This window comes from Trachypithecus francoisi, unplaced genomic scaffold, assembly GCF_009764315.1.
Source record: "Trachypithecus francoisi isolate TF-2019V2 unplaced genomic scaffold, Tfra_2.0 Lachesis_group20, whole genome shotgun sequence".
In the NCBI taxonomy this organism is placed as follows: domain Eukaryota; kingdom Metazoa; phylum Chordata; class Mammalia; order Primates; family Cercopithecidae; genus Trachypithecus; species Trachypithecus francoisi.
Genome location: NW_022681466.1, coordinates 49,566,333 through 49,844,576, shown reverse-complemented (window position 1 = coordinate 49,844,576; position 278,244 = coordinate 49,566,333). Strand labels below are relative to the sequence as shown.

At 43.9% G+C, this 278,244-nt stretch overlaps 5 protein-coding genes, 1 non-coding gene and 1 pseudogene across 9 annotated transcripts; 4 read left to right on the top strand and 3 right to left on the bottom strand.

The window, feature by feature from the left end:
• The first annotated feature begins 45,361 nt into the window (after positions 1-45,361).
• SUZ12 (SUZ12 polycomb repressive complex 2 subunit) lies at positions 45,362-111,017 on the top strand. Of its 2 annotated transcripts, XM_033184276.1 has the most exons (16): positions 45,362-45,875; positions 48,639-48,685; positions 48,775-48,839; positions 56,263-56,331; positions 75,549-75,598; positions 81,096-81,181; positions 83,789-84,020; positions 84,831-84,924; positions 92,081-92,186; positions 97,519-97,696; positions 103,050-103,141; positions 103,974-104,117; positions 104,644-104,801; positions 105,639-105,837; positions 107,518-107,597; positions 108,658-111,017. In XM_033184276.1, the coding sequence occupies exons 1-16, from the start codon at positions 45,602-45,604 to the stop codon at positions 109,001-109,003; spliced, it is 2,220 nt and encodes a 739-aa protein (XP_033040167.1). In that variant the 5' UTR covers positions 45,362-45,601; the 3' UTR covers positions 109,004-111,017. The 2 variants fall into 2 exon arrangements, with proteins under 2 accessions (XP_033040167.1, XP_033040168.1); XM_033184277.1 differs by lacking the exon at positions 56,263-56,331.
• Positions 111,018-121,827: 10,810 nt separating this feature from the next.
• On the bottom strand, positions 121,828-121,980 carry LOC117068100 (annotated as a pseudogene).
• Positions 121,981-127,362: 5,382 nt separating this feature from the next.
• CRLF3 (cytokine receptor like factor 3) lies at positions 127,363-182,933 on the bottom strand. Of its 3 annotated transcripts, none has more exons than XM_033184274.1 (8): positions 182,708-182,933; positions 160,233-160,440; positions 153,820-153,907; positions 152,198-152,375; positions 147,796-148,018; positions 146,069-146,201; positions 131,463-131,575; positions 127,363-129,134 (listed from the first exon to the last, which is right to left on the bottom strand). In XM_033184274.1, exons 1-8 carry the CDS (start codon positions 182,834-182,836, stop codon positions 128,878-128,880), a joined length of 1,329 nt encoding a protein of 442 aa, XP_033040165.1. In that variant the 5' UTR covers positions 182,837-182,933; the 3' UTR covers positions 127,363-128,877. The 3 variants fall into 3 exon arrangements, with proteins under 3 accessions (XP_033040165.1, XP_033040163.1, XP_033040166.1); XM_033184272.1 differs by having other exon boundaries at positions 153,820-153,928; positions 182,708-182,926; XM_033184275.1 differs by lacking the exon at positions 182,708-182,933 and adding an exon at positions 182,549-182,641 and having other exon boundaries at positions 153,820-153,928.
• Positions 182,934-187,790: 4,857 nt separating this feature from the next.
• Positions 187,791-188,455, top strand: LOC117067558 (60S ribosomal protein L12-like). Its single transcript, XM_033184271.1, has one exon. The coding sequence runs from the start codon at positions 187,899-187,901 to the stop codon at positions 188,394-188,396; it is 498 nt and encodes a 165-aa protein (XP_033040162.1). The 5' UTR covers positions 187,791-187,898; the 3' UTR covers positions 188,397-188,455.
• A 225-nt stretch (positions 188,456-188,680) lies between these two features.
• Positions 188,681-255,579, top strand: ATAD5 (ATPase family AAA domain containing 5). Its single transcript, XM_033184270.1, has 23 exons — positions 188,681-189,151; positions 191,177-193,071; positions 194,260-194,368; positions 199,784-199,948; positions 203,671-203,797; positions 204,271-204,352; positions 214,161-214,345; positions 216,039-216,196; positions 217,560-217,722; positions 219,801-219,980; positions 225,823-225,919; positions 228,774-228,853; positions 229,385-229,524; positions 229,621-229,771; positions 235,670-235,846; positions 236,695-236,828; positions 237,592-237,685; positions 239,009-239,073; positions 246,651-246,831; positions 252,586-252,767; positions 253,285-254,120; positions 254,837-254,995; positions 255,108-255,579. The coding sequence occupies exons 1-23, from the start codon at positions 189,086-189,088 to the stop codon at positions 255,184-255,186; spliced, it is 5,505 nt and encodes a 1,834-aa protein (XP_033040161.1). The 5' UTR covers positions 188,681-189,085; the 3' UTR covers positions 255,187-255,579.
• On the top strand, positions 221,196-221,299 carry LOC117068045. Its single transcript, XR_004430921.1, has one exon. It is a non-coding gene; the product is annotated as a U6 spliceosomal RNA (small nuclear RNA).
• Positions 255,580-259,182: 3,603 nt separating the features above from the next.
• TEFM (transcription elongation factor, mitochondrial) lies at positions 259,183-266,462 on the bottom strand. Its single transcript, XM_033184269.1, has 4 exons — positions 265,815-266,462; positions 264,112-264,575; positions 260,593-260,745; positions 259,183-259,815 (listed from the first exon to the last, which is right to left on the bottom strand). Exons 1-4 carry the CDS (start codon positions 265,843-265,845, stop codon positions 259,387-259,389), a joined length of 1,077 nt encoding a protein of 358 aa, XP_033040160.1. The 5' UTR covers positions 265,846-266,462; the 3' UTR covers positions 259,183-259,386.
• Positions 266,463-278,244: the final 11,782 nt, after the last annotated feature.

The following is a 278,244-nucleotide window of genomic DNA, read 5'->3' as shown; positions in this document are numbered from 1 at the left end:
GCCTCCGGGTATCGAGAGGTGGGCTACCAAAGCCTAAAAGGGACACAAGATGCATTTTCTGCAGAATATTGTCTATTTTCATTGTGCTCCCATCCCACGTCCTGACTTCCCAACACCAAGAACAACAAAAAAAAGCAAAGGAGGATATTTTACAATTAAACATTTTTGAAAGCCGGTCGCGGTGGCTCACGCCTGTAATCCCAGCACTTTAGGAGGCTCAGGCGAGCGGATCACCTGAGGTCAGGAGTTCAAGACCATCCTGGCTAACATTTAGTAGTAAGATCCCGTTTCTACTAAAAATTGTTTTAAAAAAAAATTAGCCGGGCTTGCTGGCATGCGCCTGTAATCCCAGCTACTCGGGAGGCTGAGGAAGGAGAATCGGTTGAACCTGGGAGGCCGAGATTGCGCCATTGCACTCCAGCTTGGGAAACAAGAGCGAAACTCCGTCTCTAAATAAATAAATAATAGAATTGTTTATTATTTAAATCAATATCTTGGCTTTGTAAGTAATAGCTTTAAAAATGTATGTCCCTAGGTGAATATCAGACACTATAAATTCTTTCTAGAAAAGCAGATTTTTGTATTGAAAAGTGTGGGAATTACCAAAATAAATCACTAAGGTATAGATACCCTCCTTAAACCATTGCCCAAGCAACTTAGCATTTCTAAGAAAACCACCAGGCAACACAGCTTGGAAGCAATATTGCTGGTATAGTTAGTAAACCTCAAATGATAACTACATGGTTCAGTTCTTTTTTAGTTCTGGATATAAAAAGCCAAAGCAGCAGTTCTTGCTAGACTTGCTTATTTCAACATTTACATTAGCACCTTGATCCTGTGTGTGATTTATGAAAGGAGAACGGGCTCAGCAAAACGATGTTCCACCTCTGTGCCTTTCATTTCTTTCTTTCCTTTCACATTTTACCCCACTCATCTCAGAACTGAGACGAGGGTTGGCTTGTGCTACACCATTTCTTGAATCCTTCAGCTGTAAGACATGAGAGAAGTGGAAGGAAATCATGAATGTAAGACAAAGATACAATTTATTTGTAAAAGAAAAATCTCTGGGGTTGTGTTAACAGTAAGAGTGGAGATGACACTAGATAGTGAACTCTATGTGGGTAGGGAATTTTTTCCTGTTTGACTGGATAGATACTCTATAGCTTACAGCAGTGCCTACCACATAATAAGTACTCAGTTAATAAATGCATGACACGGGCCGGGTGCGGTGGTTCAAGCCTGTAATACCAGCACTTTGAGAGGCCGAGATGGGTGGATCACGAGGTCAGGAGATCGAGACCATCCTGGCTAACACGGTGAAACCCCGTCTCTACTAAAAAAATACAAAAAACTGGCCGGGCGCGGTGGCTCAAGCCTGTAATCCCAGCACTTTGGGAGGCCGAGACGGGCGGATCACGAGGTCAGGAGATCGAGACCATCCTGGCTAATATGGTGAAACCCCGTCTCTACTAAAAATACAAAAAAACTAGCCGGGCGAGGTGGCGGGCGCCTGTAGTCCCAGCTACTTGGGAGGCTGAGGCAGGAGAATGGCGGAAACCCAGGAGGCGGAGCTTGCAGTGAGCTGAGATCTGGCCACTGCACTCCAGTCCGGGCGACAGAGCGAGACTCCGCCTCAAAAAAAAAAAAAAAAAAAAAAAAAAAAAAAAAAAAAAAATACAAAAAACTAGCCAGGCGAGGTGGCGGGCGCCTGTAGTCCAGCTACTCGGGAGGCTGAGCCAGAGAATGGCGTGAACCTGGGAGGCGGAGCTTGCAGTGAGCTGACATCGGCCACTACACTCCAGCCTGGGCAACAGAGTGAGACTCCGTCTCAAAAAATAAAATAAATAAATAAATAAATTCATGACACTAAGAAAAGGCACTTGCTAAATTTCTTTAGGTACAAGGAAGTCAGCAAGCTCTGACAGACTGTAATCATTTCAAAGTAAATTTGATAGAGACCTTGACAAATTAACCATTTTTTTTTTTTTTTTTTAGAGACAGAGTCTTGCTCTGTCGCCAGGCTGGAGTGCAGTGGCATGATCTTGGCTCATCACAACCTCCAACTTCCTGATTCAAGCGATTCTCCTGCCTCAGCCTCCGGAGTAGCTGGGACTACAGGCACGTGCCACCGCACCCAGCTAATTTTTGTGTTTTCCTTAGAGATGGGGTTTCATCATGTTGGCCAGGATGGTCTCAATCTCCTGACCTCGTGATCCACCCGCCTCAGCATCCCAAAGTGCTGGGACTCCAGGTGTAAGCCACCGTGCTCGCCCAATTTTTAAATCAAACTAACTATAAATATGCTCCTCCTTTATTTTGTTTCGTTTTGTTGTTGTTTTTAAGACAGCCTCGCTGGCCAGGCGCAGTGGCTCATGCCTGTCATCACAGCACTCTGGGAGGCCGAGGCCGGCGGATATCCTGAGGTCAGGAATTCAAGGCCAGCCTGGCCAACATGGAGAAACCCCGTCTCTACTAAAAATACAAAAAAATTAGCCGGACCTGGTGGCACATGCCTGTAGTACCAGCTACTAGGGAGTCTGAGGCAGGAGAGTTACTTGAACCCGGGAGGCGGTGGTTGCAGTGAGCCAAGATCCCACCACTGCACTCCAGCCTGGGGACAGACCAACTCCGCCTCAAAAAAAAAAAAGACAGAGCCTCTCTCTGTTGCCTAGTGGGGAGTGCAGTGGTGGTATCTCGGCTCACTGCAACCTCCACCTCCTGGGTTCAAGCAATTCCCCGAGTAGCTGGGATGACAAGCATGAGCCACCATGCCCGGCCAATTATGTTTTTGTTTCGTTTTGAGACAGGGTCTCACTATGTTACCCAGGCAGGAGTACAGTGGTGTGACCACAGCTCACTGTAACCTCAACCTCCTGGGCTCCAGCAATCCTCCCACCCCTGCCTCCTAAGTAGCTGGGGCTACAAGTGTGCCCTACCGCACCTGGCTAATTTTCCTTTTTTTTTTTTTGTAGAGACAGGGGTCTCACTATGTTGCCTAGGATGGTGTTTTGTTTTTGTAAACAAACACTGTATTGTCACCATGGGTCTTGAAATCCTGGCCTCAAGTGATCCTCTTGTTTCCACTTCTCAAAATTCTGGGATTACAGGCATGAGCCACCACACCCAGCAATCCTCCCTTATTTTGAAATTTAGCTTTTTTTGGGGAGGGGGGATGGAGTTTCGCTCTTGTTGCCCAGGCTGGAGTGCAGTGGCATGATCTCGGCTCACTGCAACCTCAGCCTCCCAGATTCTAGTGATTCTCCTGCCTCAGCCTCCCGAATAGCTGGGATTACAAGCATCCGCCACCACGACCAGCTAATTATTGTCTTTTCAGTAGAGATGGAGTTTCACTATGTTGGCCAAGCTGGTCTCAAACTCCTAACCTCAGTTGATCCACCCACCTCGGCTTCCCAAAGTGATGGGATTATAGGCGTGAGCCAACACACCTGGCTGAAATTTAGCTTTTATATATATATTCTTGTTGTTGTTGATGTGCCCGGCCCATCATAATAATTATTGAAGGTAAATATAAAAGCTAGGCCGGGCGGGGTGGCTCACATCTGTAATCCCAGCACTTTGGGAGGTGGAGGCGGGTGGATCACAAGATCAGGAATTTGAGACCAGCCTGGCCAACATGGTGAAACCCCATCTCTACTAAAAATACAAAATTAGCCAGGCGTGGTGGCACGTGCCTGTAGTCCCAGCTACTCAGGCGGCTGAGACAGGAGAATCATTTAAGCCGGAAGGCGGAGGTTGCAGTGAGCCGAGATCGCGCCACTGCACTCCAGCCTGGGCAACAGACCGACACTCCGTCTCGGGTAAAAAAAAAAAAAAAAAAAAAAGTTATTATGATGTTTGGGAGGCCGAGGCAGGCGGATCAGCTGAGGTCAGGAGTTTGCAACCAGCCTGGCCAACATGATGAAACACCCCCCAACTAAAAATACAGAAATTAGCTGGGCATGGTGGTGGGTGCCTGTAATCCCAGCTACTCTGGAGGCTGAGGCAGGAAAATTGCTCGAACCCGGGAGGCGGAAGTTGTAGTGAGCCCAGATCATGCCACTACACTCCAGCCTGGGAGACAGAGCGAGGCTTCATCTCAAAAAACAAACAAACAAAAAAAAATTATTACGATGGGCCTGGTGCACTGGCTCATGCCTGTAATCCCACTACTTTGGGATGCCAAGGCAGGTGGATTGCTTCAGGCCAGGAGTTTGAGACCAGCCTGGCCAAGATGGCAAAACCCCTTCTCTACTAAAAGTACAAAAAACCAGACAGGCCAACATAGCAAAACCCTGTCTCTACTAAAAATACAAAAATTCACTGGGTGTGGTGGCAGGCACCTGTAATCCCAGCTACTCAGGAGGCAAAGGTAGGAGAATCACTTGAACCTGGGAGGCGGAGGTTGCAGTCAGCCGAGATCTTGCCACTGCACTCCAGCCTGGGAGACAGAGCGAGACTCCGTCTCAAAAAGAAAAAAGAAAAAAAAAAAAAATAATATATATATATATATATATAGCCAGGCATAGTGGCACACGCCACCATGGTGGATACTTGGGAGTCTGAGGCACAAGAATCGCTTGAACCCGGGAGGCAGAGACTGCAGTGAGTCGAGATCGTGCCACTGCACTCCAGCCTGGGCAACAGAATGAGAATCTGTCTCAAAAAAAATAATTATGATGGAAATGACAAAGCCTTCTTTTCACTTCTGCATCTCATAATAATAGCTGTCATTGGCCTGGTGCGGTGGCTCACGTCTGTAATCCCAGCACTTTGGGAGGCTGAGGTCGGTGGATCACAATGTCAGGTGTTCGAGACCAGCATGGCCAGCGTGGTGAAACCCCATGACTCTGTCTCAAAAAAGAAAAAAGGCTGTGGCTCAAGCCTGTAATCCCAGCACTTTGGGAGGCCGAGACAGGTGGATCACAAGATCAGAGGATCGAGACCATCCTGGCTAACACGGTGAAACCCCATTTCTACTAAAATAAAATATGAAAAACTAGCCGGGCGAGGTGGTGGGCGCCTGTAGTCCCAGCTACTCGGGAGGCTGAGGCAGGAGAATGGCATGAACCCGGGAGGCGAGGCTTGCAGTGAGCTGAGATCCGGCCACTGTACTCCAGCCTGGGCAACAGAGCGAGACTCCGTCTCAAAAAAAAAGCTGTCATTACGTAGGGCTTATTGTGTGCCCGGCTACTATTGCACTGGTCTAAGTCCTTAATGGGTGTTTTTTTTTTTTTTTTGAGACGGAGTCTCGCTTTGTCGCCCAGGCTGGCGTGCGGTGGCCAGATCTCAGCTCACTGCAAGCTCTTCCTCCCGGGTTCACGCCATTCTCCTGGCTCAGCCTCCCAAGTAGCTGGGACTACAGGCACCTGCCACCTCACCCCGCTAGTTTTTTGTATTTTTTAGTAGAGACGGGGTTTCACCGTGTTAGCCAGGATGGTCTCGATCTCCTGACCTCGTGATCCACCCGTCTCAGCCTCCCAAAGTGCTGGGATTACAGGCTTGAGCCACCGCGCCCGGCCTTTTTTTTTTTTTTGAGACGAAGTTTTGCTCTTTTTGCCCAGGCTGGAGCACAATGGCGCGATCTCAGCTTACTGCAACCTCGGTCTCTCAGGTTCAAGTGATTCTCCTGCCACAGCCTCCCAAGTAGGTGAGACTACAGGCGCCCACCACCACGCCTGGCTAATTTTTGTATATTTAGTACAGACGGGGCTTCACCATGTTGACCAGGCTGGTCTTGAACTTCTGACCTCAGGTGATCCACCCGCCTTGGCCTCCCAAAGTACTGGGATTATAGGCATAAGCCACTGCGCCTGGCCAAAGTCCTTTATGTATTAACTCACCTAATAGCATCGCATAAATATTTTGAAATATCTACTCAAGAAGAAGCCCTCAAAAAGAGATATAGTACCTGAGATTGCACCACTGCACTCCCGCCTAGGCAACAAGGCCAGAATCCTCCTCAAAAAAAAAAAAAAGTACCTACCGGAGAAAGCCCAAGACAGAAGAAGAAACTGCATAAAGCCCACAATGTCTCAAAATCCTGGCCAGGCTCACTGACTCACGCCTGTAATCCCAGCACTTTGGGAGCCCGAGGCCAGTGGATCACCTGAGGTCAGGAGTTTGAGACCAGCCTGACCAACATGGTGAAACCCCGTCCCTATTAAAAATATAAAAATTAACCGTGTATGGTGGCGCGCGCCTGTAATCCCAGCTACTCAGGGGGCTGAGGCAGGAGAATCGCTTGAACCCAGGAGGTGGTTGCAGTGCTGGGATTATAGGCATGAGCCACCGTGCCACTACACTCCAGCCTGGGCGACCGATCGAGACTCCATCTCCAAAAAAAAAAGATCTACACTTTATGGAAGTTACACTTCAATTAAGAAAAAATTACTTACCAGACTCTCTCTCTGAACATGTCGTTCTCTTCAAGAGCTTCAATTGTTATTTCTATGTGTGTGACAGGGTCAGAAATAATGAAACTCAAATGATCAATGTATTTTTTTTTTTTTTTCAGACGGAGTCTCGCTCTGTCGCCCAGGCTGGAGTGCAGTGGCCGGATCTCAGCTCACTGCAAGCTCCGCCTCCCGGGTTTATGCCATTCTCCTGCCTCAGCCTCCCGAGTAGCTGGGACTACAGGCGCCCGCCACCTCGCCCGGCTAGTTTTTTGTATTTTTTAGTAGAGACGGGGTTTCACCGTGTTAGCCAGGATGGTCTCGATCTCCTGACCTTGTGATCCGCCCGTCTCGGCCTCCCAAAGTGCTAGGATTACAGGCTTGAGCCACCGCGCCCGGCCTGATCAATGTATTTTTCCCTTTCCAAAAGAGTTTATGATAATTTTGCATTCTAGCCCATGATATGTTAGTATTTGCTCTAACATAAATTATTTTTTTTCCAGATTGTAAGATTGATCACAGAAAGATGATGTACTCTGATCACCCCATGGTTTGGAGAAACACTTGGTCCACACTGTGGTGCTCACAAGCCAGTCTGGAAAATGAGAGGGGTCTCAGGGTGCCAAGAGAATCTTTTAAGAAGTCTGCCAGGGCTGGGCGTGGTGGCTTAAGCCTGTAATCCCAGCACTTTGGGAGGCCGAGACGGGTGGATCACGAGGTCAGGAGATCGAGACCATCCTGGCGAACACGGTGAAACCCCGTCTCTACTAAAAAATACAAAAAACTAGCCGGGCGAGATGGCAGGCGCCTGTAGTCCCAGCTACTCGGGAGGCTGAGGCAGGAGAATGGCGTAAACCCGGAAGGCGGAGCTTGCAGTGAGCCGAGATCGCGCCACTGCACTCCAGCCTGGGCGACAGAGCCAGACTCCGTCTCAAAAAAAAAAAAAAAAAGAAGTCTGCCAGAGGTTTGCAAATTAAGTTAAAATTTCTGTTCTTGCCTTCAAAGTACTTAAATGTAAACTTCAAAGTAAATTTGAACTGTTCCTTGGAATGTTCACATTTTCACATTTGAAGTTCTCAGACAACTCCGTGGTTTTTGTTGTTTTTTTTTTTTTTTCATTATTATTATTTGATAAAGGGAAGTACCTAGTTCGAGCCATAATAAGAGGCAAGGCACCTGGAATCCCCTCCCCCTGCCTTGTTCTAAGTACCCTGCCTGATTCTCCCATACAGAGAGCCCTCCTCGACTTCAAAGTCAGAGAAGTGATAGATGCAGACTGGTCTTTGATGCCTAAGAACATCAGAGCCCTCAGTTTAATGCGAATGCAAAGCATCTGTACTTTTCAAACCTTTCATGTTATCTCATGTTGACCACAAAAAGCTGAAAAGTTTGAGGTGACACACATTACACACATTAAAATATTTGGAACCAGTAACTTTTCATTTCTTTTTCTATTATTTATAGCGTCTTTTACTTTGCAAACCGCACTGGATAGTAAATTACTTCTGGCACGCAGCCTTGTCAGCTTGCCAAATTTCAACTGGAGCAAGTTTCTATAGCCAGGCTAATAAGCCCAGAAAAATAGGAGGTAAGTATAATGGAAATAATGACATGATCTTTAACTGCAAAGAGCATTGAATGATAACGCAAGATTTTAATAGATTCTACTTTTAAGCTTTTTTTATTCTAATGAAATCTTTACCTTTTTTAAGGCTATTTTAGTTTAAAACACATGTAAATAGAAAGGGTTCCTTTTAATTGGTGAAAAACAGTTTTGTGCTTTTTTCCCTGTAGCTTAAGTTACTGCTTTTCGTAAACTTGAAAAAAAAAAAGATACAAAAAAGGAAAACTAAGAATATGGTAGTTTGGGTATAACAACCTACTATTAAAACAAACTGACATCTTGAAAAAACATGTTCTGAAATGATTGGCCTTCCAGAATGGGGCCTGGCGATTGTTGTGTGTGTGAATACGTCTCATCAAAGCCATAGCTGATTAGCTACATCAACTTAACTTCAGATTGCCCCAGTCCAGATAGAAATCCAGTTCCAGCTTAAATAACTTTTAGGTCTTATTTGAACAAGACTTCCTAAAATTAAAAATGACTATCACATTTGACTTCTATCACTGAAAAAACTTGTTAGGAGGCAGTATTTGTTTCTCTAAACTTAATTCTTACGTCTGTTCCCATTCACAATTTACAAGTGACAAGGAAAATTCTTTTTCCCTTTCTCATTCTGCCTTCCAATTAGACCTAAACTGATTAGCCTCAGCACCACATACTCAGTCCCAAAGTGTTGAAGCAAAGAAGAGGTTTGGAGTTGGGTGTGTGTGTGTGTGTGTGTGTGTAACTATACCAAAATAATGTGACTTTGCTCCAGAAATGCCAGCATTCTTACAGTTACCCAATCATACCATTTTATACCTCTATTAACACACACTATTCCCTTTGCCTGGAATATCTTTTGCCCCCTTATCCACTTAGCAAGCACAGCTCATTTAAAAAAAAAAATTAAAAAGGAAGCATGCCCTTACCGCCTCATCATCCCACCCTCACCACCAATTTGTATATTTAAGTACAGAAATATAAAGGGTTCAGTCTTTGATTCTCTTTTTCCCTTTATTAATTGTGTAAGTGATCTTTTCCAGACCCATGACTTCAAATGTCATCTACATCAGTGCTGTTCAATAGAATTTTGTGTAATAATGAAAGTGTCCCACATCTGCACTATCCAATACAGTAAATACAGTACGCACTAGCTACATGTGGCTATGGAATGTAGCTATGGAGTACTTGAAATGTGGCTAGAGCAACTGATAACTGAATTTTTTTTTTTTTGGCAGAATCTCACTCTGTCGCCCAGGCTGGAGTGCAGTGGTGTGACCTCGGTTCACGGCAACCTCCGCCTCCCGAGTTCAAGTGATTCCCCTGCCTTAGCCTCCTGGGTAGCTAGGATTACAGACACCCAACACCACACCCAGCTAATTTTTGTATTTTTAGTGGAGACGGGGTTTCCATGACCAAGTTGGCCGAGCTGGTCTCAAACTCTTGACCTCAAGTGATCCGTCCACCGCAGCTTCCCAAAGTGCTGGAATTGCAGGCGTGAGCCACTGCACCCAGCCGAGAACTGAAGTTTTAATTTCATTTAATGAATTTAAATTTAAATTGTCACATGTAGTTAGTGGCTGCCATGTTGGACAACACTGACCTATATAACTTCCAGATACATTAGTAGCGCCAATCCATAACTGTTCCCTGAACTCCAGACTCATGCCAGTATATCCAACTGCCTACTCAACATCTGCACTTGGAGAGCTTACAGGCATTCCAAAATTAATATGTCTAAAAACAAGTGCCTGATGCTCTCCCACAAATCTTCTTTCCATAATCTTAACCCCATCTCAGTGAAAGGTAACTCCGTTCTTCCAGTTTCTCAGCCCAAAAGCCTTGGAGTTGTCCCTGACTATATTTAATTAATCAGCGATCCTCTCTGCTATACAAAATATAGCCAAAATATGTCCACTCCTCATCACAGCTACTGCTGTCACCCTAGTTCAAGCCACCATAATCTTTCACCTGGATTATTCCAGTAGTCTTCAACTGGTCTCCCTGCTTTCACTCTGGCCCCTTTAAGTCTATTCTTAACACAGCAGCCAAAATTATTTTGTTAAAATATGTCAGAGGACAGCATTCTCTTGCTTAAAGCCCTGCTGTGGTTGACTCACTCAAAGCAAAAACTAAAACCTTTCATGGCCAGGTGCAGTGGCTCAATCCTGTAATCCCAGCACTTTGGGAGGCCAAGGCAGGCAGATCACCTGAGGTCGGGAGTTCGAGACCAGCCTGATAAACATGGAGAAACCCCGTCTCTACTTTTTTTTTTTTTTTTTTTTTGAGACAGAGTCTCGCTCTGTCGCCCAGGCTGGAGTGCAGTGGCCGGATCTCAGCTCACCGCAAGCTCCGCCTCCCGGGTTTTTTATGCCATTCTCCTGCCTCAGCCTCCCGAGTAGCTGGGACTACAGGCGCCCGCCGCTTCGCCCGGCTATTTTGTATTTTTTAGTAGAGACGGGGTTTCACCATGTTAGCCAGGATGGTCTTGATCTCCTGACCTCGTGATCCGCCCGTCTCGGCCTCCCAAAGTGCTGGGATTACAGGCTTGAGCCACCGCGCCCGGCCCCGTCTCTACTAAAAATACAAAATTAGCCAGGCATGGTGGCACATGCCTATAGTCCCAGCTACTCGGGAGGCTGAGGCAGGAGAGTCGCTTGAACCCAAGACGCAGAGTTTGCAGTGAGTCAAGATTGCACCATTGCACTCCAGCCTGGGAAACAAGAGTGAAATGCTGTCTCAAAAAAAAAAAAAAAAAAAAAAAAAAACCTTTTCATTTGCAGAAAAGTTCCCATATGATCTGGTCCTGGCACCACACTCCTGCCAGATCTTACCTTATTTCCCACTCTGATCCCTTGCTCCCTCCACTCCAGATCCACTATCCTCTTTGGTATCCCTTCAACATGGCAATGCAGGGCCTTTGCCCTGGTTGTTCCCTGCCTGGAATTCTCTTCCCCAGATAAATTTATGGCTCATTCCCTCACCTCCTTCAGATTATTCTCAAATGTCATTCTCTCAGGGAGACCTCTCCTGTTACCAATTGCAGCCCCTCACCTTAATACTTGTTTTTTTTTTTTTTTTTTTTTTTTGAGACGGCGTCTTGCTCTGTCGCCCGAACTGGAGTGCAGTGGCCGGATCTCAGCTCACTGCAAGCTCCGCCTCCCGGGTTCACGCCATTCTCCTGCCTCAGCCTCCGGAGTAGCTGGGACTACAGGCGCCCGCCACCTCGCCCGGCTAGTTTTTTGTATTTTTTTAGTAGAGACGGGGTTTCACTGTGTTAGCCAGGATGGTCTCGATCTCCTCACCTCGTGATCCGCCCGTCTCGGCCTCCCAAAGTGCTGGGATTACAGGCTTGAGCCACCGCGCCCGGCCAATACTTCTTATTCTACATTCCTACTTTTTGTTTCTCCATATCACTGATCACCATCTAACATATTATAATAGTGTTTATTGTCTCTCCTCATATGTACATTAAAGCCTAAGCTCCATGAAACTGAATTTTTTTTTTTTTTTTCAAGATGGAGTCTCGCTCTGTTGCCCAGGATGGAGTGCAGTGGCCGGATCTCAGCTCACTGCAAGCTCCACCTCCCAGGTTCACGCCATTCTCCGGCCTCAGCTTCCCGAGTAGCTGGGACTACAGGCACCCACCACCACGCCCGGCTACTTTTTTGTACTTTTTTTTTTTTTTTTTTGAGACGGAGTCTCGCTCTGTCGCCCAGGCTGGAGTGCAGTGGCCGGATCTCAGCTCACTGCAAGCTCCGCCTCCCGGGTTCACGCCATTCTCCTGCCTCAGCCTCCCGAGTAGCTGGGACTACAGGCGCCCGCCACCTCGCCCGCTAGTTTTTTGTATTTTTAGTAGAGACGGGGTTTCACTGTGTTCGCCAGGATGGTCTCGATCTCCTGACCTTGTGATCCGCCCGTCTCGGCCTCCCAAAGTGCTGGGATTACAGGCTTGAGCCACTGCGCCCGGCCATTTTTTGTATTTTTTTAGTAGAGACGGGGTTTCACCGTGTTCTCCAGGTTGGTCTCGATCTCCTGACCTCGTGATCCGCCCGTCTCGGCCTCCCAAAGTGCTGGAATTACAGGCTTAAGCCACCGCGCCCGGCCACATTTTTGTATTTTTAATAGAGACGGGGTTTCACCGTGTTAGCCAGAATGGTCTCCATCTCCTGACCTCGTGATCCGCCCACCTCGGCCTCTCAAAGTGTTCAGATTACAGGGCGAGAGCCACCGCGCCTGGCCTTTTTTTTTTTTTTTTTTTTTTAGAGGGATTTTTGCTGTTGTCACCCAGGCTGGAGTGCAATGGCATGATCTTGGCTTACAATAGCCCCCCATCTCCTGGGTTCAAGCAATTCTCCTGCCTCAGCCTCCCGAGTAGCTGGGATTACAGGCACCTGCCACCATACCTAGCTAATTTTTGTATTTTTAGTAGAGACGGGTTTCACCATGTTGGCCAGGCTGGTCTCAAACTCCCAAGCTCAGATTATCCACCCGCATCAGCCTCCCAAAGTGCTGGGATTACAGGCTGACCCTCTGAGCCTGGCCAGAACTGAAATTTTTGAATGTATATTTGTATAATTTTACAGTACTATTTAGCTTGTATTATAACTTTTTTTTTTTTTTTTTTTTGAGATGGTGTCTCATTCTGTTGCCCAGGCTGGAGCACAGTGGTTTGATATCAGCTCACTGCATCCTTTGCCTCCCAGGTTCAAGCAATTCTCCTGCCTCAGCTGCCTGAATATCTGGGTTATAGGCATACATCGCCATGCTTGGCTAATTTTTGTATTTTTATAGAGATGGGGTTCCACCCTGTTGGCCAGGCTAGTCTCGAACTCCTGACCTGAGGTGATCTGCCCACCTCAGCCTCCCAAAGTGCTGGGATTACAGGCACGAGCCACTGCCTATTATAACATTTGTGGGTTTTTTGTTCGTTTGTTTGTGATTTTTTTTGAGACGGAATCTTGCTTTATAGCCCAGGCTGGAGTGCAGTGGCGCGATCTTGGCTCACTGCAACCTCTATCTCCTGGGTTCAAGCAATTCTCCTGTCTCAACCTCCCGAGAAGCTAGGATTCCAGGTGCCTGCCACCACACCTAGTTGATTTTTGCATTTTTAGTAGAGACGGGGTTTCACTATGTTGGCCAGACTGGTTATAACATTTCTTGAATCCATATGTCTGTATTTAGTGATACTCTGACTTCCATGGGTTCTTTATTTATCCTTGAATTCCCCGAAACCTAGCATTGGAAAACATTAGGTATGTACTCAATAAACATTCTCTCAAAAGAAACTACTGGACATTTAGCACACCACCTATTATAAGAATCCCAGCATCTAATATGCCCAAAATGCTTCCTGAAGGAACTGATGAACCTACAGCTACTTTTTTTTTTTTTTTTTTTGAGACGGAATCTCGCTCTGTCGCCCAGGCTGGAGTGCAGTGGCCGGATCTCAGCTCACTGCAAGCTCTGCCTCCCGGGTTTACGCCATTCTCCTGCCTCAGCCTCCCAAGTAGCTGGGACTACAGGCACCCGCCTCGTCGCCCAGCTAGTTTTTTGTATTTTTTAGTAGAGACGGGGTTTCACCGTATTAGCCAGGATGGTCTCGATCTCCTGACCTCATGATCCGCCCATCTCAGCCTCCCAAAGTGCTGGGATTACAACAGGCTTGAGCCACCGCGCCCGGCACAGCAACTTTATTCTGACCATTTGATCCTGGGCAATTTGCCACTATTCATTGGATCACAGGTAAGCTCTTGGCTCAAGGGCAACCGATCCACTGGTTGGCCAAAATCCTATAATGTACCCTGGTATGAAAAGATGAGCTGAACTAATCTAACTCTCCCTCTCTGGACTCTGAATTACCATTAGTTGGAGATTGAGGAGCTTGACAAGGCAAAGATGTAAGGAAGCAATAAGTATGAGTATGTAGAAACTATGAAGTATAGAAAAGATACACAGGACAAAGTACAGGAAAAAGGAACACAGTACCTAAGAGAAAATGGAGAGTCAATGAATCACATTAATAAGAACACCCTGGAGTGAGTTTCCACAAACTGCAGTTAAGGTCTCTTTTTTTTTTTTTTTTTTTTTTTTTTTGAGGCGGAGTCTCGCTCTGTCGCCCGGACTGGAGTGCAGTGGCCAGATCTCAGCTCACTGCAAGCTCCGCCTCCCGGGTTTACGCCATTCTCCTGCCTCAGCCTCCCGAGTAGCTGGGACTACAGGCGCCTGCCACCTCGCCCGGCTAGTTTTTGTATTTTTTTAGTAGAGACGGGGTTTCACCAGGATGGTCTCGATCTCCTGACCTCGTGATCCACCCGTCTCGGCCTCCCAAAGTGCTGGGATTACAGGCTTGAGCCACCGCGCCCAGCCAAGGTCTCATTTGAGCTGTTTTGAATCCAATTCTCTTGAAGCTTTGTGCTTCTTGTTATTCTGTGTCAATTTACAATAATGCCAAATTGCTTGAGGTGTCTTAAGGGAGTGTCTCTGTTCTTTACAACTCCCAAAACCTAACAAAAATGCCATTCTTAGTTTTTATAATTGCTGTCACATCTAGAAGAGCCAGGGTATTTCATTTTCATATTTTCTGCCAAATGATACGTTGGCGATATTCTTCAAAGCCTAAGGTGATTGACCCTTGGAGCTTTGAACACTTATTAGGAAGCACAAAGGAGTGTGCTCTTTGCAGCCATTTGGTTCTCCTTTAAAGGTTACCCTCCTGTGGCAAGCTAGAATACACTTACAGTGTGAATGCACCTTGCTTTAAACAAGTTCGAAACTCTGGATTTACAGCAACAGATCATTCAGCCACTTTTAACAATTATTTATTTATATTATCACAAAAGTAATATACTGTTAGAAATTCAAATATCGGCCGGGCACAGTGGCTCATGCTGTAATCCCAGTACTTTGGGAGGCCGAGGTAGGCAGATCACGAGGTCAGGAGATTGAGACCAGCCAGACCAACATGGCGAAACCCCCTCTCTAATAAAAATACAAAAATTAGCCAGGCATGGTTGCGCATATCTGTAATCCCGGCTACTCAGGAGGCTGAGGCAGGAGAATCGCTTAAACCTGGGAAGCGGAGGTTGCAGTGAGCCGATATCGCGCCGCTGCACTACAGCCTGGGCGACAGAGTGAGACTGCGTCTCAAAAAAAAAAAAAAGAAAGAAAGAAAGAAAGAAATTTAAATACCATGTATTTGGAATAGTGAGGATTTAAAAGAAATTCAAATATCATGTTCTTTTGAATAGTGAGAATTTACGAACCACAAGAGAGCCACAAACCCAAAGTTAACCTGCACAGTTTCAGTTAATACCATTGCCTTGGATAAACACAAAATATCTAAGGAAAAGGGCTTTCTGCTTCAAAGACTTGTTCACAGTCTTTCTCTTTTTCCTTCTCCATAAGAAGCTCACCCCATGAGCCCACACAGCTGCACCACCACAAAGGAAGCCAGCTATTTTAAAATGTATTCACTGCTTTGCTTGAGGGGCAGTGGGGCATAACGGTTAAGACCACCAGCTTTATTTTAAGTATACTTTGGCAGTATCTACCACTATTTTTTTTTTTTTTTTTTTTTTTTTTGAGACGGAGTCTGGCTCTGTCGCCCCCGCTGGAGTGCAGTGGCCGGATCTCAGCTCACTGCAAGCTCCGCCTCCCGGGCTTACGCCATTCTCCTGCCTCAGCCTCGGGAGTAGCTGGGACTACAGGCGCCTGCCACGTCGTCCGGCCAGTTTTTTTTTTTGTTTTTTTTTGAGACAGAGTCTCGCTCTGTCGCCCAGGCTGGAGTGCGGTGGCCGGATCTCGGCTCACTGCAAGCTCCGCCTCCCGGGTTCACGCCATTCTCCTGCCTCAGCCTAACGAGTAGCTGGGACCACAGGTGCAGGCCACCTCGCCCGGCTATTTTTTTGTATTTTTTAGTAGAGACGGGGTTTCACCCTGTTAGCCAGGATGGTCTCGATCTCCTGACCTCGTGATCCGCCCGTCTCGGCCTCCCAAAGTGCTGGGATTACAGGCTTGAGCCACCGCGCCCGGCCGTCCGGCTAGTTTTTTGTATTTTTTTTTTAGTAGAGACGGGGTTTCAACGTGTTAGCCAGGATGGTCTCGATCTCCTGACCTCGTGATCCGCCCATCTCAGCCTCCCAAAGTGCTGGGATTACAGGCTTGAGCCACTGTGCCCGGCCTCTACCACTATTTTAAACATACATACTTTAAGGCCCAATAATTCCAACATTTACAAATCTATTCCACAGAAATACTAACAAAAGTGCACAAACATATATAAGAATGATTGGCCGGGCGCGGTGGCTCAAGCCTGTAATCCCAGCACTTTGGGAGGCCGAGAAGGGCGGATCATGAGGTCAGGAGATCGAGACCATCCTGGCGAACATAGTGAAACCCCGTCTCCACTAAAAAATACAAAAAACTAGCCGGGGAAGTGGCGGGCGCCTGTAGTCCCAGCTACTCGGGAGGCTGAGGCAGGAGAATGGCATAAACCCAGGAGGCAGAGCTTGCAGTGAGCTAAGATCTGGCCACTGCACTCCAGCCTGGGCGACAGAGCAAGACTCTGTCTCAAAAAAAAAAAAAAAAAAAAAAAAAAAGAATGATCACTGGAGCTGGGCGCAGTGGCTCAAGCCTGTAATCCCAGCACTTTGGGAGGCCAAGACGGGTGGATCACGAGGTCAGGAGATGGAGGCCGTCCTGGCTAACATGGTGAAACCCCGTCTCTACTAAAAAATACAAAAAACTAGCCGGGCGAGGTGGCGGGCGCCTGTAGTCCCAGCTACTCGGAGGCTGAGGCAGGAGAATGGCGTGAACCCGGGAGGCGGAACTTGCAGTGAGCTGAGATTGTGCCACTGCACTCCAGACTGGCCACAGAGCGAGACTCCGTCTCAAAAAAAAAAAAAAAAAAGGTCACTGAAGCAATGTTGATAAGAGCAAAAAATTTGAAAGATCCCGGCCGGGCGCGGTGGCTCAAGCCTGTAATCCCAGCACTTTGGGAGACCAAGACGGGCGGATCACGAGGTCAGGAGATGGAGGCCCTCCTGGCTAACATGGTGAAACCCCGTCTCTACTAAAAAATACAAAAAACTAGCCGGGCGAGGTGGTGGGCGCCTGTAGTCCCAGCTACTCGGAGGCTGAGGCAGGAGAATGGCGTGAACCCGGGAGGCGGAACTTGCAGTGAGCTGAGATTGTGCCACTGCACTCCAGACTGGGCCACAGAGCGAGACTCCGTCTCAAAAAAAAAAAAAAAAAAAAAGGTCACTGAAGCAATGTTGATAAGAGCAAAAAATTTGAAAGATCCCGGCCGGGCGCGGTGGCTCAAGCCTGTAATCCCAGCACTTTGGGAGACCAAGACGGGCGGATCACGAGGTCAGGAGATCGAGACCATCCTGGCTAACATGGTGAAACCCCGTCTCTACTAAAAAAATAGAAAAAACTAACCGGGCAAGGTGGCGGGCGCCTGTAGTCCCAGCTACTCTGGAGGCTGAGGCAGGAGAATGGCGTGAAGCCGAGAGGCGGAGCTTGCAGTGAGCTGAGATTGTGCCACTGCACTCCAGCCTGGGCGACAGAGCGAGACTCCGTCTCAAAAAAAAAAAAAAAAAATTGAAAGATCCCAAATGGTGTATAAGAAAAGTGGTTAAATAAATTATAGTACATCCATGCAATGGTATACTATGCAACCATTAAAGAAAGTAAGGAGTATGTATATCTAATGGGATGGAAATAGGCTTATCTTACGTTGCTAAATTTTAGAAAGGTAAGTTGCAGGCCTTGCTAAATTTTAGAAAGGTAAGTTGCAGGCCGGGCGCTGTGGCTCAGGCCTGTAATCCCAGCACTTTGGGAGGCTGAGGGGGGCGGATCACGAGGTTAGGAGATCGAGACCATCCTGGCTAACACAGTGAAACCCCATGTCTACTAAAAATACAAAAAATTAGCCAGGCGTAGTAGCAGGCGCCTGTAGTCCAGCTACTCGGGAGGCTGAGGCAGGAGAATAGCTTGAAGCCGGGAGGCGGAGCTTGCAGTGAGCCGAGATTGTGCCACTGCACTCCAGCCTGGGTGACAGAGCGAGACTCCATCTCAAAAAAAAAAAAGGCAAGTTGCAGAACAGTGTATTGAATAATCCATTTTAAATATGTGTATGTGTCATTAAAAAAAAAAAAAAAGCGCCGGGCACAGTGGCTCACGCCTGTAATCCCAGCACTTTGAGAGGCCTGGCGGTGGGGGGGCGGGGGGGTGGATCACCCGGTCAGGAGTTCAAGACTAGCCTAGCCAAGAGGGTGAGACTCCCTCTCTATTAAAAATACAAAAATTGGCCGGGTGCGGTGGCTCAAGCCTGTAATCCTAGCACTTTGGGAGGCCGAGACGGGCGGATCACTAGGTCAGGAGATCGAGACCATCCTCCTGGCTAACACGGTGAAACCCCGTCTCTACTAAAAAAATACAAAAAACTAGCCGGCGAGGTGGCGGGCGCCTGTAGTCCCAGCTACTTGGGAGGCTGAGGCAGGAGAATGGCGTAAACCCGGGAGGCGGAGCTTGCAGTGAGCTGAGATCTGGCCACTGCACTCCCGCCTGGGCGACAGAGCGAGACTCCGTCTCAAAAAAAAAAAAAAAAAAATACAAAAATTAACCGGGTGTGGGGGCAGGCGCCTGTGATACCAGCCACTAGGGAGGCTGAGGCAGGAGAATTGCTTGAACCCTTGGAGAAGGAGGTTGCAGTGAGCCGAGATCTCACCACTGCACTCCAGCCGGAACAAAGAATAAGACTCCATCTCAAAAAAAAAAAGATTGGAGGATTGCCCACCAAATCATTCAGATTGATAAACTCTGGGAAGTGGAAAAGGGACTTTATACTTTGCTATGTTGTTGAGTAATATAACAAAGACATATAATTTTTGTAATATTTATTAATTAATTTTTTTTGAGATGGAGTCTCACTCTGTCACCAGGTTGAAGTACAGTGGCGTGATCTCAGCTTATTGCAACCTCTGCCTCCCAGGTTCAAGATTCTCCTGCCTCAGCCTCCCAAGTAACTGGGACTACAGGCGTGCGCCACCTCACCCAGTTAATTTTTGTATTTTTAGTAGAGATGGAGTTTCACCGTGTTGGCCAGGATGTCTCGGTCTCTTGACCTCGTGATTCACCCGCCTTAGCCTCCCAAAGTTCTGGGATTACAGGCATGAGCCACTGCGCCCGGCCTATTATTGTTATTTTTTGAGACAGCGTTTCACTTTTGTTGCCCAGGCTGGAGTGCAATGGGGCCATCTCAGCTCACAGCAACCTCCACCTCCCAGGTTCAAGTGATTCTCCTGCCTCAGCCTCCTGAGTAGCAAGGATTACAGGCATGCACCACCACGCCCAGCTAATTTTGTATTTTTACTTGTTGGTCAGGCTGGTCTCGAATTCCTGACCTCAGGTGATCTCCCCACCTCGGCCTCCCAAAGTGCTGGGATTACAGGTATGAGCCACCGTGCCTGGCCTGTAATTTCTATTTAAATAAAACATTTTAATGGAAACCAAAAGAAAAAAGTAAAAATAGGCTTCAGAATCAAACTGATTCAAATCCTAGTTCCATCAGCTTTTTAGGGTTCAGTGGGATATTAAGATGAAAATTTCCTTTACCTTAACTTCTGATTGTCACTTCACAGCAAATGACTGAAATAGCTAAGCTTTTCTCTTATACATTGTTTTTAAGCACCAGAGACGACTCCCTCTTAAGGGGCTTGTGATCCATTTTTCATGTAAGGAACCCTTTTTGTAAAGTGAATCATTTCCCTAATTTTTCTATTTGCTAATAAGATAATAAATATAGCATATTCTCTCTCTTTTGCAAATTCCACCCCCTTTTCTCTGCATCTCACTTCAAGAGTCCACAACCTGGGAGCTATCCAGGTACCAATTAACATTTAAAAAGCCCTCAAGTTGTTCACACAAATAGTTCTATTATTGCTTTCCTTTACAGCCTTGGTCTGCTCAAAAACCCACATTCAAATTGGATCACATAAACTCCAGCCCTTAAGCACACAGGTATTGTAGGCAAGAGGCCGCTTTTGGCTACAAACTCCCTTATTCATTTAAAATAATTTCATTCATAAGGTTCATTGAACAGCTGGTTTGTGCCCATCACAGGCCCTGACAAAGCACTTCGTGGAACTTGTCACTAATCCTTACAGCAACTCTGGTTGGGTGTTACTAGTGTCATTTAACAGATAAGCAAACCAAGGTTCCCAAGGTTCCAAAGGATAAAATGGCTTGACCAAGATCTCACAGGCAGTGAATTGGGGAGCCTGCTGGGAAATCTAGGATTTGGAGTAACTAAAGGTCACTACGGTTCTTTTTTAAATAAAATTTTATTTTATTTTATTATTTATTTATTTAGAGACACGGTCTCACTCTGTCGCCCAGGTGGGAGTACAGTGGCGGGATCTCGGCTCGCTGTAACCTACGCCTCCCGGGTTCAAGCCACTCTCCCTCCACAGCCTCCGGAGTAGTTGGGCTTACAGGTTTCCGCCACCATTCCCAGCTAATTTTTGCATTTACAAAATGCACCATGTTGGCCGGGCTGGTCTCGAACTCCTGATCTCAGGTGATCCGCCCACCTCGACCTCCCAAATGCTGGGATTACAGGCATGGGCCACCGCGCCCCACCAGGAAAATTTTAATTAATTAGTTTTAAAACCCAAACAGCACTCTAAGACTTGTAAAGAAAAATGGCATTCCCCTCCCCCATGCATCCCCTCTCTGGAATTGTAACTTTCCTGTGCAATCATGTGGTATTTTTTTCAGGTGTTTCTACTGGTTTCCCGCCATCTTTCTAAATAACCGGTTTAACTGGTGTGTGGCACAGATTTAACTACGATGTAACCAAAACGCCACTCTACAGTTAACTCCTTCTATTCCTTAGATTTCATTCCCGGGGTCACCTCTTTGGCCTAGGTGCACATGCCGCGGGCTGCGCTCTAGGTGGGGCACAGGCTTTCGCCCGCCGCGTGCACGCTGCGCTGCGCAGCCCCAGCCAGCCTGGCCCGGGCTCAGCGACCCCCACCCCCGGGACCCCGCACCGGGGCTGAGCGCTCGCCTCCCGCCGCCCGCGGCTCCACACCCTCGCCCCAGACTCCTTGTCAGAGAGGGAGGGTCGGGGAGCGAGAGCCGGGGTCCGAGGTGACCGTCGTGGTTGGGGCCGAGGTCCGTGTGGTAGGGGACTGGGACAGGAGTGGGAGTCGCAGGGCGAGGACCCAGGTCAGGGCTGGGAGCGTCAGGACTCTCTCCTTGTTTGGCCGAGCGGCCGGGACTCCGGGCGGGCGGCGGATGGAAGCGGGCGCTGCCCTGCCCGGCGGCGTCCGGGGCTTTCTGGAGGTTTCCTGCGGGCGCTCGACAGGGCGGCAGCAGCTGCCGCGGAAAGGACGACCGCCGCCGCTGCAGCCGGGTCCCCGCGCCCCTGTCCGGCCTCTGGGCCGCCGAAGCAGGCCTCCCTCACCGCAGTAACTCCATGCCTGCAGCTCCAGACCAACCCCACAACCTTGTCCTGTCCCCAGGCAAGGAGTTGGCCTCCCTGGCCACAGGGAGGGAATCCGGTCCAGGTCACAGCCGGCCTCTGGCTTTCGTGGGGAGGGCACCAGGGCTTCAGGTTTCCCAGCTCCCGCGTTACCGTTCCAAGGCCCCTCCTGGAGCTCTGATTTGAGGGGAGCACTCCATGCCCCTTCCTCCAAAGAGGGAAGGGGTCACAACACGGAAGCCTTGCTCCAAACACACCCCCCACCCCCACCAACCCTCTCCACTCCTCCCTCCTGACACCCTTTCTCTCTCCATTATCCGTCTGAGAGGGTCCAGGACTTGAGCAGTTTCTGAGGGCGATCTCCTTTATCTTTATGGTGGGGGGTCTGTTTCCCACTAAGTGTGGTATCATCTTCTTTTTGGCCTCTCACCAACTCTGCCCGCCCCGTCCCTACACACACTCATCCCCCAATCTCCCCAAATTGTGGGCTAAACCGATTTTGAATTTATGTTATTATGAGTTTGAAAATACTTTTCCCTGCCAAACGCGGTGGCTCACGCCTGTAATCCCAACACTTTGTGAGGCTGAGGCGGGCGGATCGTCTGAGGTCAGGAGTTTGGGACCAGCCCGACCAACATGGAGAAACCCCGTCTCTACTAAAAACACAAAAATAGCCGGATGTGGTGGCGCTATGCCTGTAATCCCAGCTACTCAGGGAGGCTGAGGCGGGAGAATCGCTTGAACCTGGCAGGCAGAGGTTGCGGTGAGTCGAGATTGCGCCACTTCACTCCAGCCTGGGCAACAAGAGCGAAACTCGATCTCCAAAAAAAAAAAAAAAAAAAGAGAGATAAAGAAAATACTTTTCCCGGTTCGTTTGTGTAATATACTATGATTACGTTTCCTTTTTTTTTTTTTTTTTGAAGCGGAGTCTTGCTCTGTTCCCCAGGCTGGATTGCAGTAGCTGGATCTCCACTCACCACAACCTGCGCCTCCCGGGTTCAAACGATTCTCCTGCCTCAGCCTTCTGAGTAGCTGGGATTACAGGGGTTCAGCAGCACACCCGGCTAATTTTTGTATTTTTAGTACAAATGGGTTTTCGCCATGTTGGCCAGGCTGGTCTCGAACTCCTGACCTCAAGTGATCTGCCCGCCTCGGCCTCCCAAAGTGCTGGGATTACAGGTGTGAGCCATCGTCCCCGGCCATATCTCCTTTCTTATCAGACTTATTTTTTTTTCTTTTCCTTGGAGTTAGTGATTGTCTTAACGGTTTGTTTGTTAAGGCTTTTATGTACCTATCATTAACTCCCCCCCAAATGCTTTGCCAGAACTGCCAGGCTTCATTCACTCGAACTCATCAGATAATACATCTATTTTTTTCTTGGAAATATTCCTCCCATGCGAATCTTAACTGTTGTTCACTAGACAAACTGCACAGCTGTTCTGGGAATTCCCTTCTTCATCATCCTGGGAATTTTCTTTACCTCTTTGTGTGAGTCCCCTTTGTCCTGGGTTCCATGTTTGTTTTTCTCCCTCACTTTGGTAGAATATGTCCTCCGGTAGCTTTCTGACAAAGCGTGTGGTGAAGGGGAAAATTTTTTGAGATGTTGCATGCCTGAAAATATCTTTTTTTTTTTTTAAAGGACAGAGTATTGCTATGTTGCCCAGGCTGGAATGCAGTGGCTATTCACAGGCACCAGCATAGCCACTGCAGCCTCAAATTCCTGGCCTCAAGTCATCCTCCTGTCTCACCCTCCTGGGAGAAATATATCTTTATTTGATCTCGCTTGATTAATGTGATAATTTGTCTGGTTACATAATTCTAAGTTGGAATCCATTTTTCCTTAGAAGTATGACTTGTCTTCTAATTTCTGTATTACTGAGAAGTCTAAGGAACTCTTTACTTACAAAAGAACATAACTGTGTACCTTTTTTGTTTGTTTGTTTGTTTTTTGAGACGAGTCTCACTCAGTCGCCCAGGCTGGAGTGCAGGAGCGCGATCTCAGCTCATTGCAACCTCTGCTGCCCAGGTTCAAGCGATTCTCCTGCCTCAGCATCCCAAGTAGCTGGGATTACACGTGCCTGCCACCGTGCCCAGCTAACACAACTGTATACCTTTTGTATGACCCTATTTTTATTATTAATTCTGGAAGCTTTGAGGATCTTCTATCTTTGATGTTTTGAAAATGCAAGTGACAGGCCAGGCGCGGTGGCTCACGCCTGTAATCCCAGCACTTTGGGAGGCCAAGGCAGGTAGATGACCTGAAGTCAGGACTTTGAGACCAGCCTGGCCAACATGGTGAAGCCCCGTTTCTACTAAAACTACAAAAATTAGCCGGACGCGGTGGCAGGCACCTGTAATCCCAGCTACTCAGGAGGCTGAGGCAGGAGGATCGCTTGCACCTGGGAAGAGGTGGTTGCAGTGAGCCAAGAGCATGCCATTGGACCCCAGTCTGGATGACAAAAGCAAAACTCCATCTCAAAAAAAAAAAAAAAAAAGAAAAAGAAAATGCAAGTGACATGCCATGCTTTCATGTGCATTTTCACTCATTGTGCCAGACAGAGAGCCCTTTCCATTTAGAAACTGTTGCCCTCAGTTCTGGAATTTTTTTTGCTTTATTTCTCTTGCATTACTCATATCTTCTACCTCCAGACACTCGTACCCCACTGTGCTTCACCCCATCCATCTTTGTTCTTTCTTTCTTAAATTCTTGTTACTTTTGTATATTGGAATATCCAAGTAAGTCTAATTCTCTCATCTTTTCTTTCATACTTATCTTTCTTTTTTCCCCCCACTGTCTGCAAATTTCCTCAACTCTACTTTCCAGACTTTTCATTGCCCTTTGATCAATGTTGCCTTCTAAACAATAGTGTGCTAGGCCGGGAGCAGTGGCTCATGCCTGTAATCCCAGCACTCTGGGTGGCTGAAGTGGGTGGATCAACTGAGGTCGGGAGTTCAAGACCAGCCTGACCAACATGGAGAAACTCCACCACTACTAAAGATACGAAAATTAGTCGGGCATGGTGGCCCATGCCTGTAATCCCAGCAACTCGGGAGGCTGAGGCAGGAGAATTGCTTGAACCCAGGAGGCCGAGGTTGTGGTGATTCGAGATTGTGCCATTGCACTCCAGCCTCAGCAACAAAAGTGAGACTCTGTCTCAAAAAAAAACCAAAAAACAATGATGTGCTAGTACATTTCTTTTTTTTTTTTTTTTTTTTTGAGGCAGAGTCTCGCTCTGTCTCCCAGGCTGGAGTGCAGTGGTGTGATCTCGGCTCACTGCAAGCTCTGCGTCCTGGGTTCACGCCATTCTCCTGCCCCAGCCTCCCGAGTAGCTGGGACTACAGGCACCTGCCACCTCGCCCGGCTAATTTTTTGTATTTTTAGTAGAGATGGGGTTTCACCGTGTTAGCCAGGATGGTCTGGATCTCCTGACCTCGTGATCCGCCCACCTTGGCCTCCCAAAGTGCTGGGATTACAAGCGTGAGCCACCTCATCCAGCCGATGTGCTAGTACATTTCTAACAACCAACTCTCAGAAGCAGAGGGAAGAAAGCCTTGATTTGTAGTGTTTGCCCATTTTGATAGTGCAAATATTTCCATCATGGCTGCTTTCAAGCTACTAACATTATATCACTGAAGGTAGAGTCAGGAAGAGATGCACAGTAGCATATCATATTAGCATTCCCACCATATAGATAGAATACACATAAATAATCTCAAGTGCATAGATAACAATAAAATGTAGAAAAATAATTTGGGGCCGGACGGAGTGGCTCACGTTTGTAATCCCAGCACTTTGGGAGGCTGAGGTGGGCGGATCACCTGAGGTCAGGAGTTTGAGATGAGCCTGGCCAACATGGTGAAACCCTGTCTCTACTAAAAATACAAAAATTAGCCAACCACGGTGGCGGGTGCCTGTAATCCCAGCTACTCGGGAGGCTGAGGCAGGAGAATTGCTTGAACCCGGGAGGCGCAGGTTGCAGCGAGCCAAGATCATGCCATTGCCCTCCAGTCTAGGCAACAACAGTGAAGCTCCGTCTCCAATTATAATAATAATAATTTGGAAGTAATGAGTTTTGATTATTTATTTTGGTTTTTAATAGAATTGATTTAATTGTAACTACATAATAATTTAACAGTGACAGTGTTTTAACAACTAGCTTTTAAAATTTTATAAAAATTCAACAGTTGATTCTGTATGTGATAATTTGTCTGGTTACATAATTCTAGGTTGGAATCCATTTTTTCTTAGAACTATGACTTGTCGGCTGGGCGCGGTGGCTCAAGCCTGTAATCCCAGCACTTTGGGAGGCCGAGACGGGCGGATCACGAGGTCAGGAGATCGAGACCATCCTGGCTAATACGGTGAAACCCCGTCTCTACTAAAAAATACAAAAAACTAGCCGGGCGACGAGGCGGGCGCCTGTGGTCCCAGCTACTCGGGAGGCTGAGACAGGAGAATGGAGTGAACCCGGGAGGCGGAGCTTGCAGTGAGCTGAGACCCGGCCACTGCACTCCAGCCTGGGCGGCAGAGCAAGACTCCGTCTCAAAAAAAAAAAAAAAAAAAAAGAACTATGACTTGTCTTCTCATTTCTGCGTTATTGCTGAGAAGTCTAAGGAAATCCTTCCTTACAAAATAACATAACTGTATACCTTTTTTGTTTGTTTGTTTGTTTGTTTTTCGAGACGAGTCTCACTCAATCGCCCAGTCATACCAGGCTGGTATGAGCCAGCTCTTGTAAACTATTGCTTCAAAATAATCATGGTCGGCCAGGTGCAGTGGCTCACGCTTGTAATCCCAGCACTTTGGGAGGCCGAGTCCGGCAGATCATGAGGTCAGGAGATCAAGGCCATCCTGGCTAACATGGTGAAACTCCGTCTCTACTAAAACTGCAAAAAATTAGGCTGGGCGTGGTGGCTCACGCCTGTAATCCTAGCACTTTGGGAGGCTGAGATGGGCGGATCATGAGGTCAGGAGATCGAGACCATCCTGGCTAACACGGTGAAACCCCGTCTCTACTAAAAATGCAAAAAATTAGCCGGGCGGGGCGGCGGGCGCCTGTAGTCCCAGCTACTTGGGAGGCTGAGGCAGGAGAATGGTGTGAACCCGGGAGGCGGAGCTTGCAGTGAGCCGAGATCCCAGCCACAGCACTCCTGCCTGGGCCACTGAGCAAGGCTCCGTCTCAAAAAAAAAAAAAAAAAAATTAGCTGTAGTCCCAGCTACTTGGGAGGCTGAGGCAGGAGAATGGCGTGAACCTGGGAGGTGGAGCTTGCAGTGAGCCGAGATTGCACCACTGCACTCCAGCCTGGGTGACAGAGCGAGACTCCATCTCAAAAAAAGAAAAAAAAAAAAATTCATGGTCTCTAATGTAATAAAAGTAAACTAGGGGTCAGGCATGGTAGCTCATGCCTGTAATCCCAGCACTTTGGGAGGCCGAGGCGGGCAGATCACGAGGTCAAGAGTTCAAGCCCAGCCTGGCCAACATGGTGAAACCCTGTCTCTGCTAAAAATACAAAAATTAACTGGGGATGGTGGTGTGTGCCTGTAATCCCAGCTACTGGGGAGGCTGGGGAAGAAGAATGGCTTGAAGCCAGGAGGTGGAGGTTGCAGTGAGCCAGTATGGTGCCACTGCACTCCAGCCTGGATGACAGAGCAAGACTCCGTCTCAAAACAAAAAAAAAAAAGTAAATCAGATAATCTTCCAAATGCAGTTCTGATCTTGTCACTCCCTTGAGTAAAGCTTTCTATTGCTTCTCTGCTTACTGAAACCCTCAAGGCTCAATTCACATCCCACCTTTCTTATTAGTTCATCAAACAAATATTGATTAGGTATCTGCTATGGGCAAGGTCTTAAGCAAGCTGCTGAGGATACAAGGATGAGTAATATACATTTATTTTCTTTTTTTTTTTTTTTTTTTTTGAGATGGAGTCTCACTCTGTCACCCAGGCTGCAGTGCAGTGGCCTGGTCTTGGCTCACTGCAACTTCTGCCTCCCAGGTTCAAGCAGGTCTCCTGCCTCAGTCTCCTGAGTAGCTGGGATCACAGGCATGTGCCACCACACCCGGCTAATTTTTGTGTTTTTAGTGGAGACGGAGTTACACCATGTTGGCCAGGCTGGTCTTGAACTCCTCACCATGTGATCCGCCCGCCTTGGCCTCCCAAAGTGTTGGGATTATAGTCGTGATCCACCACGCCTGACCATTTCTTTTCTTTAAGGCACTCCATGGGTTAGTAGGAGAAACTTAAGTATGTATTACTCAATGTGATAAGAACATGAAAAATATATGCACAAACTATTATAGGAATGCCTTGCAAATGACTAATTCAGCCTGGGGGAATCTGCCATGGAAAAACCTAGCATGTCTTCCCTTGTCTTTTAGGTCTCCTAGTGGGTTGGGGTTTTTATTTTATTTCATTTTATTTTGAGACGGAGTTTTGCTCTTGTTGCCCGGGCTGGAGTGCAATGGTGCGATATCAGCTCACTGCAATGTCTGCCTCCTTGGTTCAAGCGATTCTCCTGCCTCAACCTCCCAAGTAGCTGGGATTACAGCATGCGCCACCATGCCCAGCTAATTTTGTATTTTTAGTAGAGACGGGGTTTTTCCATGTTGGTCAGGCTGGTCTCAAACTCCCAGCCTCAGGTGATCTGTCTGCCTGGGCCTCCCAAAGTGCTGGGATTATAGGCATGAGCCACCACACCCAGCTGGGGTTTTTATTTTATTAAGCATTATATACTTTTCTCAATATAAGCCATAAAGGTAAGGTATAGTGTTCATTTCAAAGACTGCTAGTCAATTTTTCTTTTTTTTTTTTTTTTTTTTTTTTTGAGACGGAGTCTCGCTCTGTCGCCCGGGCTGGAGTGCAGTGGCCGGATCTCAGCTCACTGCAAGCTCTGCCTCCCGGGTTCACGCCCTTCTCCTGCCTCAGCCTCCCGAGTAGCTGGGACTACAGGCGCCCGCCACCTCGCCCGGCTAGTTTTTTGTATTTTTTAGTAGAGACAGGGCTTCACCGTGTTAGCCAGGATGGTCTTGAACTCCTGACCTCGTGATCCGCCTGTCTCGGCCTCCCAAAGTGCTGGGATTACAGGCTTGAGCCACCGCGCCCGGCCTGTCAATTTTTCTTTTAATCTACAAGATATGTCCTCAGAAAAAACTGCTAGTTTATTCAGTTAAGTGCCAACTTTTTTTTTTAAACAGAATCTTGCCCCATCGCCAGGCTGGAGTGTAGTGGTGGGATCTTGGCTCACTGCAACCTCTGCCTCCTAGGTTCAAATAGATTCTCCTGCCTCAGCCTCCTGAGTAGCTGGGACTACAGGCGTGCACCAACACGCCCAGCTAATTTTTGTATTTTTAGTAGAGACGGGGTTTCACCATGTTGGCCAGGATGGTCTCGAACTCCTGACCTCAAGTGATCCATCTGTCTCGGCCTCCTAAATTTATGGGACTACAGGCGTGAGACACCGTGCCTGGCACTGAAGTGATTTTTCTAAGGCTATGTAGATGGTGGCTGAGCTATGATCAGAGAACCTAGGTATCTGGGCTCCCACTGCAGTGCCTTCTCTAAATTTTTCAAACATTTACCTAGGAGCAAGTTCTAAAGTTCACCAAGCAGTATCTGAAACAACTTTTTGTCAATATGCGAATTCCTCTGTCAATTAGTTGACAAACATTTATTGAATGCCTATTCTACAATGCTCTCTGGAGATGCATATATGAATTAGACACATTTCCAACCTTCATAAGCTAATAGAAGAAACAAGCACATACATTACAGGTAATTCATTCTATCTGGGAAGATTTAGAGGATATTTTCATGTCAGAGATAACATCTGAGTTAAAGCAATGAATAAGTAGAACTTTGATGAGGAAAGTATTCTAGGCTTATTAAGAAAATGTAGAAAATGTTCATGGAATGATGCTGAAATTAGTATGACTGGAGAGCAATATGGCCAGGAATGGAAGGAGTTAAGAAGGTAGGAAGCAGTCATTTTGCAATGCCTTTATCTGATAAATTAGGGATATTTATTTACTTGCAAAAGGCTCCATCTTAGTGTTCTTTGAAGGAGGAGTCAGTCGCTTAGGCTCTTGAAAAGGTCTTTAAGACTCAGATTTCCAGCCGGGCGCGGTGGCTCAAGCCTGTAATCCCAGCACTTTGGGAGGCCGAGACGGGCGGATCACGAGGTCAGGACATCGAGACCATCCTGGCTAACATGGTGAAACCCCGTCTCTACTAAAAAATACAAAAAACTAGCCGGGCGAGGTGGTGGGCGCCTGTAGTCCCAGCTACTCCGGAGCCTGAGGCAGGAGAATGGCGTGAACCGGGGAGGCGGAGCTTGCAGTGAGCTGAGATCTGGCCACTGCACCACTCCAGCCTGGGCGAAAGAGCGAGACTCCGTCTCAAAAAAAAAAAAAAAAAGACTCAGATTTCCAAACTATTTATTACAAGTCATACTTCTCTGAAAAACTCTTGATGTAACAGAGTTACAGAATATAACAAGTTCCCCAATTCTGTTTGGGAGTTTTATGGTGAACTCAATGTCTATTCATGACGTATTCTGTTCTTTCTTCTTCCACTAACACACATTAGTAAAATTTAAAGATTTATAAGAAATGAAAAGTAGCTTCTAATGAGGAAAAGGGAACTGTGCTTTTTTTTTCTCTCTTGGTCTCACTCTGTCACCCAGACTGGAACACAGTAGTACAGTCGTACAGTCATGGCTCACTGTAGCCTCAGACTCCTGGGCTCATATGATTTTCTTATCTTTTTTTTTCCCTGAGATGGAGTGTTACTTTGTTGCTCAAGCTGGAGTGCAGTGGGGCAATCTTAGCTCACTGCAACTTCCGTCTCCCGGTTCAAGCGATTCTACTGTCTCAGTCTCCCAAGTAGTTGGGATTAAAGGTATGTGCCACCACGCCCAGCTAGTTTTTGTATTTTTAGTAGGGACGGGGTTTTACCATGTTGAAGGCTGGTCTTGAACTCCCGACCTCAGGTGATCCGCCCATCTCAGCCTCCCAAAGTACTAGGATTACAGGCATAAGCCGTGGCACCTGGCCCCTCATCTCCTCTTTCAACAACATTTGTTGGGAAGGGCAATGAGCAGTGCCCCCTTTCCTTTATTTATTTTTTGTTTTAATTTTAATTTAATTTAATTTTTTTTTTTTTTTAGACAGGGTCTTGCTCCATCATATAGGCTAGAGTGCAATGGAGTGATAACGGCTCACTGCAGCCTTGACTTCCTGGGCTCCAGAGATTCTCCCACCTCAGCCTCCCAAGTAGCTGAGACTACAGACATAAGCCACTGTACCCAGCCTTCTTTTATTTTTTGTAGAAATGAGTGTCTCACACCTGTAATTCCAGCATTTTGGGAGGCCAAGGCAGGCAGATCACCTGAGGTCAGGAGTTGAGACCAGCCTGACCAACATGGAGAAACCCCTCTCTGTTAAAAATAAAAATTAGCCAGGTGTGGTGGCATGAGCCTGTAATCCCAGCTACTCGGGAGGCTGAGGCAGGAGAAGCACTTGAACCCTGGAGGCAGAGGTTGCAGTGAGCCCAGACTGCACCACTGCACTCTAGCCTGGGCAACAGAGTGAGACTCTGTCTCAAAAAAAAAAAAAAGAAGGAAGGAAAGAGAGAGAGAGAGAGGGAGGGAGGGAGGGAGGGAGGGTCCTGCTGTGTTGTTCAGGCTGGTCTCAAACTCCTGGTTTCAAGTGATCCTCCTGACTTGGCCTCCCATAGGCATGAGCCATGGCACCTGGTTCCAGCTTTCCTTTTCCTCTAGGATTTGGTTGTCATCTCTTACCTTCCTAACATTTCAAGGTTCCTGGGAAAATGAAATTAGTTCTTCCTCACTAAAATGTGGCAACAGGGCCGGGCACAGTGGCTCACGCCTGTAATCCCAGCACTTTGGAGGCCACTTTGGGAGGCCGAGGCAGGAGGATCATTTGAGATCAGGAGTTCAAGACCAGCCTTGCGAACATAGTGAAACCCCATCTCTACTAGAAATACAAAAATTACAGGCATGCCATGGTGGTGCATGCCTGTAATCCAAGTTACTCAGGAGGCTAAGGTAGGAGAATCGCTTGAGCCTGGGAAGTGGAGGTTGCAGTGATCTGAGATCGCGCCACTGTGATCCAGTCTGGGCGACAGAGTGAGACTCTGTCTCAACACTAATACATAAATAAATAAATAAAATAAAATAAGATGTGGCAACAATTGTTAAACACATGAGTAATTATATTAACAGCACAAACTTGGATCCACTGGAGTAAGTACTCTGGAAAAAAGAGACAGATTGAAAAAGAATATGATTACTCTCATTAAAAAACCAAAGACTACATCTAGGCATGGTGGCAGTGCACCACAGGAGCCTGAGTGAGGCAGGAGGATCCCTTGAGCCCAGGGTTTGAGGCCAGCCTAGTCACCATACTAAGAGTCTATCTCAAAAAAAAAAAAAAAAAAAAAAAAAAGGCTACTGGATTACTACAACTCATGTTTAGCTTACTATAGATAGAGATGGATATTTACAGAAATAATTATAGATTTGTGTGTATATATGGGTTAGTATACATACATATCTTTTAGCTCTGTCTACTGGAGAGCCTAGAAGCACTGACACCCCAGAAGCAATGAGTATACCCAGCAACCACATCTTGGTTTCTTTTTTTTTCTTCTCTTTTTTTTTTGTTTTTTTTTTTTTGTTTTTTTGAGATGAGTCATTGCATCAGGCCTTCATTTCTTTTTAATTTTTTTTTTTTTTGAGATGGAGTCTCACTCTATCGCCCAGGCTGGAGTGCAGTGGTGTGATCTCTGCTCACCGCAAGCTCCACCTCCCCAGTTCACGCCATTCTCCTGCCTCACCTTCCCAAGTAGCTGGGACTACAGGCGCCCGCCACCACGCCCTGATAATTTTTTGTACTTTTGGTAGAGATGGGGTTTCATCGTGTTAGCCAGGATGGTCTTGATTTCCTGACCTCATGATCCACCCGCCTCAACCTCCCAAAGTGCTGGGATTACAGACGTGAGCCACCGTGCTTGGCCATTTAATTTTTTTTTTTTTCTCTCTATTTTGAGACACTACTTCACTCTGTTGCCCAGGCTGGAGTGCAGTGGTATGATCTCGGCTCACTGCAACCTCTGCCTCCCGGGTTCAAGTGATTCTCCTGTCTCAGCCTCTGGAATAGGTGGGATTACAGGCATGTGCCACCACACTCAGCTAACTTTGTATTTTGAGTAGAGATGGGGTTTCACCATGTTGGCCAGGTGAGTCTCAAACTCCTGACCTCAAGTGATCTGCTCACCTTGGCCCCCCAAAGTGCTGGGATTAAAGGCATGAGCCACCACTCCCGCCCTCGCATCTAGGTTTCTAATACTGAAGCTGGCAGGGCTTCTGGGTGGGGTGGGCACTTGGAGAACTTTACTGTCTAGCTAGATTGTAAACACACCAATCAGCACTCTGTGTCTAGCCAAAGGTTTTTAAACACACCAATCAGCACTCTGTGTCTAGCTAATTGGGTGGGGACTTGGAGAACTTTTGTGTTTGGCTAAAGGATTGTAAATGCACTAATCAGCACTCTATGAAACGGACCAATCAACACTCTGTAAAATGGACCAATCAGCACTCTGTAAAATGGACCAATCAGCAGGATGTGGGTGGGGCCAAATAAGGGAATAAAAGGCAGGCCACCTGCTCAGGGACAACCTGTTCTGGTCCCCTTTCCTCCTGTGGAAGTGTTGTCCTTTTGCTCTTGCAATAAATCTTGCTGCTGCTCACTCTTTGGGTCCATACTACCTTTATGAGTGCCAGCAGTCACTGAGAAGGTCTGCAGCTTCACTCCTGAAGCCAATGAAGCCACCAACCCACCAGGAGGAACAAACAACTTCGGATGCACTACTTTTAAGAGCTGTAACACTCACCCTGAAGGTCTGTGGCTTCACACCTGAAGTCAGCAAGAGCACGAGTCCACCAGGAGGAAGATATTCCAGACACATCTGAACATCTGAAGGAACAAACTCTGGACACACCATCTTTAAGAACTGTAACACTCACCGCAAGGGTCTGCGGTTTCATTCTTTTTTTTTTTTTTTTTTTTTTGAGGCAGTGTCTCGCTCTGTGGCCCTGACTGGAGTGCAGTGGCCAGATCTCAGCTCACTGCAAGCTCTGCCTCCCGGGTTTACGCCATTCTCCTGCCTCAGCCTCCTGAGTAGCTGGGACTACAGGCGCCCGCCACCTCGCCCGGCTACTTTTTGTATTTTTAGTAGAGACGGGGTTTCACCGTGTTAGCCAGGATGGTCTCGATGTCCTGACCTCGTGATCCGCCCGTCTCGGCCTCCCAAAGTGCTGGGATTACAGGCTTGAGCCACCGCGCCCGGCCTACGGTTTCATTCTTGAAGTCGGCGGGATCAAGAACCCACTGGAGGGAACCAATTCTGGGCACAATACCATTCTCCAATAAAATAACTAGGACTCTTTGGAGAAATGGCTCCTCAAGGATTGGAGTAGGGATTATACAAGATGAGGCTGGTGTATTTGTAGTACTAGAAAGTAGAAAAGTGCTTAAAGCCACAATGATGAAGGCATGTCAGCGTAGCACAGGAGCTAACTAAAAGATCTCCCAGTGGCCACAGTAGTAACCATCTGAATATCAAAATAAAAAAGAGTCTGGGCATGGTGGCTCATGTCTGTAATCCCAGCACTCTGGGAGGCCTAGGCAGCAGCCTGGCCAATGTGGTGAAACCCTGTCTCTATAAAAATACCAAAAAAAAAAAAAAAAAAAAAAAATTAGCTGGGCACGGTGGCTCAGTAATCCCAGCACTTTGGGAGGCTGAGGTGGGCAGATAACCTCAGGTTGGGAGTTCGAGACCAGTCTGACCAACATGGAGAAACCCCGTCTCTACTAAAATACAAAATTAGTGGGACATGGTGGCACACGCCTGTAATCCCAGCTACTCAGGAGGCTGAGGAAGGAGAATCGCTTGCACCTGGGAGGCAGTTTGTAGTGAGCTGAGATTGTGCCATTGCACTCCAGCCTGGGGACCAAGAGCAAAACTGTCTCAAGCAAAAACAAACAAACAAAAAAATTAGCTGGGTGGGTGTAGTGGCAGGTGTCTGTAATTCTAGCTATTCTGGAGATTGAGGCAGGAGAATCACTTGAACCTGAGAGGCAGAGGTTGCAGTGAGCCAAGATAGGGCCACTGCACTCCAGCCTGAGCCACAGAGCTAGACCCCGTCTCAAAAAAAAAAAAAAAAAAAAAAAAATTAAAAAGATAGTATTAGATTATACTCCAAAGTATAAAATAAATATCCATGAATCCTTACTGATATAAAGTATTGAATAAATACAGAAATGGAAGAGAAGATAATATCCACTTCACAAAAGAGTTCCAAATTATTCATACAGATACTTAGCCATCAAGGTGGTAGAGCTTAATTCACTACCACACCTTGAGTGTAGTGCTACACTTGGGGACTTGCTTCCAAAGAGTACGGGAGAGAAAAGTATGGAGAAGGTTGACAAATGTTGCCAGGTGATCAAGATTAATGTCAATAATGACAATCATATGGATACCAAATACCCTGGATATGGTATGATGACAATGGTACTTCACTTTTGTGATCTCCCTCCATAAAACCTATAACTCAACTATAATCATTAGAAAAACATCAAACAAGGCCGGACATGGAGGCTCATGCCTATAATCCCAGCACTTTGTGAGGTCAAAGTGGGTGGGTCACCTGAGGTCAGGAGTTCGAGACCAGCCTGGCCAATATGGTGAAACCCCATCTCTACTAAAAATACAAAAAATTAGCCTGGTGTGGTGGCACGTGCCTGTAATCCCAGCTGCTTGAGAGGCTGAGGCAGGAGAAGCGCTTGAACCTGGGAGGCAGAGGTTGCAGTGAGCCAAGATGGCACCATTGTACTCCAGCCAGGGCAAAAAGAATGAAACTCCGTCTCAAAAAGAAAGGAAAAAGATAACTTTTAAATTACTACATGGTAAGTGTAATGTATAGTTTTTAATTTTGTTTCCCTTCCTAAATGTTGTACATTTTCTTACCAGGAACTCTTCTATATCACTTGACATGTTTTGAGCTAAATTTGTAACTCTTTTTTGCACCCATTAGAAGATAACAGCATCTGTCTTTTGTTTTTGGATAATTCAGGAATAAAAAATGGAACCCAAGCTTTATAAAACTTATAATTCTAGGCTGGGCGCCATGGCGCACGCCTGTAATCCCAGCACTTTGGGAGGCCAATGCAGGTGGATCACACGGTCAGGAGGTCAAGACCATCCTGGCCAACATGGTGAAACCCCGTCTCTACTAAAAATACAAAAATTAGCTGGGCATGGTGGTGCGAGCTTGTAATCCCAGCTACTCCAGAGGCTGAGACAGGAGAATTGCTGGAACCCGGGAGGCAGAGTTTGCAGTAAGCCAAGATTGTGTTGCTGCACTCCAGCCTGGCAACCCAGCGAAACTCCGTCTCAAAAAAAAAAAAAAAAAAATTTATAATTCTATAGAAAAATAACATTGGTATAAATTTAACTTTGGTGTAAAAGAAAAAAGTGAATTTAACTTTGGTATTGCACACTGGAAAGTGATTTCTACAAGTTCTCAGAATTAAAGAACTGAGGTAACTTTAACAAGAACCTACATTAAAGTTTACACTACAGCACTACATAATATATGCCTTTAGGAAATCGGTACTTCTAAACCCTAAGTAAGTTTTTTGGTTTCTTTTTGAGACAGAGTCTGGCTCTGTTGCCCAGGCTAGAGTGCAGTGGAGTGATCTCCACTCACAGCAATCTCTGCCTCCTGGCTTCAAGCGATTCTCCTGCCTCAGCCTCCCGAGTACCTGAGACTACGGGCATGTGCCATCAAGCCTGGCTAATTTTTGTATTTTTAGTAGAGATGGGGTTTCACTATGTTGGTCAGGCTGGTCTCGAACTCCTGACATTGTGATCTGCCCGCCTCAGCCTCCCAAAGTGCTGGGATTACAGGAGTAAGCCACGGTGCCCGGCCCTAAATATGTTCTGTTGTTGTTGTTGTTGTTCTGAGACAGAGTTTAGCTCTTGTTGCCCAGGCTGCAGTGCACTCCAGCCTGGGCAACAGAATGAGACTCTGTCTAAAAAATAAATAAATAAATAAATAATTAAATAAAATTGTATTATGAAAATAAGAACGATATGTGTAATAACAACAAATAGCTAAAAATAAAGGTCTGCATCTCTTCATTTGTTCTACTTAACAGTAGTAAATTAGTGGCTGGACCCGGTGGCTCACACCTATAATCCCAGCACTTTGGGAGGCCGAGGTGGGCCGATCACGAGGTCAGGAGATCGAGACCATCGTGGCTAACACGGTGAAACCCCGTCTCTACTAAAAATACAAAAAAATTAGCCGGGTGTGGTGGTGGGCACCTGTAGTCCCAGCTACTCTGGAGGCTGAGGCAGGAGAATGGTGTGAACCCAGGAGGCAGAGTTTGCAGTGAGCCGAGATCGTGCCACCGCAGTCCAGCCTGGGCAACAGAACCAGACTGTCTCAAAGAAAAAAAAGTAGTAAATTAGCAATTGCAAAATAAAGGTTAATTTATAAACTTTGAATGGAAATCCAGACTATAGTAGTATTATAGAAGTGATGGCTGGATAGGGTGGCACATGCCTGAATCCCAGCACTTTGGGAGGCCGAGGTGGGCGGATCACCTGAGGTCGGGAGTTCAAGACCAGCCTGATCAACATGGTAAAACCCGGTCTGTACTAAAAAATACAAAATTAGCCAGGCCTGGTGGCACATGCTTGTAATCCCAGCTATTCGGGAGGCTGAGGCAGGAGAATCACTCAAACCTGGGAGGCGGAGGTTGCAGTGAGCCAAGATCACACCACTGTACTCCAGCCTGAGTGACATAGTAAGACTCAGTCTCAAAAAGAAAAAAAAAGAAGCGATGATAATACCTGACAGGTTGACCCTAATGATCATGTTGACATGATTTATGAAGTACAATGACATAATAATGCTGTTTTTTTCCCCTAGAAAATGAAGAAAACGTAAGTTCACACACAGTTTAGTGGTATTATCAGCAAAACTAATTTTTTTATTTTCTGGGCAGGGCAGGCATGAGATATTTACAGAATTATCTTTTTCATTTTATTTTTCTTTTTTTGAGATGGAGTTTTGCTCTTGTTGCCCAGGCCGGAGTGCAATGTTGTGATCTTGGCTCACTGCAACCTGCGCCTCCTGGGTTCAAGCGCTTCTCCTGCCTCAGCCTCCCCAGTAGCTGGGATTACAGGCATGCGCCATTACGCCTGGCTAATTTTGTACTTTTAGTAGAGACGGGGTTTCTCCATGTTGGTCAGGCTGGTCTTGAACTCCTGACCTGTGGTGATATGCCTGCCTCGGCCTCCCAAAGTGCTGGGATTACAGGCGTGAGCCACTGCACCCGACCAGAATGATCTTTTTCATCTGCATTTCATTACTGTGAAACAAAGTAATCTTCATTAGTCTTATCATAGGTTTTTATGTTTTATTTTCTTTAATTAATTAATTAATTTTTTGAGACGGAGTCTCGCTCTCTCACCAAGGCTGGAGTGCAGTGACACTGTGGCACGATCTCAGCTCACTGCAACCTCCGCCTCCCAGGTTCAAGCGATTCCTCTGCCTCAGCCTCCAGAGTAGCTGGGATTACAGGCACCTGACACCACGCCCAGCTAATTTTTTGTCTTTTTTTTTTTTTTTTTTTTTTTTTGAGACGGAGTCTCGCTCTGTCACCCAGGCTGGAGCGCAGTGGCCGGATCTCAGCTCACTGCAAGTTCCGCCTCCTGGGTTCACGCCATTCTCCTGCCTCAGCCTCCTGAGTAGCTGGGACTACAGGCGCCCGCCACCTCGCCCGGCTAGTTTTTTGTATTTTAGTAGAGACGGGGTTTCACCGTGTTAGCCAGGATGGTCTCGATCTCCTGACCTCGTGATCCGCCCGTCTCGGCCTCCCAAAGTGCTGGGATTACAGGCTTGAGCCACCACGCCCGGCCAATTTTTTGTATTTTAATAGAGACGGGGTTTCACCGTATTAGCCAGGATGTTCTTGATCTCCTGACCTCGTGATCTGCCCACCTTGACCTCAGCCTCCCAAAGGGCTGGGATTACAGGCGAGAGCCACCGCACCCGGCCAGGTTTTGTTTTGTTTTGTTTTGTTGTTTTTTTTGAGACGGAGTCTCACTCTGTCATCCAGGCTGGAGCGCAGTGGCGCGATCTTGGCTCAGGCTCATTGCAAGCTCCACCTCCTGGATTCACACCATTCTCCTGCCTCAGCCTCCTGAGTAGCTGGGACTACAGGCGTCCACCACCAAGCCCGGCTAATGTTTTTTTGGTGTTTTGTTTTGTTTTTGAGACGGAGTTTCGCTCTGTCGTCCAAGCTGGAGTGCAGTGGCCGGATCTCAGCTCACTGCAAGCTCCGCCTCCCGGGTTCACGCCATTCTCCTGCCTTAGCCTCCAGAGTAGCTGGGACTACAGGCGCCCGCCACCTCGCCCGGCTAGTTTTTTGTACTTTTTAGTAGAGACGGGGTTTCACCGTGTTAGCCAGGATGGTCTCGATCTCCTGACCTTGTGATCCGCCCGCATCGGCCTCCCAAAGTGCTGGGATTACAGGCTTGAGCCACCGCGCCCGGCCAGCCCGGCTAATTTTTTGTATTTTTAGTAGAGACGGGGTTTCCCCATGTTGGCCAGGATGGTCTCCATCTCATGACCTCGTGATCCGCCCGCCTTGGCCTCTCAAAGTGCTGACATTACAGGCGTGAGTCCCTGTGCCCGGCCCAGGTTTGTTTTTAATGCTGTCAAATTTTGAAATGAGTATATCCCAGAATACACTATTGGTGCTATTTTAGCTGGTTATTTCTCCTTATCAGACTTGGGAAGACAGCATAGTATACTGTAGTGGTTTTCAAAAGAATTCTTTTTATCAAGTAGAACCATTATCTTACAAACAAATTATAAAACAGGCACAAGTAGAAAATTTCAGATGAAAGCAAATAGGAATGCAGGGCCCACCATATTGCAGCCTCCTCTTCTTCCTGAGGGTAGCTTCCTGAAACTCTGGAGTTCCAGAAAGACAGCTTGGATAGTTTAGTCATACTGGAAAACGAGGGGTTTTGAGTCCCCTATAGCTGGGTTTAAACTCTAGCTCTCTCCTTTGGGGGATGGTGTAATGGTGGGGGAGTTACTTAATATCTTTGAGATTCAGTGAGAAGTATTTGAGGGGGTTGACTAATACTAATAGTAACTAACATTACTGTTTATGATTGTTGTATGGACACGTTCCTCAATAAATGGCAACTTCACATTTGTTTAAAGTTAAACGTAAAACAACTTGTCCCACAGTCTGAAAAACAACCACAATAGTTTTTTTCCAGGCATAGGCCTCCCAAAATTCAGGTTTAGATATTTCCACTTTGGCACAGGTGGTTTTTTTTCTCCCCCAGGTTATTAGTGTCAAGTTTCTTCTTGTCCCAGGAGTTCTAACTATGGCTTACTAACATCCTTATTATATCTCTTTAACTCTAGACAAACACACATACACAAATCAGTGGTTCATTATGAAAACCCTATAATATACAGTGAATGTTCCATAGTTCTCATGCTTTTCTTTCCTACACAAAAAAAACAAAAATCAGTAAACTTTTGGTTTTAAGAGTTCAACAGGACTGTTGAAACTGTTCTTTCAAACTATCTTTTATTAGGCAGGTCATTACTTTTTTTATCTTAGAGACCTTTTTTTTTTACTTATTATTATTATTATTATTTTTGAGATGGAGTCTTGCTGTATTGCCCAGGCTGGAGTACAGTGGCATGACCTTGGCTCACTGCAACCACTGCCTCCTGGGATCAAAAGATTCTCCTGCCTCAGCCTCCTAAGTAGCTGGGATTACAGGCATGCACCACCATGCCCGGCTGATTTTTGTATTTTTACTAGAGACGGGGTTTCACCATGTTGGCCAGGCTAGTCTCAAACTCAGACCTTAGATGATCCACCTGACTTGGCCTCCCAAAGTGCTGGGATTCCAGGCGTGAGCCAACACACCACACCTGGCCTTTTACTTATTTTTATTTCTTTTTCTTTTTTCCTATTTAGATAATCAATCACCAGTTGACATTCTTTCTTTGAAAAAATCAAATTTGATTCTATTTCTTTAAGAACTTATCAACTAATATAACATGTCAGTTTCCTCAACAAGACAAATTTTTTTCCTTTTTTGAGACGGAGTCCTGCTCTGTCGCCCGGGCTCACTGCAAGCTCCGCCTCCCGGGTTTAGGCCATTCTCCTTCCTCAGCCTTCGGAGTAGCTGGGACTACAGGCGCCCACCACCTCACCCGGCTAGTTTTTTGTATTTTTAGTAGAGACGGGGTTTCACCGTGTTAGCCAGGATGGTCTCGATCTCCTGACCTCCTGATCCGCCCATCTCAGCCTCCCAAAGTGCTGGGATTACAGGCTTGAGCCACCGCGCCCGGCTCAAATTTTTTTTTTTTTTTTTTTTTTTCCTGATACAGCATTTGTTGACTTTTTTTTTTTTTTTTAAGACAGAGTCTCACTCTGTCGTCTAGGCTGGAGTGCAGTGGCATGATCTTGGTTGACTGCAACCTCCGCCTTTCGGGCTCAAGCGATTCTCCTGCCTCAGCCTCCCGAGTAGCCAGGACTACAGGTGCTCGCCACCACACCCAGCAATTCTCATGCCTCAGCCTCCTGAGTAGCTGGGGTTACAGGCACCCGCCACCATGCCCAGCTAGTTTTTGTATTTTTAGTAGAGACAGGGTTTCATCATATTGGACATTCTGGTCTCGAACTCCTGTCTTTGTGATCTGCCCACCTTGGCCTCCCAAAGTGCTGAGATTACAGGTATGAGCCACTGCGCCTGGCCTTGTTGACTTATTTTAATAGTCTCAGCCCTAAATTTTAAGGAAATGAGGATGAGTGGAGGATAGAAGGACACTGTACAAGTAAAAGGGAGGCTTGATACTTTCGTTATTTTAAGTCAAGTGCATTCATACTGATGATGATTCATTCCAGCACATCAGAGGCAATATTTACTGATTTTTTTTTTTTTTTTTGAGACGGAGTTGTGCTCTGTCACCAGGCCACCAGGCTGGAGTGCAGTGGCATGATCTCGGCTCACTGTGACCTCTGCCTCCCAGGTTCAAATGATTTCCTTCTCCCAGCCTCCCCAGTAGCTGGGACTACAGGCGCGTGCCACCATGCCCAGCTAATTTTTTGTATTTTAGTAGAGACGGGGTTTCTTTTTTTTTTTTTTTTTTTTTTTAGTATATGTGCTGCCGAAGCGAGCACGAGACGGGGTTTCACTGTGTTGGCCAGGATGGTCTCGATCTCCTTACGTTGTGATCCGCTTTAGCCTCCCAAAGTGCTGGGATTACGGGCGTGAGCCACTGCACCCGGCCTACTGATCTTTCTTGACTTAGAAATGACATATGAGCCAAGATTGCGCCACTGCACTCTAGCCTGGCAACAGAGCGAGACTACGTCTCAAAACAACAACAACAAAAACAAAACTCTTTATTTTTCTGGCATGATAATAAAGCATGAGGGCTCCAGAGATACTGCCTGGGTTAAAATCCCAGTTTGTGCAAGCTTCTTAACAAGTCTTGCGGTTATTTCCTCATCTATGAAATGGATATATTAATAAGTGTCTACCTCAGAGGACTGGCGTGAGAATTGCATGAGTTAAGCTTGTAAAGACTTAAAATACTGCCTGGCACATAGTAAGCACTCAGTCATTATTATCCAAATTTATATTTGTGCACTTGTGTCCAACCTTATTCATCAAGACTCACTGGATGAATCCCAATTCTATGCCAGGCACAGTGATAGACACCTCAGCTACCAAAGCATCCATCATCCGTGCCCAAAGAGCTTAACAGTAAAGTAGAAAGAAAAAGACTTGCTGCTATAACACAAAGTTTCTTAACTTGAACAGGCTTCAGGAAGTCTGAGAACTTGAATGAGAAAAAAAATACATATTTATTTACACTAACCTCTAGCTAGAATTTAGCATCTCTTTCTTTTTTTTTTTTTTTTTTTTTTTTTTTTTTTTGAGACGGAGTCTTGCTCTGTCGCCGGTCTGGAGTGCAGTGGCGGATCTCAGCTCACTGCAAGCTCCGCCTCCCGGGTTTACGCCATTCTCCTGCCTCAGCCTCCCGAGTAGCTGGGACCACAGGCGCCGCCACCTCGCCCGGCTAGTTTTTCGTATTTTTAGTAGAGACGGGGTTTCACCGTGTTAGCCAGGATGGTCTCGATCTCCTGACCTCGTGATCCGCCCGTCTCGGCCTCCCAAAGTGCTGGGATTACAGGCTTGAGCCACCGCGCCCGGCCAGCATCTCTTTCAACTACTAATAGGTGACAAATCATGGTAGTGTTAGAAGTGCCTGTGGCTTTGTTACCAAGAGAAATGACTGATATTTCTCTCGGGAGGCGAAGGTTGCAGTGAGCCGAGATCGCGCCCTTGCACTCCAGCCTGGGTGACAGAGCGAGACTCCGTCTCCAAAGAAAAAAAAGGAGTACAGAGAATAGTGTAATAAACAAAAGGGGATCCTGAACTTTTTGTCTGAATATGAAATATAGCTTGTCCTTACCAACAGGCATTCCTCATTTCAGGTGAGAAGGTATACCTAATTTCTGATGTGTTCTTGAAATGCCAAATACTATATACATCATTTGTAGAGGTCACTTTCTTTTTTTTTTTTTTGAGACGGAGTCTCGCTCTGTCGCCCAGGCTGGAGTGCAGTGGCCGGATCTCAGCTCACTGCAAGCTCCGCCTCCCGGGTTTACGCCATTCTCCTGCCTCAGCCTCCCAGGTAGCTGGGACTACAGGCGCCGCCACCTCGCCCGGCTAGTTTTTTGTATTTTTTAGTAGAGACGGGGTTTCACCGTGTTAGCCAGGATGGTCTCGATGTCCTGACCTCGTGATCCGCCCGTCTCGGCCTCCCAAAGTGCTGGGATTACAGGCTTGAGCCAAGAGGTCACTTTCTTAAGTAACAAAGGCTTTGATAAAACCTGTACTTTAGATATTTAATCATTACAAAGACAACTAGTTTTGTAAACAACTTGAATAACCATTCCAAAGACTTTTATTTTGTAAACAGTGTTTTGCAGTTAACTATAGAGAACCCAAGTAGACATCTGAAAAATGCTGTTGAGCAAATGTTTATAGATTGGGATTTTTGAAATTTTAAAGTAATATAAAATAATAGGATGTAAATTGGAAGAACATCCTTAGAGATCATCTTTTCCAACCTGAAATTCAAATCTTTAAGAATATTGGCCGGGCGCGGTGGCTCAAGCCTGTAATCCCAGCACTTTGGGAGGCCGAGACGGGCGGATCACGAGGTCAGGAGATCCAGACCATCCTGGCTAACACGGTGAAACCCCGTCTCTACTAAAAATACAAAAATACTAGCCGGGCGAGGTGGCGGGCGCCTGTAGTCCCAGCTACTCAGGAGGCTGAGGCAGGAGAATGGCGTAAACCCGGGAGGCGGAGCTTGCAGTGAGCTGAGATCCGGCCACTGCACTCCAGTCCGGGCGACAGAGCGAGACTCCGCCTCAAAAAAAAAAGAAAAAAAAAAAAAAAAAAAAAGAATATTAGCTCAACTCCAAACCAATCTGTGCCAGAAGACTGAAATGGGCCTATGCGTCTATCATTTAAAGTAAGACCTCACCGGGCGCGGTGACTCACGCCTTTAATACCAGCACTTTGGGAGGCCGAGGCGGGCGGATCACGAGGTCAGGAGATCGAGACCAGCCTGGCCAATATGGTGAAATCCCGCCTCTACTAAAAACACAAAAAATTAGCCGGGCGTGGTGGCGGGCGCCTGTAACCTCAGCTACTCGGGAGGCTGAGGCAGGAGAATCGCTTGAACCCGGGAGGCGCAAGTTGTAGTGCGCCAAAATCGCGCCACTGCACTCCAGCCTGGGCGACAGAGCGAGGCTCCGTCTCAAAAAAAAAAAAAAAAAAAAAAAAGCAAGATCTGCAAAACACCGGATTCCTTCTCAGCTTTCTGACCTGAAAAGGTATAGATCCTCAAGAAGAGAAGAATGTATGTACGTACTTTTCAGCCAGTTTACCGCTCTGACCACTCTTGCGGTGTCTGGGGGGCAAAAAACTAAGGATCTAGACTTTGCTCCCATCACGAGATCTTCCCCCTCAGGATCTCGGCATCTACAGAAAATAGTTTTCCTTGTCTATAGAGCACCACTACAACGATGTTTAAGTCACTCCTTTGGTGGAGCTCAGTCGCCTCCGACAGCAGCAGCCGCAACCCCTAGGCTGTGCAGGGTGGGATTCGGCCATGGATGGCTTGGGGCACATGGTGTCGAGGGGACAGGGGACGCGATCCCCGCCCCAGGAGCCCCTCAACTGAGAAGCCACCCCGACCAGGGTCACACCAACCCCCCAGGCAGGTCCCTTCTTGGGAAGTTAGAGACTCGCTGATATGTAAAAGATCTCAGTTCATTTAACAGGCCCCTCGCTACCAGTTTCTTGGAGGCCTGCTTCTCTTCAGGGGTCCTCTAACCCCCTGGGAGCGGTGACTGACGACGCTCAGAAGGCGAGAAACGGCTCCCTAAACCGCTCGTTGGGTCCCTCTCTCCCCACAATGCACCGGGGCCAGCAAGAAGGCCGCTCCGACCCCTAATTTTCCCGCGAATTCAGTTCAAAGAGGCGGCCGGGCCCGCGATCGGCAGCGCGCACGGGCCAACCAAGCCGCGCCTCCGCGAGAAGCACCTCCGCGTGACTGACGGGGGAATCCGCGGGCCAACGGGCTGGGCGGCCCAGCGGCGCGCGCTCCCGCCGGCCAATCAGAGCGCCGGGCGGGGGAAGTGGGCGGAGCGAGGCCAGGGTAGGGTGAGCGGCCTCCGGAGCGGAGCAGGGCTCTGAGGAGACACTTTTTTTTTCCTCCCTCCTTCCCTCCTCTCCTCCTCCCTTCCCTTCCCCTCTCCTCCCCTCTCTCCTCCTTCCCCCCTCGGTCCGCCGGAGCCTGCTGGGGCGAGCGGTTGGTATTGCAGGCGCTTACTCTCCGGGGCCGCCCGGCGGGTAGCTGGCGGGGGGAGGAGGCAGGAACCGCGATGGCGCCTCAGAAGCACGGCGGTGGGGGAGGGGGCGGCTCGGGGCCCAGCGCGGGGTCCGGGGGAGGCGGCTTCGGGGGTTCGGCGGCGGTGGCGGCGGCGACGGCTTCGGGCGGCAAATCCGGCGGCGGGGGCTGTGGAGGCGGCGGCAGTTACTCGGCCTCCTCCTCCTCCTCCGCGGCGGCAGCGGCGGGGGCCGCGGTGTTACCGGTGAAGAAGCCGAAAATGGAGCATGTCCAGGCTGACCACGAGCTTTTCCTCCAGGCCTTTGAGAGTGAGTGTGTGCGAGGCTTTGAGGGCAGGAAGACCCACTCTGCCAACACCGGGGATGGGACACTCTGCTGGGCCCCCTTCCTCCTCGGGAGTCCACTTGTGTGTGAGTGGAGGGAGGAATTGAGGGGATGTCCCCTTTTCGGGGATTACGTCTCCAGGGGATCCGGAGTCTAGGGCCTTGGGAGAGCTGGAAAAGAGGGTCCGAGTAGGTTTTTGACTCCCCCAAGATTGACGCAAGAGGCTCGGGACGGGCCCCACGTTCAGAGCAGGCGGCTTTTAGTTGAGGAGGTAGCAGTTGAACTGAGCCGCAGTCACATCCTTGTGAGACTAGGTCTTGTTTTCTTTCATGCCTTTCGGACTCTAGAAATACAGGGGTTTCGGTTGTAGCTTTTGAGGGGCAAAATGAAGCCTGTGAAGGGATGAGTGCAGTCGAACCGAAGAAATTGTCCTTAGTCTGAAATGCTTTCGCGCTAACTTGGTGCTGCAGGTTCACATGGCACCTTTGGATGCTTAAAACCCTTCAAATCTATCCTCCCATTTTGTGGATATGTAAACTGAGCCAGAGAGTGGTCAAGCATCTTCTCTGGAGACGACCCCGGAAGTCTGTTTTTTATACTCGGTTTACAGAACATTTTCTTACGTCAATTTCTGTTTCTAAGGTCTGTCTGGAAGGTGAAACAGACTTACTTGGAAAGGAGAGCAAGTTGTCTGGAAACAAACAATAGAATTTATTAAAAACATCGTGACTGCAAATAATCCTGATTGTTCTTTAAGGAATGTTATATCCTGATTGGTTTCCTTTTTTGCTTTTGTGTGTTATAATTTGGGTGATCTTTAATAGCTGAATAATCTTACAGAAACTTGAATAAACTTGGCTCTACTGCCCAGTGTCCTTATTTACAATTTCACTGTGGCATATGTTAAGGGCATGGTATCAGCTGTGCTTGGAAAGATGTATTACGTTGTTTAATACCCTTCCTTCTTTCTCTCTCATTAGTGCTTCATGAAATTCTAATTGGAACTTAATAGTAGGAATTTCAATTTTTATCAAAACGAATATTGAACCTGCTTCAGAGAGATTCACATTATTCACGTATTATATTTCTTAATATACTTTGAAATATCTGGAGAAGTTGGAAATAGGATGGAGAACTGAAGGGGAGTGGTGACAATGATATTTGTTTGAACCCCTTCTAAAGTATCTCATCTCCCTTTAGTTAATTTAAAATAAAACTAACCAATTGAAGATTTAGGTGGAAATTTTAAAAGTTCCTTCTGAATGTTAAGAGAAGACAAATCCTCGAAGAAAGTTTTAACTATTTGAGTTCTGATGAGTCCACCTCAGAGAAGTCAAGTGTCATTAAGAGCTAGATCTGGCCGGGCGCGGTGGCTCAAGCCTGTAATCCCAGCACTTTGGGAGGCCGAGACGGGCGGATCACGAGGTCAGGAGATCGAGACCATCCTGGCTAACATGGTGAAACCCCGTCTCTACTAAAAATACAAAAAACTAGCCGGCGAGGTGGCGGGCGCCTGTAGTCCCAGCTACTCGGGAGGCTGAGGCAGGAGAATGGCGTGAACCCGGGAGGCGGAGTTTGCAGTGAGCCGAGGTTGCGCCACTGCACTCCAGTCTGGCGACAGAGCGAGACTCCGCCTCAAAAAAAAAAAAAAAAAAAAAAAAAAAAAGAGCTAGATCTGGTCATAAAACAACTTGAAATTGTTTACTGGAAAGTTTAAATACTCTAATGTAATTATTCATGTAGTTATTCCTATTTGGTTTATTTTGATACTGCTGTATAACGACCTAATGTGATACTAATAGGTCATTAATGTAACTGATGTGATGGTGTATGTATGTATTTTTCATCGACTTAAGTCCTGTATAACAAATTACATTTTAACTAATTTGAAATTTAGCTCATTTTAAGCGTTAGAAAGACTGTTTTGGGAATCTGTAAATTGTGTAAAAAATATATTGAGGTAATATTTACATTGGACAAAATAGATACAACTTTAAATTATAATTAGGAATATTTATTGAGAATTTTTGCTGCAGTTTGTGTCCAAGATTTATTTCAATATTGACTGACTTTTGAGTGCAGTGGATCCCACCTGTAATCCTAGCTACTCTGGAGCCTGAGGCTGGAGGATCGATTGAGCCCAGAAGTTCGAGACCAGCCTGGGCAACATATCAAGACCCCTTTTCAAAAAAAGAAAAAAAGATACCTTGACTAACTTTCATCGTACCTGTATTAGGAATGTCTGGATCTGTATTAGGATGTCATCATATCTGTATTAGGATGTATTAGGAATCTGTTTTGGCTGACTACAAATTTTTTAAGTGATCATTTAAAAAGTGAAATTTTCATCTTGTTTGGCATCAATCAGTAGTTCTTTTGTTGACTCCAGCTACCTATTGCAGCTGATTTTTGGAAGAAAATCGGTTATAAATAGTTTAAATTAGCTAAGTTAAATGAGTACAACTACTTCTCTTCAGTTATGCCCAGTAACAATAACTATCTTAGAAAGGCTTAAGAAAAATATTGTAGAGAACCTTCAGTATAAAAAGTGTAGATGAACTTTGTGAATGTATGCCATTGATGTGCATACTAACTTTCTTGATGTAAATATTTAGTGCGATATAAATATTTAGTGCATGATTTCCATAGCAGATGATTAATTTATATTGATTATAACATGGTCTGGGTTGGTATTTTTCTGATAAGTAAGTTTAGATCATGTTTGGATTTTGTTTTCTTTTACCTAGAGCCAACACAGATCTATAGATTTCTTCGAACTCGGAATCTCATAGCAGTAAGTAGTCAACAAAATTCATCAATGTGATTTCTCTCTTATAACTGCATCTGTATTCAATTTTAACATTTTTAAAACTCTTTTTGTAGCCAATATTTTTGCACAGAACTCTTACTTACATGTCTCATCGAAACTCCAGAACAAACATCAAAAGGTACATTTTATGAATCTTATTTCAAGCTGATCAAACCATGTTTTATTTTAAAGTATTTCTCAAAATTAAAAAAAAGAACAAAAATAAAGTACTGTAACTAAAGATTTAACTTAAAAACTGAAGTGAGAGAGTGACTGGTTGAATTGGTTGCACAGTGGTTTTCAATAGTTTCATCTTTGTAAGTCTCAGGTTATTACTAGTTTGTTTTTTTTTCTAATAGAAATGAGGCTGGGCACTTCGGGAGGCCACGTCGGGCGGATCACTTGAGGTCAGGAGTTCGAGAGCAGTTTGGCCAACATGGCAAAACCCCATCTCTACTAAAACAAAAATTAGCCTAGCCGGGCGTGGTGGTATGTGCCTGTAATCTCAGTTACTAGGGAGGCTGAGGCAGGAGAATTGCTTGAGCCTGGAGGCGGAGGTTGCAGTGAGCCGAGATTGTGCCATTGTATTTTTGGTTTTTTTTTTTGAGAGAGAAGTCTCACTCTTTTCCCCCAGGCTGGAGTGCAGTGGTGCAATCCCGGCTCACTGCAACCTCCGCCTCCTGGGTTCAAAAGATTCTCCTGCCTCAGCTTCCCAAGTAGCTGGGATTACAGGCGCCTCCCACCACACCCAGCTAATTTTTGTATTTTTAGTAGAGATGGGGTTTCCCCATGTTGGCCAGGCTGGTCTCGAACTCCAGACCTCAGGTGATCTGCCTGCCTCGGCCTCCCAAAGTGCTGGGATTACAGGGATTACAGGCATGAGCTGCCGCTCCTGGCCTTTTTTTTTTTTTTGGAAACGGAGTCTCACTCTGTCTCCGAGGCTAAAGTGCAGTGGCGCAATCTTGGCTCACTGTAACCTCCGCCTCCCAGATTCAAGAGATTCTCATGCCTCAGACTCCCGAGTAGCTGGGACTACAGGCGCACACCACCATGCTCGGCTAATTTTTTGTGTTTCTAGTAGAGATGGGGTTTCTCTGTGTTAGCCAGGATGGTCTCGATCTCCTGACCTCGTGATCCGCCCTCCTTGGCCTCCCAAAGTGCTGGGATTGCAAGAGTGGGCCACCATGCCCAGCCTGGCCTTCTTTTTTTTGTGATGGAGTATCGCTCTTGTCGCCCAGGCTGGAGTGCAGTGGTGCTGTCTTGGCTTACTGCAACCTCCGCTTCCCGGATTCAGGCAATTCTCCTGCCTCAGCCTCCTGAGTAGCTGGAATTATAGGCTACCGCCACCACTCCCAGCTAATTTTTTGTATTTTTAGTAGAGATGGGGTTTTACTATGTTGGCCAAGCTGGTCTCAAACTCCTAACCTCATGAGCTGCCTGCCTCGGCCTCCCAAAGTGCTGAGATGACAGGCGTGTGCCACTGCGCCAGGCCCCCACTGGTTATTTTCAAGTTTGATAGAAGTTGAGAATTTAAATATTTACCAAAGGGCTCAGGGTAACTATATTTGTTACATAAAATTTAAGTTAATTTTTGATTATTATGTGTAATTTGAATTAGCTCCTATAATGGTAGGTTCAGAAAGTCTCATTTTATATCTTTAGTGGTATTCTTTTCTTTTCTTTTTTTTTGGAGACAGTTTCACTCTTGTTGCCCAGACTGGAGTGCAATGGCGCAATCTTGCCTCACTGCAACCTCTGCCTCCTGGGTTCAAGGGATTATCTTGTCTCACCCTCCCAAGTAGCTGAGATTACAGGTGCCCACCACCACGCCTGGCTAATTTTTTGTATTTTTCATTGAGTCGGGGTTTTACCATGTTGGCCAGGCTGGTCTTGAACTCGTGACCTCAGGTAATCCACCCACCTCAGCCTCCCGAAGTGCTGGGAATACAGGCCTGAGCCACAGCGCCCGGCCTTGGTGGTGGTCTTACTGAAGGGGAAACACTTTTGAAATCAATAGGATGAAAGTTTTTTAAAAACAATGAAGTCTTAATCATTAGATTTTAAAGTGGGGTCTGGAGGTGGGGTACAGCTTATTTTTGCTGTGTAACCTGTACTACTTAACCATATGTAATTTTCGATGCAAGTTTTTTGTCCTAGGTGCAAGATTATATTTGAGCGTATCAAGTGAACAAGTTTATGTGTAAAGGCGAGAATTCTATTAAACATTTGGTATTGTTATTATAGTTTTAGTAAAACCATCAAGTTACCTCATTAGAGTTTGAAACTAAGCTCTTTGGTGGACTGCTACTGTTTATTACTACTACATTTCTATAGCAAGACATGGTTGAATTTTGTAAATACATCTACTTGTGTTTTGAAGATTGAAGTGTTAAAATTATTTGTCTTTTGGCAATCTTTCTGAATAGAGAGAGCGCATGAGCAAGTTTGCATTGCAATTAATAAGTGAAAATTGCTAAGCACCTAAGTAACTAAAAAGAAGGTGATGAATTAGGTTACAGAATTAGTTTTGTCCACCCTTTACCTGTCTACTTCATTATTTGATCTCTACCAGCATTCAGCATGCTTTTTCTGTAAAGGACCAGTAAACAACAGTAATTATTTTAGGCTTTGCAGGCAGGATGCAAAATTGAGGATATTATGTAGGTACTTAATATAAAAAGAAAGAAAATATTTACACATTTTTTAAATTTCAGTCCAAAATGTCAATCCGTAAATCTTTTATTGATAAAAATACAACAGTATAAGATAGAATATTTCGTAATACAGGCCTACTAATGAGAAATGTAGAATTTTATTTTTTATTTTTGTGAGCGTAGCGGAGATAACAGCTTAATTGGGGTTCAGAGTTAGTGTTTTCTATAATCAAATCAATTGCTAATGTTTATCTATAAAAACCATTTTTACTTTCTGGGCTGTACAAAAACAGGCAATAGGCCAGATTTGGCCATGGTCCGTAGTTTACCCACCCTTGATTTATTCTATAAAACTAGTAGAATTTGATTAACTTTTTTGTTTCATCAAACCTTTTTTTTTTTTTGGAGACAGAGTCTTGCTCTGTCACCCACGCTGGAGTGCCATGGCACAATTTCGGCTCACTGCAATCTCTGCCTCCCAAGTTCAAGCAATTCTCCTGCCTGAGCCTCCTGAGTAGCTGGGATTACAGGGGTGTGCCACTACGCCCAGCTAATTTTTGTATTTTTAGTAGAGACAGGGTTTCACCATGTTCGTCAGGTTGGTCTCGAACTCCTGACCTCGTGATCCGCCTGCCTTGGCCTCCCAAAATGCTGGGATTACAGTCGTGAGCCACCGCGCCTGGCCATCAAAACATTTTTAATATAGAAGGTCAGTTGAGTTGCTGTCTAAGATGCAACCTGATCTTAATTTAAAAAGGGATTAAATTATTGTAAAATAAGTTTGCATTCATAGATTAAAAAGTACACATTCATTTTATTATTATTATTATTATTATTATTTTTGAGAAAGAGTTTTGCTCTTGTAGCCCAGGCTGGAGTGCAGTGGTGCGCGATCTTGGCTCACTGCAACCTCCGCCTCCCGGGTTTAAGTGATTCTCCTGCTCGGCCTCCTGAGTAGCTGGGATTACAGGCATGCGCCACCATGCCCAGCTAATTTTGTATTTTTAGGAGAGACGGGGTTTCTCCATGTTGGTCAGGCTGGTCTCGAACTCCCGACCTCAGGTGATCTGCCCACCTCAGCCTCCCAAAGTGCTGGGATTACAGGCGTGAACCAGTGCGTCCTGCTAAAAAGTACACATTTAAAATCTAAGTTCCATTTTCCTGTCGTGTTTGTTAATTTGCCCCATTGCAGGATATGTTTCTGTTGTCTGCATGGGTAGAGATAATTTTAAAAGCTTAGTTAAGTAAAAACTGATTTTCTTAATTATTGCCCTTTAGGTTAAAAAAAAAAAGTCTTTGGGGAATTTTTAAGCAGTCTGCCAGCCAAGAAACATTTAAGTCCCACCTAGTTTAGTTCCTACAGAAATGCATAGGAATAGGCTAGGCGTGGTGGTTCAGACCTGTAACTTCAGCATTTTGGGAGACTGAGTTGGGAGGATCACTGTGTAACTTTTAGTACTTAACCATATGTAATTACGAATGCAAGTTTTTCGTCCTAGGTGCAAGATTATATTTATTTGAGTGTATCAGGTAAACAAGTTTACATTTAAAGGTGAGAGTTATAGGCCAGCCCTGGCAACATAGCGAGACCCTATCTCTACAAAAAATTTTAAAAAGTAGTTGGGTGTGGGCCGGGCGCGGTGGCTCAAGCCTGTAATCCCAGCACTTTGGGAGGCTGAGATGGGCGGATCACGAGGTCAGGAGATCGAGACCATCCTGGCTAACCCGGTGAAACCCCATCTCTACTAAAAAAATACAAAAAACTAGCCGGTTGAGGTGGTGGGCGCCTGTAGTCCCAGCTACTCGGGAGGCTGAGGCAGGAGAATGGCATAAACCCGGGAGGCGGAGCTTGCAGTGAGCTGAGATCCGGCCGCTGCACTCCAGCCTGGGTGACAGAGCGAGACTCTGTCTCAAAAAAAAAAAAAAGTAATTGAGTGTGGTGGCTCATGACTGTAGTCCTGAATACTCAGTAGGCTGAGGCAGGAGGATCACTTGAGCCCAGAAGTTCCAGGGTTGCTATGAATGTGTCAGTGCACTCTAGCCTGGGCAGTAGTGGGAGACTGTCTCAAAAAAAAAAAAGTATGGGAATCCTTTAATCATCTTGTTAGATGCCTCATCTTATATATATGACTTATTAGGACTAATTATTAAGGAATTATAGCACAACTCGTATACTGTTGTCTTCAACGTAGTTGGTGACTTTGGAAGGTGGCAGATTTAGCCCAGTGATTGTCGTCTTTTCTCAAAATGTTTTCAGAACTCCTTTTTTACTATTACAGCAACATAATATCCATTGTTGGAATAAGCATATCACTCCCTTTAAAGTCATACTCTCAGTCGTGATATTAATTCTGGTATATTTATTAAAGTCAGCTTATGCTTTACTCTTTCTAGGAGTATTCAACTTCTATAGGCAAACACTGCCCCAACAAAGTAGAAATATAGGTGAGGAAAAGGGCATCATTTATTGAATCTATTTTGCTAGATTTCGTGTAAGCTGTTTCTGAACTCGCCCAAGAAAATTTTCTGAAATTTCAGGCCGGGCGCGGTGGCTCAAGCCTGTAATCCCAGCACTTTGGGAGGCCGAGACGGGCGGATCACGAGGTCAGGAGATCGAGACCATCCTGGCGAACACTGTGAAACCCCGTCTCTACTAAAAAATACAAAAAACTAGCCGGGCGAGGTGGCGGGCGTCTGTAGTCCCAGCTACTCGGGAGGCTGAGGCAGGAGAATGGCGTGAACCCGGGAGGCGGAGCTTGTAGTGAGCTGAGATCCGGCCACTGCACTCCAGCCCCGGCGACAGAGCAAGACTCCGTCTCAAAAAAAAAAAAAGAAAATTTTCTGAAATTTCTTGAATTTTTAAATATTCTCCTTTTTGATGACCTTTTGATAATTATTTCCTTTGTTAAATCTGACCTAGAGTAACATTGCCTTTCTAAAGAACAGAAATACTTAGTGTTGGGGGAGGAGCAGCTTTTGTATAGTTGCTTATGAGGTTGGTTTTGTTTTTTTCCTAAGGAAGGCTGGGTTGCTTTTGTGATTTATCTGTTTCAAATGGTTGTTAACATTCAATTCTATTCATTTCTCCTGTATACAACTTCATAAAGGTAGAAGAGATGAACCTTAGAACTTACAGTCTTTTTCTGCAGACAGAATTTCTTAATCATTACATAAACATTATTCTGAAAAGTTTTCAGTAATTTCATGGCCCTCCTCAATAGTAATTTTCAGTATTTATACTGAATAGCTCTTTGCAACTAGCTTAAAAGAGTCCTTTATTTTTCTTCTTTTTTCTCTCTTATCTGTGGAATTGAAAATATATTGCCATCCTTCAGAAAGCACTTCTTACTGTACTCTATTGGATGAAACTTTACTATTGAAGTTTTCAGTAACTCTAAAGGTAAAGAGAGAAGCTTTTTTTCCCTTAAGATCTTCGCTATGGAGGCTCTTCTCATTCACTTGAAATATAGATTGTATCAGTTCTGCTCTAATATCAATATGTTACTATATTTACATTAACATTTCTCTGCTGTTAATTTTTACAGTAGTTGACTACAGTAAATGCTCTTTTTTGGCCAGGCATGGTGGCTCACGCCTTTAATCCCAGCACATTGGGAGGTGGGGATGGATGGATCACCTGAGGTCAGGAGTTCAAGACCAGCCTGACCAACATGCTGAAACCCTGTCTCTCCTAACAATGCAAAAATTAGCCGGGCGTGGTGGTGCATGCCTGTAATCCCAGCTGAGTCTGAGGCAGGAGAATTGCCTGAACCCGGGAGGTGGAGGTTGTAACGACCTGAGATCACATCGTTGTACTGCAGCCTGGACAACGAGTGAAACTCCATCTCAAAAAAAAGGAAAAAAATAGTTCTTTTTGAGGAATGAGATTATTTGTAATTTTTGGTGTCTGCATTCAAGCATTATAAAGTAATTGATGTGAAATACATTTGACTTTTCAAGTTCTAAATAAGAAGGCACTATATGAATATAAAGAGAAACATTTTTTTCTAATTAAATTATATATGGGTATGGCTTTTTAGACTCTCTCTAGAACATATCATAGACCACCTTAAGAGCTAAGATGAGGCTTGTTTTACAATCCATTCATTCTTTAATTTCTTTGAGAGATTATACTTAAGTTTCTGTTTTTCGGGAAATAACTTTTTTCTCTTAAATTTGTCAGGTTAAAAGCTAATAATTTTATTACGATTCGATGGATGATCGTTCCCTAACTTCAAAAATTTTTCATGATGTCAGTAACCATCTCTTTAATATGACATATCATTGAGCTTTAGGCTTTGCTGATAATCTTTGAGGATACCTTATGAACTTCAAATATATTTTATAGAATATTTCTTTTTTTATGTGATGATGCTAGTCCATATTTGTTGTGTTGCTTAGTATATGTATTAAGTGTTTCAGAATACACATAATTTATATTTGTTTGGCTCAATTCAACAGATACTTGAATACCTACCACGTATAAGGCACTATGCCAGCACTACATAGCTTTCCTTGAAGGAGAACTGTCACTGCCCTTCAGGAGCGTATAATCTAGTAGGATAAATAAAATATTTACATGAGTTTTACATGTAGGAAACTGAATGAAAACTAAGTGTCAAAATAAACATAAACCAAGTACCATGGGTAAGGAGAAATCACTGGTTTGGGAATAATTGGGAAAAAAGTTAAATGAAAACAAGTTAGCGTTTTTAGATGGGGCTTGAAGGCTTGTCTGCTGTATTATACACGGTCTCCATAGTATTCATTGTTATGGCTAATTATCCATAATTTACTAAAAATAATCAAAATCTGATTTCCATCTTGCCTATTAGAGTGACAATAAAGTATAATTTGTTTCTTTTTCCCAGTTGAGAAGTGATTATTTTGTTTATCTGTTTCTTCCAGGAAAACATTTAAAGTTGATGATATGTTATCAAAAGTAGAGAAAATGAAAGGAGAGCAAGAATCTCATAGGTAAGATAACCTATCAGTTTACATTAAGTGATACGCTTTAGGAAAGAGGAAAAATTACAGCGATCATTTTCCTAGTGATCACCTTGATATAAGGAGTTAGAAGGAATCTTAGAGGTCAGTTTGGTCCAAACTCACGCACAACTCAGGAATTAATTTCTGTAGCATTCCTGGCAGAGAATCCTTAAGCTTTGGCTTGAATACCTCCAGTGTAGTTGTATTTATTATTGTTTGTCTTTATTACCAGTTTCTTCTATTTTGAGTGAAACCTCTGACTTCTGCTGTTGGTCTTAACTCTACCACCTCATTTAAAGAGGGCTACTCATATTTATGTATATGTGCTAGGTACTGTGGCAGGGACTTCACAATATCACATATCTTGTAAGTTATTCTCAAATATGAGGGGTTGTCTTTTTTTTCATCTTTTTCTTATTTAAATCTGTCAGGCAACATATTCATAACTTTCATTTCATATTTGAAATATGTTTTTCACATAGTTTCAGAAACTTGAACATTTGGACAGAATCTACTTGTACATTATCAAATATATACCTAGAACTAATCCCTAAATGTTCTGACTAGTCTAATATCTGTCTACTCTAGATAGTATGCTTCTATTTATTTTTTGATATGTAAACTGTTTATTTTTTGATGTTTTTGATAGAAAATTGAATATTCTGAAGAGAAATAGCAGTTTGGGTGGTATTTGTTCATTCATTAACTACCAATGGAGAGAATGCAGAACTAAAATTACTAGATTTTTGAAAAAATAGAGTTGGAAAATTTGTCACAATGTATTTTTCTTTTCCTCCTAAAGTTTTAAATCGTAGCTTACCAATTTAGATAGGATATACACTCAATGATGCATCAATTATGCATCTCGTTGTTTTCCCATTGTTCTATTGACTGGTAAAAGACTTCCTTTTGGCCGGGCGCGGTGGCTAAAGCCTGTAATCCCAGCACTTTGGGAGGCCGAGACAGGCAGATCACAAGGTCAGGAGATCGAGACCATCCTGGCTAACATGGTGAAACCCCGTCTCTACGAAAAAATACAAAAAACTAGCCGGGCGAGGTGGCGGGCGCCTGTAGTCCCAGCTACATGGGAGGCTGAGGCAGGAGAATGGCGTATACCTGGGAGGCGGAGCTTGCAGTGAGCTGAGATCCGGCCATTGCACTCCAGCCTGGGCAACAGAGCGAGACTCCGTCTCAAAAAAAACAAAAAAGACTTCCTTTTTTTCAGTCACTTATATTTTAAGTTTGGCTTTGCAATGAAGTGATTTTTTTACTTGAATTGTAAAACAGTTTTTATTTTATATCCTGCAATCTTGTGGGGTTGAAGTATAATTTATATTTCCATGTCGAGGCAATCCTGACTTGTAGATAAACTGTGATAGTCCATTCTAGAAGCCGAGATGGTGAATTGTTACCTGTTATATCTGTTAATGCCCGGGGAGGACCCTATAAGATAGAACTGAGAATATTCCCAGTGCACACCCATTTTTCTTTACTAACATTTATATTCTTGTCTGGTCACCCACCCTAGACAGAGCTCTTGGGATCCTCAGGGCCTTTTTTACTTAAAATACAGACTGTAGTAAGATCCTGGTCTGACCTCCCTGCTTCTTTTCTCCTGACCACATTAAAAGTTTGCCCTATAGTCATTTCAGGGTTCAAGTGAGAAGGAAGCATGACCCAATAACAAGAACACTTGACCCTTTTCTTCATCTTCCTCATCAAGGTTTACCTTCAGTACTAAACCCTATTACTATCTCATTGTGACATTGGGTTTGAAAAATATTACAGAGCTTCCCTAAGAGTGTGTGAGAGATACATACTGTTCATTTCTCTCCGAACAGTTGTTTCCCCAGTAATTTTGTTCCTTTTGACATGGTGAGTTCAATAGCAACTAAATGATTAACATCAGAGGGTTACATAAATTCCTGCTCGTAGTTTTGGAAGAGAACTTTTTCAGTCTTTAGGGTCTAGCTAGGATCAGTGAATTGGCCATTTCAGCCTCTCAAGATTCTTATGAATGTCTCCCAGAGGCATTAAGATGAATTTAGAAAGTGTGTCATTTTAAGTTTACCGCTAAGACCCTACATTATTAACTTTCTTTAATCTATTTTTTTTTTTTTTTGAGATGGAGTCGTGCAGTGGTGCTATCTCGGCTCACTGCAACTGCCACCTCTTGGGTTCAAGCAATTCTCCTGCCTCAGCCTCCCAAGTACCTAGGCTTACAGGCGCCTGCCACCACACCCAGCCTTTTTTTTTTTTTTTTGAGACTAGCTCTCCCTCTCACTGAGGCTGGAGTGCAGCAGTGCGGTTTTGGCTCTCTACAGCCTCCACCTCCCGGGCTCAAGCGATTCACCTGTCTCAGCCTCCTGAATAGCTGGGAATATAGACGTGCACCACCACACCCAGCTAATTTTGTATTTTTAGTAGAGACAGAGTTTCTCCATGTTGGCCAGGCTGGTCTTGAACTTCTGACCTCAAGTGATCCGCCTGCCTTGGCCTCCCAAAGTGCTGGGATTACAGGTGTGAGCCACCAAGCCTGGCCAATTTTTGTATTTATTTATTTATTTGTTTTGAAATGGAGGTTTGCTCTTGTTGCACAGGCTGGAGTGCAATGGCATGATCTCCACTCACTGCAACCTCTGCCTGCTGGGTTCTCCTGCCTCATCCTCCCAAGTAGCAGGGATTACAGATGCCTGCCACCACACCCAGCTAATTTTTTCTTGAACTCCTCACCTCAGGTGATCCACCCACCTTCCAAAATACTGGAATTATAGGCATGAGCCACTGCGCCCAGCCTCCTTTAGTCTATTTCTTATCTCAAATTAAGGTAATCTTATTTTTCTCCTAAACCTATCACACAGGGTTGTAAGAAGGACCCTAGACACCAGTATATGATGCCAGCAGTATAAATATTTGCTTCTAAAATCTATTGTCAAATTCTTAAAAGATAACACAGACTGGGCATGGTGGCTCACACCTATAATCCCAGCACTTTGGTGGCTGAGGTGGGTGGATCACTTGAGGCCAGGAATTTGAGACCACCCTGGCCAACATGGCATAACCCTTTCTCTAAAAAAAAATACAAAAATCAGCCAGGCGAGGTGGTGTACACCATAATTCCAGCTACTTGGGTGACCGAGGAAGGAGAATCCCTTGAACCTGGGAGGCAGAAGTTGCCGTGAACTCAGATCGTGCTACTGCACTCCAGCCTGGGCAAGAGTGCAACTATGTCTCAAAAAAAGAAAAAAAATGATTAATCTTCGTTGTTCCATAACATTAGTTAATAGAAGTTAATATCTTAAATCATACACAAGAGTATCTCTCCTCCATTTATATTCTTTGTACTATTTCAGTTTGACTCGATCCTGGATCTGTACAGCTGTAGTCTGGGAGTCTTCCACTAGAATTCATGTTCTTTTAGCACTGCCAAAGTTATAGTATGTATGCTTCTGAGCCCAATATATTTCATTCCTCAAAGTTCAAAGGGTATCAAGGTAGATAAGAATACCATAGTAGTATAGCCCAAAAGTTAGTTCAGTCAAATACATTTCTGAGCTGATTATGACGTTTGTAGTAATTTGTAAACTAAACCAAGATAGCATTATCAGTTCAAAAGAAGTTGGTGTTTCAGGGTCTTTTGTATTTTAGACCTACAGTTGTCTTAAGTCACTTGCAGAAACTTGTTAGTGGAAGGAGCTGATAGAAATGGTGGTTACTTTTTTTTTTTTTTGAGACGGAGTCTCACTCTGTCGCACAGGATGGAGTGCAGTGATGCCATCTCAGCTCACTGCAAGCTTCGCCTCCCAGGTTCACGCCATTTTCCTGCCTCAGCCTCCCGAGTAGCTGGGACTACAGGCGCTTGCCACCATGCCCAGCTGATTGTTTGTGTTTTTAGTCAAGATGGGCTATCTCCATGTTAGCCAGGATGGTCTTGATCTCCTAACCTCATGATCCGCCCACCTCGGCCTCCCAAAGTGCTGGGATTACAGGTGTGAGCCACCACGCCCAGCCCTTTTTTTTTTTTTGGAGACAGTCTCACACTGTCGCCCAGGCTGGAGTGTAGTGGTGTGATCTTGGCTCACTGCAACCTCCATCCCCCAGGTTCAAGCAGTTCTCCTGCCGCAGCCTCCCTAGTAGCTGGGATTATATGCATGCCCTACCACGTCCGACTAATTTTTGTATTTTTAGTAGAGACAGGGTTTCGCCATGTTGGTTAGGCTGGTGACCTCAAGTGATCCTCCCATCTTGGCCTCTGAAAGTGTTGGGATTACAGGCGCCAGCCACTGTGCCCATCCTTCTTTTTCTAAGAGACAGGGCCTTGCTCTGTTGCCCAGGCTGGGGTGCAAGTGGCTGCCCACTGCAGCCTCTTAACTCCTGGCCTCAAACCGTCGTCCAGGCTTAGCCTCATGAATAGCTAGAACTACAGGTGCGTGCCACCATGCCTGGCTAATTTTTAAATTTTTGTAGATACGGGATCTTGCTATGTTGCCCATGCTGGTCTCAAACTCGTGGCCTCAAGTGATCCTTTTGGATTGGCTTCCCAAAGTTCTGGTATTACAGGTGTGAGCCACCACGCCTGGCCTTTATTTTCTTTATAGAAGATCTGATAATAATGCCTTATATCCTTTCTAGCTCTTGTTTCTGGTACTCCAGTTTTGAATTTTTCATGGATTTTGACCAAGCACTATGACTGATTAGAATAAATCTCTTCCCTTTGTGTAGTTGTATATGCTAGCAGGATTCTAGGGATTCTTAGGCTGTCAATCCTACCAATTTTGGAATTATCTTTTTTTGTTGCTGTTTTTTTTGAGATGGAATCTAGCTTTGTCGCTCAGGCTGGAGTGCAGTAGCGCAATCTTGGCTTACTGCAACCTCCTTCTCCCAGGTTCCAGCAATTTTCATGCTTCATCCTCCTGAGCAACTAGGTTTATAGGTGCCCACCACCAAGCCCAACTAATGTTTGTATTTTTAGTAGAAACGGGGTTTCGCCATGTTGGTCAGGCTGGTCTTGAACTTCTGACCTCAAGTGATCTGCCTTCCGTGGCCTCCCAAAGTGCTGGGATTACAGGCGTGTGCCACCGTGCCCGTCCCTAATGTTGGAATTCTCTGGTAACAGCTCTTGAGTGCTGAGTGCATCTCCATGGACTAAAATGCATCATGAAAAGATTTTTAAATCTGAATTGCTTCAGAGTGTTTACCAGGGCCAAATGAAGCAAAATGTCGCTTCTTTCTTGCCCTTATTCCTCTTCTGTTCCTGGTCTTCTGTTAGTAGCTGGAGAAAAATCCCCTCAAAAGATACCTGAATTAAAACTTTTATTAGGGTTATTTTCAAGCATGTATTTTTATTTCATTTTTATTTTTTGAGACAAAGTCTTGCTCTGTCACCCAGGCAGGAATGTAGTGGCACAATCTTGGCTCACTGCAACCCCCGCCCCCAGGTTCAAGCAGTTCTCAAGCCTCAACTTCCCGAGTAGCTGGGGTAACAGGCATCTGCCACCACACCCAGCTAGTTTTTTTTTTTGGGAGACAGAGTCTTGCTCTGTCACCCAGGCTGGAGTGCAGTGGCCGGATCTCAGCTCACCGCAAGCTCCGACTCCCAGGTTTATGCCATTCTCCTGCCTCAGCCTCCCAAGTAGCTGGGACTCTAGGCGCCTGCCACCTTGCCTGGCTAGTTTTTTTGTATTTTTTAGTGGAGACGGGTTTCACCGTGTTAGCCAGGATGGTCTCGATCTCCTGACCTTGTGATCTGCCCGTCTCGGCCTCCCAAAGTGCTGGGATTACAGGCTTGAGCCACTGTGCCCGGCTTTTTTTTTTTTTTTTTTTTTTTTTTTTAAAGTAGAGACAGGATTTCACCTGTTGGCCAGGCCCGTCTCAAACTCCTGACCTCAGGTGATCCACCCACCTCGACCTCCCAAATTGCTGGGATTAAAGGTGTGAGCCACCATACCTTGCCTTATTTTTGTTTTTTGAGAGAAGGTCTTTCTTTGTCACCCAGGCTGGAGTGTAGTGGCACAATGATGGGTCACTGATGGATTGAATTCATGGACTAAAGGGATCCTCCTGCCTCAGCCTCCTGAGTAGCTGGGACTACAGGCGTGTACTATCGCACCTCACTAATTTTTTGAATTTTTGTAGAGTCAGGGTCTCACCATCTTGCCCAGGCCACTTTTGAACTCCTGTCCTCAAGTGATCCTCCCACCTTGATATTCTGAAGTGCTGAGATTACAGGAATGAGCCCCCATGCAGCCTTAATTTTTTTTTTTTTTTTTTTTTTGAGACTGAGTCTTGCCCTGTTGCCCAGGCAAGAGTGCAGTGATGCTATCTCGGCTCACTGCAACCTCCACCTCCCGGATTCAAGCGATTCTCCTGCCTCAGCCTCCTGAGTAGCTGGGATTACAGGCACATGCCACCACGCCCAGTTAATTTTTGTATTTTTGGTAGAGACAGGGTTTCACCATGTTGGTCAGACTGGTCTCGAACTCCTGACCTCATGTTCTGCCTGCTTGGCCTCCCAAAGTGCTGGGATTACAAGCGTGAGCCACCACGCCCAGCTGACTTTTTGTTTTTGATGCAACCTAAGCTTTTGAATTAGTAATCTTCCTTTTCTAAACCTTCCCCTTTTTAAGCATTTATTTTTACAATAAGGCCTGGATCTGTATTTTTGTGTGTACATTTCATTTCTGTAGTGTGCAATGTCCTAGGCACTATACTCAGCACTCGGGTATATAATGGTGAACAAAATGGATGAAGGCCTTTATGGAGCTTAGTGTTTAGGGGAGAAAGACATAATCATATAATAAATGGGAAATAAGTGCTGGGAAAGAAAAGCATAAGAAAACTATGAGTGTATAAAACAGGAGAACCAGCTTTCATTTGAGGTGTTAGATTTGGGAATAATGATGATCAGGGAAGGCATCTCTGAAGAAATAAGCTGAGATTTGAAAGAAGTGTACAGAGGTAAAATGGGGTGGGAGGATGAACACAAATAGGTGGTTCTAGTTGAAGGGAATATTACATATACAGCATTTGATGCCAGAGTAGCTGTGTAGAAAGAGCAAGGAGAGTGGTATGAGAAGAGGCTGGAGCAGATGGCCTGAGCCAGATAGTCCATTGTCATCAAGGTAATTTAAGGATGTTGGTCTCAAGAAAGTCGTTCGTTCTTTTTTTTTTCTCTGAGAGATGGAGTCTTGTATTGTCACCCACACAGGAGTGCAGTGATGCATTCATAGCTTACTGCATCCTCAAACTTCCAGGCTCCATTGTCTTACTTTATTTTTTATTTTACTTTTTAGAGATGAGGATTTTCCCTATTACTGATGTGGCAGTACAGTGGTGTGATCATGGCTCAATTACAGCCATGAACTCCTGGGCTCAAGGGACCCTCCTACCTTAGCCTCCTGAGTAACTGGGACTACAGGCACATGCTACCATGCTCCACTTATTTTATTTTATTTTAAAAGGTTTTTTAGGAGACAGGGTCTCACTCTATCACCCAGGATGGATTGCAATTGTGCGATCATGACTCACTTTACCCTTGACCTCCTGTCCTCAAATGGTCCTCCTACCTCAGCCTACCGAATAGCCTAGGACCTCAGGCGCAAGACAACACACCTGGATGATTTTTTAAAATTTTGTAGCCAGACGCAGTGGCTCACACCTGTAATCCCAGCACTTTCAGAGGCCAAGGAGGGCAGATCATGGGGTCAGGAGATGGAGAACAGCCTGACCAACATGGTGAAACCCCATCTCTACTAAAAATACAAAAATTAGCTGGGCAGGGTGTCGCGCAACTGTAATCCCAGCTATTGAGGAGACTGAGGCAGGAGAATCGCTTAAACCCGGGAGTTGGAGGTTGTAGGGAGGCGAGATCGCACTCCATTGCACTCCAGCCTGGGTGACAGAGCGAGACTCCATCTCAAAACTTTTGTAGAGATCCATTGTCTTGTCATGTTGCCCAAGATGGTCTCAAAAACTCCTGGCCTCAAACAGTCCTCTTGCCTCAGCCTCTCAAAGCATTGAGATTACAGGTGTGAACCACTACAGCCAGCCTTTTGTTTTTAAAATTATATATATATTTTTTTTTTTTATTTTTATTTTTTTTGAGACGAGTCTCGCTCTGTTGCCCAGGCTGGAGTGCAGTGGCGCGATCTTGGCCCACTGCAAGCTCTGCCTTCCCGGGTTCACACCATTCTCCTGCCGCAGCCTCCTGAGTAGCTGGGACTACAGGTGCCCACCACCATGCCTGGCTAATTTTTTGTGTTTTTTAGTAGAGATGGGGTTTCACCGTGTTAGCCAGGATGGTCTCAATCTCCTGACCTTGTGATCTGCCCGCCTCGGCCTCCCAAAATGCTGGGATTACAGGCGTGAGCCACTGCACCCGGCCATTATTCTTATTTTTTTGAGAGGGAGTTTCATTCTGTCGCCAGCAGTCTGGACGCACTGCAACCTCCGCCGCCCGGGTTCAAGCGGTTCCCCTGCCTCAGCCTCAGAGTAGCTGGGACTACAGGCATGCGCCACCATGCCTGGCTAATGTTTTGTATTTTAGTAGAGATGGAGTTTCACCATGTTGGCTAGGATGGTCTCAGTCTGACCTCATGATTCCCCTGCCTCAGCCTTCCAAACTGCTGGAATTACAGGCATGAACCACCGCACCCAGTCCATTTTTAAATATATGTATAGTTATTGTTTTTGCATTCTTCTGTTTCTTCCAACATCAGATCAGTGCGTATGATGGTTAGGATTATAATCTGAGTTCCAGGAGCAGGATGCTGCTCTTTAGTCACTTCAGAACCTCGAGATATCACAGAAAACCCTCCCCACCCACCTCAGCTGTTATTACACTTCTCACCTAGTATTGTGGTGTGTAAAAAAGTTATTATTTATTTTATTCTGTCTATATATACACACATATATAGAGAGTATATATTTTCTCTCTATATACATATATTCTATATACTATATATATAGAATATAGTATATAGACTATATATACATATAGAGTATATACATGTGTATATGTGTCTGTGTGTATATATATATATATTTTTTTTGAGACAGTCTCAGTCTATGGCCCAGCAATGTCGCCATCTCAGATCACTGCAACCTCTGCCTCCCATGTTCAAGGGATTCTCATGCCTCAGCCTCCCAGGTAGCTGGGATTATAGATGTGTGCCACCATGCCCAGCTAATGTTTGTATTTTTAGTAGAGACTGGGTTTTACTATGTTAGCCAGTCTGGTCTTGAATTCCTGACCTCAAGTGATCCAGCCACCTCAGCCTCCCAAAGTTCTGGGATTACAGACCTGTGCCAGTGTGCCTGGCCGTATTTTTATTACTATCATTATTATTATTTTTGAGATAGAGTCTTGCTCTATTGCCCAGGCTGGAGTGCAGTGGCACAATTATGGCTCACTGCAGTGTCAACATCCTGGGATGAAGAGATCCTCTCGCTTCAGCCTCTTGATTAGCTGGGACTACCTGGCTATGGCTACGTTGTTTTTTTTTTTTTTTTCTTTGAGATGGAGTCTTGCTTTGTTGCCCAGGCTGGAGTGCAGTGGTGTAATCTCTGCTCACTGCAATCTCCACCTCCTGAGTTCATGTAATTCTCCTGCTTCAGCCTCCTGAGTAGCTGGGATTACAGGCATGTGCCCCTATACCTGCATAATTTTTCTTTTTTCCCCCCTGAGACGGAGTCACGCTCTGTCTCCCGGGCTGGAGTGCAGTGGCCGGATCTCAGCTCACTGCAAGCTCCGCCTCCTGGGTTTACGCCATTCTCCTGCCTCAGCCTCCCGGTAGCTGGGACTACAGGCCGCCCGCCACCTCGCCCAGCTAGCTTTTTGTTGTATTTTTAGTAAGACGGGGTTTCACCCTGTAGCCAGGATGGTCTCGATCTCCTGACTCGTGATCCGCCCGTCTCGGCCTCCAAAGTGCTGGGATTACAGGCTTGAGCCACGCGCCCGGCCCTATTTTTATTTTTTTTTTTTTTTTTTTTGATACAGAGTTTCTCTCTTCTTGCCCAGGCTGGAGTACAGGCAGATCGGCTCCCTATTCCGCCTCCCAGGTCAAGTGATCTCCTGCCTTCCTCCCGAGCATTACAGGCGCCTGCCACCACGCCCATAACTGGCATTTTTAGTAGAGACGGGGTTTCGCCTGGTAGGGCAGGCTGGTCTCGAACTCCTGACCTCAGGTGATCTGCTCGCCTCTGCCTCCCAAAATGCTGGGATTACAGCCATGAGCCACTGCCCCCAGCCAGTTTTTGTTAGTGGAGATGGCATTTCACCATGTTGGCCAGGCTGGTCTCGAACTCTTGACCTCAAGTTATTCACCGGCCTCAGCCTCCCAAAGTGCTGGGATTACAGATGTGAGCCACTGCACCTGGCCCTGGCTCACCTTATGTGTACTCACAGTACTTTTGTAGAGATGAGGTTTCACCATATGGCCCAGCGTGACCTCGAACTACTGAGTTCAAGTGATCTGCCCACTTTGTCCTCTTAAAGTGTTGAGATTACAGGCGTGAGCCACTGCATCGGACCTATTAAATTATTTTAAAGCTATTGATTAAGGCCTACCCTCTCTTTGGTACATTTAGCTGCATTTAAAATCATTTTTTTTTTTTTTTTGAGACAGAGCTCCTCTGTCCCCAGCTGGAGTGCAGTGGCCGGATCTCAGCTCACTGCAAGCTCCACCTCCGGGTTCACGCCATTCTCGTCTCAGCCTCCGTAGCTGGGACTACAGGCCCCGCCTCTCGCCCCGCTAGTTTTTTGTATTTTTTTAGTAGAGACGGGTTTTCACCGTATTAGACCAAGATGGTCTGGATCTCCTGACCTCGTGATCCGCCCTGCTCGCTCCCAAAGTGCGGGATTACAGGCTTAAGCCACCGCGCCCGGCTCATTTTAAAATCTTTAGGTTGGCCAGGTGTGGTGACTCACGCCTATATCCCAGCACTTTGGGAAGTCGAGGCAGGCGGTTCACTTGAGGTCAGGAGTTCGAGACCAGCTTGACCAATGTGGTGAAACCCCATCGCTACTAAAAATACAAAAAATTAGGCCCGGCGCGGTGGCTCAACGCCTGTAATCCCAGCATTTTGGGAGGTCGCGGTGGGCAGATCATGAGGTCAAGAGTTCGAGACTATCCTGGCCAACATGGTGAAACCCCGTCTCTACTAAAAATACAAAAATTAGCTGGGTGTGGTGGCATGTGCCTGTATTCCTAGCTACTTGGGAGGGTGAGGCAGGAGAATTGCTTGAACCTGGGAGGCAGAGGTTGCAGTGAGCCGAGATTACACTACTATACTCCAGCCTGGCTACAGAGTGAAACTCTGTCTCAAAAATAAATAAATAAATAAATAAATGAATAGCCGGACATGGTGGTGCGCACCTGTAATTTCGTCTACTTGGGAGGCTGATGCAGGAGAATTGCTTGAACTCAGCAGGCGGAGGTTGCAGTGAGCAGATACTGCTCCACTGCACTCCAGCCTGGGCTACAAAGTGAGACTCCATCTCAAAATAAATAAATAAATAAAATCTGTAGACTACCTCTTAGGTTGGTTGTGTGTCTTTCCCACAATTAATAAGATCTGATGTTTTCCCTTTCTTTTTTTTTTTAATACACTTTGCCTTGATTGTAAGCTTTGAAGTTGTTTTGAAATTGTCGTCTTTTCAGTCTTGAGTTTTTGTTCTTTTTTCAGAACCTGGGCTATACACATTTCTTTTTGCATACTTACTCTTAAAGGTGCCTCGTCAGTTGCCACTTGAGCATATCTGGTTCTTAAAAATTTGAATATTCAAGAACAAATTTTAAAAATATTCCTTGTATAACTTTTGGTTTTGTAGTAATTCCTTTGTTTTTTTCACAGTACTTCTGCAGAGTGATCCATTTATGATTCATAGATACACATCATCCACCATTCACCTTTATCTTCTCATTACAAAGTGCTTCTAACCCCTATATTTTGAGATCCTGGGTTTCAGAATATTAGACTTGATGTAGACATGAGTTTCTCAGCTTTACGTATCATAGGATAAAATGTATATAACAAAAGTTGAATAGCTAACATCTAGCTATAGAAACCAAGTTGATTATCAGACTTGTCCTGTTTTGAGGTAATACTGCCCTTAAAATGAAGCCTTATACCTGCCGCTAGCAGATTCACATATATAAATTAGAGGCACTAATCTTGATCTCTTGTTATAAAAACTAGTTCCTCTGTGGGATCTGGCTGTTCTTAAAATGGGAGGCTCTTCCTTGAATTAGATTTCAAAGTGTCAGTCTCTTATGAATTAGCTTAGCATCATTTTCTGTAGACTGTATCAGGACTGTAGATGTTTGTGCTTGGAATGCTGAAATTTGCATCTCAAAATTTCAAATTCTCTGATTTCTTGTTATCATGTGTCTTCCTGAGAAGATAGAGGGAACACATCACATGGATGAACTAAGTTTCTTAAATCTTATTCTGGTCATCTAAACTAGATTTTTTGTGGCCTAAAACCAAATAATCCTGACCAACCTTACATGTTTCTTTTCCTCCTGTTCATCTGGTCCAGCCTAACCAATTAAGATGTGGACAAAGTAGCCACAAGAGAGGGGAGAGGGAAGGGAGAGAGAAAACTTTGCCCTTTTCCTTGGAAGAAACCACCTATGGAAGGAATCATTGGTACACTTTATTCTAGGTACATATCAGAGTGTTTACTTATTTATTTGAGACAGAGTCTCACTCTGTTGCCCAAGCTGGTGTGCAGTGACGCAGTCTCGGCTCACTGCAACCTCCAACTCCTGGGTTCAAGCGATTCTCCTGCCTCAACCTCCTGAGTAGCTGGGATTACAGGTGCCCGCCTCCATGCCCGGCTAATTTTTGTGTTTTTAGTAGAGACAGGGTTTCACCATGTTGGTCAGATGGGTCTCGAACTCCTGACCTCGTGATCTGCCTGCCTCAGCCTCCCCAAAGTGCTGAGATTACAGATGTGAGCCACTGCGCCCAGCCAGAGTGTTTACTTTTAGGTGGGGAAGGGGAAATCATGCATAGCAAGTCACATTCCCAATGTTACATTTGTTTGTTTGTTTGTTTGTTTGTTTGTTTGTTTGTTTATGAGACTTGCTCTTGTCCCTCAGGCTAGAGTGCAGTGGCGTGATCTTGGCTCACTGCAACCTCCACCTCCCAGGTTCAAGCTATTCTCCTGCCTCAGCCTCCTGAGTAACTGGGATTACAGGCGGGTGTTACCAGGCCCGGCTAATTTTTTGTATTTTTAGTAGAGACAAGGTTTCACCATGTTGGCCAGGCTGGTCTCCAACTCCTGACCTCAAGTGATCCCCCTACCTCCTTCCCAAAGTGCTAGGATTACAAGTGTGAGTCACTGTGCCCAGCCCCAAAGTTGCCTTTTAAAATTGGTTAATTGAAATTTAGAATTATTTCTCAAAGTCCGGGTGTGGTGGCTCACGCCTGTAATCCTGGTACATTGGGAAGCCAAGGCAGGCAGATTGCCGGAGCTCAGGAGGTTGAGACCAACCTGGGCAATACAACGAAACCTCTCCTCTAAAAAACACAAAAAATTAACTGGGCGTGGCAACGTGTGCCTGAATCCCAGCTATTCACGAGGCTGAGACAGGAGAATGGCTTGGACCCCTGGAGGCAGAAGTTGCAGTAAGCCGAGATCACGCCATTGAACTCCAGCCTGGGTGAAGGAACAAGACTTGGTCTCCAAAAAAAAAACAAAAACAAAAAAAAAGGCCGGGCGCGGTGGCTCAAGCCTGTAATCCCAGCACTTTGGGAGGCCGAGATGGGCGGATCACGAGGTCAGGAGATCAAGACCATCCTGGCGAACACGGTGAAACCCCGTCTTTACTAAAAAAATACAAAAACTAGCCGGGCAAGGTGGCGGGCGCCTGTAGTCTCAGCTACTCAGGAGGCTGAGGCAGGAGAAGGGCGTAAACCCGGGAGGCGGAGCTTGCAGTGAGCCGAGATCGCGCCACTGGCACTCCAGCCTGGGCGACAGCGAGACTCCGTCTCAAAAAAAAAAATTCTTTCTCACAAAGAAATACTAGTATAATAATGGCTGGTTGGCTGGGCACAGTACTAATACCTGTAATCCTAGCACTGGGACGCCGAGGCGGGTCAGTAGTTCCAGACCAGCCTGGCTGACATGGTGAAACCTCTTCTCTACTAAAAATAGGAAAATTAACCCAGCATGGTGGCCGGCGCCTGTAATCCCAGCTACTCAGAAACTGAGGCAGGGCCGGGTGCGGTGGCCCAAGCGTGTAATCCCAGCACTTTGGGAGGCTGAGACGGGCGGATCACGAGGTCAGGAGATCGAGAACATCTTGGCTAACATGGTGAAACCCCGTCTCTGCTAAAAATACAAAAACTAGCCGGGCGAGGTGGCGGGCGCCTGTAGTCCCAGCTACTCGGGAGGCTGAGGCAGGAGAATGGCGTAAACCCGGGAGGCGGAGCTTGCAGTGAGCTGAGATCCGGCCACTGCACTCCAGTCCGGGCGACAGAGCGAGACTCCGCCTCAAAAAAAAAAAAAATGAAACTGAGGCAGGAGAGTTGCTTGAACCCAGGTGGTGGAGGTTGCGGTGAACTGAGATCGCACCATTGCACTCCAGTCTGTGCGACAGTGAGACTCTGTCTCAAACGAAAAACAAAACAAAAAAACCTGGTTATACATGCTATCCTATGTAAGGTATAATGTACCATTTAAAACTGTCTCAAATCATCTGTGGTGAAAAATCATTTTGTTTATTTGTTTTTAATTTTCAGTGTGCTTTTAGTAGTAGTCTCAATTTCTTGAGTTGTTGTAGAATGGTAACATTTTTCCTAGTGACCTCAGTTTGTAGACCACGTTTTGAGTAACACTGATTTAAAATATACTCTGAGGTAAATAAATGTAAGATCTTTCTGGTATTTCATAGTTGAAGCTTACCCTCACACTTCTCAGAAAAATAATGTAAATAATACTAATAGTACTGCAATGTAATGGGCCTTGATTCCAGACCTTTTAATTTGTATTACTCTAGGACATTATCTTATGAAAAAAAATTTGTTGGGTGACTTTCTGTAAGACACTGCTAGATGCTAGGGACACTAATAAAAAGATGTGTATGGAAAAATAGTGACTAAAAAGTGGTAAATAGGAGTGCTTGTAAAGGGATAAAGTGGTCATTTAGCTCTTGATTGGTTGGGTTTAGGGTCTTTGTAGAAGAGGGAGAGAGTATTTTGCTGGTTACTTTATTACTTTCTGCAAGCCTGACTGGGCGGCACAGTGGCTCATGCCTATAATCGTGGCACTTTGGGAGGCTGAGGTGGGATGATCACTTGTGCCCAGGAGTTCATTACCAGCCTGGGCAACATAGTGAGACCCTGTCTCTAAAAGAAAAAAAAATTAATTGAATTAAAACCTAAAAAAAACAAAACAAAAAAAACCTAAACAGGCCAGGCGCGCAGTGACTCACACCTGTAATCTCAGCACTTTGGGAGGCTGAGGTAGGTGGATCTCTTGATCTCAGGAGTTTGAGACCAGCCTGGGCAATATGCATAACCCGAACTCCACAAACATGCAAAAATTAGCCAGGCGTGATGGTGCATGCCTGTAGTCCCAGCTACTCTTGGAGACTGAGGTGGGAGGATTGTTTGAGCCTGCAAGTTGGAGGTTGCAGTGAGCCTAGATTGTGCCACTGCACACCAATCTGGGTGACACAGTGAGACCCTGTCTGAAAGCAAAAAACAAAGTCTGAAGCCTCACACTCTTTGTGAGAGAAAATATCCTCATTTTATAGATAGCAGACCACAGCGAATGAGTGGCACCAGAATTCAAACTTGGATTTTCTGACTCTTATAAATTCTATTCTATCTTTATATGTAAGGCTTTCATAGAACAAGAAATGGGAACCATTTCAGCAGTTAGACCAAAGATTTGGTGTTTGGAGTCTCAGTAGATGTGCAGAAAGGAATAATAGATTAAAAAAAAAAAGATAGATTCTTAAGAAAGTTAATCTGGTCTTAGTATGTAGGTTTAATTGACGCAATGAAGAGTAGGATAGATTTGTTGTGACTAATGGAATATCTTCTAATGTGAGAATTGTAGTTCCTTTTTCACTTATGTTTTGGATTTTAGCTAATTCTGCTGTGCAAGGTAGTATTTATGGAACTTTTTCTAGGATAATGCTTTTTAGTAAAATGGCATGTAGAAATTACCTGATTCATGTAAAAATGTTTATAATATATGAATTGTTTATACAGAATAGGTTTTTAAGACTCCCATTGTATACAATTTTTTTTTTTTTTGAGACAGAGTCTCGCTCTGTTGCCCAGGCTGGAGTGCAGTGGCGCAGTGTCGGCTCATTGCAATCCTCACCTCCTGGGTTCAAACGATTCTCCTGCCTCAGCCTCCCAGGTACCTGGGACTACGCTAATTTTGTATTTTTAGTACAAGTGGGGTTTCACCGTGTTAGCCAGTATGGTCTTGGTCTCCTGACCTCGTGATCCACCCGCCTCATCTCCCAAAGTACTAGGATTACAGGCATGAGTCACCATGCCTGGCTGATACTTAAGTTGTGGTGGTGGTTCTTAGTTTTTTGTTTTTTATTTGTTTTTTTTTTTTTTGAGAAGGTGTCTCACTCTGTCGCCCAGGCTGGAGTGCAGTGGCGCGATCTGGGCTCACTGCTACCTCTGCCCTCCGAGTTCAGGCGATTCTCCTGCCTCAGCCTCCCAAGTAGCTGGGATTATAGGCTCCTGCCACTGCGCCCGCCTAATTTTTTTTTGTATTTTTAGTAGAGACGGGGTTTCACCATCTTGGCCAAGCTGGTCTTGAACTCCTGATCTCATGATCCACCTGCCTTGGCCTCCCAAAGTGCTAGGATTATAGGTGTGAGCCACCGCGCCCGGCCGTTCTCAGTTTTTAACTTCATATTTTTGCTTTCTCCCATCCAAGTACCAGCCAGGCCCAACCCTGCTTAGCTTCCGAGATTCAGCACGTTCAGGGTGGTATGGCCATAGGCGCCAGCCCTGTGTTTTCTAACTCTGCTTGGACCCTTATAGTTCTACTCTTCCATAATAATTTTGTCCTCTACTGATAGCATACTTTTTCTTGTTTGTTTGTTTGTGTTTTTTGTTTTGGGTTTATTTTGAGATGGAGTCTTGCTCTCTTGCCTAGGCTGGAGTGCAGTGATGCAGTCTTGGCTCACTGCAACCTCTGCCTCCTGAACTCAAGTGATTCTCCTGCCTCAGCCTCCCGAGTAGCTGGGGTTACGGGTACATGCCACCATGCCTGCTAATATTTGTATTTTTAGTAGAGATGGGTTTCACTGTGTTAGCCAGGATTGTCTTGATCTTCTGACCTCGTGATCCTCCTGCCTTGGCCTCCCAAAATGCTGGGATTACAATTGTGAGCCACTGCACCCGGTCCCCAGCATACTTTCTGTACTACTGTTCTAGAAATGCCCTTTAAAACCCCAACTCTGTAGAGTTTTTTTGTTTGTTTTTTTGTTTGTTTTGTTTTGTTTTTGAGACGGAGTCTCCCCCTGTCGCCCAAGCTGGAGTGCAATGGCGCAGTCTCGGCTCACTGTAATCTCTGCCTCCTAGGTTCAAGCGATTCTCCTGCCTCAGCCTCCCGAGTAGTTGAAACTACAGCCACGTGCCACCACGCCCAGCTAATTTTTTGTATTTTTAGTAGAGACGGGGTTTCACCATACTGGCCAGGCTGGCCTCGAACTCCTGAGCTGGTAATCTCCTGCCTCAGCCTCCCAGAGTGCCGGGATTACAGACGTGAGCCACTGTGCACAGCCCACCCTGTAGTTTTTTTAGCAGACTGTTTCATGGCCTATTTCACTAAGTAGGTGGAGATAGCCCCCATCTTCCATGGAAATGTCTTACTTGCCTCTTATTTCTCTATCTTAGAAAAAGAGGAGTCCAGCCGGGCTCAGTAGTTCACGCCTGTAATCCCAGCTACTTGGGAGGCTGAGGCAGGAGAATCACTTGAACCCGGGAGGCGGAGGTTGCAGTGAGCTGAGATTGCGCCATTGCACTCCAACCTGAGCGAGAAGAGGGAAACTTCATCTCAAAAAAAAGAAAGAGAAGTCCTGGTCAAATTTACAAGGCTAACCTCTTCATAATATGTCCTTATTTCCAGTCATTACTTGCTCCTTAGTACTCTCTTGCTGCAGTGTCTTTCTGTAGCTGTTCCTATGTGATTACAAAAATGCCTAGATTGTCACCATCATTTAAAAATATATATATATGTATATGCTCTTTACTAGTCTTTAGTGCCCATTAGTAAATGCCTTAAATAAGGGATCAGTACTGCTTTCATTTCCCCAGCATCTGTTCTGTATAACCCTGCCTAATCTGGTGTCTGTACAAGTCACACTATGGAAACTATGCTCAGGAAACTTATGAATGTCTCCTGATCAACAACTATATTCTGTTTTGCAGTTTAAAGGTACTTCAAAAGCTTATTGATGCTTCTGTTTATTTTATCCCATCCTTACAGTTTTTTCTGTTGTTAATATTTGTGAAAATAGAAGGAGCACTAGTTCTAGTTCATGCTTTCTTTTACTTTTCCATAGCTTCTAAAACTAACAGTGAAAATGATATATTGAAACAGTAAATTATACATCTATATCAGATTTGTAATTGTGTATTTCATTGCTATTTAAAGTGTAAAGTAATGGTTCTATATCATTTTTATTGGGAAGGTTGAATTTCCATAGCTTCAGAATATTCAAATTTTTTTGCGTTGTTTAGCTACCCTTTTCAAAATTTCCTTTTGATGAAGTCATTGACTAAAACTTCATTAAAACAAAACAAAAAGAATTCCAAAAACCCTCCAAAATTCCTTTTTTAAAGGTGGGAAAGCATACCTGCTGTCATTTTATAGGTAGAACACTAAAACACAGTAAATTACCTGGCCTCTAACTTGGTAGTCTGATTTTTTCTGCCTTGCTCTTGGTGTTTTTGTCGTTTTATTTTTTTGTGAGTTGTGAGCGGTTTTTTGATGCTTATGTTTTGTTAGGTGTATAGACACACTTTGGATGTCATATTTCAGGGAAAGCATAGAGTCATGGGCCTGAATAACAATTGAGTACAAATATTTATAAATGAGCTGAAGTAACTTTGATTTCAATGTTATATTTTAAAGTCTAGGTTATTTTACTATAGAGCATTAAAATGATAAAATATTTTCCTTTTTTTTTTTTTTTTTTTTTTTTTTTTTTTAGCTTGTCAGCTCATTTGCAGCTTACATTTACTGGTTTCTTCCACAAAAATGGTATGTACTTAAAAGTAAATAAGTGGCATTTTAATAGCAAGACACCTTTGTGAATGTAAAAAAAAGTGGGGCTTCTGAGTGTAAATTTATAAAATTATGTTTAATGGAAAAAAAGATGTTGATTCTGATGTTTTTGAACTTTAAATTATAAAGGCTAATGATGAAATTTTTTTTTCGGGAGCGACAGAGTCTTACTCTGTTGCCCAGGCTGGAGTGCAGTGGTGTGATCTCGGCTCACTGCAACCTCCACCTCCTGGGTTCAAGCGATTCTCCTGCCTCAGCCTCCCGAGTAGCTGGGATTACAGGCACATGCCCCATGCCTGGCTCATTTTTTGTATCTTTAGTAGAGACAGGGTCTCACCATGCTGACCAGGCTGGTCTTGAACTCCTGACCTGGTGATCCACCTGCCTTGGCCTCCCAAGGGGGTGCGGGCCACCACGCCTGGCTAATGATGAAGATTTTAACAAATTGTCTTCAATAGGTAAAGAATCTCCTCAGTAGAACCTTTTATGCACAAAGATTTTGAATTAATGGTATTGCGTCTTGTTTTTAAAAAACAGTAAAACAACTGAAATAACCTCTATTACCAATGGCATATATTAATATTTTAGATATTATTCAAAGGAAATTACATAGTATATTATTCCAGTAAAAGCTCAAAGCATGCTGGAAAGAATTAGAGTTGTTTTTTTGTTTTGTTTTGTTTTTTATTTTTTTGAGACAGAGTCTTGCTCTGTCGCCCAGACTGGAGTGCGGTGGCACCGTCTCGACTCACTGCAAGCTCCGCCTCCCAGGTTCACACCATTCTCCTGCCTCAGCCTCTCAAGTAGCTGGGACTACAGGCACCTGCCACCACTCCCGGCTAATTTTTTGTATTTTTAGTAGAAACGGGATGTCACCGTGTTAGTCAGGATGGTCTCAATTTCCTGACCTCATGATCTGCCTGCCTCGGCCTCCCAAAGTGCTGGGATTACAGGCGTGAGCCACCGCGCCCGGCCTAGAGTTGTTTTAAAAATGGAAATATACGGCCGGGTGCGGTGGCTCAGCCTGTAATCCCAGCATTTTGGGAGGCTGAGGCGGGTGTATCATGAGGTCAGGAGTTCAAGACAAGCCTGGCCAATATGGTGAAACCCCATCTCTACTAAAAATACAAAAATTAGCTGGGTGTGGTGGTGGGCGCCTGTAGTCCCAGCTACTTGGGAGACTTAGGCAATCACTTGAACTTGGGACTCGGAGGTTGTGGTGAGCCGAGATTGCGTCACTGTACTCCAACCTGGGTGACAGAGCCAGACTGGATCTCCAGGAAAAAAAAAAAGAAAAAAAGGGAAAAATACTTATCAGCTTGTCTATCATAAGTCTGTGTATACTGTATATCTTTTTATTATTATGCAATGGAATAAAACCATTATTAGAAACTTGCTAGTTTAGTTGTCTTGGTATTGTTTAGTAAGACACAAAGATTGAAAATGAGGCCTGGCATGGTTAATCATGTCTGTAATCTCAGCATTTTGGGAGGCTGAGGCGGGAAGATGACTTGAGGCCAGGAGTTCAAGACCAGCCTGGGCAACACAGACCCCATCTGTACAAAAATTAACCAGGTATAGTGGTATGTCCTGTAGTTCTAGGTACTTGGAAGTCCAAGGTGGCAGGGTTGCGTAAGCTCAGGAATTCAAGGTTACAGTGAGCTATGATTGCACAACTCTGTTCCAGGCTGGGCAACAGAGTGAGACCCTGTCTCCAAAAAATCCCAAATATTAGGCTGGGCATGGTGGCTCACAGCTATAATGTCAACACCTTGGGAGGCTGAGATAGAAGAATTGCTTGAGGCTTGCCTGGGCAACATAGGGAGAACTTATCTATAAGAAGTAAAAAAAGATTAACTGGGCACAGTGGCACATGCCTATAGTCCTAGCTGTTCTGTAGTCTCAGCTACTCAGGGGGCTGAGGTGGGAGGATTGTTTGAATCTTGGAGGTTGAGGCTGCAGTGGGCCAAGATCACACCACTGTACTCCAGTCTGACTGACAGAGTGAGACCCTGTCTGAAAAAGACAAAAAACAACCTTGCCAATTGTCAAACTGCTCTAATATAACCACTTTTAAATGACTCTTTGGGTTTTGTGGTTTTTTTTTTTTTTTGAAACAGGGTTTTGGCCGGGCGTGGTGGCTCAAGCCTGTAATCCCAGCACTTTGGGAGGCCGAGACGGGCGGATCACGAGGTCAGGAGATCGAGACCATCCTGGCTAACACGATGAAACCCCGTCTCTACTAAAAATACAAAAACTAGCCGGGCGAAGTGACGGGCGCCTGTAGTCCCAGCTACTCGGGAGGCTGAGGCAGGAGAATGGCGTAAACCCGGGAGGCGGAGCTTGCAGTGAGCTGAGATCTGGCCACTGCACTCCAGTCCGGGCGACAGAACGAGACTCCGCCTCAAAAAAAAAAAAAAAAAAAAAAAGAAACAGGGTTTTGCTCCGGTCGCCCAGGCTGGAGTGCAGTGGTGTGATCAACTCCTGGGCTCAAGTGATCCTCCTGCCTCAGCCTCCTGAGCAGCTGGAACTACAAGCGTCCCCACCATGCCTGGCTAATTAAAAAAATTTTTTTTGTTAAGATGGAATCTCACTACATTTCCCAGGCTGGTCTCAAACTCCTGGGCTCAAGTGATTCTCTCACCTCAGTCTCCCAAAGTGCTGGGATTATGAGTGTGAGCCACTGAGACTGGCCTTAGGGTTTTTGTGTAAGAAATTTGAAATCTCATATTTGTATTAGCAGCTAATGTAATTTCTAGTTTTTACCTTAGATCTGGTGGTCTATTTTTTATATAGAAGTAACCCGGGTAGCATTACTGTTTTTGATTTCCTTCAGTTATTTGTAATGGTCTGCTTATAGTCCTTATTTCTAGTCATCGTATTTTGTTTTCTGTGGTGCTTCTGACATGTCTAGACTTTAATTCTTCAGAAGCTTATAATTTTAATTTAATCTTATACATTCATTAGCCCTTTGTTCTCAGGGACCTGTGTAGAACACATAGTTTATCCATCACTGAAATTTTTGGAAAGTAGTCAGATTAAGCTTTTTTCCTATCTACATGACAAAATATATAAAGTTCAAAGATTGCTCAGTTTTACTTTGTTTTTATTTTTCTTGATATTGATGTAAATAAGATAGTGAACTCTGTCAATATCTCTATTTCCAGAAAATAATTCCTCTGTCACTCAGTCTGGAGTGCAGTGGTTTGATCTCAGATCACTGCAGCCTCTGCCTCCAGGTTCAAGTGATTCTCGTGCCTCAGCCTCCCAAGTATCTGGGATTATAGGCGGGTGCCACCACACTAGCTAATTTTTTTTTTTTTTTCTGAGACAGAGTTTCACTTCTTTTGCCCAGACTGGAGTGCAATGGCATGATCTCAGTTCACCACAACCTCCACCTCCCGGGTTCAAGCAATTCCCTTGCCTCAGCCGGGCACGGTGGCTCACGCCTGTAATCCCAGCACTTTGGGAGGCTGAGACGGGCGGATCACGAGGTCAGGAGATCGAGACCATCCTGGCTAACGCGGTGAAACCCCGTCTTTACTAAAAATACAAAAAAAAAATCAGCCGGGTGCGGTGGCGGACGCCTGTAGTCCCAGCTACTCGGGAGGCTGAGGCAGGAGAATGGTGTGAACCCAGTAGGCAGAGCTTGCAGTGAGCCCAGATTGCACCACTGCACTCCAGCCTGGGCGACAGAGCGAGACTCCATCTCAAAAAAAAAAAAATTCTCTTGCCTCAGTCTCCAGAGTAGCTGGTATTACAGGCACGCACCACCATGCCCGGCTAATTTTTTGTATTTTTAGTAGAGATGGGGTTTCTCCATGTTGGTCAGGCTGATCTCTTGAACTCCCCACCTCAGGTGATTTGCACGCTTCGGCCTCCCAAAGTGCTGGAATTACAATAGGCATGAGCCACCGAACCCAACCCCTAATTTTTATATGTTTAATAGAGACAGGATTTCATTTCAACATGTTGGCCAGTCTGGTCTCAAACTCCTGGCCTCAAGTGATTCGCCCACCTCGGCCACCTGGGATTACAGGTGTGAGCCACCACATCCGGCCCTCCTGCAACTATTTTCATTTATGCTTTCTGCCAAGAAGCTTTAACTGTATTTGTCAAAATTACATTTGACTAGCAGTGTATTATCATAAATGTTCAATCTTCAAGCCGGCCCAGTTGCATGTGCCTGTAGTCTCAGCTACTTAGGAGGCTAAAATGGGAGGATCACTTGAGCCCAGAAGTTTGAGACCAGCCTGGGCAACATAACCAGACCCTTGTCTGAAAAACAAACAAACAAAGATATTAAATCTTCAAATGAGAAATATTCAGTAAATATGGCCAGGTGTGGTGGCTCACACCTGTTAATCCCAGCACTTTGCGAGGCCAAGGCGGGTGGATCACTTGAGGTCAGGAGTTTAAGACCAGCCTAGCCAACATGGTGAAACACCATCTCTACTAAAAATTAAAAAAATCAGCTGGATGTGGTGGTGTGCACCTGTAGTCACAGCTGCTCAGGAGGCTGAGGTGGGAGGATCACTTTAACCTGGGAGACAGAGGTTTCAGTGAGCCAGGATCGCCCTACTGCACTCCAGCCTGGGTGACAGAGCGAGTCTGTCTCAAAAAGAAAAAAGGAGTTAGGAAATATATGTGTGTGTGTGTGTATGTGTGTGTGTGTGTGTGTATGTGTGTGTGTGTGTGTTGTGTGTGTGTGTGTGTGTGTGTGTATATATATATATAAACATAGAAATGTATAGATTTTTTTTAGAGACAGGATCTCACTGTTCAACCCAGACTAGAGGGCAATGACAGGGTCATAGCTCACTACAGCCTCGAACTCCTTGGCTCAAGAGATCCTTCCACCTAGCCTCTGAAGTAGCTAGGACTACAGGCACATGCCACCCATCACACCCAGCTAATTTTTTGACATTTTGTAGAGACGAGGTCTCTGTATTGCTCAGGCCAGTCTTGAACTCTTGGCCTCAAGTGATATTCTTGCCTTGGCCTCCCAAAGTGTTGGGATTATAGGCATGAGCCATTATGCCTGACCAGTGAATATTTTTTATACTTAAAACCTGGGCATGGTGGCTCACGCCTGTAATCCCAGGTACTTAGGAGGCTAACGTGCTGACGTGTGAGGGTCACTTGATCCCAGGAGCTTGTGATTGCAGTGAGCTGTGATTGTGCCACTGCGCTGTACCTTGGGTAACAGAGCAAAACCTATATCTAATGGGAAAAAAATTACAGCATATAGGACAATGACTATATTTGTCTTGTGAATGGTTTATTTAGACTATATATAAAGGCTTTTAAAGAGTTCACTGTAAGTTTAGAACTGATTTGAGGAAAACAGAATGAGTGAACTTTTGAGAAGTCTTATGGGAAATCTGTTTTAAATTCCCTGACTTACTAACAAAATGAATACTGTGTTTATAGATTTTTAAAATATATTTTAAAATGCTGATTTTCTATTTAGATAAGCCATCACAAAACTCAGAAAATGAACAAAATTCTGTTACCTTGGAAGTCCTGCTTGTGAAAGTTTGCCACAAAAAAAGAAAGGTAATGTCAGTAAAATGATATTGATAGATTAAATGGAATAATTTGCTTAATTGGACATCTTTTTTCATTTATATTGTATTTTAAAGCTGAGTTTTAAATTTTGAAAACTTAAGAAATATGTTGATGGCCTAATTATAAAACTGATAACCTCTTTTGCCAACTCGCATATCTGTGTAGTTTTTCTGGTCTTTTAATAAGTGTCTGTACAACACTTTCTCTTACAGGAGTCTGGAAATGGAGAAACTGTGTTTTAGCATTTGGCATAAATTCAGTTGCTTTTCTACCATTTCAGTCTCTTAGCGTATTTCTTAGCTATTTGTACCCATTGATATTTTAGATAAGGGTTAAGAGAGAGTTTTTTTCCATAAGATTATCCTTTTTAACACTGCTCTCAGGCAAAGAAATTTTGTTGTCAGTGTTATTAGCCATTCACTTATTAATACATTGCTTCAAATTATTATAAGGTGAAGTTATTTCACCATAGAAACAAGTGTTACGATGTTTCCTGGTCAACAGATCAAAGCCAACAGATCTACCTTTAGTTGCCTCAAGTCCCCGAGTGTTTCAAGAGGTGTGGGAACTGGTCTGGGTCCAGGGTCCCAGTATTGATATTCTTCCAAGACCATAGGCCATAAGGGCCTCAAACATTGGGAGGGAGTAGACTAAGGCACCTCGGAGGCAGCAGTGGAACTTTATTTTTAAAAGTTTATGTAAAGGCTGGTTGCCGTAGCTCATACCTATAATCCCAGCACTTTGGGAGGTAGAAGTGGGCAGATTGCTTGAACCCAGGAGTTCAAGCATCTTGGGCAACATGGCAAAACCTTGTCTCTACCAAAAATACAAAAATGAGCTAGGCCTGATGGCGTGTGCCTGTAGTCCCAGCTACTCGGGAGGATTGCTTGAGCCCGGTAAGTCGAGGCTACAGTGAGCCATGATTGCACCAGTGAGCTCCAGCCTGCGCGACAGAGTGAAACTGTCTCAAGAAAAAAAAAATATATGTAAAGTTAGGAAATATCACTCCTTGCCAGGTGTGGTGGCTCACACCTGTAATCCCAGCATCCAGCAGGCCAAGGCAGGCGGATCACGAGGTCAGGAGATCGAGTAGCTAACACGGTGAAACCCGGTCTCTGCTAAAAATACAAAAAATTAGCTGGGTTTGGTGATGGGCACCTGTAGTCGCAGCTACTTGGGAGGCTGAGGCAGGAGAATGGTGTGAACCCTGGAGGCGGAGCTTGCAGTGAGCCGAGTTTGCACCACTGCACTCCAGCGTTTGTTTTTTTTTTTTTTTTCCTTTGAGACTGTCTCAAAAAAAAAAAAAAGGGAAATATCACTCCTTACTCCTACCTAACCTCCATACACATTACAAGTGATGGTATGAAAATCCAAGATACATTACTTAGAATAAGATACGAATATAAATACAGTCATTCTTATGTTCAAAAAAAAGTATCAGGGGTAAACATTTTCCTGGAAGAATATACACAGCCAACTGCTAGTATTAGTCATCTCCAGAGCGTAAGACTTGGGGGTGGGTGTGATTTCAAAATTTTCACTTTATACTCTTATAAAATGGAAAATTTTTTAGACTATATGTAGTCTATTTTAAAAGAAGTAGCTGCTGTTAGATACTGTCATAAAGGTCTTCTGATCCTTCCAGTTTTTCTAGTATGCATTTTCAGTGTAACTAATCATGCAATAACAGGATATTACTCAGAATATGATCATTGGTAAATAAAACCAGTTTTGTTTTTCTTTCTTTAAGGATGATGATCCTTTCTGTTAAACAACATATTTTAACTATATGGATTTACTGTTTAATAATGTAGCTGTTCACCATGGGATTATTAGTCATTTTTTTATTTCTAATGGTCCTGTTAGTCATTGTCATGTTAAAATAGAATATTTAAGAGATTTGATAAACGTACATGAGTTTAACATTTTGACATGGTTTTTTTTTTTTTTTTTTTGAGACGGAGTCTGGCTCTGTCACCCAGGCTGGAGTGCAGTGGCCGGATCTCCACTCACTGCAAGCTCCGCCTCCCGGGTTCACGCCATTCTCCTGCCTCAGCTTCCCGAGTAGCTGGGACTACAGGCGCCAGCCACCTCGCCCGGCTAGTTTTTTGTATTTTTTAGTAGAGACGGGGTTTCACCGTGTTAGCCAGGATGGTCTCGATCTCCTGACCTCGTGATCCACCCGTCTCGGCCTCCCAAAGTGCTGGGATTACAGGCTTGAGCCACCGCGCCCGGCCGACATGGTTTTTTTGTTGTTGTTAAAAAAGCCTTACCGAGATATGTAGCATGCTTTTAATTCTATATTTCTAATATACAACTGTTTGAGATCACTGGTAGCTAAATTTAGATATACTGTGTCATTATAATTTCATTATGTTGGAGAAAACGTCAGTTGCTTTAATATTTTGGAATATAAGTATTTCAAATTTTTATTTTTGCTTCACAATTTTCAGAACTATGGTTAGAATTTTAACATTCCATTTGGTGATCATGGTCTATCTCCCATTGTTTCCTATAGCTATGATTAGAAGTTTTATTATAATTCTTACTGCTTATGTACAAATAAATATAATTTAATAATCTTTACCTTTGCAGGATGTAAGTTGTCCAATAAGGCAAGTTCCCACAGGTAAAAAGCAGGTGCCTTTGAATCCTGACCTCAATCAAACAAAACCTGGAAATTTCCCGTCCCTTGCAGTTTCCAGTAATGAATTTGAACCTAGTAACAGCCATATGGTGAAGTCTTACTCGTTGCTATTTAGAGTGACTCGTCCAGGAAGAAGAGAGTTTAATGGAATGATTAATGGAGAAACCAATGAAAATATTGGTAATTTTTTTTACTAGATTTTATCACTGGAGGTTAAGATGGTCACTGAAAATGATTGTACCAGTGTTCCTTCATGATAGTCATGGTGCTGAGTCTTAAAGCAAGCAGTGAATTCACTTCCACCTCAATATTTTGTTGTGCAAAATTTCAAACATAAAGGACAATGAGAAGTGTTTTATAGTGAACACCTATCTACTTACCTCTTAGATTCAACAATGAACTTTTTTTTTATACTTGTTGCATATTTATCCCCCTACCCATCCCTCTATTCTTCCAACAATTATGAATTCATCTTTGAGGTATTCATTCAACAAACACATAGGTGCTGGGGATGATCTAATTTAATTGAAGATGATTAAAACATTCAGTCCTATCCTCCAGAGTCTCACAACCTAGTGTAGGGAAATAGACATGAAATAAATCATTGTAGCAAAATGATGAATGGCATAATACAGGTATATGTGAAGTTCAGCAGAGAACTACCTTGGAAGAAATAATCTTTGACTCTTGAAGTATTGTTTGAAGTTTTTGGAGAGTTACCATGAGTGAGCAGGAATTTGCCTAGCAAAGATAATTCTCAACAGAAACATTAGCATTTGCAAAGATGTGGGGTTAATGTTGTGAGTGTTAAAAAGAACATATAGTAAAAATGCAAAATTGGAAAACATAGTCTGTATATTATTGCAACTTTAGTGTAATTTGTACCTCATTTGGGATAAATATAGCATGTTTTATTTAAGGGACCATATCTCATAAATAACACGTTTTTGTTCTAATATTTGATTTATGAGAAATGTTTGTTAAATTTAGATGTCAATGAAGAGCTTCCAGCCAGAAGAAAACGAAATCGTGAGGATGGGGAAAAGACATTTGTTGCACAAATGACAGTATTTGATAAAAACAGGTAATGTTGATGAACCAGTGAGGCTCCCACAATGTTCTGGAAATATTTTCATTCTGACACAGAATATAATTATTTATATTGATTATTTCATTGCTTTTGTTTCTTTTTATTCTTATGGATGAAAAAACAAATTTGCAAACACTGAATTTTTGTTTGTTTCATAGAACACAATAAACACCGTTAAGGAACTGTTTGGATAGATAGCTCAGTTAAGCTTACTTATTTGGCGAATATTTTCTGAGTGTCTGCTCTTTGCGAGACACTGTTCCAGATGTTGAGAAGGCAACAAAATCCCTGTCTTCATCATGGAGCTTAACTTAGTGGAGGAAACAGACCACCACCCAAAAAATCAACTAATGTCACTTAGTGATGAATGTTGGGAAGAAAAATAGAGAATAAATGGTTACTATTTATAGAAATAGCCTCTGGGAGGAGGTAGTATTTGAGAAGAGTCTTAAATGGACTGGGCCCTACATAAATCTTGGGTTTATGTGTTTATTAAAAATTAAGCAAGAGGAGCTGGTCATGGTGGTATGCACCTGTAGGTCCAGCTACATAGGAGGCTAAGATGGGAGGATTGTTTGAGCCGAGGAGTTGAAGGCAGCAATGAGCTATGATCATGCCACTGTACTCCGGCCTGAGTGACAAAGTGAGATCCCATCTTTTTTTTTTTCTTGCCCATTGCAACCCCTCTGCCTCCTGGGTTTGGGCAATTCTCCTGCCTCAGCCTCCCAAGTAGCTGGGACTACAGGTGCGTGCCACCACGCCCAGCTGATTTTTTGTATTTTCAGTAGAGACGGGGTTTCACCGTGTTAGAATGGTGTCAGTCTCCTGACGTCGTGATCCGTCTACCTTGGCCTCCCAAAGTGCTGGGATTACAGGCGTGAGCCACCACGCCTAGGCAAGACCCCATCTTTTTTAAAAAAAGAAAGAAGGCCAGGTGGGGTGGCTCACGCCTGAAATCCCAGCACTTTGGGAGGCCGAGGTGGGTGGATCACAAGGTCAGGAGTTTGAGACCAGCCTGGCCAAGATGGTGAAACCCTGTCTCTACTAAAAATACATAAATTAGCCGGGCACAGTGGTGTGTGTCTGTAATCCCAGCTACTCCAGAGGCTGAAGCAGGAGAATCGCTTGAACCCAGAAGGCAGAGATTACAGTGAGCCAAGATTGCACCACTGCACTTCAGCCTGGGTGACACAGCAAGACTGTCTCAAGAAAAAAGAAAGAAAGAAAATCATGTATAATCATTGTGTACCTCTGTGCATTTGGTACAGGATGGCAAGAAACAGGCTTATAATAATTTATGCAATTTCTGTTTGGAAACGAAATATTTTAGTGAAAATATCACCAGTGAAAGAATGTCTAGGAAGCAAATCCAGCATTTGTTTTTCAGGATTGGAGGAAGAAACCTCTGCCATCATTTCTTGTACCAGGCTGCTTGCTGGTAGTTAACAGTTTATTGTCAGGTATAGGACAAAGAACCAGGAAAAGTAACTAGGCCATTCCTCCTGTTGTTTATTATTTATTTATTTTTGAGACAGATACTCGCTCTGTCACCCAGGCTGGAGTTCAGTGGCGTGATCTTGGCTCACTGCAACCTCTGTCTCCTCGGTTCAAGCAACTCACTTGCCTCAGCCTCCCGAATAGCTGGGATTACAGGCACCCGCCACCACACCTGGCTAATTTTTGTATTTTTAGTAGAGATGGGGTTTCACCATGTTGGCCAGGCTGGTCTCAAGCTCCTGCCCTCAGATCATCCACCTGCCTCAGCATCTCAAAGTGCTGGGATTACAGGCGTGAGCCACCGTGCCTGGCCAGTGTCTTTGTTTTTTTCTTTTTTTGAGATGGAGTCTCGCTCTGTCGCCCAGGCTGGAGTGCAGTGGCGCGATCTCGGCTCACTGCAGGCTCCGCCTCCCAGGTTCACACCATTCTCCCGCCTCAGCCTCCCAAGTAGCTGGGACTACAGGTGCCCGCCACCATGCCCAGCTAATTTTTTCATATTTTTAGTAGAGACGGGGCTTCACTGTGTGTTAGCCAGGATGGTCTCAATCTCCTGACCTCGTGATCTGCCCATCTCAGCCTCCCGAAGTGCTGGGATTATAAGCGTGAGCCTCTGCGCCCAGCCCAGTGTCTTTTTAATGTCAGAAATTTTATTGTGGATCGAAGATTTGAATGGAAAACAATAAAACCATAAATGTACTAGAAAATAGGGATCATGTCTGTGGGGGGAAACAGTTAGAATGAGGCACATTGGACTTCATCAGTGCTGTTAATTGTTCTATTTTAGGCACTATGGGGTATGTTCTGTTTTCTTTTTTATTCACTGTACCTGACACATACATTAACACATTTCTTGTAAGAAAAAGATAATGCTTTTATTTTAAAGAAAAAGTGCCACGCAGAAACTGGGAGAATTTCCACCCAGCAGCTTATTTTGAAAATATTTACCCGGGCGTGGTGGCTCACGCCTGTAATCCCAGCACTTTGGGAGGCTGAGGCAGGCGGATCACGAGGTCAAGAGTTCGAGACCATCCTGGCCAACATGGTGAAGCCCCATCTCTACTAAAAATACAAAAATTAACTGGGCGTGGTGGTGCGCTCCTGTAGTCCCACCTACTCAGAGGCTGAGGCAGGAGAATCACTTGAATCCAGGAGGTGGGGGTTGCAGTGAGTTGAGATCACGCCACTGCACTCCAGCCTGGTTGACAGAGTGAGACTCCATCTCCAAAAAAAAAAAAAAAAAAATTCAAACCTATAGGAAAGTTGAAATAATACTGAAGAATACTACAGTCATTTAATATCCCCATACCGTTCATCTAAATTGTTGTTAACATTTTGCCACATTTGATTTATTTGTGAGTATGTATTTTATTTTTGTGCTGAACAGTTTGCAGGTTTTGCTTTATTTCTCATTTATAAACTCTGTTGCATGTAGCTCCTAAGAACAAAGACATTTTCTGGTATAACCACCATACACTTATGAGGAAAATTAAAATACAAATACAATACTGTCTCCCCAGTTGACCTCAATAAAGTCCTTTATAATTTGTCCTGTCCCCACCCCAATTCTATAGCTAGTTGTCATAGTTCTTCAGTCTCTTTCAATTTGGAATAGTCCCCTACCCTTTCCCACTACCTTTTGTGGCATTTTTCCCCCTGTATAGGGCTGTAGTTTTGCAGAATGTATCTCAATTTGAACTGTGATGATTTCCTCATGATTAGCTTCAGGTTAAACATTTTTGGCAGGGATTCTAATGAGTGATGTGTTCTTTATATATCACAGGCCAAAGGTAATATTAGGTTTGATCACTCGGTTAAGATGCTGTTCACAGTATTTCTCCATTGTAACAGGACTTTTTTCCCCTTTTATATAAATTACCATATAATTCTTTTTTTTTTTTTTGAGACGGAGTCTCGCTCTGTCGCCCGGGCTGGAGTGCAGTGGCCGGTTCTCAGCTCACTGCAAGCTCCGCCTCCCGGGTTCACGCCATTCTCCTGCCTCAGCCTCCGAGTAGCTGGGACTACAGGCGCCCGCCACCTCGCCTGGCTAGTTTTTTGTACTTTTTAGTAGAGACAGGGTTTCACCGTGTTAGCCAGGATGGTCTCGATCTCCTGACCTCGTGATCCGCCCGTCTCGGCCTCCCAAAGTGCTGGGATTACAGGCTTGAGCCACCGTGCCTGGCCTATAAATTACCATATAATTCTTACACTAATACATGAAGCTGAGTAAATATCCATTTTCTTCCCATAGCCTTTCACCTAATAGTTTTAGCATCGATTGCTTATTTTTGCTTGAATAAAATTGTTCCTTTGGCAGTTAGGAAATGGTAATTTTCTAACATTTCTTCCACATTTATTAGTTTGCATTTTTCTGTAAAGAAGAGCGTTCCTTCTCTGCTCCCACTGCTTCACTTGACCAACCCTAAAATTATATATATATATATATATATATAAAAACAGGCAAGCATAGTGGCTGACGCCTGTAACCCTAACACTTTATAAGTCCAACACGGGAAGATTATTTGAGCCCAGGAGTTTGAGACCAGCTTGGGCAACATAGCAAGACCCTGTCCCTAAAATGAAAAAAACAAAAAAATTAAGAAAAGTTATATGTAAATTTAAAAAAAAGAGCATTCCTTTTCCCAGCTTTGATATTTTAAAATCAGTATGGAGTAACAAATTTATTTTTATTCAACTAGTTTTAATCTGTTGATACTGTTATTTTAATGCTCAAATTGTCTCATATTTGGTCAGGAGGAACCCTTCTAAGTAGGCTTCTGTGTCCTGTTTTGTTGCTGCTGGTTTTTCCTGATCTTCTAGAATAGTAAGATATACCAGAATTCCTTCTCCTTTTTTTTTTTTTTTTTTTTTGAGGCGGAGTCTCGCTCTGTCGCCTGGACTGGAGTGCAGTGGCCAGATCTCAGCTCACTGCAAGCTCCGCCTCCCGGGTTTACGCCATTCTCCTGCCTCAGCCTCCCGAGTAGCTGGGATTACAGGCGCCTGCCACCTCGCCTGGCTAGTTTTTGTATTTTTAGTAGAGACGGGGTTTCACCGTGTTAGCCAGGATGGTCTCGATCTCCTGACCTCGTGATCCGCCCGTCTCGGCCTCCCAAAGTGCTGGGATTACAGGCTTGAGCCACCGCGCCCGACCGAGACGGAGTTTCACTCTTGTTGCCCAGGCTGGAGTACAAAGGCACGATCTCAGCTCACCACTACCTCTGCCTCCCAGGTTCAAGCGATTCTCCGGCCTCAGCCTCCTGAGTAGCTGGGATTATAGGCATGCACCGCCATGCCTGGCTAATTTTGTATTTCTAGTAGAGACGAGGTTTCTCCATGTTGGTCAGGCTGGTCTCGAACTCCTTACCTCAGGTGATCCTCCCACCTCAGCCTCCCAAAGTGTCGGGATTAGGGGCATGAGCCACCGCACCCGGCCTACCTTCTCCTTTTCTTACCTCTGCTCTGAAATTGTGATTTCTTCAAGGAGTCATGCATGATTCTTTATAGAAGAATAGTGTTTTTAAGCCAAAATCTGCATGTTAGGTATGTAAAAATTGTTTTTAAAATCTCACAGAGGGCTGGGAACAATGGCTCACACTTGTAATCTTAGTACTTTGGAAGACCAAGGTGGGAGAATCACTTGAGCCCAGGAGTCTGAGGCTTTAGTGATCTGTGATTGTGCCACTGCACTCTAGCCTGGGTGACAGAGTGAGAGTGTCTTAAAAAAAAAAAATCCAGTTAATTCCTTGAAATAATAAAAATTCAAAAGCCATATAGGAAAAGAATGCAAGGTTGAACAAAATAAAAATGAAAAACTTCTTCAGAAAACAAGCCACCATAACCAAAGTCAAAATGGAAATGACAAGACAGGGAGAAATTATTTTCAACTCGTTTTATAGGCAGATATCTCATTCTTGAATGTAAAAAGGTCATACTAATTTTACAAGACCACTGCCCAATAGAGGAATGGGCAAAGGAAACCATAAGTTTACCAAAATAGATATATATGGTTCTTAAACAATTTAAAAAATAAAATATCTGAATTAAAAGTACACTGAGATGCATGTTTTCACTTATCAGATTGACAGAGACCAAAAAACTTTTGATAAAGCACTTGATGAGACTGGAAGAAAGGTCTCCACGTACATTACAGATAGGAGAGTGCATTGGATTGTAACTATCAAATGTACATGCATAAAATGGAATAGTATGTATCTATGTAAAAGCATAAGGAAGCTCCGTTTTGATTTAGAAATATATGAATTTATTGCCTATTTGAATAAATTAGTTTTTTAAATAATTGAATGGCTTTGCTGATATGTACTATTGAAGTTGACTAAATTTAAGTTGTACAGCATAGAGAAAAGACAAAAATTCTTAAGTCTCAATTATTTGGTTTTAAGAGACTTTAGAGACAGACACCTGGATTCATTTGCTAGCTCTGGCTATTTATGGTTTCATTTTAAGGCAAGTTATTTAACCTTTTCTTGCCTCAGTTTTCTCTTCTGGCAATGGAATAATAGTACGTAGTTCATAGCATTGTTGGGAAGATTAAATGAACCATGTAAAATCTTTATAATAGTGCCTGGCACATAGTGAACACTCAATAAATGTCAGCTGTTTTACCTAATAGAATTTCTCTAAGAGTGATGAAGAGAAGCCACATTCTTGATATATACAGTTAATTACTGAGCATGGTTGAAGAATGGTGTTTAGAGTAGTAGTAGTTACTAGTGTTTAAAGTATGGAAAAAATAAATTATACATAGACATGTATGTACACACACCTTAAAACTATATTGTATGAATATATTTGAATTATTTGATTCAATTAGTGTTCCATGAAATATTTATTGAGCACCTATATGTGCCAGGTGCCCCCAGAATTCTATAGTTACCAGATTTGTCGTAGTCATCAGTTTACTGGTCAAGTATAAAAGTAAAGGATTCTAGTTCAAACAATTACAGGAGTTAAAAATAATAGAATTCTTAGTATTTCCCTAAGACAACCATTGTAACACTGTTCTCCTATTTTTAAAAATATAAAGCTTGGGCCGGGCGTGGTGGTTCACGCCTGTAATCCCAGCACTTTGGGAGGCCGAGGTGGGTGGATCACGAGGGCAGGAGTTTAAGACCAGCCTGGCCAAGATGGTGAAACCCTGTCTCTGCTAAAAATACAAAAATTAGCCGGTCATGTTGGCATGCGCCTGTAATCCCAGCTACTCGGGAAGCCGAGGCAGGAGAATTGCTCGAACTGGGCAGCAAAGATTTGCGGTGAGCGGAGATTGCACCACTGCACTCCAGCCTGGGCAACAGACCAAGACTCCATCTCAAATAAATAAATAAAGCCTGTACATATGCTTTATATTTAATGTTGACAACGTACCAGGTTTTGAGACCTCAAGCATATTATACTTTATGTGTTTCGAGTTATATCTGAGTAGCTAGAGTAATGAATCCCTAGTAATACAGTTTTTAGTATACATCATTAAAATTGCTTTCATCAGGACTGGAGTGTAGCTGTATTTTTAAATCTTGTCGGGTATGTAAGCTAGTTTATAAATTTAATAAATGCTTTTAGTATAAATCTAAAGATGTAGAATTTGTGTACTTATAGTAATAACACAGGTTACTTTAAAGTATATGTGTTTGTCTAACAGGCGCTTACAGCTTTTAGATGGGGAATATGAAGTAGCCATGCAGGAAATGGAAGAATGTCCAATAAGCAAGAAAAGAGCAACATGGGAGACTATTCTTGATGGGAAGGTATGGACTACTTAGAAGGTTGAGCACGTTATAGTTATGAACTCCCATTTTTGATTGATATTTTCCTCCCCAAATGCTAATTCATGTTGGAAGTAAAGTCCTTTGTTTTTTATTCTTTAAAAAACACAAGTAAATGATCAAATGATCTAGTCAGAGCATTTAATGGAAGGCATCATCCTTTTTTTTTTTTTTTTTTTTTTTTGAGGCGGAGTCTTGCTCTGTTGCCCAGGCTGGAGTGCAGTGGCATGGTCTCGGCTCACTGCAACCTCTGCCTCCCGGGCTCAAGCGATTTTCCTGTCTCATCCTCCCGAGTAGCTGTGATTACAGGCGCGTGCCACCACGCCTGGCTTAAGTTTTTGTATTTTTAGTAGAGACGGAGTTTGACCATGTTGGCCAGGCTGGTCTCGAACTCCTGACCTTGTGATCCGCCCGCCTCAGCCTCCCAAAGCACTAGGATTACAGGTGTGAACCACTGCGCCCAGCTACACGGAAGGCATCATTTTTTTTTTTTTTTTTTTTTTTTTTTTTTTTTTTTTTTTTTTTTTTTTTTGAGACGGAGTCTCGCTCTGTCGCCTGGACTGGAGTGCAGTGGCCGGATCTCAGCTCACTGCAAGCTCCGCCTCCCGGGTTCACGCCATTCTCCTGCCTCAGCCTCCCAAGTAGCTGGGACTACAGGTGCCCGCCACCTCGCCTGGCTAGTTTTTTTGTATTTTTTAGTAGAGACGAGGTTTCACCGTGTTAGCCAGGATGGGCTCGATCTCCTGACCTTGTGATTCGCCCGTCTCAGCCTCCCAAAGTGCTGGGATTACAGGCTTGAGCCACCGCGCCCGGCTGGCATCATTCTTTAGAGCCAGACTGCCTGATTCAAATCTCTGCTCCTAGCTATGTGGCGTTTGGCAAGTTATTTATCCATGTCTCAGTTTTTTCACCTGTAAAACGAGACATAGAATTGATGGATTAGATGAAATAATAAAATATTTAGTACAGTGCCTGGCATACAATAAGTGCTCAATAAATGTTAATGGCTATTTTAAATTCCATTTGTTGTAATGGCAGGTAATAAGGAATGACTAGTAATACATTTGTTAAGAAGTCTGCAGAATTTAGATTAAGCATACTTAAAATAACTCTTTTAAGAGATAAAGAGGAATCCATATGTTTCTTAAATAGGTAGATTCAAAACTATAATGATGTCCTTTATTTCTAAATATGTTAAGTCAGTGTACCATCCAATGCAAAATCTCATAAGGATTTTTTTTAAGCCATAAAATTAGTTCCAAGTTAATCTAAAAGGAGAAGTGTTTAGTAATACTAAGGGAAATTTTAGAAAAATATTTTGAGAATTTTTACTTACCAGTTTTAGTATGATATACAATATACAGTAGAATATACTGTAAAGTTAAGATAACTTAAGCCCTATGGTATAAGCATAGGAATAGACAAGCATATCATTCAGGCATAGTCCTGAAATAGTTTGTTGTATATTTGAAATGTAGTTTATGATAAAGGCAGTGGTATAGCTCTGTGAGAAAGACAAACTGTTCATTAATTGTGACAACTCTTCTCCAGTCATCTGGAAATAATCTTAGACCTAATACATTCCAGAAGGCTCATAAACATGTAAAAATGAACATTCATAAGCATAGAAAAAAAATAGGTGAATGTTAATATATTGCAGTGAAGAAGACCCTTCTAAGGATGATTTAAAAGTAAGAAAGCATAAAGTAAAAATTGCCTGGTTAAAATTAGTCATTTTTATATTGCAAAAAATCTAAAGTTACAAACAAATTATGGAATGGGGGAAATATTTGTAGCACAAAATGCTAATATTATGAATACGTAATATTGTGAATTATAAAACAAGAAAAAGATACGCAGTGTAATAAGAAATATGTGTCAAGGACTATCACGCAGTTCTTAGAAAATGTATATAGATGGCCAGCAAACTTTTAAAGCAATACTCAACCTTATTAGTGTTCAAAGGCATGCAAATGCAGAGATACTACTTTTGACAGTTTGACATGGTTTGACAGTTTCTAGTGTTTTAGGGATGTGAGGACACAAATGCTCTCAAATAATATTTTGATGTAAGAGTAAGTTGGGGCTGGGCTCAGTGGCTCATGCCTATAATCCGAGCACTTTGGGAGGCCTAGGCAGATGGATCCCCTGAGGTTACGAGTTTGACACCAGCCTGGCCAACATGGTCAAACCCCATCTCTACCAAAAACACAAAAATTAGCCGAGCGTGGTGGCAGATGCTTATAGTCCCAGCAACTTGGGAGGCTTAGGAGGTGTATTACTTGAACCCAGGAGGCAGAGGTTTCAGTGAGCTGAGATTATGCCACTTCACTTTATCCTGGGAGACAGAGCAAGACTCTGTCTCAGAAAAAAAAAAAAAAAAAAAGGTTGATACAGTCTTACTATAGGGCAGAATGGCAATATATATAAAGTTACAATTGTATATATAGTCTTTAACAGTTAAAATTTTATTTTATTTTATTTATTATTTATTTATTTATTTATTTATTTATTTTGAGATGGAGTCTTGCTCTGCCGCCCAGGCTGGAGTGCAGTGGCTGGCTCTCAGCTCACTGCAAGCTCCGCCTCTCGGGTTCACGCCATTCTCCTGTCTCAGCCTCCCGAGTAGCTGGGACTACAGGCGCCCGCCTCGTCGCCCGGCTAGTTTTTTGTATTTTTTAGTAGAGACGGGGTTTCACCGTATTAGCCAGGATGGTCTTGATCTCCTGACCTCGTGATCCACCCGTCTCGGCCTCCCAAAGTGCTGGGATTACAGGCTTGAGCCACTGCGCCCGGCAACAGTTAAAATTTTATATTTTTGTCACAATGTAGTAACTTGTTAACAAAAGATATGGGTAACAGGTTTTCTCAGGATTTTTAAAATAATGAAACAAACACATTCAATCTAAAAAGCCATTAAAAAGGATGATAGTTTGACAAGATTTCCATATTAAATTTTTACATAAGTGTGTGTGTGTGTGTGTGTGTGTGTGTATATACTTTTTTCCCCCCTTCTTTCTAAAATTTATAATAGTGGTTAACTCCAGGTGATGAGATTTCAAATAATTTTATCTATAGTGTTTGAGTTTTCTGCATGGATTTATCTTTATGATCTTTTTCATTTTAAATTTCTTGTTTTAAAGTATGTTTTTATTCATGAGACTATAAGGATTATATATGAAGGGTTTTGTTGGTGGTGGTTTTTTTGTTGTTGTTGGTTTTGGTTTTTTTTTTTTTTTTTTTTTGAGATAGAGTTTCACTCTGTCACCTAGGCTGGAGTACAGTGGCATGATCTCGGCTCACTGCAACCTCTACCTCCTGGGTTCAAGCAGTTCTTCACCCTCAGCCTCCTGAGTAGCTGGGATTACAGGCACGCACCACCATGCCTGGCTGAGTTTTGTATTTTTAGTAGAGATGCGGTTTCACCATATTGGCCAGGCCGGTCTCAAACTCCCGACCTTGTGATCCATCTGCCTTGGCCTCCCAAAGTGCTACAGGTGTGAGCCACCGTGTCTGGCCTTTTTTTTTTTTCTGAGACGGAGTCTTGCTCTTTTGCCAGGCTGGAATGCAGTGGCGTGATTTTGGCTCACTGCAACCTCCGCCTCTCGAGTTCAAGCAATTCTCCTGCCTCAGTCTCCTGAGTAGCTGTGATTACAGGCGCCTGCTACCATGCCCAGCTAATTTTTTGTATTTTAGTAGAGACGGGGTTTCACCATGTTGTCCAGGATGGTCTCGAACTCCTGACCTCGTGATTGCCTGCCTCGGCCTCCCAAAGTGCTGGGATTACAGGCGTGAGCCACTGCACCCAGACCTCTAGTCTAAATAGTTTTAAGAGGATTACTTTGTAATAACAATATAGAAGGAGTTTAGGCCTCTGTGGCAGTAAAATAAATTGATGCTCATTGAAGGTTTTATAAAAGAGAATATCATGAAAGCAGTCTTTGAGAAAATTATTTGATCTCTCCTATATTTGAATAGGAAAGTAAAAATCAGAAGCAAGGAGAACAATTGAGGTACTCTGGTAGTAAGGCAATACTGATCTATACAAAGGTTTTTGTGTGTGTGTAATCCTTGAAGGACGAGGAAGAAATGATTAGACATTTCGAAAAGGACATGGTAATTACCTGAGAAATGAAAGAATAGGAGTCAAATATAATTCCAAAATTTTTAGCTTAGGGTCACTAATAGGATGATAATGACAGGAACAAAAATAACGTGAGAAGGAAAGTGTGTTTTAGAAGAAAAGATAATGGATACACTTCTAAACATGGTTTAGTTCAAGGTGACATTGAGATCAATTGGCACTGTCCAAACAGCAGTTTGGAGAAGTTTAGGGTTCAAGCATAAGGATAAGAATGGAGAACCAATTTGGGATCATCAGCTTAATAGGTAAATTCTTGAGGATGGGTGAGTGATTCGGTCAGATGGCTAAAAGTTAGCTATTTTCAGTAGCTCAGTGTCCTAAAATCAAAGAAGAGAAGCACTGGCAGTCTTTGTCAGTGAAACTGAGAGAAGTCAAAGAAAATTACTAATTGAAAAGCTGTTCAATTTACAAGAAAAAAAGGTAAATTGGTCACCTAAGAGCAAAGGTTACATGCTGGTGGGCTTTGGGTACCACAATTTTGTTTTTAAGACTTCAAGGCCGGGCGCGGTGGCTCACGCCTGTAACCCCAGCACTTTGGGAGGCCGAGGCAGGCGAATCACCTGAGGTCAGGGGTTCAAAACCAGCCTGACCAAGATGGTGAAACCCTGTCTCTACTAAAAACACACACACAAAAAATTAGCCGGGTGTGATGGCGGGCGCCTGTAATCCCAGCTACTTGGGAGGCTGAGACAGGAGAATCCCTTGAACCTGGGAGGCGGAGGTTGCAGTGAGGTGAGACCATGCCAATTGCACACCAGCCTGGGCGACAAGAGTGAAACTCCGTCTCAAAAGAAAAAAAAAAGACATTTTGAACTGGTTAGCAACAACATAAATGAGAAGTTTTCCCTTGAAAACTTTAATTTCTGACTTCTTTGGAAAAATCTGAAAATCTGGCTGTGCTGGACCAGTGTTTTCACATGGCAACAATTCACCCGTTGCTGATCAGTGGTCGCCTCTTTTTAGGTAGCCTGTGCTCTCCAGTTCAAGTTCTACAGTGTCTGCTCCATACGTTTACTTTGTTTGCCTAGCCATCTCAGTCAGCATTTGGATTTTCAAGACAAATCTATTAAGGCAAATCCACATTGACTTACAATGATTTTTTTTTATTTCTGCAATTTATTTGAATTCATTATCTGAGTCTCCAGTCTTTGCATGTTTTTTGTTTTTTAGAGACTGCCTCCATTTGAAACATTTTCTCAGGGACCTACGTTGCAGTTCACTCTTCGTTGGACAGGAGAGACCAATGATAAATCTACAGCTCCTATTGCCAAACCTCTTGCCACTAGAAATTCAGAGAGTCTCCATCAGGAAAACAAACCTGGTTCAGTTAAACCTACTCAAACTATTGGTAAGAAAACATTACAATCAAAATAATGGTTTGCAGGGTTAGGTCTCATGCTTTAGATTAATTCACTTGTGTTTTGCTTTATGTGATTCTTCTTTCTTCTTTTTTTTTTTTTTGAGATGGAGTCTTGCTCTGTTACCCAGGCAGGAGTGCAGTGGCGCGATTTCGGCTCACTGCTACCTCTGCCTTGTGGGTTCAAACGATTCTTCTGCCTCAGCCTCCCGAGTAGCTGTGACTACAGACGCATGCCACCACACCTGGCTGATTTTTTGTAGTTTTAGTAGAGACAGGGTTGGCCAGGCGCAGTGGCTCACACCTGTAATCCCAGCACTTTGGGAGACCAAGGCGGGCGGATCACAAGGTGAGGAGATTGAGACCATCCTGGCTAACACGATGAAACCCTGTCCCTACTAAAAATCCAAAAAAAAATTAGCCAGGCGTGGTGGTGGCCACCCGTAGTCCCAGCACTCAAGAGGCTGAGGCATGAGAATGGCGTGAACCCGGGAGGCGGAGTTCGCAGTGAGCTGAGATTGTGCCACTGCACTCCAGTCTGGGCGACAGAGCAATACTCTGTCTCAAAAAAAATAAAAATAAGTCAATAAATTTAAAAAGTAGAGATGAGGTTTCACCATGTTAGCCAGGATGGTCTCCATCTCCTGACCTCATGATCTGCCCGCCTCAGCCTCTCAAAGTGCTGGGATTACAGGCGAGAGCCACCTCTCCTGGCCTCTATGTGATTAGTCGTTTGGAAATACTGTTTGGCTTATTATGTAGGTTACGAATCATGGTAAATTAGAGTTCTCCTATCTTAACTGTAAAGTTTTGTGTTGAAGTAGTAGTAAAAATTCTTCATCCAGAACCTTTGTGCCAAGTGTGCCTAGAAATTTGAATTGAAAAAAAAAAAAAAAATTTATAGAAACGTGATATGGTACATGGTATAGATGTCATATATAACATCTTTTTTTTTTTTTTTTTTTTTTTTGAGATGGAGTCTCGCTCTATCGCCCAGCTGGAGTGCAGTGGCCGGATCTCAGCTCACTGCAAGCTCCGCCTCCCAGGTTCACGCCATTCTCCTGCCTCAGCCTCCCGAGTAGCTGGGACTATAGGCGTCCGCCACCTCGCCCGGCTAGTTTTTTTTTTGTATTTTAGTAGAGACGGGGTTTCACCGTGTTAGCCAGGATGGTCTCGATCTCCTGACCTCGTGATCCGCCCGTCTCGGCCTCCCAAAGTGCTGGGATTACAGGCTTGAGCCACCGCGCCCGGCCTATATATAACAACATCTTGAAGTGGAGTCTTCATGTTAACTTAGGGCAAGTTTTTCCACTAAACAAATTTACCAGAAACTTAAAACTATTGGCTTTCAGATTAGCTTTTAAGATTTTGGAATCATAACTATAAAGAGCTTTGGAACTAAGTTTTGTTTTGTTTTGTTTTTTTTGAGACGGAGTCTCGTCCTGTGGCCCAGACTGGAGTGCAGTGGCACAATCTCGGCTTACTGCAAGCTCTGCCTCCCTGGTTCGTGCCATTCTCCTGCCTCAACCTCCTGAGTAGCTGGGATTACAGGTGCCTGTCACCACGCCGAGCTACTTTTTTTTTTTTTGTATTTTTAATAGAGACGGGGTTTCACCTTGTTAGCCAGGATGATCTCGATCTCCTGACCTTGTGATCCGCCCACCTTTGCCTCCAAAAGTGCTGGGATTACAGGCATGAGCCACCGAGCCTAGCCCAGTAACTATGTTTTTTATAGCTCACGTATAAGTTTTTCTGTTTGTTTGTTTTTTTTGTTTTGTTTTGATTTTTTTTTTTTTTTTAATTGGAGTCTCGCTTTCTTGCCCAGGCTGGAGTGCAGTGGTGCAATCTTAGCTCACTGCAAGCTCCACCTCCCAGGATCATGCAGACTCCTGCCTCAGCCTCCAGAGTAGCTGGGACTACAGGCGCTGGCCACCATGCCTGGCTAAAATTTTTTTTTTTTTTTTTTTTTGTATTTTTAATAGAGACGGGGTTTCACCATGTTAGCCAGGATAGTCTTGATCTCCTAACCTCATGATCTACCTGCCTTGGCCTCCCAAAAAATTAGGCCGGGCATGAGCCACCATGCCCGGCCTATTTTTTTGTATTTTTAGTAGAAATGGGGTTTCACCGTGTTAGCCAGGATGGTGTCGATCTCCTGACCTCGTGATCCGCTCACCTGGGCCTCCTCCCTAAGTGCTGGGAATTACAGGTGTGAGCCACCCTGCCCAGGCTGCAGTGCAGTGGCATGATCTTGGCTCAGCACAACCTTAGCCTCCCGGTTTCAGGAATTCTGCCTCAGCCTCCCGAGTAGCTGAGATTACAGGCACACACCACCATGCCCAGCTAATTTTTGTATTTTTAGTAGAAACAGGGTTTCATCGTGTTGGCCAGACTGGTCTCAAACTACTGACCTCAGGTGATGCACCCATCTCGGCCTCCCAAAGTGCTGGGATTACAGGCATGAGCCATCGTGCCCAGCCGATTTTTAAGAGGAAAAAACATTTACAAATAGAGTTAACTTACTGCTGAGTTTAAGGCCCAAGTTGCAGTGTTCTATCATTTTTATTTTACTTTTTTTTTTTTTTGAGACAGGGTCTCTCTCTCTCACCCTGGCTGGAGTGCAGTGGTGCCATCTCAGCAACTGCCTCCCAGGCTCAAGAGATCCTCCCACCTTAGCCCTCCACATAGACAGGACTACAGGCTCGTGCCACCACACCCTGTTAATTTTTGTATGTTTTGGTAGAGATAGGATTTTGCTGTCACCCACACTGGTCTCAAACTCCTGACCTCAAGCAATCTGCCTCCCTCAGCGTCCCACAGTACTGGGACTATAGACTTGAGCCGCTGCGCCTGGCCAACTTCTGTCGTTTTTGTATCTGTCCAGTAGGAACATTTTCCTTGACCTGAGAGCGCTTGTGTGTCTTTATCTGCCTGTTTAAAGAAGGCAGAAGGCTTAAGTTGTCCTCTTTGACCGCTCATGTACACTCATTGTGTGCAAGTCACAGTAATGATCAGATTAAAGAGATAAAAGAAATGGGGCCAGGCGCAGTAGTTGACAACTGTAATCCTAGCACTTTGGGAGACCAGGGTGGGTGGATTGCTTGAAGCCCAGGAGTTCAAGACCAGCCTGGGCAACATAGTGACACCCTGTCGCTTATAAAAAATAAAAAATATGGCTGGGGCCGGGCGCGGTGGCTCAAGCCTGTAATCCCAGCACTTTGGGAGGCCGAGACGGGCGGATCACGAGGTCAGGAGATCGAGACCATCCTGGCTAACACGGTGAAACCCCGTCTCTACTAAAAAAATACAAAAAATTAGCCGGGCGAGATGGTGGGCGCCTGTAGTCCCAGCTACTCGGGAGGCTGAGGCAGGAGAATGGTGTAAACCCGGGAGGCGGAGCTTGCAGTGAGCTGAGATCCGGCCACTGCACTCCAGCCTGGGCGACAGAGCGAGACTCCGTCTCAACAACAACAAAAAAAAATATGGCCGTGTGCGGTGGCTCAAGCCTGTAATCCCAGCACTTTGGGAGGCCGAGATGGGCGGATCACGAGGTCAGGAGATCGAGACCATCCTGGCTAACACGGTGAAACCCCGTCTCTACTAAAAAAATACAAAAAACTAGCCGGGCGAGGTGGTGGGCGCCTGTGAGTCCCAGCTACTCCGGAGGCTGAGGCAGGAGAATGGCGTGAACCCGGGAGGCGGAGCTTGCAGTGAGCTGAGATCCAGCCACTGCACTCCAGCCCGGGAGACAGAGCGAGACTCCGTCTCAAAAAAATAAAATAAAATAAAAAATAAAAATAAAAAATAAAAATAAAATAAATGGCCTGTGTCAGGGGAAAGGTTTTCCAAGTAAACTGTAGTGTGGGCACTTCTCAGAATACTCAGAAGCCAGTGAAATAGGTAAAAGGTTGCATCGAAACTAAAAAAAAGTTGTATACAAATTATACCTAATTGTTAATTATGTAAGGAAATATAAATGCCTTTTTGTTTGTTTGTTTTTTTGGAGATGGAGTCTTGCTCCGTCGTCACCTGTGCTGGAGTGCAGTGGCGTGACCTCAGCTCACTGCACCCTCTGCCTCCCGGGTTCAAGCAATTCTCCTGCCTCAGCCTCCCAAGTAGCTGGGACTACAGCCTGCTGCTAGTTTTTATATGTATATATTTTTTTAGTAGAGATCGCGTTTCACCATGTTAGCCAGGCTGGTCTCAAACTTCTGACCTCAGGCAGTACGCCCGCCTCAGCTTCCCAAAGTGCTGGGAGTGTAGACATGAGCCACCATTCCCGGCCTGAGATAACTTTAATATAATAAGTATAACTTTCTGATAAACCATCACTTAGTGCCTGCTCACACCTGGACTCTGAGAATACAAACACCAATTAAAACCACACTCTGGGCTGGACATGCTGACTCATATCTGTAATCCTAGCACTTTTGGAGGCCAAGATGAGCAGATTGCCTGAGCTCAGGAGTTCGAGACCAGCCTGGGTAACATGGTGAAACCGTGTCTCTACTAAAATACAAGCAGTCAGCCGGGTGTGGTGGCGGGCACCTGTAAACCCTGCTACTCAGGAGGCTGAGGCAGGAGACTTGCTTGAACCCAGGAGGTGGAGGTTGCAGTGAGCTGAGATTGTGCCACTGCACGCCAGCCTGGGCAACAAAGTGAATCTCTGTCTCAACAGCAAAAAAAAACACAACCACACTCTGACCTCAAAGTGCTTAAAACAGCATGGTAATGACATATAATTACTTGGAGTTACTTTTATAATTGTTTAGGACATAGGAGGTGGTTTTTTGTTTTTGTTTCTGTTTTTGTTTTTTGAGACAGAGTTTCGCTTTTGTCACCCAGGCTGAAGTGCAGTGGTGTGGTCTCAGCTCACTGCAACCTCCGCCTCCCTGGTTCAAGCAATTCTCCTGCTTCCACCTCCTGAGTAGCTGGGATTGCAGGTGCCCACCACCACGCCCAGCTAATTTTTTGTGTTTTTAGTAGAGACAGGGGTTTCGGCATGTTGGGCAGGCTGGTCTCTAACTCCTGACCTCATGATCCGCCTGCCTTGGCCTCCCAGTGTGCTGGGATTACAGGCATGAGCCACCGCGCCGGGCCGGAGGTGCTTTTTAAGGAAAAAAAATATGTCCTGCCAACAGACCTTAACATCAGATTAGGGATGCTGATTATGGATATTGTTCCCGCAGTCATCAGTTGAGGGAAATAACAGAAACAGATTTAAATACCACATACCACAAGTAGAATTCTGTGAAACCTTTAATATTTAATAGTTTCTGTGAGGTATGTTATTTTGCTTTTCAAAAGCAGTGTTTTTATTGAATATAAAAGTGTATGTTTTCAGCTGTTAAAGAATCATTGACTACAGATCTGCAAACAAGAAAAGAAAAGGATACTCCAAATGAAAACCGACAGAAATTAAGAATATTTTATCAGGTAAACATAGCTGACCCTTCTTAAATTAGTTATGAAATGTATTTGTTTTTTGTCAAACATGAATATTTTTTATTTTTATTTAATTAATTTATTTATTTGAGACAGGGTCTCACTTTGTTGCCCAGGCTGGAGTGCAGTGGTGCAATCTCAGCTCACTGCAACCTCTGCCTCTTGGGTTCAACCAGATTCTCACACCTCAGCCTCCCAAGTAACTGACTACAAGCACACGCCGTCACTCCCAGCTAATTTTTGTAGTTTTTATGGAGACGAGGTTTTACCATGTTGCCCAGGCTTATCTTGAGCTCCAAGCGATACATTCGACAGTGTCTGCCTTGGCCTCCCAAAATGCTGAGATTAACAGGCATGAGCGACCTCGCCTCACTGAGTATATTTAATTGAAGAGAATATCTCTAATTTGATTTTCCTTTTAAATTTTTAAAACTATTTTTAGAAGTGATTTTTTTTTTTTTTTGAGACGGTGTCTCGCTCTGTAGCCCAGGCTGGAGTGCAGTGGCCGGATCTCAGCTCACTGCAAGCTCCGCCTCCCGGGTTTGCGCCATTCTTCTGCCTCAGCCTCCCCAGTAGCTGGGACTAGAGGCGCCCGCCACCTCGCCTGGCTAGTTTTTTGTATTTTTTAGTAGAGATGGGGTTTCACCGTGTTAGCCAGGATGGTCTCGATCTCCTGACCTCGTGATCCGCCCGTCTCGGCCTCTCAAAGTGCTGGGATTACAGGCTTGAGCCACCGCGCCTGGCAGAAGTGATGTTTAAACAAAATATCTTGTTATGCATAAATTGGAGATTTGCTTTTTTTTTTTTTTATTATTGTTTTTAGTTTCTCTATAACAACAATACAAGGCAACAAACTGAAGCAAGAGATGACCTGCATTGCCCTTGGTGCACTCTGAACTGCCGCAAACTTTATAGTTTACTCAAGCATCTTAAACTCTGCCATAGCAGATTTATCTTCAACTATGTTGTGAGTAATTTTTCATGTTTTCTCAATTTGTATTAAGAACATCTCTTGTATCCCACAAATATATACACCTGTGTACCCACAAAAATTTTAAAAATAAAAAAAGGGAAAAAATATACGTTAAGTACAAGACAGCTTGACTTTCAAAAATTACACTTTGTATAAAAATAACAAATTTCTGTATTTGATAGATTGCTGTATATATGGATTACCATGAATGATTCGGAGTTGACATATATTTGGAATTATAATTAATGTTTGTGTAATGTGTCTTAATTGACTCACAAAATCCTCAACCAACTCTTTGAATTAAATAATTTTCTTATTCTTGCTCAGCCAAGAAATAAATGACATAATTAAGATTTTAACACATTTTGTTGACCCCAGGTCTTCTGACTGCCTGTTTACCATGCTGGTGTGCCTGGCCTATTTTAGTTTTCTAAATATTAAGAACCCACAGATTCTTTAATTAAATTGGAGGGATATTTAGGATAGGATAATTAATTTTTTTTTGACATTTTTGTTGCAGTATCATCCAAAAGGTGCTAGGATAGATGTTTCTATCAATGAGTGTTATGATGGCTCCTATGCAGGAAATCCTCAGGATATTCATCGCCAACCTGGATTTGCTTTTAGTCGCAACGGACCAGTTAAGAGAACACCTATCACACACATTCTTGTGTGCAGGTCGGTAAAAAGGGCATATACCAAAAGTTTATGCTCTGATTTTTACTGATGTTGGAGGAAGAAAGGAGCCAGACGAAGCTACTAGTTAGGTGGAAATTATTTTTCAGTATTAGGTGTCTATGGGGTTGTTAACTGCTTTATAACACTTGATAGCTCCTATTTCTACAGAGGTTTTCTCACTTTTTCTTTGAACTTTATCCTTAAGTTTTAATAATGTTAATGTCACTACTGCTCTAGTGGTTAGTGAGGTTAAAGAATTTTGTCAGTAGAAGTTTCTGGAGAATTGCTTGAACCTGGGAGGTTGAGGTTGCAGTGAGCCGAGGTCGCGCCATTGCGCTCCAGCCTGGCAACAAGAGCGAAACTTCATCTCAAATAATAATAATAGTAATAAATAAAATTACAAAGGGGGAATTTTTAATCTTAGTAAAACTGAAAAAACTTTAAGGCAGGTGTATGTAACCAGTGTTAGGACTTTTCTGCTTTGTGAATATACATGAGTTAGAATATACAGTTTTGACATGTAGAATTTTATATGCATATTCCTATCTGAATGGGCCCTAACTAGCACTTCATTTCTTTTTCCTCCTTTTTAACTATAACTTTTCACACCCAGAAAGACAGTTTTAAAACTGTGTTTGAATTAATATGTAATAGGTTTGATTTACATTATGTACCGAAAGAAAATAACTATTGGGGCTGTGCCTCTAATACTGTTGTTTTCTGGTTAGTTTTATAAAATGGTGATGTTGCAGATTATCAGAGATCTCAACTCCTAGTCATGAGGTTAGATGGTATACATGTAGAGGCCAAAAATCAACATTTATTTCTTTTCATTAGGCCAAAACGAACAAAAGCAAGCATGTCTGAATTTCTTGAATCTGAAGATGGAGAAGTAGAACAGCAAAGAACATATAGTAGTGGCCACAATCGTCTGTATTTCCATAGTGATACCTGCTTACCTCTCCGTCCACAAGAAATGGAAGTAGATAGTGAAGATGAAAAGGATCCTGAATGGCTAAGAGAAAAAACCATTACAGTAATTATTGTTACCATCTTTATTGGCAATTGTCTTGAAATATTAATTTGTTTTGAAAATTGCTTAATATGAACCAGACTTTCAGTGTAAAGGAACTCTTTTTAAAAAAAATTAGGCGGGGCGCAGTGGCTCAAGCCTGTAATCCCAGCGCTTTGGGAGGCCAAGACGGGTGGATCACGAGGTCAGGAGATCGAGACCATCCTGGCTAACATGGTGAAACCCCGTCTCTACTAAAAAATACAAAAAACTAGCCGGGCGAGGTGGCGGGCGCCTCTAGTCCCAGCTACTCGGGAGGCTGAGGCAGGAGAATGGTGTAAACCCGGGAGGCGGAGCTTGCAGTGAGCTGAGATCCGGCCACTGCACTCCAGCCCGGGCGACAGAGCGAGACTCCGTCTCAAAGAAAAAAAAAAAAAAATTAAGGAATCCAGAAATGTACAGTTTTTAAAATTGTCACTTTAAAAGTTAACCAAGTTAGGCTGGGGGTGGTCGCTCATGCCTGTAATCCTAGCACTTTGGGAGGCAGTCAGATTGCCTGAGTTCAGGAGTTCAAGACCAGTCGACAACATGGCAAAACCCGGTCTCTACTAAAAATACAAAAAATTAGCTGGGTATGGTGACACGCACTTGTAGTCCCAGCTACTCAGGAGGCTGAGGCAAGAGAGTTGCTTAACCCCAGGAGATGGAGGTTGCAGTGAGCCAGGATTACACCACTGCATTCCAGCCTGGGTGACAGAGCGAGACCCTGTCTCAAAACAAAAAAGTTACCAAGTTAAAGGGAAGAGGGATTTTCTTCAAGTAAATTTGTATTGTGTGTTTTCATTTCTATATTTATAGGTAATCGTAATTTAACCTTTCCCTTTTTATTTATTTGCTTGTTTATTTATTTATTTTCTGAGACAGAGTCTCCTCTGTCACCCAGGCTGGAGTGGAGTGGCATGATCTCGGCTCACTGCAAGCTCCGCCTCCCGGGATCATGCCATTCTCCTGCCTCAGCCTCCTGAGTAGCTGGGACTACAGGCGCCTGCCACCACGCCCGGCTAATTTTTTATATTTTTTTTTAGTAGAGACGGGGTTTCACCGTCTTAGCCAGGATGGTCTTGACCTCCTGACCTTGTGATCCACCCACCTCGGCCTCCCTAAGTGCTGAGATTACAGGCGTGAGCCACCGCACCCGGCTACCTTTCCCTTTTTAAATGATGGCAGGTGTGCTGGCTCACGCCTGTAATCCCAACACTTTGGTAAGGTGAGTTGGGCTGATCACCTGAGGTCAGGAGTTTGAGACCAGCCTCGCCAACATGGCAAACCCCTTCTCTACTAATAGAAAATACAACAGTTAGCTGGGCATGGTAGCATGCGCTTGTGATCGCAGCTGCTCAGGAGGCTGAGACAGGAGAATCACTTGAACCTGGGAGGTCAAGGTTTAAGTGAGCTGAGATTGTGCCACTCACTGTACTTCAGCCTGGGCAACAGAGCAAGACTCTGTCTCTAAATAAATGAATAAAATACAATAAAATTACTACTTAAATAGAAGTCAATTTCAAGAAATGTTGCCACTTTGCTGTATAAGTATGTTGTAATATTTTTAGTTCCAAAACAGTCTGTTTTTGACATACAAATTTTTCTTAAAGTATGTTATGTTTCGTCTGTGTTTTAATAGGTGTTTTTCTTTCTTTTCCCCAGCAAATTGAAGAATTTTCTGATGTTAATGAAGGAGAGAAAGAAGTGATGAAACTCTGGAATCTCCATGTCATGAAGCATGGGTAGGGTATTTCTAAATTAATTTAAATATTTTATTCTTTATGGTCTTTTGCTGTTTTCCATTCTAGAAATCTAAAATTCAATTAATGTATATGTGTCCCAAATCTTATTCTAGTCCAGTGTTTTTTGGTTTGGCAGGTTTTTTTTAGGTACAAAGACGTTCCTTTTGGTATTATTTTTAACAGTGAATTAATATTATATTCATTAGTATTAATAAAATCAGGGCAAAAACTGGGCCTTGTCTTTAGAACTTGTTGCAGAGATGTGAGTCATTGCAACATTATGTGTCAGGGTTGTGATTCCATCACCTTTCTTTTTTTTTTTTTTTTTTTTTTTGAGGCGGAGTCTCGCTCTGTCGCCCGGACTGGAGTGCAGTGGCTGGATCTCAGCTCACTGCAAGCTCCGCCTCCCGGGTTTACGCCATTCTCCTGCCTCAGCCTCCGGAGTAGCTGGGACTACAGGCGCCCGCCACCTCGCCCGCTAGTTTTTGTATTTTTGGTAGAGATGGGGTTTCACCGTGTTAGCCAGGATGGTCTCGATCTCCTGACCTCGTGATCCGCCCGTCTCGGCCTCCCAAAGTGCTGGGATTACAGGCTTGAGCCACCGCGCCCAGCCTTCTCTATAGTTTTACCGCTTCTTTTTTTTTTTTTTTTTTTTTGAGACAGAGTCTTGCTCTGCCGCCCAGGCTGGAGTGCAGTGGCCGGCTCTCAGCTCACTGCAAGCTCCGCCTCCCGGGTTCACGCCATTCTCCTGTCTCAGCCTCCGAGTAGCTGGGACTACAGGCGCCCGCCTCGTCGCCCGGCTAGTTTTTGTATTTTTTAGTAGAGACGGGGTTTCACCGTATTAGCCAGGATGGTCTCGATCTCCTGACCTCGTGATCCACCCGTCTCGGCCTCCCAAAGTGCTGGGATTACAGGCTTGAGCCACCGCGCCCGGCCTTACCTCTTCTTTTATCATCTTTTATTTACTGGAATTGGATATAGTCTTCTTATAATGATTATCACTGTTGCATTTGACAAAAATGCCTTGTATTGCTATTGATATTCTGTTTTTATTAAATAGGTTTATTGCTGACAATCAAATGAATCATGCCTGTATGCTGTTTGTAGAAAATTATGGACAGAAAATAATTAAGAAGAATTTATGTCGAAACTTCATGCTTCATCTAGTCAGCATGCATGACTTTAATCTTATTAGCATAATGTCAATAGATAAAGCTGTTACCAAGCTCCGTGAAATGCAGCAAAAATTAGAAAAGGGGGAATCTGCTTCCCCTGCAAACGAAGAAATAACTGAAGAACAAAATGGGACAGCAAATGGATTTAGTGAAATTAACTCAAAAGAGAAAGCTTTGGAAACAGATAGCGTCTCAGGGGTTTCAAAACAGAGCAAAAAACAAAAACTCTGAAAAGATCTAACCCCATGTTATGGACAAACACTGAAATTACATTTTAGGGAATTCATCCTCTAAGAAGAATTATGTTTTTGTTTGTAATCATAGGTTCCAAACAGGCACTGTTAGATGAAGTAAATGATTTCAACAAGGATATTTCTATCAGGGTTCTACTTCACTTCATTATGCAGCATTACATGTATATCACTTTCATTGATGTCATTAAAACATTCTCTAGTTTAAGCATGAAAAGCAATATTTCAAAGAAAGTATTTTTAAATTCAACAATAGTCATCAAATATGTTGAATTGATAATCTAGAAATTATTTCATATATAAATTAGAATTTTTTTGCATTTATGACTGGCTGTTTTTCTACTTTGTAATTGTGAGACATTTTCTTGGGGAGGGAAAATTGGAATGGTTCCTTTTTTAGAAATTGAAGCGGTCTTCATATATCAACTACAGAAAAGGAAAAAAATAGATATTGAAGGATTTTTGTGAAATTATATTGCATTACTATTTGCAGTCAAACTTAGATCCTTGTTTTTGAAATCATTTATCAATTCAGAATGAAAAATTATAATGTGAGATATTTTACATTACATAAGTTCATTTTACAATTAAAAAATAGCACTTCTTCATCTTATGCCTGTTTGAGAAGATAATAAATTTTCACATTGTTGACAGTGAAATGCCATGTTGGTTTATAAGATTACTGACCATTTGTTTTCATGTGGATAATTTTAGTGCATTGCTCACTCAGTATGTTTTTTTTTAACTTGAACATTTTGCTTGTTTTGGTTTTTCTTTTTTAATTAGATAATCACATGGAAAATTAAGCTGTTCGTATCTTTAAATTAGGATTGCAAACCAAGGGAAGAACACGCTTGAGATTTTAAGATGTCACTTATGAGGGGAGAAGTGTTCTTAAAAAGTCAACCAGAAAACTGTTATGCCTTTTATTTCTTTGCAAGGATGTCTTTGTAATGTGTTTCATGAATAGAATATCCAATACAGATAAGCTGACTTGAATCATTTTGAGCAATTTTGCCCTGTGTTATATGTGTTTCATGCACATATTTGCAGTTGGATTTTCTCCAACAGAAAGTGGATTCACTACTGGCACATTAACAAGCACCAATAGGTTTTATTCCAACTCCGAGCACTGTGGTTGAGTAACATCACCTCAATTTTTTATTATCCTTAAAGATATTGCATTTTCATATTCTTTATTTATAAAGGATCAATGCTGCTGTAAATACAGGTATTTTTAATTTTAAAATTTCATTCCACCACCATCAGATGCAGTTCCCTATTTTGTTTAATGAAGGGATATATAAGCTTTCTAATGGTGTCTTCAGAAATTTATAAAATGTAAATACTGATTTGATTGGTCTTTAAGATGTGTTTAACTGTGAGGCTATTTAACGAATAGTGTGGATGTGATTTGTCATCCAGTATTAAGTTCTTAGTCATTGATTTTTGTGTTTAAAAAAAAAATAGGAAAGAGGGAAACTGCAGCTTTCATTACAGATTCCTTGATTGGTAAGCTCTCCAAATGATGAGTTCTAGTAAACTCTGATTTTGCCTCTGGATAGTAGATCTCGAGCATTTATCTCGGGCTTTAATTTGCTAAAGCTGTGCACATATGTAAAAAAAAAAAAAAAAATAGATTATTTTAGGGGAGATGTAGGTGTAGAATTATTGCTTATGTCATTTCTTAAGCAGTTATGCTCTTAATGCTTAAAAGAAGGCTAGCATTGTTTGCACAAAAAGTTGGTGATTCCCTCCCCCAAATAGTAATAAAATTACTTCTGTTGAGTAAACTTTTTATGTCATCGTAAAAGCTGAAAAAATCCCTTTGTTTCTATTTATAAAAAAAAAGTGCTTTTCTATATGTACCCTTGATAACAGATTTTGAAGAAATCATGTAAGATGATAAAGCATTTGAATGGTACAGTAGATGTAAAAAAAATTCAGTTTAAAAGAACATTTGTTTTTACATTAAATGTTTATTTGAAATCAAATGATTTTGTACATAAAGTTCAGTAATATAAAAGCTGTATTCTGTTTTGGGGTTTTTTGTTATTATGCATTGTTAACATGTACATTAAAATTTTGGTTTAGATAGCATAGTAAGAATTCAGCCTCAGATGAGTCAGAGCTAATAAGAAATTAGGAAAATCTTAATGTGAAATCCTGCTTTCATCAGTTACAACTAGTATGTCATTTATGGTATTACAGAAATATTTAAAAACTTTTAGTTCAGAGTAATGTCAATTATTAGTCACCCACATAGCTATGCATCTTTCGTTGTGGATTTTTTTCTTTTAAGTGAAAAAAAGAATTTATCTTGGTAATTAGAAAGCTCATAGAGGCCAGGTACGGTGGCTCACACCTGTAATCCCAACACTTTGGGAGGCTGAAGCGGGTGCATCACAAGGTCAGGAGGTCAAGACCAGCCTGGCCAACATAGTGAAACCCTGTCTCTACTAAAAATAAAAAAATTAGCTGGGCATGGTGGCATGCACCTGTAATCCCAGCTACTCGGGAGTCTGAGGCAGGAGAATCGTTTGAAACCAGGAGGCAGAGGTTGTGAGCAGAGATCGCACCATTGTACTCCAGCCTGGGCAACAGAGCAAGACTCTGTCTCCAAAAAAGAAAAAATTAGCTGAGTGTGGTGGTGCACACCTGTAGTCTCAGCTACTCCAGAGTCTGAGGTGAGAAGATCACTTCAGCCTGGGAGGTTGAGGCTGCTGTGAGCCATGTTCATGCCATGCACTCTATCCTGGGTGACAGAGTGAGACTCTGTCTCAAAAAAAAAAAAGTATACTGAATATTAGATACTGCTTCAGTAAATAATTTCTAAAATTATTTAAATACTGAATGCGAAAGGAAATTTTTTAAAACGATTTTGGGGCCTGGCATACTGGCTCATGCCTGTAATTCCAGCACTTTGGGAGGCTGAGGTGGGAGGTGTTTTGAGATCAGACTAGGCAACATAGTGAGGAGACTCCATCTTTATTAAAATATAGGAAAATTGGCCGGGCACGGTGGATCACCGAGGTTAGGAGTTCAGTGACCAGCCTGGCCTATATGGTGAAACTCCATCTCTACTAAAAATACAAAATTAGCCGGGCGTTGTGGCGGGCACCTGTAATCCCAGCTACTGGGGAGGCTGAGGCAGGAGAATCGCTTGAACCTGGGAGGCGGAGGTTGCAGTGAGCCAAGATCACACCACTGCACTTCATCCTGGGCAACAAGACTGAAACTCTGTCTCAAAAAAGAAAAAAAAACAAAAAGTAAGAAAAGATGGATTAAGAACAGACGGTTTCATCAAGATGGAAGTTGGCAGATGTCACTGTTCAGAAGAAAAGGAGAAACAGACACTCAACACATTTATGGCCAGAAAATAAACTGGTACAACCTCTAGAGAAAGCAATCTGCTGTTTTCTGTTAAAATCGCAATGCAGATAACCTTTGCCCTAATAACTCAATTTTTAGGAATTTATCCTACGTGTGAACTAGAATATAAATTGACAAATTGTCACCACTGTTAAAAATAGCAGAGTAGACAAATCAATAGGGGACTGGTTAAATTATCATACATCCATATAAGTGTACAGTATACTATTTAGCAATTTTAAAAAGGATCAGAAAGGGCTGGGTGCAGTGGCTTATGCCTGTAATCGCAGCACGTTGGTAGGCCTGTGGATGGATCATTTGGGGCTGGGAGTTCCAGACCAGCTTGACCAACTTATCAAAACCCTGCCTCTACTAGAAATATCAAAAATTAGCTGGGCATGGTGGTGCATACCTGAAATCTTAGCTACTTGGGAGGCTGAGGCAGGAGAATCACTGGAACCTGGGAGGTGCACTGCATTCCAGCCTGGACAACAGGGAGACTCTCAAAAAACAAAAACAGACTCAGTGAAAAGCCTCCCTCCCGTTTGTCCTTTTCTCCAATTCAGTGTCCTCCATAAAAGCAACTGTTACTGTGTATACTTTTAGATATACTCTACAACTCAAATATGGGTATTTTTCAATTTTTAATAATAAAAATGGTAGTATGCCATAAATTATTCTGTACTTCTGTTTTGGTGTTTGTTCCACATTGACATCAGTTCACAGAACCCTTTTCTGATCCTTTTTTTTTTTTTTTTTTTGCTTTTTGAAGAGAGTCGTGCTGCTGGGCAAGGCTGGAATGCAGTGGCAGAACCTTGGCTCACTGCAACCTCCACCTCCCAAGCTCAAGCGATTCTCCTGTCTTAGCCTCCCCAGTGAGATTATAGGCAATCACCACCACGCCTGGCTAATTTTTGTATTTTTAGTAGAAACGGAGTTTCACCATGTTGTACAGGTTGGTCTCGAACTCCTGACCTCAAGTGATCCACCTGCCTCGGCCTCCTAAAGTGCCTGAATTATAGGTGTGAGCCACTGTGCTGGGCTCACTCAGTTTATATTTTCTGCTTGTTAAAGTTATAGTATGTTGGCTGGGCGCGGTGGCTCAAGCCTGTAATCCCAGCACTTTGGGAGGCCGAGACAGGCGAATCACGAGGTCAGGAGATCGAGACCATCCTGGCTAACACGGTGAAGCCCTGTCTCTACTAAAAAATAAAAAAAACTAGCCGGGCGAGGTGGCGGGCGCCTGTAGTCCCAGCTACTCGGGAGGCTGAGGCAGGAGAAGGGCGTGAACCCGGGAGGCAGAGCTTGCAGTGAGCTGAGATCCGGCCACTGCACTCCAGCCTGGGCGACAGAGCGAGACTCTGTCTCAAAAAAAAAAGAAAAAATTAGAGTATGTTGCTCCTAGTATAATTATACCAGATAGCATGTTAAAGCAGACATTGATGTTTTCTCCTGTTGGCAGTAAAAAAAGAAAAAATAATAGCCGTGGTTTAAATTCATCTATTCATCTAAAGATGAAATTGTATGTAGTCTCGCCTTCAACAAACAACTACCAGGATATGCCAGAACTTAAGTTCACAGTGTGCACTCTGATGTGTGTGTGCGTTTTTTTGAAAAAAAAAAAAAAATTATGTATACCAGGCACAGTGGGTCACACCTGTAATCCCAGTACTTTGGGAGGCTGAGGTGAGTGTATCAACCTGAGGTCAGGAGTTCAAGACCAGCCTGGTCAACATAGTGGAACCCCATCTCTACTAAAAATACAAAAATTAGCCAGGCATGGTGGTGGGCACCTGTAATCCCAGCTACTTGGGAGGCTGTGGCAGGGATAATTGCTTGAACCTGGCAGGTGGAGGTTGCAGTGAGCCAAGATTGCGCCACTGCACTCCAGCCTAGGTGACAGACGGAGACTCCGTTTATATACACACACACACACACACACACACACACACACACACACACACATATATACACACAGAGATAGAGTGAGTCTCGCTATGTTGTCCAGGCTGGGCTCAAACTCCTGGGCTCCAGCAGTCCTCCTACCTCGACCTCCCAAAGTACTGGGATTGTAGGCATGAGCCACTGTACCTGGCTTACTCTGGTATTTTTTTTTTTTTTTTTTTTTTTTGAGATGGAGTCTCGCTGTGTTGCCAGACTGGAGTGCAGTGGCGGGATCTTGGCTCACTGCAACCTCCGCCTCCCGGGTTCAAGTGCTTCTTCTGCCTCAGCCTTCCAAGTAGCTGGGACTCTAGGCGCACGCCAGTACGCCCAGCTAATTTTTGTATTTTTAGTAGAGACGGGGTTTCACCATGTTGGCCAGGATGGCCTCAATCTCCTGACCTCGTGGTCTGACCTCCTTGGCCTTCCAAAGTGCTGGCATTACAGGCATGAGCTGCCGCTCCCAGCCCCACTCTGGTATTCTTAGTAGGTGCCCAAGATCCACTGATCTTTTTTTTTTTTTTTTTTTTTTGAGATGCAGTTTTGCTCTTACTGCCCAGGCTGGAGTGCAATGGCATGATCTTGGCTCACCGCAACCTCCACCTCTACCTCCTGGGTTCAAGCGATTCCCCTGCCTCAACCTCCCAAGTAGGTGGGACTACAGGCGCACACCACTACACCCAGCTAATTTTTGTATTTTTAGTGGAGATGGGGTTTCACCATGTTGGCCAGGATGGCCTCAATCTTCTGACCTTGTGATCCACCCGTCTCGGCCTCTCAAAGTGCTGGGATTACAGGCATAAGCCACCGTGCCTGGCCCCAAGATCCAATTTCTAGAGGAACATATATTCCTACTAGTGTAAGGTTGATTTATATAGGGTAAAAATTCACTCAAATTCTTACTCAAAGTAAGATTGTTACTTAAACATCTACTGGGATGAATCATTTTATAAAACTGGTTCTAGAAAACAGGATTTATCTCCTGGATTATTGGGGGTTTTTTTCTTTTTATTGTAAATCCATTTTTTGTTTGTTTGTTTGTTTGAGACGGAGTTTCACTCTTGTTGCCCAGGCTGGGGTGCGATGGTGCAGTCTTGGCTCACTGCAACCTCCAACTCCTGGGTTCAAGCAATTCTCCTGTCTCAGCCCTCCAAGTAGCTAGAATTACAGACGCATGCCACCACGCCCAGCTAATTTTTGTATGTTTATTAGAGGGTTTCATCATATTGGTCAGGTTGGTCTCAAACTCCTGACCTCGGATGATACATCCGCCTCGGCTTCCCAAAGTGGTGTAATTACAGGCTTAAGCCACTGGGCCGGGTCTTGCTGATCCATTTTTATCTGCTATCTTTTCCACATGGCAAAGTTCCAACCAGGGGCCACCTGCGGGTGCCCTAACTCCTGGAATAATATTTATGTCCAAGCTACTACATCATTTTCCTTTTTTTTTATTTTTCTTTTCCTTTTTCTTTTAATTTTATTTTTTTGAGACGGAGTCTCGCTCTGTCGCCCAAGTTGGAGTGCAGTGGCACGGTCTCGGCTCACTGCAAGCTTCGCCTCCCGGTTTCACGCCATTCTCCTGTCTCAGACTCCTGAGTAGCTGGGACTACAGGCACCCACCACCACGCCCGGCTAATTTTTTTTTTTTTTTTTTTTAGTATTTTTAGTAGAGAGGGTTTCACCGTGTTAGCCAGGATGGTCTTGATCTCCTGACCTCGTGATCCTACTACCTTGGCCTCCCAAAGTGTTGGGATTACAGGCGTGAGCCACCGCGCCCAGCTTTTTTTTTTTTTTTTTTTTTTGTGAGAGGGTCTCGCTCTGTCGCCAGGCTGGAGTGGAGAGCAGTGGTGAGATTTCGGCTCAGTGCAACCTGCAACTCCCTTGAACCCGCCTCCTGGGTTCAAGTGATTCTCCTGCCTCAGCCTCGCGAGGTAGCTGTGATTACAGGCACGCACCACCACACCCAAGTGATTTTTTTTTTTTTTTTTTTTTTTTTTTTTTGAGACAGGAGTTTCGTTCTTGTTGCCCAGGGTAGTGTGCAATGGCATGATCTCGGCTCACCGCAACCTCCGCCTCCCGGGTTCAAGCGATTCTCCTGCCTCAGCCTCCCGAGTTGCTGGGATTACAGGGGCTTGCCACCATGCCTGGCTCATTTTGTATTTTTAGTTGAGATGGGGTTTCTCCATGTTGGTCAGGCTGTTCTCGGACTCCCTACCTCAAGTGATCCGCCTGCTTCGGCCTCCCAAAGTGCTGGGATTACAGGCGTGAGCCACCGCACTTGCCCCCACGCCCAGGTAATTTTTGTATTTTTAGTAGAGACACAGTTTCACCATGTTGGCCAGGATGGTCACAATCTCCTGACCTCGTGATCTGCCCGCCTCGACCTCCCAAAGTGCTAGGATTACAGGTGTGAGCCACTGCGCCTGGACTGCCACCCTTTTTTGTAACCCAAATAGCTTCTACCTGTTCTTCTAGTGTGCTATCACTAGTAGCCATTCTGTTCAGCTATTGAATATCTGTGCCAACACTTTTCCCAAGCACTAGGAATGGGAAGTTGTGTAAGACTAAGATCCTGCTTCAAGGATTCTCCCAGTGCTTACAGGTCAAAACAGGAGTCATTTACATCTTCTTTCTTTCCCTAAATAAGCATATATCCCTTTGGTAGACTTGCTACTCCAGAGAAAAGGTGAAGTTATACAGGTATCAGAATAGAAGGTTTTTCTATTTTGACACGTAAATAGAATGTGCCTGAAATTTATGAATTGCCTGAAATACCTAGAATGTAATGGGACTAATAAATCTTAGCTCCTTTCTTTACTAATTCAACTAAGATTTTCTACCAAGTGGGTTGTCTAAATTATACCTATTTCTCTTCTTATTTGGGGAGTAGATTCTTCTGTCAGACCTTGTAGGGGAAGGATCATAGTTGCTATATGGGTAGTTAGGATTACAGAGCCTTATTTATTCTTTAAAGACTTACTTAGCATCTAATATGGCTCATACATTAGGCATGGGGATACAAAGAAATAAGCCAGATACTGTTGTCATCGTCATGAATCTTAAATTCTAGTGAGGGAGATTTTCATTTATGTTTTAGTAAGTTATATTCCATAATGTCTAATACCAGACTTGTGTCCTGGACATAGTGTAGTACAGGGAAGAATTATGGGCTTTGGAATTAGGTATGGATTTGAATCCCAGCTTTGGTTGTGCTTGCGACTTTATATATAACTCAGAAAGTTACTTAACCATGCCAAATTTGTTTCTTCAACTGTAAAATGGTATTACGGGTGCCTTGCTCAGCAAGGTACTTAGAACAATAACTGGCTCTTGGTTTAGCATCACCATTCCTGTCCCTATAACCAAACTGCTTGGTCTACCTCAACCCTCCACTCCCACCTCAGAAGAGAACTCAAATGCTAAATAGTATAAGCTCGCCCCTTCTTCCTTAAGATACTTTAAGTATATGGACATCTGTTAAGACTATATAAACACAGTCTAATTCTACAAAAACACACCTTTCCTAATATTGCCTTATATAAGATTGCTGCATAGAAGTGGTATAGAAAAGGTCAATTTTTAAACTTAATTTTATTTATTTATTTATTTTGAGACAGAGTCTTGCTCTGTCCCCCAAGCTGAAGTGCAGTGGTGCGATCTCGGCTCAGGACAACCTCTACCTCCCCGATTCAAGCGATTCTCCTGCCTCAGCCTCCCAAGTAGCTGGGACTACAGACACCCACCACCATGCCTGGCTAATTTTATGTTGGTTTTTTTTTTTTTGGTAGAGACGGGGTTTCACCATGTTGGTTAGTCTGGTCTTGAATTCCTGACCTTAAGTGATCCACCCACCTTGGTCTCCCAAATGCTGGAATTACAGGCTTGGGCCAGTACACCCGACCAAGTTTTTTAAATTGACATTCAATTTTATGGAATAGAAGCATTTGTTAGATTAGTTTCACTGAATATAATTTTTGTCTTTTAAAAACAAAGTACTGCCGGGCGCGGTGGCTCAAGCCTGTAATCCCAGCACTTTGGGAGGCCGAGGCGGGCGGATCACGAGGTCGGGAGATCGAGACCATCCTGGCTAACATGGTGAAACCCTGTTTCTACTAAAAATACAAGGAAATTAGCCGGGCATGGTGGCGGGCGCCTGTAGTCCCAGCTACTCAGGAGGCTGAGGCAGGAGAATGGCGTTAACCTGGGGGATGGAGCTTGCAGTGAGCCGAGGCCAAGATCGCGCCACTGCACTCCAGCCTGGGGCACAGAGCAAGACTCCGTCTCAAAAAAAAAAAAAAGAAAGTACTAGTCTTAGTTCAAAAGTATCAGACACCCATATATCAAGAAACGTAGGATACTAAGTAGGTCCCACATGTTTGGATTTCACAGACCAGTAATATATATTTTAAAAATTTTTAACTTTTTATTTCATTTAAGAAGATTCACAAACATGCCATCTACTGTCACTTTCGTTTTATAAAGGACAGATAATACAAAAAATAAATTCAGAATAAATGAGTTTTTTCAATAGAATAGATTTATTTTTAAAAAATCAGTTGGGGGCCAGGTGCGGTGGCTCATGAGGCCTGTAATCCCAGCACTTTGGGAGACTGAGGCAGGCGGATCACGAGGTCAGGAGATCGAGATCATCCTGGCTAATATGGTGAAACCCCATCTCTACTAAAAATACAAAAACTAGCCGGGCGAGGTGACGGGCGCCTGTAGTCCCAGCTACTCGGGAGGCTGAGGCAGGAGAATGGGGTGAACCCGGGAGGTGGGGCTTGCAGTGAGCTGAGATCTCGCCACTGCACTCTAGCCTGGGCGACAGAGCGAGACTCCATCTCAAAAAAAAAAAAAAAAAAATCAGTTGGGGATGACAGCTCACATCCCAGCACTTTGGGAGGCCAAGATGGGATGATCACTTGAGCCCAGGTGTTCCAGACCAACCTAGTAAGACCCCATCTCTAATTAATTTATTAATTACTATGCAGACCAACTTTTATTTGCTTTGGAGTAGTTATTCCTAAGTCTGCCTTTGCAATAGAATCATCTAACTTCTTTTTTTCTTTTTCTTTTTTTTTTTTTTTGGAGATGGAGTCTCGCTCTGTCGCAGGGGCTGGAGTGCAGTGGCCGGATCTCAGCTCACTGCAAGCTCCGCCTCCCGGGTTCACGCCATTCTCCTGCCTCAGCCTCCGGAGTAGCTGGGACTACAGGCGCCCGCCACCTCGCCCGGCTAGTTTTTTGTATTTTTTAGTAGAGACGGGGTTTCACCGTGTTAGCCAGGATGGTCTCGATCTCCTGACCTCGTGATCCGCCCGTCTCGGCCTCCCAAAGTGCTGGGATTACAGGCTTGAGCCACCGCGCCTGGCCTTGAAATAGTTTTTATAGATGGAGACAAGATTAGTCTAAAATATACATGAAGAGGAAAAGGAATTGGAATAGCTAAATTTAAAAAACAATATTTATTTATTTATTTATGTGTTGAGACAGTCTCGCTCTGTTGCCCAAGCTGGAGTGCAGTGGCGCGATCTTGCCTCACCACAACCTCTGCCTCCCGGATTCAAGCGATTCTCCTGCCTCAGTCTCCCGAGTGGCTGGGATTACAGGCATGTGCCACCACGCCTGGCTAATTTTTCTATTTTTAGTAGAGATGGGTTTTTACTATGTTGGTCAGGCTGGTCGCAAACTCCTGACCTCATGATCCACCGGCATTGGCCTCCCAAAGTGCTGGGATTACAGGTGTGAGCCACCACGCGTGGCCTATTTTTTATTTTATTTATTTATTTATTTGTTTTGAGACGGAGTCTCGCTATGTTGCCAGGCTGGAGTGCAGTGGCTCAATCTTGGCTCACTGCAACCTCTGCCTCCCAGGTTCAAGCGATTCTCCTGCCTCAGCCTCCAGAGTAGCTGGGATTACCGGCACGTGCCACCACGCCCAGCTAATTTTTGTATTTTTAGTAGAGACAGGGTTTCACCATCTTGGCCATCTTGAACTCCTGACTTTGTCATCTACCCACCTTGGCCTCCCAAAGTGCTGGGATTACAGTTGTGAGCCATGATGCCTGGCCAATTTAATAATATTTTAAAAAATAAAAATAATAGGCCATGTGTGGTAGCTCACACCTATAATCCCAGCACTTTGGGAGGCCGAGGCAGGTGGATCACCTGAGGTTGGGAGTTCAAGAGACCAGCCTGACCAACATGGAGAAACCCCCTCTCTACCAAAAATACAAAAAATTAGCCAGGCATGGTGGTGCATGCCTGTAATACCAGATACATAGGAGGCTGAGGCAGGAGAATCGCTTGAACCTGGGAGGCAGAGGTTGCGGTGAGCAAAGATCGTGCCCCTGCACTCCACTCCAAGCTGGGCAACAGAGCAAGACTCTGTCTCAAAAAACGACGACAACAACAAAACAAAACAAAACAAAAAACTAAACAAAACAAAAAAACTAGCTGGGTGTGGTGGCACGTCCCAGCTACTTGGGAGGCTAAGGCAGGAGAATCGCTTGAACTTGGGAGGGGGAGTTTGCAGTGAGCTGAGATCATGCCACTTCACTCAAGCCTGGGGGACAGAGTGAGACTCTGTCTGAAAAAAAAAAAAAAAAGAATATAATCTGATCACTAAGGATATTCATTGCTAGAGTTGGTCGTTGTTTGTACTTTATCAGAGGACAGAGGTAGGAAATATATATTCTTAAATTTATGTTACTCCGTTTTCTTCTGGCATAAAGGAGTGCTGTCAGAATTATTCTTATTATAATCTAATTTTCATTCCCTTATAAGTCACATGCTCTTTGTCTTGGATGCCTAGACTGTTGTTTTTTTCTCTAAAACCCAATACTTTTACTAAGATATAACCTGATGTTGGTTGCTCCGGGTTGATACTTTTTAGGTATACAGTGTGCTCTTTCAATATATACTTTCAAATCTTTTTATATTTCCAAAAAGCTTTACTGAGTTATAATTTTTGACATTTATTCTATTTTCCTGTTCTTGGTTTTCTTCTTTGAGGACTTTGTTATCTGTATATTTGATTATCTTTACTGTCTTCAATATTCACTACCTTCTCTTGAACCCTTTTTATGTTTCTACATTTATTTATTTTTTGAGATAGGGTCTCACTTTGTCGCCCAGGCTGGAGTGCAGTGGCACAATCATGGCTCACTGCAACCTCTGCCTCATGGGCTCAAGTGATCCTCCAGCCTCAGCTGGGATCACAGATGTGCACCAGCATATCTGGCTAATTTTTAAAATGTTGATAGAGATGAGGTTTCACCATGTTGTCCCGGCCGGTCTGGAACTCCTGGGCTCAAGTGATCCTCCTGCCTTGGCTTCTCAAAGTGCTGGGATTACAGGTGTGAGCCACTGTGCCTGGCCTCTGGGATTTCTAGTCTCTATCTATTCCTCTCCCCAACTTTGGGTTTGATTTTTCTTTCCTTCATCTCGAATCTATTCCGTTCAATTTTTTTTTTTTTTTTTTTAACTTTTAGTGGGAGAGCACATAGCCCTTCACTACCACAAACTGTACATTCACATTTCCACATTTGGGTAAATTGCAGGGGTCCATACATCCAAAGTCTAATGAATAAGCCTTGCCCTTGGAAAACCACCTTCCTGATCACAGTATCTCCCGTCAGGTATTATCCTCAATTTTTTTTTTTTTTTTTCAGAGACATAGTCTCGCTGTGTCACCCAGGCTGGAGTGCTGGAGTACAGTGGTGCAATCTCAGCTCACTACAACCTCTGACTCCCAGGTTCAAGCAGTTCTCCTGCCTCAGCCTCCCAAGTAGCTGGGACTACAGGCACTCACCACCACGCCTGGCTAATTTTTGTATTTTTAGTAGAGGTGGGGTTTCACTATGTTGGTCAGGCTGGTCTTGAACCCCTGACCTTGTGATCCACTCACCTTGGCCTCCCAAAATGCTGGGATTACAGGCTTGAGCCACCATGCCTGGCTGATTATCCTCAATTTTAATTCTTCTCCCTTCAATTTTTCCTCATTACTGGAGCCTATCCTAGAACAGTCTAGCACATCACTTTTGAGAATCCATAAGACCTGGACTACTCCAGGTCCTTCAGATTTTCTTACTGTGCAGCAAAGGGTTAAGTAGCAGGTCTGGGTTGGCCACACCCTTCAGATCCTAAAGAAAGGGTAGGCCTTGGCAATATCCTGCCTGATAAGCTTGTCCTTGTTTACGTGGGGGCCTTGAGCCTTGTGGTATCAGCCTGAGCTCAGGCAGGGCTAAGGACTAAGGTGAGCCACATAGCGGGACAGCCATGCCCCCAGGCTGCTGATAAAAACCAAGACTTAGGTGAAGTTCCCTGATAGATAATATTCTGTTCAAACTGTCACACACTGTTGAAGAGAAGCTAAGTACTGTTCACATGATTCCACTGGGAGAGGATAAATGGAAGCTTGTGCCTGATCTCTCCAGGCCCCTGCCCTGTGTGTCTTGTTTTTTTGTTTTTTTTTTTGTTTTTTGCTTTTTTTTTTGAGATGGAGTCTCGCTCTGTCTCCCGGGCTGGAGTGCAGTGGCCGGATCTCAGCTCACTGCAAGCTCTGCCTCCTGGGTTTACGCCATTCTCCTGCCTCAGCCTCCCTGTCTTTTTCTATTGATTATTTATTATTATTATTTTTTGACACAGAGCCTTGCTCTGTAATGCAGGCTGGAGTACGTGGTGCGATCTCAGCTCACTGCAACCTCTGCCTCCTGGGTTCAAGTGATTCTCCTACCTCAGCCTCCCGAGTAGCTGGGATTACAGGCACTGGCCATCATGCCTGGCTAATTTTTTGTATGCCTCAGCCTCCCAAAGGGCTGGGATTACAGGTGTGAGCCATAGCACCCAGATTTTATTATTTATTTATTTATTTATAAGACGGAATCTCGTTCTGTTGCCCAGGCTGGAGTGCAGTGGCCCGATCTCAGCTCACTGCAAATTCTGCCTCCCAGGTTCATGCCATTCTCCTGCCTCAGCCTCCTGAGTAGCTGGGACTTATAGGCGCCTGCCACCACACCTGGCTAATTTTTTTGTATTTTTAGTAGAGACAGGGTTTCACCATGTTAGCCAGGATGGTCTTGATCTCCTGACCTCGTGATGTGCCCGCCTCGGCCTCCCAAAGTGTTGGGATTACAGACGTGAGCCACCACGCCCAGCCATTTATTTTTAATAGACAGGATTTTGCTCTGTCACCCAGGCTGGAGTATAGTGGCAAATGTAGCTCGCTGTAGCCTCAAACTGCTGAACTCAAGTGATCCTTCCACCTTAGCCTCCTGAGTAGCTGGCTAATGCCTGGCTATGCCTAGCTAATTAAAAAAAATTTTTTTGGTAGAAATGGGGGTCTCATCATGTTGCCCAGGTTGGCCTTGACCTCCTGGCCTCAGGCAATCCTCCACACCTCGGACTCCCAAAGTACCGGGATTACAGGTGTGAGCCAGCAGGCCTGGCCAAACTTGCTAATTTTAATCTGTGTCTTTTTGCTTTACTAAATAGTAACCATGAGCATAACAGCTTTTCTGAGTTCTGTGAGTCCTGGCAAGTCATCAAATCTGAGAGTGATCTTAAGCACCCCTGAACACACTTACCATGGCCCACTTGCACTCATCTGGTATTGGAAGGAAACAAATTTCTTGAGTTTCAGCTGCTACTTTTCTTTTTTTTTTTTTTTTTTTTTTTGAGACGGAGTCTCGCTCTGTCGCCCAGGCTGGAGTGCAGTGGCCGGATCTCAGCTCACTGCAAGCTCCGCCTCCCGGGTTCACGCCATTCTCCTGCCTCAGCCTCCCAAGCAGCTGGGACTACAGGCGCCCACCACCACGCCCGGCTAGTTTTTTGTATTTTTTAGTAGAGACGGGGTTTCACTGTGTTAGCCAGGATGGTCTCGATCTCCTGACCTCGTGATCCGCCGGTCTCGGCCTCCCAAAGTGCTGGGATTACAGGCTTGAGCCACCGCGCCCAGCCATCAGCTGCTACTTTTCAATTGTTCCATGGTGCTTTCCAGGAGTTCCAGTTGATGATATGGGGTTTCCCCTGTTCTCACAGGCTTTGCGCCTTCTTCGTCCTGCACAGACACTGAGATCATGCAGGTCTTGCATCTGTTTGTAGTTCGTCTTCACTAGCTTGTATTTTAGAATTTGAGGGGGTAAGTGGTCACCTAGTCTTATTGTAGATATTATCCAGGGGATTTTGCTTTTGTTATCTACCTAGTTGCTCTATTTCTTTGTGTTTATTAAGAGATGGGGTCTACCAATGTTGCCTAGGCTCACTGCAACCTCAAATTCCCAGGCTCAAGTGATTCTCCCACCTCAGTCTCCTGAGTAGCTTTGGAACTACAGGTGGGCACCACCACACCTGGCTAAATTTTTATTTTATTTTATTTTTTGAGACATTGTCTTGCTGTTGTCCTGGCTGGAGTGCAGTGGCAAGATCTTGGCTGACTGCAGCCTCCACCTCCTGGGTTCAAGGAATTTTCCCACCTCAGCCTCCCATGTAGCTGGGACTACAGGTGTGCACCACCACATCCAGCTAATTTTTGTAATTTTAGTAGAGATGGGGTTTCACCATGTTGGTCAGGCTGATCTCAAACTCCTGACTTCAAGTGATCTGCCAGTCTAGGCCTCCAAAAGTGCTGGGATTACAGGTGTAAGCCACCACACCCAATTTTTTTTTTTTTTTTTTTTTTTTTTTTTTTTGAGACGGAGTCTTGCTCTGTCGCCCAGGCTGGAGTGCAGTGGCCGGATCTCAGCTCACTGCAAGCTCCATCTCCTGGGTTTACGCCGTTCTCCTGCCTCAGCCTCCTGAGTAGCCGGGACTACAGGCACCTGCCACCTCGCCCGGCTAGTTTCTTTTTGTATTTTTTAGTAGAGATGGGGTTTCACCATGTTAGCCAGGATGGTCTCTATCTCCTGACCTTGTGATCCGCCCATCTCCGCCTCCCTAAGTGCTGGGATTACAGGCTTGAGCCACCGTGCCTGGCCACACCCAAATTTTTTAAGTGGATAAAAAATGGCTAGGCATAAGCCACCATGCCCAGCCAAAAAAATCAGTTTTTTTTTTTTTAGACGGAGTCTCGCTCTGTCGTCCAGGCTGGAGTGCAGTGGCCGGATCTCAGCTCACTGCAAGCTCTGCCTCCCGGGTTTATGCCATTCTCCTGACTCAGCCTCCCAAGTAGCTGGGACTACAGGTGCCCGCCACCTCGCCCCGCTAGTTTTTTGTATTTTTTAGTAGAGACGGGGTTTCACCATGTTAGCCAGGATGGTCTCGATCTCCTGACCTCATGATCCGCCCGTCTCGGCCTCCCAAAGTGCTGGGATTACAGGCTTGAGCCACCGCGCCCGGCAAAAAAATCAATTCTTATGATCATATCATCACACAAACTCTTCTCTCCAAGCACACAGTTTTGGAAACTAGGTTCCCTTACTTATTTGAACAGAATGAGTTCTTTTTTTTTTTTTTTTGAGACAAAGTTTCACTCTTGTTGCCCAGGCTGTACTGCAATGGCATGATCTCAGCTCACTGTAACCCCCGCCTCCTGGGTTCAAGTTATTCTCCTGCCTCAGCCTCCCCAGCAGCTGGGATTTTACAGGCATCCACCACCATGCCCAGCTAATTTTTGTATTTTTAGTAGAGACGGGGTTTCACCAGGTTGGCCAGGCTGGTCTCAAACTCCTGACCTCTGGTGATCCACCCACCTCGGCCTCCCAAAGTGCTGGGATTACAGGCGTGAGCCAACACGCCCAGCCAATGAGTTCATTTAAAAAAAAATCTTCACAGTTCAAGAAAATCAATATTTAAATTAGTTTCAAGGCCGGACACAGTGGCTCACGGCTGTAATCCTAGCACTTTGGGAGGCCAAGGCGGTAGGATCACTTGAGGCCAGGTGTTCAAGATCAGCCTGGCCAACATGGCAAAACCCCATCTCCACTAAAAGTATAAAAATTAGCCAGGTGTGGTGGTGCACACGTGTAATGCCAGCTACTTGGGAGGCTGAGGCAGGGAAATCCGTTGAACCCAGGAGGCGGAGGTTGCAGTGAACCAAGATTGCACCACTGTACCCCAGCCTGGGCAACAAAGTGAGATTCTGTCAAAAAAAAAAAAAAAAAAAAAAAAATTAGTTTCAGAGTTCCAAATATTACCACTCCTGTCTCAAATTAGGTTTAAGGCACTCCTGTGAACAGGCAGATTGTATAGGCATAAATTAAGATGTCACTTCCCTAGAGAGGCTAAGAAACAAATACATTCAAGAAATATTTGATGAATGAAAGGAATGAGATGAAGATACCTGGAGAAAACGACTCATCTATCCTCATTCGATCCAACATTCTTTCTGCACACATTGTGTCAGGCAAGATGCTCAGTATCAGACACAGAATATAGGAAAGTACAAGCAACCAGCTGGGTGTGGCCACTCATGTCTATAATTGCAGCACTTTGGGAGGCCAAGGCTGGGGAGGACTGCTTGAGGCCAAGAGTTTGAGACCAGCATGGACAACAAAGCAAGGCCCTCATTCTCTACAAAAAATAATTTAAAAAAGTTTTTTATGGCCGGGCGCAGTGGCTCAAGCCTGTAATCCCAGCACTTTGGGAGGCCGAGACGGGCGGATCACGAGGTCAGGAGATCGAGACCATCCTGGCTAACACGGTGAAACCCCGTCCCTACTAAAAATACAAAAAAAACTAGCCGGGTGAGGTGGCGGCGCCTGTAGTCCCAGCTACTCGGGAGGCTGAGGCAGGAGAATGGCGTGAACCCGGGAGGCGGAGCTTGCAGTGAGCTGAGATCTGGCCACTGCACTCCAGCCTGGGCCACAGAGCGAGACTCCGTCTCAAAAAAAAAAAAAAAAAAAAAAAAAAGAAAGTACATGAAGAAAGTACACGTAACCTTTCACAAGTCACAATGTTTTATTTTACTTGTAAATAAACATATTGTACTTGTAAAATGCCTGTAGTCACAAGAAGCCTGTTTTCCCTTATAAAGAAAAGTTGGTTAAAATTGGATTCACCAAATCTCACAGAGGAAAAAAGTACACACACTGAACTTTTTTAGTTTTTTATTTTGATTCTGATGGCTGGACAAGGTATGTACATTCTAGAACATCTTCTTAATCCCTAAACAAGTGAAATTCTACTTACTTATACATAAAAAGACAAGGAGAAAAGGTCATGATTGTCTAACAGGGAACATGAATCCCCAAATAAATTATCTTACAAAAATATCATACTTGCTTTTCTACTTTTCACTACTGGTAAAAATGAAAAAAATAATTCACATTAAAATAAAATCTGTAGCGGCTGGCATAGCAAGACAATTATTTTTACATATTAAAGTCCTTCAAATAAATATTTTACACACAAATTTAAGTTTTCAAAAAAATAGGTTAAGTATTTATCCTATTTTTTTTGGTCTGTTAAGAGACCACTTATCAAACTGACATTAAACTGGACTGCAGCTCATACTCTGCAAAGAGTAAAATGCACGTCACAGGCAGGTTGGATACACACATGTGCATATTACATACATATGAAATGGCTAACACTGCTGTGCATACTACTTCCGTAAGTAGTTTTACCCTGTAAAAATACTGTAGCCTATACTGAGTCAAATTGCAATGAAAGAACAAAAGGTACTACTTGCCTATTATAGACACTTAGTCAAGCATTTTAAAAAATACAAAAATTGGCCTGGTGCAGTGGCTCAGCCTATAATTCCAGCACTTTGGGAGGCTGAGGCGGGTGGATCACCTAAGGTCAAGAGTTCGAAACCAACCTGGACAACATGGTGAAACCCCGTTTCTACTAAAAATACAAAAATTAGCCGGGCATGGTGGCAGATGCCTGTAATCCCAGCTGCTCAGGAGGCTGAGGCAGGAGGATCGCTTGACCCCGGGAGACAGAGGTTGCAGTGAGCTGAGATCACACTACTGCACTCCAGCCTGGGCGACAAGAGCGAGACTCCGTCTCAAAAAAAAAGAAAACATTATAATGTTTTGGGGACTTAAAGATTATTGAAGATGGGATAAAAGTCCACACTGCTTACAAATACCTGAACATGGAAAGCACAGTCAACACATTCATGTGGACAGCACATGAACGGATGTATTAATACATTACACAGCTGCTTCTATCTGATCTATTCCTCTTGTTTTATTCTAAAGAGTTACATGGACTTGGATCCTTTATGATGATTTAAAAAATAATATTACATTAAGTTTTCCTGGTCTAATAACCACTTTAAGAAGTAGAGTGGAAGGGTATAGAACTTTCTATATTTTCTCATACTTGTAAAGCCAATTTGATTTTTACTGTGATGTGATATTTAACAGTATGCTAAAAATAAAAATGACTGAATTATATGATTTTGTCCACAACATTCAAGTCTCTTTTTGCTAAAATATTACAAAATGAATCCAGTAAACACCTTCCATTTCCAATGGCCTAAGTTAGAGATGAATTCAACTTTTTTTTTTTTTTTTTAAAGCAATTAGAACTATGCTGGGCTGAGGACAGCTAATGTTAAACCCTGAAAACAAAAACCAAGCACCCAAACATCTAAAACACTAACACTTTCCATCCAGGATAGAAAAATGAGCATCCAAAGTAAAGAGAACCACATGACTGATCAAGTAACCAATCAAAAACCACTTCTCTGTTATTTGAACTTATAGTTACTCGAAGCTTGAAGTGTCCACCTTCATTATTATTGGAGGTTCCTAGAGTCACGGCTTCAATGTCAAATGTGACAGTGGACCCAGAAGTAACTGCGGGTAACTGATTCGTCATTTCTTTTCCATTGACAAAAACTGCACCTAAAATGTTAAGGTAGAGTCATTTACATGTGAGCAATAACTAAGAGATCTGAAATAGTTTCTAGATTACTGGTAACATAGCTCATTTCCTAATTCAGAATAAAAAAATCTGGAATGCCAACTAGACATAGATTTTAGAGTTCTGTCCAGGGCTCTACTCTTCCAGCAGACTATGAGTTGCCCGTATCAATGTCATGAAAAGAAACTTGACGGTGTTACAAAATTACCTCCTGTGAAATAGCAAGACTGTTTCTTATGGAATAAACAAGAAAGAATCTTGTTCTACCAAATTCTTGACTCACCAACTTTTTTTTTTTTCTGGAGGCAGAGTTTCACTCTTGTTGCCCAGGCTGGAGTGCAGTGGCATGATCTGGACTCACTGCAACCTCCACCTCCTGGGTTTAAGCAATTCTCCTGCCTGAGCCTCTGGGATTACAGGTATTGGCCACCAGGCCCAGCTAATTTTTGTATTTTTAGTAGAGATGGGGTTTCACCATGTTGGCCAGAATGTTCTCGATCTCTTGACCTCGTGATCCACCCACCTCAGCCTCCCAAAGTGCTAGGATTAAAGGCGTGAGCCACCGTGCCCAGCCAACAACACAAAATATTAACATGTCTTGCCAGTGAATTTTTTTTTTCTTTCTTTTTTTTGAGACGGAGTCTCACACTGTCGCCTAGGTTGGTGTGCAGTGGCACGATCTCGGCTCGCTGAAATCTCTGCCTCCTGGGTTCAAGCGATTCTCCTGCCTCAGCCTCCCAAGTAGCTAAGATTACAGGCTCACACCACCACACCCAGCTAATTTTTTGTATTTTTAGTAGAGACAGGGTTTCACTATGTTGGTCGGGCTGGTCTCAAACTCCTGACCTCGTGATTCGTCAGCCTCAGCCTCCCAAAGTGCTGGGATTAGAGGCATGAGCCACCACGTCCGGCCTCTGGCAGGTGATTTTTAAAGAGCACTAGGGATGTAGACTGAATGATTTATTGTTTATAAAGAGTTTAGAACAATGCCTGGTACGTAGCAGTCATATAAATTATGTCATTAAGACCAAAACTTTCAGCCAGCCACGGTGGCTCACACCTGTAATCCCAACACTTTGGGAGGCTAAGGTGGGAGGACTGTTGGAAATCAGGAGTCAAGACCCACCTGGGCAACAACTTCTCTTTACAAAAGTAAAAATAAAAAAAATTAGCCAGGCACGGTGGCATGCACCTGTAGTCCCGGCTACTCAGGAGGATGAGGAGGGAGGATGGCTTGGGCCCAAGAATTTGAGGCTGCAGCAAGCTATGATCATGCCACTGCTCCAGCCTGGGTGATGGAGTGAGACTTCAAAATAAAAAAAAATAAAGCCGGGCGCGGTGGCTCAAGCCTGTAATCCCAGCACTTTGGGAGGCCAAGGCGGGCGGATCACGAGGTCAGGAGATCGAGACCACGATGAAACACCATCTCTACTAAAAATACAAAAAATTAGCCGGGCGCGGTGGCGGGCGCCTGTAGTCTCAGCTACTAGGGAGGCTGAGGCAGGAGAATGGCGTGAACCCAGGAGGCGGAGCTTGCAGTGAGCCGAGATCGTGCCACTGCACTCCAGACTGGTGGACAGAGTGAGACTCTGTCTCAAAAATAAAATAAAATAAAATAAAAAATACAAAATACAAAACCTAGCCGGGCGAGGTGGCGGGCGCCTGTAGTCCCAGCTACTCGGGAGGCTGAGGCAGGAGAATGGCATGAATCCAGGAGGTGGAGCTTGCAGTGAGCTGAGATCTGGCCACTGCACTGCAGCCTGGGCGACAGAGCGAGACTCTGTCTCAAAAAAAATATAAAATAAAATAAAATAATAAAATAAAATAATAAAATAAAATAAAATAAAATAAAATATAAAATATAAAATAAAATAAAAAAATAAAATAAAATAAAATAAAAAATACAAAATACAAAACCTAGCCGGGCGAGGTGGCGGGCGCCTGTAGTCCCAGCTACTCGGGAGGCTGAGGCAGGAGAATGGCATGAATCCAGGAGGTGGAGCTTGCAGTGAGCTGAGATCTGGCCACTGCACTGCAGCCTGGGCGACAGAGCGAGACTCTGTCTCAAAAAAAATATAAAATAAAATAAAATAATAAAATAAAATAAATTAAATAAAATAAAATAAAATAAAATAAAATATAAAATATAAAATAAAATAAAATAAAAATTAAAAATTAAAAAAATTAAAAAAAGAAAAATACCGAAATTTTCTCATCTCCTACTATAAATGTATGAAACTGGAACAGATTCATATATTACTATAATAATTCATGTATTTCCAAGAGAATGACAGTTATTTATCTCTTACCATTTGTACTAATGCACACAGCTTGATCCCGCTGCAGAGAGTCATATCCATCCTGTTTTTCTGCACACACTCCTATGCTGTCTCTTCTGTCTGGTTGTCCCACAGTTTCAACTCTGTAAATGAAGTAGAAAGGTCATTTCATACTTTTAAAATATAACATGAATGATACCTAACAGCCACTAGCTTAAAAAGAGCAATCTCACCACAATTGTTTTTTTCTAAATAGTAACAGCAACCATGATTGAGTTCTTGCTGTAGTCTAGGCACTGTTTTAATTATTTTATATCTATCTATCATTCTTACAGCAATCTATGAGGTAGACGCTATTTTTTTTTTTTGAGACAGAGTCTTGCTCTGTTACCCAGGCTGACGTACAGTGGCACGATCTTGGCTCACTGCTACCTCTGTCTCCTGGGTTCAACCAATTCTCTGCTTCAGCCTCCTAAGTAACTAGGATTACAGGTACCCACCACCACACCCAGCTAAGTTTAGTATTTTTAATAGAGATGGGATTTCACCATCTTGGCCAAGCTGGTCTTGAACTCCTGACCTCGTGATCCCCCCACCTCGGCCTCCCAAAGTGCTGGGATTACAGGCTTGAGCCACTGCGCCCAGCTGGTAGGTGCTATTTTTAACATACCCATTTTATAGGTGAGGAAAATGAGGCACGAAAAGAAAAAAAGATGAAAAATGGCTAAATAACTTGACCCTGATTACCTGGCTGATGACTGACTGGTGGAACCAGGACTCAAACTCAGGCATTCTGACTCTAGAATCAATCAATCAATAGAATCAATCAATCAATCAACCTACCTACCTACCTACCTACCTATCTATATTTTCGAAACGGAGTTTTGCTCTTGTTGCCCAGGCTGGAGTGCAATGGCGCGATCTTAGCTCACTGCAACCTCTGCCTCCCTGGGTTCAACCAATTCTCCTGCGTCAGCCTCCTGAGTAGCTGGGATTACACGGATGCACCACCAAGCCCGGCTAATTTTGTATTTTTAGTAGAGACGGGGTTTCACCATGTTGGTCAAGCTGGTCTCAAACTCCTGACCTCAGGTGATCCGCCTGCCTCGGCCTCCCAAAGTGCTGGGATTAGAGCCACCGCGCCTGACCTAATTTTGTGTTTTTAGTAGAGACGGGGTTTCACCATGTTGCTCAGGCTGGATTTGGAACTCCTGACCTCAGGTGATTCACTCTCCTTGGCCTCCCAAAGTGTGGGGATTACAGGAGTGAGTCACCTTGCCCGGCCTAGAATCTGTATTCTTAACCATTTGTAGCCATGATGGCACATTTCTATTTTATATTCTAGCTCTAGACACATAATTTGTCATAGTTGACATTATAATTTATGTAACTATTGCTGCCAGCGCCTAAATCTTCCATATGAGAATCTGCAATGATTTGATTACTGTTTGTTAAGTATATAAAGCATTTAAAAAGAACTATTATAATCCTAAAAAAACCCATTATGGTTATGAAGACACTATTCAAGCTTGAAGAACTTTCTTTTTTTTTTTTTTTTTTTTTTGAGACGGAGCCTTGCTCTGTCGCCCAGGCTGGAGTGCGGTGGCCAGATCTCAGCTCACTGCAAGCTCCGCCTCCCAGGTTTACACCATTCTCCTGCCTCAGCCTCCCGTGTAGCTGGGACTACAGGCGCCCGTCACCTCACCCAGCTAGTTTTTTGTACTTTTTTTTTTTAGTAGAGACGGAGTTTCACCGTGTTAGCCAGGATGGTCTCGATCTCCTGACCTCGTGATCCAACCGTCTCGGCCTCCCAAAGTGCTGGGATTACAGACTTGAGCCACCGCGCCCGGCCCAAGCTTGAAGAACTTTCTATGTGGCAAGTTTAAGCTTTTCCTTTTGTGTTTTCATTTCAGATGTCGATAATTCGTGTGCTCTTGAAATAGGAAATGTACAGATCCCTATTGCCGACATACCATTCTCTCCATCCAGAAAGCCAACTTTGCAAGGAGAAAAAAAAAAAAAAAATAGTGTGAAACAGAATGTGGCTTTTCCAAAGACAGATGTGATTATTTATAGTCAATGTGGCCTCAAAATGTCATTGATCGTGAAATGGCAAACATGCAGTATCAAAATAAATATTTGGGTAGGTTTCTGAAGTTATTTCACATCTGAGCAGTCTAAAGAAGTATGGGAGGAGGAGCCAGGCATGGTGGCTCACGCCTGTAATCCCAGCACTTTGGGAAGCTGAGGCACGCGGATCACAAGGTCAGGAGATCGAGACCATCTTGGCCAACATGGTGAAACCCCGTCTCTACTAAAAATACAAAAAATAAGCTGGGTGTGGTGGCGGGCACCTGTAGTCCCAGCTACTTGGGAGGTTGAGGCAGAAGAATGGCGTGAATCCGGGAGGCAGAGACTGCAGTGAGCTGAGATCACGCCACTGCACTCCAGCCTGGGTGACAGAGCGAGACTCCGTCTCAAAAAAAAAAAGTTTTATGGGGAGGAGGAAGATGTCAAGAGGAAGTCTCAGCCCTCGTTCTCCCACAGAAACACCAGTTTAACATATACAAACCCAAATACTTTCATGAGAATTCCAAAATCTAGTTAAAAAGTTGCAGTACCCGGCTGGGCATGGTAGCTCACGTCTGTAATCCCAGCACTTTAGGAGGCTGAGGTGGGCGGATCATTTGAAGTCAGGAGTTCAAAATCAGCCTGGCCAATATGGTGAAACCCCGTCTCTACTGAAAATAAAAAAATCAGTCGAGCGTGGTGGTGGGCGCCTGTATTCCTAGCTACTCAGGAGGCTGAGGCAGGAGATTCGCTTGAACCCAGGAGGCGGAGGTTGCAGTGTGCCAGGATCACGCCACTGTACTCCAGCCTGGGCAACAGAGCGAGACTCTGTCTCAAGAAAAAAAAGAAAAAAAAAAAAGGTTGCAGTACCCCAGACGAGCACAAAGCCAAGCAGAGCAAACTGACACAGGTAAGAATAATTTTGATTTTCCCCATTAACCCCTCCCCCAAGCCAGCACAACTCAGGGCCGGGCCAGAACACCTGAGCTTATGACTTCTCCCTCAGGAGGGAGGGAGAATAGCAGAGCATGGTGACTGGTGTTCCGGCTCTCCAGAGGGCTGGCTGAGACTCGTTTCTGTCTTGCCTCTCTCGGAGCACTGATGGAGCTGGCAAATTTTGGATCCCTGAAGGTTGCTGAGAATAAGGAAAAGAGGTGGGCTACAGCTTGCTGCAGCCAGCATGACTCCATGAGGTCAACCAGATCTGGAGAAGGGGCACAACTTGAAGTTTCAATATCAGGAGAGCGAGACAGTGGAATGTGCATCAGGCTCTCTAGCTTTTCAGAAGACTGCCTGAGGGACTGGTAGCTTTCTCACAAGACTTGAACTGAGAGGGAGCCAGCTACTTTGGATACCTGGTGGCCACTGAAGATGAGAGTGGGGTGGCTTGCTGCTATAGAACCAAAGAACTTGTAGTGCCACAGACAGACACCAGAAGGAGCAAGAAATTACAAACTTCTGAAAAAGAAACCACCTAGCCTCTTGAATATAGAAAATACAGGCAGAGGCCCAGAGAAATCATACCTGCCAAAAAAGTTTCAGAGGCCCCCAGAACATCCAGTTGGGCTGACTGGTGAAGGTGAGTGATCATACAGAGACTTTCCCAGCACAATGCTAGTCCATAAACACTGGGAGAGATAGCTATTCTTTTTAAATTTTTTGAATTTTTATAGAGATGGGGTCTCACTATGCTGCCCAGGTTGGTTTCAAACTCCTGGGCTCAAGCAATCCACCCACTTCAGCCTCCTGAAGTGCTGAGATTGTGGCTCCCAAAGTGCTAGAATTACACGTGTAAGTCACCATGCCCAACCTGATACTATTCTTTCAAATGTGCAGGCCAGGCCAGGTGGCTCATGCCTGTAATCCCAGCCTGTTTTATGAAAATTATTAATAAAGAAGTATAGAAGGGTCTATATTTTTAATATTCTGGACAATTATTTTGAGAAGAAATCTGGACAAAAATGACCTCAAAGAAGTCTAGAATTTTGCTAGGCACAGTGGTGCATGCCTGTAGTTCCAGCTACTCAGGAGGCTGAAGTGGATCACTCGAGGCTAAGGGTTTAAAGTCAGCCTGGACAACACAGCGAGACCACGTCTCTTTAAAAAAAAAGGATTTGATGCGATGTTGCAGAATATAGCTATTATCAGTAAGTGGAGAATTTTATAAACCTCTTACAAGCACCATTCAATTTCCTCTTTCTTTGAGTTTGACTACTTTAGATACTTCATGTAAGTGGAATCATGCCGTATTTGTCCTTCTGTGACTGGCTTATTTCACTTAGCATTATGTCCTCAAAGCTTATCCATGTTGTAGCATATGACAATCAACAAATGAATGGGAAACAATCCAAAAGAAAAACAGGCCAAGTATATAGTCAGGCAATTCACAGACATGCAAACCAGTATGACCAAGAAATTCATGAAAAGATTTATGACCTCACTGAAAACTAGGGAAAATAACAAATACAATGAGATACTATTTCCCACCTACCCAGATAAAATTTCAAGAAGGACCACCCTTACATACTTCAGTAAATGGCAATTCTATCCATCTAGTTACTTAGTCCAAAAACCCTGAGGTCATACTTGACTCTTTTCTTTCTCACATCCTACAAACAATCTGTCAGTAAATCCTGTCAGCTCTTCCTTCCAAATATATCCAGATTCTGACTGGAAGCAGTGGCTCATACCTGTAATTCCAACACTCTGGAAGGCTGAGGTAGGCAGCTCAGGAGTTCAAGATCAGCCTGAACAACATGGTGAAACCCTGTCTCTACTAAAAATATAAAACTTAGCCAAGCATGGTGGCATACCCCTGTAATCCCAGTTTCTAGGGAGGGTGAGGCAGGAGAATCACTTGAACCCAGGACCCAGAGGTTGCAGTGAGCTGAGATCGTGCCATTGCACTCCAGCCTGGGTGACAGAGTGAGACTCTCTCTTTTTTTTTTTTGAGACGGAGTCTTGCTCTGTCGCCCGGGCTGGAGTGCAGTGGCCGGATCTCAGCTCACTGCAAGCTCCGCCTCCCGGGTTCACGCCATTCTCCTGCCTCAGCCTCCGGAGTAGCTGGGACTACAGGCGCCCGCCATCTCGTCTGGCTAGTTTTTTGTATTTTTAGTAGAGACGGGGTTTCACCGTGTTAGCCAGGATGGTCTCGATCTCCTGACCTCGTGATCCGCCCGTCTCGGCCTCCCAAAGTGCTGGGATTACAGGCTTGAGCCGCCGCGCCCGGCCAACTCTCTCAAACAAACAAAAAACATATCCAAATTCCGACCACTTACCATTACTTCCACTGCTCCATTCTGGTCCGAGCCACCATTGGTCTCACCAAGATTATTACATAGCTTCCTAACTAGTCTCCCCACCTGTATCTGTACCTCTTTACAGGCTATTTTTTACACAGCAACTAAAATGACTTGCAAAATGTCAGATAATGTCATTCATTTGCTCAGTATCCTCCAATGGCCTCTCATCTCACTCAGAGTCAAAACAGAGTCCAAACAGTCCAGATGGTTAAGATTTGAATCTCAGCATCACTATTCATGATCTGTGTAACCTCAGACAAGTTGTTTATTTTTATTTATTTATGTTTTATTTGAGACAGAGTCTCACTCTGTCTCTCAGGCTGGAGTGCAGTGGTGCGATCTCAGTTAACTGCGACCTCTGCCTCCTGGGTTCAAGCGATTCTCTTGCCTCAGCCTCCCAAGTAGCTGGGATTACACAGGCGCACGCTACCATGCCTGGCTAATTTTTGTATTTTTAGTAGAGATGAGGTTTCACCATACTGGCCAGGCTGGTCTCAAACTCCAGACCTCATGATCCACCTGCCTTGGCCTCCCAGTGCTGGGATTATAGGTGTGTGCCACCACACCCAGCCTAGTTGCTCAATTTTTTAAATTTTTCTTTTTTTTTTTTTCCCAATACAGATAAGGTCTCACTGTGTAGCCCAGGCTGGTCTCAAACACCCCCAGCTCAAGTGATCCTCCTACTTTGGCCTCCCAAAGTGCTGGGATTACAGGCAGCCTCCACACCTAGTTATTAATTTTTAATTTTTTGTAGAGACAGTGTCTCACTAGTGGGATGCCCATTTCCCCTACCATGCTGGGAAGCCCTCCAGGGCAAGACATGTCTTAACTACCTTCAAGTCCCTGATCTCCAGCCAAGAGTGGGCCCAGAGGAAGCCCCACCCAGAGGGGATGGGCCCGCCCATTATGTGAGGAGCCCGGAGCAAGGTAGTGGCGCAGACACGGAGACCAGGCTGGTCTCAAACTCCTGGGGTCAAGCAATCCTTCCATCTTGGCCTCCCAAACCACTAGGATTACAGCCATGAGCCACGCAGCATGGTCTGGTTGCTTAATCCTTTTATGTCTGTCTCCACATCTAAAAAACATGTCTGACTCATGAGACTGTAATAAGGATTTACAAGCATTAACTTAGTTAAGTACTTGGAACTGACACGTAGTAGGGCTCAAAAAATCAATCTGGCTGATATTATTTTGCATAGTTTAACTTTATGAATGCATGAGAAGTCACATACATAGGATGACCCCTGGAACTATGAAAACTGATTTAGTTTTACTTGGTGAGGCTATTGAGCCTTTTGTCAGGGAAAAATAATGATCTGTCATGGCACCTTAGCTGGGCAAAATGAAAAAAAAAATTTCTGTATGTGGTATCAAATGTCCCCCTTATAAGTGGGCATAGGCGACCTCTAAAAGAGGTATTTCCTTCAGGAATTAAACAAGAAATATACACAGCCTGTCCAAAACAACATCCTACTTTTCTTTCTTTTTTTTTTGAGACGGAGTCTTGCTCCGTCGCTCAGGTTGGAGTGCAGTGGTGTGATCTCAGCTCACTGCAACCTCTGCCTCCCGGGTCCAAGCGATTCTCCTGCCTCAGCCTCCTGAGTAGCTGGTACTACAGGTGCGTGCCACCATGCCCAGTTAATTGTTTCTGTTTTTTAGTAGAGACGGGGTTTCACCGTGTTAGCCAGGATGGTCTCGATCTCCTGACCTCGTGATCCGCCCGCCTCAGCCTCCCAAAGTGCTGGGATTACAGGCGTGAGCCACTGCACCAGGCAACATCCTACTTTTCCAGGTTTCTCTTCAACTATACTCCCTGTCTCTATTAATCCCATCCAGACTCAGTTCTTGGTGTTCTCTCCATTTTTTTTTTTTTTGAGACAGAGTCTCGCTCTGTCGCCAGGCTGGAGTACAGTGGTGCGATCTCGGCTAACTGCAATCTCCGCCTTGTGGGTTCATGCCTTTTTCCTGCCTCAGCCTCCCAAATAGCTGGGATTACAGGTGCACACCACCATACCCAGCTAATTTTTGTATTTTTAGTAGAGGCGGGGTTTCACCATGTTGGCTAGGATGGTCTCGATCTCCTGACCTCGTGATCTGCCTGCCTTGGCCTCCCAAAGTGCTGGGATTACAGGCATGAGCCACTGCGCCCAGCCATGCATTTTCTCTACCTCCATAACTTTGGTTCCTGCTTTTCTGGCCCCAGCAACTGTACTTTCCAGCTCTACTTGAGATAAAGACTTCACCAACTGTTGATCTAGAAGTAAACTTTCCTTCTTCTATATTCCACCGCAGTCTGCATCTTTCTTACATTCACTTACAAACTGCTTATTTGCTATTGAGCCAAAGGTTCTGCTGTTTTTTTTCTCTTAAACTTTGCATTCCCTACAATAGCAGGTACTAGCAGGTACTATAAATACCGCCTGAGTGGAATAAGTGTGTACAAAACAATCAGCTTCATGCAAAGAGAAAAGATTGGAGTTAATCAGGAGAACTGTCCTTACATTTTAGAAAAGTAGTTTTGGGCTGGGTTCAGTGGCTCACGCCTGTAATCCCAGCACTTTGGGAGGCAGAGGTAGGTGGATCATGAGGTCAGGAGATCGAGACCAGCCTGGCCAACATGGTGAAACCCCATCTCTACTAAAATTACAAAAAATTAGCCAGGCGTGGTAGCAGGCGCCTGTAATCCCAAGGAGGCTGAGGCAGGAGAATCGCTTGAACCTGGGAGGCAGAGGTTGCAGTGAGTCCAGATCGTGGCATTGCACTCCAGCCTGGGAAAGCAAGACTTCATCTCCAAAAAAAAAGTAGTTTTGACTGGGTGCAGTGGCTCATACCTGTAATCCTAGCACTTTGGGAGGCCAATGCAGACAGATCACCTGAAGTCAGAGGTTTGAAACCAGCCTGGCCAACATGGTGAAACCCCATCTCTACTAAAAATACAAAAATTAGCCGGGCATGGTGGCAGGCCCCTGTAATCCCAGCTACTCAGGAAGCTGAGGCAGAAGAACCACGTAAACCTGAGAGGTGGAGGCTGCAATGAGCCGAGATCGTGCCATTGCATTCCAGCCTGGGCAACAGAAAGAGACCCTGTCTCAAAAAAAAAAAAAAAAAAAAAAGGATATGATATAAGTAATACTAAATCAGTTTCCAGTCCCAGGTTTTAAAAAAACTGGCGCCGGGCGCGGTGGCTCAAGCCTGTAATCCCAGCACTTTGGGAGGCCGAGCTGGGCGGATCACGAGGTCAGGAGATCCAGGCCATCCTGGCTAACATGGTGAAACCCCGTCTCTACTAAAAAAAAAAATACAAAAAACTAGCTGGGTGTGGTGGCAGGCGTCTGTAGTCCCAGCTACACGGGAGGCTGAGGCAGGAGAATGGCGTAAACCTGGGAGGTGGAGCTTGCAGTGAGCTGAGATCCGGCCACTGCACTCCAGCCCGGGCCACAGAGCAAGACTCCATCTCAAAAAAAAAATAAATAAATAAATAAATAAAAATTAAAAAAAATGAAAAAAACTGGCATCTTTTTTTTTTTTTTTTTTTTTTTGAGACGGAGTCTTGCTCTGCCGCCCAGGCTGGAGTGCAGTGGCCGGGTCTCAGCTCACTGCAAGCTCCGCCTCCTGGGTTTACGCCATTCTCCTGCCTCAGCCTCCCAAGCAGCTGGGACTACAGGCGCCCGCCATGTCGCCGGCTAGTTTTTTTTGTATTTTTTAGTAGAGACGGGGTTTCACCATGTTAGCCAGGATGGTCTCGATCTCCTGACCTCGTGATCCGCCCGTCTCGGCCTCCCAAAGTGCTGGGATTACAGGCTTGAGCCACCGCGCCCGGCCAAAACTGGCATCTTATACTTCCTATCTCTTAACATGCTCATTCTTGGAGTCCAGTCACCATGATGTAAGAAAGCCCAAACAGCCCATGGAGAGGCCCACATGGAGAGGAACAAAGAATCAGAACCAATCTGCCAGCCATGTGAGTGAGCCATCTTTGAAGCAGACTAGAAGACTAGTCATCCCTAGTTGAACTACTCCACCTAATACCACATGAAATAGAAATGAGCTGTCTTCACCAAGTTCTGCCCAAACTGCAGTTTCCTGAGCAAAATAAATGCCTATAGTTCTTCTAAGCCACTAAGTTATGAAGTACTTACACAACAATAGGTAACTGGAACATCAACTTTTTAATGTCCTTTGAAGGAAAAAGTTAATGAAGAATAGCCTTATTATTCCTTTGATTGCCCACCTAATGTTAGCAATGAGAGGTAGGTAACACAGTGGTTAAGAGCACAGACTGGGCCGGGCGCGGTGGCTCAAGCCTGTAATCCCAGCACTTTGGGAGGCCGAGATGGGCGGATCACGAGGTCAGGAGATCGAGACCATCCTGGCTAACACGGTGAAACCCCATCTCTACTAAAAATACAAAAATGAGCCGGGCGAGGTGGCGGGCGCCTGTAGTCCCAGCTACTCAGGAGGCTGAGGCAGAAGAATGGCGTAAACCCGGGAGGCGGAGCTTGCAGTGAGCTGAGATCTGGCCACTGCACTCCAGTCCGGGCGACAGAGCAAGACTCCGCCTCAAAAAAAAAAAAAAAAAAAAAAGAGCACAGACTGGAGTTAGACTGCCAGGATTTGAATCCTGACAAGCCACTTAGTCTCTCTGCTTTTGTTTTTTCTCTGTAAAAGAAAGATAGTAACAGCCTACCTCCTAGACTATTAGGATTAAAGAAGGCTGTTAGCACCTAAAGCACCTTCCCTCTTTCTTTAGAGACAGGGTGTCACTGTCATCCAGGCTGGAGTGCAGTGGCACAATCTTGGCTCACTGCAGCTTCTGCCTCCTGGGCTCAAGTGATCCTTCCACCTCAGCCTGCCAAGTAGCTGGGACTACAGGCACATGCCACTTGTAACAGCAGGCTTTCTCTCTCTCTCTTTTTTTTTTGAGATGAAGTCTTGCTCTGTCGCCCAGGCTGAGGTGCAGTGGCGTGATTTCTGCTCACTGCAACCTCCACCTCTCAGGTTCAGTCAATTCTGCCTCAGTCTCCCGAATAGCTGAGATTACAGGTGCACACCACCAAATCCAGCTAATTTTTGTAGCTTTTTCTCTTTTTTAGAGAAAAGCAGTGGTAAAGAAAAAGTAAAAACATGGTTAAAAAATAAGATCGGCGGGGCGCAGTGCCTCATACCTGTAATTCCAGTACTTTGGGAGGCCGAGGTGGGCAGATTACTTGAGGTCAGGAGTTCGACACCAGTCTGGCCAATGTGGTGAAACCCCATCTCTACTAACAACAACAAAAAAATTAGCTGGGCATGGTGGCACACGCCTGTAATCCCAGCTACTTGGGAGGCTAAGGCAGGAGAATCGCTTGAACCCGAGAGGTGGAAGTCCCAGAGAGCCGAGATTGTGCCACTGCATTCCAGCCTGGGCAACAGAACGAGACTCTGTCTCAAAAAAAGAAAGGGAGGAAGGGAGGAAGGGAGGAAGGGAGGAAGGAAGGAAGGAAAAGGAAGGAAGGAAGGAAGGAAGGAAATAAATCTTAAAAAAAAAAAATCAGAAAATCTTAGAAGGAAAGAACAGGAATGTTTACATAGGAAGTCAGGGAGATCTGGAAGGAGGGGGTTGCTAGCAGACCTGGGCATCTAATGAGAGTGGGTCTAGAGACTGTTATAGTCTAGCCAGTATCACAGGTTTCTCTGGCTTCAGCAGCTCTAAGCCTTCCAGAAACTTCAGCAGGGACCGACTGGGATAAATAACAAAGTAGTGCCTTCAAGAGTATAAGCTCCCTTCTAATTACTAGGCCCTTAAGCACCCTCAGAAAACTAAATACTATTTCTCTTGATTCAAGTAGACCCACTTGCTCCTCCCTTATGCATGGACTCCCCTCGCATTCACATCTCTGGCTTCATTGCTGATGCCTGAAATTCCTTTAAACAAGGGGAGAAAACATTTCATTCCACAGTCAAAAGAAAAAAATGACAAAAATGCAAAAGGCTGGCTACGATCATATTGAGTTTAACTGAATTTCAGTTAATCACCCTGCCAAGTGGGGCCTGGTGATGCATCTTTAGGAGAGGCCAGACAGACTAACAGTTTATTGAGACCTACTATGCCTTTCACATCATGGTCAGCAGAGGTGAATTTAAATCAATTTGTATAAGTTCCAATGTCTTAATAAATATTTACTGAATGACCTAAGAAATAAACCTAACTATGCAATCTATCAGACATTACCATGTGTTCAAGGAGGAAGAATTTAAGAAGCAGGAGAGCATCAGATCAAGGGGTAAAAGGTCATCAGAGGTTAAAAATTAAAGAGCTAAGGACACAGTAATAGAGAAACTGTAGACTTCAACACCAACTATAATCATATTAACTCTCCCATGAAAAAGATGAAAAAGAAGCAATACAGACCAGTCTGGAGTTGAACTGCCTGGATTTAAACCCTAGTTTTGGCATTTACTAGCTGTGTGACACTGGGTAAATAACTTCTCTGTGCCTCAGTTTCCTCATCCCTAAAATAAATACGTCTATCTCACTGGGTTACTATGAAAATCAAATGAGTTAATTCAAGTAAAATACTTAAGACAGTACATGACACACAGTAAATATTGTTTAAATATTAACTGCAATTATTATTATTATTATTATTTTTCGAGACAGAGTCTCGCTCTGTCGCCCAGGCTGGAGTGCAGTGGCGCGATCTCGGCTCACTGCAAGCTCTGCCTCCCAGGTTCACGCCATTCTCCTGCCTCAGCCTCCCAAGTAGCTGGGACTACAGGCGCCCACCACCATGCCCCCCTAATTTATTTTTGTATTTTTAGTAGAGAATGGGTTTCACCGTGTTAACCAGGATGGTCTCGATCTCCTGACCTCATGATCTGCCCGCCTCAGCCTCCCAAAGTGCTGGGATTACAGGCGTGAGCCACTGTGCCCGGCCATTAACTGCAATTATTATCATCATCATCATTATTGCAGTCTGAGATATCTGGCCTGAATTTATCAAAGTAGGAAGCTCTGTCATTGCACAGAAATACCTTGTTCTCAGGAGAGTCACTAACAGAAGTGCTTCTATAAACAAGGGACATAAGCAGAGAAGGGGTACAGAAAACTCATGATTACCTGGGAATAATTAAATATATTTTAGGTATTGGTCTTTTTTTTTTTTTCTCTCTCTGTTGGTATTTTTCTGGTTACTGAGTCATTCTTTCTTCATTAAGGGGTGAGAAGAGGTGTCAAAAAATAGACAAAACATGAACTAGTATATTCTGACAACTGCTGACAATTCAAATTACTTAGCTGGAGAGGAATACAGCAACATTGGCTTAGATAAAATATTCAGATATTCTCCATGCCTTAAATAATAAGGCCCTGAGAACAAGAGGAACTTGGGTCAAGCATTCACAATAAAATCCCATCTCAAGACTTAAAACTTAGAGGAGAGCTTGTTACACTAAGGTGAGTATGGTGAAAATCAGGCAAACTTTACTTCTCTAAGTCAAAACTGGTCTATGGTTTCTACGAAGAGCTATTTAGAAATGTAACTATAAAGAATACATTTCAGATAACATGAAAACAAGAAAAAAGAAACTTTTCCATTACAGAAAGAAATGGGCAGAGAAACAACATTAATCAGTGGTAGGGGAGGCTTGCTTTCAGTTTTACTTTACAGAGTAGCATATACATAATATGTTTACAGCATTGTCTCTTACAAAGACTTGCTGTTAATGACTCACAAAGGACAAAATAAATTCTTGGCCGGTAAATTTTTGGCTTTTTTCTTTGAGAGGGAATCTCGCACTGTCACCCAGGCTGGAGAGCAGTGGCACAATCTCTGCTCACTGCAACCTCCACCTCCCGGCTTCAAGTGACTCTCTTGCCTCAGCCTCCCAAGTAGCTGGGCCTACAGGCGCCTGCCACCACACCCAGTTAATTTTTTGTATTTTTAGTAGAGACGGGGTTTCACTATGTTGGCCAGGATGGTCTCGATCTCCTGACCTTGTGATCTGCCCCCCTCGCCCTCCCAAAGTGCTGGGATTACAGGCATGAGCCACCGTGCCCGGCCCGTGCCTTTTTTTTTTTTTTTTTTTGAGATGGAGTCTCACTGTCACCCAGGCTGGAGTACAGTGGCGCGATCTCAGCTCACTGTAACCTCCGCCTCCTAGGTTCAAGCAATTCTCATGCCTCAGCTGCCTGAGTAGCCGGTATTATAGGTGTCTGCCAACACACGTGGCTAATTTTTTTTTTTTTTTTTGAGACGGAATCTCACCCTGTTGCCAGGCTGAAGTACAGTGGCTCACTGCAACTTTTGCCTCCCCAGTTCAAGTGAGTCTCCTGCCTCACCCTCCCTAGTTGCTGGGATTACAGGCGTGTGCTACCACACACAGCTAATTTTTGTATTTTTAGTAGAGATGGGGTTTCACCATGTTGGCCAGGATGGTCTTGAGCTCCTAAGCTTGTGATCCACCTGCCTCACCCTCCCAAAGTGCTGGGATTACAGGTGTGAGCCACTGCGCCTGGCCTAATATTTGTATTTTTAGTAAAGACGGGGTTTCACCATGTTGGTCAGGCTGGCCTCGAACTCCTGACCACAAGTGATCCGTCCGCCTTGGCTTCCCAAAGTGTTGGGATTACAAGCGTGAGTTACTGCGTCTGGCCTCTTAATTTTTAAGATTGACTTTTTAATTTTGTGTGTGTGTGTGTGTGTGTTTGAGACAGAGTTTCATTCTTGTTGCCCAGGCTGGAGTGCAATGGTATGATCTCAGCTCACTGCAACCTCAGCCTCCTGGGTTCAAGCGATTCACCTGCCTCAGCCTCCCGAGTAGCTGGGATTACAGGCATACGTGCCACCATGCCCGGCTAATTTTGTATTTTTCGTAGAGACGGGGTTTCTCCATGTTGATCAGGCTGGTCTCGAACTCTCAACCTCAGGTAATCCACCCGCCTCGGCCTCCCAAAATGCTAGGATTACAGGTGTGAGCCACTGTGCCCAGCCTAAGATTGACTTTTGAGAGATATTCTACTTACCTCTAGTTACCAAGAGGAAAAGAGATATAAACATATTAAATATCAAGCATTTTATATACATTTCCCAGTTACTCTACATAATAACCCTATGAATACAGATGAGAAAACTACAGCTGCAGGAAATAAAGAAGCCTTCCCACAGTAACACTGCCTATAAATGATGGAATAAATTCAGGATGTTTTGAATTCAAAGCTCATGTATGCTCTGTGCACTTCACTCTGCTTCCTGAGGCAGGTAAGATGTTTTAATATCTACTTGCCTGAATGTTAATGTCTGTCCACAGAAATAAGTCGGAGCTCTGGAGTAGAGAACACCCGATGATTCAGAATCGTTCCGGAGTGCTATATTTCTTCGACTGCTCAGACTGTACCCCTCAAAACCAGCTGTCCACTCTTTTTAAAAGCAAAGATATTGAAAACTGTTAGAATCTCTTGAGGGATATCTTCAATACAGACATGTTAAATAAAACGTGGAAATGGGAGACTACTCTTAGGGGCATGGTCAAGTTCAATAAAATAAAAGATTCCATTAACAGGGTATCATGATCAGTCCCACAAATTACAAAAAAGATTTTAGTATATTCCTGCATAATTTTGATACAATAAATCAAGTGTTATCTAATAAAATCATAGTTCAAGCATAATTGCTTGAACTTATTCCAACCTAATAAAAATCTAATTAATAAATGAGTCTACATCTTCTAAAAAAGAATGCAGGAGAGAGAGATCGATTTCAAATCATAAGACTTTTTTTTTTTTTTTTTTTTTTTTGAGACGGAGTCTTGCTCTGTCGACCAGGCTGGAGTGCAGTGGCCGGATCTCAGCTCACTGCAAGCTCCGCCTCCCGGGTTCACGCCATTCTCCTGTCTCAGCCTCCCGAGTAGCTGGGACTACAGGAGCCCGCCACCTCGCCCGGCTAGTTTTTTTTTGTATTTTTCAGTAGAGACGGGGTTTCACCGTGTTAGCCAGGATGGTCTCGATCTCCTGACCTCGTGATCCGCCCGTCTCGGCCTCCCAAAGTGCTGGGATTACAGGCTTGAGCCACCGCGCCCGACCCATAAGACTATTTTTTGAGTCTCGCTCTGTCGCCCAGGCTGGAGTGCAGTGGCGCGATCTCAGCTTACTGCAAGCTCCATCTCCTGAGTTCATTCTCCTACTTCAGCCTCTAGAGTAGCTGGGATTACAGGCGGCCGCCACCACGCCTGTCTAACTTTTTATATTTTTAGTAGAGACGGGGTTTCACCGTGTTAACCAGGATGGTCTCGATCTCCTGATCTTGTGATCCGCCTGCCTTGGCCTCCCAAAGTGCTGGGATTACAGGCATGAGCCACCACGCCTGGCCCTCAAATCAGACTTTTAAGAAAATATCTCTCTCCAGGTATTTCTTGAGGGTTTGGAAAATCAGCTGGGCACAGTGGCTCACGCCTATAATCCCAGGACTTTGGGAGGTCACGGCAAGAGGACTGCTTGAGCCCAGGAATTTGAGACCAGCCTGGGCAACATAGCAAGACCTGGTCTCTACAAAAAAAAAAAAAAATTAGCCAGGTGTGGTGGTGCATGCAGGTGATCCTGGCTACTTGGGAGGCTGAGGCAGAAGGATCCAGAGGTCAGGCTGCATGATTGCACCACCACACGCCAGCCTGGGCGACAGAGGTGAGACCTTGTCTCAAAAAACACTAACTAAATAAAAGTAAAATATAAAAAAAAGACGAATAAAAAGGAGTATCAGTGTCCTACACAATATTTTCAATCTTTGGTTTTCAGTGAGGCTAAAAATCTAGTCCAGCATTTTTTTTTTGGTCTCTGAAGAACTGATGAAAACAAAAATCACATGAGGTAATCTGAGTAAAATACAAGCTGCATGTTGTTCTTATCAATTCAGGATCTATGCTTAGAATAGCTGGTTGTCAGTGTGCTGCCCTTAGCACAGAATACAGGTATTCTAATATACAGTTAGGCTTCAGGAGAGAAAAGGTTAGCAGCATACCATGAGGCACCAATGTGGAATGACCTATTTGGGGGACACTCCAAGGACTCCACTCCTGTCGGCCATCTCCTCGGGCACAGACTCTGAACTGATAATCAACGTTGGGGTCTATGTGCAATACTATGAATTCAGTTTCAGAACCTACATATACATCCTCAAAATGATTTGAAGTACATTTACGAAACTGGAGCCTGTAATCTTGGGCTGTAAAGTCGTCATCCACCTAAGGAGAAAAGCTTTATGTTAGGTGAGAAACAGAAGATGACTTCTCTCAGCCATCACTGCTTAAAAACTTTGAATGGAGCCATTTTGGACCAAGCAGCCAGGCCCACATGCTGAATATGGGGTATTCTTGGGAAGGCCACAGAAAATATGCCATCATATCATTATCTCTCTTCTTTTTTTGGGGGGGCAGGGTCTCACTTTGTTACCCAGGCTGGAGTGCAGTGGCATGATCTCGGCTTATTGCAGCCTCCACACCCTGGGTTCAAGCCATCCTCCTCCTTCAAACCTCCTAAGTAGCTGGCTGGGGCTTCCGGCGCACACCACCATGTCCAGCTAATTTTTTGTATTTTTTGTAGAGATGGGTTTTCACCATATCTCAGATCTTTAATTCCTGAGCTTAAGCAATCTTCCCATCTCAGCCTCTCAAAGTGCTAGGATTACAGGCGTGAATCACTGTGCCTGAGCACCCTTCTTTTCTTTATTGAACCATGTGTTCTACATTTCCCAGTCTGATATAAAAAAGTCTGCCTCCTTTGAAGAAATGGCATGTTTTTTAATCAATGCCAAAGATAAAACATTCAAGATTCAATGATAAGTTTCCCACAACCATACATCATTCATAATAACCAAGATATAATTAACATACAGTATACAGAATCCCCATTAATTTTTAGGGGTCCTGCATATATTCTGTATGTTAATTAGCCACCAATAGAAAAATGGGTAAAAGACATAAATAAGTATTCTACAGAAGAAATATAAATAGCCAAAAATATATATTATAAATATTCAACCTAATTTGTAATATGGCAAATATAATCTAAAACCAAAACAAGGCCAGACATGGTGGCTCATGCCTATAATCCTAAGACTTTGGGAGGCCAAAGCGGATGGAGGACTTGAGCCCAGGAATTTGAGGCCAGCCTGGGCAACATGGCAAAACTCCATCTCTACAAAAAATCACAAAACTTAGCTGGGTATGGAAGCACATGCCTGAAGTCCCAGTTACTTGAGGACTGAGGCAGGAGGATCACTTGAGCCCAGGAGGTTGAGACTGGAGTGAGACATGATTGTACCACTGTACTCCAGCCTGGGTGACAGAGTAAGACCCTGTCTCAAAAACAAACAAATAGCCGGGCGCGGTGGCTCAAGCCTGTAATCCCAGCACTTTGGGAGGCCGAGACGGGCGGATCACGAGGTCAGGAGATCGAGACCATCCTGGCTAATATGGTGAAACCCCGTCTCTACTACAAAATACAAAAAACTAGCCGGGTGACGAGGTGGGCGCCTGTAGTCCCAGCTACTCGGGAGGCTGAGACAGGAGAATGGCGTGAACCCGGGAGGCAGAGCTTGCAGTGAGCTGAGAGCCGGCCACTGCACTCCAGCCCGGGCGGCAGAGCAAGACTCCGTCTCAAAAAAAAAAAAAAACAAAAAAACAAACAAATAAATAAATAAAACCACAACAAGGTACATTTAGGCAAAAATATAAAGTCTCACAATGCCAATTATTGGTCAAGATATGGAATAACAGAAACTCATATACTGCTTGCAAGGCTAAATTGATACAATCATCTTGTGGAAAGTTTGTTATTACCTATTAGTGTATGGATCCAATACTCTAAGATGACCTCATAATTTTACAGCTAGGTAAATATTAATATTTTGCAAACTTCACATATGTTCATAAGGAAACACAAGTAAAAATACTTATAGCAAAAAACTGGAAATAACTAGGTCCACTGATAGGAAAATTAATAAAAATGGAAAAAGAGTCCTGTTATGAAATAACAGCATGTTTACAAAAAAAAAAAAAAAAAATTCCTTTTAAGAAAATCTTGGCTAGGCACGGTGGCTCACACTTGTAATCCCAGCACTTTGGGAGGCCAAGGCAGGTGGATCACCTGAGGTCAGGAGTTTGAGACCAGTCTGACCAACATGGAGGAACCCCATCTCTACTAAAAATACAAACTTAATCAGGTGTGGTGGCGCATGCCTTAATCCCAGCTACTCGGGAGGCTGAGGCAGGAAGATCGCTTGAACCTGGGAGGTGGAGGTTGTGATGAGCCAAGAGCGTGCCATTGCACTCCAGCCTGAGCAACAAGAACAAAACTTCGTCTCAAAAGAAAAAAAAAAAAAAAAAAAAAATGTCAGCCAGGCACAGTGGCTCATGCCTATAATCCCAGCACTTTGGGAGGCCAAGGTGGGTGGATCACTTGAGATTTAAGGAGTTCGAGGCCAACATGGCAAAACCGTGTCTCGATTAAAAATACAAAAAATTAGGCCGGGCGTGGTGGCTCAAGCCTGTAATCCCAGCACTTTGGGAGGCCAAGGCGGGCGGATCACGAGGTCAGGAGATCGAGACCATCCTGGCTAACACGGTGAAACCCCATCTCTACTAAAAAACACAAAAAACTAGCCAGGCGAGGTGGTGGGCACCTGTAGTCCCAGTTACTGGGGAGGCTGAGGCAGGAGAATGGCATAAACCCGGGAGGCAGAGCTTGCAGTGAGCTGCGATCTGGCCACAGCATCCAGCCTGGGCGACAGAGTGAGACTCTGTCTCAAAAAAAAAAAAAAAAAAAAAAAAATACAAAAATTAGCTGGGTGTAGTGCCGGTAGTCCCAGCTACTGAACTTGGGTGGGTGGGGAGGGGGAATGGTGCGGAGGTTGCAGTGAGCCAAGGTTGCATCGCTGCACTCCAGCATGGGCAACAGAGCAAGGCTTCATTTCAATAAAAAAGGCCAGGCATGGTGGCTCACACCTACAATCCCAGCACTTTGGGTGGCCGAGGCAAGTGGGTCATCTGAGGTCAGGAGTTCAAGACCAGCCTGGCCAACATGGTGAAACCTCGTCTCTACAAAAAATACAAAAATTAGCCAGGTGTGGTGGCAGGTGCCTATAATCCCAGCTATTCAGGAGGCTGAAGCAGGAGAATGGCTTGAACCTGGGGGAAGTGGCAGGCAGGGGAGGGCATGGAGGTTGCAATAAGCCGAGATCACGCCACTTCATTCCAGCCTGGGCAAAAGAGCGAAACTCTGTCTCAAAAAAATAAATAAATAAAAATAAAACTGGAAGAACTACCTCTGTGTTCCCTGTGACTTCATTTTACTGTAAAGTAAAAGAGATTTGGCCGGGCGCGGTGGCTCAAGCCTGTAATCCCAGCACTTTGGGAGGCCAAGGCGGGCGGATCACGAGGTCAGGAGATCGAGACCATCCTGGCTAACACGGTGAACCCCCATCTCTACTAAAAAACACAAAAAACTAGCCAGGCGAGGTGGCGGGCACCTGTAGTCCCAGTTACTGGGGAGGCTGAGGCAGGAGAATGGCGTAAACCCGGGAGACGGAGCTTGCAGTGAGCTGAGATCCGGCCACTGCACTCCAGCCTGGGCGACAGAGCGAGACTCCGTCTCAAAAAAAAAAAAAAAAAAAAGAGATTTTTGTTTGGGAAGAAAAGAATGTATTTAAAAGTAGCCAATGGGCCGGGTGCAGTGGCTCAAGCCTGTAATCCCAGCACTTTGGGAGGCCGAGACAGGCGGATCACGAGGTCAGGAGATCGAGACCATCCTGGCTAACACGGTGAAACCCCGTCTCTACTAAAAATACAAAAAATTAGCCGGGCGAGGTGGCGGGCACCTGTAGTCCCAGTTACTGGGGAGGCTGAGGCAGGAGAATGGCGTGAACCCGGGAGGCGGAGCTTGCAGTGAGCTGAGATCTGGCCATAGCACTCCAGCCTGGGCGGCAGAGCGAGACTCCGTCTCAAAAAAAAAAAAAACAAAAAGTAGCCAATGAAAAAATCTGACAGGGCCGGGTGCAGTGGCTCAAGCCTGTAATCCCAGCACTTTGGGAGGCCGAGACGGGCGGATCATGAGGTCAGGAGATCGAGACCATCCTGGCTAACACGGTGAAACCCTGTCTCTACTAAAAAACACAAAAAACCAGCCGGGCGAGGTGGCGGGTGCCTGCAGTCCCAGCTACTCGGTAGGCTGAGGCAGGAGAGTGGCATAAACCCGGGAGGCGGAGCTTGTAGTGAGATGAGATCCGGCCACTGCACTCCAGCCTGGGCCACAGAGCGAGACGCCGTCTCAAAAAAAAAAAAAAAAAAAAAAAAAAAAAAACTGAAAGGCCCTCAAATCTCAAACCCATAATGTGGAAGTTATTTCTAGAATTCTGAATTACATACCTTACACCATCGTACAATGATGCCTCCAGGTTTCTCTATTAGTTCTTCTATCTGTACTGGTGGGCGAGATGCTACTGTTCCGTGCTTAAAAATGTGGTCTTTCACTATGTTAAGAATTGAGTCATCCAACTGAGCAGATAAACAAGGCACATCAACCAGTAAAGGTACTTCTGGTAAGCTGAGGAAACAAAGCTCATGTGTTATGAGACCTCTAACTGAGAGTTAAAAAATACAAGAAATAAAAAAAATTGATTGTAGTGGTGGTTACATAATTCTGTGAATATAATAAAAACCACTGAATTGCATATGTCAAATGGGTGAATTGCATGGTCTATGAATTTATATCTTAATAAAACTGTTTTAAAAAGTAAAAAAAAACAGAAATATTTTAGAGCAGTCACAAGCTTGAAAGATCCTGAAGCCCCCAGTAAGTAATTCTCATGGCAGTAGGGGATTTGCAAGATGTTACACAAAGATTCTCTTTTCAAATAAATATAAGCAAGACAGAAAACTGGTAGGATCATAACTGTCCACTTTATGTCAAATGATCTGGTTTACTGGAATATGAGTCCGTTTCAACAATACATTGAGAATTTCTAAAATTTAACAACTCTTTTACACATTGGATTGAAAAAATCTGTAGTAATACTATACCAAGGATTATAATCACAACTATTTCATTAGTAACAGTGGTAATGGGTAGTGAAACGCTTTTTTTTTTTTCCCCTCAGAGTCTCACTCTGTGCCCACTCTAGGCTGGAGTGCTGTGGTGCGAACTAAGCTCACTGCAACCTCCACCTCCCTGATTCAAGTGATTCTCCTGCCTCCGCCTCCTGAGTAGCTGGGACTACAGGCGCATGCCACCACACCCAGATAATTTTTTATTTTATTTTATATTTATTTTGAGACGGAGTCTTGCTCTGTTGCCCAGGATGGAGTGTAGTGGTGCAATCTTGGCTCACTGCAACATCTGCCTCCAGGGTTCAAGCAATTCTCCTGTCTCAGCCTCCCCAAGTAGCTGGATTACAGGCATGTGCCACCATGCCCGCCTAATTTTTATATTTTTAGTAGAGACGGGGTTTCAACATGTTGGCCAGGCTGGTCTCAAACTCCTGACCTCAAGCGATCTGCCTGCCTTGGTCTCCCAACGTGCTGGGATTACAGGTGTAAACCACCATGCCCAGCCCGAAAACCTTGAGATATATATTCTCTATCTCCCTTAATCAGAATCTTGAACAGAGGGAGGAAAAAAGCAGACATAGTTTTTTTTTTTTTTTTTTTTTTTTTTTGTGGCGGAGTCTCACTCTGTCGCCCGGACTGGAGTGCAGTGGCCAGATCTCAGCTCACTGCAAGCTCCGCCTCCCGGGTTTACGCCATTCTCCTGCCTCAGCCTCCCGAGTAGCTGGGACTACAGGCGCCCGCCACCTCGCCCGGCTCATTTTTTGTATTTTTAGTAGAGACGGGGTTTCACCATGTTAGCCAGGATGGTCTCGATCTCCTGACCTCGTGATCCGCCCGTCTCGGCCTCCCAAAGTGCTGGGATTACAGGCTTGAGCCACCGCGCCCGGCCCAGACATAGTTTAAATGCTTAAAAGTAAGTCCAAATGGCACCACTCTCTTACCTGTCCAACTGAATGTGCGAGGCCTTTTTGGTAAAGCTCCACAGTTTCTCATTCTCTTCTCCCACACCACCACGCATGGCAATCTCACCTACAATCAAGAATAAGAGACCTGGAACAGTGAAAATGGTCACATATAAAATAATCAACATAACTCATGTCTGGGTGGGTCTCTAGTGTTCTTGAAAATAGTTCTTAAATGATGCCACAGTCAAATTCCCAAAAAGTTAAAGTAGAAACTATTTTAGAAGTGACTCTAAGGTCAAATCCAGGAGGAAAAGGGATACACAGTGGCAACATTTTGCCAGAGATGAAAAATCTATCTGCTCTATACAAGGAAATCAACCAATTTTAGGCAAACCAGAAAGCCCAGGGACTTCTTCCCATCTCTCCTGCAGAATCATTATGAACTTCAATAGGAGCCAGTACAAAATATTGCCCTGAGAGGAGCAATAGGGGATACGGTTGTGTTTTTTTGTTTTTTTAGTTGTTTGTTTTTGAGACTGGGTGTTGTTCTGTCGCTCAGGTAGGAGTGCAGTGGTAGGATCATAACTCACTGCAGCCTCGAACTTCTGGGCTCAAGCAATCCTACCATCTCAGCCTCCCAAGTAGCTGTGACCACAGGTGCACGCCACCATGCCCAGCTATTTTGTTTTTTTTTGGTAGAGATGAGGTCCCACTATGTTGCCTAGGCTGGGCATAGGGCTTGAAAAGCCAAATGATGCATCTATGTTTTCCTAAAAGAGTATCATATATCAGATTACAAATTATTCAACAGAATAATAAAAAGAAAATGTCAGGCCAGGTGCGGCGGCTCACGCCTGTAATCCCAGCACTTTGGGAGGTCAAAGTGAATAGATCACAAGGTCAGAAGATCAAGACCATCCTGGCCAACATGGTGAAACCACGTCTCTACTAAAAATACAAAAATCAGTTGGGTGTGATGGTGGGCACCTGTACTCCCAGCTACTCAGGAGGCTGAGGCAGGAGAATCGCTTGAATCCGGGATGTGGAGGTTGCAGTGAGCCAAAATCACGCCACTGCATTCCAGCCTGGGCAACAGAGCGAGACTCTGTCTCAAAAAAAAAAAAAAAAAAAGTTACATAGAGGCATATGATATGAAAATGACCAACTTCTATGTCCTTCCACAGCCCGGAAGAACACTGTCATAACTCTTTTCCATCTGAATGTGCCCTGTAGTTACTCAAGTTTTTTGAGACCATATGTCCTTCTCCTTCACCAAAACAAAAACAGAGACATGGCTGGGTACTGTGGTTCATGCCTGTAATCTCAGCACTTTGGCAGGCTGAGGCTGGCTGGTCACCTTGGGTTGGGAGTTCAAGACTAGCTTGGCCAGCATGGTGAAACCCTGTCTCTACTAAAAATACAAAAAGTAGCTGGGCATAGTGGCACGCTCCTGTAGTCCCAGCTACTAAGGAGGCTGAAGCACTAGGATTGCTTGAACCTGGGAGGTGGAGGTTGCAGTGAGCCAAGATCGCGTCACTGCACTCCAGCCTGGGCAACAGTGTGAGACTCTGTCTCAAAAATAAACAAACAAATAAATAAATAAATAAATTTCTCAAAATTCCATAAATAACTTTCTATCCCTCAGGAGAATAGTAAAGAGTTTGACATTAAAAATATTCCTGAAGTTTCCTTCTGCTGCTGGGATGTACAATAATTTTTTTAAATTAAAAAACATAGGCCAGGCATGGTGGCTCACACTTGTAATCCCAACACTTGGGAGGCCGAGGTGGGCGAATCACGAGGTCAGGAGTGCTACACCAGCCAGGGCAACATGGTGAAACTCTGTCTCTATTACAAATACAAAAAATTAGCTGGGTGTGGTAGTGGGTGCCTATAAACCCAGCTACTTGGAAGGCTGAGGCAGGAGAATTGCTTGAACCCACGAGGCGGAGGCTGCAGCAAGCCAAGATCATGCCACTGCACTCCAGCCCAGGCAACAGTGCAAGACTCCATCTCAAAAATAAATAATTAAATTAAATTTTGGACACACAAAAATATTCAAGTATCAAATGCTGTAACAATCACACTGCCCCAAAGGATTTTTTCTTTTTGAGACAGACCCTGACTCTGTCACCTAGGCTGCAGTGTGATGTGTAATCATAGTTCACTGCAGCCTCAAACTCCTGGGCTCAGGGGATCCTCCCGCCTCAGCCTCCCAAGTAGCTAGGACTACACGAATGTGCCACTATGCCCAGCTAGGATTTATCTTTTTTTTTTTTTTTTTGAGATGGAGTCTCACTCTTGTAGCCCAGGTTGGAGTGCAACGGTGCAATTACGGCTCACTGCAACCTCTTGCCTCAGCCTCCCGGGTAGCTGGGATTACAGGCGCCCACCACCATGCCCAGCTAATTTTTGTATTTTTAGTAGAGACAGGGTTTCACCATGTTGCCCTGGCTGGTCTCGAACTCCTAATCTTAGATGATCTGCCCACCTCAGCCTCCCAAAGTGTTGTGATTACAGGCATGAGCCACCGTGCCCGGCCAGGATTTATCTTCTAAAATAAAAACAAATGATCAGTCCTCAGGGGATGAGTGTACACTCCTGGCCCATGCTGCACTGCTTCTGGGTTTGTTTCCAAATGCAAAGCCACCAAGGAAAGACATTCCATGGTACTGCTAGAATTTTCTCAAAAGCACTGTTATGGTCAGTGGCAAATAAACACTTCTCATTAAAGATAAGACAAAAATGTAACTAGCAATGTCAAGATAACACTCGTACTATATTCTAAGTGGGACCAAAAGAAGATGAACTTCCAGGTAGAGTAACAGCCTTGTGAATCATTCACACTTTTTTCCCACACCACTCCCAGCACTCATTCTGCAGAAGGGATGGAATTCAGTCTCCTTCCCTAGCTCCTTTTTCCTCAAATGACTTTTAAATGTTGGTGCCCCTTAGTGTTCTAATCTCTTTCATCTGCTCTTCTCACATTACACGGTGTCCCTTGATGATTGTACTTATTCCAATGGATTCATATTTGATATATATACCATTAACTGCCATACTGACATCTCCTGGTATGATCTCTCTCCTAAGAATCATACCCATATTTCCATCTTAAGCACCTCAAACTCACCATGCTCAAGCCAGATGCCTGACTACGTACTAAGCACCCACCTCCTCCCTCACTTACTGTGTCAAAAACAGCACCACCATTTATTCAGAATCCAAAAGTAGGCTGATTTTTGCCATCACAAATCCTTCCCTTTCCCCTCCATCACATATGTAGGCAATCATCTACAGACAACAGTCACTGCTCAGTAAAATCATCAATAATTCCATTTCTGGGGAAAAAAAAAAATCTTTTTTTTTGTTTTTATTTTTAAGAGACAGGGTCTTGTTCTGTTGCCCAGGCTGGACTGCAGTGGTGCAATCATAGCTTAAGCTCTCCTCCCACCTCAGCCTCCTGAATAGTTGGGACAATAGTTGGTATATGCCACTATGCCTGGCTAATTTTTTTTTTCTTTTTGAGACACAGTCTTGCTCTGTCGCCCAGGCTGGAGTGCCATGGTGCAATCTCAGCTCACTGCAATCTCTGCCTCCTGGGTTCACGCCATTCTCCTGCTTCAGCCTCCCAAGTAGCTGGGACTACAGGCGCCTGCCACCACGCCCGGCTAATTTTTTGTATTTTTAGTAGAGACAGGGTTTCACCGTGTTAGCCAGGATGGTCTCGATCTCCTGACCTCGTGATCTGCCCACCTCGGCTTTCCAAAGTGCTGGGATTACAGGCGTGAGCCACTGTGCTCAGCCCGCCTGGCTAATTTTTTTTAAAACAGTGGCCCACGCCTGTTATCTCAGCACTTTGGGAGTGTAGTGCTGCAATCTTGGCTCACTGCAACCTCCGTCTCCCAGGTTCAAGCGATTCTCCTGCCTCAGCCTCCCGAGTAACTGGAATTACAGGTACTTGCCACCATGCCTGGCCAATTTTTGTATTTTTAGTAAAGATGGGGTATTACCATGTTGTCCAGGCTAGTCTCTCACTCCTGACCTCATGTGATCCTCCCGTCTTGACATCCCAAAGTGCTGGGGTTATAGGTGTTAGCCTGGCCTCGGCCTCTAATAACTTTTTAATCAGTCTCTTTTCCCTCTAGTCTTACAATCTCTAACACAATCTCCAAAACATAGGCAGGATCATTTTTTTTTTAATGCACATCTGATCACGTCACTCTGCTGCTTAAAATGCTTCAACAGAGGTGGGTGGATCACGAGGTCAGGAGATCAAGACCAGCCTGGCTAACACGGTGAAATCCCGTCTCTACTAAAAATAAAAAAAATTAGCCGGGCGTGGTGGCGGGCGCCTGTAGTCCCAGCTACTCAGGAGGCTGAGGCAAGAGAATGGCGTGAACCCAGGAGGCAGAGATTGCAGTGAGCTGAGATCGCACCACTGCACTCCAGCCTTTATGATGATGTTGCTTCTGCTTGGAATCATGCTGTTACCTCCTCTTTTTCTTATGTCTGCTTGACAGCCTCTGTGGAACTCCTCCTGCAGAAAGCTATCCTATACTATTCCAGACAAAGTTAAGAACTTCCTCCTCTGTGCTCCAATAAGGTCTTAGATCTCTCTTAGCATGTATCTCTCTCTCTCACTGGGCTCTGAATCCCAAAGGAAAGAACTCTCACCTATTTTATTCTTTTCTTTTTTTTTGAGAGGGAGTCTCACTCTGTCACCCAGCAGGCTGGAGTGCAGTGGCACGATCTCAGCTAACTGCAACCTCCACCTCCTGGGTTCAAGCAATTCTCCTGCCTCAGCCTCCTGAGTAGCTGGGACTATAGGCACATGCTGCCATGGCCAGCTAATTATTGTATTTTCACTAGAGACGGGGTTTCACCATGTTGGCCAGGATGGTCTTGATCTCCTGACCTCATGATCCACCCACCTCGACCTCCCAAAGTGCTGGGATTACAGGCGTGAGTCACCGCACCTGGCTTTTATTCTTACTCTCATTTTATATTTTTGGGGACAGGGTCTCACTCTGTCACCCAGGCTGGCATGCAGTGGTGCAATCACGGCTCACTGCAGCGTTAATCTCCTGGCCTCAAGCGATCCTCCCACCTCAGCCTCCTAAGTAGTTGGGACTCCAGGTGCATACCACCATGCCCAGCTAATTTTTTTTTTTTTTTTTTTGTAGAGACAGGCTGTTGCCCAGGCTGGTCTTAAACTCCTGACCTCAAGTGATCCACTTGCTTCAGCCTCCCGAAGTGCTGGGATTACAGGCGTGAGCCACTGCATCTGGCCCCCTTGTTTATGTTATGTGCCTGACAAAGATCTCTGTTGAAGGAAGGTGAGTAGAATGAAGAAAGGAAGGCAGCAGGGCATGACTCAATTGGCTGAAGATAGGAGTAATCACCAATCACTCTTTTTAACTTTTTAAGCAGAACAGTGGAGACTATAATTGTGGTGGCTCTCACCTGTAATCTCAGCACTTTGGGAGGCCAAGATGGGAAGACTGCTTGAGACCGGGAATTCGAGACCAGACTGGGCAACATGGTGAAACCCTGTCTCTACCAAAAATACAAAAATTAGCCAGGCATGGTGGCACGCACCTGTAATCCCAGCTATTTGGGAGGCTGAGGTGGCAGGATCACCTGAGCCAGGGAGGTCAAGACTGCAGTGAGCCCTGATAGCGCCACTGCACTACAGCCTGGGCAACAGAGCAAGACCCCCGTGTCAAAAAAAAAAAAAGTATAATTTGATTGTTTGTAACACAGAGGATAAATGCTTGAGAGGATGGATACCCCATTTTCCACAATGTGATTATTACACACTGTGTGCCTGTATCAAAACATCTCAATGTGCCCCATATCATTTATTCTTTCTTGTTTTATAACTAATTACAACTAACACTTCAACTGCACTTGCCATGGGATGCCTAACTGTGTATCTGTCATCCTATATTACAAACCGTCTCTAGGTAAGAACATTCTAAGAACCCCACAGCTGGCAAGAAGCCTGCTGCTATCCTGAGGAATCTGCAAAATGTCAATCTGAACGAACCACATTTAGCATGTGACACCATTTGGCTCTGTGTCCCCACCCAAATCTTATCTTGAATTGTAGTGCTCCCATAATTCCAATGTGTTGCGGGAGGGACCCGATGGGAGATAATTGAATCATGGGGGCAGTTCTCCCATACTATTCTCAGTAGTGAATAACTTTCATGAGATCTAATGGTACTTTAAGAGGAAACCCCTTTCGCTTGGCTCTCATTCTCTTCTCTTGTCTGCCACTATGTGAGACATGACTTTCACCTTCTGCCATGATCCCCAGCCACATGGAACTGTAAGTTCATTAAACCTCTTTCTTTTGTAAATTGCCCAGTCTCGGGTATGTCTTTATCAGCAGTGTGAAAATGTACTAATGCACTAATGTAACAGGATCCCTGGTCTCCCACCTTCTCGAACTAAGTCTTCTGCAGTGTTGACTCCGTGTTCTATGAGCTTCTGGCAGTCATCTAGTGGTTTAATGGTCTCCTGTTCAATGGCGTCCACCTCTTGCAAAAGGGTCACCAATCGCTCATCCAGGAGCTTTCCAAGGGTTCCCTTTAAATCATTAAAATGCTGTTTGAGAACATCTCTTGTCTGTGATGCACTTTCTTTGATCTAAAAAGAAATAACAAAATACTCAAAATCAGAATCTTTAAAAAAGGCTAATCCATAGGTACAATTCACAATAATCTAAAAGCACCGTATAACCATCATCTTCAATTTAGTAAAAAAAAGACTAATTGAAATTATATACATTTAAGGTGTGATATTTTGATACACATACACATAGTGAACTGTTATTGTAGTCAAGCTTAACACGTCCATCTTTTCACATGGTGACCTTTCTGTGTGGTGAGAACACTTATGATCTCTCCTAACACATTCCAAGTATACACGACAGTATTTTTTTTGTTTGTTTTTAGATGGCGTCTTGCTCTGTCACCCAGGCTGGGGTGCAGCGGTGCGATCTCTGCTCACTGCAAGCTCCACCTCCCGAGTTCACGCCATTCTCCTGCCTCAGCCTCCCGAGTAGCTGGGACTATAGGCGCCCACCACCACACCTGGCTAATTTTTTGTATTTTTAGTAGAGACGGGGTTTCACCGCATTAGTCAGGCTGGTCTTGATCTCCTGACCTCGTGATCCACCCGCCTCGGCCTCCCAAAGTGCTGGGATTACAGGCGTGAGCCACTGCGCCCAGCCACACTACAATATTATTAACTATCGTCACTATCCTGTACTTGAGATCTCTAGAATTTATGCATATTAAATAACTGAAACTTTGTAGCCTTTGACCAACATCTCCCCATCCCCAACTCCATCCCTAGCAAGCACCATTCTACTTTCTGCTTCTATGATTTCCACCTTTTTAGATTCTACATATAAATGAGATCATGTAATATGTTTATTTCTGTATCTGGCTTATTTGACTTAGGATCATGTCCTTCAGGTTCATCCATGCTGTCACAAATGACAGAATTTCCTTCTCTTTTAAGGTTGAATAGTATTCCATTGTATATATACATCTTCCATTCACTGATAAACCAAATGTGATTGATTTGCACAAACAGGCAGAAGTACACAGAATTGCCCTTCAAGTCAGATGGAATAAGCCAAATCTTGGTTTCATCATTGACAAATTATGTCAATTTGGTTAAGTTAATTAAGTGTTCTATGCCTCAATTTCCTTATTTGTCAAATGAGCATAATAATAGTTATTTCGGTTGGTTGCAGTGCCTCACGCCTGTGATCCCAGCACTTTGTGAGGCCAAGGAGGGCAGATCATTTGAGGACAGGAGTTCGAGACCAGCCTGGCCAATGTGGTGAAACCCCGTATCTACTAAAAATACAAAAATTAGCTGGTCGTGGAAGTGCAGGCCTGTAATCCCAGCTACTTGGGAGGCTGAGGAAGGAGAATTGCATGAACCTGGGAGACAGGTTGCAGTGAGCCAAGATTGCGTCACTGCACTCCAGCTGGGCAGCACAGTAAGACTCCATTTCAAAAAAAAGAAATAAACAATAGTTACTTCATGGAGTTGCTGTGAGGATAAATTAAAATAAACTAGGTACTACAGCGGGTAAAATAAACAGCACATTGTCATACTTGATAAAAAAAAGTTATAAATTATTATTATCTGTAAAAGGTGTTCTTGAAAATTGTATGTTTCAATACTAAAAATTGTTTAATTATGAGGGGATTAAAATTCATTTTACTGAAAAGCAGCAAAGAAACGGTAGATTAAAAAGCCATGGTCAGCCGGGCACGGTGGCTCATGCCTGTAATCCCAGCACTTTGGGAGGCCGAGGCAGGTGGATCACGAGGTCAGGAGTTTAAGACCAGCCTAACATGGTGAAACCCCGTCTCTACTAAAAATACAAAAAAATTAGCTGAGCGTGGTGGTGCGTGCCTGTGCCTGTAATCCCAGCTACTTCGGACACTGAGGCAGGAGAATCGGTTGAACCCGGGAGGTGAAGGTTGCAGTGAGCTGCGATCGCACCATTGCACTCCAGCCTGGGCAACAGAGTGAGACTCTGTCTCAAAAAAAAAAAAAAAAAAAAAAAAAGCAAGCTATGGTCAGGTGCAGTGGCTCACACCTATGATCTTTGTACTTTGAGAGGCTAAGCCAGGAGGATCACTTGAGCCCAGGAGTTTGAGACCAGCTTGGATAACATGGAGAAACCCTGTCTTTACAAATGATACAAAAATTAGCTGGGCATGGTGGCACATGTCTGTAGTCCCAGATACTTAGGAGGCTGAGGTGGGAGGATCACCTGAACCCAGGGCATCGAGGCTGCAGTAAGCTGTGACTGCACCACTGCACTCTAGCTTGGGTGACAGAGTGAGACCCTGTCCCTAAATAAAAATGAAAAGCCACAATACAAACAAACAAACAAACAAACAAACAAAAACCTCATGGATAAAATGCTCTCATTATGCTAAAAGAAAACCAAGAATTATTTAAAAACCAAAGAGGCTTGTAGGAGGCAGAGCTGGGACAATGACTTAATCCTTTTTGAATGACAGTGCTCTTTGTGAATCTAAATGAGAGGTTTATAAAGCCTCTTCCTTTCAAATTTATTAAAAGAGAAGAAAAAATAAAGCCTCTTCCCCCCAAAATAAATAATCTATACCCTAAAAAATTATTCAATTTCAGAAGTTTACAAATTCCCTCAGAGCCAAACCATGGCTTGCCTGAAGTAGTAATTATGAAACTTCATTTGCAGAAGAATCATGTAGGCTACTTGTTATAATTCAGACTGCAGAGTTCCATCCCAGACCTACTGAACCAGAAAATGACAGGAGGGCCTAAAGGAGTGTATGGATGGAGTTCTCACTTTTTCCAAGCACACCTGTAATTCTGCAGCCCACAATTTGAGAAACACTGCCCTAAATCTACAGATCTTAGATTAAGAACCCATATTCTAGGGGATATGACAGGAAAATCTTCACGTCAAATATATTATGAAGACAAACAGGTTGTATATACAGACACTAGATTTTTCTTCATTTCGGAGACAGGGTCTCACTCTGTTGCACAGGCCGGATGCAGTGGCATGATCCTTGCTCACTGCAGCCTTGAACTCCTGGGCTCAGGTGATCCTCCTGCCTCAGTTCTCTGAGCAGCTGATCTTATAGGCGCAGGCCACCACACTTGGCTAATTTTACTTTTTGTAGAGACGAGAGCTTGTTATGTTGCCCAAGCTGGTCTTGAACTCCTGGCTTCAAGCAATCCTACCACCTTGGCCTCCCAAAATGCTGAGATTACAGGAGTGATCCACTGCACCTGGATTTTTATTTTAAAGATCTCAGATAACAGGCCAGGCATGGTGGCTCAAGCCTGTAATCCCAGCACTTTGGGAGGCCAAGGTGGGAGGATCACCACTGCAACCTGACCTGGGCCACAGAGCAAGGCTCTTTTCTCAAAAACAATTCAGGTAACATACAATTCGTTTTCTCTCACTTAATGAGACAATTCTAACTATAAGTCACTCCAATAAGTTAAAGAAAAAACATACTTTGCTTTCCAGATATTATCTTAGTTTCATACGACATATTGTTTACTACCATAACCCTTTTACCTTTCTCTTACCAATAAAGTATAAGAAAAATCCACCAAGGGCCGGGCGCGGTGGCTCAAGCCTGTAATCCCAGCACTTTGGGAGGCCGAGATGGGCGGATCACGAGGTCAGGAGATCGAGACCATCCTGGCTAACATGGTGAAACCCCGTCTCTACTAAAAAATACAAAAAACTAGCTGGGCGACGTGGTGGGCGCCTGTAGTCCCAGCTACTCGGGAGGCTGAGACGGGAGAATGGCGTAGACCCAGGAGGCGGAGCTTGCAGTGAGCTGAGATCCGGCCACTGCACTCCAGCCCAGGTGGCAGAGCGAGACTCCGTCTCAAAAAAAAAAAAAAAAAAAAAAAAAGAAAAATCCACCAAGAAAGAACATATCAAATTATGAATAAAGAACAATATTTCAACAGTTGATAGAGAAATTTAAAACTTTCTATTTATTCTCTAAATTCTCTCTAAATTTAAAAAGCAGAATACAATATTGTTTCCCAGCAACGTTCACGACCATGTAAAAACAAAAAATGCCCATGCCCCAGGACTAAAACAGAAAAACAGCAGTATCATTTACCGGGTGGGCAGATCATAGAAACAATTTTCTTTCCTTTTTTTTTTTTTTTTGAGATGGACTTTCACTCTTGTGGCCCAGGCTGGAGTGCAGTGGCGCAATCTTGGCTCACTGCAACCTCTGCCTTCTGGGTTCAAGACATTCTTCTGCCTCCGTCTCCTGAGTAGCTGAGATTACAGGCACGCGCCACCGCACCTGGCTAATTTTTGTATTTTTAGTAGAGACGGTTTCGCTATGTTGGCCAAGCTGGTCTCGAACTCCTGACCTCTGGTGATCCGCCCACCTCAGCCTCCCAAAGTGCTGGGATAAGGCGTGAGTCACCTCATCCAGCTCTTTTCTCTCCATTTGACATTAACACAATTATAATAATATCTGTGCAGTTAGTAAAATAATTCTTTAAATCACAAAGAAAAATTCTAAATTAATTGTTAACTAATTTCTGTAGTTACCAAAGCATTTCTGTGAAATTAATCCAAGTAAAAATTTAAAAAAAAAAGAAAGAAAGGCCATAAACCCAAATTGCACTTGATTCGGCTCACCATCCAACTATGAGATACTTGCGAACTAGGCCCTCATCTACATAGCATCTGGCAAACAAATGCTGTTGAGTGAAAACGCAGTTAATCATGTGTGTTTCAAAGAACTTTCTAAAAGAACCAAAGAGAGAATATCTTATGATTTTAACACATCCCCTGGGATACTGTTAGAAATTCAGAATCTCAGGCCCCATCCAGAACTGCTAAATCAGAACGTGAATTTTTTTCTTCCTCCTCCTCCCCTAGAAACTGTATCTTTTTTTTTTTCTTGAGATGGAGTTTTGCTCTTGTTGCCCAGGCTGGAGTGTAATGGAGCAATCTCGGCTCACTGCAACCTCCACCTCCCGTGTTCAAATGATTCTCCTGTCTCAGCCTCCTGAGTAGCTAGGATTATAGGCGCATGCCACCACGCCTGGCTAATTTTTGTATTTTTAGTAGAGATGGGGTTTCATCATATTGGTTGGGCTGATCTCGAACTCCTGACCTCAGGCGATCCACCCGCCTCAGCCTCCCAAAGTGCTGGAATTACAGGTGTGAGCCACCGCGCCCAGCCAAACCTGTATTTTTAACAGGACCCTCAGGTACCTTGTATACACATTACAGATACCAGAATAAATAAAGACCTTGTGTCAGAGCGCTGTAATACATTTCAAATGGCCAAGAGGAAATTCTGCAGTTAAGTATGATGCCGCCAAGGTCCTGTCTTGCTCTTTAGCGGATACAGCATACACAGGAAGTGCATTGGTTAGGTAAAGTCAATTTCCCCTTTAGAAAGAATTCAAAAGCTCCTTCAGTTATTGCAGAGCCTATGTTTTGTTTTTGTTTCAGAGTCTCAGAAAAAAGGAAGTATGTGAACACAAAACAGAGAGAGGGCTAAAAAAGTGAGGCTCAATTTCCAAATTCACCTCCTGTACTCTCATTGTAAATTTGGTCCTTTTGCTTACAGAATCCCAACCACTGCTATTTCAAACTTGATACTACCATGGGATCATTTTCTTTTCCTTGAAATAGTTCATGATTTAAAGCCTAGTCACCTTTAATCCAATCATGTAACTAATCAAGTTCATTTGCTTGACTTTATGAAACTAATTTAAAAATGCAGCTCCACTGCTGAGTGAATTTCTTCATATTTGATATGGTACCAATGATTGCATGTGTTCACTGTTAACTCAATAAATCTTTACAATACAGTTTCAGAAAGTGAGGACCAAAGAAGACAACTTACCCAAGGCTTCGCAGTGCCAGAAACAGTCTAATTCCAAAGACTATGCTCTTTCATTACACCAAGCCGTTTTGTACTTACAAGACACTTTTTTTTTTTTTTTTTTTGGAGACAGGCTCTCACTTGGTCATTCAGGCTGGAGAGCAGTGGTACAATCACAATTCACTGCAGCCCCGAAATCCTGGACTCAGGTGATTCTCCCACCTTAGCCTCCCAGGAAGCTGGGACCACAGGCATGTGTCACTGCACCCAGCTAAATTTTGTATTTTTTGTAGAAACGGGTTTTCGTCATGTGGCCCAGGCTGGTCTCAAACTTCTGGACTCAAGCAATCCTCCTGCCTCAGCCTCTCAAAGTGCTGAGATTACTAGCGTAAGCCACCGCACTCGGCCATAGAACACTATTGTATTTTATTTTTATTTTTTATTTATATTTTATTTTTTGAGACGGAGTCTCGCTCTGTCGCCTGGGCTGGGGTGCAGTGGCCGGATCTCAGCTCACTGCAAGCTCCGCCTCCCGGGTTTACGCCATTCTCCTGCTTCAGCCTCCCAAGTAGCTGGGACTACAGGCGCCCACCACCTCGCCCAGCTAGTTTTTGTATTTTTAGTAGAGACGGGGTTTCACCGTGTTAGCCAGGATGGTCTCGATCTCCTGACCTCGTGATCCGCCCGTCTCAGCCTCCCAAAGTGCTGGAATTACAGGCTTGAGCCACTGCGCCCGGCCTTAGAACACTATTTTAAAAGAGCTCCTAGATAAATCTGTAAATTATGTATTGGCTAAAGAAACTTCTTGGTACAACATGTAGTATTTCCTGTCCCTGTGTAAAGAATCGTGTGGTGGACAACCAATCAGCTTCAAATGCTACCTAGCCATTCAAGGCAAAAACAACTGTGGTGATTTGTAACAAAATAGATTTGAGAATACAAATGAGAGAGAAGTCAAGATTTCAAAAAGGAAACTGTAATATACATTATGTTGATTAATAATATTTTGAAATAATCTGCCACTAAAACCTTTAATGTAACAGACCATTAAAACGTACAAAGTTGGCCGGGCGCGGTGGCTCAAGCCTGTAATCCCAGCACTTTGGGAGGCCGAGACGGGCGGATCACGAGGTCAGGAGATCGAGACCATCCTGGCTAACACGGTGAAACCCCGTCTCTACTAAAAAATACAAAAAAATTAGCCGGGCGAGGTGGTGGGCGCCTGTAGTCCCAGCTACTCCGGAGGCTGAGGCAGGAGAATAGCGTGAACCCGGGAGGCAGAGCTTGCAGTGAGCTGAGATCTGGCCACTGCACTCCAGCCTGGGCGACAGAGCAAGACTCCGTCTCAAAAAAAAAAAAAAAAACTTACAAAGTTTTGGCCTGGGCACGGTGGCTCATGCCTGGAATCCCCAGCACTTTGGGAGGCTGAGGCAGGTGGATCATGAGCTCAGGAATTCAAGACCAATCTGGCCAACATGGTAAAACCCCGTCTCTACAAAAAACGCAAAAATTACCCAAGTGTGGTGGTGCACGCCTGTAGTCCCAGCTACTTGGTGGGCTGAGGCAGGAGAATCACTTGAACCTCGGAGGCGGAAGTTGCAGTGAGCTAAGATAGTGCCATCACACTCCAACCTGGGCAACAGAGCAAGACTCCACCTCAAAAAAATAAATAAATAAAACAAATAAATAAGTAAATAATAAAAAATAAAACTTACCAAGTTTCCACTACAGCCGAATATAACCCCAAAGCAACTGTTCTAAAGTTTTAACATGATTAAGAGCTCACAAAATGCCAAAAATTCATCAAGTTTGTATTTTAATACTAAGCCACCCAAAAGCTTAAGGAGTATTTCCTTCACAACCCTCCAAAACAATAGTAACTGATATATTTTCCTCCAGAGTTTAGTTACTAAAAAGACATATACAGAGGCCAGGTGCAGTGGCTCATGCCTATAATCCCAGCACTTTTAGAGGACAGATCACTTGTGTCTAGGAGTTCAAGACCAGCCTGGGCAACATGGCAAAACTCTGTCTCTAGTAAAAAATACAAAAAATCAGCTGGGTGCGGTGGCATGGCTTGTAGTCCCAGCTGCTTCGGAGGCTAAGGTGACAGGATCACTTGAGCCTGGGAGGTTGAGGCTGCAGTGGGTGGTTTTTGCACCACTGCCCTCCAGCCTGGGTGACAAAGTGAGAACCTGCCTCAAAAATAACCAACCAAGGCCGGGCAAGGTGGCTCAAGCCTGTAATCCCAGCACTTTGGGAGGCCGAGACGGGTGGATCACGAGGTCAGGAGATCGAGACCATCCTGGCTAACACGGTGAAACCCTGTCTCTACTAAAAAAATAGAAAAAACTAGCCGGGCGACGTGGCGGGCGCCTGTAGTCCTAGCTACTCCGGAGGCTGAGGCAGGAGAATGGCGCGAACCTGGGAGGCGGAGCTTGCGGTGAGCTGAGATCTGGCCACTGCACTCCAGCCTGGGTGATAGCAAGACTCCGTCTCAAAAAAGAAAAAAAAAAAAAAAAATAACCAACCAAACAAACAAAAAAGAAAACCACATATACAAAACACAAAACTATTTGCTAACAAGAACATACTGATTAAAAACTGGCCAGGAGCAGTGGCTTACGCCTGGAATCCTAGCATCTTGGGAGGCTGAGGCAGGTGGATTGCCTGAGCTCAGGAGTTTGAGACCAGCCTAGGCAACATGGTGAAACCCTGTCTCTACTAAAAATACAAAAATTAGCTGGGTTTGGTGTTGCCTGCTTATAATCCCAGCTACTGGGAGGCTGAGGCAGGAGAAACATTTGAGCTCAGGAGGTGAAGGTTGCAGTGAGCCGCGATCACGCCGCTGTACTCCAGCCTGGGTGAGAGAGTAACAATCTGTCTCAAAACAAACAAACAAACAAACAAAACCCCCACAAAAAAAGAGAAAAACATACTGATCAAAAATAAAAGACAGCCGGGTGCAGTGGCTCATGCCTGTAATCCCAGCACTTTGGGAGGCTGAGGCAGTTGAACCACAAAGTCAGGAATTCAAGACCAGCCTGGCCAACATGGTGAAACTCCATCTCTACTAAAAATGCAAAAAAATTAGCTGGGCATCGTGGCGGGCACCTGTAATCCCAGCTACTCAGGAGGCTGAGGCAGGAGAACTGCTTGAACCTGCGAGGCAGAGGTTGCAGTGAGCCGAGGCCGTGCCACTGCACTCCAGCCCAGGCAACAGTGCGAGACTCCATCTAAAATACAAATTTAAAAAAATGCCAGGTGCGGTGGCTCATGCCTGCAATCCCAGCACTTTGGGAGGCCGAGGCAGGCAGATCATGAGGTTAGGAGATCGAGACCATCCTGGCTAACACGGTGAAACCCTGTCTCTACTAAAAATATAAAAAATTAAGTCGGGTGTGGTAGCGGGCGCTTATAGTCCCAGCTACTTGGAAGGCTGAGGCAGGAGAATGGCGTGAACCCGGGAGGCGGAGACTGTAGTGAGCTGAGATCGGCGCCACTGCACCCTAACCTGGGCGACAGAGCGAGACTCCATCTCAATAAATAAATAAATAAATAATAAAATAAAAAGATAAAAATAGTCAACTGAAATTGAAGACGCTAATCAACATATTTTTTCTCATTTTGTGTGAAATGTATATTAGCTATTTGTCTTTGTACTGATACCAAGACATCAGTCATTAGTAGTAATGGAAACAGTAACAATACAGCAGCAGCTATCATCTACTGAGTACCTGTATGCCAGGTAAAACTGTACTTATGGTCTAATTTAAACTCTACCATAACCCTGTGAAGGGAACATGTGTAGATGGTGTAGATGAGTAACATAGGAGTCAGAGAGATGAAACTGGCCATATCACAAAGTTATGAAGTAGCAGAGATTGTGAATTCTGTCTGACTCAAGAATGGACTTGTAAGCACTGCTATGTTTCTCCTCGTTTCTCTTACACTTAGGCTTTTTTAGAAAAAAAATGCTTATTTGAGAACTTTCAAAAAGAAAACGTATATTATATGATTTGGTAATCTGTTACAGTAGCAGCCTCCAATGTACCAGGAATTCACACTTCCAACTACTCGTGGCCTTGTGTGGTCCTCTCCCCTAGAATCTGGGCTGGGCCTGTGACTAGTAATGCAATCACACGTGCACAGCCATAGAGTGAAACTAATCCTGTGCCAGTTCCAGGCCTCATCCTTCAGAAGACCTGTCAACATCTGCTTTTTGGAGGCCACCATGAAAGAAGTATGCCTACTTTTCTGGAGAGGACAAGGGGAAAGAGACAGGAAGGTGAAAAGGCAGGAAGGGAGGAAGACAGAGAGAGAGATTGGCACCAAAGCACAGGTATGCCAGTGTTCCAACTGAGACTAGCTAATACTAAGTCTCCAATATAAGTGAATGTTCTATGTCAGACATTCCAGCCTCAACTTCGCGCATAAGAGTGTTGCCAAGCAAAACCAGGAGAACTACCTATCTGAGCCCCAGTCAACTTCCAGAATTGTAAGCAAATAAAATGGTTGCTTTTTAAGTTATTAAGCTTTGGCGCAGTTTTATTATGTAGCAGTAAACAAACCATATGAAAAAATACATGTTTAATTCTTGATTATCTAATAGAGTGCACATCATCAAGACCAAGATAATCGAAAAAAGAATGTCTGCCAAATTACACCCACAACATTCATAAAGGCATTCATTCAACATTTATTGAGGCCTAGTATGTGCCAGAAAGTAGGGTTATAAAGATGAATAAAGCATGGTCTTCACCTCAAAAACTCTCATTCTGGTAACAAGGATGGCAAGCAAAAGTAACTATAATGAAATGAATTATTTTCTTACATAACTGGGGCAGCCACAAACTGCCATCAGAGCATTAAAAGAGCATTATGATGGGAAAGAGAGTAGGAGACATTTAAAGAATAAGTTGTCAGTTGGAGGAGCAGGGGATGTCACCTTGAATAACAATAATATTTAGTATTATCATGGCTAACATTAATTAAGAATCTCCTATGTCCTAGGCACTGTGCTAAGCATTTTAAATAAGTTTCTCATTTTAATTTCCACAATGGCCAGGTAAAGTAGGTACTATCCTTATCCTCATTTTACACAGAAGGAAACTGAAGATCAGGCAAGTTTAGTTTCGCAAGCTTTCATGGCTAGTAGGAACAACTAAAATAACGGCAAATATTAGTGACTCACTGATAGCCCTCAATAATAAAAAAAGGCTGGGCCGGGTGTGGTGGCTCATGCTTGTAAGCCCTGCACCTTGGGAGGCTAAGGTGGGCAGATCACTTGAGGCCAGGAGTTCAAAACCAGCCTGGCCAACACAGTGAAATCTCGTCTCTATTAAAAATACAAAAATTAGCTGGCCTTGGTGGCGCACGCCTGTAATCCCAGATACTCGGGAGGATGAGACAGAAGAATTGCTTGAATCCGGGAGGCAGAGGCTGCAGTGAGCCGAGATTGAGATACTGTGCTCCAGCCTGGGTGACAGAGCAAAACTCCATCTCAAAAAAACAATAATAATAGTAATAACAATAAAAGGTTGTTCTATATTTGTTTGGCTTTTTAGATGACAAATTAGTCATATTATTTACCAGATTTATAGTAATAAGAATAGCTACTGGCCAGGAGCAGTGGCTCACGCCTGTAATCCCAGCACTTTGTGAGGCAGAGGCGGGCGGATCACCTGAGGTCAGGAGTTGGGAGACCAGCCTGGCCAGTATGGTGAAACCCCGTCTCTACTAAAAATGCAAAAATATTAGCCAAGCGTGGTGGCAAGAGCCTGTAATCCCAGCTACTCAGGGGGTTGAGGCAGGAGAACTGCTTGAACCCACGAGGCAGAGGTTACATTGAGCTGAGATCATGGCACTGCACTCCAGCCTGGGTGACACAGCGAGACTCCGCCTCAAAAAAAAACCCAGTTCTCTACTAAAACAAAATCGCCAGGCATGGTGGCTCACGCCTGTAATCCCAGTACTTCGGGAGGCTGAGGCTGGTGGATTACCTGAGGTCGGGTGTTTGAGACCAACCTGACCAACATGGTGAAACCCCATCTCTACTAAAAATACGAAATTAGCCAGGCGTGGTGGTGCATACTTGTAATCCCAGCTACTCAGAAGGCTGAGGAAGGAGACTCACTTGAACCTGGGAGGCGGAGGTTGCCGTGAGTCAATATTGTGCCACTGCACTCCAGCCTGGGCAACAAGTGCGAAACTCCGTCTCAAAAAAAAAAAAAAAATCTACACACAAAAATATACCTCTATAACAAAACATTCACACACTTTTTTTTCTTTCTTTTCTTTTTTTTTTGGAGATGAAGTCTTGCTCTGTTGCCCAAGCTGGAATGCAGTGGTGCAATCTCGGCTCAATGCAACCTCTGCCTCCCGGGTTCAAGCAATTCTCCTGCCTCAGCCTCCCAAGTAACTGGGATTACAGGCACCTGCCACCACACCCAGCGAATTTTTGAGGGTTTTTTTCTTTTGTGTTTTGTTTTTTTGAGACAGAGTCTCGCTCTGTCGCCCAGGCTAGAGTGTAGTGGCGCAATCTCCACTCACTGCAACCTCCACCTCCCGGATTCAAGCAATTCTCCTGCCTCAGCCTCCCGAGTAGCTGGGATTACAAGCACCCACCACCACGCCTGGCTAGTCTTTGAATTTTTAGTAGAGATGGGGTTTCACCATGTTAGCTAGGCCAGTCTCGAACTCCTGATCTCAGGTGATCCACCCACCTTGGCCTCCCAAAGTGGTGGGATTACAGGTGTGAGCCACTGGTGCCCGGCCAACTTTTTGTATTTTTAGTAGAGACGAGGTGTTACCATGTTGGCCGGGCTGGTCTCAAACTCCTGACCTCAGGTAATCCACCCACCTTGCCATCCCAGAGTGCTGGTATTACAGGCGTAAACCACCACACCCGACCAGAAAATGGCTAGTTTCTTTTTTTTTTTTGAGATGGAGTCCCACTCTGTTCCCCAGGCTGGAGTGCAGGGGCACAATCTCGGCTCACTGCAACCTCTGACCCCCAGGTTCAAGCCATTCTCTCGCCTCAGCCTCCCAAGCAGCTGGCATTACAGGTACACCACCTAACTTTTTTGTATTTTTAGTAAAGACGGGGTTTCACCATGTTAGCCAGGCTGGTCTGGAACTCCTGACCTCAGACGATCCGCCCACCTCAGCCTCCCAAAGTGCTGGGACTACAGGTGTGAGCCACTGAGCCTGGCCGGAATGGCTTGTTTTAATTCTCCTTGACCTCCTTCTATATTTCTGGGGAGTCTTAAACTCAACCAGCAGCTTTCAGAGTGCCATATTTAAAGATGATTTCTGTACATCGGTATTGTTTAGGAAATAAAAAGTTAAAAAAAGAAAGACAATTTGTAGGCCAGGCATGGTAGCTCACGCCTGTAATCCCAACACTCTGGGAGGCCAAGACAGGCAGATCACGAGCTCAGGAGTTTGAGACTGGCCTGGCCCATATGAGGAAACCCCGTCTCTACTAAAAACAGAAAAAGTAGTCGGGCATGGTGGTGTGCACCAGTAGTCCCAGCTACTCGGGAGGTGGAGGCGGGAGAATCACTTGAACCTGGAAGGCAGAGGTTGCAATGAGCTGAGATCGTGCCACCGCACTCCAGCCTAGGTGACAGACCAAGACTCCATCTCAAAAAAAAAAAAAAAAAAAAACTTGTGAAAAGATTTATTGGTCGAAAAGACTGACTCAAAAACCAATGTAAATATGTGGTCTTTTGCACACAAATACAGTCAAGCATCACAAAATGATGTTTTGGACAACAACAATCACATACATAATGGTAGTCCCATAAGATTATATTATTATATTTTTATATTTTTACTGTATCTTTCTTTCTTTCTTTCTCTCTCTCTCTTTCTTTCTTTCTTGAGACAGGGTCTAGTTCTGTTGTCGAGGCTGGAATATAGTGGTGTGATCATGGCTTACTGCACCCTCAGCCTCCTGGGCTCAAGGAATCCTCTCATCTTTGACTCCTGAGTAGCTGGGACCACAGGCATGCACCACCATACCTGGATAATTTTCAATTTCTTTGTGGAGATGGGGTCTCCCTATATTGCCCAGACTGGTCTCAAACTTCTGGGCTCAAGAGATCCTCCCGCCTTGGCCTCCCAAAGTGCTGGGATTACAAGTGTGACCCACCATGCCTACTGTACCTTTTCTATGTTTAGATACACACTTACAATATGTTACAACTATCTACAGTATTCAGTATAGTAACATGCTGTACAGACTTGTACCCTAGGAGCAATAGACTATACCATACAGCCTAGGTGTGTAGCAGATGATACCATCTAGGTTTGTACAATGACAAAATCGCCCAACGACACATTTCTCAGAATATATCCCTGTTGTTTTGACTGTATATGTGTGGCTTTTATTTTTATTTTTATTTTTTTTTTGAGACGGAGTCTGGCTCTGTCGCCCAGGCTGGAGTGCGGTGGCCGGATCTCAGCTCACTGCAAGCTCCGCCTCCCAGGTTCACGCCATTCTCCTGCCTCAGCCTCCCGAGTAGCTGGGACTACAGGCGCCCGCCTCGTCGCCCGGCTAGTTTTTTGTATTCTTTAGTAGAGACGGGGTTTCACCGTGTTAGCCAGGATGGTCTCGATCTCCTGACCTCGTGATCCGCCCGTCTCGGCCTCCCAAAGTGCTGGGATTACAGGCTTGAGCCACCGCGCCGGGCCGTGGCTTTTATTTTTACCCCCCTTATGTGCAATTAGTTTTGCTTCCAGTACTTTGGAGTTCCAGAATCAATATATTGCAACCTACCACCAACAAATGTTCCCTTAAGTATTTATAATAGACTCCAACTCTGCATTAAAAATGAGGCTGTGGGATGGGCGCAGTGGCTCATGCTTGTAATCCTAGCACTTTTTGAGGCTGAGGTAGGTGAACAGCCTGAGCTCAGGAGTTCAAGACCAGCCTGGGCAACATGATGAAACCTCCTTCTACTATAAATACAAAAAATGAGCTGGGTGTGGTGGCATGTGCCTGTAATCCCAGCTACTTGAGAGGCTAAGGCAGGAGAATTGCTTGAACCCGGGAGTTGCAGTGAACCAAGGTGGTGCCACTGTACTCCAGTATGAATGACAAAGTGAGACTGTCTTCAAAAAAAAAAAAGGCTTTACATGGGAAAATATTCTTGTAAATGTTTATGATGTTACCAAAATTCTTATAATGTTAACAAAATGCTTATAATGTTAATAAAAATTTAAAAATCCATCCTGGCTAACATGGTGAAACCTCGTCTCTACTAAAAAATACAAAAACTAGCCGGGCGAGGTGGCGGGCGCCTGTAGTCCCAGCTACTTGGGAGGCTGAGGCAGGAGAATGGCGTAAACCCGGGAGGCGGAGCTTGCAGTGAGCTGAGATCCGGCCACTGCACTCCAGCCCGGGCGACAGAGCGAGACTCCGCCTCAAAAAATAAATAAATAAATAAAAATAAAAAAATTAAAAAAAATTAAAAATAAAAAGTGATATAAAGTTGCATATACAGTAGTCTCTCAACTTTGCAGAATAATAGATACAGAAAGATACATCAAATGTTAACTGCAGGCCGGGCAGTGTGGCTCAAGCCTGTAACCCCAGCACTTTGGAAGGCGGAGGAAGGTGGATCATGAGGTCAAGAGATTGAGACCATCCTGGCCAACATGGTGAAACCCCATCTCTACTGAAAATACAAAAATTAGCTGGGCGTGGTGGCACGCACCTGTAGTCCCAGCTACTCAGGAGGCTGAGGCAGAAGAATGGCTTGAACCCAGGAGGCAGAGGTTGCAATGAGCCGAGATGGTGCCACTGCATTCTAGCCTGGCAACAAACTGAGATTCCATCTCAAAAATAAATAAATAGATAAATAAATAAAAGTTAACTGCAGTTGTCTGTAAGTAGTAGAATTATAGGTTATTTTAAAAATATTTCATCTGGGCTGGGTGTGGTGGCTTACGCCTGTAATCCCAGCACTTTGGAAGGCCAAGATGGGCGGATCACCTGAGGTCAGGAGTTCGAGACCAGCCTTCACCATGGTGAAACCCTGTCTCTACTAAAAATACAAAAACTAGCTGGGCGTGGTGGCAAGCACCTGTAATCCCAGCTACTCAGGAGGCTGAGGCAAGATAATTGCTTGAACCTGGGAGGCGGAGGTTGCAGTGAGCCAAGATTGCGTCATTGCACTCCAGACTGGGCAATAAGAGTGAAACTTCATTAAAAAATATTTATTTATTTATTTATTTATTTATTTCACCTGTTCTTGGTTTTCCCTGTATCTGGATTTAATCTTTTCTTAGAATACTATAATAGGAACATTTTAAGTACTACTACTGTAACAAATTATACTCAGATTTTTGCAGTATTTTGAAAATGGGTAACAGAAGAGGAAGTGGGAGATAAAAGGAGCAATAACGGCTTTCTTTTCTTTGCATTTTCTTTTTTTTGAGACAGAGTTTCGCTCTTATTGCCCAGGCTGGAGTGCAATGGCACGATCTCAGCTCACTGCAACCTCTGTCTCCTGACTTCAAACAATTCTCTTGCCTCAGACTCCCGAGTAGCTGGGATTACAGGCGCCCACCACCACGCCCGGCTAATTTTTGTATTTTTAGTAAAGACAGGTTTTCATCATATTGGTCAGGCTTGTCTCAAACTCCTGACCTCAGGTGGTCCGCCTGCCTCAGTCTCCCAAAGTGCTGGGATTACAGGCATGAGCCACCACGCCTGGCCAACAGCTTTCTTTTCTTTGTTAAGCTACTAAGACTTTCTGTCTTGGTTTTTTGAAATAACTTTTTTTTGAGTTTTTGTGTGTTTTTTTTGGGGGGACAGTCTTCTGTTGCTGAGGCTGGAGTGCAGTGGCGCCATCTTGGCTCACTGCAACCTCCACCTCCCAGGTATAAGCAATTCTCCTGCCTCAGCCTGCAGACTAGCTAGGATTATAGGTGTGTGCCACCACACTTGGCTAATTTTTTTATATTTTTAGTAGACACAGGGTTTTGCTATGTTGAAGGCTGGTCTCGAACTCCTGACCTCATGTGATCCATCCACCTCGGCCTCCCAAAGTGCTGGGATTACAAGGGTGAGCCACTGCGCCCTGCCACCAACTAGTATCTTAATTAGGTGCAAGGATCTTACCATTTGCTCTTGAAGGAGCAGAGACTTGCTTTTGTTAGGGTCCTGAGAAATACTGAATCGGAATACCAAAAGGTATATGAAAGCCAACATAGTGATGTTATAGAGTGAATTAGAACACACAGAATAAAATACTGGCATTTCTCACTATAGACACCTCCAGTACCTCAACTAATTCCCCTTTGATAATGTACAAAGATGAACTTTTTGGACTTACAAAGTTTAAAGACCAGGCCCTGACTTTGGCAATGTCATCAAAGTGGTGCCACTCTGTGAGGCCTGAGTGGCCAGCTGACATCACTACATGACATTTTGATCAGTTATCTCAACTTATATTTCTGTTTTTGAAATGGAGTCTCGCTCTGTCGCCCAGGCTGGAGTGCAGTGGTGTCATCTTGGTTCACTGCAACCTCCGCCTCCCCGGTTCAAGCAATTCTCCTGCCTCAGCCTCCAGAGTAGCTAGGACTACAGGCACCCGGCACCACACTCGGCTAATTTATATTTTTTTAGTAGAGATGGAGTTTCACCATATTAGCCAGGTTGGATCTCTACTTATAACAAACAGAAAGGCCAATGCTGTAGAAATAGGACAAGTGATGAAAGATATAATAGAAGCGAAATCTAAAAATGAATACACAAATAGAACTTACATTTTTCTTGTTTTGTTTTTAGGGGTAATAACCTAAGTATCAGCCACGAAAGTAAAGAGGAATGCATAAATCCAGGAGGGCAGTGATCTATTTCCTTGAACACAGAATCTAGGACCTAGAAGTTTCTCAGCCCTACAGTAGGCACCCAATAAATATTTACTTGAGTGAATGAACAAATGAATATTTAAGGACAGTGGGAGTTAATTTCTTTGGTATTTACATCTTAGTACCAAGGATTCCAGGGAGCTATAGAGAACTATTCTTAATGATTTCAACATCAGCTAGGCCAAGTTGGCTGTAAACATTATCTGATTTCCTGAAGACAATGAACAGCTTTCTAGCCTTTAACTTATTCAAACATTAAGAGTTACAGACAATCCTTGCATTCCTATGCAGAACTTCCTTTTCTCTGAAAAGAGGGTAGAGCCTAAACTTAACCACAAGAGGAGAAACTGCTACATGTTGGCAGTTTTGACAGAATAACTTAAAAACATTTTTATTCTTCTTCCTTCTAAATGTTCAAACAACATGATTTCTTAACACGAGACAAATTTCATGCTAGATTTTAAAGGATAAGAAACTAAAGCAAAGATAAAAGGTAGGCTAGATGCAGCGGCTTACACCTGTAATACCAGTACTTTGGGAGGCTGAGGTAAGAGGATTGCTTGGGCTCAGGAGTTAGAAATTGTCCTGGCAGCTGGGAATGGTGGCTTACCCAGGTGCGGTGGTAATCCCAGCATTTTGGGAGGCTGAGGTGGGCAGGATCACCCGAGGTCAGGAGTTCGAGGCCAGCCTGGCCAACATGGTGAAACCCCGTCTCTAGTAAAAATACAAAAAGTAGATGGGCATGGTGGCAGGCACCTGTAACCCTAGCTATTCAGGAGGCTGAGGCAGGAGAATCTCTTGAACCCAGGAGGCGGAGGTTGCAGTGAGCCTAAGGTTGCAGTGAGCCAAGATTGTGCCACCTCACTCCAGCCTGGGCAAAAGAGCGAGACTCTGTCTCAAAAAAAAAAAAAAAGAAAAGAAAAGAAGAAAAGAAAAGAAAAGAAAAAGAAAAGAAGAAAAGAAAAGAAAAGAAAAGAAAAGAAAAAGAAACCAGTCTGGGAAACACAGGAAGATACCATCTCTACTAAAAAAATTAAATAAAATTAGGCAGGCATGGTGGTGTGTACTTATAGCCCCTGCTGCTTGGGGATCTGAGACAGGAGGATGGCTTGAGCCCAGGAAGTCAAGGCTGCAGTGAGTTTTGATCATGCCACTGCACTCCAGCTTGGGTGACAGAGCAAGACTCTGGCTCAAAAAAAAAAAAAAAAAAAAAGAGGCTGGGTGTGGTGGCTCAAGCCTGTAATCCCAACACTTGGGGAGGCCAAAGTGGGTGTTCAGGAGCCTGGGCAACATGCTGAAACCCCATCTCTACTAAAAATACAAAAAATTAGCTGGGTGTGATGGCACTTGCCTGTAGTCCCAGCTACTTGGGACACTGAGATGGGAGGATCACTTGAGCCTGGGAGGCAGAGCTTGCAGTGAGCCAAGATTGTGCCACTGCACTCCAGCCCGGGTGACAGCGAGGTCCTGTCTCAAAAAAAAAAAAAAGATAAAAAGTATGCCAAGAGTTTCTGAAAAGGTTAAACAAAAGGTTACCTTTGATCCACCAATTCCTAGCTATATTCTAAAAGAACTGAAAACATGTCCACACAAATTCTTTACAGAAGCATTATTCATAATAGTCAAAAGTGGAATTAATCCAATAATCCAAATGTCCATTAACTGATGAATGGATAAATAAAATGTGGTATATCCACATAACAATTATTCAGCCATAAAAAGGTTTGAAGTACTGTTACGTGCTACCACATCAATCAACCTTGAAACATTATTCTAAGTCAAAGAAGTCAGTCACAAGGGGCTATATACCGTATGAATTCATTTATATGAAATGACCAGAATAGGCAAATCCATGGAGACAGAAAGTAGTTTTGTGGTTGCCAGGGGATATGGGAGTGACAGCTAAGGAGTTCTTTTGGGGGTGATGAATATATACTTGAATTAGATAGTGGTGATGGTTGGACAACTCTATGAATATACTAAAAACCTTTGAATTGTAAACGTTAAGGCATGACTTTTATGGCATGTGAATTATATCTCAATAAAAAAGTCACATGCCAGGCAGCACAGTGGCTCACACCTGTAATTCCATCTCTGGAAGGCAGAGGTGGGAGGATCTTTTGAGCCCTGGAGTTGGAGACCAGCCTGGGAAATGCAACAAAACCCTGTCCGCACCCCCACCAAAAAAAAAGAAAAACAAAAACAAAAATCATATGCCAAAAAGATATAAAATCAGCAAGTAAAAAATAAAGACAACAGGTGGCATCCCTTCCTCTCTGCTCTTCTCATGCTTCTCCCATGCAAAATCCTTGACTAAAGTGCCATGTATTTTACATAGTTACTCTGAAAATGACTGGAACCCTAAAAATATCCTAACCACCAAACAAAAGCAGCTGCTTATTTTGATAATATTTTTGTACCATAGACCTTCCTTAAAATGCAAGTTCACAGAGGACTTATACCACAAACCCAAACACGCACAATCCCCTAGAGTTAGCTTTGAGAGATGCTGTTGTAACTGCCACTGGCACAAAACACATTCCCAAAAGAGACTCACACTCACAAAAGAGAACTACATTATTACTCAGTCTAGTCAGAAGGCAATGTCATCAGGAACCTAATTGTAATGGATGTCCATTTAATGTTTTCTGTCTCAAGCCCAAGACAATGGGCCTCAAAAACAAAACAAAACAAAGCTCATAATAAACTAAACTACAGAGGAGCATGTCCTGTATTTAAATTGTTGGATATAAAATTGAAAAAAGTATAGGTTTGAAAATTGAATACTAAACCATCTAAGGTGTAATCATATGATTTTTTTTAATGCATCCAATATCACGAGAAATTAATTATTCCCAGGTGCTAAACTCACTCATTTAGTGTCAACTCTACTGATTCTGAATTGTTAATACACAAACAATAATCATGCTCATATATAATACACCTTAACTGACTGAAATGTTATATGGTATTTTAATATCTTTCTTTTTATACAATGTCTTAGATCTAGAGTCCCTATTTCAAAATAGCAGAAGGAATAATGCAGACATTTTCACAGAGAAATAAAGATGAGTGCATTGGAAGGCCTTGAAAAGTATTCACCAAATCAGCATAATCATATCTAGATTCTGCTTCCGGTTTCACTACTAAAATACAAAAGATGTCTGGCCTACACTGTATTTTTAAATACATAAAACCCGGCCGGGCGCAGTGGCTCACGCCTGTAATCCCAGCACTTTGGGAGGCTGAGGCAGGTGGATCACGAGGTCAGGAGTTCAAGATCATCCTGGTCAACTTGCTGAAACCTTGTCTCTACTAAAAATACAAAAATTAGCCGGGTGTGGTGGCGCACAGACCTGTAATCTCAGCTACTCGGGAGGCTGAGGCAGGAGAATCGCTTGAACCCGGGAGGCGGAGGTTGCAGTGAGCCGAGATAGTGCCACTGCACTCCACCCTGAGCGACAGAGAGAGACTCCGTCTCAAAAGAAAAGATATATATACATATTTATATACGTTTGCATATGTTTTATATATATATAACCTAAAACATGTTGAGTCCTTAATGATGAGAATATCCAAAGACACTGTTTGCACAGCACTTTTCTACCATTTTCAGGTTCTATACAGCATGGAAGTGCTAAGACGACCATCTAGATTAATATGAAGTATGACCCAGAGAAATTCAGATGGAATCCCATTCACTCAAAAAGCACTTATTAAGCAGCTGCATTAATAGTAGCCTGAAGATTATCCGTCCTATCTCCAATTGGCAGCGGGTTATATCTTTTTCTATACACGTTCGAGGGTATAGAGAAACCATATGACTTTCCTGTATCTTTGATAACTCTTTCCCTGTGAAACAGATAACTGCACCACTTGAAAGTATCTTTAGCTTTTCATTTCAGCACTCCTCTCAAAATCTATTTTTCCATTTCCCTATATCTTTGTATTCCCTCTCTCAAGGAAAATGAAATAATTTTCCTTCTGCTATTCCCACATAGCTTCACCTTCATCTTAAATTTTAAACCTTCTAGAACGGGATTACTCTAAATGATTTTTTAAAAAGCATTCAAAATCGTATATTATTCAGGCATTAACTGCATTTATTTAGTGCCAACGCTACTGCTTCTCAATCCCTACCCCCTCCCTCACTCTCGCCCCTTAGTCCTCCCCTTCCAATATCCATTTTGTCTCCACTTTCAGTCTCCCAGGTCACTGTCCCACCTTTTCCTCAGGCTCTCTAAAATCAATGTCTACCTACCGCAGGTTTTCCCGAATAGTCTCCTCCTCCCCCGACTCATCACTACCCGCGTGACCCCCTCGGAATCTGCTCTGGTCCCTTACTCTCCCAAACTTCGGACCCCACCGCTACTCCCATCGCTGCCCCACAGTTTAGTGAACGCTCCTCACACCCTCCCTCCGCCCCCAAAACTTCCCCTTACGACCTCCCCAACTCCCACCTTCCCCGTTCTGACTCCACTAGGTCTCCTTTGAAATGAATGCCTCTTCCCTACTTCAGAGTTTTCGGACACTCCCATCCCTCAGAGCCCTCCCTGCCCTCGCCCGGCACCCGCGCCGCCCCCGGGCCCAGAGCGCCCCTGTGGGTGTGGCCCTCTGACCTGCCTCCGCGCCTCCCGCAGCCCCTCAAGCCGGTGACCCAGCTCCCGCCGGTAGCTCTGCGCTGCCTCCACGTTCTCGCGGGCCTCCTGCAGCAGCAGCTCAGGCTCCAGCTCCATCGCCCCCCTCATCTGGCCGCGCGGCCGGCGAGACCTAGCGCGGCTTCCCGACCTGCGCCGGGCGCGAGCTGCCTGGCCCGGCCTCGCGCAGGCGGAAGCACCGCACCGCCCCGCCCCGCCCCACGACGACCTTGATTGACGGGCGCGCTGCGGCGCCTCGCACGGGTGGCGTCTGGGTCCCAGCGCCGCTCGCCCCGCGGTTCACCCCTCTTCCGTGCTGCTACACAGCGCGGCTGGCTAGGCCTCCTTGGTAAACGTACTGAGGCAGGGCAAGATTGATAACCAGCACCTCGCCAAGTGCTTCTCACAGCTCATCACATTGTTGCCTGACCTTCAGCCCTACCTGTATCTCCATTGCTCAGACGAGGAAATTGGGAGATAAAGGTGGGAATCGGCCTGGCGCGGTGGTTCATGCCTGCAGTCCCAGCACTTTGGGAGGCCGAGGCGGGCGGATCCCTTGAGCCCTGGAGTTCGAGACTAGCCTGGGCAACACGGCGAAACCCTGTCTCACCAAAAATACTACTACTATTACTACTACTACTATACTGCTACTACTAGCAACACGTAGTGGAGCGCGCCTGTGGTCCCAGCTAGCTACTCGGGAGGCTGAGTTGGGAGGATTGCTTGAGCCCAGGGGTCGAGGCTGCAGTGAACTGTAATGGAGCCACTGCACTCCAGCCTGGGCGACAGAGCGAGACCCTGTCTCTAAATAAAAAATCCTTTTTTTTTTTTTAAATTAAAAAAAATTTTTAAGTAGCGAATCGACTTTTCCAAGACGCAGGATTTGAGCCCAGATCTGGTGCCAGAGCACGCCTTAGGGCAGGTTACTAAGACCCAGGTGTCAGCAGGGCGCGGTGGGTCACGCCTGTAATCCCAGCACTTTGGGAGGCCGAGACGGCTGGATCATTGAGGTCAGAAGTTCAAGACCAGCCATGGCCAACCTGGTGAAACCTCATCTCTACTAAAAATACAAAAATTAGCCGGGTGTGGTGGTGGGCGCCTGTAATCCCAGCTACTGGAGGGCTGAGGCAGGAGAATTGCTTAAACCGGGAAGCAGAGGTTGCAGTGAGCCAATATTGTGCCACTGCACTCCAACCTGGGCAAAAAAGCGAGACTTGGTCTCATAAACAACAGCAGGCTGGGCACGGTGGCTCACGCCTGTAATCCCAGCACTTTGGGAGGCCGAGGCGGGCGGAACACGAGGTCAGGAGATCGAGACCATCCTGGCCAGCGTGGTGAAACCCCGTCTCTACTAAAAATACAAAAAATTAGCCGGATGCGGTGGCGGGCGCCTGTAGTCCCAGCTACTCGGGAGGCTGAGGCAGGAGAATGGCGTAAGCCCGGGAGGCGGAGCTTGCAGTGAGCTGAGATCCGGCCGCTGCACTCCAGCCTGGGCGACAGAGCGAGACTCCGTCTCAAGAAAGAAAACAACGAAAAAACAACAAAACCGGGTGTCACCACCCAGAAGCTTGTGGACTAATGAGGGATCCAAGAGAGAGTCCCAAGAGATGACCAGCAGGACAGCAATTCTGGCACAAGTCCAAGAAGGGTGTTGGCAAGTGTTGTCTGTAAGGACCGTGGTGAATAAGCTGGGCTTGGGCTTGCCAGACCAGAAGGTATCTGTCACAATAGGTGTGACTATATGTAATAAAACCTTGTGGGCAGGGCGTGGTGGCTCACACCTGTAATCTCAAGAAGCTGAGGTAGGAGGATTGCTTGAGCCCAGGAGTTCCAGACCAGCCTGGGCAACATGGCAAAACCCTGTCTCTACAGAAAATACAAAAATTAGCCGAGCATGATGGCGAACCTGTGGTCCTAGCAAATTGGGAGGTTGAGGTGGGAGGATCTCTTGAGCCAGGGATGTGGAGGCTGCAGTGAGCAGTGATCGCGCCACTGCACTCCAGCCTGGGTGACAGAGTGAGACCCTGTCTCAAAAAAATAATAATAGGCCGGGCGCGGTGGCTCAAGCCTGTAATCCCAGCACTTTGGGAGGCCGAGACAGGCGGATCACGAGGTCAGGAGATCGAGACCACCCTGGCTAACACGGTGAAACCCCGTCTCTACTAAAAATACAAAAAACTAGCCGGGCGAAGTGGCGGCGCCTGTAGTCCCAGCTACTCGGGAGGCTGAGGCAGGAGAATGGCCTGAACCCGGGAGGCGGAGCTTGCAGTGAGCTGAGATCTGGCCACTGCACTCCAGCCTGGGTGACAGAGCGAGACTCCGTCTCAAAAAAAAAAAATAAATAATAATAATAATAATACAACCCAGGCAACATGGCAAAACCTCTTCTCTACAAATACAAAAAATTAGTGAGGCATGGTGGCACGCTCCTGTAGTCCCAGCTACTTGGGAGGCTGAAGTGGTAGGACTGCTTGAGCCCAGAAGTTTGAGGCTGCAGTGAGCAGAGATCATGCCACTGCACTCCAGGTTGGTGACAGTGTGAGACCCTGTCTCAAACACAAAAACAAAACAACAAAAATAATAATAATAAGGAAATGAATAAATAAAATGTGTTGCATAGATAGAATGCTCAGGAAAGAAAGGGAATGAATCAGATCTATATGTATCATGAATGGCTTTTGAAAAAAAGTGAGGTGGGGTGTGCTGGCTCACGCCTGTAATCCCAGCACTCTGGGAGGCTGAGAGGTGGATATCGAGATCAGGAGTTCAAGACCAGCCTGACCAACATGGTGACCCGTCTCTACTAAAAATACAAAAAAATTAGCCAGGCATGGTGGTGCGAGCCTGTAATCCCAGCTATTCAGGAGGCTGAGGCAGGAGAATCACTTGAACCAGAGAGGTGGAGGTTGCAGTGAGCCAAGATTGAGCCATTGCACTCCAGCCTGGGCGACAGAGCCAGACTCCGTCTCAAAAAAAAAAAAAAACAAAAAAAAACAAAAAAAAACATGTTGAATGAAAAAAGCAAATTGGCTGGGCACAGTGGCTCACCCCTGTAATCTCAGCACTTTGGGAGGCCGAGGAGGGTGGATCACCTGAGGCCAGGAGTTCCAGATCAGCCTGGCCAAGATGGCAAAACACTGTCTCTACTAAAAATACAATTAGCTGGGCCTGGTGGTACACATCTGTATGCCCAGCTACTTGGGAGGCTGAGGCAGGAGAATCGCTTGAACCAGGGAGGTGGAGGTTGCAGTGAGCTGAGATTGTGGCACCGCACTCCAGCCTGGGTGACAGAGCCAGACTCCATTTCGAAAAAAAAAAAAAAAACCAGCAAATTGCTGGTGGAGCGTGGTGCCCGGCTCAGTGGCTCACGCCTGTTATCCCAGCACTTTGGGAACTCGAGTTGAGCAGATCACCTGGGGTCAGGAGTTCGAGACCAGCCTGGCCAACATGGCGAAACCCCCTCTCTACTACAATACAAAAATTAGCCCCGCGTGGTGGTACGCGCCTGCAGTCCCAGCTACTCGGGAGGCTGAGGCAGGAGAATCGCTTGAACCTGGAGGCGGAGATTGCAGTGATCCGAGGTCGTGCCACTGCACTTCAGCCTGGGCTACAGAGGGAGACTCCGTCTCAAACAAACAACAACAAAAACGATACACTCAAACAAATGTAACAGGCTATATTTAATATAATTGCAACTTTAACGTAAAAAAAAAAAAGAAAAAGAGCTATTTTACCAAGGACCCGACAACATAGGGCGCGTTCGCATCAAAACCGTGAAGTAAAGAAGGCGGCCCGGGTCATTATAGAAAAGTAAGGCCGGGCGCGGTGGCTCAAGCCTGTAATCCTAGCACTTTGGGAGGCCGAGACGGGCGGATCACGAGGTCAGGAGATCGAGACCATCCTGGCTAACACGGTGAAACCCCGTCTCTACTAAAAAATACAAAAATCTAGCCGGGCGACGTGGCGGGCGCCTGTAGTCCCAGCTACTCCGGAGGCTGAGCCAGGAGAATGGCGTGAACCCGGGAGGCGGAGCTTGCAGTGAGCTGAGATCCGGCCACTGCACTCCAGCCCCGGCGACAGAGCGAGACTCCGTCTCAAAAAAAAAAAAAAGAAAAGAAAAGAAAAGAAAAGTACTACATTCGCCTGGGCAAAGACTTCCATACGAACAAGCGCGTATGTGAGGAGATCGCCATTATCCTCAGCAAGAAGCCCCGCAACAAGATAGCAGGCTATGTCACGCATCTGATAAAGCAGATTCAGAGGGGGCCAGTGAGAGAGAGGTATCTCCATCAAGCTGCAGGAGCAGGAGAGAGAAAGGAGAAGACAATTGTGTTCCCGAGGTCTCAGCTCTGGATCAGGAGATCATTGAAATAGAATTCTGACACTAAGGAAATGCAGAAGATTTTGGACTTCGGTAGCCTGTCCAACCTGTAGGTCACCCAGCCTACAGTTGGGATGAATTTCAAAACACCTCGGGGAGCTGTTTGAGTCTTTGTGTAATGCTGTAATATTTTCAATAAACCTGGGACAATGGGGGAAAAAAAGAAAAAAGAAAAAAGAAAAAGTAAAGGCTAACCAAACCCATGAAAACAATGCAAATGATGCATGAGATTAGAAACCAGAAAATTACTGGCACCCTGCGAGGACTGAACACAGGCCAACCGGATGAAGCAATGACTGCCTTTCTCGGCTGTTCGAGAGGACGAAATCCACAGAAGAAATGCCTCCTTAGTCGAATAGGTACTTCGACTTTTACAGGTGTAAAAGTCGAATTTTAGGCCGGGCGTGGTGGCTCAAGCCTGTAATCCCAGCACTTTGGGAGGCCGAGACGGGCGGATCACGAGGTCAGGAGATTCAGACCATCCTGGCTAACATGTGAAACCCCATCTCTACTAAAAGATACAAAAAAAAACAAAAAAAAAAAAGGTCGAATTTCGGATCCTGAGTGGACGTATATTGAGGTAGAAGGCTCGCCCAAATATTAGCGTTTTATTGTGCATGGTAACAATGTAAATTATTTCCTTTTTCTGCATTTTCCTCTTTAAAGAGGGGCTAGCCTAGGGCGTTAAGAGTCTAAATATTCCTCTCTCGGCTTTCGGCTCGGAGGGGGCAAAGGTGCAACTTTCTTCGGTCGTTCCGAATCCGGGTTCATCCGACACCAGCCGCCTCCACCATGCCGCCGAAGTTCGACCCCAACGAGATCAAAGTCGTATACCTGAGGTGCATCGGAGGTGAAGTCGGTGCCACTTCTGCGCTGGCCCCCAAGATCGGCCCCCTGGGTCTGTCTCCGAAAAAGGTGGGTGATGACATTGCCAAGGCAACGGGTGACTGGAAGGGCCTGAGGATTACAGTGAAACTGACCATTCAGAACAGACAGGCCCAGATTGAGGTGGTGCCTTCTGCCTCTGCCCTGATCATCAAAGCCCTCAAGGAACCACCAAGAGACAGAAAGAAACAGAAAAACATTAAACACAGTGGGAATACCACTTTTGATGAGATCATCAACATTGCTCGACAGATGCGGCACCGATCCTTAGCCAGAGAACTCTCTGGAACCATTAAAGAGATCCTGGGGACTGCCCAGTCTGTGGGCTGTAATGTTGATGGCCGCCACCCTCATGACATCATAGATGACATCAACAGTGGTGCTGTGGAATGCCCAGCCAGTTAAGCACAAAGGAAAGTATTTCAATAAAGGATCATTTGACAACTGGTGGAAAAAAAAAAAAAGTCTAAATTTTAATTCTGTCAACAACTGACTAGGTGACTTAGTGAAATCACGTCCTCAACGGTGAAACTGATAGGACAGAAGTTCAAATTTCCGAATTCCCGGGTTGGCTTTCAATTCCACCATGCGATCGTTCCGCCCCCCGCGAGTTCGCCCAGGGAGTTATTTTGGCCCTCTCGACTCACCTTCCGCGCAGCCTCCAGAAACAGCCGTAAACTCCGCCCCTTGCGCTCAGGACGGCGCGAAAACCCAATTGACAAGAATTCCCTCCGAAGCTCTGTGGTCCGATCTGCGTTCCGCTTGCTTTCCCCGCCCAGGCCCGGTCCCGGTCCCGAGCGCTCAGCCTGGAGCGCGGGTTTCGAGGGCACCCTGCATACACTGGCCGTGCCTCAGGGATCTCGCTGCCCGCGCTTTCTCATTGCCTCTTTCCGTGTTCGACTCGGCTGATCTGGGCCCAGCCTCCGCTCCGGCTCCCTGTCGGTGGGCGCGGGGGAATCCTAAACGGATTCCCAGAAACTTGCAGAATCCCAGAAACTTGCTCCTACTGGAGCGGGCCCGCCTCCATGGCCTCCAGGCAGACCGGGCTGGACCGCGTAAGGTCCTAGGAGACGGGATTCCAGGAAGCGGGGAGTATGGTGGGGGTCCTGGCCATGGCGGCTGCAGCTGCTCCCCCTCCCGTGAAGGACTACGAGATTGAGGTGAGGTTGAGTCGAGGATCTGTTGAGTTCCTTCCTCTGTCTTTTGGGGGACTGGGAGGTGGATCTGGGGGGAGGTGATCCTGACTTTCCCTCTGTAAGGGGAAAGGTGGGACGTTGTGAGGACCCACAGCTGTGACACATTGTGTGCAGCGGTTGCCAGAGCGTGTCGTTTTTTAGAGTCGTGACAAGTCCTGATAAACATTTGGATTGTGAGATATTTGCGGGGCACAGTAAATTGGGGACTTAAGATAACACGGCCAGTTCCCAGATCCCAAAATGTTGGTGGAACGTGATGTTTTGTACTTCTGGCATGTCACAGAGGATCCCAGGGTCAAGTTCTGGGTTCGTGATATGGAATCACCGAACTTTAGCTCTGAAAAAGATCTTTAAGTTCAACTAGTTCATACATCCACCTGTGCTTGGAACGCCACTTTTTTTGGTCTACTTAGTTGTTATGCTGATATTCCTTTGCTAAATCAAGGCAGTTAGTTACTCAGCTTGTCTTCTGGTAGTTGATGTACACAGTTCTTGATTTTTATGTGGTCTGTTTTATCAATCTTTCCGTTACAGTTTCTGGTTTTGGTGCCCTAATGCTAAGAAACCCTGTTTCATAATAACGATACTTACCTTTTAGTATGGTAAGGGTAAAAACCTTATACACATTATTTTGCTTAATAGCAACCCTGTGGTCTATTATCTGTATTCTACAAATGAAAGAAGGTAAAAAGTAGCTAAAAGTAAGTTAAATTTTTTGAAAAAGTAAATGGAAAAGTTAAAAGTAATTTGCTTAACATTTTACACCAGTAAATGTCAGAGCCAGCATTTAACTTAGATTTGCCTGACTCCGGAGCCTATGTATGTTGCCTTTGATACAATTGCAGTTTTATTTATTTATTATTATTATTATTATTATTATTTTTTTTTTTTGAGACGGAGTCTCGCTCTGTCGCCCAGGCTGGAGTGCAGTGGCCGGATCTCAGCTCACTGCAAGCTCCGTCTCCCGGGTTCACGCCATTCTCCTGCCTCAGCCTCCCGAGCAGCTGGGACTACAGGCGCCCGCCACCTCGCCCGGCTAGTTTTTTTTGTATTTTTTAGTAGAGACGGGGTTTCACCGTGTTAGCCAGGATGGTCTCGATCTCCTGACCTCGTGATCCACCCGTCTCGGCCTCCCAAAGTGCTGGGATTACAGGCTTGAGCCAACGCGCCCGGCCTATTATTATTTTTTGAGACGGAGTCTCGCTCTGTCGCCTGGGCTGGAGTGCAGTGGCCGGATCTCAGCTCACTGCAAGCTCCGTCTCCCGGGTTCACGCCATTCTCCTGCCTCAGCCTCCCGGGTAGCTGGGACTACAGGCGCGCACCACCTTCTCTGGCTAGTTTTTTGTATTTTTTAGTAGAGACGGAGTTTCAGCGTGTTAGCCAGGATGGTCTTGATCTCCTGACCTCATGATCCGCCCGTCTCGGCCTCCCAAAGTGCTGGGATTACAGGCTTGAGCCACCGCGCCCGGCCACAATTACAGTTTTATAAATAATAAATCAATGGCGTTTTCTAATACATGTATGATTTCTTTTTTTTTTTTGTGATAAGGTCTTGCTCTGTCACCCAGTCTGGAGAGCAGTGGCACCATCTTGGCTCATTGCAACCTCCGCCTCGCAAGTTCAGTGATTCTTCTGCCTCAGCCTCCCAAATAGCTGGGATTACATGCGTGTGCCACTATGCTCAGCTAAGTTTTTGTATTTTTAGTAGAGACGGGGTTTCACCACGTTGGCCAGGCTGCTCTCAAATTTCTGACCTCAAGTGATTCACCTGCCTTGGCCTCCCAAAGTACTGGGATTACAGGTGTGAGCCACCACGCCTGGCCTGGTTTAACTTTAAAGCTTATTTTCTTTCTAATGTATCACGTTTTTCACCTAAAGAAGGCTTCCTTTTTTTAATTCTATTACGTAAACCATTAGATCCATGTTTAAAATTTATATTTTGTATTATCTTGCTTGAAATAAGTGCCTTTTTTTCTTTTAAATTGCTAGCCATGCAAAAAGCGAAGGAAAGATGATGACAGATCTTCCTGCAAAACAATTACAAAATATTTATCACCACTAGGGAAGACTAGAGACAGGGTTTTTGCTCCACCAAAACCTAGTAATATTCTGGATTATTTTAGAAAGACCTCACCCACAAATGAGAAGATGCAATTAGGGAAAGAGTGCAAGATAAAGTCATCTGAATCAGTACCTGTTGACAGCAACAAAGACTGTATGACACCTTTGGAAATGTTCTCAAATGTAGAATTTAAGAAAAAAAGAAGGAGGGTTAATTTATCTCATCAACTAAATAATATTAAAACTGAAAATGAAGCTCCAATTGAAATTAGTAGCAATGATAGCAAAGAAGACTGTAGTTTAAATAATGCTTTTGTGGAAAGTAGTACTTCTATTTTACTTTACAAGAAACAAGTAGAGGTACTTGCAGAAAACATTAAAGATACAAAAAGTCAACCAAATACTATGCCCTCCCTGCAAAATTCTAAAAAAGTAAATCCTAAACAAGGGACCACAAAAAATGACTTCAAAAAGTTGAGAAAAAGGAAGTGCAGAGATGTAGCAGATCTATCTGAAAGCTTACCCTTGGCAGAGGAACTAAATTTGCTTAAAGAAGATGGTAAAGATAGTAAACAGATGGAGAATACTACAAGCTACTCTAGAGATAATGTAACTGAAGCAGCCCAGTTGAATGATAGTACAATAACTGTCTCATATGAGGAATTTTTAAGAAGTCACAAGGAAAATAAAGTGGAAGAGATACCAGACTCTACGATGTCAATTTGTGTTCCTTCTGAAACTGTTGAAGAAATAGTCAAAAGTGGTTATACAAGTGAATCAGAAAACTCTGAAATTTCCCAGCAGGTACGCTTTAAGACAGTTACTGTTCTTGCACAGGTTCACCCTATTCCGCTCAAAAAGATAGGGAAAATACCCCGAATTTTCTTGAAACAAAAGCAATTTGAAATGGAAAATAGTTTATCTGATCCTGAGAATGAACAGACAGTTCAGAAAAGAAAATCTAATGTTGTTATACAGGAGGAAGAATTAGAATTGGCTGTTTTGGAAGCTGAAAGTTCTGAAGCTGTGAAACCAAAATGCACTCTAGAAGAAAGACAGCAATTTATGAAAGCATTTAGGCAGCCAGCATCAGATGCACTTAAAAATGGAGTTAAAAAGTCTTCTGATAAGCAGAAAGATCTTAATGAAAAATCTCTACATGAAGAAGGAAGAGATGATAATTCTAAAAAAATCATGGAAAATCCTGATATCCAAATGGTTTCAAAAAATGGCAATTCACAGGCACACACTGATAAAGGAAGTTTTCCGAAGGAGAAAAATAAAAAGCTAAATAAGAAGAATAAGAAAACATTAGATACTGGGGCTATTCCAGGCAAAAACAGAGAGGGAAACACTCAAAAGAAAGAAACAACCTTTTTCTTAAAAGAGAAACAATATCAAAATAGAATGAGTTTAAGACAAAGGAAAGCAGAATTTTTCAAAAGCAGCACTTTATTTAACAATGAAAGTCTTGTTTGTGAAGATAGAGCAAATGATGACCTTCTAAAGGTTTCCTCTCTGTGTAACAATAATAAATTGTCAAGAAAAACCAGCATACCGGTTAAAGATATTAAGCTTACACATTCTGAAGCTGATTCTGAAGACAGCTTGCTAAATGTTTCCACGCCCAAGTCAACCAGAAGATCTGGAAGAATTAGCAGCACACCTACTGCAGAAACCATTAGAGGTATTGATTCTGAAGATGTACAAGATAGTAGTCCACTAAAGGCTTCCACTCCAAAAGCAGCCAGCTTATCAGAAAAGCATAGTTTATATACAGCGGAATTAATAACAATACCCTTTGATTCAGAGAGCCCTATTAGGTAAGGTTTGTTTTTGTTCTAACGTTCTAGTATTCTGCATGTATGATTAGCTGGGGACAAAAATGCTTCAAGTATTGGAGGGTATTTTTTTTTTCTAGAACACAGCTATTAGTAAGAAAAATAACAGGATTTCTTTTTTTTTTTTTTTTCTCACTGTGTCACCCAGGCTGGAGTGCAGTGGGGCGATCTTGGCTCACTGCAACCTCCACCTCCCAGGTTCAATCAATTCTCCTGCCTCAGCCTCCCAAGTAGCTGGGACTACAGGTACCCACCACCACACCCAGCTAATTTTTGTATTTTTAGTAGAGATGGGGTTTCACCATGTTGGCCAGGCTAGTCTTGAACCCCTGACTTCAGTCCACCCTCCTGGCCTCCCAAAGTGCTGGGATTACAGTCATGACCACCGTGCCTAGCCTTGAAGAAAAAGAACAGAGCTTCAAAAATGCTTCTTTGTTTGCCACATTTAGTTAAAAATTTGTTTTAATTTTAATTTTTAATTTAATTTTATTTAATTTTGTTTTATTTTATTTTATTTTGAGATGGAGTCTCATTCTGTTTTCCAGTCTGGAATGTAGTGGCACGATCTTAGCTCACGACAACCTCCACCTTCTGGGTTCAAGTGATTCTCATGCCTCAGCCTCCTGAGTAGCTGGGATTACAGGTGCGTGCCACCATGCCCGGCTCATTTTTGTATTTTTAGTAGAGAAGGGGTTTTACCATGTTGGTCAGGCCAGTCTTGAACTCCTGACCTCAAGTGATCTGCCTGACTCAGCCTCCCAAAGTATTGGGCTTACAGGTGTGAGCCACTGCACCCGGCAAGTTTGACTTAACTTTTGAATCAGTGGTTTGAAACTGATGGGAATTATTTTTTTCTCCTGTTTAAGAACATTCCAGAAATTGGAGCCCTAGTTGGTTCTTAGCTAGCTAGCTATCTAGCTATCTGTCTGCCTATCTATCTATCTGTCTATCTATCTATCTATCTATCTCTATCTGTCTATCTGGAAACAAGGTCTCACTGTGTTGCCCAGGCTGGTCTCGAACTCCTGGGGTCAAGCAATCCTTCCATATTAGGGTCCTGAGTAGCTGGGATTACATGCAGATGCACAAGCTCTATTTTATCTATATTTAATTGAGATTCTTTATGTTATAATAATGAAAATGTTTCTGAATACCTTATTTTTATTTCAGAATGAAATTCACCAGAATTAGTACTCCCAAAAAATCTAAGAAAAAATCTAACAAAAGATCTGAGAAATCTGAAGCAACTGATGGAGATTTTATTTCTCACACTAAAAAGGTAATTAAAATAGTAGAGTCCTATAAGTGCCATTCTGTTTCCTTAAAAAACAAACAAAAAAAACCCCACATTACTATTGGAAGTAATGAGCCATAATAAAATTCATGTATTTTATAAATTGGTTAACTACAACCCTATGATATTTTTCACTATTATCCCATTCCTCTAGTTAATTAAGATATCTTATTGTGAGGTGAAAGCAATTGATAAAGGCAGAGTATAATCTATTTATAAAAAGCTTTCTTAGTAAGTTTACATCGTGATCATTTTCCCTAACACTGACGATCTTAGTTTGGGCTGCTGTAATAAATTACCATATACTGAGTGGCTTAACCAACAGAAATGTATTTCTCACAGTTATGGGGATTGAGAAATGCAGGATCAAGGCGTCAGTTGATGCAGTGTCTGGTGAGGCTGTCTTCTTGTTTTCTCACATGGTAGAGAACAGGTAGAGAGAGGGCTTCACCCTCATGACCTAATCACCTCCTAAAGGCCCTACCTCTTAATACCATTACATAGTGGGTTGATTCCAACATACGAATTTTCAGAGGATATATTCAGTCTGTAACACTGCCTGTAGGTCATGATTGAATTTTTCCTTTATTTCTGTAGATTAGAGACTCAAAAGCAGAGTTTCTCAACCTTGCTATTATTGACATTTTGGCTGGATAACTCTTTGCTGGGGAGGGCTGTCCTGTGCATTGTAGGATGTTTAGCAGCACTCTGGCCTCTATCCATAAGATACCAGTAGCACCCAACTAACTCCTGTATAATGACAACGAAAAATGTGTCCAGACATTGCTAAATATTCCCTGGAGGGGAAAATAATCACTTCCACTTGAAAAACTACAGCTCTAAAGAGAGAGGTAAGATATACAAGAGTGGTTTAGTTGTTTCTGCAAAATAAGCTCCTCGTCCCCACCGTGGCAGAATTGGAGTACGTACGGGTATGTGTATTTCTTTTTTTATTATTATTAGTATACTTTAAGTTCTAGGGTACATGTGCATAACGTGCAGGTTTGTTACATATGTATACTTGTGCCATGTTGGTGTGCTGCACCCATCAACTCGTCAGCACCCATCAACTCGTCATTTACATCAGATATAACTCAAAATGCAATCCCTCCCCCCTCCCCCTTCCCCATAGGGGTATATGTATTTCAAAAAAGCCACCAAGGTGACTCTGAATTAATCCTTGGGTGAAAACAACTGCTACATTGGTATCTCCTTTGCTCCTATTCAGTAGCTGTCATTTTTTGGCATCTTACCACATTCTAGGCAGTGTGCTTAGTACTCACATCATTAATCTCATAAAGTAAATATTATTTAACCCTTATTTATAGATGAAGAAACTTGTTGTTAGTTCATAGGATGAGGAAACATGTGTTTTTATTTGTGATTCTGGGATGTGTCTTTCCTAGAGTTACACAACTATAAGCAGTTAGAAAGAGGGTCTTTAGTCCCAGCACTTTGGGAGGCCGAAGCAGGCGGATCACCAGGTCAGGAGATCGAGACCATCCTGGCTAACATGGTGAAACCCTGTCTCTACTGAAAATAAAAAAATTAGCCGGGCGTATTGGTGGGCGCCTGTAGTCCCAGCTACCTGGGAGGCTGAGGCAGGAGAATGGCGTGAATCCGGGAGGCAGAGCTTGCAGTGAGCCGAGATTGCGCCACTGCACTCCAGCCTGGGTGACAAAGTGAGATTCCGTCTCAAAAAAAAAAAAGAAAAGAAATATGGTCTTTAGTCTTTTGGAAAACATGCAAGATTCCAGCTGATTGTACCACAGCTAAAGGTTAAAAGTCTCTGTGGTGAACTTTGTCCCACATATTTTATTCTTCTTAATTCTAGAGGACAGCTTCAACTTTAACTTTTTTTAGAGATATTATGCCTTGGTTTGCCTCACGTACTACTTAAAATTGGGATTTAATGGTAAATTTTCCAGCAAGAGAAGTCTCAAATGTATCCAAATTGGGACCTTTATCCAAACTTACTTAGATCAATTATTTTATCTCATTCTCTGTCAATGAACCTCTTACCACAGGGCCCTTGTTCTCTGAAGCCTTATCCAGGCTTGTGTACTAGCTCTAGGAGAAAATCTTAGTAATTTTCTGGGTGAGATTTTTCTTTTTTGTTTCTTTTTTCTTTTCGTTTGTTATTTTTGTAGAGACAGGGTCTTGCTCTTTGGCCCAGGCTGGTCTCGAACTCCTAGCCTCAAGCAATCCTCCAGCCTTGGCCTCCCACAGTGCTGGTATTACAGGCATGAGTCACTGTGCCTGGCCAGATTTTTTTTTTTTTTTTTTTTTGAGACGGAGTCTCGCTCTGTCGCCCAGGCTGGAGGGCAGTGGCGCGATCTCAGCTCACTGCAAGCTCCGCCTCCCGGGTTCACGCCATTCTCCTGCCTCAGCCTCCTGAGTAGCTGGGACTGCAGGCGCCCACCACCGCGCCCGGCTAATTTTTGTATTTTGTAGTAGAGACGGGGTTTCACCATGGTCTCGATCTCCTGACCTTGTGATCCGCCCGTCTCGGCCTCCCAAAGTGCTGGGATTACAGGCGTGAGCCACCGCGCCCGGCCGATTTTTCATGTTTCTATGAGAATAAGAGTAAACTGGTTCTCCTAACAGCTCCATATTCATAACAGCTTATTGTTTATCCTTTCAGATAATAGTTTAATAGTTAGATTTTTTCTCTCCAGACATTTTTCTCTGCTTAAATAGATACATCATCTGGGTTTTTTTTTGGTTTTTGGTTTTTTTTTTTGAGACAGAGTCTTACTCTGTTGCCTAGGCTGGAGTGCAGGGGCACGATCTCGGCTCACTGCAAGCTCCACCTCCCGGGTTCATGCCATTCTCTTGCCTCAGCCTCCCGAATAGCTGGGACTACAGGCGCCGCCACCCCGCCCAGCTAATTTTTTGTATTTTTAGTAGAGATGGAGTTTCATCATGGTCTCGACCTCCTGACCTCGTTATCCACTCACGTTGGCCTCCCAAAGTGCTGGGATTACAGGTGTGAGCCACCATGCCTGGCTGATATGTCATCTTTTTTTAAAGGGATCACATAATGTAAACTGTTCTGCCTCTTTCTGTGTGTGTATGCTCAATTCCAACATAAAAACTTGTTGAACTCAATATGGAAAGCACATTTTCTGGACGATAATATTTAAATGCACATGGTCACATTGTATACCAATGGCAGTGCTAGGCCCGAAGGTCAGACTTTATTCTTACCTATGCTCTTTTTCTGTATCGTAATACCTTTTCAACCTTGTTCCAAGGATTCAGCCTGAAATACTCTTTGTACTCTAGACTACTATGTTGTATTTTTTGTTTGTTATTTTTTGAGACAGTCTTACTCTGTTGCCCAAGCTGGAGTGCAGTGCCATAATCATGGCTCACTGCAACCTCAACTCCCCAGGTACAATCCAGTCTCTCACCTCAGACTCCCAAGTAGCTGGGACTACAGGCATCATGCCTGGCTAATTCTTAAATTTTTCATAGAGACGGAGTCTTGCTATATTGCCCAGGCTTGTCCTGAACTCCTGGGCTTAAGTGATTTTCTCACCTGGGCCTCCCAAAGTGCTTGGATTACAGGCATGAGCCACTGCACCTGGCCTTATGTTGTATTTTTTATGTAATAGATCTTCTTGGTCTATCTGTCTCTGTTTCTCTCTCTATATATAGGTATGTGTGATGTATATACACATAATGATAGACACAGTAATAAAGTATACTGTATACCTGCACTATACCTGTTTGTACTCTTTCTTTTTTTTTTTTTTTTGAGACGAAGTGTCACTCTGTCACCCAGACTAGAGTGCGTGGCATGATCTCTGTCCCGGGATCTCTGTCCCCGATTCATGCCATTCTCCTGCCTTAGCCTCCCGAGTGGCTGGGACTACAGACGCCTGCCACCATGCCCAGCTAATTTTTTGTATTTTTTAGTAGAGACAGGGTTTAACCACGTCAGCCAGGATGGTCTCCATCTCCTGACCTCGTGATCCGCCTGCCTTGGCCTCCCAAAATGCTGGGATTACAGGCATGAGCCACCGAGCCCAGCCGTCTACTTTTTTTTTTTTTTTTATGAGACAGAGTTTCCCTCTTGTTGCCCAGGCTGGAGTGCTGTGGTACGATTTTGGCTCACTGCAACCTCCACTTCCCAGGTTCAAGCGATTTTCCTGCCTCAGCCTCCCAAGTCATTGGGATTACAGAGGCCCACCACCAAGCCCAGCTAATTTTTGTTATTTTTAGTAGAGATGGGGGTTTCACCATGTTGGCCCAGGGTGGTCTCAAACTCCTGACCTCAGGTGATCCACCCACCTCGGCCTCCCAAAGTGCTGGGATTAGAGTTGTGAGCCATTGTGCCCGGCCTCGTTCTTCTTTATCACATATAAGAAGCTTGAGGCTGGGTGTGGAGGCTCACGCCTGTAATCCCAGCACTTTGGGAGGCTGAGGCAGGCAGATTCCCTGAGGTCAGGAGTTTGAGACCAGCCTGGCTAACATGGTGAAACCCCACCTCTGCTAAAAATGCAAAAATTAGCTGGGTGTGGTGGCGTGTGCCTGTAGTCCCAGCTACTTGGGAGGCTAAGGCAGGAGAATCGCTTGAACCCGGGAGGTGGAGGTTGCACTGAGCTGAGATCGTGCCAGTGCACTCTAGCCTTGGCGGCAGAGCTAGACTCCATTAAAAAAAACAAAACAGGCCGGGCGCGGTGGCTCAAGCCTGTAATCCCAGCACTTTGGGAGGCCGAGACGGGTGGATCACGAGGTCAGGAGATCGAGACCATCCTGGCTAACACAGTGAAACCCCGTTTCTACTAAAAATACAAAAGCTAGCTGGGCGAGGTGGCGGGCGCCTGTAGTCCCAGCTACTCGGGAGGCTGAGGCAGGAGAATGGCGTAAACCCGGGAGGCGGAGCTTGCAGTGAGCCGAGATCCGGCCATTGCACTCCAGTCCGGGCGACAGAGCGAGACTCCGCCTCAAAAAAACAAACAAACAAACAAACAAAACAAAACAAAACAAAAACTCAAAGCCTTGAAGCCAAGGTCTGTGTATTATAATACTATTTTCTTTATGGTCTGCAGCCTAGAACCATGCATATAATAGGCTGGGTAACTGTTCAGATTTGGAAAGTACTTTGCCTGAATTTGGTGACTAAAATTAAAAAATAGATTGCCAAGTCTATACTGCAGACATCCTCTTGGGTGTTTTACTCACATGTAAATATATTTACCTGGATAATTTCAAGTAAGAAATAAAGGTAAACTAATAATAACTAGACACATTTCAATTTAAGGTCCCTGGTAAGATTTGAAAAACCATTTGTTTGTTGATTTAATGTGATTTGCGATTGTATTTTTTTCTATTATTAAATATAATATATTTTCCTGTGATGTAAATTAATATTTCAATTTTTTTGTCTAGGCAAGCAATGCTTCAAAAAACATATCAAAAGCAAAACAGTTGATTGAAAAAGCAAAAGCTTTACACATCAGTAGGTCAAAGGTGACTGAAGAAATAGTGATACCCTTAAGGCGCTCCTCTAGACATCAGATACTTCCTGAAAGGAAGAAATTGTCAGAAACGGAAGTAAGTATTATAAATATCTGTTGGTATAAATTCTCTCCTATTTTGCTGTTTGGAGTGGGAGAAGGAAACCATTATAAAGTTGTAAAGTAGGTTTGTGTGATAGCTTGAAGTGGTAGAGACACTATCATTTTCAGTTTTACTTTAAAAGCCTTCTGCATTTTTTGTCTGCAGAATACAGTTTGAATCCTTCTTAAGTCACTCAAGATCTTTCATAGGCTGAACTACCTCTTTGCTTTGTTTTTTTTTTGAGATGGACTTTCCCTCTTGTTGCCCAGGCGAGAGTGCAATGGCTGGATCTCAGCTCACTGCAAGTTCTGCCTCCTGGGTTCAAGCGATTCTCCTGCCTCAGCCTCTCGAGTAGCTGAGATTACAGGTGTGTACCACCATGCCCAGCCAGTTTTGCATTTTTGGTAGAGACACGGTTTTACGATGATTGGCCAAGCTGGTTTCAAACTCCTGACCTCAGTTGATCCTCCTGCCTTGGCCTACCAGAATGCCGGCCCTCTTCCCTTTCTTCAAAACAACTCTTTGCTCTAGTCACACAGAATTGTTCATTTCTCCCTCAATGGTGCAATTTTCACAGTATTTGTTTTATTGTTATCAGCTTGAAATATACGTTCCAGGTACTCTCTTCTATGTGAGGAATTCCTACTTAAACTTTGAGATCCTGCTAATTGCCAGTACCTCCTCTTTTTAAAAAAATAGTTTAATTGAGCTATAATTCCTATACGTGTATTTCACTATTTAAAGTGTACAATTCAGTGACTTTTGTATAGTGACAGAGTTGGGCATCCATTACCATAGTCAATTTTAGAACATTTTCGAATTTCCCCAAAAAGAGATTCTTTTCTTCTTGTCACCCCCCAATCTCCTCATTCCACCAGCCACAACGAACTACAAATCTGCTTCTGTCTCTGTAGATTTGCCTGTTCTGGACATTTCATATAAATGATATCATATAGCACGTGGTTTTTTGTGTCTGGCTTCTATTACTTAGGATGTGTTTTCAAGATTTATGCTGTAGCCTCAGTATCTCTTTTCTTTCTGTTGCCAAATATCCCATTCATCACCTGATGGACATTTGGGTTGTTTTCCCTTTTTGGCTATTCTGAGCATTTTACCACCTTCTCTTCAAAACTGTGCTTGTATTCGAGAGTCTTCTGGTTGAATATATAAAAAGAAAAAAAAACCAAAAAAATAAAATAATGGGCCAGGCACAGTGGCTCACGCCTGCAATCCCAGCACTTGAGTGGCTGAGGCGGGAGAATTACAAGGTCAGGAGTTTGAGACCAGCCTGACCAACATGGTGAAACCCCGTCTCTACTAAAAATGCAAACGTTAGCCAGGCGTGATGGCGTGACCCTGTAATCCCAGCTACTCAGGAGGCTGAGTCAGGAGAATCACTTGAACCCGGGAGGCAGAGGTTGCAGTGAACCTAGATTGTGCCACTGCACTCCAGCCTAGGCGACAGAGCAAGACTCTCAAAGAAAAATTAAAAATTGGCTGGGCATGGTGGCTCACGCCTGTAATCCCAGCACTCTGGGAGGCTGAGGCGGGTGGATCACAAGGTCAGGAGTTCGAGACCAGCCTGGCCAACATACTGAAATCCCATCTCTACTAAAAATACAAAACTTAGCTGGGTGTGGTGGCAGGCACTTGTACACCTGTAGTCCCAGCTACTCTGGAGGCTGAGGCAGGAGAACCACTTGAACCTGGGAAGCAGAGGTTGCAGTGAGTGGAGACCACACCATTGCATTCTAGCCTGGGTGACAGAGTGAGACTCTGTCTCAAAAGAATAAATAAATAAAAATAAATAAAATAAAATAATGAAAATAATGAAAGCTGTGCTTGCTGATGCCTTCAAGACAAATAGTTTCTTTCCCAATCTGTACTTTTGTATTTTTTTGTATGTTGATGGTGCACTCACCATACTGTATTATAACTAGTTAAACTATCTGCCCATGGACTAGCTCTCCCTCTCTTCCCTGCATTCAGATGTAACATTTGATGCCAATTCTTGAATTTTGTCTGTGTGTTCCTAATTTCTTCTTTGTTGCCTCACACATGGTAAGTGCCTGGTAAATCTATGCTGATGACAGGAAAATAACAGACTTCATTCTAATGTATTTCTAGGATGTACAGTTCCAACAGGGCTATAACCAGACTTTTTATAGCTTGGTCATATTAACTGTTTTATTTGGAATACAGTCTATTAGTTGCTTTTTAAAAAATTTCTGCATATGAATACCAGGTCATATGTTAGTTGCTTTTTTTTTTTTTTTTTTTTAAGGTGGAGTTTTGCTCTTGTTGCCCAGGCTAGAGTTAATGGCGCGATCTCGGCTCACTGCAACCTCTGCCTCCTGGGTTCAAGCGATTCTCCTGCCTCAGCCTCCCGAGTAGCTGGGATTACAGGCATGTGCTGTCATGCCCGGCTAATTTTCTATTTTTAGTAGAGACAAGGTTTTTCCATGTTTCTCAGGCTGGTCTTGAACTCCCGACCTCAGGTGATCTGCCCGCCTTGGCCTCCCAAAGTGCTGGAATTACAGGCATGTGCCACCATGCCCAACCTTAGTTGCTTTTTCAAAAAAGAAAGCCTTGTTGGGCCTGGTGGCTCACACCTGTAATCCCAGCACTTTGGGAGGCCAAGGTGGGAGGATTGCCAGAGTCCAGGAGTTCGAGACCAGCCTGGTCAACACAGGGAGACGCTGGCTCTACAAAATATACAAAAATTAGCCAGGCATAGTTGTGTGCGCCTGTAGTCCTGGCTTCTTGGGTGGATGAGGTGGGAGAATGGCTTGAGGTCGGGAGGTTGAGGCTGCATTGAGCCATGATCATGTTATTGCACTCTACCCTGGGTGGCAGAGTGAGACCCTGTCTCAATTTAAAAAAAAACATGAGTCACACCTGTAATCCCAGCACTTTGGGAGTCCGAGGCTGGTGGATCATGAGATGAGGAGATGGAGACCATCTTGGGTAACACAGTGAAACCCCATCTCTACTAAAAATACAAAAAATTAGCGAGGCGTGGTGGCGAGTGCCTGTCATCCCAGCTACTCTGGAGGCTGAGGCAGGAGAATGGCGTGAACCCGGGAGGTGGAGCTTGCAGTGAGCTAAGATCTCGCCACTGCACTCCAGCCTGGGCAACAGAGCGAGACTCTGTCTCAAAAAGAAAACAAAAAACAAACGTGAGGCCAGGCACAGTGGCTCACTCCTATAATCCCAGCACTTTGGGAGGCCAAGGTGGATGGATCACCTGAGGTCAGGAGTTTGAGTCCAGCCTGGCCAACATGGCAAAACCCCATCTCTACTAAAAATGCAAAAATTAGCCGGGTGTGGTGGCGCGCACCTCTCATCCCAGCTACTCGGGAGGCTGAGGCAGGAGAATCTCTTGAACCTGGGAGGCAGAGGTTGCAGTGAGCCATGATTGCACCACTGCACTCCAGCCTAGGCAACAGAGACTCCAACTCAAAAGAAAAAGAATAAAAATAAAAAAGAAAGCCTATGGTAATAATAAACGCACCCTGATATGATATAAGCTTGTATGATGTAAGCATGGACTCCTGCTATTCTATCATGTGTTTTCTGTTTCAATTAGATAATATCTGATGGGAGGTGTATGGAGCTGCTAATTATGTTTTCTATGATTTCTATCACTGTGATTCTTTTGAAATTTCAATGATATTATATGATTTAATTAAATTTTTTCTCCTATTTTATCTTAGGATTCTGTTATAATAATAGATTCAAGTCCTACTGCTTTAAAGCGTCCAGAGAAAAATCAGAAGAAACTTCAGTGTTTGAATGATGTGCTAGGAAAGAAACTTAACACATCCACTAAAAATGTACCTGGTAATCAGATTTAATAACATTTATGATGTTTATGATGTATATTAGAATGTTCTGGGGTTTTTGTTTTGTTTTTGTGTTTTGGGGTATTATTCTGAAAGTGCTGATGATTGAAATTTAGTATCTTATATAAAATTGTAACTGTATTATATTTCTATTTTAGTAAGTAAAGTTATGATATAGTGAAGAGTTTTTCTTTTCTTTTTTTTTTTTTTGTGACAGAGTCTTGCTCTACTAAAAGGCAAAAAATTAGCCAGGTGTGGTGGTGCATACTTATAGTTCCAGCTACTCAGGAGGCCAAGGCACGAGAATTGCTTGAGCCCTGGAGGCGGAGGTTGCAGAGAGCCAAGATCGTGGCACTGCACTCCAGCTTGGGTTAGAGTGAGACTCCGTCTCAAAAAAAAAAAAAAAAAAGAAAGTAGCTGAAGGTGGAGATGGTAAACATTGATACTAACCTAAGTATTTATTTTTCTAAGGAAAAATGAAAGTCGCTCCTTTATTTCTTGCCAGAAAAGCACAAAAAGCAGCTGATCCTGTCCCTGGTTTTGATGAAAACAGGTCAGTCCAATACAAATTTTTAAATGCCAAAATATTTTATGGAATGTATTTGTATTGATTTGTTTACTTTGATGAGAAAGCATGTGAATTATCATTTGAAGCTCTAGTACGTCCAGTTTCAAAGTTGAAAATATTGACAATCCTGCCACTGCTATTTGAATGCCTTATTTTTTTTGCAAATGCTTTGGCCATCGCTAGACAAAACAGAATAATAAGCAAACCAAAAATACAAAAAAGCTGATAATGAATTTTATTCAGTAAATATTTAAATACCTACTAGTATGTACCAGGCACTGTTTTTGGTATCAGAGATATTATGGGGATAAGACAGGACATATTCCCTGTCCTCATGTGGCTTAAGTGGAGATGGAAGATAGTCTATGATTAAACATTCATTGGGCCAACAAATGAAAAATTGCAGTTGTGCTAAGGAGAGGTATAATTCATATTGAGGAGGTTTCGTCTGGTTAAAGAAGGCTTCACTGAGGAAATGACGTCTGAACTGAAATCTGAAGGATGAGCAGGAGTTCATCAGGAGGAGGAACTGTGTTTCAGCCAGAGAGAATGGTCTGTGTAAAGTCCCTGTAGCTGGAAGGCGCTTGCTAAATACCAAAAACTGCTAGTGTGACTGGAGCACAGAGAGCAAGGGTGAGAGGTGGGTGCTAGCCAACATAGGACCTTGGAGACCTTGTTAAGGGATTTTATCATTATGTTAAGAGCAAATAAGAAGCAGCCAAGGGGTTTTAAACATAAATATAGACATAAACAGATTTGGATTTTAGAAGTTTAATTGGCCTGCTGGATAAAGAATGGAATGGAAGAGGGGTTAGAGTGCATGTAGGAGTCCAGGTATTGTGAGATGATGGAGGTAAGGACTAGGTTGTTGGGGATGACATGCAAAAAGATTTTCAGAGATGAATTAAAAATCTCTTGATGATTAATGAGATTTGTGGGGGTGAGGGTATGGGAGAGGAAGGTATATAGGATGACATGTAAATTCTAGTTTATGTGCCTGGGTGGCATGATGGAAGATCAGGTCTAGGAGCAATGTGGGTTCAGATTGTCTTTGTTTTCTGTTTCAGTTTTACTGAGGTATAATTATATATTGTTAAGCACACGCATCTTTTTTTTTTTTTTTTTTGAGATGGAGTCTCGCTCTGTCACCCAGGCTGGAGTGCAGTGGCGCGATCTCCGCTCACTGCAAGCTCTGCCGCCTGCCGGGTTCACGCCATTCTCCTGCCTCAGCCTCCCTAGAAGCTGGGACTACAGGCACCCGCCACCACGCCCGGCTAATTTTTTTGTATTTTTAGTAGAGATGGAGTTTCACCGTGTTCGCCAGGATGGTCCCAATCTCCTGACCTTGTGACCCGCCCGCCTCGGCCTCCCAAAGTGCTGGGATTACAGGCGTGAACTACCGCGCCCAGCACACACATCTTAACTATGCAGTTTTGACAAGTGCATCTCATCAAGAAATAACAATCTTCCTTTTAACTCAGAAAGATTTTGTGTCCTCTTTCCTATTATCTCCACCACCACCATCACCACAAGATTACCAAAATTTTCTGATTTCTATTTTCATCAATTAGTTTGATTTCTATTACCATAGATTAATTTTGTCTATTCTAGAACATCAGATAAACTTCATGTATATATTCTTTTGTGTCTGGCTGCTTTTGCGTAGTATACACACCCACAAACACGTGCACACATACATGTTTTTAAATCAACTTCATTCAGATATATTGTCCATATAATGATATGTGCCCATTTTAAGTAAACAGTTTGAGTTTTTTGTTTTGTTTTGTTTGTTTGTTTTTTTGAGACGGAGTTGCACTCTGTCGCCGGGCTGGAGTGCAGTGGCGTGATCTCAGCCCACTGCAACCTCTGCCTCCCGGGTTCAAGCAATTCTCCTGCCTTAGCCTCCCGAGTAGCTGGGACTATAGGCGCACACCACCATGCCAAGCTAATTTTTGTATTTTTAGTAGAGATGGGGTTTCACCATGTTGGCAAGGTTGGTCTCAATCTCTTGACCTTGTGATCTGCCTGCCTCGGCCTCCCAAAGTGCTGGGATTATAGGCGTGAGCCACTGCGCCCGGCCAACAGTTCGAGTTTTATTTTCTCTTTTTTTTTTTTTAGACGGAGTTTTGCTCTTGTCACCCAGGCTAGAGTGCAATGGTGTAATCTCGGCTCACCCCAGCCTCCACCTCCCAAGTTCAAGCGATTCTCCTGCCTCAGCCTCCTGAGTAACTGGGATTACAGGCATGTGCCACCATTCCTGGCTAATTTTGTATTTTTAGTAGAGATGGCGTTTCTCCATGTTGGTCAGGCTGGTCTTGAACTCTTGACCTCGGGTGATCCGCCTGCCTTGGCCTCCCAAAGTGCTGGAATTACAGGCATGAGCCACTGTGCCCAGCCCACAGTTTGAGTTTTAACAAATGTGCATATCTGTAATTATCACCACAATACAAATATAGAACATTTTCATCACCTCAAAAAAATCTTCTTGTGCCTCATGGCGGTTAATTTCTGCCCAATCCGATGTAATCTCTTATCTGCTTTCTGTTGATACAGACTAGTTTGCCTTTTCTAGACTCTCATATAAATGAAATCCTGCAGTAGGTATACTTTTGTCTCTACTTTCCGGCAAGGTAGCATATCAGTTGTCTGTTCTTTTTTATTGTTCAATAGTACTCATTATATGAATATGCTACCATATATATAGAGAGAGAGAGAGAGAGAAAGAGAGAGACAGAGATGGAGTCTTGCACTATTGCCCAGGCTGGAGTGCAGTGGTATGATCTTCACTCACTGTAACCTCTACTTCCTGGGTTCAAGCGATTCTCCTGCCTCAGCCTCCCAAGTAGCTGGGATTACAGGCATCCGCCACCACGCCCAGCTAATTTTTTGTATTTTTAGTAGAAACAGGGTTTCACTATGTTGGCCCGGCTGGTCTTGAACTCCTGACCTCGTGATCTGCCTGCCTCGGCCTCCCAAAGTACTGAAATTACAGGTGTGAGCCACTGCGCCCGGCCTACTGCAATATTTTTTATTTATTCTTTATTAATGGGCATTTGGGTCATTTCTAGTATTTGGCTATTATTAAATAGACTGCTATGAATATTCTTATACACATGTATGGACAAGTGTTCTCATTTCTCTTGAGTCAATACCTACAAGTGGAATTGCTCTGTCGTTAGGGAGGTACATGTTTAACATTATAAGAACCTGGCAAACTGTTGTCCCAACTGGTTGTTCGGTTTTACAGTCCCACCAGCAATGTATAAGCGTTCTAGTAGCTGCCCATCTTTGCCAACATTTGGCATTATCTGACTTTTTTATTTTTTTTTTTGAGACAGAGTCTCACTCTGTCATCCCCAGACTGGAGTATAGTGGTGCAATTACAGCTTACTGCAGCCGTGACCTCCCAGGCTCAGGTGATCTCCCTCCCACCTCAGCCTCCCAAGTAGCTGGAACTACAGGCATGTGCCACCATGCCCAGCTAATCTTTTTGTTTGTTTGTTTTTTGAGACAGAGTCTCGCTTTGTCGCCCAAGTTGGAGTGCAGTGGCGCGATCTCGGCTCACTGCGAGCTCTGCCTCCTGGGTTCATGCCATTCTCCTGCCTCAGCCTCCCGGGTAGCTGGGACTATAGGCGCCCACCACCACGCCTGGCTAATTTTTTTGTACTTTTTTTAGTAGAGATGGGATTTCACTGTGTTAGCCAGGATGGTCTCGATCTCCTGACCTCGTGATCTGCCCATCTCGGCCTCCCAAAGTGCTGGGATTACAGGCATGAGCCACTGCGCCCAGCAACCCAGCTAATTTTTTGTATTTTTTTTTTTTTTCTTTGGTAGAGACAGGATTTTGCCATGTTGCCCAGGCTGGTCTCAAACTCTTGGATTCAGGTGATCCACCCACCTTGGCCTCCCAAAGTATTGGGATTACAGGCATGAGCCACAGTGCACAGTAAATTCTATCAATTCAAAGTGTATATTTCGGTGAGCTTTGTCAGTTGTTCACACAGTGAAACTACCATAATCAAGATACCAAGTTATTTTCGTTACCTGCCTCAGACTTGTCGTGCTCTTTTTGTAGTCCATTCTCTAAGTGGACCCAACCCAGGCAAACGCCAGTCTCTTTTCTTTATACTAATCTATATTTTCTAGAATTTTATATTAGTGAAATCATACAGCATATGCTCTTTTGTGTCTGGCTTCTTATAGTTGGCATGATGATTTTGAGATTTATTCATGTTGTCAAATATATCATTCGTTTTCTTTTCTTTCTTTTTTTTTTTTTGATACCAAGTCTCACTCTGTCGCCCAGGCTGGAGTACAGTGACATGATCTTGGCTCACTGCAGTCTCCGCCTTCCGGGTTCAAGTGATTCTTGTGCATCAGCCTCCTGACTAGCTGGGATTACAGGTGCCTGCCACCATGCTTGGCTAATTTTTGTATTTTTAGTGGAGACGGGGTTTCACCATGTTGACCAGACTGGTCTCGAATTCCTGACCTCCAGTGATCTGCCTGCCTCGGCCTCCCAAAGTGCTGGGATTACAGGTGTGAACTGCCGTGCCTGGCTATATTTTTGCTCAGTAGTATTCATTGTATGGATATACCACAAAGAACTTAGAATAGATAAGATAATCTTGAAAAAGAAGAAAAATTTGAGGCCGGGCGCGGTGGCTCAAGACTGTAATCCCAGCACTTTGGGAGGCCGAGACGGGCGGATCACGAGGTCAGGAGATCGAGACCATCCTGGCGAACACGGTGAAACCCCGTCTCTACTACAAAATACAAAAAAAAAAAACTAGCCGGGCGAGGTAGCGGGCGCCTGTAGTCCCAGCTACTCCGGAGGCTGAGGCAGGAGAATGGCGTAAACCCGGGAGGCGGAGCTTGCAGTGAGCTGAGATCCGGCCACTGCACTCCAGCCTGGGCGACAGAGCCAGACTCTGGCTCAAAAAAAAAAAAAAAAAAAAGAAAAATTTGAAGGCCTCTACACTACCTGATTTCCAGACATTGAACAAACCTACAGTAATAGAAGTGTGTTGTATTGGTATAAAAACAGAAAAATAGCAGCCTGAGCAGCATTGTGGGACTCCATCTCTATAAAAAAAATAAAAAACTAGTCAGGCATGGTGGTGTATGCCTATAGGCCCAGCTACTTGGGAGGCTGAGACAGGAGGATTACATGAGCCTGGGAGGTTATGGCTGCAGTGAGCTGTTATCACGCCACTGCACTCCAGCTTGGGGAACAGAGCTAGACCCGGTCATTAAAAAAAAAAAAAAAATTTTTTTTTTGTTCTTCTTCAAAATTTGAAAATATATAATAAATTTTTGTTTTATTAGCACTGTAGAATACTTGAAGTTATTCCTCATATCTAGCTATACTTTTATATCTGTTAACCAACCTCTGGCTACATTTCCCTCTCCCCTCTCCTACTATTCTCTCTACTTCTATGAGATTTCTTTTTCTTTTCTTTCTTTTTTTTCTTTTTTTGAGACAGCAACTTGCTCTGTTGCCCAGGCTGGAGTGCAGTGGTGCGCTCACAGTTCACTGCAGCCTTGACCTCCTGGGTTCAAGTGATCCTTCCATCTCAGCTTCCCAATAGCTGGAACCACAGATGTGCACCACCATGTCCAGCTAATTGTTTTTTTGTAGACACAAGTTGTTGCTATGTTACCCAAGCTAAGGTTAACTTTTTTAGCTTCCACACAGGAGTGAGAACATGGGGTATTTATCTTTCTGTGTTCAGTTTATTTCACTTATCATAACATCCTCCATGCTCTAAGACATCTCTTACTAGAGGTCCTGGATAGTTCAATTAGGAAAGAAGAATATATTAAAGGACATAAAGGTTTGGAAAGGGAGAAGTAAAACTATCCTTATTTGCAAATGATATATTAAAAAATCATTATTTTAAAAATGTATATTAAAAAATTCTGAGCCAGGCGTGGTGGCTCATGCCTATAATCCCAGCACTTTGGGAGGCCGAGGCGGGTGGATCACAAGGTCAGAAGATTGAGACTATCCTGGCTAACACAGTGAAACCCTGTCTCTACTAAAAATACAAAAAATTATCTGGGCGTGGTGGCAGGCGCCTGTAGTCCCGGCTACTCAGGAGGCTGAGGCAGGAGAATGGCACGGACCCGGGAGGCGGAGCTTGCAGTGAGCCGAGATCACACCACTGCACTCCAGCCTGGGCGACAGAGCGAGACTCTGTCTCAAAAAAAAAAAAAAAAAAAAAAAAATTCCTAAGCGTAGGCCAGGCAGAGTGGCTCACGCCTGTAATCCCAACACTCTGGGAGGCGGAAGTGGGCAGACTGCTTGAGACCAGGAGGTCAAGGGGCAAGACAGGAGGACTGCTTTGGAGTGCAATGGCACCATCTTGGCTCACTGCAACCTCCACCTCCCAGGTTCAAGCGATTCTCGTGCCTTAGCCTCCAGAGTAGCTGGGATTACAGGTATCCTCCACCATACCTGGCTAATTTTTGTATTTTTAGTAGAGACAGGGTTTTGCCATGTTGGCAAGGCTGTCTCAAACTCCTGGTCTCAAGTTATCTGCTCACCTCAGCCTCCTAAAGTGCTGGGATTACAGGCGTGAGCCACCTTGCCTGGCCTCTTTTGCTTTTTTAAAAATAGAGACTAGATTTTACTATTTTGCCCAGGCTGGTCTTGAACTCCTGGCTGGGGTTACAAATGTGAGCTGCCGTACCTGGCCAAATGCCAAAATCTTGTTTCTCATCAAACCTGCAATTATGGGCCTTAATGTCAACAAATTCCAATGGAATTAACCACATGATGATGGTTTCCAAATGGTGATTCTCCATTGCAGTCATTCTTTATTTATTTGTTAATTGGCTGCTATAAGGAAGAGCTTTTTTATCTCAGTTTATTTACTTACTTATCTCTTCATTTTTATTTTATTTAGTGGATTATAACCCATTCATATTACTTATTTTGATGCTCAAATTGTTTTTAATTTGGGCAGTGTGAGCTCTTCAGCTTGGTTTCTATATCCCTTTGACAAGTCCTCATAATTTATGGAGCATTTCTTAATTTCTCGAACAGGAAGATATTCTAGGCTTCTCTTTTACTTGCCCTGTCTCAGCTCTGCAGTAAGCCATTTCTCTACGGACCCCTGGTTCCTTTTTGTGGAGGATGGTATTTAGAGATGAAGGTCTAGGTGTTCATTAAATTCATTGCTCCTGATGTGGCAGTGCTTCTAGGCCTTTTCAGTAGATAAAGTTAGGATATTGTGTTTGTCTGTTTTGCATTCCCATAAACGAATACCTAAGACTGGGTAATTTATAGAGAAAAGTGGTTTATTTGGCTCACAGCTCTATAGGTTGTGCAAGCATGGCACCAGCATCGGCTCAGCTGTTAGTGAGGCCTCAGGAATCTTTAACTCATGGCAGAAGGTGAAGGGAGAGCAGGCCTGTCACATGGCCAGAGAAGTAACAAGAGAGAGGAGGAGGTGCCAGCCTTTTTTAAACAACCATCTCTCGGGTGAACTAATAGATTGAGAACTTACTCATTACTGTGAGGACAGCACCAAGCCATTCATGAGGGATCTTTCCCTATGACCCCAAACACCTAGGCCTGCCTCCAACATTGGAGGTTGTTTTTTTTTGTTGTTTCTTTTTGTTTTTGTTTTTTTGAGATGGAATCTCCCTCTCTTGCCCAGGCTGGAGTGCCATCTCGACTCACTGCAACCTCCGCCTCCTGGGTTAAAGCGATTCTCCCTGCCTCAGCCTCCCGAGTAGCTGGGATTACAGGCATCTGCCACCACAGCCAGCTAATTTTTGTATTTTTAGTAGACATGGGGTTTCGCCATGTTGGCCTTGAACTCCTGACCTCAGGTGATCTGTCCACCTCAGCCTCCCAAAGTTCTGGGATTACAGGCGTGAGCCACTGCACCTGGCCTGTATTTCAGTGTGAGATTTGGAGGGGACACACATCCAAACCATACCAGATATATATGTATGTATATGTGTACACACAAACATTTAAAACTATTTCTATGTGTGTAATATATGTATATGCATGTAATATATATGTAACAAATACATTATATGTAACATATATATTTTATATTAGTACCATGTACCCCTCTCCTTAACACCTACCTTCTGCTATAGGGACATACTAATTTAACTACAAGTATACCCATCTTTTCCTCCTTCACTCCAATTAACAGTAAAAAAGAAAAGAGATATCTCATTCAATATCTGTCTGGCTTCATAGCTTATTTTCCCTTCATTTCACTCAAAGAGGAAAGGAAAACAAACACAGAAAAAGATTTTGTAGCCTCTTTTGAATTACCAGCCCAAATATCTAATTGCACAGAGCATTGCGAGTCTTGTTCTTTCTACGGGCAGGCTAGGAGGGACATATAAGCTGTGACACACTATCTTCAACCACTCCAACCTCCCATTCTCCCCACCCTTTTGTCTTTGTCCGTCTTCTACCACTGTAGTCAGCCTTCCTATGATTTGCAATCTGAAGATAAACTGGGCAAAACTGAGACAATAATAAGGACCCTACTTTTCCTGCTGTTACATTGGTAACAATATTGCATGAGAAGTTCTTGTATTAACTTTTTGAAATATGACAGTGATTTTTTTTTTCTGATTGTTTAGCAAGAAAACAAAAGACAAGAGGGAAAAAACTCACCTACCACCCAAAGATAGCCCCCATTAACATTTTGGTGGATGTCCTTTAAGTCACTTTTTTCTATACATATTTATTTTTATTTAATTTCTTAACATGGGTAGACTTTCATTTTTGTGATAAGCAAAAAAGAATTTGACCAGCTAATATTTTAGGTAATTTTATTACCTAAATATTAATTAAATGTAATAAAATTAATATTTGTCAATGTTTTATATAAATTCTAAAACATAAAATTTAATATAATTATATATAAATTATATGAATTACTTATATAATTATATTTTATACATAAAGCTAACATTTAAATATTTTATATAAAATTACCTAATATATATTTTATATTTAGGTAAATTTATTACCTAAAATATTAATTTAATTTAATTTAATTTTTTTTTTTTTTTTTGAAATGGAGTCTCCCTCTTTCACCTAGGCTGGAGTGAAGTGGTGTGATCTTGGCTCCCTGCAACCTCTGCCCCCGGGTTTAAACCATTCTCCTGCCTCAGCATCCTGAGAAGGTGGGATTACAGGCACCCACCACCATGCCCAGCTAATTTTTGTATTTTTAGTAGAGACAGGGTTTCGTCATGTTGGCCAGGCTAGTTTCAAACTCCTGACCTCAGGTGATCCACCCTCCTTGGCCTCCCAAAGTGCTAGTATTACAGGTGTGAGCCACCACGCCCCGCCAATTATTTAATTTTTAAAAATAAAATTTAAAAGTGTTTCTTCTCTTTTCTGTGTTTTTTTTTTTTTTTTTTTTTTTTTGAGACAGTCTCACTCTGTTGCCCAGGCTGGAAGGCTAGAGTACAGTGGTGCGATCTTGGCTTACTACAACCTCTGCTTTCCAGGCTCAAGCGATTCTCGTGCCTCAGCCACCCAAGTAGCTGGGATTACAGGCGCGCGCCACCACACCTGGCTAATTTTTGTATTTTTAGTAGAGATGGGGTTTCACCATGTTGGTCAGGCTGGTCTTGAACTCCTTGCCTTAAGTGATCCACCCACCTTGGCCTCTCAAAGTACTTATATTACAGGCATGAGCTACCATGCCCAGCCCTAAAAATGTTTACTTTCTAGATAGTTTATTCCTTTAAATGTTTATAACCTTAGCTTTTCATTTTCAAATCATTTTCTTAAAAGTCAAGATACATCTGAAAAATCTCAGGATTATGATGTTCAATGCAAAGCAAAGCGTGACTTCCTAATGAGTGGTTTGCCAGATTTGTTGAAACGGCAAATTGCAAAGAAAGCTGCTGCATTGGATGTGTACAATGCAGTGAGTACCAGTTTCCAGCGAGTCGTTCATGTACAGCAAAAGGATGATGGTAAGTTTGTTTTTTATTATTGAATATTTACTCTTCAACTGTTAGCAGTAACATTAAACTATGTAAGTTTCTTAACGATGAGGCTGAGGTTTAATTATCATTTTTATGGTAACTTTAGTGAGAATTTTAAGGACAATTTCTCTCACTATCCATGGGGTTTGTTTCCAGGACCACCTTATGGATACCAGCACTCATGGATGCTCCAGTTTCTTGTATAAAATGGTATAGGCTAGGTGCGGTGTCTCATGCCTGTAATCCCAGAACTTTGAGAGGCCAATGCAGGAAAAGAGCTTGAGCCCAGGAGTTTGAGACCAGCCTGGGCAACACAGCAAGATCCTGTCTCTAAACTAACTAACTAAATTAATTAATTAAAATCTGCTAGGCATGATGGTGCATGTCTGTAGTCCCAGCTACTTGGGAGGCTGAGGTGGGAGGATCACTTGAGCCTAGGAGGTCAAGGCTACAGTGAGCCGTGATTACGCCACTGCACTCCAGCCTAGGTGACAGAGCGAGACCCTGTCTCAAAAAAAAAAAAAAAGTTTAGCCTCTCTTCTGTACGTGGGAATTTCCCAGCCAGTCTTTTCAGTAATTTATTCTACTTTTTCTTATTTCCCATCTCTGCCACTGGCCATTCAATTGATGAAGACTTTCTTGTTTTTTTTACTAGTATAGCTTTATGTAGCATTTTCGAATAATATCTTCGACTGTAGGAATTAGTTATGCTTTTCCTTGCCTCATTTTGATAAACTCATTTTCACAGGAGTGCTGCTATAAAACTTAGCGTATCTATTTGTAGATGAGCAGAGAGGCAAGCACAGAGGGAACCTCTCTCTCTTACAACCTTCAGAATTATTGAACGCTTACTATTGTCTGGAATTCTGCTGAGCAATTCATATACATATCTAGTTTAATCCTGATAACAACTCTTTAAGAGGTTGAGTATTATAATTATCACCCTCACTCTGAATGTGAGGATGAAGAAACTTAAGATATAGGATCTCGCCAGTGCTCACAAGGTTAGTAAGTGGCAGAGGTTGGGTTTGTATCCAGGTCTAACTTAAAAGTTTAGCTTTAGACCAGGATGCTAACTGCCTCCTAAATGGTTTTTCTTTCTTTCTTTTTTTTTTTTTTTTAGACAGAGTCTTGCTCTGTCGCCCAGGTTGGAGTGCAGTGACGAGATCTCAGCTCACTGCAACCTTGTCTCCTGGGTTCAAGCAATTCTCTTGCCTCAGCCTCCTGAGTAGCTGGGATTACAGGTGTGCACCACCATGCCTGGCTAATTTTTGTATTTTTAGTAGAGAAGGGGTTTCACTATGTTGGCAAGGCTGGTCTCGAACTCCTGATCTCAAGTGATCCACCTGCCTTGGCTTCCCAAAGTGCTGGAATTACAGGCATGAGCCACTGTGCCTGGACCTCCAGAAGTTTTAACCTGAGTATCAAGGTTGATTTGAAAAGAAAGGAAAGTTTGTTAGTATTTGTTTATTTTTAACAACTGAGAGGGAAGTCTAGGTGATTTTTACTAATTCTATTTGTTGGAGGGTAGGATTTTGTTCCCTTTTATAGTCAGTGGGTTTTTGGTACGTTTGTGTTAATTATGTAGTTGTCAAGTCTTTTCACGTTTACATATTTGACATTCAGTAAATAGATAGTGTATAAATAAGGTTTATTAAGATATTTTTCTACTTTTCTTTAGGGTGTTGTTTGTGGCATTTGAAACCACCCTCTTGTCCTCTCTTAACTAAATTTAAAGAACTGAACACTAAAGTGATAGATCTCTCAAAATGTGTTATTGCTCTTGGTGAATTTTCAACATTGAATTCAAAGTTGAAAAGCAGTAACTCTGCTACTGTGGTAAGTACTAAATATGCTCATCCATTGTAGAGTGTTCCCTTACATCTTGCAGAGGAAAAAAATTTTTGGATATCTAATCTTATAGCCTCGAGTGTTGTCCTAGAGTTTAATTTTTTTTTTTTTTTTTTTTTTTTGAGACAGAGTCTTGCTCTGTCACCCAGACTGGAGTGCAGTGGCGCAATCTTGGCTCACTGCAACCTCTGCCTCCTGAGTTCAAGCAATTCTCCTGCCTCAGCCTCCCGAGTAGCTGGGACTACAGGCACACACCACCACGCCCAGCCAATTTTTGTATTTTTAGTAGAGATGAAGTTTCACCATTTTGGCTGGCCTGGTCTTAAACTCCTAACCTTGTGGATATGCCTGTCTCGGCCTTCCAAAGTGCTGGGATTACAGACCTAAGCCGCCGCACCCAACTGAGTTTAATTTTTTTTTTTTTTGAGATGGAGTTTCACTCTTGTTGCCCAGGCTGGAGTGCCATGGTGCGATGTTGGCTCACCGCAACCTCCACCTCCGAGGTTCAAGCAATTCTCCTGCCTCAGCCTCCCTAGTAGCTGGGATTACAGGCATGCGCCACCAGGCCTGGCTAGTTTTTTGTATTTTTAGTGGAGATGGGGTTTCTCCATGTTGGTCAGGCTGGTCTTGAACTCCCTACCTCAGGTGATCCTCCTGCCTCGGCCTCCCAAAGTGCTGGGATTACAGGCGTAAGCCACTGCACCCAGCCTAATATTTAAAAATAAATCCTAATTGTAGTACACGTTTCTTTTAAATACCCACAGAGCTTTAAAAACGTTTTAAGAATTTATGATTGCCAGTTCTGAAAAAGTGTTAGATTACATAGCACATTTAGATACTTTATAAGTCAGTCGTATAATCTAATAGATATAATTTGTTCAAAGGGAGAGAAATAAATTAATCCTTCATAAGCTTTATATTTACTGACTAAAGCTAATTTTTTTTTTTTTTTGAGATGGAGTCTCGCCCTGTTGCCCAGGCTGGAGTGCAGTGGCACGATCTCAGCTCACTGCAACCTCTGCCTCCCAGGTTCAAGTGATCCTCCTGCCTCAGCCCCCCTAGTAGTTGGGATTACAGGCATGCGCCACCATGCCTGGCTAATTTTTGTATTTTTAGTAGACATGGGATTTCACCATGTTGGCTAGGCTGGTCTTAAACTCCTAACCTCAGATGATCCACCCACCTCGGCCTCCCAAAGTGCTGGGAGTATAGGCGTGAGCCACCGTGCCCGGCTTAAAGCTTGTCTGACGTTGATACTGATTTATGATGGACAGAAAGTGGTTGGTAGTATTGTAATTAACATGAATAGATGATGTTGGTCTATTATTGTGCATTTTATTCTTTATTTCAGTTCGTGAGGACAAGGAAGGAATTTACTGAAGAAGTAAGAAATCTTTTGCTTGAGGAAATTAGGTGGTCAAACCCTGAATTTTCATTGAAAAAATATTTTCCCTTACTCCTAAAAAAACGAATTGAGCACCAAGTACTTTCTTCTGAGTGTCATAGTAAACAAGGTTAGTGATAATTATTATCATTTATGTTGACATACCAGTTTTGAGTTTTTATATTATTTATTATTTTATTTTCATTTTTATTTCTGAGATGGAGTTTTGCTCTGTCACCCAGGCTGGAGTGCAATGGCACAAACCTGGCTCATTGCAACCTCTGCCTCCTGGGTTCAAGTGATTCTCCTGCCTCAGCCTCCTGAGTAGCTGGGATTACAGGAGCCCACCACAACGCCCTGCTGATTTTTGTATTTTTAGTAGAGATGGGGTTTCACCATGTTGGCCAGACTGGTCTTGAACTCTTGATCTCAGGTGATCCACCCACCTCAGCCCCTAAAATGCTGGGATTACAGGCGTGAGCCACTGTGCTTGGCCTATTTTTTTTTTTTTTTTTTTTGAGACAGAGTGTTGCTCTGTCAACCAGGCTGGAATGCAGTGGTGCAACTTTGGCTCACTGCAATCTTTGCCTCCTGAGCTCAAGTGATTCCTGTGTCTCAGCCTCCCGAGTAGCTGGGACCACAGGCTTGCGCCTCTGCACCTAGCTTATTTTATTTTTAAATTTTTATTTATTTTTTTGAGACTGGGTTATGAGACTGGCTAGTTTCTGTATTTTTGGTAGAGACCAGGTCTTGCCATGTTGCCCAGGCTGGTCTTGAACTCCTGGGCTCAAGTGATCCTTCCGCCTTAGCTTCCCAAAGTGCCGGGATTACAGGCATGAGCCACAATGCCCAGCCTAACATGTCAGTTTTGAAAACACTAAGACTTAACCATTGACACTTGGAAGTGTTCACTGCAGACAACATTGCTTACAGTTGGCAGGGAGAGTTGTTCAGCTAAAGTAAGAGTATCTTGTACAATGCAATGTGCAACGTTAATCCCTGCCAGTTTCCAAAAATGCCAACCCAAAGATAGCTTTAATTATGTTAAAATATTATTCATTTAAGGAATGCCTTAGATAATTTTAGCTTATATAGCTTGTATAAAAGACAGTCTAAGTATTAAAATCCCCAGCTTGCTTTCAGTATATTTGATTCTTGTCTTTTTATGTTATTTTATTTTATTTATTTTTTGAGACAGAGTCTTGCTCTGTCACCCAGGCTGAAGTGTAGTGGCACAATCTCAGCTCACTGCAACCTCTGCCTCCTGGGTTTGAGTGATTCTGGTGTCTCAGCCTGCCTAGTAGCTAGGATTACAGGCGCCTGCCACCATGCCTAATTTTTGTATTTTTCAGTAGAGATGGGGTTTCACGATGTCAGTCAGGCTGGTCTCGAATTCCTGACCTCAAGTGATTCACTCGCCTCAGCCTCCCAAAGTGCTGGGATTACAGACGTGAGCCACCATGCCTGGCTTATTTATTTGTTTGTTTGTTTATTTATTTTTAGTTTTATTTTTTGAGACGGAGTCTTGCTCTGTCACCCAGGCTGGAGTGCAGTGGTGTGATCTCAGCTCACTGCAGCCTCAGCCTTCTAGGTTCCACCGATTCTCCTGCCTCAGCCTCCTAGGTAGCTGGGATTACAGGTGCATGCCACCATGCCCGGCTAATTTTTGTATTTTTAGTAGAGATGAGGTTTCACCATGTTGGCCAGGCTGGTCTTGAACTCCTGACCTCAGGTGATCCACCCGCCTTGGCCTCCCAAAGTGCTGGGATTACAGGTGTGAGCCACCATGCCCAGCCTATTTATTTATTTTTTAAGAGACAGGGTCTCACTTTGTCACCCAGGCTAGAGTACAGTAGTGTGATCATGGCTCCCTGCAGCCTCAATCTCCTAGGTTCATGTGATCCTCCCACCACAGCCTCCCAAGTAGCTGGGACTACAGGTGCACGCCACCACCCCTGGCTGATTTTTCTATCTTTAGTAAAGCTGGGGTTTCCCCATGTTACCCAGGCTGGTCTCAAACGTGTAGACTCAAGCAGTCCGCCCACCTCAACCTCCCAAAGTTCTGGGATTAGAGGTCTGAGCCACTGCACCTAGCTTACCTTTTCATTTTAAAGTTACAAGACTATTGGATACTTGGAAGTGATATTAATATTACTGGTTTTTGTTGATTAGTAAGAAGTACATGCATTTCTTCAATTCCCAAAGTAGAACTAGAGGCTGATGTCAGTCATAAAGAAACCAAAAGGAAACGCGTGGAAGCAGAAAATTCTAAGTCAAAAAGAAAGAAACCAAATGAGTATTCAAAAAATCTGGAGAAGACCAATAGGAAGTCAGAAGAACTTGGCAAAATAAACAACTCTTCTGGGATAAAGCTAGATACTTCCAAAGGTATATTTTCTAAAACATCCCAAAAGAAACAGATTGCTTTGAGTACATGTAAAGTGGAAACCAAAGCAGAAGATTTTTATATTATTTTGTAAAAATTTTAATTCAGTTGTATTTTAATTTTAGATTTTCTTTTTCTTTTTTTTGAGGCACAGTTTCACTCTTGTCGCCCAGGCTGGAGTGCAATGGCACGATCTTGGCTCACTGCAACCTCCCTCCACTTCCTGTGTTCAGGCGATTCTCTTGCTTTAGCCTCCTAAGTAGCTGGCATTACAAGCGCTCACCTCCACACCCAGATAATTTTTTTGTTTGTTTGTTTGTTTGAGATGGAGTCTTGCACAATTGTCCGGGCTGGAGCCCGCCACCACGCCAGCTAATTTTTTGTATTTTTAGTAGAGACGGGATTGGCCAGGCTGGTCTCGAACTCCCAACCTCATGATTCACCCACCTCAGCCTCCCAAAGTGCTGGGATTACAGGTGTGAGCCACCGCGCCTGGCCACGCCCAGGTAATTTTTATATTTTTAGTAGAGACAGGATTTTACCATGTTGACCAGGCTGGTCTCAAACTCCTGACCTCAGGTGATCCACCCACCTTGGCCTCCCAAAGTGCAGATTTTGATATTCTAATAATTAGATGATAACAGTCTGCACCAGAAATATTAATATCTTCCATTCCTGGTAAATTCGAGTTTTTCCTTCTAGTCCTAGAACGCTTTTGTTTTTTAACTTTTTGTTCTTTCCTTCTCTGTCTCTCTCTCTTTTTTTTTCTTATTGCAACTTTCAAACAATAAATATGTCTTCGGAATAAATAGAACCTCATGGATTATGGGCTTACAAATGGCCATATTAACAGATAAGTGTTCAGTCTTTGATTTTTCTGTGCTTCTATAAATATATGTGCTTTTATTTTTTTATTTTTTGAGACAGCATCTCTCTCTGTCACTTGCCTGATCTCAGCTCACTACAACCTCTGCCTCTCGGGTTCAAGCGATTCTCCTGCCTCAGCCTCCTGAGTAGCTGGGATGAGAGGTGCGCGCCACCACGCCTGGCTAATTTTTGTATTTTCAATAGAGACAGGGTTTCACTGTGTTGCCCGGACAGGTCTCAAACTCCTGACCTCAATTGATCTGCCCGCTTTGGCCTCCCAAAATGCTGGAAATACAGGCATGAGCCACTGCACGCAGCCAATATATGTGCTTTAAAAAAAATCTGGTATTGTGCTCGCTTCAGCAGCACGTATACTAAAATTGGAATGATACAGAGAAAATTAGCATGGCCCCTTGTGCAAAGATGACAATTTTTTTTTTTTTTTTGTATTTTTAGTAGAGATGGGGTTTCACCATGTTGGCCAGGCTGCTCTTAAGCTCCTGACCTCAAGTGAAGGGATGACAATTTTAAAACTAAAAAGTTAAAAAAAAAAGTAACACAGTGGCCGGGTGCAATGGCTCATACCTGTAATCCCAGCACTTTGGGAGGCCGAGGTGGGCGGATCACCTGAGGTCAGGAGTTCGAGACCAGCCTGGCCAACATGGCAAAACCCTGTTTCTACTAAACATACAAAAATTAACCAGGTGTGGTGGCGCGTGCCACCCCAGCTACTTGGGAGGCTGAGGCAGGAGAATCGCTTGAACCCAGGAGGCAGAGGCTGCAGTGAGCCAAGATCTCGCCACTGCACTGCAGCCTGGGTGACAGAGCAAGACTCCGTCTAGGGAAAAAAAAAAAAAAAGTAACAAAGTAAAAAAGAAAAATCTGGTATTATCCCATAGATATTATTTTACACGTGTGTACATGTAAAATATTTTATATGTGTGTGCATGTTTCATATCTCTCTGACATGTTCCATTTATTTGATTTTATTTATTTACTATTTTTGAGACAGAGTTTTGCTCTTTTTGCCCAGGCTGCAGTGCCATGGTGTGATCTTGGCTCATTGCAACCTCTGCCTCCTGGATTTAAGCGATTCTCCTGCCTCAGCCTCCCGAGTAGCTGGGATTACAGGCATGCTCCACCATGCCTGGCTAATTCTGTATTTTTAGTAGAGACCAGGTTTCTCCATGTTGGTCAGGCTGGTTTTGAACTCCTGACCTCAGGTTATCCGCCCGCCTCGGCCTCCCAAAGTACTGGGATTACAGGCGTGAGCCACTATGCCCAGCCCCATTCAGTTTATATAGCTTTTCCAAAGTATGCTATTGATTTAATTCATTTCTATAGCTTTATACAGGATGAGTATCCCTAATGCAAAAATCTGAAATTTGAAATGCTCCAAAATCCAAAATGTTTTGAGTGCTGACATGGTGCCATAAGTGGAAAATTCCATACCTGGGCACCATGGCTTATCCCTATAATCCCAGCGCTTTGAGAGGCCGAGGTGGGAGCATTGCTTGAGCCCAGGAGTTTGAGGCCAGGCTGGGCAACACAGGGAGACCACACCTTTACCAAAAAAAAAAGAAAAAAAAATTGGCTAGGCATGGTGGCACATGCCTGTAGTCTCAGCTCCATGGGAGGCTGATGTGAGAGGATCACTTGAGGTTAAGGCCACAGTGAGCCATGATTCACCACTACTCCAGGCTGGGTGACAGAGCAAGACCCTGTTTCAAGAAAAAAGAAAATTCCACACCTAACCTCTTCTGGACAGGTCACAGTCAAAATGGAGACAAAACTTTTTTTCTTGCACAAAATTATTTAAAATATTGTATAAAATTACTTTCAGGCTGTGTGTACAGGTGTATATGAAACATAAATGAATTCCATGTTTAGACTTCGGCCTCATCCTAGGGATATCTCATTAAATTCAGTTGGAAAATTTCTGGTCCCAAGCATTTCAGATAAGGGATACTCAACCTATAGCATGTCTTAGTATTTTATATGGCAAGTCTCCTATCATTATTTTTACAATAATTTTTATGTATTTGCTTTATTCGATGGACTACAGTTTACCTTACCCCATAAATCCTGTTGAGATTTTAATTTTACAATTATCTATAGCTTAATGGAGAGAAGTGGCATCTTTTTTTTTTTTTTTTTTGAGGCGGAGTCTCGCTCAGTCGCCCGGACTGGAGTGCAGTGGCCAGATCTCAGCTCACTGCAAGCTCCGCCTCTCGGGCTCCCGCCATTCTCCTGCCTCAGCCTCCCGAGTAGCTGGGACTACAGGCGCCCGCCACCTCGCCCGGCTAGTTTTTTTGTATTTTTAGTAGAGACGGGGTTTCACCGTGTTAGCCAGGATGGTCTCGATCTCCTGACCTCGTGATCCGCCTGTCTCGGCCTCCCAAAGTGCTGGGATTACAGGCTTGAGCCACCGCGCCCGGCCCGAGAAGTGGCATCTTTACAGTAGTCTTCTCAACTGGGAATGTGGCATCTTTCTCCATTTTCCCAGGTTGACTTTATAGGATGTTTTAATGTTTCTTTTCAGGGTAAAAGAGGGTCCAATAAGACTACGCCACTATTGTTCTGTAGATTATTGTTTTGTTCTTTCTTTCTTTCTTTATTTGAGATGGATTCACTCTGTTGCCCAGGCTGGACTGTGCTAGCATGATCTGGACTCACTGCAGCCTCCACCTCCCAAGTTCAAGCGATTCTTCTGCCTCAGCCTCCCAAGTAGCTGGGATTACAGGCGCCCACCACCATGCTTGGCTACTTGATGTATTTTTTTTTTTTTTTTTTTTTGAGACAGAATCTCGCTCTGTCGCCCAGGCTGGAGTGCAGTGGCATGATCTTGGCTCACTGCAAGCTCCGCCTCCCGGGTTGACGCCATCCTTCTGCCTCAGTCTTCCAAGTAGCTGGGACTACAGGCGCACGCCGCCACGCCTGGCTAATTTTTTGTATTTTTAGTAGAGATGGGGTTTCACCGTGTTAGCCAGGATGGTCTTGATCTCCTGACCTTGTGATCCACCTGCCTCAGCCTCCCAAAGTGCTGGGATGACAGCTGTGAGCCACCGCACCCGGCTTTTTTTTTTTTTTGAGACGAAGTCTCGCTCTGTCACCCAGGTTGGGGTGCAGTGGCATGATCTCGGCTCACTGCAACCTCCACCTCCCAGGTTCAAGCTATTCTCCTGCCTCACCCTCTTTAGTAGCTGTGACTACAGGCATGTGCCACCATGCCCGGCTAATTTTTATATTTTTAGTAGAGACGGGGTTTCACCATGTTGGCCAGGCTGGTCTCGAACTCCTGACCTCAAGTGATCTGCCCACCTCGGCCTCCCAAAGTGCTGGGATTATAGGCATGAGCCACTGCATCCAGCCTGATTATTGGTTTTATGTCACAGATTATTTCTCATCGTTCATGTTTCTTTAGTGGTTATTAAAAATTTAAATATTGCTGGTTGTGGTGGCTCACATCTGTAGTCCCACCTACTCAGGAGGCTAGGGTGGGAGCTTGAGGTCCAAAGTTCAGGAATGCAGGGAGCTGTGTTCGTACTTGTGAATAGCCACTGCAGTCCAGCCTGGGCAGCATACCAAGACCTCATCTCTTAAAAAAAGAAAGAAACTATTTTTAATTTTCGACCTGCACATGTGCAGGTTTGTTACATGGATAAATTCCATCATGCTGAGATTTGGACTTCAATTGAACCTGTCACCCAAATAGTGAACATAGTGTCCAATAGATAGTTTTTAAACCCTTGTCCTCACTTCTTCCCTCCTCCCTTTTGTAGTCCCCAGTGTCTTTTTGTTGTTAAGAGACAGGGTAACACTATGTTGCCCAGGCCAATCCCGATCTCCTGGGTTCAAGTGGTCTACCTGCCTTGGCCTCCCAAAGTGCTGGGATTATAGGTGTGAGCCACCACAGGTGGCCTCCATTGTCTTTTGTTCCCATCTTTGTGTCCATGTGTACCCAGTGTTTAGGTTCTGCTTATAAACAAGAACATGCAGTATTTGGTTTTCTGTTTCTGCATTTATTCACTTAGGATAATGGCCTCCAGCTGCAACCAGGTTGCTGCAAAGGGTATGAGTTATTTCTTTTTTATGGCTGCATACTATCCCATGGTGTATATATGTCCTACAAATTCTTTATCCGATCCACCATTTTTGGGCACTTAGGTTGATTCCATGTTTTTGCTTTTTTTTTTTTTTTTTTTTGAGACGGAGTCTTGCTCTGTCGCCCAGGCTGGAGTGCAGTGGCCGGATCTCAGCTCACTGCAAGCTCCGCCTTCCAGGTTTACGCCATTCTCCTGCCTCAGCCTCCTGAGTAGCTGGGACTACGGGCGCCCGCCACCTCGCCCGGCTAGTTTTTTTTGTATTTTTTAGTAGAGACGGGGTTTCACCATGTTAGCTAGGATGGTCTTGATCTCCTGACCTCATGATCCGCCCGTCTCGGCCTCCCAAAGTGCTGGGATTACAGGCTTGAGCCACCGCGCCCGGCCTTTTTTTTGAGATGGACTCTCACTCTGTTGCTCAGGTGCTCAGGCTGGAGTGCAGTGGCGCAATCCTGGCTCACTGCAACCTCCGTCTCCCAGGTTCAGTGTCTTTGCTATTCTAAATAGTGCTGATAAACACGTGAGTACATGTGTCTTTTTGGTAGAACAGTTTATTTTCCTTTGGGTATATACCCAGTAATGGGATTGCTGGGCCAGATGGTAACCCTAAAAGAAAAAAAAAACCCAACAATGTTTAAGTGTGCGCTTTAATATTTTAATAAGATTTTGGTGGTTATTGTGTTTTAGGGGGAAGGGTTTGGTGTGAAGAATTTTAAACGTAATGTTTTAAAATTACCTCTGGCATTTTGTAAATATAAATATTTCTGCAAATACCTACTGTGACATTGTAATAATAATGTAAATGACTAATAATTCATATATGTTTATGTCAAGGAATGAATACCTTAATTTTTTTTTTTTTTTTTTGCTTTAGATTCTGGAACTGAAGACATGCTTTGGACAGAAAAGTATCAACCTCAGACTGCCAGTGAACTTATAGGAAATGAGTTAGCTATAAAAAAGTTACATAGGTTGGTAAAATGTGTAAAGGAATTCAGAAATAGTTTACAATCTTAGTTTTACTATTTTTGTTTCAAAATTGTAGTTATAAAGTAATATATCTCATGATGAAATCTTCAAAAAATTGTAGAAGTTAAAAAAAAAATTGTAGAAGTTTAAGTGACAAGTAGCCCTCTTTTCTTATATTTCTACTTCTCAGAGATAATCATTGAAAATGTTTCATAAAAGCTTCCAGAAAAATATTTTATGCATATGTTAGTTCCTTCCTTTCTAACAAATGGGATCACAGTACTACTAATTCAAGTCCCCAGTCCTTCATCTTCAATTCTCACATCCAAAAAATTCTGAACAATGAAAGTTTATTGAATTGATTACATGAAATTTGTTGTACCTTTACACTTAGTAGAATTTACAAAATTTTTGTGGTTTTTTTTTTTTTTTTGAGATAGAGTCTCACTCAGTCGCCCAGGCTGGAGTGTAATGGCACGATGTTGGCTCACTACAGCTGCTGCCTCCCAAGTTCAATAGATTCTCCTGCCTCAGCCTCCTGAGTAGCTGGGACTATAGGGGTGCACCACCATGCCAGGGTAATTTTTGTATTTTTGGTAGAGACAGTTTCGCCATGTTGATCAGGCTGGTCTCGAACTCCTGACCTCAGGTGATCCACCCACCTTGGCCTCCCAAAGTGCCGTGCTGGGATTACAGGTGTCAGCCACTGTGCCCAGCCAGAATTCACATATTTTTTAATAAAAATATTAAGTGATGGCCCAGCACCGTGACTCACACCTATAATCCGAGCACTTTGGGAGGCCAAGGCGGGTGGATCACTTGAGGCTAGGAGTTTGAGACCAGCCTGGCCAACATGGTGAAACCCCATCTCTACTAAAAATACAAAAATTAGCTGGGTGTGGTGATGCATGCCTGTAATCCTAGCTACTGGAGAGGCTGAGGCATGAGAATTGCTTGAACCCGGGAGGCGAAGATTGCAGTGAGCCAAGATTGTGCCCGTGTGCTGCAGCCTAGGCGACAGAGTAAGACTCTGTCTCAAAACAAAACAAAAAAACAAACCAAACCAACTTAAGTGATTATGGGTGTATTGCCTAGACCCCATTAGGGGTATTATGTAATATGCAGTATATGTACTAAATAACCTTTTAAGTATCTGAAAAATTAATTCTAAAACAATCTGGCCCAAAGGATTTCATATAAGGATTTATGGACCCATAATTATAGTTAATAGCGTGAACTTGGTACTACTGTTCTTTTTTTTTTTTTTTTTTTTTTTTTTTGAGGCGGAGTCTCGCTCTGTCGCCCGGCTGGAGTGCAGTGGCCGGATCTCAGCTCACTGCAAGCTCCGCCTCCGGGTTTACGCCATTCTCCTGCCTCAGCCTCCCAGGTAGCTGGGACTACAGGCGCCTGCCACCTCACCCGGCTAGTTTTTTTGTATTTTTAGTAGAGACGGAGTTTCACCGTGTTAGCCAGGATGGTCTCGATCTCCTGACCTCGTGATCCGCCCGTCTCGGCCTCCCAAAGTGCTGGGATTACAGGCTTGAGCCACCGCGCCCGGCCACTACTGTTCTTAAGTACTTGTATTATTCTTTTTTTTTTTTTGTACTATTCTTAATTCCTTTTATCCTTAGAACAGTACTGTGAGCAGTTGGGTACAGTGGCTCAAGCCTGTAATCCCAGTGCTTTCGTAGGCTGAGGCAGGAGGATTGCTTGTGGCCAGGAGTTTGAGAGCAGCCTGGGCAAAATAGGTTGACCCCATCTCTACAAAAAATAAAAAAAATGTTGGGCATGATGGCGCCCACTTGGATTCTGAGCCACTCAGGAGCCTGAGGTAGGAGGGTCACATGAGTCCAAGAATTCGAGGCTGCGGTGAGCTATGATCACACCCCTACACTCCAGTGACAAAGCAAGACTGTCAAAAAAAAAAAAATACTATGAGCATAAATACTGTTGTCCTCACCTCATAGATGAAGAAACCAAGGCGTAGAGAGGCTGAGTTATTTTTCCAAAGTCACACAGCTAGAAAGTGATGGAACTGGGATTTAAATTCAGGCATTCTAGCTCCAGACTAGAACTTAATCTTTCTGTTGTACATTGTATATTAGGCACCTTTCATGTGATGACACAGTATACCGCAGTTCTTTTTTTTAATTTTGAGACAGGGTCTTGCTCTGTTGCCCAGGCTGGAGTATAGTGGTGGAATCTTGGCTCACTGCAACCTTTGCCTCTCAAGCTCAAACTATCCTCCCACCTGAGCCTCCCAAGCAAGGCATGGTACCCCACCTTGCCTGGCTAATGTTGTTTTTTGTAGAGACAGGTTTCGCTGTGTTGCTCAGGCTGGTTTCAAATTCCTGAGCTCAAGCAATTCACCTGCTTCCACCTCCCAAAGTGCTGGGATTACAGGCCTGAGCCACTGTGCCTGCCCTGCCACCTCAGTTATTTTTAATTGCTGTATACTGGTTTCTAAGTGACTGTACTATAATGTATTTTTCCCCCACTGGTGTATTTTTATGTTTTTCCTGTTAGAGGCTAATATGAACAATGCTACAGTGAATATTCTTGCACATATAGTCTTATATATTTTGGCAGAAACTACTTCATTTAAAAATGTTCATGTCCATGTAAAACTATTTTACTCTTTAGTTGATTCACAAACACTATGGAGTGTTTAGAAACTAACAATATGCCATATAAAGCTGTACTAGTAAAAATAACAAGAAAGCCCTTTATCAGTTGAATGGCCAATGCCAGAGAAACTAACAATATGCCATAACTTCCTCCAATAATCATTTTAACATAAAGTCTAAGGCATAGCTATATTCTGTGAATTATTTTTATTACATTTTCTTGTGGCAGTTGGTTGAAAGACTGGAAAAGAAGAGCTGAATTGGAAGAAAGGCAGAATCTGAAGGGAAAAAGAGATGAGAAACAGGAAGGTATCTTGTGTCTTTTTTTACCGTTTCACTGAACATTTTTAGAGTTACATTAACTAAAACTTTCTATAAAATTTCTTAATTGGTATTTTATATTTGATTTTCTGCTTTTTTTTTTTGAGACAGAGTCTCACTCTGTCACCCAGGCTGGAGTGCAATGGTGCAATCTCGGCTCACTGCAACCTCCGCCTCCTGGGTTCAAGCGATTCTCTCACCTCAACCTACTGAGTACCTGGGACTACAGGCGTGTGTCACCACACCTGGCTAATTTTTGTATTTTTAGTAGAGATGGGGTTTCACCATGTTGGCCAGGCTGGTCTCGAACTCCTGACCTTGTGATCTGCCCGCCTCGGCTTCCCAAAGTGCTGGAATTACAGGCATGTACCACCATACCTGGCCTGATTTTCTACTTTTTATAAAGTAATGTTTCAGCATTTATTGCAAGAAGTTTGTGGGATTAGATCATTGGATTTCATAAGGTAGAACTGCTTCCTCAGCAATTATCATTTTATATGCATTTGAATAATTTTTCAGATTTCTTGGGTGGCATAGACTTTAAAGGCAGTTCAGATGATGAAGAGAGTCGTCTTTGCAATACTGTCCTTATAACAGGGCCAACAGGAGTGGGAAAAACTGCTGCTGTGTATGCTTGTGCCCAGGAGCTTGGATTTAAGGTTAGTAACAGCTATGATGAGAGAATGTCAGTGTAATAATTACCCTTGGATTAAAAGGAGACATAAACCATTCTCCCTTCGTTTTTCTTCTTTTAGATATTTGAAGTGAATGCCTCTTCCCAGCGCAGTGGTAGACAAATTCTATCTCAGTTGAAGGAAGCTACTCAGTCCCATCAAGTAGATAAACAAGGTGTAAACTCACAAAAACCCTATTTTTTTAATAGCTACAACATAGGCAAGTCACCAAGTAAGTAAATTATTTTCCTTAAGCCATAATGTTTTGAAAAAAACAAAACCCAAGAAAATAATGTTAATTATCAACATTTTGCCATTTATTTTTTTATCTTCTACACGTATATATATTCCCTGTCCACCCCTGCCAGATTATTTTAAAATAAATCTGAAGACCATCATATCATTTCACCCATACATTCTTCAATATTTATCTCTATCTGATAAGGACTTCTGAAAAAGCATAAGTATAATATCATAATCAGACCCAACAGAGTTAACAACCAGCCTAAGCAGCATAGCGAGACCTTGTCTCTACAAATAATAAAAAACAAATTAGCTAGGTGTGGTGGTGTATGTCTGTAGTCCCAGCTACTCTGGAAGTTGATGTGGGAGGATCACTTGAGCCTAGAAGGTTGAGGCTGCAGTGTGCTGTGACTGGGCCACTGCACTCCAGCCTTGGTGACAGTGTGAGACTCTGTCTCCAAAAAAAAATCTGTTTGGCCGGGCGTGGTGGCTCAAGCCTGTAATCCCAGCACTTTGGGAGGCCGAGACGGGCGGATCACAAGGTCAGGAGATCGAGACCATCCTGGCTAACATGGTGAAACCCCGTCTCTACTAAAAATACAAAAACTAGCCGGGCGAGGTGGCAGGCGCCTGTAGTCCCAGCTACTTGGGAGGCTGAGGCAGGAGAATGGCGTAAACCCGGGAGGCGGAGCTTGCAGTGAGCTGAGATCCTGCCACTGCACTCCAGTCCGGGCGACAGAGCGAGACTCCGCCTCAAAAAAAAAAAAAAAAAAAGATCTGTTTAACTGTATTCCTTCATATCATCTCATATACAGTCTAATGTCAGTTTTCTGTTGTTTTCAAATGATTTGTTCAAATCTGGATCCAAACAAGGTTCATATCTTACATTTGATTCAGGTCTTTTAACTTTCTTTTACTCTCGCTAACAATTCACTCACCTTTGTTTTCATGTCATTTATTTGTTGAAGAATTAGAGTCATTTGTCATGAAATTTTTCACATTCTAGATTTGTCTGCTGATTATATATCCTCATGGTATCAGTTAACATAGTCCGCTTCCCTGTATTTCTTGTAAACTGACAGATCTATGGGCTTGATTAGACTCAGGTTCTGTTCTGGGTCTGGCATACATGTATAGGTGGCCTGTGTACTTCCTATGACATCATAGCAGATTATCCATTGTAGATTACAAAATGATAATTTTATAATTCTCTCTTTTGCATTTATTAGAATTTTAAAAGGAAGCACTGTTCCTCATCAAGTCTTTGGATGCTTTGAAATACTGTTTGTAGGCACCAGAAAGACTTCATTCTTTCCTTTTTTTATTAGTACTTAGAGTAATGGTGTCCTAGCAACCTTGACAGTTGACCAGTGAGTTTTTGTGCAGTTTAATTTTTTAAGTGTTATTATGAACTCATGGATTTTTATATATATAATATGTTTCACCTCTTTTGTGTTCATTATTTCTTTGTTGCTTTGAAGATTTTCTCACTGGTTTTAAGTAATTTGATTATGACGTGCCTTGGTGTACTTCTCTTCATGTTTCTTGTGCTTGGGATTTGTTGAGTTTCTTGCATATATGAGTTTATTTTATTTTATGTTTTTTGAGACGGAGTCTCGCTTTGTCGCCCAGGTTGGAGTGCAGTGGCCGGATCTCAGCTCACTGCAAGCTCCGCCTCCCGGGTTTATGCCATTCTCCTGCCTCAGCCTCCCGAGTAGCTGGGACTACAGGCACCCGCCACCTCGCCCGGCTAGTTTTTTGTATTTTTTAGTAGAGACGGGGTTTCACCATGTTAGCCAGGATGGTCTCGATCTCCTGACCTCGTGATCCGCCCGTCTCGGCCTCCCAAAGTGCTGGGATTACAGGCTTGAGCCACCGCGCCCGGCCGCATATGTGAGTTTATAGCTGGGAAGATGAAAGTTGATAAAATTTCAGCCAGTATTTCTTGAAATATTTTTTCTGTCCTCCCCATTTCCGTTGGCAACTCCAGTTATTATTATAGGTATTTTAGACCACTTGAAATTGTCTCCTGGCACACTGATGCTTTGTTCAATTTTTTAGTCTTTTCCTTTTTTTTTTTTTTTTTTTGAGACGGAGTCTTGCTCTGTCGCCCAGGCTGGAGTGCAGTGGCCAGATCTCAGCTCACTGCAAGCTCCGCCTCCCGGGTTTATGCCATTCTCCTGCCTCAGCCTCCCGAGTAGCTGGGACTACAGGCGCCCGCCTCGTCGCCCGGCTAGTTTTTTGTATTTTTAGTAGAGACGGGGTTTCACCGTGTTAGCCAGGATGGTCTCGATCTCCTGACCTCGTGATCCGCCCGTCTCGGCCTCCCAAAGTGCTGGGATTACAGGCTTGAGCCACCGCGCCCGGCCGCATATGTGAGTTTATAGCTGGGAAGATGAAAGTTGATAAAATTTCAGCCAGTATTTCTTGAAATATTTTTTCTGTCCTCCCCATTTCCGTTGGCAACTCCAGTTATTATTATAGGTATTTTAGACCACTTGAAATTGTCTCCTGGCACACTGATGCTTTGTTCAATTTTTTAGTCTTTTTCCTTTTTTTGTTTCAGTTTGGTTAGTTACTATCACTGTTTATTCAAGTTTATACATCTTTTCTTCTGTAGTATCTAGTATGCTGTCACTGCTATAAGTGTAGTTTTCATTTCTAGAAGTTTGATTTGGGTCCTTTTTATATCTTCTGTTTCTACTTACCATGTATCCAGTCTTTCCTCTAGGTATTTGAACGTATCAGTTATAACAACTGTTTTAATGGTCTTGGTTACTAATTCTATCATCCGTGTAATTTGTTTTTTTTTTTTTTTTGAGATGGAGTCTCGCTCTTGTCACCCAGGCTGGAGTGCAGTGGCACAATCTTGGCTCGCTGCAAGCTCCGCCTCCTGGGTTCAAGCGATTCTCCTGCCTCAGCCTCCCCGAGTAGCTTGGATTATAGGCACCCGCCACCACATCCAGCTAATTTTTTTTGTATTTTTAATAGAGACAGGGTTTGACCATGGTGGCCAGGCTGGTCTTGAACTCCTGACCTCAGGTGATCCATCTGCCTTGGCCTCCGCAAGTTTCTCTTTCTTTTTTTTCTTTTTTTTTTTTGAGACAGAGTCTCACACTGTCACCCATGCTAGAGTGTGGTGGTGCGATCTTGGCTCACTGCAACCTCCGCCTCCCAGGTTCAAGTGATTCTCCTGCCTCAGCCTCCCAAGTAGCTGGGATTACAGGCGCCCACCATCAAGCCCAGCTAATTTTTTTGTATTTTTAGTAGAGATGGGGTTTCACTATGTTGGCCAGGCTGGTCTCAAATTCCTGACCTCGTGATCCGCCCGCCTCAGCCTCCCAGAGTGCTGGGATTACAGGCATGAGCTACCACACCCGGCCAACCTCCTTAGGTTTCTAGTGCAGTCTCAACTCAGAAAACATGGATTGACTTTCCCCTCACTATGGAAATTTTCTCAGGGCAATAGGCTGGGCAATTCTAGTGTTCACCTTATTTGTTATTTGTATCTCAGAGATTACTGTCCATTGTTGCATGATGACAAAAATCTTGAAAAGTGTTATTTCATATATTATGTCCAGTTTTCTTGTTGTTCTTATTTCTGATGGGAGGATAAATCCAGTGCCAGTTCTATACCTTGGCTAGAAGCAGAATCCCACCTTACTTTCTTTTGGTGCTCATATTTTTCCATCTTTAGCTAGCAGGGAACTATTTTAATTGGTTTGTGTCCTTTTGACATTACCCAGCAATAGTTGATATTTTCCTTGCTTTCCAGCGTGTCAGGATGTCCCAGACCTATAGTTAGCTGTTTCTGCAAGAAGGTGGTTCTTTTGGTGTGAAATTTCTTTTTTTTTTTTTTTTTTTGAGACAGAATCTTGCTCTGTCGCCAGGCTGGAGTGTAGTGGCATGATATTGGCTCACTGCAACCTCTGTCTCCCGGGTTCAAGTGATTCTCATGCCTCAGCCTCCCAAGCAGCTGAGACTACAGGTGTGCGCCACCATGCCCGGCTAATATTTGTGTTTTTAGTAGAGACAGGGTTTCACCATGTTGGCCAGGCTGGTCTCAAACTCCTAACCTCAGGTGATCCATCTGCCTTGGACTCTTGAAGTGCTGGGATTATAGGTGTGAGCCACTATGCCTGGCCAAATTTTTTAGAAAGAATATATTGATATAGTTTAGCTAACTACTCACTGAGTATCTTAAAATAAAAACTGCCTGTTTTTTATTATTATGTTTTGAAAAGACAAGGTCTTCCTCTATTGCCCAGGTTGGATTGCAGTGATGCAGTAATAGCCCATTGCAAACTTGAACTCCTGGGCTCAGACAATCCTCCTGCTTTAGCCTCCCAGAGTGCTAGGATTGCAGGTATGAACCACTGCACCTGGCTAAGCATGTATTTTTAAAACCAGTCTTTGGGCCAGGTGCAGTAGATCATACCTATAATCCCAGCACTGTGGGAGGCCAAGGCAGGTGGATCACAAGGTCAGGAGTTTGATACCAGGCTGGCCAACATGGTGAAATGCTGTCTCTACTAAAAATAGAAAAATTAGCCAGGCATGGTGATGCACACCTGTAATCCCAGCTAATTGGGAGACTGAGGCAGGAGAATTGCTTTAACTTGAGAGGTGGAGGTAGGTTACAGTGAGCTGAGATTGTGCTACTGTACTCCAGCCCAGGCAACAGTGTGAGACTCCGTCTCAGAAAAATTAAATAAATAAAACCAGTCTTTGGACTGGTATTCATACATGATCAAGCAGTCCTTGGTCTATATCAAAATAAGAAAAATAAGGACAAAGGCCGGGCACGGTGGCTCATGCCTGTAATCCCAGCACTTTGGGAGGCCGAGGTGGGCGGATCATGAAGTCAGGAGATTGAGACCATCCTGGCCAACATGGTGAAATCCCGTCTCTACTAAAAATACAGAAATTAGCTGGGCATGGTGGTGTGTGCTTGTAATGCCAGCTACTTAGGAGGCTGAGGCAGGAGAATCACTTGAACTCAGAAGGCAGAGGTTGCAGTGAGCTGAGATCGTGCCACTGCACTCCAGCCTGGTGACAGAGTGAGACTCCGTCTCAAAAGAAACAACAACAAGGACAAAATGGTGAGTGTTTTTATAAATTGATATCTATTCAACATATATATATATACACATATATATATATATTTTGAGATTGCTTGCAATTTACTGCAGGTCTAAATTAAAGTTGAACAACAAAGTTTTGTAATGTGCTCAGTGTATACTGTTATTTTCCCTCCATCCTCTTCTGACTTTAAGCAGGTGTAGAAAAAAATGAACGGAGGGATTGTGAACAGTATTTGTTGTAAGAATGTGTATTTCTGGCCGGGTACAGTGGCCCACGCTTGTAATCCTAGCACTTTAGGAGGCTGAGGCAGGCGGATTGCTTGAGCTCAGGAGTTTGAGACCAGCCTGGACAACATGGCAAAACCCCATCTCTACTAAAAATACAAACGATTAGCCAGGTGTTGTGGTGTGCTTCTGTAGTCCCAGCTCCTTGGGGGTTGGGCGGGAGGATTGCTTGAGCCTGAAAGGTGGAGACTGCAGTGAGCTGAGATTATACCACTTCACTCCAGCCTGGTTGACAAAATGAGACCCTGTCTCAAAAAAAAAAAAAAAACAAAAAACCCCACAAAGAATATATATTTCTTGAGGAGTAGTATCTTTTCTAAATGACTGGCTTAACCTTCTGTACTGGTAGAATAAATAAATATAGTAATATTTGAATGTACAAAGTATTTGTAGGAATGAAAGAAAATTTCTGTGTCTTGAGTTTTTAACTGTTAAGAGTAGAAATATAGAATGTGGCTATCTGGCTACCTGTATGATTTTTAGAATATTTATCTTTAAATGCAATTTGTTTTGGGCAGAAAAAATAAGCTCCCCTAAGAAAGTTGTTACATCACCAAGAAAAGTTCCTCCACCATCACCAAAAAGTAGTGGACCAAAGCGAGCACTTCCTCCCAAAACCTTGGCAAATTATTTTAAAGTATCTCCTAAACTTAAAAATAATGAAGAAATAGGAATGCTTCTGGAAAATAATAAAGGTAAGACATTAAACTGACAAATTAAATTTTATATTTTTTAATAATAATGACCCTTATACATAAAAATATGAACACACTTTACGAGTTCCTGTTGCTATTTATTAAATCTCAGCTACACTGAAGGTTCTACATATAGAAGTGTTAATATTTTGTTTTAGTTTTTTTTGGAGACAGAGTCTTGCTCTATTGCCAGGCCAGGCTGGAGTGCAGTGGCACGATTTTGGCTCACTGCAACCTCCTCCTCCTGGGTTCAAGCAATTCTTCTGCTGCAGCCTCCTGAGTAGCTGGGATTACTGGCACACAACACCACACCCAGCTAATTTTTGTATTTTTAGTAAAGACGGGGTTTTGCCATATTGGCCAGACTGGTTTTGAACTCCTGACCTCAAGTGATGCACCCACCTTAGCATCCCAAAGTGCTGGGATTCCAGACATGAGCCACCATGCCCAGCTTGTTTCAGTTTTTGTTTGTTTGAGACGGAGTCTCACTCTTTCATCCAGGCTGGAGTGCAGTGGCACGATCTTGGGTCACTGCAACCTCTGTCTCCTGGGTTCAAGTGATTCTCCTGCCTCAGCCTCCCGTGTAGCTGAGATTACAGGTGTGTGCCACCATGCCCGACTAATTTTTGTATTTTTAATAGAGTAGGGATTTCACCATGTTGGTCTTGAGCCCCTGACCTCAGGTGATCCACCTGCCTCCTAAAGTGCTGGGATTACAGGCATGAGCCACCACGCCCGTCCTGTTTCAGTTTTGATAATGGATTTCAGTTTGAGCTTATTCTGTGGATATATCCAGTGTCTTAGCAAAAGTTGATTTTACCTAAAATATCAATATTATATTTATGCAGGAATAAAAAATTCTTTTGAACAGAAACAAATTACTCAGACTAAATCTACAAAGGCAACTAATTCAAATGTCAAAGATGTTGGAGCTGAAGAACCCAGCAGAAAAAATGCAACATCTCTTATTCTTTTTGAGGAGGTAGGCTTATAGAAGTATACATTTGTGAGAGCTCATGATAAAGACTTACTTTAAAGAATACTATATGTTTTCTTATAAAGAATTGTAAAATAGCTAAAGAGGTCAGGAATATGTGTATCTGAAATTAAAGCAAATGAAACTGTCCACTCTAGAATAATTTTTCAGGAAGATGATTTTTTTTTTTTTTTTTTTTTTTTTTTGAGGCGGAGTCTCGCTCTGTGGCCCGGACTGGAGTGCAGTGGCCAGATCTCAGCTCACTGCAAGCTCCGCCTCCCGGGTTTACGCCATTCTCCTGCCTCAGCCTCCCGAGTAGCTGGGACTACAGGCGCCCGCCACCTCGCCCAGCTAGTTTTTGTATTTTTAGTAGAGACGGGGTTTCACCGTGTTAGCCAGGATGGTCTCGATCTCCTGACCTCGTGATCCACCCGTCTCGGCCTCCCAAAGTGCTGGGATTACAGGCTTGAGCCACCGCGCCCGGCCTCAGGAAGATGATTAATTCATGGCTGCTAATTATTAAATGATTGTATAAATTCTGATTCATATCTATCTAGTTAATAGGTGGCTGCATTTGTTTTTAACATTTGATAGTTGATAATTTTAAAATTCATTATAGTGTATGACATAAACTTTCAACATGGGCTGAATTCACACTTCATAAATTCATAAATTTTGTCTCTAACATAAATGTAGAATATTTACTATGTGTACATAACTGATATTAGTGTATTGTTATTACATTAATATTCTAATAAACTGTTGGTAGGTTGATGTAATTTTTGATGAAGATGCTGGGTTTTTGAATGCAATCAAAACATTCATGGCAACAACTAAACGACCTGTAATCCTTACTACGAGTGGTAGGTAACAATGATTTTACTTCAGTTAAACAGTTACTCAAATCTGTAGTTCGTCTGCAGACTGGAGTCATTATAATTAACTCACAGATAGCAATTACTTTTAAAAATGGATACTACTTTGGATTACTATATTGGGTGTTAGATATTTAGAAAGTGGCGAACAATTTCTAGAATGCAAATAAGAGATCTAGTAAAGGTATTTTAGTAGGGAAAGTACTAGATTCTTCTCCTGGCGTCCTTATCATACCTATGATTAGATCACTAAATCTTACTTAGTGGTCAAGATTTTTTATGGAACCCAACCTTTCCGCTGTTCCTTAATACTGAACTTAGCCACTCTTTTGCCCCGATAACACTTTCTTATGGATTATTGTATATTTAGCTATCATTAGCCTAACAGAATTGATCCATCTTCTAAAGAATTATCACAGAATGTTTCATTTAAAAAACTGATTCAATTTCCTTTTAAAAAAATTGGAAATACTATAATAATATTCTAATATTTTTCCAATTATAAATATTCATGAGACTAGACTCTACTTACAAATTAATGCCCATTTGGTAGTGATTGTACTCTAAAAATATTGAGAAAAATCTTATTAATCACAAGTTAGGTGGGTTTTTTGTTTGTTTTGTTTGTTTGTTTGTTTGAGACAGAGTCTCGCTCTGTTGCCCAGGCTGGAGTGCAGTGGTGCCATCTTGGCTCACTGCAACCTCCAACCTCTGCCTCCTGAGTTCAAGCAATTCTTCTGTCTCAGCCTCCTGAGTAGATGGGACTATAGGCACACACCACCATGCCCAGCTAATTTTTGTATTTTTAGTAGAGACAGGGTTTCACCATATTGGTCAGGCTGGTCTCAAACCCCTGACCTCACGTGATCCACCTGCCTTGGCCTCCCAAAGTGCTGGGATTACAGGCATGAGGCACCATGCCCACCTGGTAGTTTTATTAGAAGATCATAGTTGGACAGGTGTGGTGGCTTATGCCTTTAATCCCAGCACTTTGGGAGGCTAAGGTGGGCACTTGAACCTAGGAGTTTTGAGATCAGCCTGGGCACCATAGTGAGACCCCCATCACTACAAAAAGACTTAAAAATTATCTGGGCGTGGCGGCTTGAGCTTATAATCCTAGCTGCTTGGGAAGCTGAGGCAGAGGATCACTTGAGCCCAGGAGTTTGAGGCTGCAGTGAGCTATGACTGTACCACAGCACTAGGCGGTGGTGGGGAGGGGGGTGCTGAATATTTTCACAGAAAAGTATAACTGGAAAAAGTTACTTAGTGGTCTTAATGTTTAAGAATGTTTTTGTGTGTGTGTGTGTGTAGATCCAACATTTAGTTTAATGTTTGATGGCTGCTTTGAAGAAATCAAGTTCAGTACTCCTTCCCTGGTAAGTTTTAAATTTTGATAACCATAAATTACATATCACAATCATGTAAAAGTAATTTATTATTAAATACAGCTATAATTTAGCCAGGTGTGGTATCACGCCTATACTCCCAGCTACTTGGGAGGCTGAGGCAGGAAGATCACTTGAACCCAGGAGGTGGAGGTTACCGTGAGTTGAAATTGTGCCACTGTACTCTATCCTGGTCAATCAATCAATCAATAAGGCTAGGTACAGTTGCTCATGCCTGTAATCCCAGCACTTTGGGAGGCTGAGGAGGGCGGATTGCTTGAGCTGTGGAGTTCGAGACCAGCTTGGGCAACATGGCAAAACCCTGTCTCTACATAAAAATACAAAAAATTAGCCAGGCATGGTGGCACATGCCTATAGTCCTACCTACTCAGGAGGCTGAGGTGGGACAATTGCTTGAGCCCAGGAGGTCAAAGCTGTGGCTGTAGTGAGCTGTGATTGTACTGCTGCATTCTAGCCTGGGTGACAGAGCAAGACTCTGTCTCAAAAAAAGTAAATACCTAGCTGGGCGTGGTGGCTCACGCCTGTAATGCCAGCACTTTGGGAGCCGAGGAGGGTGGATCACCTGAGGTCGGGAGTTCGAGACTAGTCTGACCAACATGGTGAAACCCCGTCTCTATTAAAAATACAAAATTAGCCGGACGTGATGGCGCATGCCGGTAATCCCAGCTACTCGGGAGGCTGTGGCAGGAGAATCGCTGGAATTCAGGAGGTTGCGGTGAGCCAAGATCGTGCTATTGCACTCCAGCCTGGGCAACAAGAGTGAAACTACGTCTCAAAAAAAAGAAAAAAAAAGCTATGATTTAAATGTGGTTTCTAAGGACTATGTTAAAATTTTTAAGTTTTAGGAAACTTCTGGTATTTCTCTCTCTTTTTTTTTTTTACTTTAAAAATGTTTTTTCTTAAATTTAAAAAAATTTTTATGAGGCTCCAATGTTCACTAGGTTTTTTGCCTATTAACAGTGCTTTTCTGAGGTAAAATTTAAATGGAATTAAAATTCCCTTGCATGAATAACCTAATGAATATATTTTATACATGTAACATATGTAAAAATCAGTGTCATCATTATGCAGATCAGAATATAGAGCATTTCCATTACCTCCTGAAGTTCTCATGGACCCTTTCTAGTAAGAATCCCCTTTTCTGGCCGGGCGCGGTGGCTCAAGCCTGTAATCCCAGCACTTTGGGAGGCCGAGACGGGCGGATCACGAGGTCAGGAGATCGAGACCATCCTGGCGAACACGGTGACACCCCGTCTCTACTAAAAAATACAAAAAGCTAGCCGGGCGAGGTGGCGGGCGCCTGTAGTCCCAGCTACTCGGGAGGCTGAGGCAGGAGAATGGCGTAAACCCGGGAGGCGGAGCTTGCAGTGAGCTGAGATCCGGCCACTGCACTCCAGCCCGGGCGACAGAGCAAGACTCCGTCTCAAAAAAAAAAAAAAAAAAAACCCCTTTTCCACCAGAAGTCACCACCTTTTTTTTTTTTTTCTTACAATGATGAACAAGGCACTTTTTTTAACGTTTAAAAAGAAAATTTGTGCCTTTTTTTTCTTACTTTTTCCTTTTTCTTTTTTGTTTTTCATTCTTCTAAAAAAAAAAGTTTTAAAAATTAACATTGGCCGGGCGCGGTGGCTCAAGCCTGTAATCCCAGCACTTTGGGAGGCCGAGACGGGCGGATCACAAGGTCAGGAGATCGAGACCATCCTGGCGAACACAGTGAAACCCCGTCTCTACTAAAAAATACAAAAAAAAAAAAAAACTAGCCGGCGAGGTGGCGGGCGCCTGTAGTCCCAGCTACTTGGGAGGCTGAGGCAGGAGAATGGCGGGAACCGGGAGGCGGAGCTTGCAGTGAGCTGAGATCCGGCCACTGCACTCCAGCCTGGGCGACAGAGCAAGACTCCGCCTCAGAAAAAAAAAAAAAAAAAAAAAAAATTAACATTGAGTTGCTGGGCATGGTGGCTCATACTTGTCCTGTAATCCCAGCACTTTGGGAGGTTGAGGTTAGAGGATTGCTTGAGGCCAGCAGTTCCAGGCTGCAGTGAGCTATGATTGTAGTCAGGTCAATTTTACTGTATGGGTTCTTTATTTTATTTTTTTAGGTGAGGTCTCACTCTGTCACCCAAGCTGGAGTGTAGTGGCACAATTGCCCTGTTGCCCAGGCTAGAGTGTGGTGGCACGATCTTGGCTCACTGCAACCTCCAACTCCTGGGTTCAAGCAATTCTCCCACCTCAGCCTCCCTAGTAACTGGGAATGGAGATGCATACCACCACACCCAGCTAATTTTTTTTGTATTTTTAGTAGAGATGGGATTTCACCATGTTGGTCAGACTGGCTTTGAACTCCTGACCTGAAGTAATCCACCCACCTTGGCCTCCTAAAGTGCTAGGATTACAGGCGTGAGCCACCACTCCTGACCCTGTTCTTTCTTTTAAATTATGTTTCTTAGCTGGAGGCAGTGGCTCACGCCTGTAATCCCAGCACTTTGGGAGGCTGAGTCCAGGAGTCTGAGACCGACTTGGGAAACGTGGTGAAACCCTGTCTCTCCAAAAAATTTTTAAAATTAGCTGGACGTGGTAGCGCACACCTGTAGTCCCAGCTACTTGGGAGATTGAGGTGGGAGGATCACTTGAGCATGGGAGGCAGAGGTTGCAGTGAGCCAAGATCTCATGCCACCACACTCCAGCCTGGGTGACAGAGCACAAGACTCTGTCTCAAAAAAAAAAAAAGAAAAAAATTGTTTCTTTTAATACATAATTGAATATTTTAAAAAATTTGTCTAAACAGGCTGGGCGCTATGCTCATGCCTATAATGCTAGCACTTTAGGAGGCCAAGGTGGGTGGATCCCTTGAGCCCAGGAGTTCAAGACCAGCCTGGGCAACCTTGGCAAAATCATGTCTCTACAAAAAGCACAAAAATTAGCTGGATGTAAAAAGAAAAAAAATTAACTGGGTGTAGTGGCATGTGCCTGTAGTCCCAGCTACTTGGGAGGCTGAGGCAGGAGGATTGCCTGAACTCGGGAGGTAGAGGTTGCATGAAGCCAAGATCGCGCCAGAGCACTCCAGCTTTCCAGAGCGAGACTCTGGAAAAAAAAGAGAAAAAAACAACAACAACAACAACAAAAAAAACAACAACAAAAAAAAACAATTTGTCTAGACTCTGCAGTCTTTTGGATTAATCAAGTGTATTATTTCATTTTACCTTCACTGTTGGCTTTCAGCTATATGCTCATATGGCCTCCACTAGCCAGGTGAGGCTATTGAGCTTTTAAAATGTGGTTAGTCTACAGTTAATAAAATATCACATTTTGTGTGATAATAATTGTATGAAATGTTCAGAATAGGCAAATTTATAGAGACAGAAAGTGGATTCATAGCTGTCTAAGGCTAGAGGAGCTAGGTAGAAATAGGGAGTGACTGCTGATTAGTCTGGGGTTTCTTCTGGGGATGATGAAAATGCTCTGTAATTAGATAGTGGTAATGGGTGCAAAACCCTATAGATATACTAAAACCATTGAATTTTACATGTTAAGTGGGTGAATTGTATAGTATATGAATTATATCTAAATATGGCTTATAGATTTTTAAAATGTGGCTAGTCTGAATTAGTTTGTGCTAAAAGTGTAATATAAACACTTTTTTTTTTTTTTTTTTTTTTGAGACAGGGTCTCACTCTATCTCCTAGGCTGGAGTGTAGTGGCTCAATCTCAGCTCACTGCAACCTCTACCTCCTGGGCTAAAGCAATACTCCCACTTCAGCCTCCTGAGTAGCTGGGACCATAGGCTTGTGCCACCACACTCAGCTAATTAAAAATATTTTTTTGTAGAGATGAGGTCTCACTATATTGTCCAGACTGGTCCTGAATTCCTGAGCTCAAGTAATACTCCTGCTTCAGCCTCCCAAAGTGCTGGTATTATATGCGTGAGCCACAGTGCCTGGCTAACACCAGATTTTGAGGACTAAGTGCAAAAAATAGGAATGTAACACATCTCACTAATTTTTGTATTGATTACTTTTTGCAATAATATTTGGATATATTGTTGTAACAGAATGTAGTAAAATTAATTATTATTATAATTTTTTGAGATGGAGTCTCACTATGTCGCCCAGGCTGGAGTGCACTGGTGCAATCACTGGCTTACTGCAAGCTCCACCTCCCAGGTTCCCGTGATTCTCCTGTTTCAGCCTCCCGAGGAGCTGGGGCTATAGGCGCCCTCTACCATGCCTGGCTAATTTTTTTTGTATTTTTTAGTAGAGATGGGGTTTCACTGTGTTAGCCAGAATGGTTTCGATCTCCTGACCTCGTGATCCGCCAACCTTGGCCTCCCAAAGTGCTGGAATTAGAGGCGTGAGCCACTGCACCTGGCCCTAAAATTAATTTTACTTGTTTCTTTAAGTTTTTTTTTTTTTTTTTGTTTGAGACGGAGTCTCGCTCTGCCACCCAGGCTGGAGTGCAGTGGCCGGATCTCAGCTCACTGCAAGCTCCGCCTCCCGGGTTTACGCCATTCTCCTGCCTCAGCCTCCCGAGTAGCTGGGACCACAGGCGCCAGCCTCGTCGCCCGGCTAGTTTTTTTTGTATTTTTAAGTAGAGACAGGGTTTCACCGTATTAGCCAGGATGGTCTCGATCTTCTGACCTCGTGATCCGCCCGTCTCGGCCTCCCAAAGTGCTGGGATTACAGGCTTGAGCCACCGCGCCCAGCCGTTTCTTTAAGTTTTTAATGTGGCTCCTGGAAATTTTAAATTATATAGCTTGGTGTTTAAAATTTTTGTATTAAAAAATTTGCTTTTGGTGAAGAACACGTAATAGTGTACAGTTGAGTAGTGTTAAGTATATTCACATTGTTCTTGCAAAACTGAAATTCTATGCTCGTTAAATCAAACTCCCTGTTTCCTCCTGTCCAGTAGTTGCTGGTAACTACCATTCTACTTTGTTTCTATGAATTTGACTACTCTAGATATAAATGGAATCATACTGATTTGGCTTTTTGGGACCGATTTTTTTGTTTGTTTGTTTGTTTGAGATGGAGTTTTGCTGTGTTGCCAGGCTGGAGTGCAGTGGCGCGATCTTGGTCACTGCAACCTCTGCCTCTTGGTTTCAAGCGATTCTCCTGCCTCAGCCTCCCAAAGTGCTGGGATTACAGGCCTGAGCCATCGTGCCCGGCTGTGACTGGCTTATTTCACTTAGCATAACATCCTCAAGGTTCATCTAAGTCATAGTATGTATATAGCTTACAGTGTTTTACCTGTAATACATTTCTTTTCTTTCTTTTTTTTTTTAAGATGTAGTCTTGCTTTGTCACCTGGACTGGAGTGCAGTGGCGCGATCTCCACTCACTGCAACCTCTGCCTCCCTCCCGGGTTCAAGCAATTCTCTTGCCTCAGCCTCCCGAGTAGCTGGGACTACAGGCACGTGCCACCACGCCCGGCTAATTTTTGTATTTTTAATAGATACAGTGTTTCACCATGTTGGCCAGGCTGGTCTCGAACTCCTGACCTCAAGTGATCTGCCTGCCTCGGCCTCCCAAAATGCTGGGATTCCAGATGTGAGCCACCACACCTGCCCCTTGCCTTATATTTCTTTCTTTCTTTTTTTTTTTTTGAGACGGAGTCTCACTCTGTTACCCAGGCTGGAGTGCAGTGGCGCAATCTCGGCTCACTGCAAGCTCTGCCTCCCGGGTTCACACCATTCTCCTGCCTCAGCCTCCTGAGTAGCTGGGACTACAGGCGCCCGCCACCACACCTGGCTAATTTTTTGTATTTTTAGTAGAGACGGGGTTTCACCATGTTAGCCAGGATGGTCTGGATCTCCTGACCTCGTGATCTGCCAACCGTGGCCTCCCAAAGTGCTGGGATTACAGGCGTGAGTCACTGTGCCCAGCTGCCCTTGCCTTATATTTCTAATGGACAATACTGCTGTAGATTCTAGATGCTCTTTTCCTTCATCCTTGCTAAATTCTCTTATTAGTTATAGTAGTTATTTTGTTGGTTTCCTAGGTTTTTCTTTACTTTCTTTTTTTTTTTTTTTGAGATGGAGTCTCGCTCTGTTGCCCAGGCTGGAGTGCAGTGGCCGGATCTCAGCTCACTGCAAGCTCCGCCTCCCGGGTTTACGCCATTCTCCTGCCTCAGCCTCCCGAGTAGCTGGGACTACAGGCGCCCGCCTCCTCACCCGGCTAGTTTTTTGTGTTTTTTAGTAGAGACAGGGTTTCACCGTGTTAGCCAGGATGGTCTCGATTTCCTGACCTCGTAATCTGCCCGCCTTGGCCTCCCAAAGTGCTGGGATTACAGGCGTGAGCCACGGCCTCCTGCCTATTCCAATTTTCTTAGACTTTTTATCGAGAGTGGGTATTGGATTTTATCAAAAGCTTCTTTTGCATGTGTTGAAATCATATTTTTCTACTTTCATCTATCTCTATGGTGAATTACACTGACTGATTTTCTAATGATAAACCCCATTTGGTCATGATGTATTATCCACTTTATTTATTGATTGATTAGATTTGTGATTAATTTATTAAGGAGTCATATGTTTATTTTCTTGAGGAATACTACTTTGTAACTTTCTTTTGTTTTCTTTTTTTTTTTTTTAAGAATTGTCTTTGTTAGCTTTAAATATTAAGGTTAAGCTGCCCCCAAAAAGAGTTGAGAAATGTTTCCTTCTCTTTTTTCTAAGAGTTTGTATAGGTTTGATATTCTTTATCTTTTGGTATTTTATATACTTCATCAGTGAATTTACAAGTTTTCTTTGTGGAAAACTCTTTGATAACTTGAATTATTTAATTTATTTATTTTGAGACAGAGTCTCGCTCTGTCGCTCAGACTGGAGTGCAGTGGTGTGATCTTGGCTCACTGTAACCTCCACCTCCCAGGTTCAAGTGATTCTCCTGCTTCAGCCTCCCGAGTAGCTGGAGTTAGAGATGGGGTATCACCATGCTGGGCAGGCTGGTCTCAAACTCCTGACCTCAGGTGATCTCCTTGCCTCAGCCTCTCTCAATTTCTTGGCCGGGCACAGTGGCTCGTGCCTATAATCCCAGCACTTTGGAAGGCTAAGGCAGGAAGATTGCTTGATGCCAGGAGTTTGAGACCAGCCTGGGCAATATAGTGAGACCCCCATCTCTACAAAAAAAAAATTAATTAGCTTTATGCACTCATTAGTACAATTTCTAACCTGTTTTTTAAAAATTGTGTATTTTTCAGTGTTACAGTATCATATTTATAATTTTGTTATAAGATGTTCTATCAGGCTATACTGTTACTTAATCCTAAGGGGTTTTGTCAAGGTTTGTAAAACTGCCAGCGTTTAGGTTGGAGAATCTCCTATAAAAGTTTCCTTGCTGTCTTGCACAATATACAGTTAATAAAAGAAATATATATAAATGCTTAATTTAGTAGTATATTCCCTTATATTTTTAAAGCAGTTTCATCCTCAAGAAGAGCATTTAGGATAATGTGAATTTTAGCAAAATTTGTCTCACTTTTAGATATTATTTGTATGTATTATTGCTGTATCTATTTTAACACAGCAGTTAACCACATTTCTTTCTGTTTTGAAGCTAAATGTTGCCAGCTACCTACAAATGATTTGCTTAACTGAGAATTTTAGAACTGATGTAAAAGACTTTGTAACCTTGTTAACTGCAAATACTTGCGATATCAGAAAAAGTATCCTTTACTTACAATTCTGGATTAGAAGTGGAGGTGGATTTTTAGAAGAACGACCATTAACCCTTCATGGTAAGTTGGTCTGTTATTAAAGACATTTCTATTATGGGACCCTATTTAAAAATCTGTGCTATGGCTGGGTGCAGTGGCTCATGCCTGTAATCCCAGCACTTTGGGAGAGTGAGGTGGAGGATCTCTTGAGGCCAGGAGGTCCAGATCAGTCTGCTCAACATAGTGAGACCCTTGTCTCTACAAGAAAATTTTTGGGAGGCCAAGGCAGGAGGATCACTTGAAGCCAGGAGTTCAAAACCAGTGTGCGCAAGAAAGCGAGACCCCTGTCTCTACAAAAAAAATTTTTTTAAATAAGCCGGTCAGGGTGGCGTGACTAGCTACTCAGGAGGCTGAAGTAGGAGGATCACATGATCCCAGGAGTTTGAGGCTGCAGTGAGCTATGATTATGCCACTGCACTCTGACCTGGACAATACAGCAATACCCCATATCTAAAAAAAAAAAAATTTATTTTTTCTTTTTTCAGATGGAGTCTCGCACTGTTGCCTGGGCTGGAGTGCAGTGGTGCGATCTCGGCTCTCTGCAACCTCTGCCTCCCAGGTTCAAGCAATTCTCCTGCCTCAGCCTCCCGAGTAGCTGGGATTATAGGCCCCCGCCACCATGCCCGGCTAATTTTTTTTGTCTTTTAGTAGAGACGGGGTTTACTATGTTGGCTAGGTTGGTCTCGAACTCCTGACCTCGTGATCCACCTGCCTTGTTCTCCCAAAGTGCTGGAATTACAGGCGTGACCTACCACATCTGGCCCTAAAAAAAATTTTTTTTTTACTTAAAAAAACTGTGCTATACTAGAATAGTTGAAAGATTATAGAAATTTTAAGCAACTTGTTATGTTAATCTTCCAAATAAATATGCATATGTCAACTTTGTTCATAAAAAATTTTGGCCTGGCACAGTGTCTCACAACTGTAATCCCAGCACTTTGGGAGGCCAAGTGGGGTAGATTCCTTGAGCTCAGGAGTTTGAGACCAGCCTGGGCAACATGGTGAAACCCCATCTCTACAAAAATTTGGCTGGGCATGGTGGTGCATGCCTGTGGTCCTAGCTACGTGGGAGGTGGAGATGGGAGGATTGCTAGAACCTGGGAGATCGATGTTGCAATGAGCCAAGATCATACAGAGTGAGACTCTGACTAAAAAAAAAAAAATGTTGCAGTCAACGTGAGTAAATAGAATTAAACTGGACCTAGAAAGTTGGATTTTTCTCCTGGCTATGCCGCTCTTTACAATTAATATATAAGCTCCAAAATTCACTTTGCCTTTTTGAGCCTGTTTTTTCACCTCAAAAATAAGAGATTTGAACTAATCTGTAAGTTACTTACTCTTCTGTAGTTGCGCTTTTAAGATGATCTCATTGTTTAATTTAAAAAACACACACACGGCCGGGCGCGGTGGCTCAAGCCTGTAATCCCAGCACTTTGGGAGGCCGAGGCGGGCGGATCACAAGGTCAGGAGATCGAGACCATCCTGGCTAACACGGTGAAACCCCGTCTCTACTAAAAAATACAAAAAACTAGCCGGGCGAGGTGGCGGGCGCCTATAGTCCCAGCTACTCGGGAGGCTGAGGCAGGAGAATGGCGTGAACCCGGGAGGCGGAGCTTGCAGTGAGCTGAGATCTGGCCAGTACACTCCAGCTTGGGTGACAGAGCGAGACTCCGTCTCAAAAAAAAAAAAAAGACAAAACACACACACACACACACACACACACACACACAGGCTGGGTGTGGTGCCTCACACCTGTAATCCCAGCACTTTGGGAGGCTGAGGCGGTTAGATCTTGAGGTCAGGAGATCAAGACCATTCTGGCCAATATGGTGAAACCCTGTCTCTACTAAAAATACAAAAATTAGCCAGGCGTGGCAGCACATGCCTGTAGTCCCAGCTACTTGGGAGGCTGAGGCAGGAGAATTGCTTGAACCCGGGAGGCAGAGGCTGTAGTGAGCGAAGATGGTGCCACTGCACTCCAACCTGGATGACAGAGCGAGACTCTGTCTCAAAAAAAAAAAAAAATTAAAAGACAAACACAGAAAAAACCTCCCACCCTGTTCCCCTTTCCACTTCAACAAAAGTTTTTCTTTCTTTCTTTTTATTTTTTTTTGAGGTAGGGTCTCGCTATATTGCCCAGGCTGGCGTGTAGTGACTATTCATGGGCAGGATCATAATGCAGGATAGCCCTGAACTCCTGTGCTCAAGCAATCCTCCTGTCCTAGCCTCCTAAGTAGGCCACTGTGTCCAGCTTCCTCCCCAGAAATTTGACTCTTAAATTTTCAAACTGTTACACATACATTTATTAACATATGGTTCCTTATAAACAAATGATACTATAATTATTATTTAACAATTTTTTCACTTACTAAAAACATTGGTTTTTCTACATGAGTATAGATATATAGTATTCTTTTTATGTAACTATAATGTACAATCACTTTTAACTTCAGGAGTCTTTAAATTCTAACTTTCCTAAGTACTTTATTATTTCAGAAATGCTTTTATTTCTTTTTTTTTTTTCAGTCATCATTGTTACCTAATTCAAGTGAGTACCTTCTCCATGCTGGGTCTTGTGTTTACATGGTTAAGACATGGTTCCTTGCCTGAAGAAGTTTAAGTTTGTGGTTTCCATGCTCCATAGTCACAGTTCTCTAGTTACAGATCCTACTCTGGTAAATACACAAATATTTCAAGGAAACCAAGGTGAAATTATGTAATATTAATTCCTTATCAGTTGTTTCTTTTAATTAGTTTAACATTTTAACATATTCTTTTTCTTCTTTTTTTTAATTTTTTTAATTTGAGACAGTGTCTCACTCTGTTGCCCAGGCTGGAGTGCAGTGGTGGTGCAGTCATGGCTCACTGGAGCCTCAATCTCCTGGACTCGAGCTGTCTTCCCATCTGAGCCACCTGAGTAGATGGGACCACAGGCGTGCACCACCACACCTAACTTTTGTATTTTTTGTAGAGACAGGGATCTCACTATGTTGCCCAGCCTGGTTTTGAACTCCTGGGCTCAAGTGATCCACCTTCCTCGGCCTCCCAAAGTGCTGGGATTACAGGAATGAGCCACCTCACCCGGCTTCATATTATTGTTTTTCAAAGTAGATACGCCTATATATTCTATTCAGTGTAAGCCCACAGCTTTAACCATATCTCAAAAGTAAATATAATATATAACACATGGAAAATATCCTGGTGTAACAAATTAGTTAATAACGTTTTGATATACCACTGGATATAAATTGTTACAGCAAGAACTTTAGAAGACAGAAAATAAGTATAGCATAGTTTCTCTTCTTTTTTTTCTTTTTTCTTTTTTTTGAGACAGAGTCTGGCTCTGTCGTCCAGGCTGGAATGCAGTGGCACAGTCTTGGTTTGCTGCAATCTCCACCTCCCAGGTTCAAGTGATTCTCCTGCCTCAGCCTCCCGAGTAGGTGGGATTACAGGCGTGTACCACCATGCCCGCCTAATTTTTTGCATTTTTAGTAGAGACAGGATTTCACTGTGTTAGCCAGGATGGTCCCGATCTTCTGACCTCGTGATCTGCCCACCTCAACCTCCCAAAGTGCTAGGATTACAGGCATGAGCCACCGTACCTGGCCAGTTTCTCTTCTTAAATGTCCTTTTTTAAATATACATTTCATTCCTGCCTTTAAAAAAAAACAGATACATAAAACAATATTCCCCTACTTCTTTTTTTTTTTTTTTTTTTTTTGAGATGGAGTCTCGCTCTGCCGCCCGGGCTGGAGTGCAGTGGCCGGATCTCAGCTCACTTCAGCTCACTGCAAGCTCCGCCCCCCGGGTTCACGCCATTCTCCTGCCTCAGCCTCCCAAGTAGCTGGGACTACAGGCGCCCGCCACCACGCCCGGCTAGTTTTTTGTATTTTTTAGTAGAGATGGGGTTTCACCGTGTTAGCCAGGATAGTCTCGATCTCCTGACCTCGTGATCCACCCGTCTCGGCCTCCCAAAGTGCTGGGATTACAGGCGTGAGCCACCGCGCCCGGCCTTCCCCTACTTCTTGAAAGTAGCCACAGTTAGACCTTTATGCATATAACATAAAAATACTTATTTAGGAAAATTAACCTATTATTATATATGTTGTTAGTTATTTTTAAGTTTATTGTCAGCACATATGGTCCTATTATCCCACTGTTTTTCACAGCTGCATGCTTTTCTATAGAATAGAATGGATGTACCATAATTTAACCATTACTTATAGACATTTAAATTATCTTCAATATACGGTGAATATCTTTATACATATATCCCTGAACATGTCTGTAATACTGATGGAGAGAATTCTAGAAGTATGACTGCTGGGTCACAAAGGGTGTATACACTTTACATTTTGATAGTTGTTGTCAGACTGCCCTCTGATGACAATTGTACCAACTTATGCTCCCATGAATAGTATATGATGGTTTTTTCATGTGTACTGCTGACAGAACTACATTATAATTCTTTTAATTTTGCCAATTTAAAAAGTGAAATACGTACAGTATATTATTTTAAAATTACATTTCCATGCTTACTGGTGAAATTGCATATCTTCTTATTAGGTCTTTGAATTATTATTATTATTATTATTATTATTTGAGACGGAGCTTCGCTTAGTCGCCTAGGCCAGAGTACGATGGCGTGATCTCAGCTCACTGCAGCCTCTGCCTCCTGCGTTCAAGTGATTCTCCTGCCTCAGCCTCCCAAGTAGTTGGGATTATAGTGACGCACCACTATGCCAAGCTAATTTTTTGTATTTTTAGTAGAGATGGGGTTTCACCATGTTGGCCAGGCTGGTCTTGAACTCCTGACCTCAGGTGATTCACCTGCCTTGGCCTCCCAAAGTGCTGGGATTACAGGTGTGAGCCACTGTGCCCGGCTGAAATTACTGTTTCTTTTTTTTTTTCCTTTGAATTGGAGTCTCACTCTGTTGCCCAGACTGGAGTGCAGTGGCGTGATCTCAGCTCACTGCAACCTCCGCCTCGCAGGTTCAAGCTATTCTCCTGCCTCAGCCTCCCTAGTAGCAGGGACTACAGGCATGCGTCACCATGCCTGGCTAATTTTTGTATTTTGAGTACAGACAAGGTTTCACCATGTTGCCCAGGATGGTCTCGAACTCCTGAGCTCAAGTGATCCACCTGCCTCAGCCTCCCAAAGTGCTGGGATTACAGGCGTGAGCCACCTCACCTAGCCTGAAATTAATATTAGGCATTTATTTTTCTTCTGTGATTTGCCTGCTCACAGTCCTTGCACTTTTTCTGTTGGATGGCTTTGAAAGTCCCCCACCATCACCTCACTTAGTTTATCTCTTGGTAGAAATAATGCTTATGACTGGGCACAGTGGCTCACGCATGTAATCCCAGCACTTTGGGAGATTGAGGGGGCAGATCACGTGAGGTCAGGAGTTCGAGATCGGCCTGGCCAACATGGTGAAACCCCGTCTCTACTAAAAATGAAAAAATTAGCCAGGTGTGGTGGCGCATGCCTGTAATCCCAACTACTCTGGAGGCTGAGGTAGAAAAATCACTTGAACCCAGGAGGTGGAGGTTTCAGTGAGCTGAAATTGCACCATTGCACTTCAGTCTGGGTGACAGGGTGATACATTGTCTTAAAAAAATAATAATGCTTATATTGTACTCTTAATGAATTAAACAACAAAATGGGGGTATTTGTCCAGAAGATGCCAAAGGATCTCAGGCTTTAAATAATTGTTTGATATAATTTGTTTAATACATATATAGAGAGAGCTAAGATATTCTTTTATTTTGTAGGTGGAAATAGCAGAAATGTACAACTAGTTTGCTCTGAACATGGCCTTGATAACAAAATTTACCCTAAAAATACTAAAAAGAAATGTATAGACCTTCCGAAATGCGACAGTGGCTGTGCTGAGACCTTGTTTGGTCTTAAGAACATTTTTTCCCCATCTGAAGACTTATTTTCATTTTTAAAGGTATTTTCAATATCTGTTTTGCAATGTTGAATTTATATTCCTTTTCATATTCCCAACACTAGCCTCCTATCTTTTGAATCTTAAGTTTAACTTAAATATGCCTATAATTTGTATAAGCCTTAGGTCTCTGATTTTAACACATTCTATCACTTTAACAAATGGTGCATAGGCATTGCTCTGAATGCATATTATAGGATTTAGAATATAATTTAGAAAATTTTTCAGATAGACTATTTCAGAGAAGTGGTTTTAAATAAATGTGCTTATAATAATATTGCAGTATATACTACATATATAGAGAATTTAATTCTCCAAATTAATTTAATTTAAAAAATTTAATTCTCTAAATTTAATTTTTAGACTTACAGTACTATTTTGATATATTAAATATAGATAAAATTATGAGGGGTAGTGACTCAATACTTTTAAGTTAGAATAGGGATAACACTGTATTCATACAAGAAGTGTTCAAACTATGTACTGCTATAACATTTCTTTACTCAACATTGTTTTTCAGCACAAAATCACAACAAAGGAAGAATGGCATAAACTCATCCAGCTTCTTACAGAATTCCAAATGCGGAATGTAGATTTTTTATATAGTAATCTTGAGTTTATTCTACCATTACCAGTTGATACCATTCCAGAAACTAAAAACTTTTGTGGCTCATCAGTAACTGTGGATGCCAGTACAGCAACAAAAAGTATGAACTGTCTTGCTAGGAAACATTCTGAAAGAGAACAGCCATTGAAAAAGTCCCAGAAAAAGAAACAAAAGAAAACATTGGTAATATTAGATGATAGTGACTTATTCGACACTGACTTGGACTTCCCTGATGAATCTATTAGGCTGTCCCCTGTGTCGTCTTCCTCAAATTCAGAAGAAAGCAAAGCCAGAGACAAAGGAAGCAATCCAGAGACAAAGAAATCTATTCCTTGTCCTCCCAAAACAACTGCAGAAAAAAAATGTTCTGCCCTTGTTTCTCATTGTTTAAATTCTCTCTCTGAGTTCATGGATAACATGTCCTTCTTAGATGCCCTTTTAACTGATGTAAGGGAACAAAACGAATATGGTAGAAATGACTTTAGTTGGACAAATGGAAAGGTTAAAAGTGGACTTTGTGATGAGTTTAGTCTTGAGAGTAATGATGGATGGACTTCTCAAAGCTCTGGAGAATTAAAAGCAGCTGCAGAAGCTCTCAGCTTTACTAAATGTTCTTCTACTATTTCAAAAGCACTGGAAACCTTGAATTCTTGCAAGAAATTAGGAAGAGATCCAACCAATGATCTTACTTTTTATATTTCACAAAAGCGCAATAATGTATACTTTAGTCAGTCAGCAGCTAATTTAGAGTAAGTCTTACTTCCTTTTTATTTTTTAGTAATAAATAGTAAAGGGGAAATCATTAGTTTTTTCTTAATTTAAAAATGCTGTACTATTGATCATCATAAGCCTTTAACATTAATAATGTAGCTTCTAATGAGACAGTTAAGGAGACCAGCCTGATTGCTGGGAAGAGAAATAATGAGTGATTGGGGTGGATTTAGGTAACGCTTGAATGACCCAGGAGGGAGTTTGGTGTTGCTGTGATAGATAGCAGATAGTTACTGAGTTTTTCTTTTTTTTTTTTTTTTTTGAGACAGGGTCTCGCTCTGTCGCCCGGGCTGGAGTGCAGTGGCTGGATCTCAGCTCACTGCAAGCTCTGCCTCCCGGGTTTACGCCATTCTCCTGCCTCAGCCTCCCGAGTAGCTGGGACTACAGGCACCCGCCACCTTGCCTGGCTAGCTTTTTGTATTTTTTAGTAGAGACGGGGTTTCACCGTGTTAGCCAGGATGGTCTCGATCTCCTGACCTCGTGATCCGCCCGTCTCGGCCTCCCAAAGTGCTGGGATTACAGGCTTGAGTTACTGAGATTTTTCAGTATGGGAGTGATTGATGTGTTGACAGGAAATTAATCTGGAAATGTCATCTGGTCTAGACCAGAGGCAAGGAAACTAAACTGGTTGTGCTTGGGATTACTGCATTTTTCTTGGGCATTAAAAATTAAAAACAATGCATTACTTTTACAGCAATGCTTGGAAGAGGATAGCAGTCATTAAAAGTGTATTTTCGAGTCGATCTCTTCTCTATGTGGGTAATAGGCAAGCTAGTATAATTGAATACCTGCCAACCCTTCGAAACATCTGTAAGACTGAGAAGCTAAAAGAACAAGGAAAAAGTAAAAGAAGGTAAAGGCTTTATTAAAAACAACATTTTAGATAGTTTTTTCAAGATTAATACATATTTTCATAAGATGAAAATGTTAATATTAAATTGTATTTTTCTTTGTAATTTTGACAGATTCCTGCACTATTTTGAAGGAATTCATCTTGACATTCCAAAAGAGACTGTGAATACTTTGGCAGCTGACTTCCCTTAATGTTTCATACTAACAATGCTTTGTATAGATTATCATGTGGTCCTTAAGATACATTTTTATATTATGTGGATCTTCGTGGAAAAGTATATTTCTCAATGTACATTTTAAACAATTTGTATATTTTTTTATTGGTGGGCAAATATTTAAAATATTTGAGTTACAAATTGTATATATGATTGTAATATTTTTTTCTGAATTTTTTGTATTATCTGATTTAGCTTTGTTGGAGTATTTTTTGTATGTGAGTGAACTGTTTCTGGCAGGTAGAGTTCATTAAGATGAACTCCCTATTTCAAGTGTTTATATTATATATTAGCTTAATATTCAGATACATTAGTGTCACTAAAGTTGGTATACAATCTCCCACTGCTAAATTTGACTGGCTTTACAAAAAAAAAAAAAGTAAAACAAAAACATTATCTGATGAATTATATTTTTAACCCAAAAGTTAAGGATCCTCATATTGTACAGTTTTTTGTTGTTTTATGAGACGGAATCTCGCTCTGTCACCCAGGCTGGAGTGCAGTGGCTTGATATCAGCTCACTGCAACCCTTGCCTCCCAGGTTCAAGCAATTATCCTGCCTCAACCTCCCGAGTAGCTGGGATTACAGGAGCCCACCACCTTGCCCAGCTAATTTTTGTATTTTTAGTAGAGACGGGTTTTTACCATGTTGGTCAGGCTGGTCTCTAACTCCTGACCTCAAGTGATCCATCCGCCTTGGCCTCCCAAAGTGCTGGGATTACAGGCGTGAACCACCGTGCTCAGCCTATGTTGTACAGTTTTGAACAGTATATGTTTATAAATGTGTGTGAAGATAGATATTTTTACCTTATTTGTTCAATTTACTTTTTCTTGCATTAATTAGTATATTGATCTAATTAAAGGTTAAAGCTAAAGGCTTTATTAAAAAAGAGTTCAGATGTAATCACCTTGGTAAATATGTATATTGTATGCATTTGAATATAGGATATAACTTAAAGATTTCATGCCTGTACAGAAGACAGAATAAGATCTTCTGAAGTTTTTTTTTTTTTTTTTGAGACGGAGTTTTGCTCTGGTTGTCCAGGCTGGAGTGCAATGGCAGGATCTTGGCTCACTGCAACCTCCACCTCCCAGGTTCAAGCGATTCTCCTGCCTCAGCCTCCCGAGTAGCTGGGATTACGGGAACCTACCGCCATACCCGGCTAATTTTGTATTTTTAGTAGAGACAGGATTTCTCCATGTTGGTCAGGCTGGTCTCAAACTCCCGACCTCAGGTGATCTGCCTGCCCTGGCCTCCCAAAGTGCTGGGATTACAGGCATAAGCCACTGTGCCTGGCCTGAAGTATTTTTTAAATACTTTTAAAATACTGTTTTTTCTCCTCTTAAAAAAAAAAAAAAGAAAAGAATGGGAGTATTTTCCTCCCTAATAGGGACACATTTAATATTTTATTTATTTTTAGGTTTATAATAATTCAGGGAAAAAAACTTTATCTTTTTTTTTTTTTAAGCGGTCTCACTCTTGATCTCACTTTTGTTGCCCAGGCTGGAGTACAGTGGCACAATCATAGTTCACCACAGCCTCCAACAGCTGAGCTCAAGTGATCCCGCTTCCTTGGCCTCCCAAAGTATTGGGATTATGGATGTGGCCACTACACCCAGCCTTTTCATTTTTTTTGTTTGTTTGAGATGGAGTTTCGCTCTTGTTGTCCAGGCAGGAGTGCAATGGTGTGATCTTGGCTCACTGCAACTTCCACCTTCCGGGTTCAAGCGATTCTCCTGCCTCAGCCTCCCGAGTAGCTGGGATTACAGACATGTGCCACCACGCCCCATCATGCCCAGCTAATTTTGCATTTTTAGTAGAGACAGGGTTTCTCCATGTTGGCCAGGTTGGTCTTGAACTTCTGACCTCAGGTGATCCGCCCACCTCAGCCTCCCTAAGTGCTGAGATGACATGCATGAGCCACTGCGCCCAGCCTTTCAATTTTAAAGACAGTAAATTCCTGGAAGATTTAGATTCACTTTTGTGATAATGCCATGTTTCTGTTATGAACAACTAGGTAGTTGGAAAAACTATCAAAATAGAAAACAATGGCAAAGGAGATGGTTTGGATGGAAAGAGAATGATTTCCTTTTTAGACATGCATAGATTGAGGTATCTACATTTCCAAAGTGGAGATGTTTAGGTACACAATAACATATGTAAATGTAGAAACTTTATTTGTGCGTGGCAACAGGTCGAGTATATACCAACTCTAGGGAGCTGGAGGTGCTAGAGAAGGGAGGGCTTCCATTTCTTGCTTTGTTTCAGATTATTTGAAATTTTTTTTAACAAGTATATTTCACTTTTAGATTATAGAAAATGTTTATGTTACAGAAAATATTTAATACTTTTTTTTTTTTTTTTTTTAAGAGATGGGGCCTTGCTATGTTGCCGAGGCTGGCTTCAAACTCCTGGGCGCAAGTGATCCTCCTACCTCAGCCTTCCAAGTAGCTGGCAGGCACGCACCACTGATATTTAATACTTTGACATCAAAGAGGCTTAGGTTCATAAAGAAGATATATTGAGGACCTCAACTAAGGTAGACAGTGGTAAAATGGACACCAAAAGATGGTCTGTCAAGTTAAAATATTCCAAAGTTAAAAAATGAGCCTGCTGGGTGCAGTGGTCATTCCTGTAATCCCAACACTTTGGGAGGCCAAGGCAGGAGGATCACAAGGTCAGGAGTTGGAGACCAGCCTGGCCAATAGAGCGAAATCCCATCTCTACTAAAAATACAAAAATTAGCTGGGCATGGTGGTATGTGCCTATAGTCCCAGCTACTTGGGAGGCTGAGGCAGGAGAATTACTTGAACCCAGGAGGCGGAGGTTGCAGTAAGCCAAGGTCACGCCACTGCACTCTAGCCTGGGCAACAGAGCCAGACTAGGTCTCAAAAAAAAAAAAGCCTATTAGACAAAGCTTGTTTCTTTTTGGCTAATATATTTGAGCTGATGAAAGTCATCTTTTGGGGCCGGTTATGGTGGCTCACACCAGTAATCCCAGCACTTTGGGAGGCTGAGGCAGGAGGACTGCTTGAGGCCAGGAATTTGAGCCCAGCCTGGGCAACAAGGTGAGACCCTGTCTCTACACAAAATAAATTAGCTGGGTATGGTGGCATGTGCCTTTAGTCCTAGCTATTCAAGAGAGGCAGGAGGACTGCTTGAGGCTAGGAGGTGCTGCAGTGAACTGTGATTATGCCCCTGCACTCTAGCCTGGGTGATAAAGTGAGACCCTGTCTCAAAAAAAGAAAATCAGCTTGTGGAGGCAGTGTGGCAAACCACATTCTACTTAGAGAATAAGAGGATGATTCTATAAGCTGTGTTATCGGTTTTCTTTAGCTTTATTCTTTTTTTTTTTTTTTTTGAGATGGAGTTTCACTCTTGTTGCCCAGGCTGGGGTACAATGGCACTATCTCGGCTCACTGCCACCTCCGCCTTCCAGGTTCAAGCGATTCTCCTGTCTCAGCCTCGCGAGTAGCTGGGGATACAGGCATGTACCGCCACGCCCAGCTAATTCTGTATTTTTTGTTTGGTAGAGACAGGGTTTCTCCACTTTGGTCAGGCCAGTCTCAAAACTCCTGACTTCAGGTGATCCGCTCGCCTTGGCTTCCCAAAGTGTTGGGATTACGGGCGTGAGCCACTGCGCCAGGCCAGCTTTATTATAATAAGTACCACCTAGGAAAACCATTATTCCCTATTTTAATAATATGATGATAATGCAAATGCTTAGTATAGATAGTATTTGCTTTTAAAGGGAGATAACTTTGTTTCTTGTTTTGTGAATTTGGCATCTGTTTCTTTTTTTAATGAAAAATTTTTAAAAATGTGTGGTCTTGCTATGTTACCCAAGCTGCTCTTGAGCTCCTGGGCACAAGCAGTCCTCCTGCCTCAGCCTCCCACAGTGCTGGGATTATCGGCATAAGCCACTGCACCAAGCCTCATCTTACTGTTTAACACATTAACCTGAAAGGCACAGAATCTCATAAAATGTTTATTGATTTGGTCTTGGCTTATTGTGTAAACCATTTAATAGCCAAAAGTCAGAATTTAAACATCTAAAATACACTCAAAATGTGTTCTTTTCCAATAACATGGATGTTCACAACAGTTGGTGTTACGTTAGAGCTAATAATTATACATTAATATAACTGTAGCACATTAACCTCAGAATTCTAAGGCTCAGTCAAACACTGCTAATTCATAGAAGGCAACAGCTTGTAATAATGAATCATAAAGCTCTTCTACTCTTTGTAGTTCAGTAGATAAAAACATCTGTCTGTAGCGGACTATTTTATCTGATGGGAAGAACACCCGAGGATCCGCCTTCAATACAGAATCAGAGAGAAACTGCTTCACGAGCTCTTTTCCACTAGTCCGGGAGTCACCAACCATCAGTTCAAAATGCTTCCCCACTGCGTTTCGATTCATGCTCAGCACCTGATGCTGCCCATCCTGGGCAAAAGTTTTATTCAATAAGGCATACAGCATGGCTTCCATGATATGAAAATGTAGCAGTATTGGAAACAGAGATGAGTTTTGAATGGAAAGTCCTGTTTTTTCCAGAATATAGAAATCTGCTTTAGGCATCTTTGAAATGATCGAGGAAATCTTTTAAAAGAAGGCAAAATAAAGGAGCAGAAATAATTCATTACATTTTATGTTTGGTCCCCTCTCTGTCCCACTTCTATTTTAAAATATTATAATTAGTTAACTTATACTGTATCACTATTGACAATTTTGAAATAACTGAAAAAGCCATTTTATGAGCAGTCTGGTTCTGGTCATGGTTGTGTCACAACAACAGCTAAGCTGTTTAGTCCTCCTAAGTACCAGTTTCCTGATCTGTACAATGGACTTCATAATTTCTAAAATCTGTATTGGCTTTAAGATTAGACAACTTAAAACTTTTATTAACCTTCAAACATTTTCTGGGATAGAGCATAGGGTTAGAATAACTAGCAAGAATCAATCACATCTGCAACTGACTAATCACATCAGATGCTTGACTGAACCACAGATTTCATATGTATGATCAAGGTGATAATTCCTGCCCATTTCACAAGGTTTTGAAAACTCAAATGACACAATGTGATGGCATTTTGAAAAATAAGCTGTATAAATAAAAGACAGTGATAATGTTCTATAACATTTAGAATGAAATACCATTGATTTTCTCAGTATCTGCCTTTAAAAACATAAGGCATTTCTTGAACTAACTAAAGGTTGAATTTTTAAAAATCAAAGGTGATGGAAAACATAATAGGAACAAGTGAGTAACAAGTACCAGAAGAAAACCCATCTTTACTATTTTATGACATTCCTTTTGGGACCAGAAGATTAAACTACACTCTAGCAGGTAGGAATCTGGAGGTGCAACTGCCTTACCTCTTCTAAGTAGACTGATGATGAGTATGATGTTCCCTTCATTAAACTCCAACGGTCACTTTGCTGCCAGTCCAGCACTGTCAATTTACGATCGAGGTGAGCCCAGGCAATTCTTCGAGTACCAAAAACAATAGATATGATACTATTAACTGCCTAAAAGAAAAAACTGGTTTAATTAGAAGTATAAACTTTTTTTTTTTCTTTTTTTGAGATGGAGTCTCACTCTCGCCCAGGCTGGAGTGCAGTGGCGTGATCTTGGCTCACTGCAAGCTCCACCTCCTAGGTTCATGCCATTCTCCTGCCTCAGCCTCCCAGTAGCTGGGACTATAGGCGCCTGCCACCACACCCAGCTAAAATTTTTTTGTATTTTTAGTAGAGACAGGGTTTCACCATGTTAGCCAGGATAGTCTCGATCTCCTGACCTCATGATCCACCTGCCTCGCCTCCCAAAGTGCTAGGATTACAGGCATGGACCACTGTGCCTGGCCAGAAGTGTAAACATTTTACAAATGCAAACATAATCTACAAATTCAGAATGCGTAACTAGTTTATGTAATATCAACTTATAGTTTATGAACTGAGAATTATCAAAGAAATGCAGGAGTAATTATTATTATTTTGAGATGGAGTCTCACTCTTATCACCCAGGCTGGAGTGCAGTGGCACACAACTGGCTCACTGCAACATCCACCTCCCAGATTCAAGCAATCCTTCTGCCTCAGCCTCCTGAGTAGCTGGGATTACAGGCACCTGCCACCACACCCAGCTAATTTTTGTATATTTAGTAGAGACGGGGTTTCACCATATTGGCCAGGCTGGTCTTGAACTCCTGCCCTCAAGTGATCCATCCGCCTCTGCCTCCCAAAGTGCTGGGATTATGGGCGTGAGCCACCGAGGAGTAATTATTATTAAGCGGTAACCAACAGCAGTTTATAGATAAAGAAACTATACTCATCTCAGCACCTAGCCCAAAGTAGGCATTCAAACTCAAGTGTAGCCAGAGTCTGCACTAGATACTAGGAAACAAACATAACTGTACATTATAAGAAATGCCACCACAAAACTCTTGTAGAGAGAAGTGATCAGGGAAGGTTTGCTGGAGAACTAGGAGAATGAGATGGTAAACGGGAAGTTATTTCACCCAGATGTCGGGAAAGATAGGCTGTTTGACATCTCAAACTCTGGCAGTAGAATAAAGACCGACAGGAAAAGGGCAGAGGACTAGGCAGGTGTCTGTAACCATAAGTAACCTGCTTTATCCTGAGTGCTACAGGGGCCACTAAAAAAGCAGAATGTTAAGGAATAACATAAGATTTACATTTCAGAAAAATCACTGATGGTGTAAAAGATGGGCTGGAGGGAACTAAAGGTAGGGATCTGTGTTAGGTACCTGTTATAACATGAGAAAGTATTAAGAATTGAAGACAATGACAGAAGGAAAAGAAACAGATAGTGGGAACAGAATTAATACATAGGTTTAATGAGGAGTCTAAGATAATTCCAGTTTTATATCAGTGACTGAATGGCATCATTAATGATGAAGATGACCCTAGGGAAGGTGGGAAGAAATTTTTTTGTTTTGTTTTGGTTTGTTTTTAATGTATTAAGTTTGGGTTGCCTATAGGGCTTCTACAAGGAGATATATAAGTAATTGAATATTTAGATTTTGCTCCCTATCAAGTATGGGCTGACAATGAAGTACAATGCTATCACCTTTCTCCAACATGGCTCACTTAGTTATATTAACAAACTAATATGTTCTATAGATACAGAGGCAAATAAATATGAACAATTAGTTCTATTCCCATCTCCCTTTCATTGCTAAGGACTGGATAAATATCTTAAAGGCAAAATAGTATAGATGCCCAAAATACAGACTTCCTATTGGTTCTTTTCTTTAGCTCAGTGACTCTCAAGCTTTAGTGTGCATAAGCATTACTAAACCAGACTACACACAACACTTTGTGGGCAATCGATTTTCTCTTAAAGGATTTTACTGCATGACTTATGTCTCCATAAAAACTGACTTTAGAATACAGCCCCCTAAATAAGATGCAACTGCACTATAATCTGGGTATAAATAGTTTTGGCCATGATTTTGGATGAGAATCCTCCCTGAAAAGTTTGGTTGAAATATGTTCCAGATAGGCCGGGCGCGGTGGCTCAAGCCTGTAATCCCAGCACTTTGGGAGGCCGAGACGGGCGGATCACGAGGTCAGGAGATCGAGACCATCCTGGCTAACACGGTGAAACCCCGTCTCTACTAAAAAAATACAAAAAATTAGCCGGGCGAGGTGGCGGGCGCCTGTAGTCCCAGCTGCTCGGGAGGCTGAGACAGGAGAATGGCGTAAACCCGGGAGACGGAGCTTGCAGTGAGCTGAGATCCGCCACAGCACTCCAGCCTGGGCGGTGGAGCGAGACTCCGTCTCAAAAAAAAAAAAAAAAAAAAAAAAAAAAAAAAAAAAAAGAAATATGTTCCAGATCAATTGCAGCAGTTCTACCTGGAGTCCATGAGCGGACTTAACAGAATCTGCCAGTCCTCTGAAACTGTGCAGTATTCTGTGTATATGTGCTATATCTTTTTCTACCGGAAAAGGGTCCACAGCTTTCATCAGGTTTTCAAAAGTACCCATATTCCTCAAAAACCTGGGAGCCACTGGTCTAGAAAAAAATGGTGCTTATGATTTTTATGAGATAATGATTATCAAGCAATGTTACACAGGACATGAGTTCCTCTAAAGTTTAATATTTGAATTCTGTGTTCAGGCGCAGTAATCTCAGCACTTTGGGAGCCCGAGGTGGGTGAATCACAAGGTCAACAGATCGAGACCATCCTGGCCAATGTGGTGAAACTCTGTCCCTACTAAAAATACAAAAATTAGCTGGGTGTGGGGGTGTGTGCCTGTAGTCCCAGCTACTCAGGAGGCTGAGGCAGGAGAATCGCTTGTCCCTGGGAGGTGGAGGTTGTCGTGAGCCAAGATCGTGCCACTGTACTCCAGCCTGGTGACAGCGCAAGACTCCGTCTCAAAAAAAAAAAAAATTGCTGTGTCAAATATTTGTAGTACTTATTTTTTTAAGATAATGGAAAAAGAATTGCTTTTAGAATGGCCATAACCCATCTTTGCTCCTTAATTTCTCATTAATCCCAACATCACCCTTAGACACAGCCTAGTATCTCCAATGACACTCCTCTTAAATAAGCCTTGCCTAGACCTGCTTCTCAATACTAACTGTTCTTTCTACCTAGAATCCCCTCCTCTCCCAGCCAAAGGATCTCTCCTTTAAGATCTAAATTGAGTTTTTCCAGTAAACTTTCCACAACAGTCACAGCCCATTGTTTTCTCTCCTCTCAACTGCCAATTTACTATCTGTACATCTCATTATTTGGTAGTGATCATATACTTGCCAACTAAACCTGAAGAACCTTGTCTTAGCCACTTCCCAATCCAATGCCCAGAAGACTGCTTTCCAGAGTAGGTTCTCCAATATTAGGCAGTATAGCAGACATGAAGAATATACCTTAAGTCTTTCTCTTTCTATGTCTGGTTTGAGGAACTTTCTCAGGAACCAGTTTTCCGGTAACTTTCTTTTTTCCCCTCTAGTCTTTGGACAAAGTATGGAATTACAAACTTGAACTGTACTTTTATACTTAAACAAGCGCACATTCATTAAACTCTCTAAATTCTGAAATGGCCCAAAGTTTTCTCTGTGCTTTACGATATTGATGGACCTTCTTCCACGAAGAAATCTGAAAGCTTCAAGTTCTTTAGTAGATGCTGTATTCAACACATGCAAGATGGAAGCCTGCTGTTCTGAAGAGAAGAGCTTGTCAAGTGCATTTTCAGGCTCCTTTGCATTTTCATCACAAAAAGTAACATTGGGAGTAATTTTCTTAGGTGTAGTGGATTTTTTCCGACAGCAGGAATTATGTAAGACCCGGAACACGGATGACCTCGACGGGGCCAGAAAGCATCTCCACCTCTCTAAAAGGAAAATGTAGCAAATATAAGTTGGATGTCCTACTTCCTTTAGTGTTAGTTGCAAGCTTGACTAGATACTTTGCAAAGTCACAAAACTTTCCCGGAATTTAAGAACTAGTAGAGAACAATATTAAACTGTCCTGGAGAATCATCTTTAAAAGAGGATTAGTTTTTAAACTGTATTACATAGTTTTAAATACAGCTTTTGTTGTTTTCAAGTTAGGAGAGATGTCCCGATTTTTATGGATCAGTCCGAAGTTTTACTACCTAGAAAACTGTATTTTATACCCATTAGGAAGAAGGTAGTTGAAATAATTATTCCAACTGCTTAACGTTTTTTATATTTTTAATTTAGAGGAATCTTTTTGTAACTAATATTTCCTGTTAAGGTTTGTCTTACGCCGGGCATGGTGGCTCACGCCTATAATCCCAGCACTTCGGGAGGCCGAGGTGGGAGGATCACCTGAGGTCGGGAGTTTGAGACCAGCCTGACCAACATGGAGAAACCCTGACTCTACTAAACATACAAAATTAGCCGGGCGTGGTGGCACATGCCTGTAATCCCAGCTACTCGGGAGGCTGAGGCAGGAGAATCGCTTTAATCCGGAAGGCGGAGGTTGTGGTGAGCCGAGATCGCACCATTGCACTCCAGTTTGGGCAATATAAGTGAAACTCTTGTTTAAAAAAAAAAAAAAGGTTTGTCTTCACTTCCATTTTCACATTTTAGTATCTCATCTGGTGGAACTGAATAAAATTAAATTTTATACGTTTATAAGAAATGTTTCAGCTAAATGATTTAAGGGCAGTTTTATTTTCTTCAGTACACTTTTCAAGATTTCTACCATGACATTTTTGCAAGTATGAGAAACACCATACAATGCATAACTTTGTAAAACCAGTGGGAAGTCACTCTTAACATCGCAGCCACAGGAAAGTAATGCGGTCAGAGGTAAGCAAGCGGCTGTGAGAATCTGAACCATCCGCCCACTCTGAGGAGCCACCCGTGGACCCTGAGGCCAGGGAAGCACAAATGTTCTGAAAACCGCCCCGTCAACTAGGCTGGGGCTCCAAGAGAGGGGCCTGAACAAGGGACATGAGGAAGGAAACACTCTAAGACACGAGGGACACGAGGAAGGAAACACTCCAGGTTCCTCCAGAATACCTCCAGCCCTATTCCATTAGCCTCTAGGGTCAGAGGCTAGTGACAGACAGAAAACTACCCCAGTGTTCCAAGCACCCTACCTCCGGCCATGAAGACGGTCGGGCCGCACATCTCCAAATTGAGTCAGTAGGTCCGGGCTTCCTCCATTGACTTCCGGTTCCTGCGTGCTGCGCCCAAAAGCGCTCGGCCTGCACTCGGCGGAAAGGTTGTTGTCCAAGCGGCGTTCCGGGGCAAGGCCGGAGGTGTGTCCCGCTGAGCAGTGGGTCGTCCGCGTCTGGGCTGCCGGCTTCCGAGCGGGTGCCTGCCGAGGCCCTGGCCACGGATCCCGAGTCCCTGGCTGGCCCGCAATCTTCTTCCACTGCACCGGGGAAACGTTCTTGCCCCTACCGACTCTTGAGAGCCGCTGGGCCGAATCTCCAGGAAGGCGATTCGGAGGCCAGTGTTAGTCTGTAGTGGGCGAAGTCCCTCCTTCGTGGAGACTCCCTGGGTTTCTCTTAGACACTTAGATTGAGGAGCTCCTGTTAGGGCCCAGCCTGTGGCGCCGGGAGCGGGATCTGGTGGGGGCAGCGTAGACAAGGTCCTCAAATAACCTTTTCACCAGGTAGACTGGAATAACGGGGAGAGATGCGAAGTGTTTCAGGAGCTCAACAGGGAAACAGGGCAGGCAAGGGATTAGGGAAGGGCGAGGGAGGAGGAGATTGCGTTGGCGCTGGAGCGGTATTCCACTTAGAAGGGATAAAGGGAGATGAATGTGGCGCCGAATTGAGTTGGTCCTTGTATGCTAGGTGGAGCAGTTGAATACTCCACCAGGGAGGAAGAAGCCTGAAGTCCCCGAGGTTTATCATTTGCAGAGTCAGACTGGAGATGTGTTTCTAGAAAATTGGCCATATACTGTATACCGAATGTGAGGCTGGATTGGAGGTGAAGAGCCTGGGAGCAAAGAGAAGTTGGCTCTCCTCTTCCCAGGGGAGAGGCAACCATAAGGATTTTTTTCTTTTTTTTGGACAGTCTTGCTCTGTCGCCCAGGCTGGAGTGCAGTGGTGCGATCTCGACTCGCTGCAACCTCCGTCCGCCTCCCGATTTCAAGCGATTTTCGTGCCTCAGCCTCCTGCGTAGCTGGGATTACAGGCGCGCGCCACCACGCCCTGCTAATTCTTGTATTTTTAGTAAAGACGGGTTTCACCATGTTGGCCAGGCTGGTCTTGACCTCCTGACCTCAGGTGATCCGCCCACGTCGGCCTCCCAAGGTGCTGGGATTACAGGCGTGAGCCACTGCGCCTGGCCAACTGTAAGGAATTGAACCTGGGAGATGTAAGGAGAGTGGAAAGAAAAAGATTCTTTCTGGAAGAATGGGGAGCCAGTTTTGTGAAAAACAGGGAATTCAGGAGGGAGGGAAAGGTGATGAGTTTGTGTTTTTATGAGGCAGCAATGGATTGATTGTTTTGTGTCTGGAAGGCAGTGGGGATGTGGGGGAATCATAAGTATTAATAAAATGTGCTGGTTGGGAGCAGTGGCTCGAGTCTGTAATTCCAGCACTTTGGGAGGCCGAGACGGGCTGATCCCTTGAGCTCTCGAGTTCCAGACCACCCTGGGCAACATGACGAAACCCCGTCTCTACTAAAAAATTAGCTGGGTGTGGTGGAGCACGCCTGTTATCCCAGCTACTGAGGAGGCTGAGGTGGGAGAATCACCTGAGCCTGGGAGGTAGAGGTTGCAGTGAGTGGAGATCGTGTCACGACACTCCAGCCTGGGGGACAGAGCCAGACCTTGTCTCAAAAAAAAAAAAAAGAAAAGAAAAGAAAAAAATTGGGCCGGGCGCGGTGGCTCAAGCCTGTAATCCCAGCACTTTGGGAGGCCGAGACGGGTGAATCATGAGGTCAGGAGATCGAGACCATCCTGGCTAACACGGTGAATCCCCGTCTCTACAAAAAAATACAAAAAACTAGCCGGGTGAGGTTGCGGGCGCCTGTAGTCCCAGCTACGGGAGGCTGAGGCAGGAGAATGGCGGGAACCCGGGAGGCGGAGCTTGCAGTGAGCTGAGATCCAACCACTGCACTCCAGCCTGGGCAACAGAAAAACAGAAAAAAAGAAAAGAAAAGAAAAAATTTTTCTCATAGGAAGTCTAGGTACCTTGGCAGTTTCTGGGGAACTTACGGATCTAACAAGAAATTACATCAACTTTTTCTGCAAAATCCTGCAAATCAGGAGGAAATAATTTCCTCAGCTGTAGGGCTTATTCAACTTACTGAGATGTTATGATTGAATTGCATCCCTCAAAACAGATTTGTTGAAGTCTTAATCCCCACTACCTTATTTTTCCAAATAAGGTCATTGTAGATGTAACTAATTAAAATGAGGACACACTGGACTGGGGCAGGGACTAATCCAACATGACTGCTGTTCTTGTGAGAAGATGGCCCTGTGAATGCCATGTGAAGATGGAAGTGGAGATTGGAATGATGCATCTATAAGCCCAGGAAGGCCGAGTGTTGCCAGCAGTCACTAGAAACTAGGAGAGAGGCGTGGGCCAGAGTCCCCTCAGAGCCCTTTGAAGGAACCAGCCCGGATAACACCTTGATTTTGGGCTTCCAGCTTCCTGAACTGGAGAGAATAAATGTCTGTTGTTTTAAGCCACCCAGTTTGTGGTCATTTGTTACAGCAGCCCTAAGAAACTAATACATGAGGCCATAAGAAGTCCTGGTGATGCTTTCAAAGACAGTCTGATTCGCTAGCAAGACATAGTTTATCACTTACTAACTGCATCACCTTAGGCAGTTTCTTATCCTCTCTGAACCTCACCTTCCTCATTTGTAAAACAGAGTTAATGGTACCTACCTCACAGGGCTGCTTGGAGGATGAATGAGAAACTGGATGCAAAGAACCCAGCACAAGATAAGAGTTCAATCAATGTGGTTTTCCCCAGTAAAGCATCCCCCCTCTTCTTGAGAAATAATTATGAATGACCTATAGGGGAATCACCCTCCTTCCTGAAAGCATTTATTCAGAAATACGCTTTGACTAGAGCCAGAAATACAAAGGAAAGAGACAACTATTGCCTGATTTACTGTAAACCAGAACTGATGCCTCCAAAATGAAAGTCACCGTCTTCTCCCAGAAACTGGCTCCTTCTCGCTTCCCTGTTTTTGTCAAACAGATGCAGGCGTCTCTGGCTCCTCCTACTCCTTCCACCATTATGTCTAGCCTGTCATCTAGTTTCTGTGTTTTTAAAACTTTTGACTGTGATCCAGGATACACATATGAAACAAAAGTTTCATTAAAAAAAAAAAAAAAGGCTAGGCGTGGTGGCTCACCACTTGTAATACCAGCACTTTGGGAGGGCAAGGCGGGCAGATTGAGCCCAGGACCAGACTGGGAAACATGGCAAGACCCCATCTTTACCAAAAATTACAAAAAAGTTAGCATGGTGGTATGCGCCTGTAGTTCCAGCTACTTGGGAGGCTGAAGTGGGAGAATTCCTTGAGTCCGGGAGGTGGAGATCCTAGTAAGCAGAGATTACACCAGTGCACTCCGGCCTGGGTGGCAGAGCAAGACCTTGACTCAACGAAAAACAAAAACAGCCTTTGTATTTTTGCATGTGATACACTCTGATATTTTCTATTTCTTTCATTTTTTTAAAGTTGGGAGTGCAAAAGGTTTACTGAAAAAAAAAACAAACAAACAAACACAAATCTGTTTTGAAGCCTGTAGGACGTTAGGGAGAGGTGTCCAATAGATAGAGATGCATGTATGAAGCTAAGGAGGAGCACTGAGCTGGGGTCTAGGTTTGGAGGCCGTCAGCCTGTAGAGATGGTACTTTACTCATGAGAACAGATGCGATGAGCCAGGGAGAGGGGGTAGGTGTGAGAAAAGCACAGGGAAATAAGGAGAGAACTCCTTGGGAGCACCAGCATTAGATGTGGTTAGAGGATTCGGACTCCTAAGAAGATTGAGAAACAATGTTCAGATTTAAAAGGAAACAGGAGGCCAGGCCCTGTGGCACACGTCTGTAATCCCAGCACTTTGGGAGGCCAAGGCAGGCGGATCACCTGAGGTCAGAAGTTTGAGACCAGCCTGGCCAACATGATGAAACCCCATCTCTACTAAAAATACAAAAATTAGCCGGGCGTGGCGGTGGGCGCCTGTAATCGCAGCTACTTGAGAGGCTGAGGCAGGAGAATGGCCTGAACCCAGAGCCAGAGGTTGCGGTGAGCCGAGATTGCACCACTGCATTCCAGCCTGGGTGATAAGAGCGAGACTCTGTCTCAAAGAAAACCAAAAAACACCACCACATTGCAATACCACTACACACCCATGAGAATAGCTACTGGAAATCTCATACATTGCTGATGGGAGTGTGGGTTGGTTGAATCACTTTGAAAAACTGTTTGGCAATATCTACTAAAACTGAAGATTTGTATATCCTATGGCCCTGCAGTCCAACCCCTGGGTGTATATCCAACAAAATGCAAACAGATGTGTACTAAAGGACATGCAACTGGTGGAGGTATATGTATAAAATGGCCAGTATTTGCTAGTTGTCTGTTTGCAAAAATGGCATTTTCACATGGTTAAACCTGATTACAAGAATGTTCATAGCAGCACTATTTGTATTAGCCAAAACCTGGAGTATCTCAATGCAGATTATTGTGTATATATTGAATAAATGTTTCACCCAGTAACATGGGTAGATCTCACAAACATAGTGTTGAGTGAAAGAAGCCACACAGCTATATATAAAATACAAAAACAAGCCAGGTGCGGTGGCTCACGCCTGTAATCCTAGCACTTTGAGAGGCCAAGGCAGGCAGGTTGCCTGAGCTCAGGAGTTCAAGATCAGCCTGGGCAACATGGTGAAACCTGGACTCTACTAAAAATACAAAAAAATTAGCCAGGTATGGTGGTAGTCCCAGTTACTCGGGAGGCTGAGGCAGAAGAATTGCTTGAACCCAGGAGGTGGGGGTGGCAGTGAGCCAAGATTGAGATTGTGCCACTGCACTCCAGCCTGGGCGACAAAGTGAGACTCCGTCTCCAGGGAAAAAAAAAAAAAACAACTAAATGAATCTATCATGATTTGGGACTAGTCACTGAAGAGAGAATGGGAATGTTTTGGGATGCTGGTTATCCTTTTTTTAGAAGCTCTGTATGCTAGTTAAACACGTGTGTGCACTTTGTAAAATTCATTATCTGCATGCTTGTGATTTGTGCACTTTTCTGTATTTGTTATACTTCAGAAAAAGATTACTTAAAAGTTTAATTCTTGGATGAGCATGGTGGCTTACACCTGTAATCCTTGCACTTTGGGAGGCTGAGGTGGGAAAATTGCTTGAGACTAGGAGTTCGAGACCAGCCTGGGCAACATAGTGAGACACCGTCTCTACAGAAAAATTTAAAAATAGCCAGGTGTGGGCTGGGCATGGTGGCTCACACCTGTAATCCCAGCACTTTGGGAGACCAAGGCGGGCAGATCACGAGGTCAGGAGATCAAGACCATCCTGGCTGACATGGTGAAACCCCATCTCTATTAAAAATACAAAAAATTAGCCAGGCGTGGTGGCGGGCGCCTATAGTCCCAGCTACTCAGGAGTCTGAGGCAGGAGAATGGCGTGAACCCGGGAGGCGGAGCTTGCAGTGAGCCAAGATTGCATCGCTGCACTCCAGCTTGGGTGATAAGAGCGATACTCCGTCTAAAAAAAAAAAGCCAGGTGTGGTAGCATATGCCTGTAGTCCTACCTACTTGGGAGGCTGAGGTGAGAGGATACCTAAGCCCAGGATTTGAGGTTATAGTGAGCCATGACTATGCCACTGCACTCTAGCCTGGGTGACAGAGTGAGACCCTGTTTCCAAAAATAAAAAATAAAAAAGTTGTCTGGGGATTGGTACAGTGGGTCACGCCTGTAATCCCAGGACTTTGGGAGGCCGAGGTGGGCGGATCATTTGAGGCCAGGGTTTGAGACCAACCTGGTCAACATGGTGAAACACCGTCTCTACTAAAAATACAAAAATTACCCAGGCATGATGGTGCTCGCCTGTAGTCCCAGCTACTCAGGAGGCTGAGGTGGGAGGATTGCTTGAGTCCAGGAGATGGAGGCTGTAGTGAACCGAGACTGCGCCACTGCACTCCAGCTTGGGTAACGGAGCAAGACCCTATCTCAAAAAAATAAAAATAAAATAAAATAAAAAAGTTGTCTTCAAATTATTTTGAATTAGATATGCATCAGATAAGGTTTGAATGTTTATTTAGTGACATAGTCTATTTAGTCCTCAAAGTCATTAATCACCTTATATACAGACTCTCGAGAAAAGGGCTGCTGATTCTTGAATGGATAATTTGGAGTAGGCAGCACGTGATGTATTTCTCTGACTGCGCCACCTGGAAATCTCAGGGATATTTTGTAAAGGAAAGATAATTGTCCTACTAATCTTCGTCTGGGAAAAGTTTTGGATTTTTTTCCTGCTTTTATGTTACATTTTTAAATTATTTTTTCAGTATTATACACAACTAAAATTATTAGGCAAATGATCAAAATAAAAGACTTCTCTCACAATTTGAGACCCAGAATCAGAAAACTTGGCTCATGCTCCAATGTTGCTACATATTTCCTATGTATCTCAGTTTGTTTCTATAAGAATAGTTTTCTCGGGCCGGGCGCGGTGTCTCAAGCCTGTAATCCCAGCACTTTGGGAGGCCGAGACGGGCAGATCACGAGGTCAGGAGATCGAGACCATCCTGGCTAACACCGTGAAACCCCGTCTCTACTAAAAAATACAAAAAACTAGCCGGGCGAGGTGGCGGGCGCCTGTAGTCCCAGCTACTCGGGAGGCTGAGGCAGGAGAATGGTGTAAACCCGGGAGGCGGAGCTTGCAGTGAGCTGAGATCCGGCCACTGCACTCCAGCCTGGGTGACAGAGCAAGACTCCGTCTCAAAAAAAAAAAAAAAGAATAGTTTTCTCTTTTGCAAGACAAAATTCAAAGTACCACTCTTAGCAGGTTGTTGTGGAAATAAAATGATGTAAAATAGAAACTCTTATACAATGAGAGATTTTTTTTTTTTTGATACAGAGTCTCACTCTGTCACCCAGGCTAGAGTGCAGTGACACCATCTCAGCTTATTACAACCTCTGCCTCCCAGGTTCAAGCGATACTCCTGAGTCCCAAGTAGCTGGGACTACAGGCACCTGCCACAATGCCCTGGCTAATTTTTGTATTTTTAGTAGAGACAGGATTTTACCATATTGGCCAGGCTGGTCTTGAACTCCTGACCTTGTGATCCGCCTGCCTCGGCCTCCCAAAGTGCTGGAATTACAGGCATGAGCCACGGTTCCTGGGCAAGAGATATTGTTAATTGGCAAATTGATTCTATATATTAAAATGAGGTGTGATTGGCCAGGTGCAGTGGCTTATGCCTGTAATCCCAGTACTTTGGAAGGCCGAGGTGAGTGCATCACCTGAGGTCAGGAGTTCGAGATCAGCCTGGTCAACATGGTGAAACCCTTTCTCTACTAAAAATACAAAAATAAGCCAGGCATGGTGGTGCATGCCTGCAATTCCAGCTACTCCCGGAGGTTGAGGCAGGAGGATTGCTTGAACCCAGGAGGCGGAGATTGCAGTGAGCTGAGATCACGCCATTGCACTCCAGCCTGGACCCCAGAGCAAGACTTTGTCCTAAAAAAAAAAAAAAAAAGTGTGATTGTCTAAGAGGAAAATACCCAGATGCTTGATAAGACAATCCCTTAGATGATTACTTTTAGGTATAACTAAAGAACTTTTGGATTTTGTGTTTTTATTTTTATTTACTTATTTATTTATTTTTAATAGAAACAGAGTTTTGCCATGTTGCCCAGGCTGGTTTGGAACTCCTGGGATCAAGAGATCCTCCCTCCCTGGTCTCCCAAAGTGCTGAGATCATAGGTATGAGCCACCATGCCCAGTTAAACTTTTGTATTTTTAAACCCAGTTTTAAAATTCTGGTTCCATAAAGGAGCACCCCAGTGTTCAAATCCAATTTCCAACAGGTGTCACTCTAACCCCTTCAATTCTAGTTGTGCCTAAACCTCTATAACTAACTTCTCATTTAGTGTTGCAGGTAATGATATAAAATGCAAATAATTATTTTGGGTCTGTTTAGGACCTCTTTTCTGGCTCTTCAGATTTCACAAATGGATACTTCATCTCTCTGGATCTCTATTGGGTAATTGCATTTTATTCAGAATGCAAACTCCTACAAACTCCTGGACTGCCTGTGTAATGGGGTCTCAACTCCACTCAGTTCACCACCATTTAAAATATTGTTACAAAATCCACATAACAGAAAATTCATAATTTTAGGGTTCCATTCAGTGACATTTAGTACATTCACAATGTTATGCAACTATCACCATTATCTAGTTCCAGATCTTTTTTTGTTTTTTTGAGACAGGATCACACTCAGTCGCCCAAGCCGGAGTACAGTGTGGCATGATCCACCTCCTGGGTACAAGTGATTCTCCTGCTTCAGCCACCTGAGTAGCTGGGATTATAGGCATGCGCTACCATGCCTTGCTAATTTTTGTGTTTTTAGTAGAGATGGGGTTTCACTACGTTGGCCAGGCTGGTCTCAAACTCCTGAGCTCAAGTGATCTGCCTGCCTCGGCCTCCCAAAGTGTTGGGATTACAGGTATGAGTCACCATGCCCAGCCCTAGTTCCAGAACATTTTTAACACTCTAAAAGGAAACCTCACCCATTACAGTCTCTCTCTAGTCCCTCTGCCCGCAACCCCACTCCCTCCAGCCTCTGGCAACCACTAATCTACTTTCTGTCTGTATGGATTTGTCTGTTCTTGACATTTCATAAAACTGGATCAACCAAAATTTTTCAGGCCCAGCATTTGCTAGGCACCAAGGATACAAGGATAAATATGACAATCTGCTGTTAACCAAATCACTGCTGACTGGGATAAAACAAGTTAAAAAAAAAAAACCATAGTCCAAGGTGATGATTATTGTAATGGAAATATGAACATTTTGGGAACATAGTTCAGGGGGACAAGGGCAAGCTGGAAGAAGTAAGATTTTTTTGAGGAGTCTCACTCTGTCACCCGGGCTGGAATGCAGTGAAGTAATCTCAGCCCACTGCAACCTCCACCTCCCGTGTTCAAGTGATTCTCATGCCTCAACCTCTCAAGTAGCTGGGACTACAGGCACCCGCCACCATGCCCAGCTAATTTTTCTATTTTTAGTAGAGACAGGGTCTCGCAATGTTGGCCAGGCTGGTCTTGAACTTCTGACCTCAGGTGATCAGTCCACTTTGACCTCCCAAAGTGTTGGGATTACAGGCTTGAGCCACTGCACCCGGTCAAAAGTAAGACTTGAATTTAGGCATGGAGGCAGGAGTTTGTTCCACCAACCAATGGAGGCTGGGCTGGAGGATGGTGTAGAGGAGAGAGCTGGGGTAGGAGTGGGGGCAGCATGAGCGAGATACAATGGCATGGAGTTGGATAGCTCTGTGTTCAAAGGATGTGGACAGAGCACACACCAAGCACATCGCAGGGCCTTTGCCCTGGTTGTTCCCTTCCCCTAGGACACTCCTCTCTCAGATCGCTGCTGGTTGGCTTGATCCCTTCCTGCAGATCTTTGCTTAAATGTTACCCGCTCAGAGAGGACTTCCTTGACCTCTCTATCGAAATAGCAACTTTCATTCCTCTCTATCCCCTCACTCTGTTTTTCTTTATAGCACGTATCGCTCTTGCACTATATTGTATATATGTATATTTGTTTCTCTGTTCATTTCCTGTTTCCCTAACTTGAAGGTAAGCTCCACAAAGGCAGCTATTTCCCCACCTATGTGGCCATATCTCAGCACCCATAACAGTATCTGGCACATAGTAGGTGCCCCACAAATAATGAATGAATGAGCAAACCCTGAGGCGGTACTGCAGTGGGGAGTCCCTTTGAGATCTGAGTGGCTCCAGTTGCTGAAGACAAGGTGATATTAAACACATAAATATGTTCGTCAACTCAATCACCTTATTTACTCTGCATGGCTGCTTGTCAGCTGTTTCACTTGCCTTCAAAAGGAATTATTGCTTTCCTTCAAAAAGGAAAATACTTTGTGATCCCAAGTGCTCTCACTTTATTGATTATTATTTTTTTTACCGATCCTCATTTCTTTATTTATTTAGCAAATACTTGTTGAATCCCTGCTCTGTGGCATGCAGGGATATAACAGAGAACACAACTGACCCAAGCCCTGTCCTCATGAAGTGTAGAAGTGTGATAGACCAGTAAACCAGCAAGCAATTACAGCAGAATAGTAGAGTATAATGCTTGAAAATACAGTTTTTTTGTTTTAGTTTGCTTTGGTTTTTGAGACAGAGTCTCACTCTGTTGCCTAGGGTGGAGTGCAGTGGCGTGACCTTGGCTCACTGCAACCTCTGCCTCCGAGGTTCAAGCGATTCTCCTGCCTCAGCCTCCCAAGTAGCTGGGATTACAAGCACACGCCACCATGCCCAGCTAATTTTCTTTGCATTTTTTTTTTTTCAGTGGAGACCAGGTTTCACCATGTTGGCCAGGCTGATCTCGAACTCCTAGCCTCAGGTGATCTGCCTGCCTCAAACTCCCAAATTTCTGGGATTACAGGCATAAGCCATCATGCCTGGCTTGTTTTTTTTGTTTTGTTTAGTTTTTGAGACCCCCATCTCTACTAAAAACACAAAAATTAGCCAGGTGTGGTGGCACGCGCCTGTAGTCTCAGCTACTTGGGAGGCGGAGGCAAGAGAATCACTTGAACCAGGGAGGCAGAGGTTGCAGTGAGCCGAAATCATGCCACTGCACTATAGCCTGGGAGACACAGCAAGACTCAGTCTCAAAAAAAAAAGGAAAGCAAAAAATGGGTATAAAGAGTTGTATGAAAAATGTAGTTCCAATCATATTTAAATATGCATAAAAGATCTGAAGGATATTCACAAAAATGTTCATGATAGTCAGCAGCAGTATTATTAAAAAGCACAATGTTAGGGCCGGGCACGGTGTCTTACACCTATAATCCCAGTGCTTTGGGAGGCTGAGGCCGGCAGATCACTTGAGGCCAAGAATTTGAGACCAGCCTGACCAACATGGTAAAACCTCATCTCTACTAAAAATACAAAAATTAGCTGGGTGTGGTGGCACATGCCTGTAATCCCAGCTATTTGGGAGGCTGAGGCACGAGAATTGCTTGAACCTGGGAAGCAGAGGCTGCAGTGAACCAAGATCGTACCACTGCATTCCAGTCTGGGAGACAGACAGAGACTCTCTCTCTCTCAAAAAAAAAAAAAAAGAAACATAATGTTAGGTTGAATTTTATGACATTTCTATCGCCATTTTTGTAAGTTAATTTCATATGGTTCAACCTAATATGTTGGTAAAAAGAGTCCGAGGCAAACTTGGATTCAAATCCCAGCTTCAGTATGCATGAATCAGTATACAACATCTCAGTTATGTAACCTTGGACAAACGTACTTACCCTCTCTCTGAGCCACAGTAGTCTCATCTGTAAAATGGGCATAAACATAGTCTGTAACTCAGGGTTATGGCTAAAATTAAATGGAATAATGCAAGTAAGGGGTCTGGCACACTGCAATCCCAGAATAAATGGTGGCCGTAATTGTGGGTGGTGGTTTTTTCTTTCTTTACTGTATTTTTCAAATTTCCTATAATATAGTTTTTTTTTAATTCTAAAGCTAATAAACATAATTATTTAATTTTTTTGTTTGTTTTTGTTTTTTGAGATAGGAGTCTCACTCTGTCACCTAGGTTGGAGTGCAGTGGCACAATCTCGGTTCACTGCCACCTCTACCTCCTGGGCTCAAGCAATTCTCCTGCCTCAGCCTCCGAAGTAGCTGGGATTACAGGCACCCACCACCACGCCTGGCTGATATTTGTATTTTTAGTAGAGATGAAGTTTCACTACGTTGGCCATGCTGGTCTTGAATTCCTAACCTCAGGTGATCTGCCCACCTCAGCTTCCCAAAGTGCTGGGATTACAGGCATGAACCACCATGCCCAGGCAATTATTTAATTTTCAAAGGAATTGTGCTCTATTCCCTGAAGATCTTGAGTGGGGATCTTGAGGCTGTTCCTGGGAATGTGGTTGAGGGCTTTTTTCCAGCTCTGCTGTGGCTTGGCTTGGCTGGACAAAGACAGTGACCTGAGAACAGGGCTAGAAGTTTCTGCTTGGTGGGACCCTGGGAGCTTTATTTACAGAGGACACTCTGTCCCACGGCCCAAACTGCTCCCTCACTCCAGCATCTGCTGTATTGACTGAAGCCTTCAGAGAGGCTACTTTGACCCATCCTGTCCCTCAGACCCTGGGTCACAGTGCTCAGTGTCCGCCTTGGTCATGACAGCCTTTGGCATGGTCCTCTTTACTTAGAAGCAGCTTCTGGGTCCTGAGCACAGAAGCTGAGCTCAATTTTCATAATGTCCAGTACCCAGGAGTGGGCTACAGAGTTTTGTTTTGTTTTTGAGACAGAGTCTTGCTTTGTCGCGCAGGCT

Excerpts from the sequence above, each read along its gene's own strand:
- SUZ12 (XM_033184276.1), top strand. The coding sequence starts at position 45,602 with ATGGCGCCTCAGAAGCACGGCGGTGGGGGAGGGGGCGGCTCGGGGCCC. Across the intron at positions 97,697-103,049 it reads TAAACCTACTCAAACTATTG|CTGTTAAAGAATCATTGACT; the intron begins GTAAGAAAACAT and ends GTATGTTTTCAG. Across the intron at positions 105,838-107,517 it reads TAAGAGAAAAAACCATTACA|CAAATTGAAGAATTTTCTGA; the intron begins GTAATTATTGTT and ends TCTTTTCCCCAG.
- CRLF3 (XM_033184272.1), bottom strand. The coding sequence starts at position 182,836 with ATGAGGGGGGCGATGGAGCTGGAGCCTGAGCTGCTGCTGCAGGAGGCC. Across the intron at positions 148,019-152,197 it reads TCATTGTACGATGGTGTAAG|GTGGATGACGACTTTACAGC; the intron begins GTATGTAATTCA and ends TTTTCTCCTTAG. Across the intron at positions 129,135-131,462 it reads TGTGTGCATTAGTACAAATG|GTGCAGTTTTTGTCAATGGA; the intron begins GTAAGAGATAAA and ends TTAACATTTTAG.
- LOC117067558 (XM_033184271.1), top strand. The coding sequence starts at position 187,899 with ATGCCGCCGAAGTTCGACCCCAACGAGATCAAAGTCGTATACCTGAGG.
- ATAD5 (XM_033184270.1), top strand. The coding sequence starts at position 189,086 with ATGGTGGGGGTCCTGGCCATGGCGGCTGCAGCTGCTCCCCCTCCCGTG. Across the intron at positions 217,723-219,800 it reads TGAGTGTCATAGTAAACAAG|AACTAGAGGCTGATGTCAGT; the intron begins GTTAGTGATAAT and ends TTCCCAAAGTAG. Across the intron at positions 236,829-237,591 it reads CTCTTATTCTTTTTGAGGAG|GTTGATGTAATTTTTGATGA; the intron begins GTAGGCTTATAG and ends AACTGTTGGTAG.
- TEFM (XM_033184269.1), bottom strand. The coding sequence starts at position 265,845 with ATGTGCGGCCCGACCGTCTTCATGGCCGGAG. Across the intron at positions 264,576-265,814 it reads GACCGTCTTCATGGCCGGAG|AGAGGTGGAGATGCTTTCTG; the intron begins GTAGGGTGCTTG and ends TTTTCCTTTTAG. Across the intron at positions 260,746-264,111 it reads TAGAAAGAGAAAGACTTAAG|GCAGTTAATAGTATCATATC; the intron begins GTATATTCTTCA and ends TTTTTCTTTTAG.